Raw genomic sequence first — 256,781 nt, forward strand, 5'->3', positions numbered from 1 at the left:
AGGGAAGAGGAAAGCCAAATGTCTTTAAGGAGGCTTGTATAAAGCTCCATTTTACCCTGTCGAATGCTTTCTTGGCGTCTACGCCAAGAAGGACTAAGGTGGATTTCCGCTTGCATGTCAGGGAGATAGCGTGCAGAAGCTTGTGTGAGTTATCTTTACCTTCCCTGTGTTTCACAAAGCCTGACTGCTCCTCACTCAGTAGAGAGGGAAGATATGATTGAATTCTCATCGCTAAGAGCTTTGCCCAGATCTTAGTATTTAGATTAAGCAAAGAAATGGGGCGATAGCTTCCGCTCTGAGCCGGGTCCTTACCATCCTTGGCGATGAGCGTTATAAATGCCTCTTGCGATTGTCTTGGGAGGGAACTACCTTGCAATAGGGCGTTAAAAAGAGATGCTAATCTAGGTAGCAGGACCTCAGTTTTTTGTAATAAATCAATGTCAGCCCATCCGGGCCTGGACTTTTCCCTGAAGAGAACGTATTTAGGACCTTTTTAAATTCAGCTAGTGTGACTGGGGCCATAAGAGAATTAGCATTGTCTGCAGAGAGTGACGGTAAGTTAAGGGAATTTAAAAACTTTTCAGTTTTACCTGCACAAGTCTCCTTTTCCGTAGAGGTTTCATTATGTTTTATGTTGTACAGCTGCTCATAAAAACACTGGAAAGCTTTTGCAATGTTGGGTGTATCCTATAACATGTTGCCAGATTCATCCCTGATGGCACGATGTATGGTGTACCCTCCATACATCGATAAGACCAAATTCAGAGTTTTGTTGAGAGAGCCAATTACTCTCTGGGACAGTGCCGATTTCCCTGAGGAAGAGTCCAGGCAAGGATTTAAAGTCACGTTCAAATCCCCTCCTAAAATCAAATCTCTATTTGTGAACTGTTTCAGGATTTGTAGAGTTTCTTTTATCCAGAAAGCCTGGTTATGGTTTGGAGCATACAAACAAGCAAGCGTAACCTTTCTTGAGGCCAAAGATCCTTTTAAAAAAAGATGGCGTCCTTCAGCATCTGTGACTTGTTGTTGGCACTCAAAGGGTATGTTGAGATTTATGGCAATCGCTACACCCTTACAAGGCGAAGTGGGGTGAGAACTGAAAAACCATTGATTATAATGGGCGCCTGGGAAAAAAGGGTATTTTATTAGTTCTGAGATGAGTTTCTTGTAAAAAGAGGATATCAATCTTAAGTTTCTTAGCAGTTCGTATGACCTCATGTCTCTTATTAGGTGAATTTAAACCATTGACATTCAATGAGGCAAAGCTGACTGTGGTCATTTCTGAACTGGATGGTCAGTGAACTAATCTAGCACCTGAAATGGAAAGAAATAAGGTAGGGTGGGTGGTGTTAGTAAAAGGGGGGGGGGATAGAGAAGAGAGTAATAGATGTGAGACTGGAAGAAGGAAAAGTAGAATGGAGAGGGGTAGGAAGAAATTGAGAAGGGAGAAGGAGGGGATTGGGCAGGACAAGAAAAAAGTATGATAAGTGACTGATGTCAAATGCGAGGGAGGACAATGAAGAAGTATTAATATTAATACTTGTCTGTCCAATCAGATGTTAATAACAGTTAGAGAATTAAATTTGGGGAGTGGTCACACTAGGATCAACTGAGACAACTCACGGTTCCATGTCTGGGGCATTTTAGCTGGACAAAGTCCTAGATGGGGCGCATCTTCTGGGCGAATTTCCGCACATTGAGCGACTTGTGTCTTGAGGCTTGAAGGCCGGGGAGTTCCGGAAATTCTGGAAGCGGAGGCATGGGGAGCCAGGTTTGTATATCCAAGGGAGGAATGTCCAACATAGCCCAAAGAGGTCTTAGGTCATCAGGAGTGTGTATGGTGAACCTTTTGCCTTTGATAGTGACTGCAAGGCCAAATGGGTACAACCAGGTGTATTTAATTTCTTTTTGGCACAAAAAATCGAGCAGGGGGCGTAATATGCACCGTTTTGCTAGAATAGAAGGCGCGACATCTGGGTAGAGACTGACTTCATCCTCTCCCACCAGGATCTTTGGCATGCTTCTGGCCACGGCTAATGTGACTGCTGTATCCTGGTATGAAAGGAGACAGCACACAATGTCACGCGGTAAGTCTCCTTGTTGTGGCTTTTGCTTCACAGCTCTATGTATCCGCTCAATGACTACGGAGCTAGCACGTTCTATGCCTAGGATGTCTTGGAAAAGTTGAGCCGCCATTTTAAACAAATCTTCAGTTGAGGTAGCCTCTGGGAGGTCCTTAATTCTGATATTTTTTCTTCTGTTTCTATTCTCCTGGTCTTCCACTAATGTGAGAGACATATCTATGAATTCTTTCTGTAAATGCAGCACTGCATCTACTGAGGTGGAATGATTTTTCAGTGCTGCATAGCCTGTTTCAAGCTGGTGTACTCTCTGGCTCATCCCCTGTACGCCATCTTTAATGTCGGCTAGCTCCATGAGCACTGATGAGAGGGCTTTGCTCAGTGCTTTTTGGAGGAAGGAGCGAGAAATATTAGAAAAATCCATCTCTGCCTGGTCTCCGTCTGCTGTGCTATCCATATCGGAATCCTCCATCAGCTCCGAGTCAGGTCTTGTGGTAGGCGCCATCTTAGGAAGCCGGGCCAGGGAGTGCAGCGATTTTCTCCTAAGGAATTTCTGTAAGTCGCCTTGCTGTTTTGCTTGTTTTGGGGTCCCTGGTGGTTCTTGACCCTTGTACTTGTTAGGTTTCACCATTTCGCTGATGATTGCTAAAGATAAGAGCGGGATTTTAGCTGTTTGTGACAGAGCCTCTAGTTCAAGCGTCCATCAGTGTACGCGGTCAGACTCTGCCCCCCCCCATTCATTACTCATACCTGTGTGTTCAAGGTGGAACACAACAAGCCTTTTGCAGTGCAGTACAGCAAAAAAACTGTGAATTATCATCCACTAATATCTGCAGCTATCTGTTCTAATGCCTTTTTCAAGGCGCTTATTATAAGGGGCTTATTCACTGTTCATTCAAAGCATAACATTACAGGCCTTTAGTACTACTGTGCCAAAGAAAACTGAATTAGGGTCCATTCACACTGAGTAACGCGAGGCGTATTTTGTGCTTATTTTTACAGCCATAAAAAGATGTTTCCATTGAGTTCTATAGTAAAATACGCCTGTATTTTTACGTCTGTAATTTCACGTCCGTAAAATTGGACATTATTATTATAATCAGACAAAGAAGGTGATGGAGTGTGTAGAATTTCCTCAGCTACTCACAAAGAAGTCTCCTGTGCGGCTTGGCACAGTTTTCTTGAAGTGGTGCAAGTTTTCCTTGTCTCTTAAAGTTCATATTCTTGATGAATATGGGGGCATTCTCTGACGAGCAAGGAGAACACTTTCATCAAGATATACTGGATTTTGCATGTGGCTACCAAGGACAGTACAACAAAAACATGATGGGAGATTACATTTGGGGACTTGCTTGAGAAAGTGACTTACAGTATAATCATATATCTAGAAAGCAAACACACTTTTAAGATTAATATCTCCACTCTTACAGTTCTGTATAATGACATTATATTCAGCTGTCTAGCTTCATATACAATAAAAAAATGTCATAGAAAAATAGTCGTTATTTTTACTAATATCAGGCGTATTTTCAATGCCCTGGTCATAAAAACAAAGTTGATTAAAGAATAATTTGTATTTTCTGTAATACCAACCTATGTACTGTTAGGAAATAACATTTGATGAACAAGGACAAAAACTCTGTTACATAGTGTAATTCTTAGACAATAATCTCTGCAGTTAGTGGTCAGTCTAATACTTATTAAAAGGTGTTTATTAGTGGTATAAGTAGGTGATAACCAGAGTGATGGAACTACACTATATCTCCCCCAGATTTTTAACTTATGTGTGGTCCATTTCGGGTCTTGACTTGGCCTCATCCCCAGGTGTGGGTCCTAGGCTCATTACTGGGCCAGAAAAGGCTGCAGATCCTGCACTTCAGGGCACATCCATGGAGTGAAAGGAAGCATCTGGGTCTGGCTTGACACTCTGAGGCCGGTGAGACCACCCATACAGTTAGCTCCAACGAACAGGATTTTTTTCTTACTGTTTTGCTGAAGTTAAGGCTGTATTTTATTTTGCTAATTTTTGTTCCTGAAGTCAAGGTTTATTTATTTTGCAATGTTTTTGTAAATAAACATGTTGACTTGTGTCCAGATCACACCACTGCTGCTACAGAGCTACCTTCCCCACAGTGGGGAAACAAATTCCAGGCCATTTTTCAATACAGTAGTGGCAAATATCAATAATTCTTAGCTAATAATCTTTGCAGTTAGTGGCTATTCTAATACTTATAGAAAGGTGTATATTAGTGTGGAAACAAATATGGGGCATATTAGCCGTTCTGTTCCAAGCATAAAATTACAGGCCATTTTGCAGTACAGTAATGCCCAAAAATCATAATTCTTATCCAATAATCTCTGCCTTTATGACACTTTTTTTTTTAAAGGTGTTCATTAGTGGGGAAAGAAATAAGGCATATTCACCGTCCTCTTCAAAGTAGAAAATTACAGGCCTTTTTGCCTTTGCAATTACATTTTTTTTTTAATCTATCAGTATGTCAGACACAGAAGCGACAGGCAATGCACGGAGGAGGGCCACAGTCCTAAATGTTTCTGGAGCAGGCACAGTTTGCAGCAGAGTAAATGGACGTGGCAGCAGGGGTCACTTACAGAGGCCTGAGCTTCCATTGTCAAGTCGCGGTCATGTCTTGACCAGCAGCTCAATGGTTGTAGACTATTGAAACTGTTATTCACTTCACAGCTGGTATGGCAGCTGTGGGAGGGGGTGGCAGGAGCAGTATCAGCTCCATCAGCAGCAGCCTGAGCCTTGAGTCTCTGATGAGCAGCTTTCTTCACCCGCAAAGTGAAGAAACTGCTCATTAGCAGCTAGACATAGAGCAGAACTTGAACCAGCAGGTGGTGTCATACTTAGAGTGTACCCTGCCACCCATCATGGAAGATCCCCTAGAGTACTGGGCAGCCAAACTGGATTTGTGGCCTTAACTGGCTGAGTTTGCCCTGGAAAAGCTGTCATGCCCGGCCAGTAGTGTGGCACCAGAGCAGGTGTTTAGAGCGGCGGGGCTATAGTTACCCCAAGGAGAACATGTCCTTCCACCCAAAATTTGGAGAGACTGACCTTGCGAAGATGAATCGGACATGGATCAGCCAGGATCCACCAATGCATGCTGCAACAGATTAATTGATCCATGCTGCCTCACCACACTCTGCCACTGGGTCAGTCTATGGCCTCCTGAGGCTGCCGCTTCCTCCACATTATATCACTATGCTACTCTGTGGCCTACTCACGCTGCTAACGCCTCCACACCCCTTCACTGGGTCACTCTATTGTCTCCTAAGGCTGCTGCTACCTCCACATTATATCACCTTAGCCACTCTGTAGCCTACTAATGCAACCTCCCCACTCTTCCACTGGATCACTGTATGGCTACCTAAGGCTGCTGCATCCTCCACACTCTATTGGGTCACTTTATGGCCTCCTCACGATGCTGCCACCTGTACACTCTGCCACTGGGTCACTGTATAGCCTCCTAAGGCTTCTGTCACCTCCCCACTCTGCCACTGGGTCACCGTATGGCCTCCTAAGGTTGCTGCAATATCCACACTCTACTACTGTATGGCATGCTTCCGCTACTGCTGCCTTCCCACTCTACTGCAACCTCTAGTCTCCCACTGGGTGACTTATGGTCTCCTCACGCAGCTACCACCTCCACACTCTGCCACTTGGTCACTGTATGGCCTCCTGCTGCCACCTCCCCAATCTGTCATTGGGCACTATATGGCCTTCTAAGGCTGCTGCATCCTCCACATATATCATCTTGCCACTCTGTGGCCTCCTCATGGTGCTGCTACCTCAACACTACGTCACTATGACGCCCTCTCCACTCTATTAGGGGGCTCTACTTGTATAAGCATTTACTAGAATAGGTTCTGTAGACATCTGTGTGGAATCAGCAGATAACTGTGTCAAAGGAGTGCGCTCTTTCAAACTACTAGTAGGATCTTGAGCCTCTGCACGGTTGTTTATACATGGAATTAACATTGACGTGTCAGGGTCCATTCACATGGAGTTTTTCGGTAAGGATTTTGGCGCTGAATCTGTGTCAGAATCCACGTGAAAAAAATGCCTCTCCATATACTTCTATGAGTTCCACTAGCTTTTTTTTTCTGCTAGTGGATTTTTTTTCTGCTAACGGAAAAAAAAGCTTCCTTTAGGCGGATTCCGCCTGCAAAAACCAACACAGTCAAAAGGAGGCAGAAATTCCACGTGGAATTGGCAAAAACTGCATGGAAAAACTGCTAGCTGTTTTTTTTTTTTTTAAAAGGTCCATGCACTGTGCTGGAGGAAAAAACATTTGCTGATTCCTGAAGCGGGTTTTTTCCTCGCTAAAATGCTCGCCAAAAAACTCTGTGACTGGTCCCGAAGGGGCCATTCACATGTAGGAAAATGGTGAGGAATTTGTTGTGGAAATTCAGCGCTGAATAAAAAGCCTCCCATTGACATCAATGGTTTCCTTTTTCTGCTAGCACAAAACTCTCACGGTTGTGCATTAAATCTTACTATTGTGCCATTCAATGCTGCAACTTTTGTCAAGAACCATGTCTGTTGTATTGTATTCCTATGGCTGGGACCATCTCGACTATTATTGCTTAGCTAGAGAATGTTGCAGTTAAAGTTATCCAAAAGTTGCAGAAATTGGAGCAATCTCACCTATTGTTTGGCATGAGAGCATTCAAGGAATGAAGTTAAAGCTGAAATCGATATTTATGAAGCCCCAAAACCTTTTTCTGACCCATACAAGGCCAAAGTAAAAAGGGGTAAGGGTGGATTCATGACCTGCGTTCGTTGACAGTTCGGGCATTCTGTCCATCATTCCTCTTGAAAAATGCGGACAGAAATATCCTGCATAGTATTTTTTGGGTGGAAACCTGGTGGACCCCATTATAGTCAATGGGGTCCACAGGTAACTGTTTTTTAAGCGGATTGGGCTTCCATTTTTCGGGTCCCCAAGCAGACACAAATAATGGAAACTCGAACACCGGTGTGAACCTAGCGTTAATGATTTTAAGTTCGCATTTCCTGCAAGTAGCTCAATAACCAGTAATTCATCCACCAGTATCTATGTGAGAGAAAGAAATCTAACAAACCAACAATTTCATTGGGACCATCAAAATACTATGTGTATAGTGATGTCTTAAAGAGGACCTTTCACCACCTGGGGCACATGCAGTTTAATACACCGCTAGAAAACCAGCAGTGCGCTGAATTGAGCGCACTATCGGCTTTCCCGTTCTGAGCCCCCGGTGAAGAGCTATTGGTGCCGTACCATAGGTCTTCACTGTCAGAAGGGCGTTTCTGACAGTCAGTCAGGAATGCCCTTCCTCACAGCAGCATCTATAGCGCTGTACTGTGAGAGTGGGCATTGCTTACTGCCCAGCGATGACACTGAGTAGTGAGGAACGCCCCCCCCCCCCTCCAGTACTAGTCTATGGGTGAGTACTATCAGGAGGGGAGGAAGGCCTCACCACTCTCATAGTACAGCACTATAGACACTACTGTGAGGAAGGGCATTCCTGACTGACAGGTGAATTCGGAGAACTGTCATCTATATAGCAGTCTATTAAACTGCATGTGCCTCAGATGGTGAAAAGTCCTCTTTAACTCTTGACTGACAGGTGATGTCTGTGGAGAATGATCAGGCATATTGAATTTGAACATGCCTGATTCTTTTTACCCTGGCAGATAAGTTGCCTCTAAATGCAGCAATGGCTTCCTCTCCTGTATCTAGTAAAAACACATGCATGCTTGGCCAAGCCGAGTGTGCACCTATATGAGGTAGTTGAAAGTAATAGTTGTCATAAGACCAATACTTGACAGTTGTCTATTGGCACAATAAAATTCATGCTACACTATGGTTACATGCTAGACCCCATTCTATATTTGCTTTCTCCTTTGGTCTTCAACAGACATTAGTGTTATCACATTTTCCCTGTATATGGATGTCCTAGATATACAACAGGAAACAGAAAGTCCTCTTGAATCCTCCCAGTGCACTTGTGTGACCAGTGCTCCATTCACTTTCATGGAGTTGCCAGAAAATGCAGTTTGAGCAACCCCATAGAAGTGAAAGCAATGCTGGTTATGACACTTCATTCAAAGAGAGGCTTTGGTGGGGTGGGACCAATTGAGAGCCGCCATTGTTCCCTTGCAGACTACAATACATGTTCAGTTCTGATTCGCAATAGATCGTCACTATTGACAACATTGTACATCACTAAATACATTTACAAGGTCAAAAAAGAGAATTTGTTATTTCATTAGAGACAAGTAATTGAGTTGGACCCAAGTATTGTGCGGGCAAGTGATTCCCTAACCCTGATCTGAAAAATTAAGGGAGAAGTTTGCCAAGATCTACCTTCCCCCACTGTCCTGCTCATAGACTATCAGGCTCCTTGATATCTGAATCTAACCTTGCAGACAAAGAGGTCCAACCCTTATTCCTCTAGGACATCCTTTCATCCCTGGTTCCACCTCACACCTCAGTCTTGGGAGCAGCTTGTCTGCTATTGTTTCAGGGTTTTCAGGAACTGGTAGAGTCAAATAATAAAAACAAAGACCCAACAGCTTTACTCCAAATCATAAAATGCTAAATATCTCCCATCCCCTCTGCACTCCACCATTCCTGGTTTTCCTGGTTGTCTATTTTAAGAAAAGAATCAGTCTTCATTGGCGATTCTAAGGTTATGAGGCCACACATTGGTAAATTGTATTTTTGGCTGTTGTGAAATTTTATTACAGTCCAAGCAAAGTTAATGAGATTTCATTTTATCTCATCCAAACATTGTAGAAAAAAAAATTACACAGAATTTTCAAAAACACATGCATAACACTGCATGTAACCCATAGACTGGGGGGGGGGGGGCAAATAATCGCATCAAATCAAACAGGCTTTATTGGCACGTCCGAATAGATATTTGGCATTGCCAAATCTAGTAAAGTGTGTGTGTGTGTGGGGGAGCTGGAGTCTGAGGGGGGGAAGTGGTGGGTATGGGTGGGGTGCGGTGGTTGATTTGGGGTATAACAGTCCGTAGAGTCTCATCTTCCTCTTAATTGGTGGCCACTATATGGGGAGGTGGGGTGGGGTGGGTGGTTTGGGGTATAACAGTCTGTGGGGTCTCATCTTCCTCTTGTTTGGTGACAGCTGGACACGTATTGGGCAGCGATCTCCACAGCGGCCTCTTCTTCTCCCAGTAGGATGTAGAGTTTCCTCTTCTCATCTGCAGATATGAAGTCTGGGATGTGGGCAGAGAGTCTTTGGAAGTAGATGGCCCTCACAGCTGAGTATTTGGTGCAGTGTAGCAGGAAGTGGGTCTTGTCTTCTAGGGCCCCCTGGTCACAGTGCTGGCACAGTCTGTTCTCCCGTGGCTTGTACGTCTGCCTGTGTCGCCCCGTCTCCATTTCCAGGTTGTGGGCGCTCAGTCTATATCAGCTCAGAGTTTGTCTGTGTTTGGGGTGGCGTATTTTTTCCAGGTAGGTGGCCATGGTGTAGTCTCTTTGCAATGACTGGTACACGGTGAGTTTCTTGGAGCTATTTATTGCGCTTCTCCATTTCTCGATGTACCGATCTTTGTCTCTCTCAATTACTCCTTTTATTTGCAAGTCTTCAAAAACAAACATTTTCCTTTTATTTGAGCCTTGTTCAGGGCATGTTGGGGGTTTTGGCTTGACAGATGGCTGATGCTTGGTTGGGGGGTATCCGTTTTTCTCGGGGCTCTGTGGCTCAGCCAGGCTTAGTGGTGGTAAGAGCCAGGACTGCTGCCCTGTATGTGAGTCCAGAATGATAGCGCCCTCTTCTGCATGGTGAGCCATAGGGGGAGTCTGCCTAGCTCTGCCCTGCATCCCATGTTGGAGGTGCTGCGGTGGACATGGAGGAGGTACTTGCAGAACTCCAGGTGGAAGGTCTCTGTTGGACTGGAATCCCACTTTGACTGGTCTGGGTAGGTGGCTGGGCCCCAAACCTCACTGCCATAGAGAAGGCTCAGTGAATATAAGCACCAAAAACCACTTCTCCACCCCAAACCAGCCTTGTCAGTAAAGAAATCCTCATCTCTCCCTCTCTCCTACCCCACCATATACTGTAACTTTTCTGCACAGCTACTCACAAACCTGCAGGCTAGCCGCCCCAAACACATACAGCCTTCCTCTACCTACACCTGCTGTCCCTCTCCCTGCTCCTCCTTACTTCTGGTGACATATCTCCTAATCCTGGACCTCCCCAGCAAATCTACACTGTCGGCCTTTTCCCCACACCTCACGTTAGCGCACGGAACCCCCTAAATCTCAAACCAATCTCACCCGCTCCTGCCCCTCCCCCTGTCCTCTCCAGCGCACTTTGGAATGCCTGCTCCATACGTAATAAACTAGAATACATCCACAACCTTTTCATTCTTAATGAATTTAAATTTCTCGGTCTCACAGAAACATGGCGGACACCCTTAGACACCACCTCCCCAGCCGCCCTCTCCTATGGAGGTCTGCAATTCTCACCCCAACAATAAACCTGGTGGAGGTGTAGGCGTCCTCCTGTCAGACAAGTGCTCATTCGCCCCTATCCAAGCGCTATCTGCCCTCACCCCCCCTCCTTTCAAGTGCACTCTGTTCATATCTACTCACCCTCCAACCTCCAACTGGCCATCATATATCGACCGCCGGGACCTACTGCTGCCTTTATCAACCACTTCACCACCTGGCTCACACACTTCCTATCCACAGACACCCCCACCATCATCATGGGTAATTTCAACATCCCCCATTAATACAGACCACCCCCTTCGTTTCCAGCCTCCTGTTCCTCACCGCCTCCTTTGGTCTTACCCAATGGTCCTCGTCTGCCACCCACATAAAGAGGCACACGCATTCACCCGCCTCTGCTCCATATGCAGCCTCTCTAATTCTCCATCCTTGCTCTCTGACCACAACCTGCTGACATTCTCTGCCCTCTCCTCTCCATTAGTGAAAATAGATTTTGCTGCACACACTATTTTGTGATCAAAGGAATATAGAGATTTATTTTACAATATAGTTAACGCCTTTTGACACAATGCAAAATATTGGCATAGAAAGACAGGCTAGATCAATTGAATATGACGTTTCGGTCCTTAGACCTTCATCAGACGCGATCTAGTGTGGTAGCAGGATCAGTATAAGTGTCAAGGCATGACTCATACATCTCTGGACCAGACATTACCTCCCTGGTGGCCAGAGTTCCAGATTGTTTAGCAGCTGTAGCAGAATCCGCCTCGCAGAATCCGCCTCAAAATCTGGCTTCCAAAATGACTCCCAATGACTTCAATGGGAGCCACTCATTTCTTTTTCCACTAGCTAGTAGTGGAAAAAAAAGCGAGGTGACCTATCTGACTCAGCCGCGGTGTCCGCATTATTAGACTCCCTCCCACTTAGGCCCATTCATTCAGGCCTAATCCAGAGCAGAATGCCGGTGCACCGCGGCTAGCCGCGTGGTATGTTCACACGTGGAATGCATTTTCCACCATGTGAACATACCCTAAGGGCCATGTGATAGACCTTTTTTTTAAAAAAAATGGCCATTACTCACTGCCATGTGTATAAGTGCCGTCCTTTGGACTAGCAAGGATAGACAAAGCTGTTTTTTTACAGCAATTACGGCAATGAAAAACAGCACAGCCATGTGCATAAGGCTTATCCCTATACGGCCTTCACACTGCCTCATTACATTAAATGCATGTGAACAGGGACTATTCACATCACCAATTTTTTGACAGTCTGAAAATGGAACATGTCCTATTCACATGGGACTATTGGGACATGGGACCTATTCGCATGGCCAATTTTTTGACAGTCTGAAAATGGAACATGTCCTATTTTCATCAGTTTTCACAGATTCCTCTATCCACTCACATGTAAGAAGGACACCCATGGCAAAATGACCATAAAAAATGCACCTCAGTCGTTTGAATGTAGCTTAAGACTATAACATGAGGCCCAATAGGATGTACGAGAAATGAAAAACATTGGATAATTTCATAAATAGAATACTGAGTAAATGGGGAAAAAAAAAATGTATAGTATACTTCTACACGGAGAGCCTTTACCAGCTGGAAAGCTATCACAGACAAATGGCACAGAAATCTAGATCTCACTTAATGCTCTGGAGTGCAGAAGTAGCACATTTTTATCAGGTAATAGACCGGTCAAAGTATCAAAGAGCGAAAAAAAAAAAAAAAAAATTCCTTTAACTGTTTATCTACTGGTGCGCACATTTCATAAAATAAATATGTGACTTTCTATAAAATATCTATGCACTAAAATAAACCATAAAATTCATCAAATTATTTATCTTGCATGTAAAGCAAAAAAATCATTTAAAAAAAATTCTTTAAATTTCAATATAAAATTCAGTTTACACTTAAAAAAATTCTTTAATAACACGTTGGAAAGAGAAACTAAATACATGAGAGAGTCAAAAATGAAAACGTATAAGACATTGTCACGTTTCTAAATAATAAAGCAATATTTGTTCCATAATTTCTTTTATTTTTACTTAAGCCAAAATAATAGAAAGAAAACCCTGTTTGTTTTTAGCCTTTGTTTGATTTTATTTCTATTTTCAGTACACAGGGATTTATTTCTCAAGGTTTTTTTGCATAGTAAAGGGGAAAAATTTAAAGTATAAAAATTTTTTTTTAAAAATCACGAAATAACTGCGCTACTCACACAATATTTATTATTATTATTATTATTATTATTATTATTATTATTTTATTTTATTATCAGTGATAATATTACAAACACTCACAGGGCTTTTAATAATAAGAAAAAAAAATTCAGCTTTCTGCTGGTGGCTTGTAGGCAGGCCGCGGCTTAACTTAATACTTCTCTGTATTTGTGCGTAGTCCATTATTATTATAGTTATTATTTTAGGGTTTGGGCTATTTTATTAAAATAAATTTTATTGTGAATAATTTCTTTTTTTAACTTAACAATTTAATAAAATATGTCTCAGGTGGTAATATCTTGATATAATGTTAAATCTTCATAAACTTCTATACATGAATTTGTGGCTTGTTATATATTTTGCACTGGGTCCCAGGAGCTTCAGGTTCCACCTCTGTAGTCGGGTGAGCTAGGCAGGGAGGCAGGGGCGCATCCCATCTATACACTGCAGAAAAATATCCGCATCAGCAATGTTGCACTTTCAAAAACCATTGTGTTTTTGTAAATCGCAGTATGGCGTTTTCCATATAGTAGAGACAGAAAGTCCTCTGAGAAAAACTTGGTGGACTTTCTGTGAAAAGCGCTGTGTGGGTCTTAGCCTTTGGGTATGTTCTCATGGTACTTGGTGTTTTTTCTCTTTTTTACTGTAGATTATGAGCCCCATAAAGGGATCACAATGTACCTTTTTTTTTTTTTTTTTTTTTTTACTAGCACTATGGGAGGAAATCCACGCAAACACTGGGAGAAAATACAAACTCCTTACAGATGTCCTTGGCAGAATTCAAACCCAAGACTCCAGCACTGCAGTGTTAACCACTGAGCCACCATGTTGCCCCTTGGCATTTGGTTTTTGACACAGATGTAAGCAGTTTTTTTTTTTTTATTTTTCAATGCGTATTTGTATATCATGGGAACACACTCTTAGACCTTATGACACATCACAGCTCACAAAAGTCTCCATGGTTCCTGATTCTGTTTGGTACTTATTCAATACTAATAACTATTAAAATGGACCCATAAAAAATGAGTTTATCATACCCGACACTCGACTGTCCAAGGCTACTGTCACTAATGCTACACTATATTATACTATATTATTGTGTGGCGTGTGTAATAATACAGTAAATACTACAGGGCATTTCTGTGACTCTCCCCAGGGTGTCTCTCTACAAGTAAGTGGCCTATATACTTGTATATGCTGAACTATACTCAATGCCTTGTAAAGATAATGGACTAAACTGAAGGCAATTAGAGAGCGCAAGAATGTGACACATAATAATACAGTGTGCGCCATATAACCTATTTTATCCCAGATATTGTTATTGTCTCTATATATGGAAAATATTGACACGTGCTGTATTGCAATGTAAAGGTAGATGTAACCCTCTGCACAGTATACTGATAGTCTGGAGCTCTGTAATACAATATTCATAATATTGTATAATATTGCTGCTAAAAAGTAAAATAAATTCAATTTATATATATTGAATTTATTTTACTTTTTAGCAGCACTTGCCAGGTTTCCAAAATAGATTTTTTTTTTCTCATTTTATATAAACATAAATGGTGTGAAACAGACAGAAACTAACATAAATTTATCAGATCCAACCGTTTTTTGTTTTCTTGTTATTGTATTCACTGCATTGTTTAGCTATGTTTGGCCACGTGCGGAATTAGCCTTATGATCTTTTCAAGCAGGTACAAAGCTCCCATATACATTGGCACACAGATACATCAGGTGCCAAAGGTTTTAGACCGGGTCTCAACTCTCTCGGGCATACCGTTCCAGAGATACAATATTCCCAAAACAATGACCTGCATTAGCCAATATAAACCTGTAAGTCTTTCACCCATATTCCAACTGCCATACACATGGTCACTCCACATGCACACAGCAGGTGTATCCAACACTGATGTCCAAACTGAGATACACACATCAGAGGATTAGATACACAGCTCAGCGCACAATATCACACATCAAATAATTAGATACACTGGTCAGCAGATAGAGTATTACATACACAGCTCAACACACAGTATCACATGCCGAAGGATTAGATACACAGCTTAGCACACAGTATCACACGTCAGAGGATTTGGTTTCTATAGCAACCTAGCCATTTCTCTTCACTGCTGCAGGTCAGCTTTAAAGGGGTAGGGCACTGCGGATGACACTTACACAAGTTCACATTCACACAGCTTTACTCCAGGTATCCATAACAACCGATCACAGGTTTTTCACTGATATCCAAACTGAGATACACATGATCACATGACTTTTATGGACACACATGCAAACGACATACAAAATACACCAGTGCAAAACTAGGCAATTATTATGGGGCTACTACACAAACAAAAAATGAACTATACCCGTGTGAAGCTGGGTCCTCCTGCTAATATACACACATATATATATATCTCTCCCAAAAAGCAGGCGGAACACCAAAATTGTGAAAAAAGTGAAGGAGGTTTTGTGTGCCGCCTGCTTTTTTGGAGTTATATTGAACAGGACAAATCCTTTTCCCATTGGTGAGCACCCTATGCCTAGACTGGTGCGGTAATATGTTTGTTTGTATTTTGTGTAGTGTGTGTGTGTGTGTGTGTATAGGCATATATGTATAATATATACAGTATATAGGCATATATATATATAATGTATATATATTTTCATATATATATATATATATATATATATTATATATATATTTTCCCGGATTTAGGGGCAGATTGCATCCTCAATCAGCAGCAGATTATATGCACTGTTTTCAATGGGAGGCAGAGACTGCAGCAGGATGCTGAAAAATTAGGCATCCTACTCAGTCTTGTTGCGGATTCTGTGTCGGAATCAGTTGCGTATTCCACAGCTTGGTAGCCGCTGGCTGGAAAATGGTGGTGGAGAATGATGGGGAATTACTCTTCATTTTCCACCATGTAAACTTAGCCTTATAGCTACTCCTCTGGATACATATGTGCATGGAGTGGTCACAAGAGGGTTAACGTTTGCAGTTAAAGAGGTTATCTGACTTTTACAAAACAGGAGCCATAAAGTTTCAGTGGCAGCTTCAGTCTACAGCAGTTGTCCCACTTGTGCCCAATCACAGGTCACTGCAGTTAATTCTTAGCAACTGGCATATCTTTGTAGTCACGTGCCAATTGTGAAGAGGTCACCATTAAAGTCTATAATTGGTGACCACAGTCACCTAGCACGTATAGAATGTCACTGCTGACGTCAACAGGGGGACCTGTAAACAATAGCCGCTGCTGGAAATAGAGGGAGAGATGGTTAACTTTATTTATTGTCCCTGTCAGCAGAACAACTGAATGTTTCCTTAAAATAAAAAAAAAAAAACACAAAAAAAAAACAATCAATTTTAAGGGGGCCCCCTTTAATCGCATTCAGACCGCCCATAGACTATATATACATCTGGATAGTGGTTGCCTTGTTCTGACAGGACGTGCCAGTACGTCCTGGCAGAACACAGCTATTGCATGAGATCGTGCAATTACTGAAACTGGGAGTCAACTATAATCTCAGCTGGAGCTCCAAGAGAGATGGCAGGGAAGGTTTATTCTCCTCCCTGCATTCTCAATTGTTGTGTATACAGCGCTCAATGAGCGCTGTATACACAGCTATGGGCGCTGCCATGATGCGGCTGCCCTCTGACCCGGCGGTCACGTGACGGGAATCTGCTCTATAAGGTGTGTATACAGCGTGCAGGAGGCTGTATTCCTGCTGCAACTGGGGCTAAATGTACCAGCGCCAGTTACAGGGGAAATCAGCATCTCTAACAATGAAAAAAAGTGATCAGATGTCCCCAAAGATCTTATTGGGACACCATCTGAAAAAAAAAAATATTTAAAAAATTAATAAATGTAAAAAAAATTTTAATAAAATAAGTAAAATAAAATGCCATTATTAAAGGTTATAGCCCCACACCCAACAACACCATACAAAATAAAAATTATCCTAACTGAAAGGAAAAACTATTTTATAAAGTTTTTCAGTAGCACTTTATTAAATTTAAAAAAAAAAAAAAAAGTGAAAACCAGACACAATTTCCCTCCTATTTTGTTTATATTTTCCCGGATATAAAAAAAAATAAATTAAAACACGTTCGAAAATAAAAACAACATAAAAATAAAGCCCTATGTGTCCCAAAAAAAGACGCAGAAATTAGTTGAGTGAGACATTTGAGAAAAATGTTACAGCCCTCTAAACCGCACATACAAAATAAACCTAAAATGTGTCTGGTGCTGGACCACAAATTGGACCGGTACTGAAGTGGTTAAATGGTCCTGATCATGTGAGAACCAGCCTAACCCCTTGTTGCAACATGTAAACCCCCTCCCACCCCCAAAGGAAGTAACACAAAAAAGATCCCCTGGACCGCCCCTTGTAGTTAGGTAATTTTATGTTGCGACTGCAAAGCCATTTATTGTTAGTATTATTCGTCATATTTTAATTGGTTTATTATATTTATACTTGTAAATCTATATCCGGATACAGACACTTTATTGAAGTGGATAGCAAGTATTATCATCATTAAAACATAAATATTTTAAACATTAAAACCCAATGTAGTAAAATATTATGCCACCAATGGAGATTTCCTTTCATCTTTATTTAGAAGGAAAGTGGCCTGATGATAAAGAGATGGCAGACTGAGAAAGTGGGAGAAGCAGGTACATTCTTGTGCGGGAATAGCTATAGGGGTGGGTGGGTTTAGGATGTGGCAGGTGGGTCTGTTTGAAGTGGACAATTTACATTAATGACCCTCATCAACCTCTGTGTGACCTTCAATAAACATATTGACCAGGAAGAGTTGGACAAGATGTCTGCTCACTTTTCAATGGTCTTCAAGGAAGAAAAAGTCTCGATTGTATCTTCTGGTTGGTAACAAAGGAACATATAAACACACACAAGTAAACATAAAAGCACCATAAATGGGAAGTAAGATCTGTTGTTTGTAGCAGCTTTTCAAGTGTTAACTAGATCCATAACATTAGACTAACCTGTTACTATGTGGCAATCCACAATACAGAAGATGTAATTCACCAGATGCCAAGACACAAGGCTCCTACTTAATAGCTAAGTAAACCGCAATTACACAACATATATGTATACAGATTCATGATGACTTTCCACCTGTCCTGTGTCTATAATGGCACCACCAGTTTAAGTTTTGATCAAATATTTGTTCTGCCAGTAGATATTCCCCCTAAACCCTTATACACTTGTACACTTGTAAGCTTTGCTGAGCGTGCATGTGTTCTTAATATGAAGTGTGGAATAAACCACACAGCCAGACTCCTTTGGCTGCAACTTCTCATCCTTGAGAACCCTTGACTGGTGTCACTTAAATTGATATGTAATGTACATCACCAACATCTCAACTCTGCCCCACAAATGGTATGTTAGGGTCATCTGAATCAAAATGTGTTTTCTCTTTGTGAGTTACTGCCTCTGTTTTGTCAATATGAAAATGAGATCTTTGGAGAAATGAGGTAAGTAGAAACACCCTCCTCCCTCTAAAGAGCTTGTTTGCATATTAACAAAAAAAGTGATATCTCAACAATGGAGGCACAAGAGGCAAAACATTTAATTAAGGTGACCCTAACCTATCTGCTGGGTTGGGTTGATATGCTAGGACCTGGTGATCCTAACCTACCTATCTACTGGCTTGGGTTGATATGCTGGGACCTTGTGATCCTAACCTACCTATCTGCTGGCTTGGGTTGATATGCTGGGACCTTGTGATCCTAACCTACCTATCTGCTGGCTTGGGTTGATATGCTGGGACCAGGTGATCCTAACCTACCTATCTGCTCTCTTCAGTTGATATTCTGGGTTCTGGTGACATTAACCTACCTATCTGCTGGCTTGGATTGATATTCTGGGTTCTGGTGACACTAACCTATATATGCTGGGTCCTGGTGATCCTAACCTACCTATATGCAAGGCTGGGGTGATGTGCTGATTTTGTTGACCTTAACCTATTTATCTGCTGGGTTGAGTTGATATGCTGGGTTCTGGTGACAGACTCCCTTTAAGGACCTTTGAATTCAGTACTGTAGTATTGCATTATGGTTCCTAGTGCCGAGTGGCATCAGTACCTGAAAAAGATTGGTATCTGTTTTCTTTTTCATTTTACTTTTTCTGCACCACAGATTAAAGGCGATAACCAGCTAGAGAGGTCAGAAACCCACCCATACTGTACATGCCACTACCACTCCTTCCCAGTGCCATCTTTGGTCCTGCTGGGCTGCTGCCCCTCCTCACTTCGAGTAGATGCTACCTACCATTTCTCACTCTAGGCGGTCACCAAAGGATATTCTAAGGGGACCAGTGCCCACACCAGTAAATATGTTCCCAATCAATTTCAGGAAGTTCTCCTTTTCTCAGGCAATGAGCTAAGGACAGGATAGACCTATATAAATATTTCTGCTCATTGCCTGAGCAAAGGTTCTGAGCTATCTAGTGTCCTGCCAAGATCTATTGTAGTAAGTGATATGTTACTGTGTTTTGACCCAGGCCTGCTATCTGACCTCTCCTCTGGCTCCTGTCCTTACTCTTCCTTTATATTCGCGTTTGACCCTAGCCTAACACTGTCTAATTCTGTACTGTCTAAATAGACAGGATTAATAAAGCTGCCCTGTATTTTTTTCTGGAGAAAATCTGGTGTTGGTAGATTCTGTATTTCAATACTATATACGGTATTATGTGTCTGAAGATGTTTTAGTTGAGGTCAATTACCACTTTATTTTTTTTTATTGAAACCCCAATATCATACCAAAAAAGTGACAGAGTACCACACTAAAAAAGTACACAAGAATGTGATCCATTGCTACCTCTTTTAAAAAAGAGACCCTGCACCCAAGGTCCCTAAGAGGGTCAAGGACATGAATCTCCTCTGGCCAAGGAAGACCCAACTTGCTCCTGGCTTCCAACTGTGCTCTGTGGGAGGTGGGCAGGGATTACAAGGGAGAAAGGAACCTGATGGCCTCACAACTTCTCCTCCTAGACCTCAGAAGGGTCTCAATAGGTCATTTGCATCCCTTGATCCAAATAACACAAACTGTGAAAAAACACAGGGCTTAAAATAAGTGAGAATAGTGACATGAAGTATGGCTGGTCTTTCCTCATCTATTACCTTATAAGACTTGTATTGTAGTAAGTGAGCGCTCCTCCTCCGCCCCACCGAATTTCACAGGTCTTTATCACAGATTGTATATTGAAATGAAATTAATGGCTGTGTAAATGGATGTGGCCTGCATTACAGGGATAAGGAGATTATCCCTCTGCAGCTCCTTGTTGCTATTACCCCATGCGGTGAGGTACAATGGGCTACTGGTCCAAAAAGCAATAGGGAGTATGTCATTGCTTTACATGAGATAAGATAAGATTTTTAGCCTTAGACTAAGGATATAAACTACAAGAGACTGGTTAAACAAATTGGCCTTACATCAGTTAATATCTAGAGAGATGAAGTCTGGGCAAAAATATTGTATTGAGAAAAACATAACGTTTCATGAACAATTGTCATGGTGATCTTGAAAGAGGGGGTGAATTTAGCATTCAAATCAATGGACAGTCTGAATTCTATGGATAGGCTGGTCCTCCTAGAGCTCCAGAACTCCTTGTAGCTGCTCTGGTATGTCGATGGAGGTCTGATTTGAGAGGTTCACTTTAACGCCGGGGTCCCACGTAGTGTAAACGCCACAATTTGCGGTACATACTATGTTTTACACTTTGCAGAAAAATATTCACAGTGGACATGCTGTGATTTCAAAAACCGTCGTACTTTTGTAAGTCGCAGGATGTCAGTTATACCTACGGAATCAGGGGCATAATGATCGTGATTGCAGGGAATGTGACCACGACCGGGTCCGGCAAGGTATAGGGCCCATGGCCAGCTGGAGTTGGCCGGGACCCAGTACCACTATGACCGCTATACATTTTGTAAATGAAAAAGGGCCCCGACATGTCACCGGGCCCCTTTTCAATAGATACTAGCCCAGGGGAGGTGACTTGAAATAATAAATAGATATACTCACCTCTCCGATGTCTTCTGTCATGTGACTGAGGCCTGTGATCAGGCCCCTGCGGTCACATGGAGCGCAGCAGATGATGTCAATGCACCCCCATGTGACCGCTGAGGACCAATCACAGGCCTCAGCGGAGATGTCGGGTAGATGGCCAAAGGTGCTGAAGATGCTGCAGACAGCCGGAGCCAGGATGTCCAGGAAAGGTGAGGCAAGGTGAGTATCAGTGTTTGTTGTTTTTATTCACCTCCCTGGGCCTTCGATCATTATACTCTGAGGGAAAGGAGGAGCTCGGGGGGAAGGGGGACTGGGGGGACCCCGGACAAAAGTTTGCACCCGGGCCCACAAGACACTTGTTACGCCACTATACGGAATCACTGCCTTTTTCTGTATAGGTATAATAGAAGCAGAGAAAAACAATGGCTGACATTCTACTCTCTGGAGGGGCCTGGACAGTGATATCTGGTCACCAAAGTATTATCCAAAAACTTCCTTTGCAGTCTTTGTTTTCCAGAGCAAATATTGAGCACCAAATGTTTTCTTACGGAGTGCTATATATGAGGAGCCATAAAATAAAAATGGTGAAAAGAAGAAGAATACAGTTTATCAGTTCAATCTTTATGGCTCTATTGTCTTGCACATATGGCTTCTTCTATATAATGAATAAGATCCTTCAGAGACAGGAAGAGACACCTGGAAATGGTCAATGGCCTTCCCTAGCTATTAAACCACAGCTTCTGCTTGCTCATGTTATCTCTATTCATTTTCTATTGCTTCCCATATCCTCTTTTGTGGGCTTGTCAAGTTCTCTAGTACCTTAAAAAGATGAGAAGTAGCTTTTTTTTTTTTTTTTTTTTTTTTTTGTATGTCAATTTTCTCTCTCCAGTGGAGGTAACTATTTGGTTTGGTTATACGGGTATTGTCATTGGCAATTGTAGACAAGTTACTAAAAACCAACCTGGACATAACCAAATGTGGGCAAAACATTTGTGGCTAACCCAACTTTACCAACAGATTTTCTTGTTGAAGAGGATCTTTCATGTCCCTGGAGCTGGACGGTATCATATACTGCTAGAAACACCTACTGTCAGCTTTACCAGTAGATGTTGATGATAGTTTTGGCACCGATATCCCTCCACTTTCAAAATGGAGGGTCTAGCCTCATTGCTGGGCATTAAGGAACGCCCCTTCCTTCCTTCCTTCCTTCCTTCCTTCCTTCCTTCCTAAAGACCTATGCTAAGGATAGATCATCAATATCAGATTAGTGTGCGTTCAGCACCCAGGACCTCCACCAATCAGCTATTCTTAGCAGCTGATACACAATGCAGGAAGTAGAAAGTCCTGTCCTCTGTATGGTGACCAGAACAGGTATCACAGATCAGCTCCCATTTATTTGATTGGGACCTAAGCTGCAGTGTCTTGTTTCTTCCACTATACAGATAGCAGCGCTGTCTGCTTCCTGCTTCATTGTCTGTGTATCAGATGTTAAGAACAGCTGATCATTTGAAGTGCCAGGTGTCATATAATAATATAATGTAGGATAGGTCATCAATATTTTTTAGCACGTAAAACCCCTTTAAAGACCCGAATTTCAAGCTAATGTGCTTAAGGTGAATTACTGGAACAAAATATATGGAAGTTTAGAGTAAACAACACATGTTCTGGGGCCTTCATCTTTCTGAGATAGAGATGGTTTCATTCAAAACAAAAGTTGCACAGAAAAAGCTTCCTGCTCAAGAATTAAGGGGTGATATGACAGCCATCTGCTTACTAAGATAAACAGCAGTGCCGAATGTCTTAAGATTCACTTTCATATAAATATTTATAATGATAAAATTGAGGATTCTAATTTTTTGCTGCTGAATATAACTTTTAGAATAAGGAAAAGCAATAAGATAAGATAATCCTTTAATAGTCCCACAGTGGGGAAATTTCAGTAAGTTACAGCAGCATAGTAATACAGATACAGGATAATACACAGTAATATATTACAGAAGTAGGCACGCATATGCTGAGAAGAGAAGATATACTAGGAGTCCATAGCAACTAAGGAAGAGAAGAAGAAAGAAGGAAGACAATCATAATCATTAGTTTTCTGTGTGGAGTCATCTTCGCTTGGTCTGATGTAGATTATACAGCCTGATCGCGGTTGGAAGGAAGGACTTGCGATAGCGCTCCTTCTCACACTTGGGGTGAAGCAGACGGTCACTTACAGTGCTGCCAAGTCCCATCAAGGTCCCATACATGGGGTGGGATTTGTTCTCCCGCATGGAGGTCACCACAGACAGTATCCTTCTGTCACTCACCACCTGTTGTGAGTCCAGGGGGCTCCCCAGGACAGAGCTGGCCCTTCTGATCAGCCTGTCAAGTCTATTTCTGTCCCTGGTTGATATACTGCTCCCCCAGCAGGCCACACCGAAAAGATGGCTGAAGCAACCACAGAGTTGGAAAAGGCCCTAAGAAGTGGCCCCTGGCCCCCGAAGGCCCTCAGTCTCCTGAGCAGGTAGAGTCTGCTGTGACCCTTTCTGTGCAGCGCCTCCAGGTGATCAGCCCAGTCTAGTTTATTATTGAGGAGCACACCCAGATACTTATAGGTCCTGACTATCTCAATGCATGTTCCTTGGATCTCCACTGGGGTCGGAGCACCTCTCCGTTTACTAAAGTCCACCACCATCTCCTTGGTCTTCCTAGCATTAATCCTGAGCTGGTTCCGCTGACACCATTCAACAAAATCCTGGTTTATGTCTCTGTATTCCGCCACGTGCAGGCCTTTAATACAATGGCTTTAATACAATCATATAGATTTTTATGTTTTCTAATTATAGAATCATTTTCTAAACTTTTATCTTACGTCCTAGGCAAATATCATCACTATGAATTTTTTTAGATGACTCGTATAGCAGATTGTCCTTTTACGCATGCGTAGAAATTCATGCGTTCCAGGTTGAACCGCATGACTTCCTTTTATTTTATTTTTTATTCACATTTGCATACTTAGCTATACGACTCTTGATAACTATAGGTCGTACCACCGTTTTTTCTTAGCCCGTTCTGTTGGTTTCTCTGGTGTGGGCGGAGTGCCCGTGCTCTTGTGGTGATAGAATATTCCGCCGAAAAAATTTGCACAGAGGCTCGTAACATCTAGCTAATGAGCATGCGTTCCAGCTTGGACCGCATCTTTTTCCTCCGGAAGTGTGAATTTAACCCGGAAGTGGCACATGGAGCGGTACGGTTAAATAGGCCGAGTAGCGCTCCGGATAGAGTTTATTTCTTCCTAGCTTGAGTGAAGCTCGATTAGTGAAGGTAAGACAATATTATTGCTGGAATCTTGTTCTAATGAAATATAATAATAGTCACTGAACATATGGGATGTTAAGGATCTATAGTTATCTCGAGTATGAATAATATGATCAATATATAATAGTTTGTCTATGACTAATGATGTGTAATACATCACCTGAGTTTAATTCAGAATTCATATAATATACCTTGGATTTGTTTATAGGTTCTGGGTTTATAGGTAAATGATTTTCTTGCCTAATAACGTCGTGGTCTGTTGTTTTTTTCTTTGACAAGCTAATCTGTTTTTTAAATTGTCTTTGTATATTCATGTTTTTTATACATATACTATATTTATTGTTTTTAACTAGTTACGCACTTGATAAAGGGTTCCAACCCGAAACACGGCAACTGTTTTTGCGTTGTGCAATCTTCTTTTTGAATAAATTCCTTTGGACCTGAGAGCGCCGTCCTTTTGTTCTTTCATTGGTGCATCCTCCTGGTTTTTGACCAGTGTTATAGAGACGTGCTGCCACTCTCACTCTGACGAAGCCTAATATTGCTGAAAACGGAGTTGTGAACGGAGTCACAACCCGATCAGGTGAGAGGCCACCAGGTCCTGAGTTCTTTTCATAAACACCAGATAATTCATCTATATATTTATAATAGACCATCTACACTATAAGTGTGCTCAGTGTCTCTCTATTCGCTTTAATACAATAGCTAGCACACGTCTGGAAAACCCTGTCATGTGAATAAGAACCAGTGCTGCACTTCCCATGAGGCGACCTGAAGCGATCGCTTCAGGCGGCACTATGCCAGGGCCCCAGGGAGGGCGGCATTTTTGCTTACCTAAGCCAGTCCAGGACAAGCTGTCCTGGACCGCCTTAGCACCAAGCGGTGGATTGAGGAGGCCGCTGGAGCAGCGCTGCTCCAGCGGCCTCCCCTCACGCTCAGGCAGAGAGCAGGTCCTCTCCCTGCCTGTGAACGCTGCCAGGCCACGCCCTTTTTATTCCGCCACGCCCCATTTTCTCCGCCACGTCCCATCCACTCCGCCCCCTCCTCCGGGGGAGGGGGGGCGGCTTTCTGTCGTCCGCCTCGGGTGGCGAAAAAGGAAGGTTCACCCCTGATAAGAACCAATGTATACTTTCCAACTCTCCCAAATGTTACCATAGGCTCCCAAAAAGTAGGGAGACCACTTGAACACCTGATAGATTTTGAGAATATATCATGAGCCCAACCATAATGGGCACTGTCCCAATTTCAACTCTGTGTCCTTGAGAAGATGTAGTGATGTCATTGCACCAAATTACTGACAACAGAGAGTAGAGGAGACCTGCTAAAGGGGAACAGCTGAAAGGAGTAATAGGAGCACTTAGGGAGGTGTTATACTACATGGCGTAGCCATTACACTGTGTGGTGGGCACAATGGCTATTTATACTTTGTAAAAGTCACTAATGCGGCATTAGACAGTTTCCAAAATTTAGCAAGTGTGCATTTATGGCCTAACAAAAATTTAACACCCCCCCCCCCCTATTTTTTTCTCATTTAAAAAAAAAAATAACAAAAATATGAGTAAAGGTATTATCAGAAGTTGGGAAAACAAATTAAATACTCAAATTGCTGTTTCATTGACGTATTGCCTGAAATGTAATAAATAGAGATGAGCGAGTACTGTTCGGATCAGCCGATCCGAACAGCACGCTCCATAGAAATGAATGGATGCACCTGGTACTTTCGCTTTGACGGCGGCCGGCCGCTTAACCCCCCGCGTGCCGGCTACGTCCATTCATTTCTATGCGAGCGTGCTGTTCGGATCGGCTGATCCGAACAGTACTCGCTCATCTCTAGTAATAAACAAAATGTCATGCAAAAACTACAACTTGTTCTACAAAAACTGAGCTATTCCTCAGCTCCATAAACAGAAGTATAAAATAGTTATAGGTGATAGAATATGGCGATGCAAATAATTTCTTTTTCAAAGCTCTTCGTGTTATTTTAAAGGCGGTAAAACATATCAAAAATAAATTTAACAGAATTTCACAGATTATATTGACCTTAGATTGAAGTTAAGGTAATTTATACCACGAAATTAATGCTATAAAACTGAAACTCATAAAAAAATGACATAACTGTTTTATTTCCAATTCCACTCCATTCTGATTGCTAAATTCTGCCCTTATGAAATACAATTTGTCTGTTAAAAAAAAAAAAAGCCCCCATGTAACTCTGTGCATTGTAAAGTAAAAAAGTTATGGCTTTTGGAAGGCGGGGGATGAAAAACTAAAACGCAAAAACAGGAAATTGCTGTGTAAGGCCCCAGTTACCCAGGACTCGCATCAATTGGCAAATGATTACTTTCATAGGTCAAACTGCTCTACTGCAGCTTGGCCGAATTCATTGATTTGAGTCATAGCTGTGGCCCATTCTTTTATCTCATTGATGGGTACCATAGGTCCGACCCCCCCCCCCCCCCCCCACAGTTCATACATTGATTGCCTACTCTAAGGGTAAATGAAACACATTCAAATCTTGTAGACCCCTTTAAGCTTTATCATGGAAATCGTAGGACAGTTGTCCACTCACCTATCACTGAGGATGTCCTATAAGAGTCACTTTGCAAAGTAAGCTAAGGAAATTTTTATGCCAATCCCTTTAGTATAGTTAATAGATTTAAAGAGGACCTTTCACCTCCTGGTGCACATGTGGTTTAATACACCGCTAGAAAGCTGACAGTGCGCTGCAGTTACAGCCGTACCGTAGCTCTTCACTGAAAGAGGGGGTGTTTCTGACAGTCAGTCAGGAACGCCGTTTCGCACAGCAGCGTCTATAGCGCTGTACTGTGAGAGCAGTCGTTGGTTACGCCCAGCAATGATGCTCTCACAGTACAGCGTTATAGAGCTACAGTACAGCACCGATAGATCTTCACCGAGTCACAGAACGGGAAAGCCGAAAGTGCACTGAATTCAGCGCACTGTCTGCTTTCTAGCTGTGTATTAAACTGCATATGCCCCAGATGGTGAAAGGTCCTCTTTAACTCGGGAAACTCCTAAGGGACTGTATAAATGGTCCCCTGGTATTTACCCTATAACCCATGTACAGGGATCTAGGCTTGCTGCAGAGGTACCACAAGCTTGTTACCTCTCTGTTCTGTGATTCCTGACCCAGACAAGTCAATAGATGCTAAATAGTGGCATCAATGGGACAGACAGAGATGTGGTCCGGTAACAGGCAGATAGAGTTCTTGCATGACAGTATTCCAGGTAAGGGCAGGGGGCACATAGTCAATATGGCAATCTGACAAATGGTACAACAGGTTTGGTGCCAGGTTGTCACAAGCTGTGATCAAACACCAGTAACACAGACAGCATTTTGGTGATCACCCTTGCAGGACACTTGGTACCTACCTTATTGCTTGGGCACCCTTATATAACAAGCAGTATGTAATGATTGGTACAATCAATGACCAAGCTCTTTTACCTGGGAATATTACCTGACTGCCAACCATACATACAGGATGTAGAATTTATTCTCATGTTTTCATAAAAATGTCCATACATGTACTGGTGTATAAGCTTTTCATGGGTCTGTGATCACTTAGTAGTGACAACTCAACTCTACGTCCCTTCGCATTATAGGGAATAGATAGGGTCTGTTCATATTAAGGAATTTGCCGTAGATTTGAGGGTGGATTCTTCCCCCGAATCCAGAGCAGATTCCGCCCAGAATCCACCTCCCATTGTTTTCAAGGGGAGGCAGAGATCGCAACAGGTTGCAGAAAAACGAAACGTCATGCACAATATTGCTGTGGATTTCGCAGCTTTCAGCCTTTGGGTCCACGGCTCCAGACTTCCTCCTGATTAGGCCCATTCATCTAATCAGGAGCAGGATGCCGCAATGGGATGCAATGCCATCCCATCGCAACTAGACTGCGACGATAATGCTGGTGACTGAAAACGAAGAGAAATTCCTCTTAAATTTCCACCGTATGAACAGACCCATAATGGACAATATAGAATCCTCCCCAAGAACATAGTAGGTCAGATTCTTCTTGCCAACTGCCTATCCCTCCCATGTGACCACTTTCCAGGTCAAAGTCGTCCTATAAATACCCTTTGTTCAGATAGAAGATAAGTCACTGCTCTTGAGCTTGAATCTCTGTCCATATTGAAAAACATAAAGGTTCTGTTGAGATGAGTGTTTGTATCTATGGGAAGGTCAGAGGAAAAACTTGGTGCCCAAACTAATATTTGACAGTCTTGACCATAATAATTGAGAACAATATCGTGAAGATAGATCCTCACCAATTTGTCTTCAGATGCTGGGCACACATTGCTTGGGTGAAGTACCCTGACCATGCCATACTGTATATAAGGACAATATAACAATACAATCCTTTTATTATCTGCTTTCGCTCTGATTTTTCAGATTACCAGAAATAAACCAGATAAATAAAAGTCTGATAGCAAAGCTTCAGGAAATATCAACATTCCACATTTTTACCGCCACCACATTTACGTCAGATGTAACTGGCTTTGGATGGGATTTTGCTTATTGAAATATTTTGATCAGAGTATTCCCAGGATATGATGCAGGGCTCAAATATTAAACTAGAGGAAACTAGTGACCTTTAGGGTCATTGATTAAGAATTGTTCCAAGAACATGGAACAAATCTGGCGGAAGCCTCACAGACAAAACTTCTTGATAATTACTTTAATGTACATATGTGAGTCCTCTTGGGGATCAGTGTTCCCTATTAAGCCTTAGTGGTTTGGCTACTCAGTATTCTGGAATGATCATTGTAATAAAGTGCAGAAATCATCTGATTATATGGTTGTTTTCTGCACTTAAATGTCTCTATAATGAGGAATAGTGCCACCTAGTTGTGAAATCTCTAGAAATCATAAAACTAAGAATTGCCAGGATCCATTCTGTACAACAAATAGGACATTCAGGAGCCCTTTGCAGGACTCTCAATATACATTTATGGGATTCAAGTTATTTCTATGACCATTGTGGGTTTTTCTTTCATTAAACTATTTTGTCCACATGTGTATCTGGCTACCTTCAGACAACTAAAGAACAACTGAATCGGTCCCGCATGGTTAAGGAGGCGTTGTATGCGGATGATCTTCTGTTGTACGTTACCGAGCCGCGGCTGTCGTTTCTGGCTGTCCTGCGTGAATTTTCCCCTTTTGGTGCCCTCAGCAATTTCAAGGTAAATCTTTCTAAGAGCAAGGCCCTCAATGTTTCTCTTCCCCCTTCCGAGGCTGTGTTCCTAGCGAGTACTTTCCCTTTTAGATGGCAACCTTTCTCCTTTACGTACTTGGGGATCCACATCTCCCCTGACCCTTCTTCCCTTTTTCAGCTTAATTATCTCCCGCTTCTGGATAAGATTAATGCCGACCTGCGCTCCTATGGTGCTCGTCTTCCCTCCTGGTTTGGACACTTTCATAGCCTGAAAATGGATGTCCTCACCCGGTTTCTGTACTTGTTCCAGGCCCACCCCATTCCTCTGCCACATAATTTTCTGGCTGGGGTTCAATCGCTGTTTGGGAGGTTCGTGTGGGGTGCCTCGCGGAGCAGACTCGGGTATGGCACCCTCACAAAGTGCAAGTCCAGGGGAGGCGCTGGCCTCCCGGATGTGCATCTTTACTATCGCGCTTTGGTTCTGCTTTGTCTGTTTGACTGGCAGTTCTGGTGCCGCAATAAGCAGTGGGTGTCCATTGAGTTCGACTTGATCTCGCCTTTGCTCTCCTTTTGGCCGTGGATTCCACCGCACTTCCGCCACAAGTCCCCCAGCCTCTACGTCCTCCCTTTGCACTTCTTGAGGGTCTGGGATCTGGTGTGCTCTAGTGGCCGCTTGGCTCATGTTCAGGGCCCTCTGACTCCCCTTTTTGATAATCCTATGTTCCTCCCTGGGTGCTCTGTGGTTAGGTTCCTCTGTTGGGAAACGGAGAATGACACTCGTCTTCAGGAGGTGGCGGGCAATTCTCCGGTTCTTCCTTTTGTTCAATTTTGCAACTCACGCCCCGACCTGCACCTTTTTTAGTTGGAACACACCCAGCTTACTTCCTTTTTGAAGCGTTTCTCCCTTTCCTCTCAACTCTCCCCGCCGGCTTTTGCTTTTGAATCGGCTCTCGGTGGCCAGACCCCTCCCCCCGCGCCCTGTCGGTGCTGTATGACTTCCTCCTTACAGATGCCACTTCGGAGCCCCCCTCCTACATTGCTGCGTGGAACTCTGTCCTTTCTGTGCTCCCGGCAAAGAGCTATCAGTACAAGTACCGTAGCTCTTCACTGTCAGAAGGGCGTTCTTGACAGTCAGCGTCTATTGTGCTGTACTGTGAGGGGAGGGTGTACCTTCCTGCCCAGTGATGACGCTGAGTGGTGAGGAACGCCCCCCACCCCCATTACTCATCTATGGATGAGTACTGTGAGGAGGGGAGAAGGGCGTTCCTCATCTCTCTCACAGTACAGTGCTATAGGCGCTACTGTGAGGAAGAGTGTCCTTGACTGTCAGAAATACCCTTCTGACAGTGAAGAGCTACAGTATCGGCACTGATAACTCCTTACCGGGGGCACAGAATGTGAAAGCCGACAGTGTGCTGAAGTCGCTTTCTAGCAGTGTATTAAACCACATGTGCCCCAAATGGTGAAAGGTCCTCTTTAACCAGTGTCCTTACTTCCTGCGCTCCAATGAAGCCAGAGGAGTACACTATCAACAGTGTACATGTACCAGGGCTCGGGCGCATGCGCAGTGAAGCTGGGGTGACCTAGAGATGATCGAAATATTCCATTAATTTGTATTCCCTTAGCTTTCAGGATTTAGTTTCTCTTTAAGACTACTTAAAATGCATCAAGTTTGTTGAGAATCCTAGCACAGAAGCAGTGGGTCATATTTTCATGGTTGAGCTCAGCAGTTTCGATAAGAGACACATATATGATCTTTATCGATTTTTAATTTTGCCTCCTCCTGTTTAATGTTTCCCCTTTTACGTCGAAAATTCCTTCATAACCTTATGGAAACCGAATTTTATATTAATAACCCAAAGATGAAGCATCAAGGAATGTGAAAGATTCAGCTGTTTTGCCCATATCATCATAGCCCTGCAGCGCCATCTTGTGGACAACCACATAATATCTTACACAAGAGAGTTTGCTTGTCTTACACATGCATGACACACGTGGTTCAAAGTTCTTTTCATACAGATAAGGTTAGGGGTGAATTCACACTGAGTAAACGCTAGCTTATTCTGAACGTAAAACACGTTCAGAATAAGCGGCGTCTAAAGCAGCTCCATTCATTTCTATGGGAGCGGGGATACGAGCGCTCCCCATAGAAATGAATGGGCTGCTTCTTTCACTCCGTGCAGTCCCATTGAAGTGAATGGGGAGTGCCGGCGTGTACGCTCCGGCATGAGCAGAGCTTGCCGTATACGCCGGCACTCCCCATTCACTTCAATGGGACTGCACGGAGTGAAAGAAGCAGCCCATTCATTTCTATGGGGAGCGCTCGTATCCCCGCTCCCATAGAAATGAATGGAGCTGCTTTAGACGCCGCTTATTCTGAACGTGTTTTACGTTCAGAATAAGCTAGCGTTTACTCAGTGTGAATGCACCCTAAAGTGTACATAAGATTGTTCCTTAAGGAGATAATCTAATATACACATTAAGGAGTGTGTTGGGTTTTATCAGTAAACTAGTTACTTATTTAGGGACAGTGGCGGATCCAGGGTTTGCGGGGCCCTGGGCAATTGACTTTGGTGGGGCCCTACTTACTTCCCCATTTTCATATACACCCTTCATCTACCCCTAGTTTCATGTCCCCCCCTCTATCTCTGTCCCCAGTTTCATGCCATTCTCCCCCTTTATCTGCCCACAGTTTCATCCCCCCCCCCGTCTCTGCACCATTGTCATGCCGTTCTCCCCCCTTCATCTGCCCCAGTGTCATGCCATTCTCCCCCTTCATCTGCCCCAATGTCATGCCATTCTCCCCCCCTTCATCTGCCCCAGTGTCATGCCATCCCCCCCTTCATCTGCTTCAGTGTCATGCCGTTCTCCCCCCCTTCATTTGCCCCAGTGTCATGCCGTTCTCCCCCCTTCATCTGCCCCAGTGTCATGCCATTCTCCCTCCTTCATCTGCCCCAGTGTCATGCTGTTCTCTCCCCCTTCATTTGCCCCAGTGTCATGCTGTTCTCCCACCCTTCATCTGCCCCAGTGTCATGCCATTCTCCCCCCTTCATCTGCCCCAGTGTCATGCCGTCCCCCCCCTTCATCTGCCCCAGTGTCATGCCATTCTCCCCCCTTCATCTGCCCCAGTGTCATGCCATTCTCCCCCCTTCATCTGCCCCAGTGTCATGCTGTTCTCCCCCCCTCCATCTGCCCCAGTGTCATGCCGTTCTCCCCCCCTCCATCTTCCCCAGTGTCATGCCGTTCTCCCCCCTCCATCTGCCCCAGTGTCATGCTGTTCTCTCCCCCTCTATCTGTCCCAGTGCCATGCCGTTCTCCCCCCTCCATCTGCCCCAGTGCCATGCCATTCTCCCTCTCCATCTGCCCCAGTGTCATGCCGTTGTCACGTACGTTCTCACACACACACACACACACACACACACACTCACCATTCCTCGTTCCCCCGCAGCTCTCTCCTCTCTCTCCCTCATACACATATTGTAGCCGCGATGTGATGACGTCATCACATCGCGGCTACAAATGCCGGAGGCCGGAGCTCAGCGTTAAAGCAGGAGATGAGCTGTCACAGCTCAGCTCCTGCTTTAAACGCCTATGTATTCAGCTCATTGGCGCCGATGAGCTGAATACATAGGCGTTTAAAGCAGGAGCTGTCAGCTCCTGCTTTAACGCTAAGCTTAGTTGGAATCGGGACATGCCGACCGGGACCATTTTGTTAGGTCCCGGCCGCGCCGCGGGGCCCCGGGCTCGCCCGGCCCTGGATCCGCCCCTGTTTAGGGATATTGCAAAGTTGTTGTAGAACTTTCTGAATTGAAATACATGGAGATCTTGATAAGTTCTTATATGTATTGTATCCTAACCTGGGATGTTATACAAAGAATATGTAACTGGATCCACAGGAGCTAGGATCTCTTCGCATTGTATTGTGAATCCCAAGGGAACAAGGTCTATGACCAATCCAAAAGAAACCAACAAAAATTGGTGACAAAGATAAAATTAATATTTATTGATATGCATGAAAATATAATGTCCCAGGTAAAGGTATATGATATATACACCACAAATCCCAAAAATATATTGTTGCTGATCCTATATATAGTGTGAGCTCCCACATTGTTAGGACTAGGACCACAATAAATAATAGCAGGTAGCTAGACCTACATACAAGACCCTTCACCACAAATAAATAAGAAGGAAAATATTATCTGAAGGTTTATAACCGATAAAAACTCCCAGCTTAATACGAGTTGCCACAGACATGCAGGACTTTGTGCCCGGTTAAAAAAAAAACCGTTTTCCCCGCGGACAAGCAGAAGACGCTCACGGGCAGTCACCTTTGCAAATCCATTCAAGTGAATGGGTTTGATGACTGACCTCTGGGTTTCCGCCTCCTTCCAGCTTTGCATGACAGAAGAAGGAAAACGGCCGGATTAGCTAAACCGGAGACCAGGGGCACATGTGAACCCGCCCTCCATTTGTAATCTCAGAATGTCCAGTAAATCCTGATAATTATTCAGAAGGTGGGATATAGATGACCATACTGATAGCTATTCTGCTACTTCTCAGGTCATTTACTGATGCATGGGGGTGGTAGAAACACTGCTAAATGTGCACAGTGCCCTATTTTTGCAGAGATGCTTTATATAGGCCCCCACCCACAGTAAAATGCTCCTTACTGCTCCCTGCAAACAGGAAACATTTATTCGTATTTTTTCTTGTGTAAACTTGGGGTGATCCTTATAATCAGACATGTATCCTTGTCTGAAAAATACCGTAAATTCTGAATGTGTACAGCTTTACTAAAAACTAGATGATGAATTATATCACCCCGTGATACACTGTGTGTGTGTGTGTGTGTGTATATATATATATATATATATATATATATATATATATATTATAAAAATGAATTCTTGTCTGTCTGTCTGTCTGTTCGTCTGTCTGTCTGTCTGTTCTCTAATGTGAACCAAACGACTGGACCGATCTTCACCAAATTTGGTACAGAGATACTTCAGATATCCGGGAAGGTTTAAGATGAGACTCCAACTCGCTCGGACATACCGTTGCTGAGATACAGCATTCCAAACACAGTGCCTCCCCCCCCCCCCTTAGCCAATACAAACCTGCAAGACTTTCACTCATATTCCAACTGCAATACACACGGTCGCTCCACATGCACAATACAACACTGATATCCAGCACACAGTTGTACATGCCATAGGATTAGATACACGCGTCTGCACACAGTACCACATGCAGTAGGATTAGATACGCGCATCTATACATAGTTCCACACGCCGAAGGATTAGATACGCGCCTCTTCACACAATACCACACAGGGGAGGATTAAATACGCGCGTCTGCACACAGTACCACACGCAAGAGGATTAGATAAGCACGTCTGCACACAGTACCAAATTCCATAGGATTAGATAACCACGTCTACACACAGTTCCACATGCCGTAGGATTAGATACGCTCTTCTTCACACAATACCACACAAGGGAGGATTAGATACGTGCATCTGCACACAGTACCACATGACCGAGGGTTAGATGTTGCGCGTCTGCACACAGTTAGACACGCTGGAGGATTAGAAACGCATGTATTCACATAGTACCACCCCCAGAGGATTAGATACGCGTTTCTACACACAGTATCACACGGGGAAGGATTAGATATGTGCATTTGCACACAGTACCACACGCCAGAGGATTGGATATGCACATCTGCACACAGTTCCATACGCCGGAGGATTAGAAATGCACGTCTGCACACTGTACCACATGCTGTAGTATTAGATACGTGCGTCTGCACACAGTTTCACACGCCGGAGGATTAGATACGCGCGTCTGCACACAGTACCATACGCCGGGGGATTGGATACATGCGTCTGCACACAATACCACATGCCAGAGGATTGGATACGTGCATCTGCACACAGTTCCACACACCAGAGGATTAGATAAGCAGGTCTGCACACAGTACCACATGCCGTAGGATTAGATACGTGCGTCTGCTTACAGATCCACACACCAGAGGAATACATACACGCATCTTCACACAGTTGTACACGCCATAGGATTAGATACACACGTCTGCATACAGTACCACATACTGTAGGATTAGATACGCGCGTCTACACACAGTTCCACATGCCGTAGGATTAGATACGTGCCTCTTCACACAATACCACACAGGGGAGGATTAGATACGTGCATCTGAACACAGTACCACACTTTGGAGGATTAGATACAGGCCTCTGCACACAGTACCACATGCCAGAGAATTAGATACGCATCTCAGCACACAGTTCCACATGGGGGAGGATTAGATACGCGCATCTACACACAGTACCACACGCCAGAGTATTAGATACGTGCATCTGCACACAGTACCACACGCCAGAGTCATTAGATACGTGTGTCTGCACACAGTTTCACTTACTGGAGGATTAGATACGTGCCTCTTCACACAATACCACACGGGTAGGATTAGATATGTGCATCTGCACAAAGTACCACACCAACAAGGATTGGATACTTGCATCTAAACACAGTACTACACGGGGAAGGATTAGATACAGCTTTACTCCAGGTATCCATAACAACTGATCACAGGTTTTTCACTGACATTCAAAATGAGATACACATAATCACATGACGCTTATGGACATACACAGAAACAACATACAAAATACACCAGTGCAAAATTGGACAATTCTTATGGGGTCACTACACAAACATAAAATGTAATATACCCGTGCGAAGCCGGGTCCTCCCTCTAGTGTATAATATATATATATATATATATATATATATAATTATAATGTGTGTGTGTGTATATATAGTAAGCCGATGGCTGGTCAGGTAATGGAGGGGGAGACTACTCAGGTGGGTGAGATGAGAAAACTCCAGGAGTTTCCAGGAAGGAATGTTTGTTCTCAGCAGACAACTTTCGTCTGCTGAGCATTTTAGTAAATGTTCAGTATTGGGCTGGATTTTTAGGAATGGCAGGTAGGTTGGTAGTGGGACCTGTCATTCCACCCCCCTCCAGTCCACACTTTGGGGATGTTACGGCAGCAACTCAGCTGCAGAGAGTCTGCTCATCAAGGAAGCTTAAGAAGCCAGCTCCAGCGGCAGACTTTGGGCAGTATTTATATATTATTGCACATGGCATGGTTCCAATGGTGCTAATCTGCATAAAATGTAATTGGAACTTTAACACTTGGTAAACCTGAAGATTGACTTACTAAACATAATAAATCTGCCAAAGTGAGTTTTGCCACAGACAAAAAAAATGTAGTTGGATGTGTGAATAAAGCCTTATATTGATGGTCCTGTTGCGAATAGTCCTATATAAATGTAACTACTCATAGCAGCAATGGAACAGTATACATGCCCCTCTATACTGGGGTATAACATAAGGGGGATGCGCTTGGTGTTATGTCATTGGGGAGTTATGTGTTGTGACCCATGGTATGACTCTGCACTGCCGTAGTGTTTCATAGGTTAGACAGGTGAAGACTCTTTACATAGGAAAGCTTTTGGACCGTTTTAGGAGTCCAATCTTGTTTTGTTTGTGTCGGTCCGAGAAGCAAATTGTTGTTATATAGCACCAGGGGGCCTGAATCTGTGAATAGGAGTGTTGCCCATGCCCTCGCGTGATCTCTAGTATCTTGTTTCTATTGTTTTGAAGTGCTGGGAGTTTTGGCTTGCTTAAGTTTTAGATCTGGTCTTGAAGTTGATGAATGGTTCTTTCCGCCACGACTACATGTTGCTCCACCAACCTGCTTGTGGGGTTGTCACCACATTGCACGTCGTTGTTGGTGTCTGGATCTAGCGATGCATCATGGTACCCACTCATTACAAAGACAAGTACATAGATAAGGACACAGTCTAGGCGGGTGCTAAATATATATTTACATATAATACATATTTACATATGATATAGATTAACATGGTAGAATTCTGATCTTATGAGTTTCACAGGGATTGAACTGGTTTGGCAAGAACGGGAGAGGGGTACAGGGAGGGGGGTGTTTATTACCTCCTTTCCTTGGAACCGACATTAAATATTTCTGGTTGTACTACAATGATAGAAACCTCAGAAGACGAGTACACAATGTTGGCATTACAGTAAATGTGTTGTAAGAAGTGCGGAAAACAAGCCCGATGACCATTATCCTGGAACTCTGTGCGGAGTAAAATGTTTGTCTAAGAGCGGCTGGCTTGTTGTTTTTTAATAATGAAATCCAGGCTGCGCTCTGGTATGTAGAGGAAGAGAGCTCGGTCTGAGAAATGGCCAAGCAATGTTGAAAAAATAGAATCGCCCTGGCAATGTTAGGACCACCGTTTGTTCATGCAATATTAGCGTTTTACATAAGCCTCAAAATGGTTAAATGTGTACAAAGTCTTTTTGGTACTTTTAGGCATGACTTCGAGATTTGCCCAACATACTAGAAAAAGACTTAATGTAATAGTCACAACTCGACTGCTTCCTTCTTAAAGGTAAATGCATGAGCAGAGCCGTTTATATAGTGTCTGGTATATATCCAGGTCCATATGTAAAAATGAGAATGCTGGAGATTATGGGAAGCGAAGATAAAGGGGCAATTATGGAAGGTACTGTCCATACGATAACTGCGATGCTTTACTTTAGGGAACTTAGGTGGTAGGGCGCAATCTAAACCTCCTGTGTGGGGATAAAGTGGCACAACCAATGTGGTTTCCAAGCTGAGGGATTTGAGTCAAGATTAGTGATGGGTAAACCAACTTGTTCCGAGCTAAGGTCAACCTGAATATTTCAACGAAACCGAACAGTTGGGGATTTATCTCGGACAAACTAAAATTGAGGTAAATACTCTTGGGTCTCTTCAGGGTAGATGGGAAAAATAAAAATATTTATACTCTCGTTTCTTTCCTTTTTTGTGCCTGCTTGCTGTGCCTTGCATTCTCCTGGTAGTGTCATGATGCCGCAACGAGGCCCCCCAATTTTTTTTTTACACCTCCCATGAGCCTCCGCCTATTTTCTGAGGTCTGAAGATTTCCAATAACAAAATTGCAGTAGTAGTGATGGTGCTAGCAGTAGTAGTGATGGTGCTAGCAGTAGTAGTGATGCTCCCAGCATTAGTAGTGAGGATTCCGCCAGTAATAGTGATGCTGCCGGCAGAAATAGTGATGGTGTCAGCAGTAGTAGTGATGCTCCCAGCATTAGTAGTGAGGGTTCCGCCAGTAATAGTGATGCTGCCGGCAGAAATAGTGATGGTGTCAGCAGTAGTAGTGATGCTCCCAGCAATAGTAGTGATGGTGTCGGCGGTAGTAGTGGTGCCCAGCAGTACTAGTGATGTTTCCAGCAGTAGTAATGGTGCTTGCAAAAGTAGTGATACTCCCAGCCAGTGGCGGATCCAGGGTTTGCGGGGCCCTGGGCAATTGACTTTGGCGGGGCCCTACTTACTGGGGGTCTCGCACTTCTAACCTGTACTTCCCAACTGTTGAAGACTAGAAAGAGGGAATAAAATGTGCGGCGCGCGCAGCGCGTTGCAGCAAATTAGGCCCCGCCCACTTTTATGTTGACTCCACCCATTCTCATTCAATTTTCAAGTGATTCCACACAGTATAATTCTCCTACAGTCACCCGTAAATTATATCTACCCCCCATTTTCATATACACCCTTCATCTACCCCTAGTTTCATGTCCCCCCCCCTCTATCTCTGTCCCCAGTTTCATGCCATTCTCCCCCTTTATCTGCCCACAGTTTCATTTCCCACCCGTCTCTGCCCTAGTGTCATGCCGTTCTCCCCCCTTCATCTGCCCCAGTGTCATGCCGTTCTCCCCCCTTCATCTGCCGCAATGTCATGCCATCCCCCCTTCATCTGCCCCAGTGTCATGCCGTTCTCCCCCCTTCATCTGCCCCAGTGTCATGCCGTTCTCCCCCCTTCATCTGCCCCAGTGTCATGCTGTTCTCTCCCCCTTCATTTGCCCCAGTGTCATGCTGTTCTCCCCCTCTTCATCTGCCCCAGTGTCATGCCATTCTCCCCCCTTCATCTGCCCCAGTGTCATGCCGTTCTCCCCCCTTCATCTGCCGCAATGTCATGCCATTCCCCCCTTCATCTGCCCCAGTGTCATGCCATCCCCCCCTTCATCTGCCCCAGTGTCATGCCGTTCTCCCCCTTCATCTGCCCCAGTGTCATGCCGTTCTCCCCCCTTCATCTGCCGCAATGTCATGCCATTCTCCCCCCTTCATCTGCCCCAGTGTCATGCTGTTCTCTCCCCCTTCATTTGCCCCAGTGTCATGCTGTTCTCCCCCTCTTCATCTGCCCCAGTGTCATGCCGTTCTCCCCCCTTCATCTGCCCCAGTGTCATGCCGTTCTCCCCCTTCATCTGCCGCAATGTCATGCCATTCCCCCCTTCATCTGCCCCAGTGTCATGCCATCTCCCCCTTCATCTGCCCCAGTGTCATGCCGTTCTCCCCCTTCATCTGCCCCAGTGTCATGCCGTTCTCCCCCCTTCATCTGCCGCAATGTCATGCCATTCTCCCCCCTTCATCTGCCCCAGTGTCATGCTGTTCTCCCCCTCTTCATCTGCCCCAGTGTCATGCCGTTCTCCCCCCTTCATCTGCCCCAGTGTCATGCCGTTCTCCCCCCTTCATCTGCCGCAATGTCATGCCGTTCTCCCCCCTTCATCTGCCCCAGTGTCATGCTGTTCTCTCCCCCTTCATTTGCCCCAGTGTCATGCTGTTCTCCCCCTCTTCATCTGCCCCAGTGTCATGCCGTTCTCCCCCCTCCATCTGCCCCAGTGTCATGCTATTCTCCCCCCTTCATCTGCCCCAGTGTCATGTCATTCTCCCCCTTCATCTGCCCCAGTGTCATGCCATTCTCCCCCCTTCATCTGCTCCAGTGTCATGCCGTTCTCCCCCCTTCATTTGTTCCAGTGTCATGCTGTTCTCCCCCTCTTCATCTGTCCCAGTGCCATGCCGTTCTCCCCCTCCATCTGCCCCAGTGTCATGCTGTTCTCCCCCCCTTCATCTGTCCCAGTGTCATGCCATTCTCCCCCCTTCATCTGCCCCAGTGTCATGCTGTTCTCCCCCCCTCCATCTACCCCAGTGTCATGCCGTTCTCCCCCTCCATCTGCCCCAGTGTCATGCTGTTCTCCCCCCCTCCATCTGCCCCAGTGTCATGCCGTTCTCACGTTCTCTCACACACATACACACACACTCACCATTCCTCGTTCCCCCGCAGCTCTCTCCCTCATACACATATTGTAGCCGCGATGTGATGACGTCATCACATCGCGGCTACAAATGCCGGAGCTCAGCGTTAAAGCAGGACCTGAGCTGTGACAGCTCCTGCTTTAAACGCCTATGTATTTAGCTCATCGGCGTCCTACCGCCGATGAGCCGAATACATAGGTGTTTAAAGCAGGAGCTGTCAGCTCCTGCTTTAACGCTGAGCTCAGTTGGAATCGGGACATGCCGACCGGGACCATTTTGTTAGGTCCCGCCCGCGGGGCCCCGGGCGGTTGCCCGGATCGCCCGGCCCTGGATCCGCCCCTGCTCCCAGCAGTAGTAGTGATAGTGACAGCGGTAGTAGTGGTGCTTCCAGCAGTAGTAGTCATTCTCTCAGTAGTAGATATAATGGTGCTGGCAGTAGTAGTAATGGTGCTGGCAGTAGTAGTGATGGTGATGGAGGTAGTAGTGGTGCTTCCAGCAGTAGTAGTCATTCTCTCAGTAGTAGATATAATGGTGCTGGCAGTAGTAGTAATGGTGCCAGCAGTAGTAGTGATGGCGGTAGTAGTGGTGCTTCCAGCAGTAGTAGTCATTCTCTCAGTAGTAGATATAATGGTGCTGGCAGTAGTAGTAATGGTGCTGGCAGTAGTAGTAATGGTGCCAGCAGCAGTAGTGATGGCGGTAGTAGTGGTGCTTCCAGCAGTAGTAGTCATTCTCTCAGTAGTAGATATAATGGTGCTGGCAGTAGTAGTGGTGCTTCCAGCAGTAGTAGTGATGGCGGTAGTAGTGGTGCTTCCAGCAGTAGTAGTCATTCTCTCAGTAGTAGATATAATGGTGCTGGCAGTAGTAGTAATGGTGCTGGCAGTAGTAGTAATGGTGCCAGCAGTAGTAGTGATGGCGGTAGTAGTGGTGCTTCCAGCAGTAGTAGTCATTCTCTCAGTAGTAGATATAATGGTGCTGGCAGTAGTAGTAATGGTGCTGGCAGTAGTAGTGATGGTGATGGAGGTAGTAGTGGTGCTTCCAGCAGTAGTAGTCATTCTCTCAGTAGTAGATATAATGGTGCTGGCAGTAGTAGTAATGGTGCCAGCAGTAGTAGTGATGGCGGTAGTAGTGGTGCTTCCAGCAGTAGTAGTCATTCTCTCAGTAGTAGATATAATGGTGCTGGCAGTAGTAGTAATGGTGCTGGCAGTAGTAGTAATGGTGCCAGCAGCAGTAGTGATGGCGGTAGTAGTGGTGCTTCCAGCAGTAGTAGTCATTCTCTCAGTAGTAGATATAATGGTGCTGGCAGTAGTAGTGGTGCTTCCAGCAGTAGTAGTGATGGCGGTAGTAGTGGTGCTTCCAGCAGTAGTAGTCATTCTCTCAGTAGTAGATATAATGGTGCTGGCAGTAGTAGTAATGGTGCTGGCAGTAGTAGTAATGGTGCCAGCAGTAGTAGTGATGGCGGTAGTAGTGGTGCTTCCAGCAGTAGTAGTCATTCTCTCAGTAGTAGATATAATGGTGCTGGCAGTAGTAGTAATGGTGCTGGCAGTAGTAGTGATGGTGATGGAGGTAGTAGTGGTGCTTCCAGCAGTAGTAGTCATTCTCTCAGTAGTAGATATAATGGTGCTGGCAGTAGTAGTAATGGTGCTGGCAGTAGTAGTAGTGGTGCTTCCAGCAGTAGTAGTGATGGCGGTAGTAGTGGTGCTTCCAGCAGTAGTAGTCATTCTCTCAGTAGTAGATATAATGGTGCTGGCAGTAGTAGTGGTGCTTCCAGCAGTAGTAGTGATGGCGGTAGTAGTGGTGCTTCCAGCAGTAGTAGTCATTCTCTCAGTAGTAGATATAATGGTGCTGGCAGTAGTAGTAATGGTGCTGGCAGTAGTAGTAGTGGTGCTTCCAGCAGTAGTAGTGATGGCGGTAGTAGTGGTGCTTCCAGCAGTAGTAGTCATTCTCTCAGTAGTAGATATAATGGTGCTGGCAGTAGTAGTGGTGCTTCCAGCAGTAGTAGTGATGGCGGTAGTAGTGGTGCTTCCAGCAGTAGTAGTCATTCTCTCAGTAGTAGATATAATGGTGCTGGCAGTAGTAGTAATGGTGCTGGCAGTAGTAGTAGTGGTGCTTCCAGCAGTAGTAGTGATGGCGGTAGTAGTGGTGCTTCCAGCAGTAGTAGTCATTCTCTCAGTAGTAGATATAATGGTGCTGGCAGTAGTAGTGGTGCTTCCAGCAGTAGTAGTGATGGCGGTAGTAGTGGTGCTTCCAGCAGTAGTAGTCATTCTCTCAGTAGTAGATATAATGGTGCCAGCAGTAGTAGTGGTGCTTCCAGCAGTAGTAGTGATGGCGGTAGTAGTGGTGCTTCCAGCCGTAGTAGTCATGCTCCTAGTTGTAAATATAAAAAACAAAAAACTTGAAAGTCTTCAGTAGATGATACCTTTTTTTAATGGCTAACTCATAATGATGACAGATTGTAACGTTTCAAAGCTCTCGGCTTCTTCAGATATAACTAAAAACAATTTCTGAAGGCTGCATATTTATGTACAACAGGACACATAGGGATAGAATTTTAGGAGGGAGGGGGGAAGAGGCTTATTGGTATGTACAAGTAAACAAATCCACAGTTCCCAGGTTCTTATCAGTTCAGAGTGTCTTTATGGCTGTCTCAGGTCAGTGATTTCTGTAGGATGCAATGAACCCATGTGAAAGGTTCATTCCATTCTCCAGAGTGTTAAATAGGGTCATGCACTTGTACTCCCAAATCCCCCCTTCCCTCCTAAAATTCTATCCCAATGTGTCCTGTTGTACATAAATATGCAGCCTTCAGAAATAGTTTTTAGTTATATCTGAAGAAGAAGCTGAGCGTTTTGAAACGTTATAATCTGTCATCATTATGAGTTAGCCATTAAAAAAGGTATCAACTACTGAAGACTTTCAAGTTTTTGTTTTTTTATATTTCCTACCCACTGGCTAACACGGTATTAAAACAACATTTTCCTAGTAGTAAATATAATGGTGCCAGCAGTAGTAGTGATGGTGATGACGGTAGTAGTGGTGCTTCCAGCAATAGTAGTAATGCTCCCAGTAGTAGATATAATGGTGCTGGCAGTAGTGTACACAGTACTGCACTAGGTCACAGTGACAACAATACAATCTATTACAATTTCATAGGGAAAGTTAAGTGACTTTCATTAGAAGCTATAATCGGTTGTATTGTTGTCACTGCTGAATGGACAGTCTATGTAGTTATGCTTTGAAAACTTCCCATTCTTATATCCTTGCAATATTATGTAGATTGGAAAGCTGGGTAACAACCAACGGAGAGGTATCCTGAATGCCACCCTGGGTGTGTAGTATCCAAACTATTACCCTAATACTGTATGTATGCATTTGTACTAAATAATATGGGGAGTACTGTATGCAGAACATGTGGACCAAGCCTCCATTATTACTCTGAAGGGGTGTTACCCAGCTTTTCCAGGCTGTTGAATTTCAACATGGATATTGATAAATTTCCACGTAGATCAACTCCTGGTTCGAGCTCTTGGAAAGCTGGATGAGAATGACACATCGGCCTAGTTATGCAGTGATAACCAACTTTCCTACTGTAAGATAACAAGCCTGAGCTTGGAAAGCTGAGTCAATCTCCATGTTTAGATGAAATAACAAATCATCCATATTGTATTTGGCAAAGCTAGGTAGATTTGTCTTTCAGGGTGGCTTCTCAAGATCTGGTTAACATATCAAGTAATGCAGCAATAAGGAATGCCAAATACCAAATATACCTAAATACATCCCCCTGCTCACACCCGAATACTGCATAGTGCCAAAGCTTGCTAGATTTGCCTTTCAGACTTCTGGGAAAGCTGGGTATCATAGCATGTAGAGCCATAACAGGGAATAGTGGAAACTATAGTAACCCCAATAAATCTACCTCCTTGCTCTGTAATCATTCCTTGTCAGGATTTGCCTTTCAGGGTTCTGGGAAAGCTTATTAACATGCCAGTTAATGCAGCAAAAGGGACTTCTGAATACTAAATATACCAGGTAAATCCCACTTCTTTCTCTCGAATCATGACAAAAGTCTGCCTTTCATGGTTCTGGAAGAGCTGGGTAGCATTGCACATGAAACATAATAGTAAATACTGAATACTATTAGAGATGAGCGAACGCCATTCGATCGAATATCAGGCTGTTAGATATAATCGATTACAATCGAATAACACGTGGCAAACGCAGTAAAAATTTGTATCCCCTCTCACCTTCCCTGGCGCGTTTTTTGCACCAATAACTGTGCAGGGGAGGTGGGACAGGAACTACGACAACGTAGGCATTGAAAAAAAAAATTGGAAAAACCCATTGGCTGCCGAAAACATGTGACCTCTGATTCATAAGAATAGTGTCGGCCATCTTCGTCTCATTTTCGTTTTGGAGTGATAGGGAGAGTTTGGTCTCAGTGCAATACACTGATTTTAGCCTTGTCTAGGCAGGAAAAAATTCTTATAAAACAGCTCTTTTCAGAGCTACACTGCAGGAACACTGTATACATACAGTGAACCTGTCAATCATGCAGCAGGATAGCAGCAGGGGACGTGGGCAAGGACGTGGACGTGGATATCCAGCTGGGTATCCAGTCCATAGTCCAGGTACTGGAAAAGGGCTTCCAGAAGTTGTTAGGATTGGGTCCCGCAGGTTTCTATCATAGCGCACAGCGCCACCTGCGGGTCAGTCTAACCATCCAGCTGTCACCTTAATGAGCATGCTCAGACCTATTGGAGCTGCTCACAAGCTAAGTGCCATTTCTCCCCTATTGAGCATGAGCGGTGAGGTCATCACCACCGCCCCTATTGGGCGGGGACTTCCCTTTAAATAGTGTGAGCCGACGCCTGCCGGGTGCTCACACTTCCACTAAAATTTCCTCAAAGTCCACAGAGTGAATGACAGTAGTTTTCAGGGATAGGCTCCAGTACTCAGGCAGGTTTCAAACTTTGCCTCTGTGTGGGGTTCCTCTGTTTCTCCTGGGTGCTGTTAGGTAGGACCTGTAAACCCTGAACTTCTAGATCTACGCCAGGGCTAGGAGCAGTAGATGCCGTTCCAGCTTGTAGATCTGCAGCAGGTATAGCCTATATATATATATATATATATATATATATATATATATATATATATATATATATAGCCTATGTGTACTGTCTGACTTCATGTATGGCTCCTAGTTGTGTGCGGGAGCATGGGTGTTTGATGGCTCCAAGCTGTGTGCAGGAGCATGCAAACTCCTCTGGTAACTCCAAGCTGTGTGCAGGAGAATGTTCTAAGACTTCCGTGATGGCCCCTAGCTGTTGCAGGGGTAAGTGTATGTGTTTGCTGGCCTGGGGTGAGTGTTAACCCTTGGCAGCTGTGTGTGTTTCACTTGTACTGGTGCACCTGGCCAGTGAGCTAAACTGGCAGGATTTTAGTTGTACCTTGTTCACATGGAGTGTTGCACAGTACACACTGTTCACATTGAATTCAGGCTGCAGTGTCTTTGTAGTAGTTCACATTTAGTCCAGGCTGCAGTGTCTTGCAGTAGTTCACATTGAGTCCAAGCTGCAGTGTCTTGCAGTAGTTCACATTGAGTCCACGCTGCAGTGTCTTTGCAGTAGTTCACATTTGAGTTCAGACAAACAGCCGCCCACCATTGGGCCTGTGGACCTCGCTGTAGTGTTCTACAGCTAAGAGGTTCTGTAGTTTAAAAAAATATTTATATACATATATATATATATATATATATATATATACACAGAACCGTAACAGCAGTGCCCCTCGGCAATAGCAGCAGGGGACGTGGGCGAGGACGTGGATATCCAGTCCACAGTCCAGGTACTGGAGAGGGGCTGCCAGCACCCAATTCACTCATCATCCTCCTCCTCCAACCCCAGCCCCTTCACCCTAATGTAATTCTTAAAAAACTTCATTAATTTTTCATGGATACCCCCCAAGAGCCTGCAATGCAATTTTTTAGGGCTCCACCCCAAGGGCCTGCAAAATGATTTTTTTAGGGCTCACCCCCAAGGGCCTGAAAATTAATGTTTTAGCGGGTCACCCCAAGGGCCAAAAACTAAAACTCTGCTGGTTAAAGGCTCAATTCACCCAAAGGGCCTAAAACAATGTGGTGCATGGCTCTAGTCACCCCAAGGGCCAAAAAATAAAACTCTGCTGCTGCATGGCTCGACTCACCTGAAGGTCAAAAAACACTGCTGTTTAAAGGCTCAACTCACCTCAAGTGCCAAAAACACTGCTGGTGCAAGGCTCAACTCACCCAAAGGGCCAACAAATCCTGCTGGTGCAAGGCTGAAGTCACATCAAGGGCCTCAATCCCTGCTGGTAGCTCAGCTTAAGGGCGTCTAACTTAATTTGGAACGGCTCACGTTAAGGGCCAGAAAAGTGAATTTTGGAAGGTCTTACCACATCACACACACATCCACAATGACAGTTCAGGGTGGGTACTGATGGATTTCCCATTGCCTATTCCATCTGTGATTGTCATGGGCAACGTGATTTAAAGGGGTGCTTGGTAATGTTTCTTTAGCTTAAAATTTGGGTTTCTGTCCATCCAATTGGGGAGGAAAGAAGGTTTCCAGGTATTTTTCCACTTTAAGGGTAAGTTCACACTACTGATACTCTGCCTGATTCTGAAAGTTAAAACACATTCAGAATCAGCGCGTATAAAGCAGTTCCCATTCATTTCTATGGGAGCCGGCATATGAGCGCTCCCCATTCACTTCAATGGGAGGGCTCGTAGTGAAAAAAGCAGCCCATTCATTTCTATGGGGAGCGCTCGTATGCCGGCTCCCATAGAAATGAATGGGAACTGCTTTATACGCGCTGATTCTGAATGTGTTTTAACTTTCAGAATCAGGCAGCGTATCAGTAGTGTGAATGCACCCTCATAGTGTTTTTTTTTGAGTGTGGAATGTGTGTAGTTGATAGGCTGTGATGGTGGGGTAAAACTGTGACTTGGGCTTGTTAGATGCCCCCAGACATGCTTCCCCCGCTGTCCCAATTGCATTTTAGAGGTGTTGGCCTCATCTCCTGAGGTGTCATAGTGGATTTGGTGACCCTCCTTAGTCGAATAGTGGTTTCCCCTGAAACGAACGATTTTTCCCCATAGACTATAATGGGGTTCGACATTCGATCGAATTGTCGAATATTGAGGGACTATTCGAAATGAATAACGAATATTTCACTGTTCGCTCATCTCTAAATACTATATCTAAATAAATTTCACTCCTTTTTCCATAACTGTACCATACCTTATCAAAATTGCCTTTTGGAGCTCCAGGAAAGCGAGGCATAATGTCATGGTGATCTATAACCGAGACCAAATCAAAATTTACCTAAAGGCACCTCCCTTCTTGCATTATAATTGTGCCATGCCATGACAGATTTGCCTTTCAGGGTCCCAGGAAAGCAGGATAATATATAAGGTCATGTTGAAAAAGGGACAGCTGAAGAAACAAAATCTACCTAAATAAACCCCTCTGTTTCCTAAGCCCAGCCCCCAAACTACACTCCCAACTCCTGAACTTCCTGCTCATGTCATGCTTATGTTCCTAGCTGATCTGTAGCTGAAGATGGAGCTGCAGGGAGGCAGAAGCACTGTCCGCCTGCTGTATGCCTCAGAGAAGCACAATCCTGTATACCTAGAGATGAACTACATGATGTATATTATTTGGGCGGGATGTAGTTTGAGTTTAGGGTTTATTATCCCCTTAGAATGTAGATTGTCTTCACTTTATATTATTCCTGTGACATCAGCTTTATGGGCAAAAAAACAAAAATTCCATCATTTTTTAGCTGTAATTACTTGTACTAGACTCGCCCATAGTGAGGTCAGCTTTATCAGTGATGTCCTCAGTTGGTGCCCCTCCTATGAACAGTCTGCCCAACACTTTCTAGGCAGACTCCATATAAACCATCTGCTTTCTGTGTTAGGCTGAAATGACTAAGGTCTTACCACTAAATTATTTCCAAGGCAAATATCAGCGGCGAATATTTTAATACTTGTTCTGTTTGTTCCTTCAGAGATGTGTATGAGTGTAGAGACGTACATTACTAGGAGCTATATAATGAAAGACGTGTTTTCAAGAGGTAAATAATGTCCTAGCTTTAGAAAAGGTTAAACAAAATTTGAGTATTGGGGGTCTGACTCCTGCCCCAACACTCCCACTTATAAGGAAACCCGTGGACCTTATAGATTGTAATGCAGGCCACTAGATTTCCCACTGAAAAATGTGGAGAGCAAAGGCCTGCTTGCTTTTTTAAGCCGGTTCGGGGATGGAAACCCTGAACGTAGTCAGTGCTATTGTGAACCTAGCCTTAGAAGTAGATTTCAGGGCATTCTGGAAAGAGTTATCAGCAGCCCGTGGAGTGGGAGGTATTTCCAAAAAGCGTATATACACTGTGGTTGTCAGTATACGACCTCTGTTATTTTTACTCACCTTCCCTGGACGTCCGCTTATTATACTCAAGTGTCTGAAGAGACATCAAAATACGACAGCTGTGTCATTTCAAAACAAAACTGGTGGGCGAACTATGTAAAAAATTCACAAGATGAATCTTAGGAGGTTCTTGCGAGACAGTAATAAACCAGATTCTCCTTTACATACTGTGTGCAGTGTATGGCAGATAGTCTTCACCCACCAGCTCAAGGAAAACTACATGATAGACCCTGCAGAGGGGAAAATTTCTAAATATTAGCTGCATAATTGTCATATATAGTGTTACTACTCATATACACACACTGTATTATTGATTTAAAAGCTGCAATAAATGTAAAATCTAAGCCATATAATGGCCAGAAATTATTTCTCATGTACACACACGGCAGCTTATCCTGAAAAGACAAATAACCCCAGATATTTTTTATTGGGAATTTTTTCCAGGATTATTTAGTATTTAATAAAAAACCTTTTTTTTTTTTGTAAAAAAAGACTACGGTACTTGAAACTTATCACAGAAATCTAACAGACCATCAAAAGGTAGACAGGGTCCATCATCTCCAAGTTGTCTTCGTGTTTGATTTATGTGTTAGATGGAGAGAGCAGGAGATCCAAGTGTAAGGGTTACCCTGGCTTGGTCAGATGAGATAGAAGGAAAGGACTCTTCTCAGTAAAGCCAAAGACAATGTAGTAGAAGTTTCACCCCTTACTCCAACCCAGTGTTTCCATGTTCTAAGCACTAGTAAAGGCGGTTGTCTATGGGGCAAATACCTAGTGGATCATGAAACAGAATGAGAGCAGCCATGTATATGGAGAGGAAGAGTGGAGAGGGATATTTTGATCTTAAGATCTCATTACAATAAATCTCTAAGTTTGGAAGGAGATTGAGTAAAATGTTGTTTTCAGCATTTAGCTGGAGTTCTTCTTTTAATATTTTTTTCAGTTTTTCAGACTGTATTCCAAGAAAGACACTCAAGTTTGCTTTATCAGAGATTCACTCAGGCCCAGGTGTCTTTTCTTTGGACTTATTCACATGTACATCAAAAAGTGCTACCACATGACTGTTTTAAAACACAGTCGGGCACATTTATTAAGCTACTCTCGCCTTTTTTGGCCAAAATTGTGCCTTTTGTGGTCTTTTTCTGCCCTGCGCTGAGCATTTAATCCCTTTTTCATGGCCATTTTTATCTATATTAAGGTTAACATAGCCTAAGAGTTCCCCCTAAAATCGTCTACAATGGCAATCTCTATAAGGGATCAGAGGACATCAGAAAGAGTTCCCATTTGGGATGGTGGTTAAATGGTCACTCCCATGCTCGGTCACAACCAATATGTACATGAGTGTGAAGTTTTTGGTGCTAAACATAGGCTCCCCAATCCACAGGCCAAAGGGTTAAAGAGATCAGTGCCATACAAGAAGATTTCCAGCCAGCAAATGCAATCTGCATAAGGTGAGAATAATATCTCCCAGTGACGGGGTCAGCAATGAGAAAACATAGCACCATACTATACATTTTTATGCACTTCAAAGTTACATCTCAGACCTTATTTGGCCAAAATTTCCAACTGATGTCAACAAATGATTTCCTCCCCAACTCTTCAGAATATATGCTTGGATAGATGTAATCTGGCCTCTGGCTTTTCTTTTGTTCAAGGCTCAAGCATCTGTTTTGCAGCCTGCTATAATTTGCAGAGGTTTTCCAGTCTTGTAAGGTTAGCAGCTTATGAAAACCAGTGACAATGACAGCTGGTTATTATACACCCTGGCGGTATGACGGTATTATTAATATGATCATATATCTAGAGTGCATGGAATGAATGCAGTATCAAGGAAACGGCACAATATTTGACACTAATAAAAGAACTGTATTTTGTAAAAAACCGTCTGTACAGAGTGACATATATACATTGGGGACAGTGCACACAACTACAAAGGGTTAAACTGACATCAGCCACCCCTAGGGGGAACTCGCTGAGTGCAGATTTATACAGTTCTTCTTGAATTCAACTAATAGGATTCTCAGTGTATATTCTGGTTTGATCTTCAGTTTTTATTTCGTCTATTCCTTACACTAGCTTATGGAGTGATAACTTGGGCCCCAGATCTTCCAAGTCCATCCGGCTTTGGGACAAGCTCTGTTGAAGACATCTGGGCAGCCTTAGACTCTATCTCCCAGCACAGTGTGAGATTTAAGTAGCTTGTTCTACTACTCTCTGTTATCTGCCAGTTTCACAATTTTTGGGGAATTGTTTTTTGAGGCAAGTTGGTAACATAAACTAGTTGGCAAGTTGGTAACATAAACTATCCTAAGAAATCTATATGCATGTTCCATAGTGGGTACTTGTCACACCTCCTGACCGCATAAATCATCAGCCATAGGACACCGATATAAGTGAATTTGCTACAAGCTACACAGAACTGTAGGACTTGACTGTCCCGCTAGTTCTTGGTCAGCTGAGCGGGCCCCCACTACCATAGGGCCTGGTGTGGATGTACCGTTTTCCATATGGTTGAAGTGGCCCTGTAGTTGGTGCTTTATTACAAAGACTGGCAAGACCACCAGAGTAATAGTGATGGATCAGTAGGAAATGCACTAGGAGAGTAATAGTTATTTTTATATATTATCCCCTTCCTGGCTGTGACCTGACTTTTTAAAAACTCCTCAAACCCCCTGTTGTGCTATGTAACCCTTGTCTTTTATAGGAAGATATGTATACTTATGAAGTAGGAGATGGAATCCTAAAACCTCCATAAACACAGAGAGAACATTCAAATTCCATAACTAGAGATAAGTGAACTGGTTGCAAGCAGGGTTTGATACAAATTTTCCAAAAATTTCAAATTTGGACAAACCCACCCACAAGTCATTATTATTCAGGCATCTCTTCAGGTCCCTTAGTATGAAACAAAAAACAAACAAACCTCAAACACTTATACTAACCTTTCCTTGGTGCTCCAGCTCTTTCCCTGATGTCTGTGAGTGGGCCTCATTTATCACATTGCGGGGGGTCAATGTGATAAAGAAGCTTCTTTTTCATTTTTACGCTAGGGCCTGAAGAGACCTCAGAGTATAATGATACAACTTCTGGTTGGGACTAATCCACGAATTTCGCAAATATTTGCCAAACAAATCTCACAAGGTTTGCCCTTCACAACATCTAACCCTAACCCCTGGTACTCGGTGATACAACCCTGAAATGTTAACCATAGTCACAGTATCAGACCAAAAACGTAGCAAAAACTGAAATTTACTTAGAACGAGGCAGAACTCTAGGACATATTACGGCAATAAGGTGAAATACATGGTGCACATAAAATCTAGTAATTTTACACTTCTAAAAATTTTAAAAATGTCTAGAAAAAAACTGAGTGACTTAGAGGAGCTCTAGAATTTAGCAATATTTTTGCAACAGAATATACATATAAATATATATCAGCCAAATATTTTCATGCTATGTCACCTTTAAGAATTTTTTACTCAGTTTATGCATTTCATGACTCTTACGATAAATCCTTCACTTTTTGATGTAATTTTAGTAGGGGTTTTAGTTTTAGGCTAGGTCCCATATTGTGAGATTGTCACAATTTGGCAACAGTGGAAGCCGCAGAGTTTTACACTAACTGCAAAGTGGATGGGATTCTGGCTAATCCCTAACACATTGCAGAAAAATATCCGCAACGGAAATGCTGCAATTTCAAAAAACGTTGTGTATGTAAATTGCATTATGCCATTTATATCTATGGAAACGCTGGTGTATTCCATATACATCATGGGTAGGGAACCTTGGCTTTCCAGCTGTTGCAAAACTACAACTCCCAGCATGCATACTTGTTCTGCAGTTCTTATAACTCCCATGGAAGGGAATGAAGCATGATGGGAGTTGTAGTTTCACAGCAGCTGGAGAGCCAAGGTTCCCTACCCCTGATATAGGTGTAATAGAAACAGAAGGTCTACAGAAGAAAACTCTGCAAAAATGCAGCAGAAAAAAACTCAATGCGTTTCTGCTATAGTCTTTTCTTACAGTCTTTGCATAGTGGATGAGATTCTGGCTAATAATCTGCAGTAGAAACACTGTGATTTGAAAAATGCTTGTGTTTTAGCGAATCGCAGCAAGTCAATTATACATAAGGAAACGCTGGTGGTTTCCCTATAGGTATAATGGAAGCAGAAAGTCCGCAGAGGAAAACTATGCAACTTTCTGTGAAAAGCGCTGCAGGAAAAACCACAATTTGTTTCCGCTGCAATTTTATCCACAGCACTTTTTGACTGTGGCACGCTATCTGGGGCTTTAGCCTTAAAGGGGTTGTCCCATCACAAGAATCCTATCTATACTGGTAGCTTAAGTAAATGGAAGACTTTTCTAAATATATTGCTTTAGAAATGCTGCTTTGTTTGTCTGCTATGTGAACATATTCCTCCTATTGTTTACACAGCTTTGCTATAACCACGGGCCTGTGCAATAGGACAAGTGATGTCACTCACTCACTGTTCTTGCTGGCAGGACAATCGTTCAGCTAATTGCAGTTTTGCTGATATAGCCTAGTCTGTTATTTCTCTATGTAAACACACAGATAACAGAGTCTGTTCTGTACAACCATGTGCATATTATCTGATCTACATAAGTATTGTGATACTTCTCAGGCCGTTCAGCAAGGTGAGGGGAGGAGAAATACAGGAAGTGAGAAGAAGAGACTGCAGACAGACTGCTGAAACATTGAGATGGGAAAAACGCTTTAAAGGCGTTTTTTGGACTTTCTATTTTTTTTATGACCTATGCTCAGGTTTCACTGTATGGACCCAGAAGCAGAGTGCATAATACATAGACTAGTGGTTATGCATTGTCACATGGCCACTGCTTCCAGCTCTGTACACTGTGTAGTGTTAGACTCGGTAGCAGTGCCAAACTCGGTAGAGGGCCCCAGTGATCAGATATTGATGGTCTATGTAGAAGTTTATTACCTAGGTACTTGTAAAAGAAAGGAATGGGAGAGCGTACATATTTATTGTGGAGTCAACATGAAACGCTATTGGCTAACTGAGTGTTCGGACAACCACTTCTGAACATGGTCAGCATTAGTTTTCTTAACTATTTGTAAGGTTATACTCGGCCTGTTTTCAATGGTGTTTGATGTGTCATCTGTGTCTTTGTTGTCATCTGTTTCCATTCTGGTCTGTGTTCTTTGGTCTACTTTTACATTTACAGACTTGGATGTTTTTCCCTTTTTCCATGGAAGTTGCTTTTGCATTTTTGCTGATTATTTTTATCTTCTTTTTTTTTTATGAACTTAGAACGTGAGATAAGATAAAGACGTATGATATTAATACAGATGAAATCTAATGAAATCCAGTGTATTTCAGAATGAATCCAAAACACTGACAAATGCAGATTTTCTTGTGGCTGATTATTGCTTTACCAGTTAAGGCTATAGAATAGGAATAGGCCACAGTGGAAATGCATTGTGTTTTTTTCTGCAGTGTCTTTCACAGAAGGTCCTATATGGAAAGTGCCAGTGTTTCCATAGAGATAATTGACATGCTGCGATTTATATATATTAAAAAAAAAAAAGCAATGTTTTTTAAAATCATAGCATTTCCACTGCGGATATTTTTCTGCAATATATGGATGGGATTAGCTTTAATCCCATCCACTTTGCAGAGGCTGAAAAATCTGCAGCTTTTCGCTACATGGTGTTCGGCCTTAATTGGGAATATTTTCTTCTGTTTTGGAACCCATTCATGTTTTCAGAAAGCAATGAGGGGCAGAAAGATATTTCCCCAAACTTAGAATGTGAATTTCAGGGTGCAACTTTTTCATAATATAAAGTACATTGTGGATGGTATGACACAATAGAATTGAATCTGCATACTGTACCTAATCCACAAAACTAGAATTGGGAACAAACACATGCAAGTCTAAGGATAACGCCCTACATTGCAGAACACAGCTAAAAAAATGTTGCGGGAAAAAAACGGACTGCAAATTCACCACATTTCTAGTAACAGTCGTCTGTTATACTGTCCATGACGTGGTGAGCGTCCAGTCCTTCCTATAGCTCAATTGTACCTGAAATAAAGACTCCGACACCAAAGCTGGAATGAATAGGCCACAGCCCAAAAACTACCTTGTAAGGGACGTTACATGGCTGGTTTTAGAACACATGAAGTATAATGTGGCTATTCACACGTCCGTTTTTGTGACTGTCCATTTTCACAGACTAGCCAAAAATAGGACATATCCTGTTTTATGATATTTTCATGGACCATTTTGTGAGTTTGTCATCTGAATATAGCCTAAGAGACAAATACTGAAAATAACGCCTGCAACTTACACTCTGTTTTTGCAATGTTTTGTACAGGACAAAATCAAACTATCTGCTGTGAATTTATGGGAAAACATGAATTCCTAATATTATTGTTTTTTATATGTTTTTTTTTATCCCTTAGACACACATACAAAAATAGAACTTTATGTATATTATGCACAGTCAGGGGTAGACAGACCATTTAGCCATTAGGACATACAACACTCTAAGGCTGAGGTCACACGTAGATTTTTCACACGTAGTATTTGCCTCAAAATCCTGACCAAAAAGACGGCTCCCATTGAAATCAATGCGAGCCGGTCAGTTCTCCCGGAAAAAAAAAGCGACATGCACATCCTTCAGGACACTCCCTCCTCCCAACTAGGCCCATTTGTTGGGCCTAATCCGGAGCGGAGTGCGTGACTGGATCGAGTTGTAGCTACCCAAAAAACCCTGTGTGAACCCGGCCTAAGATTTTATTCAGACACACATCAGTGTTTGTAAGCCAAAGCCAGGAGCGAGTTATTTCTCAGTTCAGTTCCTATTCTTGGTTTTGGCTCACAATCACTGATGCAAATCGCTGACTAAAGACTGACATGTGAATAAGACCTTAGGCCCCGTACACAGGACCTTAGTTGTCCTAAGTTTTATATATATATATATATATATATATATATATATATACTGTCTGCAATTACAGATCCGTGATTGCTGACCATACGCCCAATACATTCATCCATATTTTCTACACTATTCAGTGTAGAAACCATAAAACAGGTTCTATTTCTGTCGGTAGTTCAGCACAAACTCACACAAATTCAGGGGCAACACAGTGGCTCAGTGGTTAGCACTGAAGCCTTGCAGCGCTGGAGCCCTTGGTTCAAATCCCACCAGGAGCAACATCTGCAAAGAGTTTGTATGTTCTCCCCATGTTTGCATGGATGTCCTCCCATTTTACAAAGACATACTGATAGAAAAAAAAAAAAAATGCATTGTGATCCCTATATGGGGCTCACAATCTACAAAAAAAAAACCCTCACACAAATTTACCACATATGATTGCAAATGACATGCAATGTAGATGTGTTATTCAGTGGAATACAGATTTTTATGCCTTAACTACAAAAAAAGGGTATGGATGAGTGCCCCCAAACGCAACATACATACCCAAGCTATAGTGGTCATCAATGGCCTCATAAACTTTTACTTGTTCACGAGGCTATTAATAACCACTATGTTCACACAGAATTTTCTGAAGTGGATTTTGGTGTATATTTCACATCAAAAACTGTCTATATTACAGGCCCATTCATTTTATTGAGATCCCGCGAGTTGTGTGCGTGCGCAACGTTTTTTTTCTATACAAGGATTTGAAAAAGGGAACATCATACTCACTCCTGGAATGGTTTTACATACCAAAAACAGCCTTCAACCCACACCGAGTGGCCGCACACCGATAAGCCCCAGACCTTGCGGCTGTAACTTAATTTTTAATATTTTCTCCAGAAAATTTAGGAATAAAATGACTATTGAGCTGACAGTATAAGGACACACTCTTGACATGGTAAATTAATTCATACATTTGTAGAAGAAACAACAGAAGAATGACATAAGATAGTGTTCTAAGAAAAGTTCAAGGATAATACAAGTATTTACCAAAATAGATGTGACAGGTCCTCTACAAAGAGGACCTCTCACAATCTCCAGCAATTCTAGTTCTCAGGATCTGTTAATAGGCACCACTTTACTGTTTCCATTACTAGTGGATGTTTTTCTATAACCCCCACCATTCCTGAGTAACAAGGTAGTAATGTAATGTCAGGTGGGCGGGGTCAGGCAGGGGTGTATGATTCAGATCTCCAATCAGAGGCAACTAGTGTCAAACCTCAGAATCACACCCCTTGTCTGCCTCAAGCTGCCCTCCTGACAGTACAGAGCCTAAAGAGTATATCAGGCACCAAAACTAACTGCAATGATTGCTCAGGAATGGTGGGGGTTTAGAAAAAAAATTCCAACTGTGCCAGATTCAGTAGAGCAGTGCGTATTAAAAATTTAAAGAGCTGGATTTGTTGGAGGTGGTGAAAGGTTCCCTATCAAGGCCAGCTAAATGTAATCTCATTCTGCTCCTTATTAGTTATTTTTATTTGTTTTTTCAATTCTCTTTTAATATGCGTTAGAAGTAAAGGAAGCCTAATATATCTGTATAATATATATATATATATATATATATATATATATATATATATATAATATAAAACTGAGGAGAACTGCTTGTCCCAGTAGGCGTCCTCTCAGGAGTAGCAGCTCAGCATTATTGAGTGCAGGCATTACACAATTTGCTGTCTGTCGGTTTTTGTCCTAGTTTTTAGTTCTTTTGATCTATTTTGTGGTTGGCTCTGTCTCATGTATCTGTCCAGCCTGGATATTTCTTTTTCCACATATGTGCATAATGCCGGCTCCTTTCTGTGCCTGCTGATGGTAATGATTCTTTTCCTCTGCTACCAACAATTTCTCTGTCTTCATGTGACCTGGTGGTCTTCTTGTCTGTCTGTTCTTCGAATGTCTCTTATTTGTCCGTCGGCGTTCTTGAGGTCTCTTTTCCATACATGCTTGGGGTAACATTGTGACTTCTCTAGCCCCATAAAGGGAAAGATAATTTACATCTCATGACTAGTCTGGATCCTTTTTTTAATACACAACTCCCCCTCCACGGGCTTATATAGGCAAAATGGTAAAATTCACAAATTATATGTAAAGTATAATGAACTTTTTTTTTTTTTTTTAACCATTTCATGTACTTTGTACTCTTCTAGGGACTCCAGTTTCTTCTTACGCTCCAGAAATAGTAAATTTAGATAGCAAACCTTACTAGGTAGAATGAGCAATGATGAGAAATAAATTGTCCTGTATACAGTATATCTAGGCCAGTGTTCATCATAGTAAACTATGTCTTTTGAAAGGTTTTATGACAATAAGCCCCCAGCGTGTCCTTAGACATCAGTGGTAAGTCCAAAGTTTTCTATGCTAAGTCTGTCTTTTTTTCCCCCGCAGATGTTTACATGAAGCCTTTGTTAGCAACAGGTAAGCGATAGGTATTTCTACAACAAAGGTGAGGTAAGTACACTTGGCATACACCCTAAAACCTAATCAGAGGTTCCCTCCTATAGACAAGAACAACTCGCCTGTAGATTGTAAGCTCTTATGGAAAACGGCCTCTCTCTGGTAGATTGTAAGTTCTAACATACAAGGACCTTCCTCCTGTGTATTACGTACAAGGACCTCTCTCCTATAAATTGTAAGCTCTTACGTACGATGACTTCTCTCCTATAGACAGTAGGCTCTTACATACAAGGAGCTCTCTCCTATAAATTGTAAGCTCTTACGTACAAGGACCTTCCTCCTGTATATTGTAAGCTCTTAAGTACAAGGATCTCTCTCCTATAGATTGTAAGCTGTTACGTACAAGGACCTCTCTCTTATAGACTGTAAGCTGTTACGTACAAGGACCTCTCTCCTATAAATTGTAAGCTGTTACATACAAGGACCTCTCCCCTATAGACTGTAAGCTCTTACGTACAAGGACCTCTCTCCTATAGATTGTAAGCTCTTAGGTACAAGCACCCCTCTTCTTTAAATTATTATAGCCTTTGCCTAGCTTAAATAGGATCAGATACAACCAATGAAGAGTGACTATACTGTAATAGATTTAATTGTTACTGTGTTTTTTAAGTGCACGGTTTTGTTTGATAGCAATATAGGTATTGAGTCCAAACCCCCTGCCTGTAAATCTATGGACCTCTCTGTCCTCTGTTTTACTCTTTAGCCTGTTCAGTGTCACAGTCTTCTTTCACCTTCTTTGCAGGCTCAAGGTTATATCTGGGTTCCTTCTCTGTAATCTCCTCTTAGAAGAATCTTGTTCTCTGGCTTTCTGCATTCCATATAGGCGTCTTATCTCTCCCACACTTCTCTTCTCCTTAACTAAAAAAAAATGTGCGCCTCAAAGGATGCTGCTGCCACTCTCCTGCCAGGGGTTAACTGGCCTGAGCATTAAATGAATCCAGATGTGCCATGAGCAGTGGTGAGAGCGGATGTCACTGTTGTTCTTATTCAGTGCGAAGTTTGCTGCAGAATTAAAAAAAAGACGTGGTTCTCATAGATTTTTTAGAGAAGGTTCTCATGGAAAAGGTCAGAACTGTAGCACTTATAGGTTCCATATTCACTGCTGTGGGATTTTTCTGTATGGGAAAATACATTATTGACAATATCTGCTCACACTTAAGTGACATGTTTAGCCCAATCTGACCCAAATTATAGTTTAGGCTTTAATTTGTTTGCATAACTCTGTCAGGCATAAAATGAATTGTCCAGGCTATAAAGAGAAATCTATAATTGGGGCCCCAACATATCATTCGCCATTCATAATATTGGTCTCTTTTCATGTGGCAGTGGGTCCTTTGGTGTCTTTTCCTTCCTTAAGATAAAAGTATATATATATTCTTTTAGAGATGGGTGAACATCACACCATTCGTTTTGGGTTCAGCTGGCTGGCTGGGATTCCTGATTTGTTTCAGGTCAAACAAATTTGGTACAAACCACATCTTACCTTGGCTTAAAAAGTGTAGAATACTCTTAAAGCTCCTGTCCAGGCTTATAGGATCCTATCTATAAAACATAGTCTAGAACACATTTAGGACTCCTACGAACTGGCTGGCTGGCTGGCTGGGATTCCTGATTTGTTTCAGGTCAAACAAATTTGGTACAAACCACATCTTACCTTGGCTTAAAAAGTGTAGAATACTCTTAAAGCTCCTGTCCAGGCTTATAGGATCCTATCTATAAAACATAGTCTAGAACACATTTAGGACTCCTACGAACTTAACTATAACACATAATATAGAACAGGGGTCCTCAAACTTTTTAAAAGGTGGGCCAGGTCACTGTCCCTCAGACCATTGGAGGGCCGGAATATAGTTTAAAGGGATTCTACCATTAAAATCACATTTTTTCTCGATAACACATAGGAATAGCCTTAAGAAAGACTCTTCTTCTCCTACCTTTCGATTTCTTCTTTGCCCCGCCGTTTGATTAAAATTCCGTTTTCTGTCAGTATGCAAATGAGCTATCTTGCAGCACTGGGGGCATCCCCAATGCTGCGAGAGAACTCTCCAGCGCCGCCTCCAACTTCTTCTGGAACGTCGTCTTTATGCGTCTTCTTCTGGTGCAGGCAGAGCCGCCTGAGCATGCCCACAGGCCACAAGAAAATGGCCGCTTACTTACTGTGCAAGCGGCCATTTTTCTTGTGGCCGCGGGCATGTGCAGTCGGCTCTCAGCGAGGCCCAAGGCGTACAAGTTACACCGCCTGCGCCAGAAGAAGACGCATGAAGATGACGTTCCAGAAGAAGATAGAGGTGGCACTGGAGAGTTCTCTCGCAGCATTGGGGACGCTCCCAGTGCTGCAAGAGAACTCATTTGCATACCGACAGAAAACGGAATTTTAACTGAACGGTGGCGCGGAGAAGAATAGCCTTTCTTAAGGCTATTCTGACGTGTCAACGACAAAAACAGTTTTTAATGGTAGAATCCCTTTAAAACTGACCCAGCGGAATGCACACACCAAACACAAGTGTGAATGCCCCCTGAGGTGTTATTAATCCTACAGTAAGATATTATAGTGCTTACTTCAGGGGGCATAGGGTCTGGGATCCAGGAAGTCAACAGGCACTAAACCAAACCAGTGAGGTGGCTTTGCCCACTGTAATTTGGGCTGCCTCAGGTCAGGTCACGTTGCTATGGTGACCTGACTGACGAAGTGACGCGGAGGGGTACAATTGACTATACCAGGTCAGGCCATGGAGACAGCGCGCTTCACTTTACTGATTGGAGGGCACCGCTCCTGATGTCTGCACGATCTGCTCTGTCTCCGGTGTCCGCCTGTGTCCTTCTGTCACATCGCAAGTATGAGATGTAAGGAGGATACCGGAGGCAGATCACCAGTATCCTCCTTACATCGCATACATGCGATGTGACAGAAGGACACAGGCGGACACCGGAGGCAGAGCTGATTGCGCAGACATCAGGAGTGGTGCCCTCCAATCAGTAAAGTGAAGCGCGCTACATGGCCTGGACCGAGCTCCCCAGGAGCTTCATTATAAATGCGTGCCTGCCGGTGGTGCCGGCGGGCCGGATAGATGTGCTCGGCGGGCCGCATGTGGTCCGCGGGCCGTAGTTTGAGGAACCCTGGTATAGAACACTGTCAGGGCTCCTAGGAACCTATGTAAGGGATTTGCTAGAGAAACAAATCCCCGGTAGATGCTGGTGAACCCTGTGGGGAGGGACACAACAAGACAATGAGCCCTAAGCTGAACCCCCTGTCCCTGCCTACTTGCCACACTGCCCTAGGCAGCAGAGGACAGCAGGTCGACAAAGTTCTTCCTAGATATATGTGATAACACAGAATGCAGACAAAACAAGCAACAACAAAGGGAAGTCAGCGAGTCAAGGGGTCGGTAACAGTCGAGCAACGCAGTACAAGATGGTAATCTAAGAGAATAATCAAAGGTAAAGTCAGAGGTCAGGAATAAGAATAGAGGTAAGAAAACAACAAGAGTAAATAGCCAGCAAGCACAAGGCAGTTTGAAGCACCAATGTGAATGTGAGCAAAAAATAAATAGGGAGGAAGAACCCGTCCCAGACTTGATGGAAGATAGGCTGTCGATCACACAGATGAGGCTAAAATTAACTATTAGAGGAGCAGGGGGAAACCAAGGTGAAGGAGATGAGTGTCGTGGAAAATCAATTACTAAGGTAAGGGAATAGGAAAGTGTTTAGACAGTACAAGAAGAACCCAAAAGAAGATGTCACAGCCAGACACGTATTCTGCATGCGACCGGAGGATGGCGTCAAAGTAGGTTCAAAGGATGTTACAACTTATCTATAAAACATAGTGTAGAACACTGTCAGGACTCCTAGGAACCTATTGTATCTGTAAAACATAGTATACAACACTATCAGGGCTCCTAGGAACATATTGGTAAAACATAGTGCAGAACACTGTCAGGACTCTTGGGAACCTATTTAATTCTAGCTCTCTAAGGCAAACACAGCCGAAGTTTAGTTCAAAATGAAAGTAAAATTATTATACTTTATATTTATACTCTATACTACTTATATTGCTTTAAAAATATTTTTTACATTTGTCTGGCTATTAAAATATAAAAGGCTAACCTGACTTACATCATAATAATAATAATAAATTTTATTTATATAGCGCCAACATATTCTGCAGCGCTGTACAATTTGTAGGGTTCAAATACAGACAGAAAGATACATTACAAAGAAAGTCATTTCACACAATGGGACTGAGGGCCCTGCTCGCAAGAGCTTACAATCTATGAGATAGAAGGGGCGACACAAGAGGTAGCAGGGGCGGCATTGCTTATACAGTATTCAGACAATTTTATAATAGAGGTTACTGTCAGGTATTAATAACATAAATGCCCAATGTACAATCAAACAGATCATTATTGAATACTAAATGCCTGGTCTGGAAAATATTCCTGTTTTACACTGAGTGTTTCCTTTTTAGCTCAGTGGGGAAAAATATAATTCTCACCTACAAAACACTTTTTTTTTTTTTTTTTTTAACACTGCACTACAAAAAATGAATGCAAAATCTTATCTCAGAATTACAATATGCAAATAGCAAATTAATACATTCCTATTAATAAAGAACAGGCTAATGTAATAAAAAATAAAATCGGGAAAAGTCCCCTAAAATACGTGAACTCAGCAATACAGGAGTTTTGTTTCCTCAGGGGGAAATGTTCTTTAGAGGGAACATATGTGAGCAATGCACATTAGCACCCAACCTGATGATGTACATGGGCCATTGAAGTGATTGATAGCAGGGTCATTTAGAGTCTGACGTGTCCATGTTGTCAGTGAACTGTTGAGAGCAGTGTCTGTGTACAAGGCTATAACTACACAGGTCTGTGTTGCCAGGTCTCGTACAAATGTGATTTATTCTCAGTACTACTGTATTTTTATAATAAGCTTGGTTTTTATGCAATATTCATGCATACATCTGCTTCTATATTTATGTTATATATTTTGTTGTGGTGCCTTATTTATATCATATACTTCCTTATATACTGTGCTTCTGTTAGGAGCTTGGTTCTGGTGCTGTAGTTATGTAATGAACTTGGTTCCGGTGCTGTATTTACGCTAGGATATTGGTTCTGTTGCTGTATTTATGCTATGGCTTTGGTTCGGTGCTATATTTATGCCTTGACTTTGGTTTCGGTGCTGTATTTATGTTAGGATATTGGTTCTGGTGCTGTATTTATGTTAGGATATTGGTTCTGGTGCTGTATTTATGCTATGGCTTTGGTTCCGGTGCTATATTTATGCCTTGACTTTGGTTTCAGTGCTGTATTTATGTTAGGATCTTGGTTCTGGTGCTGTATTTATGCATAGACGTTGGCTCCAGTGCTGTATTTATGTCAGGAGATCAGTTCTGGTGTTGTATTTATATTATGAGCTTGGCTGTGGTGCCAATACAGTGATATTGGGGTCTTTGAGATGGTCTTCTACCTCCATTCCACCTTAGCCCGGGAGTTTCCACCATGGATTTTGCTCATATGAATGAGGCTGAGTATCTCACACCATGTGATCGACAGATGATTCAGCTACAAAATATGCAGAAAGATCGAGCAGGAAACATTTTTCTGTACCCTACATATAATGGAAAGCAGATTCAGGCTGAAATTTAGAGCTGATTTTGAGGTGCAATCCACCTCGCCATAGCTCCACATACCTTAGCCTGAACTTATCTTACGAACGTTAAGCTCCTATTCTAGCCAGGGAGAGTGAGTGGCTCACTTGCCTGTATTTTCAGACAGTTCAATGATTTCTTCCAAAGGATATAAAACGCATTGCATTGAAAAAGACATCATTGCTGTCAACGTGAAAAAAGGCATATATTGTATAAGCGTAAATACTCATCCTTCATCCGCTCATGTGTAAAATGTATTTTGCTAGTACTTTATCCTGAATCAGATGAATGATATGTTTTGTTTGTCATCATTCATCCCGTTGTACGTCTTATATGTGTTATAGATTATGAATAGTGAGTAATAATGCCTGGAAAACCACATCCCACAAATTCACCTGTGACGTGACCACTGGATGTGATCCTATTATACAGGTCAGTGTAAGTACAGCTATTTACTATACTCTCCTCCAGTCATGTATAACAGTTGCAGATATTGGGAGATATTTATGTAGACCTTCCTTTACCCAACACGTTCACCAAGCTACAAGAGTTGTAGCTAGACTTTCCTGTTCCCAGGACAAAAGTTTAGTTCACTGCCCTTACTCTTTATCTACATACATAAAAGTGTCATGTTGGCGCCCTTCCTTGATAACCATCTGGCCCCCCCCCCCTCTGCTCCAGCCATACCCCAAACCAAGATCTGTACTTCACAAAGGGTTACTGATTCACTCAGCGTTGGCATGCTGCCACTATGTGCCCTGGAAATAGAATATTGTTTGCGTGCACAGTTAGACACAGTTAACAGGAGAGGAACATGCCAGTCAGTGAAGTTTGTCTTGACAACCTAAATGGTTTGAGTCAATTTTAACTTCCATTCCACACACCACTGGCATTATAACTAGTTGGCTGAGCATCCAAACTTTGTCTTGTCAATAGTCTTAAGATAAAATTTCTGAAACTTTTAGCACCAGGCATAGCATCTTACTACAAATATCACTCTACTACCACACCACTCTATTCACTTCTATGGGAATGATAGAGATAACCCTGCACAGTGCTCCATGGAAGTGAAAGGAGCAGTGGTCACTACAGTGCATGCTACACCTCCATTCGCACAAGGACATCCTCCTTCCTGTAATAGTTTCTGAGTCAGCAGTGGGGGTTCCTATGATCAGAGTGTCACGGAGCAAAGGTATACGTCTTCCTCCGGATGGTCTTTTGAATCAACAGGGACGCAAGAGGTCGGGAGACAACAGCAATTTATTGTAATCCACAAAGTTAGTAGCCGGCGGCGGTCACATCAACCGTAATAACAATAAGTCCACAGAAGTCACAATCCAATGATAACTTTGGTTCCTTGGTCCTGTAACTATATCCTGGCTCTCTGCAGAGCTGTGCACAGGCCGGCTAACACATACTAACTGCTAGCTATATACTATATACTAAACTGTTACACCTATACCTGGGGGTGGGAAGGGCTGAGCCACAGATCCTTCCCCCCTCACCTATGCCAAGGAGAGCAGACTCCCTGTCTACTATGGACAATGCACCATCCAACATCTTCTTGGAGACACTGATCAGATTATCTCCACCCATTGTCCTCACTAGTTAGAGGTATTTGCATACAATGTGCTAACACACTAGACCCGAATCAGCCAACTACACACTGATGTTTACAACAGGTTAGAGAATACATTCCACATGAAATATATATTACACATTGCCTATAGTATAGACTCTAACCATCCCGTGACAACCCCTCCCCCTCTCAAAACATGTGCATGACACAATTGGCCTACACAGGTAAATTGGGGAATGCACATCAGTCTCTATAGCTCATATGTCCTCCTGCCAGGATAACCCATCTGCGTTCTGGTGTTGGTTCCCTCGGCGGTACTGAATGGTAAAGTTGTAGGGTTGAAGGGCTGGCATCTGTCAGAAAATCCGGTCGATCCATGTTGGCGTCTCTCTGAGCTTGGCTTCGGGTCACTGCTCCCACAAAGTGGCACTGTAGATTTCCAACATCGTTGCCTAACAGAACATCGGCCGGCAGCCCGCTCATCACACCAATTGTGCATCGTTTTGGTCCATAACCATAGTCGAGTTCCACGGTAGCTTTAGGAATACGTCTTTGAGTACCCCCTGCCAACTTGATAGAAATGCCAGGACCCTCCTCTAGGGCCTCGGGTCGCACAACTCGGGGGTCCGCTACCGTTAGGAAAGCTCCCGAGTCCCGGAATCCAACAACTGTTCGGCCATCCAGTAGGACCTCCTGCAAGTGCTTCCGCTGAGGGTTTGCGGGATGTGTGGCGGAGGGCTGAATCCCATAGACCCCTGGAGGTGGAACAGATGGGTCATTCATGGAGTCATCTGGAAATGGGGCCAAACTTTCTGTCCTAGGAGTGGTTCCCAGGTAGTGAATAGGCCGGGATGCCACGGTGGCCCGTGCCCCCATGTTAACAGGGCAACTAGCTTGCAAATGTCCAGGCCGCCCGCACCCAAAACATCTGCGCTCTAGCATTCTTCCAGTAGGTCGTTGTCTAGGGACAGGGTTGTTCATAGCTGGAGGCCGATGGGCTGGGGCAGGGGTAGAGGGGGAATTGTAATCCTGAGGCCGGGCACGAAAGGTGGGTGGCTGGATGAAGGGTGTCTGGCGGACTGTGGTAGTTTTCCGCTCCTCTGCAAACAACCTCTTCCACTGCGGCTTGATGGTCAGGCCCTCATCTGCAAGGGAAGCAGCTTGCTCCACTGTGGCTGGGTTCCGTTCCAGCACCCACTCACGGATCTCAGCGGGGCACTGGGAAAAGAACTGTTCCTTAAGTATGACTTGGAGGATCTTATCGACTGTGACAGCCTCCTCTCCTTCTAGCCAGCGCTTGCATGCTTGCTTCAACTTGTGGGCGAACATGTGGAAGGAGCTTCCCCCATTGTAAGACAAAGAGCGGAACTGAACTCGGTAGGTCTCTGGAGTGACTGCATAATACTTCTGCACCGCTCTTTTAATGGCCTCATAGTCCCGCTGATCACTAGGGTCCATGGCTCTGAGAGCTTCCGCAGCCCCATCTCGTAGGTGCCCCACCAGATACCGGACCCAATCCTTCTCTGGGACTTCCATCAGGTGGCACTGGTGTTCGAAGTCCTGAAAATATCCATCAACATCCCCAGCCGCTTCCTCAAAGGTCTTGAAGTGTTTATGGGAGACATATGGTGGTTCTCTCACTGTTGGGCTGGGGGTCGACGTTTGATTATAATTCCTCATAGTTATCTCAGCCATTCGCATTTCATGCGCCATTCTTTCCTTTTCATGCGCCATTCTCTGTTCCTCCTTCTCCGTTTCCTGAGCCCTCTGTAATGCTCTACTCCTTTGCTCTGCAGTTGCTCCTAGCCCCAGCACTGCCAATTCCTCCTCATACAAAACAACCCATCTGCTCTTTTGGGTCTGTACCTGCCACTCCTGTATCTCTACTGTCTCCTGGGGGCAGCCCTCCTCATGGTCGCTTTGCAGGGTCATCTCCTCCAGTGCCTCGATCAGTTGCTCTTTCGTTCTTCCCTGGTAACTCAGGTTTAGTTCCCGGGCCCTTACTTGTAGACTTGCCATAGTCCAGTTCCTGTATTCTGAGGTTGTGGCTCCATTAATCGCTGGGCTGCTGTAGTCCATCTCGCTATCCGCTGTTGATCCCACTGCTGCCACCAGTTGTCACGGAGCAAAGGTATACGTCTTCCTCCGGATGGTCTTTTGAATCAGCAGGGACGCAAGAGGTCGGGAGACAACAGCAATTTATTGTAATCCACAAAGTTAGTAGCCGGCGGCGGTCACATCAACCGTAATAACAATAAGTCCACAGAAGTCACAATCCAATGATAACTTTGGTTCCTTGGTCCTGTAACTATATCCTGGCTCTCTGCAGAGCTGTGCACAGGCCGGCTAACACATACTAACTGCTAGCTATATACTATATACTAAACTGTTACACCTATACCTGGGGGTGGGAAGGGCTGAGCCACAGATCCTTCCCCCCTCACCTATGCCAAGGAGAGCAGACTCCCTGTCTACTATGGACAATGCACCATCCAACATCTTCTTGGAGACACTGATCAGATTATCTCCACCCATTGTCCTCACTAGTTAGAGGTATTTGCATACAATGTGCTAACACACTAGACCCGAATCAGCCAACTACACACTGATGTTTACAACAGGTTAGAGAATACATTCCACATGAAATATATATTACACATTGCCTATAGTATAGACTCTAACCATCCCGTGACACAGAGGTTTATCACTATCCTGTGGATAAAGGATTTGGGTTGTTAATAAGAGAATCTCTCTATCACATAAGGTCTATAGACCTCAAATAATTGGATCCATCTCATCTGCAAATTTTTTCACTGATGTAAGTTTTTCTGCGGCTGCTACAATGTCAGTCATTTTCCATCTCTGAGATTCTCACATATCCCAAGTCCAAGATCTGGTGACCCCTTGTGTGCATTAAAACAGTAGAAATGGTAGGAGGTGATGGAGGGAGCAGGCGGACCACTACATTCAAAAGACCTCTGCACATTTCTCCAGCTTCCCCCATTCTATTTCTCTCTTTCAGGGTTACTGATGGCTATTTGGATTGCGACAATGAGGGTCAAACCTCTGTTCTACTGTACCAATGGGGTAAAATCCTGTAGATGAGACCCCTTCCTATCAGACAATTATGAGCTAGTCTATGGCCTTGTCCATGCTGATTGTAAACCAGTATTATTATGCATTTCCTTAGTTTTTAGTATTTCACTGTTGCGGGGTGTTTAGAGTCTATACTATAGGCCATGTGTAATATATATTTCATGTGGAATGTATTCTCTAACCTGTTGTATACATCAATGTGTAGTTGGCTGATTAGGGTCTAGTGTGTTAGCACATTGTATGCAAATACCTCTAACTAGTGAGGACAATGGGTGGAGATAATCTGCTCGGTGTCCCCAAGAAGATGTTGGACGGGGCATTGTCCACAGGAGACAGGGAGTCTGCTCTGTTTGGCATAGGTGAGGGGGGAAGGATCTGCGACTCAGCCCTTCCCACCCACAGATATAGGATGTAACAGTGTTAGTATATAGTATGTAGCTAGCAGTTAGTATGTGTTAGCCGGCCTGTGCGCAGCTCTGCAGAGAGCCAGGATTTAGTTACAGGACCAAGGAACCAAAGCTATCATTGGATTGTGACTTTTGTGGACTTTTTGTTGTTACGGTTGATGTGACCGCCGTCGGCTACTAACTTTGTGGATTACAATAAATTGCTGTTGTTTCCCGACCTCTTGCGTCCCTGTTGATTCATGATATCCTCCGGAGGAAGGACGTATACCTTTGCTCCGTGACATTCACCAACACTGCATGTTCTCCATTGGGTTGTATTTGTCATAAGTGTGATGAACATGTGGTTTACAAAGACTATTACTCACTACCTATTAAGAAAGTATTGCAAACACATTGGAATTCATTTGCACACATAAATGTAGCCCCCTCCTCCAAATGAATCCATTTCAGAGGCCAAACCCTTTTATCATTAGATCCTTTGTTGTTGACTTTGGAATTGGCTAGTGTACACTGCAAGTGCTGCAAAAGAGACCCTCATGGCTTATTTACTGTTTAGAATCCTAGTTTAGAAAAGTATTCAGAAAACACACACTTGGTCCACATCCAATGCCTCTAATAAATGCATGCTCGGATATAAACTGCCGGGTACAGTATGATAAACAAAATCCAAGAAAATAAAAAATTATATCCAGCACGTCCCAATAATAAGTTTAAAAAATAACTATTAATAGAGAAAAATATATGTCTATAAAAAATTCAAAATCCGTATGACAACGAGCATATTCAGTATAAAAATAGAAACCTAATTCACACGGACATACCACACCGATGAGGACAGCACACAAATGACTGACGCGTTTCAGGGTGACGCCCCTTAATCATAGCCATGATTAACCACTTCTGGACCGCCCATAGACTATATACGTCTGAGAAGTGGTTGCCTAGTTCTGACAGGATGTACCGGTACGTCCAGTCAGAACACAGTAGCTGCGCGGAGATTGTGCAGCTACTAAAGCTGGGAGCCGGCTGTAATTTCAGCCGGAGCTCCCAGAGAGATGACAGGGAAGATTTATTACCTCCCCTGCCATCTCGATTGCTGTGTATACAGCGCTCAATGAGAGCTGTATACACGGCTATGGACGCTGCCATAATTCATCTGCCCTCTGACCCGGCGGTCACGTGATCTGCCGAGAGCAGCGTCTTCCAAGAGCTGCTGGGTCCTACAGGATCCAGATCAGCTCAGTAAGCTGTGTATACAGTGTGCAGGAGGCTGGATTCTTCCTGCATCTGGAGTTCAATGTACCAGCCCCAGTTATAGGAGAAATCAGCCTCCAGTACAAACAAAAAGTGATCAGATGTCCCCAAAGGTCTCTTATCACCTTATGGGGACATAATCTGAAATATATATATATATATATATATATATATATATATATATATATATATATATATGTAATAAAAAAGTTTTTTTAAAAATGTAAATAAAATAATAATAAACAGAATTAATAATACGCTAATAAAACGCCGTTATTAAAGCTTATAGCTCCACCCCCGACGACACCATACAAAATAAAAATTACCGTAACGGAGAGGAAAATATATATTTTGAAATTTTTCTGTGACACTTTGTGTTATTTAAATAAAAAATAATAATAAATTGAAAACCAGACACAATTTCCCTCCTATTATGTTTATATTTTCCTGGATATAAAAAAAAATTAAACACATTCGAAAATAAAAACAACATAAAAATAAAGCCCTTTATGTCCCCGAAAAAAGGCGCAAAAATTAGTTGATTGAGACATACGAGAAAAATGTTATAGACCTCAAAACCGCACATACAAAATAAACCTAAAATGTGTCTGGTCCTGGAGCACAAATTGGCCCGGTACTGAAGTGGTTAAGGGGCGTCACCCCGAAACGCGTCAGTCATTTGTGTGCTGTCTTCGTCAGTGTGGTATGTCCGTGTGAATTAGGTTTCTATTTTTATACTGAATATACGGATTTTGAAGTTTTTATGGACATATATTTTTCTCTATTAAAAGTTATGTTTTAAACTTATTATTGGGATGTATTGGATATATAATTTTTTTTTCTTGGATTTTTTTTAAAAAAAGTATTAGTTTAGAAAAACATCAAATTTCCAAGCTGAATGTAAATTTTATACATTTTTTCACTTAATTTTCGCTGCAACTCTCCTTTTGTATATTAAACATTACAGAAGTTGTGTATTAATATTTTCTCTTTTAGCCATATATAGCCTCATGGTGTAAGTCGCAGCTTTGGGCTGGAGCATACAGGCCATCCGTAAGAACACAGATGAAACGTAATAGAAATTGTAAAACGATGAGGGTCACAATCATGTGCTTGAAGGAGTCAGGTCTTCAAGTCTGCATTTTACCCAGCTCAAATATTGATATGAAAGATAGTTATAAAATACAGTACAAATTACTTTAAAGTTCTTTTTGAGTGATTTTTCATACCTCTGTCTTTCCTGCTCTGTAGCCGATGTCTGCATTCTTTCCTAACTGGTCATCTGACAGTGTCCAAAAACTCAAGTAAAATCACAGTAGCAGTGGGAAATGTGTCCTCAGACCTTCTCCAATTGTTCCAGTCACTTCAGAAGAGACAGTTCTCCAAATTCTGGGATTTTGCTCAATTCAAAAAAATTCATTTTATCTCTTATTTTGCTGTATTCTGCTACCTTCTGACTCGTATTCTACTTCATTCTTTTATTCTGCTGTATTCTAACTCTCATTTCCACTGATTTCTAATTTATATTCTGGTTTTCACCATTTTATTCTGCCTCACACAGTTGTGAACACCCTACCTCCACATACATTGGCAGTAATGGTCGTGTTCATACATTGGGAACAAGACATTGGCCCTCTAGGAAATGTTGTTCAGGTCTTCACCAATTCCATTATTACCTTGAAGTACAATTCCCAGGGGATCCAATGGAGGAAGACGACAGATGACTAGCAAGAATTATTATTATTATTATTATTGTTATTATATTGTTACATGAACCCAAGCGAGGTGCATAAACATAAAGGATTGTTTCATTCACCTCTACTGGTCACTGGACACCTTGGCTTTGTCACATCTGGAAATCCTTTGATGTTTTCTTTGGGCCTCTTCTGGCCTGTGTGTAACGTGGCCCACTGACGTCATTTAGGAGCCCAGAAGAGGACACCAAGGGACCAAATGCCACAATGGAGAGGTGAGTAAGACGGTTTGTTATATTTATGCCTCCCCTGGGTCTCTACTTTAAAGAGGCCCTAAAATATAATTATTTCATGGGTGGCAAACCCCCAAAATTTCAGGTCTTAGATTTTTGAAAATTCTCAACAAACCAGTTTCCCTATGAACCGATTACTGAATCCCAACCAATTAGCATCCTAAACATCCTGAACATTTTGAACATTTATCACAGTGTGCCCCAGGGACCCCCAGGTCTGCCTTTTTTAGAAAAAATTCTAAAAAAAAAAAATATGCTAGAATTTCTGTTTCTTGTCAGCCAACAAAAAAAATTAAATAATTTATAGAATTATAGGTCTTGGAAAGTAGCAATGCAAAAATTGTTACATAAGGTTTTTATTTAGTAAAAGTAGGAAAAAAAATATAGAAGTTTGGCATCAATGTAATTGGATAGCACAAAATTTATTGCATAAAAAGACAATGGTGCAATTATTGTTTATTTCTATTTTTTCCTATAAACAGTCCATAAAAGCCGTTCAATGAGATGCCATTAAACACTACGACGTGTCCCACAAAAGCACAAGCCCTCATAGAGCTTATTATAAGGCCGGGTTCACACGATGTATTTTGGCATGTAGACGCCGCGGGAGGTTTTGCGGGCCGTATACGCTCCCATTGTTTTCAATGGGAGCTGGTACCGTATACGCTGTGCTATTTTGCGACCGTGATTTTGATTTTGCCGCAAAATAGCGCCGCGTATACAGTACCAGCCCCCGGCGTCTACGTGCCACATTACGTGCCAAAATACATCGTGTGAACCTAACTCTTGGTTGAATGCAAAAAATAGTTTCACCACTACAGTATGCCCTAAAGCCATCCACATTTTGTCTTCATAAGCTTCAATTCAATTGCAACTATTCTAATGTGCTATGATAAAACTAATAAATGTAAAATTTCTCAAGTGGGACAAAAAAGAAATGTAAAATGTTTATGTAAATGGAAAAACTTACGTAAAAAAATACTCAAAATGAAAAACAAAATCTCACATGTCAACAACAAAATGAAAATGCAATCTGTCACATGTTTAAGGGATTAATGTGTTACTAAAGGGTGCAGAAAATTTAAGAAAAATTTAAAAAAATTAAAAAAAATACAAAAGAAAATAAAAAATAAAGATAACTGACAAGCTATCTCCATGGTGTTTTTAAAAAGACATGAACCTCACACATGGTTTAAGTTGTCATCTCTGCCTTGTTCTTTATTTAGGTTGTATCTAAATAACAATGCGACCACGCACCACTCATGGCACATGGCTGCTATTTTGAGAATGGTTTAAGCCGTCATTAATCTGTGCCCCGTGTGAGAATACAATTGCTGCCGCTGACCATACTCTGTACTATTACTCCTCATCATTTGACTCCATCTCTTATCTGAGATCTCAATAGCTTTACACAACCACAATATGAAGTTCCTATAAAACCATAGGACAGATGACCCTCTGTGCCACCCAGCCGCGAGAACAATGTGCCACTGAGTCAGCATTGTAATTGTCGAACTCTACTGTACAGAACATATTTTCACTCCAACAAAGCCCCACTTGTTAGAAGCTGCTAACAAATAAAGCTGTATAATTCCTGAACTTGTCATCGACACACACTGCTGCCATTTTGTCAACCGATGACATGGCACCAAAAGAGTCATTCCAACCTTACAATATCTCAAATAACTACAAGGATGTGTCATGTTATATACACTTTATACAGTAGATACACAAACTGGCTTTAAAGGGAAACTCCAGAAATGTTAGGAGCAGGTCGTAGTCTAGCAACGTGGGATATGGATCATGAGTGACTACAGTGGATCTCCATGCACTTGTGGAGATCCTGTGTTGTCACTCACATAGAATACTGACTGGCAAAATGTACCACAAACACTTGTAGTCCAAGCTGCCAAGGAGGGTATGAGAAAGGACCTTGGTTTAAAGGGATTCTATCATTGGCGTCAGTGGTTTTGAGATAGACATGCCTGGATAGTTTTTTCGATTCTCCCCACCGTTCCGTTGTAAACCTGGTTAATTACTTTATGTAAATACCGCTCAGTATGCTGTTCTACAGCGAGCTACACCAACATGGCGCTCGTGCATGTGCAATACCACTCTGAATGGAATGGTACTGCGCATGCCTGAGAATTCAAACACAGCAGTGAAATCTGGCCGGAAGAACATCCATGGAGGAGGAGGGTCAGACGTAGCACAAGCAATGGAGGGGCGTGAAAAAAGGTATGACATGTAGGGTTGCTCAGAGGCTCGGGGGAACGCCCAGGGTGCTCGATGGGCTCATATACGTAAAGTAATTAACCAGGATTACAACGGAATGGCGGGAGGATCGAAAATTAGAAGGTGGTAGTAGAATAGCCTTTTTAAAGTCTATCCAGGAATGTCTTTATCTCAAAACCACTGACACCAATGATAGAATCCCTCTGCCAAGGAGAGTGTGAAAAAGTACCCTGGCCCAAGCACAGAGCCCAAAGCAGAGAGATCCATACACTGTATAATGGTTGTACAGCATTACTGCAGCTCAACTCTCATTATGGCATCTGATGTCAGGCCCAGCTGTCGATCCTCTACCGCTCAGATATTTCATAAAAAAAATTGTAATTCACCAATCCTGTTATTCCTCCTAGAAATTTAGGGTATTACCAGTCAGGGGTATGTCCCTATACATTACGGCAATGTCCAATCAGTGACAAGGAAATGTTAACACAAAGTTGTTTAAAGGGGCTCTATCATTGGAAAAAGTCATTTTTAGATAAGCACATCCTTGCATATCCTTTAGAAAGACTATTCCACACCTACCTTTTGTATGTAAATCGCATCAGTGGTTTCTGAATGAGCCCATTTTTATTTATATGCTAATTAGCCTCTTGGTGCACCCTGGAAGTCTCATCGTGCACCCTCTGCCTATTCTTTCCTATGTAGGTGTACAGCACAGGCTGCTGCTGATGACTTCCTGCTTCCTGTTTGCACACACAGAGAGGAGGCTGCTGGGAACTTCCTGTGCTGGCTGGAAGCTAATTAGCATATGAATAAAAATGGACTTATATAAAATCTACTGAGGCAATTTACATACAAAAGGTAGGTGTGGAATAGCCTTTCTAAAGAGTATGCATGTATGGGCCTAGTTAAAAATGACTTTTCCCAGTGATAGAGCCCCTTTAAGTATTCATAAATTAAAAAAATCCAAGACTGTTACTTTATGGAGAATATATGTACATATCTATACCAGGATGATTGATAGGTCTTCTTTAAAGTTTTCATTTTAGTTTTTCTCTATAACTTTTATATTTTTCTATTCACAGGGGGTAAATTTGGTAAAAAGTTCCGCCATTTTCTTACAGGTTTTGTTTTTACAACGTTCACTGTGCACTAAAAATGATAGGTTACCTTTATTCTGCAGATCAATACAATGATGGTGACACCATATGTCTATAGTTTATTATATGTTTTTTTAAAAAAACATATTTTTTTTTAATGCCATATTCTGTCCTTCATAACTTCTACATTTCTATCTCCAGAGCTGTGCAATGGCTGGGTTTTTTTTGTGTAACAAGCTGACATTTTTAATGGTATTATTATGGAATACATACGACTTTTCTGACCCTTTTTTTGGGGGGAGGGGGGGGGGGAGTATAAAAAAAATGTGAACTTATTTTTTTTGTTAGTTTTTATTTGTAAAATGTGCATAGGGGGTGAATATTAACCTTTTATTTTTGTTTTTTCCTTTTTTCTTTGATTCCTCTTGCAGTTCTAGTACACTCAGGTATCAACTACTGAAGACGATGTAGCAGGATGTAATAGAAGATCTATGATGACAGGTCTAGGCTAGGTCTGCAGTCTGTAATCTAAACACCAAGATGGCAGAGAAAATTTAAAAATTTATCACAAGAGAAAATTCATAGAATGATATTGTTTGTGTATATAACGGTCAGTTCACACAGAGTTTTTTGGCGCGGAATCCGCTGCCGATACCGGCTCCCATTGACTTCAATGGGAGCCGCTTGCTTCTTTTTTCTGCTAGCTAGTAGCGGAAAAGAGAAGCAAGAAGACCTTTCTTGTCGCAGAATCCACAGCTGATTCAGCCGCGGCGTCCACGGCACGAGGCTCCCTCCCCGTTAGGCTCATTCATTTGTGTGCACTGAACCAGCATCCCGTCGCAGCTTTCTGCTCCGGATTAGGCCCAAATAAATGGGCATGGTGCGGAGGGTGGTGTCCCGTGACAGATGTCTGCAGCTGAATCAGCCGCGGAATCCACCTGAAGAAAGGGCAGCTCGCATATTTTTCCGGCGAGCAGGAACAAACCGCTCGCGGTAAAAGGAAATGACTGGCTCCGATTGATTTCAATGGGAGGCGGCAGGATTTTGCCGTGGATTTCGCGTCAAAATCCTGACAATTTTGCTCTGTGTGAACTAGCCCTTACTGAACTGGATTGAGTGTTCCATTTGATGATCTATAGACCATACAAGAAAGACATGCCCAGCCATAATGTTCTCAGAACAGTCCAAATTTTGATCATGTCTCTCACTAGAAGACTTGACATCTCCATGAACCACCAGTCTATCTGTTGACTTCAATGAACACTATGTAATACTTAAAGGGGATTTATCGATTTTTCACTCTGACCACTAATCCTAATCATAAACTGACACTTACCAATTCTATATGGGTTTTCTTTGCAGCAATAACCTCATTTACATCAAAGACAGGAACACAACTGAAGATAACACTTCCATAAACAACACCTCTGACCTATCATCGCATCTGCTACTGACAATAGATGATATCACAACCTGCATACTCCTCCTCCCCGCATAGTTTGTCTTAAAAATTCTTCCATAAACCTCAATGAGTTGACTCCAAACTATTACTTATGGCTGTGACTGTGTTGTAAAACATATCAGTAAATGCTATTAACAGAGAAGAACCTCAAGTGAGATGGAAACCCTGATATTATATACATAAAATAGAATATAAATCTACAATCAGAAAATATTTCTATTTTATTATATTACTTATTTTATTACATTTTATTATTTTTAAATAAATTAGAAAATTGTCAATAAATTCCTTATATTGGCAGAGATGCTGCAGGAAAATTGAGGCCAATATATATATATATATATATATATATATATATATATATATATATTTATATTTATTTTTATTTTTTTGGGGGGGAAGATCTTGTCCACGGTAGACAATTCCTTCATGCGAATATAAATAAAAATGAATATAATTTGTATATACTGTCACGTATTAGAAATAAGACTCTAGCCCTATGAAGTGAACTCGAGTTAATTTATAAAGTCAGAAATAATAGGGGTCGGACTTTAATGAAATCATGAGTCAGCAGCTGGCATCACTTGTGGATTTTCTAAACATCCCCTCATATCCTGAGACCAGAAAAAAAGACAGGGATAAATCAGGCAGAATTGAAAACAGACTCTCAGTCACCCTCACACTAAGGGGAGAGCAGAAGGAGGGGGAGGCACTTAGTCAAAAAAAATCGAGAAAAAGAAAAGGGGAGTAGAAGACTAAGACAGTCCAGCTGAGTGAAGACAACTCCTAACTTCTCTGTTGTTTCTTTGACTTTCCTTCTCTCTTCTAAGCATCTACATTTTAGGAAAACACTTCTTCTGACCACCTGCTGACCCTCAAAGACTTTGATTTGGACACTCTTAAAGAAAAGTTTCTGGACTTTAAGATGCTGCCGGACTCTGCTGCTCCTTCCAGTCTACAAGACATTTTCTGTTAACAGCTTGGCACAAGACCTTTTTCTTTTTTTTTTCCTTTCCCGGATCCTTTTTTATTGAATCCAATGGAAAAAGTTGCGAAGCATTCCAGCATTTAACTTCAAGACCTCCAGAGAAAAAAAAATCAGACAAGACAGAAAAAAAGAGAAAGAAAACAGGAAGGAGAATCTGAATGTCTTCTGCAGAGATTTAAAGGAGATTTAAAGGAGACTGCGCTAATAGGTATGTGGAAGAATGTGTGTGTGCCTTTAAAAAACGTATCGGAAACTTCATTGTTTGTGAGAGAGCGGAGGATTTGACAGCAGTTCGCTCCTATCAAAATGAACATGAAAGGGAAAGTAAGTTGTGTGTGGAAAGCAAAAGTGCTCACGTTTCCTGCAACGTCTTGAATATGTGATAGATCAACACATAATGTAGAAGGAGGGTATAACAAAAAATGAAAGGGGCGTCAATGTAGATGTCACTTATAGAACAGTTTATAACTTACTTTATTGTAGAAACATGGTTCTAAAATGTATACCAGTAGATGGGGGTGGGGTAGTATATACTGTGATATACATATATGTGTTTCATGCAGATGTATCGTCATCCCTTATTGAGGTTTTCACATGTATTTACAGAACGGGAGGTAAATGTCTGATCATTGAAGGTCAGACTACTTGGATCCCCAGCTATCTCAAAAATGGGGTCCTGCAAGTGTCCCATGGTAAAATATTGTTTTTGTGCATGCTCATCCACCAGTTCATTCACTTGTATACTTTTATGGTAAAGATCACCTTTCCAGTCCCATAGAAGTGAATGGAGCCCTGGACCAGTATGCTCACCATTTCTGCATTCATATGGGACACTCGGGGGCTCTGGTGGACACCTGTTCTCCTGATCGTTGCAGGTCCCTTTGTTCGGACCCCCAGAGAGACATTTAAACTCTATTCTGTTTATAGGGGATAAGTGTATATAGTGGGAGATCTCCTTTACCTTTTACCTGTCCCATTAAATTTGACATATCCTAAGAAAAATGACCTATCCACAGAATGGGGGATGAGAGATTACTGGGGGTTGTGACCACTAGGATCTCCAAGTAAGCTGTGTGAGAAGTTCAGTAATGTGCCTAGTTGGCCACCACTCTCATCTTCTATGGGACTGATGGAGATCACCAAATTGAAGTCCATCAGTCTGGTTGAAGTGAATGGTGTGGTTGTCACACATGCGCACTACTAATGGGACACTTAGGAACCCCATTTCTCAATATCATTAGGGCTCCTAGCAGTCAATACCTAGTTAATAACTTAGTTATCAAACACTTATTCCCATTGTGTACAGGGGATAAGCTAGTGATAGACTTGTGTACACATACACAACATTTTATATTCTACATCCATACATGCAGCTATACAGATGTGTCTAAGTCCATAACCCACCACCTCTTCAGTATCAGACCCTGAGATCCACACTAGCAGTCCAAATTTCAACACAAAATCTGGCATATGCTACTCTGTCTAAGGATGATGTTCCTTTATAACCCCTTTAAATCCTTCGAACATTGTACAACCCAAGAAAAATGTTGCATTCCTAAGGCTGTGAAGTAACGCAAGCAGGAATGGCCACGCTCCAAGATAATGTCGCACATTGTTTGAAAACTTCAATTTGTCCTTAAAGACACATTATTGCGTTTCACAAGTTTTTGGCAATAGTTGCTATGTTTGTATAAAGAAATGCCTGAATGTCTGAGGAAGCAAAGCGATATCCCACTAGGGTAGAGAACGCAGCTCTGAGGTTTCAACTCCACAAACATGGAGATGGAAACAGTCAGCAGTTTCAGAAGATTGGTGATGATATGAGTTCAGCCGTGATTGTTTACTAACAAGGTGCCACTGACCAATGATGTGCCTGTTTTATTGCCTATGTTGTAACAAATGATGATTATCAATGAAATTAATGGAATTTTTCTGACTTTTTAATGTCCTTCACTCCAATAAAAGTGGGGAACTGAACCCCTCTGGATGGAGATGTGACTTTTATTACTTAAACTACTGACCGCCATTCAAAAACTTTTTTTCCCGTCTTGGATCTTTAGATTGGTCTAGTTAGTCTCTTTAGGTCTAATTGTTGCTAAGTTGTCAATGACTGTTAGTAAAACGCTTCAAGATTTCAAGATCTCTGCTTACAAGTTGTTGTCTTCCAATGGCAGCCATTACTGTTTGCGTCCAGAGTTGTAAATCTTTCCTGTTTGTGACACAAATGCAAGTTCTCTGGTAAGACAATGTTCACATCTGCACAAAGTTTGTCTGAAGACCACAGATGTCAGAGAAGAAATAAGACATCCAACATATCTCACTATAGCCAATGGGAACCTTTGGGATCCATTGCTGACAGTCATTAGATTATTAGACTATTTTTTTCCCTTCTTTGAGTCCTACGACAAGACAATGCAGATCTGAATGTGCCCTAACTGTACTGTGACTCCTAGGAAATGTTCATATGGTGGAAATGGAAAAATAAGGAGGACCTTTCTCTCCACTGGTTTCAGTATAAAATCGTCGGAAACCTCGCTGAAACCAGGCTGACCTCTTTATAGTTTATGGGGTCCACAGGTTTCCACATGTAACAACATTTTATTCGGACAAGGTTCCCGTCTTTGGGGTCCCCATGTGGACCTGAACAATGTAAACCCGGACACTAGGGTGAACCTAGTGTAATATAAACAGGACCCCTGCCTCAAATCCTTTCATTTCTACCTCTCTAGTTTCTTGTGGCAATAAGCCAAAGCTTCATCTTTTCACCGATGCTTTTCCCTGGTGATTTTGCTCAGATGAAGAAGCCTTATCAGTGGAGCGGCTCAGGCCACAAACTATGGTTCAATCTTCAGCAAAATCAAATCTGACGCTTATTTTCTCAATGTCTTGTCCTATAACTGGTACGGATCAGTATGTCTCTGGGAGGCAGGGACTGCTAACATGATAGATAACTGTACTGTTAGGAGTCCCTCTCCTGGCTCACTGTTTAGATCCATCTAACACGCGGACCGATTTTCCCAGCTGAACCCTTTTTTTTGGGGTAGGGTGGATAGTGAGCCCCATATAGGGATCACAATGTACTTTTTTTTTTTTTTCTTTTTTTTTTTCCTATCAGTATGTCTTTGTAGAATGGGAGGAAATCCACGCCAACAGATGTTTGATGCAGACGTTGTTCCTGGTGAGATTCGAACCCATGACTCCGGCGCTGCAAGACTGCAGTGCTAACCACTGAGTCACCGTGTTGCTCCTTCACAGCTGAATCTTAGTCATGTGAATGCAACCTATGGGTAAATATACATAGGATGAAAAATCGGAGGATTTTACCTGTAGATTAGTGCAAGGCAAATTGGCAGCACATACAGTACCATGGAAGTGGACAAGATTTTACAAATAGCATATTAAGTTGTGCAGCAAAATCTGCAGAAAATGATGTGCCTAATATGTGTAGAATCATAATATATTTGTATAGAAAAACCTGCAGCATATTTTTGCGGTGCATGTACAATACCTTCACTCCTTCCTATAGATCAGTCTCCTCTCAAAATTTGTTATGACATCAGTCAGACCATGACCTTGATATTAAGGTTTATAGAGAGTGTGTCAGGCCCCAAACCTATAATAGTGCAGTATAGATACCTATAATAGAAGAAGAAACACTGCAGATAATTGTCTTTTTATAGATATGTAAATATGCCTGTGAGTGCACTGGGGACGGGCCTGACCTGCCTTATTATTTAATGTATTAAAGGAGCAATTCTTCCTAAATTTCCAATTTGACCTGTACATTTGTCCTTTTCAACAAGTTGTTCTGCAAAAACAGGATGAAAAGCAATAGATCTGCCATCACGACGCCCAAAGGCATGGTAACTTAGTTATTCCAGGATACTGAATGTCAAATGTGCAGCAATATAGCATGGCCATACATATTGGTGAAAGAGCAAGGATAAAATGTATTGTAAACCTGTACAGAGGGGATCCACACATAGATTCTGATCACCCCCCCAAAAAGGTGACTTATCATAGCTGGCCTGGACTCCATATTTCCTACTGAATCATACATAATATACACACCCTTCCTTAGGGAGCCTTCACACGATGTAATGCTGCGCTCATTCTGATCGTAAAAACACGTTCAGAATGAGCGCGGAAAAAGCAACTCCTATTGACTTGAATGGGAGCCGGCATACGTGCGCTCCCCATTTAAATCAATCCCCTTTTTCCCTATTGCTTTCAATGTGATAAGCATGTAATACATTGAAAGCAATAGGGAAAAAAGCCTCCCATTGATTTCAATGGGGAGCGCACGTATGCCGGCTCCCATTCAAGTCAATGGGAGCTGCTTTTTACGCGCTCATTCTGAACGTGTTTTTACGATCAGAATGAGCGCAGCGTAACTACGTCTGAAGGCTCCCTTATAGGGAGTGCTGACACTCAGCTGTATTACTGGGTAGTTATACCATTCAGAAACTTGTCAAGCTGGGTGACAACCCCTGGGGTTAAAATAGTTGTCCTAGAATCATAACTTATCATCTATTAACAGAAACCAGGATTGTATGACCTGTTCAATTAGAGTCCCGGTCGGACGTGCGCATTACCACCCTATTCCCTTTATATGGGTCTGATGGAGATGGCCTCATAGACTTTGTATGTGCAAATGTTGCTTTATTAAAGCTGGAGATGCAAGATCTGGATTCTAGTGTTTGATGGGTATCCAAATGGTAGGACCCCAAGTGATCAGACACATGAGGGGTGCACGCTTCCTCCTAAATCAGGCTCAATCTCCTCTGGGCTGTGGCATAAATGATATTAGATCTGATGAGTCCGATTGCCCTGCCTCAAAAACACCCTAGCTATACCCTGTTTCCTGTGTTGGTGATTCAAAAATGTTGGTTGCAACCAGTGTTTGCAAAAAAATGGGGGCATAGACTCTCCTCCACTAAGTCAGTACTGGGGTAAAGGGTATCATACTTTATTAATGTATAAGAAATCGTCATTATATCATCACTGAGTATTAAATTGTTTACAATAGAGGCTTCCACTACAGGTGACTACATTTTGGGTTTGCTAAAATTGTAGCAGACGTCACATGCTAGCACTTTGACACATGATAAACTTTTCAACTTTAGAAGTGACATTGACAAATAGCATATTTCACAGCCTGGGAAAGTGGCGTCAAGCAGTGCAGAACCACAAGGACAGTGTTCGTAAATACCAACCAACAACCTGTTAATGGTAAATCAACATTTGTTTGTATCATTATTGGACCCTGGTGTATCCGGGCAACCGGTCACTAGACCTCCGAGACAAACTCTCCTCCTCATTCACTGCCATGTGTCCGAGGCGAAAACACCACCTGTACAAGCAAGGAGGAACATGTGCATAGAAAGGACATATTGTCAGTGTCACAGCTTAAGGGTATTCCCATGTAAAATTGGCCATATATTAGGAAGTCAGATGTTAAAATAGCTTTCAAATTCGCATCTGAATCAAAGGTTCTTTTTGGACACCTTATCGCAGATTCCATCAAAAATCATGAGAGAAAAGTCCTGTGGCCAACAAAATGACAGACATCGTGAAAGATATGCAACAGAACCCATTGTAGTCGTAGCCAATGGGGTCAATCATGATCTCTTTGTGTCTGTCACATAATTGATCCCTCCCTGTAAGGGTTTTTCATTTTTCTGTTCCTATTTCGGAAATCCTGTAGGAAATTGGAACACTGACTGTATGTCAAGTTCCCTCACAGATTAGAGCTGATCAGTAGGGTTGAAGCTGCAGAACACCCTGTGATCAGCTGTGAATTGTCAAGCACCTACATAATGGTAAAGCTGATTTGAACAGCTCTCTAAGGTGTACAGCTTTCATTGGATAGTAGGGAAAGAATCACTTGTAGCCTGTACACTCTAACTACTTTTCCATTGTACACAATGCTGACCCTTGATTTTTATTTATTTTTTATGTAGATTGTGAGCCCCATATAGGGCTCATATTGTACATTTTTTTCCCTATCAGTATGTCTTTGGAATATGAGAGTAAATCCACCCAAACACGGTGAGAACATACAAACTCCTTGCAGATGTTGTCCTTGGCAGGATTTGAACCCAGGACTCCAGCACTGCAAGACTGCAGTGCTAACCAGTGAGCAACCGTGTTGCCCCACTGACCCTTGATTTTGTGAAGTAGTGGTGTAGGTCAAGGATTTGCTTTTCCTTGGAGCAAAAATTCAGTTGCTTTACCATTAGTATAGGTCATCATCAGTATCAGATCATTGAGTTTCCTACATCCAGACCCAGCATGGATCAGCTGTTCCGTGGATGGAGCAGGAAGCAGAAGGCTTCCTCCTCCATAAAGAGGTTATGACAGAGTACTGCAGCTCTGCTTCTATTCACTTGAATGGGGACCCGATTGGTGCAGAGTCCAGGTTGTAACCCACCACCACCTTCCTTTATCTTATACCTGCCAGAGGACCAAAAAACCCTTGAAGCAAGTGAGTCCTTTTGAACTCGTGTATATAAGCAATGCCGCCCCTGCTACCTCGTCACCCCCTCTACCTCATAGATTGTAAGCTCTTTTGACGTTCTTTTGACGTTCTTTGTTATGTATGTCTGTATCTGAACCCTATAAATTGTACAGTGCTGCGGAATATGTTGGCGCTATAAAAATAAAATGTATTATTATTATATGTGTATGATGAAATATAAATCGAATTGGCCAACATCACCACTACAACACTGCAGCAGCATGTACAAACCCTATATATTATCAGTATGGGTTTGCAGGTTTTGATATTCAAAACTTTATTATGTTGACTGTGCATACGTGTCATGATTAAGTAGATATCAACCAAAAAAATCGGACACTAGATACAAACACAGAATGCAATTTCTAATGTGATCTAAGTAATGGTAATAGGTAGTCTATAGGTTTTCAAAAAGCTAATGACCTCATCAAGGTACAAGGCACTGAGTGATTCATGTTCTGATGAGGTCTTCAGTTCTTGTAAAATCTAGAATATATTCATACTGAAGATTAAAAACAGTCCATTTCCCAGAATAAGAAAAAAATACCTGAAAAATTAATGTCCCTAATTTTTTAAAAATTTCCTTGGAATTGTCATTTCATGAAATAGGAAAACCAGAAGGAAATGACCTTTGCACTGCGGACCTGCAATAACAAGCACCAGCAGAATAAAGGGGTTAAATGGATAGAAAAGAACCAGATTTTTGGTCCGGCTTCCTGCTTGTCACATCATCGATGTATCTAATTTACTTCAGTCTAAACCTTTTCACATAATCTACCAAAATGACAATCTGCCCAGAAACCTTATTTTCCTGGAACTCTGGAGTTCCCCTGTTTTTTTTCATCCCACTTTATGAGCCAAGGCGATGATTATTTAAAGGTTGTGTCTTTGAAACAGAAACTTTCCAGAATTTCAAAGCTTGATACAAAGCCTACATAAAATTACTCACGACTGGATCAACAAGTCCCTGTGTCCTCCAAGGGGTACAAATGTTGTTCAGATTGTTGGGACAGTCACGTAAATTTCTACAACGATTCTGACACATGTGCATTAGGCCTTATTCACACAACAGTCAAAATGGCCATGTAACAGCCATGCTAAAGAACAATGAGAGTAAATGGGGCAGATATATTTTGCCTTGTACGCCAGTGGTGCGGGTGGTGGTCTACATTTATTATCATAATAAATGCAGAATATGTTGGCGCTATATAAATAAAATTTATTATTATTATTATTATTATTATCATTTATGCTATGAGCTGGCCTAGATTTCAGGACAGATGCATGGCCTAGCAACGGGTGTGCCTCATTTTTGAGGAGGATAAGCCTGAGGAGCCTAAAGGAGGAGCACCCTCCAACATCACAGGAGATATGAAGACTGGGGTTGTGCCCCATTTAGTGTATTCACATGTCCACCTGTGTACATCTGGACTGACACTCAGACCCAACAGAAATCAATGGATCTGTTTTTAATGGTTGTAAAATGGAGTGACGTCTGAGTTAGGTGCATGCTAAGGCTCTCCTGAGGAGGTGTCCAATGGGCTGTTCCATTCTCAAGAATATAGAGCAGGTCCTCTCCTGCTCTGTGTCATTGAAATAGAACGGATCAAAGCCCCCATAGAGGTGAGGGCATCACAGAATGTACTCAGATGACCTCAGACCTCTGCTGAAAAATTGCCCCCACTTCCCACCACTTGGTTGTGTGCATTGGGCCATAGACTAACATTCCTCCTATACTGGTATTGGAAGGAAGAAGTAAAGTGAAAATTGTAGCTACATATAGTATGGCCGTGCAGAGGATCATGGTAGCAGTTATACTTACGCTGGGTTCATGCTAGTGTTCGATCTCCGTTCTTAGGTTTCCGTCTTCTGCATGCAGAAGACGGAAACCTGTCATGCCAAGTCCGGCCGTGAGCGCCAGTGAGCGTTTTATGCTCTCCGTGGCAAAACAGTTTTTTTTTTTTTTTTTAAACCGGACACAGAGTACTGCATGTTCGACTCTGTGTCCGATTTAAAAAAAACAAACAAAAAAACGGTTTTGCCGCAGAGAGCATAAAACACTCACCGGCGCTCACGGCCGGACACTTTTCAAACCCATTTAAATGAATGGGTTTGAAAGATCCCGGAGGTCTCTGTCTTCTGCCCTGTTTTGTGCAGGAAACGGAAACCTGTATAACAGAGTCCTAGGCGCAGATGTGAATGAGCCCTTAGCCAGACGTCTGCAGTCCATATCTCACCATACTTTTGCTTTAGGGTATCTTATATGACTGTAGAACAAGAAACACTAACTGCGTCCCCTAACCAGCCAATACCACTAGACATGCCCCTGCCCTCTACGAAAAGTCACAGTCCGTCTATCAGGGCCGGCGTCAGCGCACGGCATAGTCGGGCAAGTGCCGGGGCCCCCCGGCACTTGCCTGTCACAATTTCAGCTCATCGGCGTCCGTCCGCCGATGAGCTGGAATACATACGCGATGCAGGAGCTGTGAGATCACCTCCTGCTTTAAAGCTCCGGCCCGGCTTGCGTGTGTAGGCGCGATGACGTCATCGCATCACGCTTACACACGCAAGCCGGGCCGGAGCTAAGCAGGAGCTGATCTCACAGCTCCTGCATCGCTATGTGACTGCACTGGAGTGAGAGAGAGGAGCTTCGGGGGAACGATGGAAGGTGAGTGATAGAAGGTGAGTGTAAGTGTTTGTTTTGTATTACATATTAAGGTGAAACATAATGAAGGGGGCCCATGAAACTGGGGGGCAAATGAAGGGGAGGGGGGGAACGGCATGACACTGGGGCAGATGAAGGAGGGGAGAACAGCATGACACTGGGGCAGATGGAGGGGGTGGGGAGAGAACGGCATGACACTGGGGACAGAGATGGAGGGGGCCCAAAGAAACTGGGGGGCAAATGAAGGGGAAGGGGGAACAGCATGACACTGGGGCAGATGGAGGGGGTGGGGAGAGAACGGCATGACACTGGGGACAGAGATGGAGGGGGCCCAAAGAAACTGAGGGGCAAATGAAGGGGAGGGGGGGGAACAGCATGACACTGGGGCAGATGGAGGGGGGGAGAACAGCATGACACTGGGGCAGATGGAGGGGGTGGGGAGAGAACGGCATGACACTGGGGACAGAGATGGAGGGGGCCCAATGAAACTGAAGGGGCAAATGAAGGGGAGGGGGGGAACGGCATGACACTGGGGCAGAGACGGGGGACATGAAACTGTGGGCAGATGAAGGGGGAGAACGTGATGAAACTGGGGACAGAGATGGAGGGGGGACATGAAACTGGGGGCAGAGGAAGGGTGTATATGAAACTGGGGGAGAGATGGAGGGGGGGCATATAATTTACGGGTGACTGTAGGAGGATTATACTGTGTGGGAGCACATGATAAATGAATGAGAATGGGTGGAATCAACATAAAAGTGGGCGGAGATAAATTTGCAGCGGCGTGCAGAGCGCGCCGCACATTTTGCCCCTCTTTCTACTCTTTAAAAGATTGGGAGGTATGGCGTTGGTGACGCCACACTCCTGCATGACATCACTCGCTTCATCTGCAACGCACAGTGTCTCGACTCCCCCACCTCCTTTACAAGGGGGCCCACTGAGGCTCTGTCGCCCAAGGGCCCATAAAAACCTGGAGCCGACCCTGCCGTCTATAGTGTTCACACTTCCTGGCTGTGGGACTCACTGAAAACAGGAAAAGAGTAATTTCTATGGGGTTAATCTGGTTCACTTCTTGTAGCTTTCGGACTGGTATTTTGGAAGTTCTATAATTGGTATAATTGTGCCTATTACTTTAGTAGTGACAGGTCTTCTCTGGGCTGCCAATGGGACATACTAGTGATAAATTGTCCACACTGGATACACAGATGGGCATTTTCAGCTTGTACATGGACAGCATTGTCATCAATATACAGATGTAGCAGTTAACCCAAACTTCAGCAAGTGGTTAAACTGCTATAATGTGATATGTAACATGTCTTTCCAATGACCTTTCATTGCTTTTTGTTGTCTTCTGTGATGTGTAGATGTGGGAGAACCTCCAAAGATTCATTTCATTTTATGTTTGGGTCCCCGAATCCTTTTGGGTCGAACAAGTTCAGTATGAACCAGAAGTGCAATTATTATATTCTGGGGTCTCTTCAGACTTCGAAGTTTAATAGATGGAAGTGTTTAAAAAAACCTCCTACAACTCTAATGGGCCTCCTTCTGGTAACAGTCTTGGTCTCCTCGAGGATGTCATGTGCCTAGGGGGCACGATATGACTTGGGCACGCTGAGCATCATGACACTTGGTGTGCCCATGTGATCGATGTGGACCAATCACAAGTATTAGTGGTGACTCTGGGCACATGATATCACCAGGAGAGCTTTGGATGCCACGAGGGAAGGAGAGTATAAATGTTTTTAATTTATTTTTACCTCCCCTGGGCCCCAGTTATTATACTCTTCATACCCCAGAATATAATAATTTACCGCAATGTATGTCACTGCAGTCATATTATGTTGTCTGAAACAAATCCCCAATTGTTGAGTTTAGTTAAAAACCGAGCAATTTGAGATATTCAGGTCAAAACCTGGCTTTTGCCTAAAGGGTTCATCCATCTCTAGTGATTAGTGATCTTGAGATTTCAGGATCATTTTTAAAATCCGATTTCCGATCATTTTCCATTCGAACCCGTCCCGATCCCAATTCCGATCCTAATGCAAGTCAATGGGATTTTTTTTTAATAATCGAAGATCGGATTTTAAAAATGATCCTATTCACTACACAGCATGGAGTCCAAAAATTGAATGCTTTAATTTTTAGACTCCACGCTGTGTAGTGATTAAAAAAAATTGCCCGGCAACTTAAGTCCCCCCTGCTGTCCACTTACCTGCACAGATCCGCTGCCCCTGCTGCTCTCGCTCCTCTTCTTTCTACTTTGCATGTCTACAGAGCACCGTATGTGCCCCTGCCTCCCAGGCTAATGTTACTGATGCTAGGAGTAGGTGAGGCTTGTTGTGGCTTAGGAGAACGTGGGCGGGTACAGGGCGGGGAGACTTGAGTGCATCACTCACGTCTCCCCTCCCAGTACCCTCCCACACTCTCCTAAGCCACAAGCCCCCCTTCTTCCTAGGTCTGTAACACTAACCTGGGAGCTAAGGGCGCGCATGGGGAGAAGAACGGGGAGTGATAGCAGCAGCGGATCTGTGCAGGTAAGTGGACTATTCTGTTTCCTATCTGCTGTGCGGTATCCTCGACTCTGCTACATCTGCATCACTGTACATTGACTTGTCTATCTACTCTTCTGCTTCATCCCTGCTTTACCGAATACTCAGCTCTGCTACATCTGAGATCGACATCTGAAAAGATGTAAGACATCACAATGCAGTAGTTTAGGCAATGGAAGACGTTCAGGTTATATCTGTACGTCTGCCTAATTTTGATAGGTTTAATGTATGAAATTACAATTCATAATGCCAACATATAGGTCAAGTTGCCAGGAATTAGCTATAGCGGTATAGTGCAGATGAATAGCACTGGCCTCCATACTACACTTCATCCTGTGCTCACTGGTTCATGAATACGTTGCAAAAACTAAAAAACTGCCAAAAATACTATTTTACGTACATGAGTACAACACTATGAGAAATGAATTTGTCATTTAGGGCTTAGCGTAATGTTGAACGATGTAGATTAAGATGGTACGCTGACAGCTATTAGCTAACCATCCATATTGTATGGCTGCCAGCAGGCACGTACCATAACAGAATATGCACAGTTTTCCATATTACTTTTCACTGGCAAAAGATCCAGCGAGAGGTGTGTATGAGCAGCTCAAATATCAGGGGCATGAGTCGAGGCTCGAGATCCCAGAGTTACTAACATGGATGTGTCATCCAGTCACAAGCGGCAAAAATGAATGAGAATTTGGAGTGACTAATAAAAGGATCCGTGAAATTGACCTGGAAACTAATCTTGGCTTTTTGATTGTAAAAGGATAAGAATGTTATCTGTGCCCAGACCTCGGCTATTCTAGATGTCGAGATAACAGATGTTGTGGTAGAAATAGGACAGTCAGCTCCACGGTCTATGCACAGTTGTCGGGGCTGTGATGGCTTCTGGCTGCGGTTCAACATTCATCGCTTGTCCCTTCATACCAATTACCTTCTGCCCGTACTGAATCCATGACGTGTGGCTGGCACCAGCACTAGATGAATGAAATGCCATTCTTCTTCTACAACATGACATGACCACAGAGAATGAATAAAATGCTGCTGTATTTACTCATCTCGGCAGTGATGGAGGTGCAGGGTGGTGCAGGCATGGGGGCACCCTATGTCAGAGGCATGGAGTGGGTGAGCTGAGGCTGGGTCTGTAGCATTATATTGCATAATGTTTCGTTAACATTATAATTAGGGATGGGGGAACCGATTCGTTTAGACCTGAAAATTCTTACATTTTCAAGTTAGTTCATCCAAACCCAAAACTTTTGGAGTTCATTATCCATAAAACACTATTATTCTCTAAGGTCTACTCCGACCCAATAGGCCTATCCTATCCAGCACCCACACACAATATATTGCCCCTTCAGTGTCTAGAGCACAATATAATGCCCCTTAAAGGCTCCCACACAATATATTGCTTCAATAGTGTCATTCAGTATATTGTCCTTCAGTGTCCCCCATTCATTATAATGCCCATTGGCAATCCCCGCACAATGTATTGCACCCTTAGAGTCTCCATACAGAATCATGCCATTTAAATTTAAGGGAGGGTTCACACGATGTCTTTTGGCTCGTAATCTGGCACGTCTACGCCGCGGGAACTTTTGCGGGCCATATACGCTCCCATTGATTTCAATGGGAGCATGGATCGTATACGTGGCGCTATTTTGCGGCCGTGATTTTTCAGTGCGTCGCGTAGACGTGCCAGATCACGAGCCAAAAGACATCGTGTGAACCCTCCCTTAAAGAAAAAAAAAGAAAAAAACTCACCAAATACTGACCAGTGATTGGTCCAACAAGAAGGACCACAGCCAGTCCGAAGAATGAAGGGACCACCACGCAGATTAAAGGGCACATGCCATACATGTCCCATAGATGCAGGTCTCACTTCTGGCTGCCTGCTTAGAACTCCCATAGAAGTGAATGGAGAAAGCTGCACATGCACGGCCACATCTTCAGAGGTAGGAGGACCCCAACCTCAAAATAGGTGCAGGTGCCAAGGGGTAAGTCACATCACAGGTACATTTATGGCACATCCTTTGGATTTTAATATCCCTTTAAGCACTGCAGCGTCGACGTTCAAGGCTATCTCAAAATCTCGTGACTTACAACTTTGTCCTTAAAAACCAGAGCAAAACAAGCGCTCCTTCATATACATGGCTCAGATACACATAATAAACATATTCTCACATCCAGCAGACAAGTCAGTGCCAATACACACAAACACAAGGAAAAAGGCACACGTCTCAAGTACAGAGCGCAGACAGCACGATCCAGTCTAATACCTCACAGTGCACCCTGGGCCAAGCGACTGCTTGTTTTCATAATGCAAGAGCGTCAAGTGGCTTCTGCCTGTAATTCGGGATGTTTAGGTTCTTCTTAATACACTTTTGCTGCCTCCATTCGCCACAAGCTGTACCCGCAATCTTAATATTGGTGAGGTTCCTTAACTGGCACTGTTAAATCGTAACATTCATGTAGAGATTGTTGTAACTGGCGAGACACACTGTCTTATTTGTACTAAAAATATGTTTGCTTGTGGGTTTTTGTGAATCGGGGCCAGGAAAAAATCAGAACTACCATTGCTTTTTGCTATGGTAACAAAAATCAAGCTGAGTTTGCTAAACCAGAGAGATGGCATCAGGGGCTGGATGGACACTTTGTAAGGCGAAGACTAAAACTTTAGTAGCTGTAGTTCTAGAGAAGACGTGTATTAGCAGGAGGATTAGGATAAAGCTTCATATGGAATAAAATGCAGTGCCGTCATTTTTTTTTTTTCTCGTGCATTGGTGTGTCTGTTTCTAAAATTGTGGAAAACGCATGGACAGGAATTTTTTTTTTTTATTGTTTCCTTTTGTTGCTGCACTACCTTTTTGAGTGAAAATAAACTCTACCTTTGTTTTGGACTAAAAGAAGCTGGACTTTTGTGTCTATGCCACCCCACCTAGCAACCCCAGACCCTGACTATATACAGTACAGACCAAAAGTTTGGACACACCTTCTCATTCAAAGAGTTTTCTGTATTTTCATGACTATGACAATTGTAGATTCACACTGAAGGCATCAAAACTATGAATTAACACAAGTGGAATTATATACTTAACAAAAAAGTGTTAAACAACTGAAAATCTGTCTTGCAGTATATTCTAGGTTCTTCAAAGAAGCCACCTTTTGCTTTGATTACTGCTTTGCACACTCTTGGCATCCTCTTGATGAGCTTCAAGAGGTAGCCAATGGAAATGGTCTTCCAACAGTCTTGAAGGAGTTGCCAGAGATGCTTATCACTTGTTGGCCCTTTTGCCTTCACACTGCGGTCCAGCTCACCCCAAAGCATCTCGATTGGGTTCAGGTCTGGTGACTGTGGAGGCCAGGTCATCTGGCGTAGCACCCTATCACTCTCCTTCTTGGTCAAATAGCCCTTACACAGCCGGGAGATGTGTTTGGGGTCATTGTCCTGTTGAAAAATAAATGATGGTCCAACTAAACGCAACCCCGATCAAATAGCATGCCACTGCAAGATGCTGTGGTAGCCATGCTGGTTCAGTATGCCTTCAATTTTGAATAAATCCCCAACAGTGTCACCAGCAAAGCACCCCCACACCATCACACCTCCTCCTCCATGCTTCATGGTGGGAACCAGGCATGTAGAGTCCATCCGTTCAACTTTTCTGCGACGTACAAAGACTCGGTGGTTGGAACCAAATATCTCAAATCTGGACTCATCAGACCAAAGCACAGACTTCCACTGGTCTAATGTCCATTCCTTGTGTTCTTTAGCCCAAACAAGTCTCTTCTTCTTGTTGCCTGTCCTAAGCAGTGGTTTTCTAGCAGCTATATTACCATGAAGGCCTTCTGCACAAAGTCTCCTCTTACCAGTTGTTGTAGAGATGTGTCTGCTGCTAGAACTCTGTGTGGCATTGACCTGGTCTCTAATCTGAGCTGCTGTTAACGTGTGATTTCTGAGGCTGGTGACTCGGATGAACTTATCCTCTGCAGCAGAGGTGACTCTTGGTCTTCCTTTCCTGGGGCGGTCCTCGTGAGCCAGTTTCTTTGTAGAGCTTGATGGTTTTTGCAACTGCACTTGGGGACACTTTCAAAGTTTTCCCAATTTTTCGGACTGACTGACCTTCATTTCTTAAAGTAATGATGGCCACTTGTTTTTCTTTACTTAGCTGCTTTTTTCTTGCCATAATACAAATTCTAACAGTCTATTCAGTAGGACTATCAGCTGTGTATCCACCTGACTTCTGCACAATACAACTCATGGTCCCAACCCCATTTATAAGGCAAGAAATCCCACTTATTAAACCTGACAGGGCACACCTGTGAAGTGAAAACCATTTCTGGTGACTACCACTTGAAGCTCATCAAGAGAATGCCAAGAGTGTGCAAAGCAGGAATCAAAGCAAAAGGGGGCTACTTTGAAGAACCTAGAATATAAGACGTATTTTCAGTTGTTTCACACTTTTTTGTTAAGTATATAATTCCACATGTGTTACTTCATAGTTTTGATGCCTTCAGTGTGAATCTACGATTTTCATAGTCCTGAAAATACAGAAAACTCTTTGAATGAGAAGGTGTATCCAAACTTTTGTTCTGTACTGTATGTATATGTGTGTGTATGTATGTGTGTGTGTCTATATATATATATATATATATATATATATATATATATATATATATATATATATATATATATATATGTGATATGGCCACATATTGAAGTTCTCGAACATTACTAGCCCATTGAGACCCCAATATTGATAGCCCATTCTTTACACACACACAAAAGAGATGAGTCATTTCAGTAGGACTATCTGACTATTTTGAGTTTATGGGGGCCTCCTGGCACTGGTTGAAGACCCCAAGCTCATACTGTGGAAGTGGCAGCAACTGCAGGTGGGGCTACTTAAAAGGCATAAATCGATAGAACAGGGTCTGACTGGTTTTGGTTGAGGGGTGTGGAGTCTCTCTTTGTTCCCTAGATATTGTTGATATGTGTTTTTTGTGTGTTTGTGCCATCATAGCAGCCATGGTAGTCCTTCCCAAATGGTCTGTAGGTTAGTACAGGCTCACCCTTTAAGGGTCCATTCACTTGGAGGAAAATGGTGAGGAATTTGGTGATGGAGTAATGCTTGCGCTTGAATCTCAGTTTACAGACATGGAAATCCCAAATTCTTTAATGTTTGTATTTCTCTAAAAATTGTCCTCTCCATCCCCAGATTCAGCTCATACTCATTGCTAGTGTTGTTTTTTTTGTTTGTTTTCTTATATATTTCTAGCAAAATTAGTAGTTATCTAGAGTTTTATTTATGCATAGTATTTTAAAGTTTACCAGGCAGGCTCACGAGATAAGATCCTCTGGATGTAGTTCTTGGCAGATTGTGTTAGGGAGTGAAGGATCTGAAATACTGAACTTCATTGCCCCATCCCTTTATTCTCAGGGCATATTAGTTTCCACTAGAGGTCTGGCAGCAGATTTACTTTCCTCTTTCGATTGCACGTTTGACTGACTGGAGAAAGGAGGATGAACCAGGGAACTGACAGCCAAACAGATTATGAACCAAAATGTAATGCACTTTAAAAATGTTGTTGCTTTCTGCCCCTTGAAATCTCTTTAAAGTTCTTGCCAGTAGGTGTCTTCCTTCTAGCCAATTTGCAGTTCACTCCCTGTTACTAGGCAAGTCCCATCTATCGGTACCGTTATGAAGCAAGATGTCTTCACAGTAAATGGAAGAAGGAGGGACTCTCTTCCCACAGTGAATATAGAGGAGATGGGTTGTTTTCTCACAGCTGCTACACATCTGCAAACTTCATTCTCTGTGCAGTGAACTGAACATTCTGCAGTGTATTTGCCCTGTGTTTGCAGTTCAGTGTTCCTGGATCTCTTACCTATATTATGTTCATTTAAGTTTTTTTTCCAGCTATTTGTTTCCTATTGCACAGTTACTCCTAGCAAAATTACATGTAAATAAACCAGTAGTAGTTATAGTGGAGAGGGCAGACTGCTCATTATTGAACATGGCCGATTCCTCAGAGACAAATGTAAAATGTGCTGCAGCCATTATGTGAGTATGAAAACTCAGATACCCTTGGTATCTGACCCAACGTCAAAGATTGTTGATCTATGTAAGGGATAAACCATGATGGTCCTGCCGAATCATTTTAATAATATAGAATGCAGATTTTAGGTCCTTTCAGTGCACTTTCTGTCAATCTTCTATACAACTTGAAGAAGTCCATCAAATTAGAAGTCAGCCATACGTAATGTCTACTGACCACATTTTCTACTTGTAAATTTATGCACATTGTGTTAGTATCGAGTGTCTCCTGACCGAAGTTCTTAAGAAATTCTGAATGTTAGAATTCTAGTATGTAATAGTTATACGGGGCCTAATATTCCTGGCAGGAAACTATATTTCACATTCCATCAACTCCACCAGTTCTTTGAGAGCTTTAACCATTACAAATGGTTAAAGGGGCATTTCATGATGCCCCTATTAGGACATAGGGGACATTAAGATGTCATATACAAACCTGCGGACCCAGTCTATTCATGTATTACATGGTCAGTTCTTCATAGAACCCCATAGCAGATACTATACCTTCTACTCTAATGGTTATGCTGCTTCCTATTGCCTTATTCTAAAGGACAGATACTGTGCTCATCTTCTAAGAAGACCTAGGCAGATATTCTAAGATGACATGGGCAGCTCTAGTAGCGGAGGCCACACACAATGATACAGATAGTGATTCTGTAATGTGCACATGATTTAGTTGACACAAACTTCAAACAAGCAATGGACGTCGATTTTACATAAGATCAAAGCCCACAGCCCAGCATTTCTTTATAGGGCTAAGAAATTTTAGCCCATCTGGACAAAGCATCAAGACAACTGTTGTCTGGGCACACGCCAAGGCTTAACTCTTCTAGATCAAAGTCCCGGGGTCCTTGCTTTGTTTTTTAATGGAGAGTAGGCAGTTCATGCCATGATGTGGTTCATTACCTGCTGTTAAGTCTGTGACTCAGCAACTACCGTACTTTCCAGCCGCCTTAATGCGTATATAATACGTAATGTGTTGTAAAATCTGGGTAATGTTAAGGTAATGAGATACTTTACTTTCATTAAGCTCTGAAATCTCCCTGTCTAAATACACAGCTGACATAACTGCTGAAGATAACATATCTGTGTATGGCATGGCACTGTGTCAAACCTACTTTAGGCTAATACCCCATGTAACGAGCCACAGCCAAAAAATGCTGAAAAAAAGACCATGGCAGCAAAACATCCCATTTTTTTCTGCAGTGTTTTTCTCCTTTGCGGACTTTTTGTTCCTATTATACCTATACAGAAAACGCCAGGTGTATAGTTGATTTATAAAAACGGGAGCATTTTGGAAATCGCAGCATTTTCACTGCACATTGTTTTCTGCAATGTGTGGATGGGATTAACCAGAATCTCTTCAATATATAGTTACTGTAAATACACAGTATTTTATGCCACTGTGTTTCCACCACTGCCAAAACACTGTCTTTTCGCAACTTGCGGCCCTGGGCTAAAGGATGTTGTTGTGATTGCCCGCACAAATTAAAAATGCCCGCTATAAGCATCTGTGGCTCTTTATAAATGACATTTGTTTAGATGGATGTCATATTATTACCGCAATGGTGTAAATATACAGGACTGTGCAGAAGTTTTAGGTTGGTGTGTAAAAAAAAAAAAAAAAAAAAAAAAAATGCCACAAAGTGTTAATATTTTTGTCAGTGAACAAAATGAAGTGACTGAACAAAAGGGAACTCTAAATACCATCAATACTTGGTGTGAGCGCCCTTTGCAGGGAGGTTGTTCCCAAAGTCTTGGAGAATGAAGCACAGATCTTCTATGGATGTATCCTTGCTCCAATCATTCTGAAAAGATTAAATTCGACATCTCCTTATTAATCCCCAGTTAAAGTGGTTGTCATGTAGGTCACTTAGCTACAGTTGGGACCCCCACCATTCAATGAAATGGACATCTCAAGCTGTTTTTCTCACTGCACCGTTTGAGATTGTAGGATGGGTAGAGCTGGCTTACAAATCCCAGACTTCAAAATTAATTTTGACCCCCCCACCCCCCCAGCAGTGGCGTAACTAGGAATGGCGGGGCCCCGTGGTGAACTTTTGACATGGGTCCCCCCCCCCATAAAGACCCCAACTGAATGCCTCCCCCCGCCACTTTACTGCACATGCACTATTATGCCCTATAGTGGCCCCTGCACACAGTATTATGCCCCATAGTAGCCTCTGCACACAGTATGTACTGTAATACATAATACTGTAATAAGTTTGCTGCTTGGGGAAGAAGGGATTACAGCACTGAATGTGGCATTGTAACTCCTCCTTCCCCAAGCAGCAGAAAGAGCAGCAGGCAGCTTCCAGCACAGTACTGTGTGCTGACAGCCTGCCCTGCACACATGGGTTAAACTCACCAGTCTGCGCTCACTCAGCGCTGCTCACTCCATCCCCGACACTATCTTCTTCCTGCAGATGTATCCGCCCCTCCCCCACTGTCAGGACGCAAGCTGAGGCTCTCCACCGACCAGAACCCGACACCTTAGGTGGCCTCGGGCCTCAAAAAGTAACATTTATTGTTTTATTTCTTTTTTTTGGCATATTAACTAGTGAGGGAGCCCGGGCCCCCTAAAGTGTTGGGCCTTGTGGAAGCTGCTACCACTGCTACCGTGGTAGCTACGCCACTGCCCCATAGGCTTATATTTTGTATTTTCCATCTTGGTGCTGGTGTACGTGCACTACAAAAAAATTGCATGGGAAATAGCATGCAGAGCCCAAGGGAAAGATTCCACTATGTCAAAAACAGCTCAGGCTGGATTCACATCTGCATTGTAATCTCTTTAGGAGCTTCCATCACAGATTCCACCTAAAATCAGTGGAGAGAAAAGTCCTGCAAGGAAGAGACCCGGTGGCCGCAGGTTTCTGCGAGTAGGCGCTTTTTGAATGTATAGGGTCTCCATCTTTTGAGTGCTCATGTGGACCCGAAGGACGGTGACTTGACGGTTAGTGTAAACCTAACATTAAGGGTTTAAGCAATTGGATGGTCTGTGAAAATTACTCTAGTCTTATTGCGTCACAACCATGGTCATCCTAGGGGGCGCCATTAAGTTCTCTTGGACCCAGGTAGAAATGCTTGCTTTGGTCACTAATTTAATATGGAATCACATTTACATGATAAGGGTTTCCTTTTCACACAAGTCATTTCCATTTCTGAGAAAAATCTTCCTGTGAATACTTTTGCCTCCATCTAGTTATCTGATATGTCCGACTGCTTCGTACTTGTTTGCAATGTTTGTTACTGAGCAACTCGAGAAAACGCCATAAAAATAGTTTCAGTAATTGCGTAATTAGGACTCCGCAAACAGCCAGGTAATCCTTTGTCTCCCATTATACTGGAAATGAACTCAAACACGTAAAAATGCTAATTCTGTATGTCTTTCCATCCCCTAGAATCCCCAGTGTCCTGTGGTTACCATGGCAAGAACAACATCCATTTTATTTTTCCATATGTAAACAGTGAGGTTTTTGGAGACCTGATTCAGACTTCTATTAGGTGACTCCAGGTCAAATATTTTTGTGTGATTCTTTGCTTAGATGTTACCAGAATTCAACACTAAAATCTGAGCAAAGAATGTACTTGGACTTCTATAGCACAGAATGTACTTGGACTTCTATAGCACAGAATCTACTTTAACTTGTATAGCTCATGTTTACCATGGGAATAAAATAATAATACAAAATGGATAAGTATATCCATACAAGTAGTACTGGCAACAGCGTCCATGCTCTCCTATTGGTCATACAGTGGCACGGCCACTATTTAAGTTTATCAGAATGGGAGCTACAGTATTTGGATTTCCCTGTTGTATTATTGTTGCATGGCCACTATAAAAGCTATAGTAGGAGATTGGCTGATAACTGTGAGCAGTAGAGACAGCTATTTAAAACTAGCGGGCCAACACCTATCCCCAGATGCCTTCACCAGAGCTTGCTGCGAGGCCAGATGGATTTGCGCTAAATCTGGAAATCTGAATTGCGTAGAGACTAGAGAAGTCGTACAAGATCAGGTCAGAACTAGGAGACAATGTAATATACAGAATCAGGAGACAAAAGCAGAATCTGAGCAACTGTTAGGATTGGGTCCTGCAGGTTGCTATCATAACGCACAGCGCCACCTGCGGGTCAGTCTAAACATCCTGCTTTCACCTTACTGAGCATGCTCAGACGTATTGGAGCTGCTCACAAGCTAAGTGCCATTTCTCCCCTATTGAGCATGAGCGGTGAGGTCATCACCACCGCCCCTATTAGGCGGGGACTTCCCTTTAAATAGTGTGAGCCGACGCCCACCAGGTGCTCACACTTTGACTAAAATTTCCTCAAAGTCCACGGAGTGAATGACAGTAGTTTTCAGGGATAAGCTCCAGTACTCAGGTAGGTTTCAGACTAGGCCTCTGTGTGGGGTTCCTCTGCTTCTCCTGGGTGCTGTTAGGTAGGACCTGTAAACCCTGAACTGTTAGATCTACACCAGGGCTAGGAGCGGTAAACGCCGTTCCAGCTTGTAGATCTGCGGCAGGTATGGTCTCTGAGATAGTCTATGTGTACGGTCTGACTTCATGTATGGCTCCTAGCTGTGTGTGGGAGCAAGGGTGTGTGATGTCTCCAAGCTGTGTGCAGGACCATGCAAACTCCCCTGGTAACTCCAAGCTGTGTGCAGGAGAATGTTCTAAAACTTCCGTGGTGGCCCCTAGCTGTCGCAGGGGTAAGTGTGTGTGTGTTTTCTGGCCTGGGGTGAGTGTTAACCCTTGGAAGCTGTGTGTTTCACTTGTACTGGTGCACCTGGCCAGTGAGCTAAACTGGAAGGATTTTAGTTGCACCTTGTTCACATGGAGTGTCGCACAGTATACACCGTTCACATTAAGTACCGCGCTGCAGTGTCTTTGCAGTAGTTCACATTGAGTTCAGACATACAGCTGCCCACCATTGGGCCTGTGGACCTCGCTGTAGTGGTCTACAGACTAGAGGTTCGCTGTAGTGTTCTACAGTCTAGCGGTTCTGTCGTGACATACCACTGCCCACTGGGCCTGTGGACCTCACTGCAGTGTCTTGAAGCTAAGAGGTTCTGTAGTTTAAAAAAAAATATTTATATATATATACACAGAACCGTAACAGCAACAAGCTAGAGGGTCGCAAATCCCAATAGGCAAATATGGAATACAGGGAGCCAACCAGAGGTTAGTGAGCAGTGCCGCACCTCCCATGAGGCGACCTGAAGCGAGCGCTTCAGGCGGCGCTATGCCAGGGCCTCAGGGAGGGCGGCATTTTTGCTAACCTAAGCCAGTCCAGGACAAGCTGTCCTGGACTGGCTTAGCACGGAGCGGTGGTTTGGGGAGGCCACTGGAGCAGCGCTGCTCCAGCAGCCTCCCCTCACGCTCAGGCAGAGCGCAGGCAGTCTCCGGGCCTGCTCTCTGCCGGCGAATGGTGCTAAGCCCTGCCCCTACGAGTCGCCATGCCCCTTCTGCTAAGCCACGCCCCCGCTCCGCCCCTCCTCCCGGCAGGGGGGGGGGCGGCTTTCTGTACTTCGCCTCGGGCGGCGAAAGCAGCAGGTTCACCCCTGTTAGTGAGCAACAGATTTACACAGACGAAATGGAGAACCAAACTAGGAATAGCATTTGGATAGAGAATTCTAATGACTGGGAAGCCAATAGTCATCAAATGAATGGGAAAAAATGCAGGTAGCATATCCAGGACTACACTTGGATTAGAGAATTAATAGCAGCCAAACTTGAGTGACACAGAATTTTTTTTAGTAAATTGCATATTTTTTGCAATGGAGATTTTTTGTAATTAAACCTTCTTACACCATTTGGACCATTTCAAAGGGAACCCCATAGATTGAAGATTTCAATACAGTTCTAAAATTACACGTTAATATTTCAGATACAATGTTTGCACAAGTAATGACAGGTTTCGGCAGGGTATTAACCCCTTCCACAGACAAATAATACATTACTGTTGGAAGTAGGGCTCTATGGCTCAAAATATGTCACCACTAGGACTTTATTGGATTTTATTTCACCAGGATGAGGTCCATGATTTCTTAGTCATGCACTTTAGTACGTTCCACAGTGGCAGAACCATGAGGTCTATGGAGAGAAGAAATCAGCCCTGGTCAATTCCAACCACTTTGCTATTAAATTGATATTTTTAATATATTGAATACACACACACACACTTCTTTATAATCAGAATAATATCATATAAAATTGCTGAAGGCTTTTAACACCTTTTTTTTTTTTAGGTATGTTTTTTTTCTCATACCAAGCTTATCCATTCCCTGCAAATGATATATAGAGAACACTTTGTATATGCCAGTACATTGTATGCATAAAATATATTTTTAAGTATACAGTGTATTGGCGTAAAGAGATCTCTTAATATACCAATACATTATACAGGGACAGCACAATACTATTGCAGCTTGGTATAAGAAAAAAATCTTCTATTGAAGCTCATAGAGGCTGTGGCTCAGTAAGTAGGCGACAGACTTACAGTATATACACCTAATGAAATAATAATAATAGAATAATATTCCCTGTACTCAGGTTACCAGACTATTCTTCAACAGAGTGAGGGGCCTAAAAACCGGGAATACCGGGTGGGTTGACAAGTCTGTAGACTGGAATTTGTGTTTGATTTAATGGGCCATTGTACAAACAGCAGGATAAGCATGCTGCAGCCATCTGCATAGAGGTAAGTGCACCTGGCTATTTCTCTTGCTCACATTAACCACTAATAGACCTGATTTTGCGGCCTTCCTGCTGACCAACCTCTTTAAGGCTGAAGCTCCACTTTGCAAAAATGCAGCTTTTTGACTGCAGCAAAAGAACAAAAAAAAAAAAAAAGCTGCATTTTACAGTAGCTGAAAAGCGGATGAGATTCTGGCTAATCCCCCCCCCCCCCCTACACTTTGCAGGAAAAAATACACAGAAAAAAATCTGCATTTTCAAAAACACTTGTGTTTTTGTAAATCGCAGAATGTCCGCTATATCTATGGAAACATTGTCATTTTCCATATAGCTGCAATAGGGGCAGAAGGAAAACTCTGCAAATCACTATGAAAAATGTTGTGGAATAAAATGTGATGTGTTTAGTCTAGATCTGAAAACTAATGGTATATTGTAACCTATAGCTACTGTACCCCCTTGCTCCAAAATAGAAGTAAATGGGGGGCATGGCGCACTTGTAATGGTAGCAGCTGTACCTAGGCACATTATAAATGGCCCAAAGGCTCCTATGCTAAATAAAAAGAGCAGTATTATACATGGCACTTGATTTGGTATCGATTTGCACCGGAGCTTCATGTTACTCCTCTACTAGTCAACCGAGTCCGGCCAAGTACAGAACAGTCTGAATTCAGCTCAATGCCAAAGTAATATATTACTAATAAATAACATTAATGGACTAAATGTCCTGCATTTTTTATATGGACAGTAACTGAAATATCTAAAACCAGAGCAAAAAACTGCCTAAAATGTCAAGTATTAATACTAAAAATGCCAATATTACACAATGCTCCCATTACATGGTACTCATGATCTAATTTGTACCATGATGGATCCACAATGCTATAAACCTGTGATGTCCCATTATCGGGGCTCTCTGGAGATAGGCTTGTGACTCAATACTCACTTTTCCCCCCCAACTTCACATGTTATTTTTGTATACTTCCTTTCAAGATGCAGAGCCCCCTGTAAACCCTGCAGACTATTCCCTGATGGCCAGTGACCTAGCTGTGAGTCTCATTTGTTAGTGATTATGTTCCCAGTAAATCATCCTTGTGGAATGAGTTAGACGTTCTCTCCAAATGCCTGCAGGAGGAGAAGAGGGTCCTCCCACGCCACAAGATGTTTGCTTTAATTGCTGCAGTAATGATGATTTTTAATTACGGCCCGGGCCTATCTCTGCATCCTGTCCCAAATTACAGGCTGCTCACTAACCTTAACACGTACCATATGATCACGCTCGGAGAAAAAACAGCATTCTTGACAGATTCCAGATTATCAGAATTTTTGGGATTATCAAATAACCATAAAATAAATATAAACTGTCTAAAATAGATATCAGAGTTGTACAGAGTTACACTATAGTCTAATGCACTGGAATGGGTGCACTGTTACAGCTATGTACGAAACTGATGTACTACCTGTTACAGCTATGTACGAAACTGATATACTATGTGTTACAGCTATGTATGAAATGATGTACTATGCATTAGTGTTTAGTGAAGTTGGTTCACTCTATGTACAGTAGACTTGTGTTTCTGGAGACATTTCATACTCTATTTCAAGCAAAGTGATGGAAACAATTGCCAGACTATCAGAACTTTCTGGATTAACAGATTAAAGGGCGTCAACTAGCTCCCCCGAGCATGTTCAGCTGCTACCACCATGTTACAGAACACATTATAGTGATACACATTGTACCTCTGTTATGTATATCCAGGGTGGGTAGTGGGGGGGGGGGGGGGGGAACCAAAATACCAGGATCCATACTCACTCGGGAATACATGATAAGCTCGTGGTACTTGATAAAACGTATAATTTATTGGTACGGATAATGCGTTTCGGGGCTTTATTACACGCCACCCTTTCATCAGATCCAAGGTACTCAAGCAGAGTTCTGCAGCTAGGTACTGAAGAAGCTACAAGCATTGTGATGTGTCACTTTTTTAGATTTGGAGAAAAACATTGAGAGTTAGTGCACTGAGGGCGGACCTTCAGCTGCCTGGAGCACTGCTCTTGCCGGTCATACTACAATCACCTCCTGCCTGTGCAGTTAGTTGCTCCTCCCATTACTATGACATCATCCATCCTACCTGAGAAGAAAACTACAGTGCCCCCAGGGCTGAAGGAGCTTCAGGCTGAAGGAGTCTCCAGTGCACCAACTGCCTCATTTCCATAAGACTTCAAAGTTGTCACATAAGTGACATATATTGCATTGTTGTATTACTCTGGTGTCCCGGAACTTGGCAAACTGTGCCTTTTCTCTGTAAGGATCCTGGTACATAAAGAGAGGACCTTTTACTACCTTCACCAGTTCCATTTTTGCCAACTTCCTCTTATATTTATGGCTCAGTGTCCAAACCCAACAGGTCCTCTGCAATAAATAATCCCTCTGCTATGAAAGACAGGTTCCCTGGACTGTTTATGTAAAGTATGCAGTAGACTGGGTGAATCATAGCACCAAATAATATAGGCTTTTCATGATCTTGACAAGGAGAGTTCCTGTAATCCCAAAAATATGTGTATTCAAGTAATTTAGAATGTAAAAAAACCAGTAAACTGTAAGGCCGGGGCCCCACGTAGCATATTACAGTACCTGCAAGTGGATAGGATTCTCGCTAATCCCATCTACATAGTGCAGAAAAAAATCAGTAGTGGAAATGTTGCGATTTCAAATCCCATATTGTGTTTTATAGTCTCTGCAAATGGATTGGATTCTACGTCCCATCCACACATTGTGGAAAAATACTCGCAGCGTATACGCTGTGATGTTCAAACTTTGGAAATTGCAGAATGTCAATTATACCTATGGGTATGCTTGTTTGCTGCGGCCCGCTATGTGGAGCTTTATCCTTAAAGGGGTTTTCCAGAATATATAATTGTTGCCTAGCGATAGAATAGGTCATCAATTAAATATGGACATAAGGCTGACAAGTGAATGATGTAGCCTCTTCAGTACTTACCAAGTGCAGCGCCATACATTTGTAGAGTGGCTGTGCTTGGTATTGCAGCTCAGTCCCATTCAGGCAATTATGCAGTCAGACCATGTGACTGATAAAAGTGTTATCATATGGCCTGTGAAGTAGTAGCGGCTTCTTCTACCAGCTGATCCGCTGAGGTACCGAGTGTTGGACCTCCATGAATCTTGAATTGTTGCCCCCTCCTACCATAGTAACAGAAAATACCATTAGTAACGAGTAGTAGGATGCATTGAATAATAAAGCTAATAAACTAGAATGAATACCATGAAAACGGACATTTTTGTGTACAAATAAGCTACTGTTTTTACAGATTAGTCTTGTTCTCCTTCATCTTCCCTCCTCAGCAGCCATTTGTGCTGACTGCCAAAGCTTGTGTGTGGGAGGTGATGAGTAACACTACATGTAATAGTCTGATGCCTGAGTCTGATTGGCTTCACATCATTCACATGCCTATTGGTGATTGAGATCCTGCTGGGACTTCCTGCTGGGAGAGTAACAGAGAGAGCTGATTCATTCATAAGCTTGCAAGAGCGCCACACACTATGAGCTGGAGCTAAAATCAACAGAACGATCTGATAAGAGGAGTGTAATGTCTTACCACATTCATGAAAATTGTACATTTTGTGTTTTGAGCTCCATTTGTTGTCTGCTTGGGGGAGACTATACACAGCACAGAACCAGAAGCAGTTGACTGTGAGCCCTGTATAGTGACCAGGCGACAATTACTGCAGCTCAACTTTCAATTGGAGCTGAGCTGCAGTACCAGTGTTTGGCCACTGTACAGGGACTGGCTCCAACTGCCTCCAGTTCTGTGATGTCTGATGTGTATAATATGGAGCCACGTACAGCAGATCTATGGGGGGCCATCTGGTGACCACCCATGATCAGATATTTATGGCCTATCCTAGGATTTGCCTGTGTATGTGTCTTTGAACTCAAGAAATTAGATTATGAATGCAATGGGACAGGAATGATGTGAGGAACCACTATCTCTATACAACGCTGCTGAATAGGAGGGTCTTAAACTATTAAATATGGTCACACTTTTTGAAATTTATTTAGCAGACCAAGACATAAGTTGTACTGGATGCTATTGGATCATTCCCATCTTCATCCTTTATACGATTGACTGGAAAGGTAAAAATCATTGAGCTAGATAGAGCCTTGGAATCTTTAACACATAACAATATGGTGCCCCTGTACCTGTTGAGCAAATAACCATACAAATAAGGGTCTTTTTTATAATCACCATAGGGGCCTAAACAGGTACATACAGAGGCTATATACAGAAACAATACTAAACAGTGCTGCCATCACCATAAACTCCAAAAAAGTAGCAGTGCCACACATTGCTTAGGCTAGGTTCACACTTATACCGTGTTATGTGTCATTTGTATCCACTGTGGGAACCAAACAATGGAGAAACAAAATAAATAACTCCAAGAAACTCACCGTGTACCAGTCACTGCAAAGACAGTACACCATGGCCACCTACCTGGAAAAAATACCACACCCCAAACACAGACAGACCCTGAACTGCGACAGACTGAGCACCCACAGCCTAGAGATAGAAACGGAGCAGCACAGGCAGACGTACAAGACATTGAAGAACAGACTGTGCCAGCAATGTGAAATAAAAGGAGTCATTGAGAGAGACAGAGAGCGGTACATCGAGGAATGGAGAAGCGCAATAAATAACTTCAAGAAACTCACTGTGTACCAGTCATTGCAAAGGGACTACACCATGGCCACCTACCTGGAGAGAATACGCCACCCCAAGCACAGACAGACCCTGAGCCGATACAGACTGAGCGCCCACAACCTAGAGATGGAGACGGGGTGACACAGGCAGACGTATAAGCCACGGGAGAACAGACTGTGCCAGCACTGTGACCAGGGGGCCCTAGAAGACGAGACCCACTTCCTGCTACACTGCACCAAATACTCAGCTGTGAATGCCGTCTACTTCCAAAGACTCTCTGCCCACACCCCAGATTTTGCATCTGCAAATGAGAAAAGGAAACTCTACATCCTACTGGGAGAAGAGGAGTCCACTTTGGAGATTGCTCCTCAATACGTGTCCACCTGCCACCAACTGAGAGGAAGATGGGACCCCAAGGACTATTATACCTCAAATCACCTCACATTACATAACAGGTCCCAAAAATATTGGGGGGCAAGTTTTTCATAGCAACCAATCAGATCCCAGGTTTATTTTCAAAACCAAAAATGGAAATGTGAGATCTGGAATCTAATTGGTTGCAGTGGACAAATCCTCCATTTTTCCTTTTCAAATGTTATGAAATTTTCCCTATTGTCTGCAAAAACACATGCTCCTGTCTATGGAAAAAGAACCGCCTGATCAGCAAAGCACCATGCCAGCTCAACGTGTATAGATTTTCACAATGTTTTACACCTACTATACGGTTCACTTCCATTTTTTAATCACCGTTCATAGACTGCCAATACGAGCTCGATCCGCTATATACACAATGTATGGCTCGGCCAATTTTCATAGAAGTCATTTCCAGGAAAACCTCGTGTGGAAAATGATATATATGTAGAAACCAGGCTTTAGGGTTGTTCTATTTTAGGAATCAGCGGTCAGACCCTGTGGAATTCGATTTTCCCACAGAAAGTTTAAGGTTGTTTTTTTTTAACCTGTAAATCTTTATTTGTATCTCTTGAGTCGGCATCTACAGTTGTCAGGGCAAAAGATCAGTGAGTCGCTCGAAAAATGTTATTTATATGGCTGGAGACTTGCCAAACAGATGGTTTATTTTACCACTGTTTAGAAAGGACATTGCCATCGGGCCCCATGTGTGTTGTGTGATGGGATGACTACTCCCTAAGACCCTGTGAACTTCACATACTGCAATGCTATAGATCACTAGTTTAAGGAACGGACATTGACCTGCTTCCTGGAAATACTGGAGATTATGTTGTCATCCTCATTCCATAAACGTCTAAGCATGTAACATTCCTTCAGCTATATCCTTACTTATGTAAATCATAAGTGTCAAGTAGTACATGTCTAAATAGTGACCAGTTACACATGAGAATGTACTAATAATCCATCCAAAAACAATTTAAGGCTAAAGCCCCACGGGCTGTATCCGCAGCACTAAAGCGCTGCGGGAAGAACCACTGCGTGAACGTATTGCGGTTCTTTCCGCAGCGCTTTTAAGAGAAAGTTCAGAGTTTTCCTCCGCGGACCTTCTCTTAACATTATATCTACGGGAAAGCCGCTGGCGTTTCCATAGATATAATTGACATGCTGCGATTTGCAAAGTCAACGGCTTTGCAATTCGCAGCGTGTCCGCACTGTGATCTTTTCCGCAAAGTGGGGATGGGATTTGCATGAATCCCATCCACTTTGCCTGCACTGTACAACGCCGCGATTTTTCCCGCAGCGGAGAATCTCAGCGTTTCCAGTCCGTGGGGCCCCGGCCTAAAGGAAATGTGTCACCATAAACTTATCTTATTTGTAAACCAAGTAGATTTGTGCCTAGACTCAAGGACGCTGGAAGGACATTTGATTAAATTTTCCTATTCTCTTTCACTTTCTTCTCCATCCAGCCCAGACTGTCATGACAACTTCTCTCTGCAGAGCTTGCAACTCCAACTAGTCTTTGGAGAATAAGAAGGTCCCTTGTCCCATAAACATAAACCAATATTATAAATTTCACATAGTAAGTTGTTTTTATATCAGATATAGAGTTGATTCGAATAGTATTCAAAACATAGTTTTGCATACCTCGCTCCCCTAGGAATGAATGGAAGCGGCCGAACAGCAAGGGGTTAAGCGCCGGCTGCTTCCATTCATTCCTATAGAGCGAGGTATTCGAAACTATAGTTTCAAATACTATTCGCTCATCTCTAATCAGATATAGTTTTGGTTCTAAAGTCCATGCTCATCCTCTATAACAACACAAATCCCTCGTTCTGCTGCTACAGCCATTACAGTTCCTGCTGCTGCCCCATATGCCCGGATTGCTGTACCTACAGCACTGCCCATTAGATATAATATCAATGTCTGATCACTGGAGATTTGACTCCTGGGTCCTCCTACCGGACTTAGACTGAACATGTGGTGGCCACTAGAGATGAGCGAGTACTGTTCGGATCAGCCGATCCGAACAGCACGCTCGCATAGAAATGAATGGACGTAGCCGGCACGTGGGGGGGTTAAGTGGCCGGCTGCCGTCAAAGCAGAAGTACCAGGTGCATCCATTCAGGTGCTGATCCGAACAGTACTCGCTCATCTCTAGTGGCCACTTCTGCTTCTACGCTATGGACTAGGCTCTGTATGGCATTGCAAGATGGTATTAAGTCAGGAATACGGCTGTTTCATAAAAAATGCAGGAAAAAGAGGAAAGCATCAGTCCAGTTTATTACTGAGCAGTGCGCGGGCTCCACATATGTCTGACATATATTCCAGACAAATCTCTCCATATATGCTCTGAACATTAAGGAAAACATGATGTGAGCTATTGCGGTTGCAAGCAATATGACGTTCCAGTTACTGGAATACTTAAATAATACCGATAACTGAGTTTTTGTTTAAAGGGCATGTCCGTATCCCCAGACAATCTTCATACTGGTCACCTATCTTCAGAATATTCCATCAATATCTGATCAGTAGGGATCTGGCATCAGGACCCTGCACCAGTCAACAGTCCTTGCTCCAGGCATTGGAAGCTATACAAGGGATGGTGTTAGAAGCAGGACATGACGTTCTCTGTTTAGTAGCTGTTCCTCAATACAGCAGCCCCACAACAGCTTATCGGTGCAGGGTCTGGATGTTGGACTGTCACTGATCAGACACTAAAAGACTATTCTGATGAAAATGCGCAGTGACCCTGAAAAACCCTTTACTATAATTTGTTCAAAATGCCATCAAAAGAGATTAGAGGGATGTATATCATTTCGCCAGGATGACCTGCAAGGGAAAGGTATAGGAGGGAGGGAGCCACAAGAACCAAGGATCAAGATGACAGATCATAGGCTGCACTGAGGAATACATGGGAATTGTGGAGAATGTCAAAGGCTCTGCTTGACCCAGATTTGGTAGATGAGAGACATCTGGAAAGAGACGAGAAAGGAAACCAAATTCTACACAATATAATAAAAGCATGAAATAAACAAGTGACATCTCTTCCAGAGAAACGGATGGAAACTTCCATCTGTCCTGCCGGATCTGGCCACATGTGTCCCACAAATAGTTGGCCTTTCTCTATGTACATATTAAACCAAGACTGACGTTTTTCCTTTTTTCCATTCTTGCCACTGTGGGGAATGAAATGCAGAGCGTTCGATAAACAACATGTTGGTTTTGAAGGCAGAATGTAACATATGGTATGCAGGAAATGGTCAGGGAGTTGTACCGTACATCTGCAAAACAAGCCACCCGTTCATAGAGACTGTAATATTAGCCTTAACCGCTTTCCCATGTCATCTCTCTCATCCATCTGAACTAATTATTCCAGCATCTAAGTCTATGCAAGGCCTGGCTGCCATAACTGCTGGAGATAAACACATCAAAGACCCGGGGATCTGCCAATAATTTTCCTTCTCAGCTAGAAATGCAGAGCCCATGTTCAAAGCTTGGGGAATCTTCATCCAATCTACCCTGTAAGACAAACATGAGGTCCGGGCTCTGACAACTCCACTTTTCATTGGAGAAATGTTTGCATTGAACTGTATGCCATGGACTTTTCTCACACTGTTTAGGCTAAATTCACACGGGTAAGGGTTGCACAATGTTTACATGAGCAGCTGTGATGGAGCTACATAGAACGTTATGAAGACACTCAAGGAAGTTCTGCTACCAATTACTTGTACCATATGGGAAATACCATGTACATGAAAGTCCTCTGAGTCAGTACTTTGCGTCCTAAATTTTAATAGCCTGATATAAGGTGAAGGGGTTGTGCTGGAAAGTCCAGCTTTGGAATCCCCCTCCCCAACAATCAGATGTCTATGAGACACTGATACGATTATATGGCATCCTTGAGATAAATGGCTGCCCATGAGTTATCTAGGGGAACCAAGTACATAAGATCTCCTCTTTGTCCTTTTGGAGATATAGAAGGGGTCTAAAGTGGGGCACTCCCTCTATGATACCAAAGTGAAAATGGAATTCTTCTTTGAGGTAAATCTTTAAAGGAGATGTTCATGATTTAAGTTTATATCGCCTCATTATAGGCCTTAACTATCCGATCAGTGGTTTCTTACAGGCACCAGAAGGAGATAGCCCTGCATCTTGTATGGTGGCTGGGCAGTTGTACTGCAATGCAGCTCCCAATGAAGCTAAGCCCATTCTCTATAGTACTGGTGTTGGCCTGTACAGCTGATCGGTGTGGCCATAAAAACCTAAATTCTTGACAACCCCTTCAAAGAGGACCTTTCAACACCTTTCACCACCTTTCGCAACCTTTTCATAGGGACCACTCCACTGATTCCAGCGTAGATGGAATTTTTCTCTAGTCTCCAGCATTCCCAAGTAATCGTGGGGGATAGACAATAAAAATTTTCAACTGTGCGGGACTGAGTGGAGCAGCACCTATTGGGATATACAAAGAGTTGTAGTTGGTGGAGTTGGTGAAAGGTCCTCTTTAAGACCTGTCTTCATGGTCAGTCTCTGAGCTATGAACAGAGTATTCAGTGACTAGTTGTCTCTAAAGATAGGACTACTATGTCTACTTTGCCTGCATCTGTGGCACATAAAAGTATAGGTTCTGTGATTGTGGATGACTTGCCAACATATTTTTTGGGGATTACAGATCAGCGTTTGCAGACATTAAAAACTACTACAGGCCTTAAACATTTCCAAAGTATGTGAGCCTGTCCTGCACCTTCTAAATCCCTGACAGTAGACAGTTCAGTCTTCTGAGTTACTGACTACTTTGTGATTGATCGTTGTCTTATGTAATACACTGGCTTTACTCTTACTTTCTCTCTAGTGTTGAATTCCCCATGGGACATTGCTATAGATGGTTCAGAAGTAGCAGTCACTACCGGGCTCTGGGGTCTCCAAAGGTTCCTCTGCCCCATAAAATATATCATTACTGTAAATGACACAAAGTAGATAGGGGCCCCATTACAGATTTTGCCTTGGGGCCTAGGACCTTGGGGACATTCCAGCTAGATATCTGTAATGTCCCATATTGCATTTTCCCTACTAGGAAGTCTATGTCACCTCCAGATGCCGTGATGGCTGACATTATATTTCTGTGGTTAGTTATTACTTATTAAAAAACAAATTCTCAGAGACATAAATTCCAGAGATAATCCTTTAATCTCCAGATGTCACCACACACCGGGGACAGTTGGCGGCACTGCCCTGCTCTATCTTTTGTAAGGTTCTCCGCCCTTATATAAAACATTCTCATCCCCTATATAAATATTTGTATATGATTATTTTACTTATGTGCATATTTAGTTTAACTCTTTAGTAAAATATACAATGCGCTGATGTTCGGACACGAGCCCTAACATGAGGGGACAATGAACTTTTTGGAGCATCGGTGGTATTTTTCCAACTCTACTGTAATGTAAGCATCGACCAAACACACTTCGCCAGATAGAGTCCATCCTTTTTAACCCCTTGAGAACCGTGTGTGGAAAAAATGGCAATATCAAATTTCTACCTTTCTTTCTATATTTGTGGAATATTTTCATATTTACTTGAAAAAATTCTTTGCATCACCATTTTCAGATCTGATGGTACATGGCTTCTAATTTTACGAGGGAAAATGTTTAGAAATACAATGTAACATTAATTGGACATAGCGGCCACAAACCAGCGCCACCACCCCTGACCTATTATAGTACGATTATTGGATTATAACATAAAAGAGAGAAATCTTCTCAAGTGCCGATTATCTCGACTTGTAGCAGTAAAGTTTGCCTGGGCCATGGGCTGGCTGGAGTCCAGGAGAATTTCTCTTGACGTGAGCTCATTATGGAGCGCTCCTGCCATCCGCTGTCTTATCATTCTGTTCATTACCATCTTCCTAATTACTCCTCGGAACAGACCCCTGCTGAGTCTCATGTTGTGGATGAGCGGCTGCCGGTGTCCTGCAAACCTGTCAAACCTGCAATGTCAATTCCAGTGTAATTTCTATACCTATCATTATACGTTTAGATGTTTCTTGCAGAAAGAAGTATCAAATATTGGCAGGTGGTAATGCAGAGGCTACGCTGCGCCAATTGGTACTCTTTTAAGCAAAGTACCTAATATACCTATAACACAATAAAGGGTGTACCGAGCAACCCTTTGCTGTCACTTTCTATGGTTGTATAAAGTTGTTGACAGCCTGGAAACTTGTGACACTGGGGGCAACAGCAGCAGTAGGGTCATCCAGCACCCCCTCGGAGAGAAGCAAACGGACAGTATTGATCAGTGGATGGAAAGGACACTGCGCTACTCCAAAAACGTTCAATCAACATGCACTTTATTGAGGTTTCTTACACACAACGCATTCATACAGCGTTTCAGGGATTACCCCTTTTTCAAGTGTATAACCGATACACACACGTATCCTTACAGGCGTTTTAGTGGTGGGCTTCCTGTAGGGTCTCACAGTGTGTATTATAGTGCAGATCAGATAGCGTTAATACCACGTGTGGGCTCTTCATTGCTTTGGGTTTCCTGACTTTCCATGGTCTATAATTAGACTGTATATTCCTTGATATATTCCAGTGATATCATAGGACAGGAATAATAAAGGTAGTAATGTCACACTACAGGAATAAAATACTCAGTGATGTCACAGTACAGGGATAGTACAGACAGTGATGTCACAGTACAGAGATAATAGACACAGTGATGTCACAGTACAGGGATAATACACACAGTGATGGCACAGTACAGGGATAATGCACACAGTGATGTCACAGTACAGGGATAATCTACACAGTGATGTCACAGCACAGGGATAACACACACAGTGATGTCACAGTACAGGGATAATACACACAGTGATGTCACAGTACAGGGATAATCTACACAGTGATGTCACAGCACAGGGATAACACACACAGTGATGTCACAGCACAGGGATAACACACACAGTGATGTCACAGTACAGGGATAATAGACACAGTGATGTCACAGTACAGGGATAATAGACACAGTGATGTCACAGTACAGGGATAATGCACACAGTGATGTCACAGTACAGGGATAATAGACACAGTGATGTCACAGCACAGGGATAACAGACACAGTGATGTCACAGTACAGGGATAGTACAGACAGTGATGTCACAGTACAGGGATAATACACACAGTGATGTCACAGTACAGGGATAATCTACACAGTGATGTCACAGTACAGGGATAATATACACAGTGATGTCACAGTACAGAGATAATACACACAGTGATGGCACAGTACAGGGATAATCTACACAGTGATGGCACAGTACAGGGATAATCTACACAGTGATGTCACAGTACAGGGATAATATACACAGTGATGTCACAGTACAGAGATAATACACACAGTGATGTCACAGTACAGGGATAATCTACACAGTGATGTCACAGCACAGGGATAACACACACAGTGATGTCACAGTACAGGGATAGTACAGACAGTGATGTCACAGTACAGGGATAATACACACAGTGATGTCACAGTACAGGGATAATAGACACAGTGATGTCACAGTACAGGGATAATACACACAGTGATGGCACAGTACAGGGATAATCTACACAGTGATGTCACAGTACAGGGATAATATACACAGTGATGTCACAGTACAGAGATAATAGACACAGTGATGTCACAGTACAGGGATAATCTACACAGTGATGTCACAGCACAGGGATAACACACACAGTGATGTCACAGTACAGGGATAATACACACAGTGATGTCACAGTACAGGGATAATCTACACAGTGATGTCACAGCACAGGGATAACACACACAGTGATGTCACAGCACAGGGATAATACACACAGTGATGTCACAGTACAGGGATAATAGACACAGTGATGTCACAGTACAGGGATAATAGACACAGTGATGTCACAGTACAGGGATAATGCACACAGTGATGTCACAGTACAGGGATAATAGACACAGTGATGTCACAGCACAGGGATAACACACACAGTGATGTCACAGTACAGGGATAGTACAGACAGTGATGTCACAGTACAGGGATAATACACACAGTGATGTCACAGTACAGGGATAATCTACACAGTGATGTCACAGTACAGGGATAATATACACAGTGATGTCACAGTACAGAGATAATACACACAGTGATGGCACAGTACAGGGATAATCTACACAGTGATGGCACAGTACAGGGATAATCTACACAGTGATGTCACAGTACAGGGATAATATACACAGTGATGTCACAGTACAGAGATAATACACACAGTGATGTCACAGTACAGGGATAATCTACACAGTGATGTCACAGCACAGGGATAACACACACAGTGATGTCACAGTACAGGGATAGTACAGACAGTGATGTCACAGTACAGGGATAATACACACAGTGATGTCACAGTACAGGGATAATAGACACAGTGATGTCACAGTACAGGGATAATACACACAGTGATGGCACAGTACAGGGATAATCTACACAGTGATGTCACAGTACAGGGATAATATACACAGTGATGTCACAGTACAGAGATAATAGACACAGTGATGTCACAGTACAGGGATAATCTACACAGTGATGTCACAGTACAGGGATAATACACACAGTGATGTCACAGTACAGAGATAATACACACAGTGATGTCACAGTACAGGGATAATACACACAGTGATGTCACAGTACAGGGATAATCTACACAGTGATGTCACAGTACAGGGATAATCTACACAGTGATGTCACAGTACAGGGATAATAGACATAGTGATGTCACAGTACAGGGATAATACACACAGTGATGTCACAGTACAGAGATAATATACACAGTGATGTCACAGTACAGGGATAATATACACAGTGATGTCACAGTACAGGGATAATACACACAGTGATGTCACAGTACAGGGATAATACACACAGTGATGTCACAGTACAGGGATAATACACACAGTGATGTCACAGTACAGGGATAATACACTCAGTGATGTCACAGTACAGGGATAATACACACAGTGATGTCACAGTACAGGGATAATACACTCAGTGATGTCACAGTACAGGGATATACCACTATGCCCACTATGACCTCATGGCAGAAGGATGATGCGTGCACACAAAAAAAATCACTGTGCACACCATGACATCATGTCATATGAGGAAAGTAATTATAATGATGTCACATGCCGGCATTACGATGTTCCAATAAAGTAATGGAGGTATATTCAGTTTTCCACATCCCCTCCCATCATCCATAGTTATCAGTAAATGATCCCTCGGTATCAGTGAAGATTGGGCCCCTTTAGTTGTTGGCTCTATAGAGGCTGCTATGTCTGGTAGTTAGGCCCCTGACCACTGATCAGTACAGCGTATGTTTGCACTTATGTTAATAAATGTCTCCAGTGTATTTATTTGCTTTGTCATTGGGACATACAGTGGCATTGCTATTGTCTACGGTTCACCACAAACTCCATCGTGGCTTCTGTTGTTATTGCAGCTCATTTAATGGTAAAATCTGCTTTTTGAGGCAGCCGGTTAAAATAACAGAAAGAGTTTCTCCAAGAGACAGACTTTAGCAAGTCATTTTTCATGTGTATTTTTGTTTGGCTTGTGCGACTCTCCGGGGATTACGCTCCCTCTTGGTTGCAGAGTGAAAGACTCTGCTTTTTGTCATCAGCTGTTTACATCTCTGGAGACCTTAGTGTCCCGGGTACGTTACTTATCAGAACATATGTGGAGTGGGAGACAGGGAAAAAAGTCATGCTAATCACCCTATGAATAAATTCCATGTCATGAGAGACTGGAGACCTTGAGGACGGGATGTTGCAATTACAGGATGATCCAGCCAAAAAATCTGTTTGGATTGAAGTAGATAAAAGGGTCTCAGACCACATGGTGCAGTGGTGGGGGGCAACGGCCCAGTAGGGAGAGAGGAAAACTGCTGGGAAAAACCAGCGATGACAAATCGTGGAAGACCTTGTAAATAAGTCTTACTGAATGGAGCCAATTGTAGACTAAATATTCAGGCCGCTCTGGAGGTTTAGTTATCTGTCTTGTTTCCTGACTGTAAAAGAGATATGATTCAGAAAATCTACTAATACTGTAATATAACACGGAACCGATTAAGATAAACCTAAAGCGCATAATAAGACGCCGTCCCATTAACTGATGGTGGTCAGCAATGTATATTGCCCTGGATCTTTGTGTATGGGAGTTTACATCGTGAATCGACCAAAGCCCAATTTTAGTCACTGTAGACAAACGCCTATAGGTGGCCCTGAGAGAAAAGCTTGGTAGAAGGAATGACCTGGAATGCTCTAGAAAGAGGACCACTGTGGGGTGATCTAGGCTACATACACACCTGGAAAAACAGCCATGGACCCATCATGCAGATTTTCCTTTAGGTTTTTGAGCCAAATTCAACAATACTTACAAAGGAAAGGAGAGTATAACATTACTTAAAATATAGAAATGAAATACAGAAATTCAGCCTGAGCTATTTTTTACAAAAGGTATTGAAGTCTTTTGCTACTCTATTCACATTTTCAGGAACGAAGCAGCGAGATGTCTGTTACAATGACACGACCAATTTCTTTGTCAATATCCGCAGCCAAAAAGTGTAAAACAGGGTTAAGAACTGTGTAAATAATCTCAGCAGCGGCCAAGACATAAAGACTTGACAAAGAACACAGAAGTTACTTTCTAGTAGAAAGAAAAAGAAAAATGACACCGCTGTCACAGAAGACCATTACATTACAGAAATCCCATATTTGGCTGGTTTAAGAAATGTATTGTATATATGAAGTACCAAGCTGCGGTATGAATCATAGCCACTCATGAATAGATATGCAGAAGGTTTATGCCTAGGGGTAGACTGAGAGGTCCTTATTGAGAAAATGAACATTATGCAACACCTCCTGATACTAGGTCAAGCCACCATTTCCATTTTCTACACCAAAAGGGGCCATTCATTTTTGCCGAATACTCCCTATCTCTTCTAAGAAAAAACACTGACATGACCCACAAGAAGAGCTTGGTGGTGTTGGAGGGTAACACCACTCATTGGAGAGTAATGAAACTGGCAACCTTGTGGAATTTTTGTGTGACAAAGTAGAACAAGAAAGGGTGATCCCTAAGAAATAGCCTCTCAAGGTGGATCCCGTGAATGTAAAAAACTAAGGCTAGGTCATTGGTTCTTAACCAGGGTTCGATCGAACCCTAGGCCATATGTACGGTTCATTTTGTGTACCAGTAAAAAAACATATACCGTATTTTTCGGACTATAAGACGCACTTTTTTTTCCCCAAATTTGGGGGGAAAAGAAGGGTGCATCTTATATTCCGAATGTGGCGCCTGGCACCCGCTGTAATAGAGAGGCGGATGCCGGCAAGGGATAGATGCAGGGGCCGGAGACATCGCTGCGCTCCTCTGCCCTGCATGAAGCCAGCAGCGGCAGGGGCGATGCTATTCCGCTCCTCCGTCCCCCCGGCGGCTGGCTTCATGCAGGGCAGAGGAGCGTAGCAATGTCTCAGGCCCCGGCACCTGTGCCGGCGTCTATCCCTCACCGGCATCCGCCTCTCTAGTACAGCGGATGCCGGGTCAGTATCAGCGGCCTCTTCTCCCCCGGGGCCGGTCCCCACCGGCCCCATATCTGTGAAGTTGCAGGCCGGCTCCTGCGCGGCGATATCGCAGGAGCCGACCTGTTCGGGTGACAGCCGGGAGCCTAATGCGGCTCCCCGGCCTGTCACTGCTATATTAGTATTGCGGCTGGGTCTATGACCAGCCGTAATACTAATATACAGAATGTCCCATAGACGGCAATACAGTTGTATTGCCGTCTATGGGACTTGCAATCAAGTGACCGCAGGTTCAAGCCCCCGGGGGGGAATAAAATAGTAAAAAAAAAAAAAAAGCTTTAAAAATATATAATAAAAATATGAAATAAATAAAAGTTCTAAATCACTCCTTTCCCTAGAATATATATATATAACAGTAGAAAAAACACTATGCGTCCCCGTACAGCTGCAGGGTCACCTGTCAATGTGGCCTTGCAGCTGTTGCAAAACTACAACTCCCATATATTAAATATTTTACCATTTTTTGCTTTAAATTTTTTTTCCCTATTTTCCTCCTCTAAAACCTAGGTGCGTCTTATAGTCCGAAAAATACGGTACCTATGTCTTGAATTTGGAAATAAATCTTATTTGATTTATCACTAAAGACGGGTTCGGTGAATGTGCATATGAAACTGGTGGGTTCGGTACCTCAAACAAGGTTAAGAACCACTGGGCTAGTTTCACCCCTGCGCATGGCTCGCCGTCATTTGGGTCCACCGGGGACTTAAATGACGGAGAGCAGGACTGCAAAAACAGTTTCTGCAATGGATTTTCAGTGGAGACTCTGGCACCAATTTGAACTTACGCTAGGTTCACACTAGCATTCGGCAGTCCGTTCTGTGGTTTCCGACTTCTGCATGCAGAAGACGGAAAGCTGTCAGACCGGGTCCGGTCGTGAGTGGCGGTGAGCGTTTTCTGCTCTCCGCCGCAAAACTGTTTTTTTTTAAATTGGACACAGAGTACTACATGTCCGACTCTGTGTCCGATTTAAAAAAAACGGTTTCGCGGTGGAGAGCAGAAAACGCTCACCCCCGCTCACGGCCAGACATCTTTCAAACCCATTCAAATGAGTGGGTATGAAAGAGTCCTGCAGTTTTCCGTCTCCTGCCTCTGTTTTTTGCAGGAAACGGAAACCTGCAGAACGGAGACCGGGCGCAGATGTGAACGAGCACTTAGTGTAATCGATCAAAGGGATCAGAGGAGAATGTGAAGAATCATTCTGATACCAAGGCAATACACAGTCATATTGCAACGGAATATAATGCTGGTGTCCCAACTAACCTGTCTAAACACAACTCACCCTAGACAGCAGAAAAGACGTTTGAGTGCCATTACTGTCTATGGGGAAATGGAGTCGCAAGACTTAAGTGGGCAAAAAAGAGTAATAATTGGATCACTGAGCAGTGAAAAAACCATTGCTTGATCGGATGAATCCACATGAAGGTCCTTATTAACTCTTCTTGTGTTATCTTGAGCTTCAATATGTATGTTGTACATAAAAGTACTGGATATTTCTATGGTTGACGACAATTTTTTTGAGTTTTGTGCCTTATGCAAATTTCTAATTTCTCAGTAATACTCACATAGGTGACAGGGCTACTCTGGTAGGTCGGATATATGGGCTTGCTTGTTGGAAAGGTAGCATTCTCCTAAAATCTACAATGCCTGGTTCTGTTGCCTGCGGCTGCATAGTTGCGGAGGGCAGTCGTTCTCTCTTTTTCCAGTATGTATTTGCACATTTGCCAAGGAAGGACAATGTTCATAAAGTAGCCAGTGTGTCAACACTCCTCTGCACGCTCTCTATCTTCCTCCGCAATCTTAAAGCGATTTATTCCCTCCAACACATGACAGTAGAGTCCATTTAGCTGAGAAGGAAATACTACAAAGCAATAACCCTCATATTTAAAGGGATATCTGGTAAGAAAGTCAGTCCAGCGCTCAGCAATATGCCATGGGTCTGGATTATTGTAGCTGTTACCATCATGGGAAGTCATGTCAGATCAGATATTTCCCTGTAGTATTACATGGCAGTTCTTATAATATGTAATATATATATATAATATGTAACAGATGGATGGATCAAACCTGCCATATTGACAGCTACTCTTTGAACATGTCTCTCCCATGTAGGTTCTAATCTAGCCAAGGGCAACATTTCTAAGTAAGTAAATTATCACTAGTGAAAGTTGCAGCTCCAAAGACATCTCCAATGAATGATGGCATGGTAGCCATATAACTGATTGGCTAGCCATGTTGCATAATGATGGACATATGAGTGTGAAACACTCATAACTGTGGCTCATAGGAGGTGGTCAGGGTCTAAATGCTCTAATAAGACACAAGGCAAATCTTTTAATATCATCATTAACAACTCCAGACAAAGCTTGCTAGGAAAGGTAGATATTTAAACGGATCCAGGGCATTTACCCTTAGGGGCCCTTCACACGGTGTAAGCGCGCTGCTCATTTAGACCCGTACACGCGATCGCTTCAAAACACATTCCATTCACTTCAATGGGAGCGCGCATAAAGCTGGCTTTACACACACTCCCATTGAAGTGAATGGGATGTGTTTTGAAGCGCTCGCGTGTACGGGTCTAAATGAGCGGCGCACTTACGCCGTGTGAAGGGGCCCTTATACTGATTGTTATATTCCTTTGGCCAGGTTATATTTCTTATGTCTTAATGTCAAGGCACTTCTGCCTTGTACAGTAGTAACTTTGGGCAGAATTACTTACACTGTCTTATACTAAGTTTTAGACAGTGCTATCATAAACTGTGCAGATTTATCAAAGTGTCTAATGCTGTGTGATACATCTGGAGAATGTTTAGACTCTTGTCAAGTTACAATCCAGATTCTGGTTGGGCAGCACTCGACTCAAGAATTGTAGAAGGGTTCACATCCAAATTGGGGCTGACCACCTCCCCACTAGATCTGCACATTCGATTCACACTAGCCAGACCAGGAGTATTACCATTCCCAAGAGGATCTCATCCGGGTACCATTTGGATAGGCTTTCAAGCTGACTATATAGGCCTGACGAAGGGTTTGTTCAACCCAAAATGTTGTGTATTTATTGTGGCATGAATAAAACTTTAAGAATCATAAGCACTTGGAGTTCGGTTCACCTGTATTACTGATCGGACTTGTCTAAATTTACAGCTCCAATTTGTGGGATTACTGTAATTTATACCAGAAAAATCTATCAAAATTTGGTACAATTTTTGTGCGCAACTTAGACAAGGTCCACTGTGTAGTTGGTAAAACAGTTTGTGCTCCATGTACTTACTTTGACTATGGTGTATGGTTTCATCATGGCATCCATATAATGGAACCACACCACGAAATGAACATGCACGAGAAATATAGTATCACAGAAATGGCGTACGAGTGTCCTTACATTGTACATTCTCCTGCTAAGGCATCTTTTGATGAAACCGAAGTAAAAATGAGACATTTGTGAGTTATGTCCAGTCTCCGCCGATGTCCTACAAGGTTGTTTAAGACAATGTTAGTACAGTTTGTGGCTTCCCACAGCGGTGAGAATACAAATGAGACCTTGTTGTTCTTTCCTGGAGTAACCCTATAACTAGCGCAGTGCAGCTTATGTAACTACCTCCTTGGCTTATTTGTTTTCATTCCCTTCCTCTAACTTGTTTAGTCCCTTTATACTTCTATGTTTCATTCCAGTTCCTCAAATATTTGCGCAGAGAACGAAAGGGATCATTATGTAGAGAATAAGTAGTTCTGTACAAAGAAGATTGTGTGGGAAAGACATTGAAACAGACCATTGTGTTACTAGAATCGCTCACAACAGGAATGTGTACTGCACAAGGTCTTAAGAGGAAGACGTACGCAGCCAGAAAATATATAGCAACATATAATAATGTGGAAAAACAGCACCTTATAAGTCCGGGAAGAGAAGTCATGAGCGGATCACAGAGGCTATTACATGATGAAGTATATGTACAAAAATAGCAAGACTCTGTCTATCTGGTGTAGCTATAATGTCAGTCTAATATCTAACTATCTGTCTATCATGAACCTATCCCATTGTCTATGTCGATGTTCATCTTTCCCACTAGCTCTCTGTAATATATAGACATTATGTACATGAAGTTTAAATGTCATTACTGCCATAGTCATTACCTGTGTATGTAGATGTGAGGTTCTTAGTAGACAATTTGGTGTAAATTAGGAGAGCCCATCTGCCCTGACAAGGTGACCTCATTCAGATGGGATTCTACACTATACAGATATACCTCAGGACAAGTTTGATCAAGAAATACAGTAATTAAATAATTTAATCTAATTAAAACTGCCTTAGCTAGATGGGAGGAGTCAAAACGGAGGAAGCCAAACCCTCCACAAGTGTTCACAGGTTGCAAGTTACACACTTTTTACAGCTGTATATATATGTACTGTATAATGCTTTGTTTCTATTTTTTCTTCTCTACAGAATATACATCTGGTGACCTCGCTGAGAACCACAGACAATGAATCTACAACTATTTACAGGTATATAAGAAAAAATATCCAACTAAAGCTCACCGTTGTTTAGAAGACCTGGAGGGGTGCCCGACCTTGTACCTTCTGGACCAGAAAGGCGTATTTCTTTAAATGGAAAAGAGCTTTATGCTGAATAAAGCTGATCCGCACACTCCCAGGACTTAGTAAAATATAATTTTTAATATAGCATATTAAAACTCCAAAACAAAGATAGATCCAAAAGTGCAAAGATAGAAAAAACACACACGGTGATTAAAATAAACGCCGACGCGTTACGAGGTTAAGCGACCCCTTAGTCATAGATATAGATGATAGATAGATACAATAGAGATAGATAGAAGAGAGACATAGATGGCTAGGTAGATAGATATACAGACATAGCCGTCTTCATCTTGACTCTGATAACTTGCTGCACCTGCATACGTTACACATGTAATGATATTGTTCCTTTTGCTCTGTCCAGGATTATTTCTCTTGTGTGCGGTTTCATCGCTGGTTTCATCACAGACTCAACCTGAAATTACCCTCAATCTGTTCAGCTCTTTCTCAATAAGTTGTTCTGCCGATACAATCATTGTTTGGAAACATGACGATAATTTCATAAATTCAGTGCTGGACTACAGTGACAACAAGTTCACTAATACTCTTACCCTGGAGAATGTGACTGGTGTGAATACGGGGCTATACACTTGTGTTTACAACAATTCCCAGCAGCATGATAAACTGGAGGTGAAATCTGTCTATATTTTTGTACCAGGTAAGTGTAGTCGTATAATTTGTACATTTACATTTCTATTGATGTCTATGTGAATTCTGATACCTGGATAAGAGAAAACGGAATAGGTTAACACAACATAGTTCCCTCATCAGAAGGCCAGTTCCTCAATTTGAGAATTTTTCTTTCAAAGCCCACACACCTATACAAGTCTTTACACAACAATTTTTTTTCAACAGACCATGGAGCAAATGTCTTAAGACTGGCGTATCCAGGACTCCTGGCTCACAGTACTCGGCTCACGCTATACCTGTGATTTTTTTGGACAACTACATCACAGTACTGAAATCAGGAGCCCAGATTTACTAATAGTTAGAGTAAACTTAGACAGGTGGTCTGAAAATGTCCGATTTATCACAGTGGCAGATACCGGCCTATCTATAGAATGTGTGGTCTAAGTCTATACACCTATTTGTTCACTCTGAGTCAGAATTTTACAACAAAGTTTTGGAGAACCTGTCACATTTAAGCCATGCTCCTTTTTCTTAGAATTCACACCCACATGTCTAGCAAATCGGAAAATTGTAGCCCAAACTAGACGTGCTAAGATGCTCCAAGAATACAACAGACTATGCTGCATTGCGCCAAAAAATTGCCAGTACCTAGTTGTAAATCAAGGCCAGGGTGTCTGTCTGCACTGTATGGTGCCGAAATGCAAACCCTTTGGCATCATAGAGGGTGGTCTCTTGCTCAATGCCCCCTCAACAAACAACTGACCCAGCCTCTCCATGCACTACATGGTTGACCTTTCACAAGTATAACCAGATGTGGCTTCCTCAGGTGATCGCCTATTACTTTTTTTTTTTATCTGTTTTTTTTTTCCAAAAAGATCCTACTATGGTGTTTTTGCCAATCAAAGAACACGATGAGTTCCTGTTTGTCATCATGAAGACTAAAGCCACTATTTCCTGCCGTGTGACCAACCCCAACACCACCGTGACCCTTCACGAGAAGGCCAGTGATGCTGAAATTCCATATCCTTATGACAACAAGAAAGGTTTCACTGGGTTTTTTGATGATACAAATTATTATTGTAAGGCTTCCCTGGATGGGACTGAAGTTAACTCGGAACCATATTATATCTACAGCATACAAGGTAAAATACTAGGATTCCAAAATGTAGTAACATGTAAAATATTGTATTCATTTATATTTGTTAGAACTGAGAAAATATGCTTATGGGACTGATGCCCAAAACCATAGTTGGAAAAGGGATGTCTAAAGGGGTTGTCCTGGACATCAAAAACATGGCTGCCTTCTTCTTCTAAGGAAGTTGAACCAGGATAAACTGTGCAGATTTACCAAATAGATTTTGGTGCTGGAATTTCTTATTGTGATCATATACAGTATATTGACTATATTTTATGCAGCGTCTCAGCTCTTTTTGTTCTTTTATAGTAACAGAAGAACTCAACGTGACAGTGAAAGCCTCAAACAGTATAGTAAAGAAGGGGGAAAATATCACCATTTTCTGCACGGTGTTTGGGAATGAAATCTTAAATTTTACTTGGTACTATCCGGGAATAAAGGTGGGTATAAATCCAAGCCATCATTTAAACAAATGAGCCCTATCTGAAAAACAACATTTTCGAAGCATTTTTTTCACATTTAGTCCAAACCTGAAGTTTGATTATAGATGACTGTCTACACGCCTAATGTTCTCTGTTCTTCCATTTTGGTCCACTGATGGATTTGTTTCAAGTTGTCCATCACCATCTCAGGCTTTTCCATAGAAAGTGTTATAGGAAAGTCTAAGACAAACCTTACTGCTCTTGGAAGGATCAGCGCTGAGATTGTTGGCGCTGTGTCCAAGCCTTCCACATCGCCCCCACAGTTCTAGTCTATCCAAAGGTAGGGTAAGAGGAGTTGGCATGTCTGAGACCTACAGAGCTTTTCCCATTTTTGATTAGAGTGGCACCATATATGTGTTCCCTGCATTCCAATCTATGGTGGGGGGACAGGATCTCCTATTTTGTGATGGAAGGGGTTTCCAATGATGGACAGACATCTGAAGATGGTATGTTGATCCAGTGATTGACTGTAATTGTTATAATTGGAGTGACAAGGGAATTTTTCCCTATTACATGGGGTAACTGGCTGTTAGGATCGGGTCCCGCAGGTTTCCATTCCTGCGAACAGCGCCACCTGCAGGCCAATCCAACCCTCGCCCTCGGCATCATGCAGCAGGGAGTCTAAGTCCAGCTTTCGGCCCACTAAGCATGCTCAGACATTTTGGAGCCGCTCAGGGGCTAAGTGCCATTCTTTCCCTACTGAGCATGCTCAGACATTTTGGAGCAGCTCAGAGGCTAAGTCCCATTTTGCCCATACTGAGCATGATCGGTGACGTCATGGCCACCGCCCCTGTTGGGAGGGGACTAGCCTTTATATAGTGTGAGCCGACACCTGCCCGGTGCTCACACCTTGACAAAAATACTTGAGACAGGAGGTTAAGGCCAGGTTCCAGTGAAAGGCAGGAGAAGCTTAGGGATCTAGTTAGGATTCCTTGGCTCATCCAGTGGGAAGCAGAATAGCCTATGTAAACTGTCTACTTGTGTTGTAGCTCCTGGTTGTTAAAGGGGTCTTTTGTGTTGCTGACCAATGGTGACGGTTAACCCTTGGCAGCCTGAACCGCACTAACATTTCTGCCAGTGAAGTTAACTGGTAGTCTGCATTCAGACATACAGCCGCCCACCTGGGCCTGTGGACCTCATTGCAGTGTCTTGCAATCTAGCGATTCTGTAGTTAAAAATATTTTATATACATACACAGAACTGTAACACTGGCAATCTATCTCATAAGGTTTTTTTGTAGCTTCCCTTAGATCAACACTGTAGGATTTTATCACTCACAGAAGATAACGATTAGTAAATCGCAATGTATTCCTTATTAAACTGTATCACAGAAGGGCAGGTAACACTGACTACCCAAGAAACACTAAAATTTTAGTGTTTCTTGGGTAGTCAGTGTTACCTGCCCTTCTGTGATACACTGTAGGATTTTATGGTTCAGTGACTTTTTTTCAACCTCATTACCTACTATGTAATCATACACAAAACATTTGAAGCTCAGTGCCAGAAAAAGACTGCAATACAGATATCACAACTATATTGTCAGTACTGTCAGTGACCGACTGCTTCACCCTAAGTATGAGAAGGAGCGCTATTGGAGGTCTTTCCTCTCCACTGCGGTTAGGCTGTACAACCAACACCGAGCTAAGCGTAGATCCTATCCTATCCTAATCCTATCCTAATTCCTGAACGTTTGTGTGTTTGTGAGTTTGGATGTTTGTTCCTCAATCACACAAAAACGGCTGAACGGATTTGTATGAAATTTGCCACATACATAGATAGGAACCCCAATTAAAACATAGGCTACTTTTTATCCCGGTAAATGACGTCACTACATGACCGCAGTGAAGAAATTTAGGTTCACACAACACTAAAGGACCTGTGGTGATGTCATCACAGGTCCTTGAGCCATTCTCAGATAGGATCCTGCTAGGCAATGGGCGGAGCAACACACTATTTTGTGGGTGAAGCTATATAGGATGAAGCTGGACAGTGTGAAAGCTGAAGAAAATGGAGTCTCATAGAAGATCAGGAGACTATAGAACATGCAGGTTGCGTGTGGGCAAGAGGACTATATCAGGTGTAGAGTTTCAGTGAGTACTACAGGGAATGTGTTGTTCTGCCTCTGATGGGGGAGGGGGGAGAACTTTGGCACATTTCAGCAACATCCGTTCAGCCCTTTGTAACATAGAAGCTTCTCAGACAGTCACATAACCAAAACCCTGTAATCACAATTGCCTGATGTAGCAGAGTTTAGGCAGCACTGTAGCAGACCTCTATAGGCTCTCCATATGTAAACATGTACATACAGCTGGGTATCCTATGCATATGCAGCGATGTAGCAGAGATGAGACGCGGGAGCAGGCTGATCAAACTGTGGCAAATTTCTGCAACATCCGTTCAGCCGTTTCCAACACAGAAGCTGCTCAGACACTGACATAAGAACACCCCTATAATCCAAATGGCGAGACGTAGCAGAGCTTAGGCAGCGCTGTAGCACATCTGATTATGCTCTCCATATGCAGAGATGTACATAAAACTGAGTATGCTGCGCATATGAAGCGATGTAGCAGAGCTGAGACGCGGGAGCAGGCTGATCATCCACAACAGTAATTGGCTAAATATAAGCGGCTCAGCGCCAACAACAACCCCCAGACGAAGTCGCAGGCAGATGCTAGTCACTCCATAAAGAGAACTGAAAGATCCTGAAGTTGTGATATCCCTTCTACTATTTTATACCTTTACTTTTTTATCTGTACCTACTGTCACTGTAATGCCTCTACTATGGAGCTTTTGTTTTTGTATTTTGTATTATTATTGTAATAGCTATGCTTCTGTAACACACTGAATTTCCCCATAGTGGGACTATTAAAGTATTATCTTATCTTATCTCTTGTCCATTGATTATTATAAAAAGTTGTTTTTCTGTCCATCATGGTCCTATCTTGGTCAATACATTTGCTTTTCAATTACAGACTAAAAGGCCACATACCACTGACAGTAAGATGGGAGATAATTCAGTGATTTCCTACCTTACAATAACAGACGCCACCTTGGAGGACTCGGGGAATTACACTTGTATGGTGGAGGAGACAACACTAGGAAACTTTGACACACAGAGTGTTTATGTAGAAGTGAAAGGTATAAAACGTTTTATTATATTTAACCTCTGACCAATGTAGAACTCTCACTATTATACTTATTGAAGGTTTAAACATTGCGGCCACTTAAAAAAGGGGTCATTATACTGTCCCCTCAATCCTTAAATAGCAGTGGATCATTCAAGGGATTTTCCAGTTTTTGAGACCTTTTGTTTTTTATATTGATGAACTATCCTTAGGATAGATGTCAAACACCCACTTTTTGGTGGGTGTCTGATCCCAGGCACCCCCACTGATCAACTGCTCTTGAAAGCCTCCAGCACCAGAACCATATACAGATAGTGGACTCTACCGGTAGCAGAAGCCTCCATACATTGCATAATTGCCTTTCTGGAGTGCGACAGCCTGGCTTAAGATCTCCACTGTACTGATATTGATAACCTATCGTAAGGATGGGTCAATACTATCCACAATACCCCAAAGTCAAGAAAACCACTTTAGTACTAAAAATGAGTATTAGTGAAACACTTCCAGAGAGCTCACAAAGACAATGGTCATGCATCTTACCTCTAAGCAAGACAGAAATGAGCTCATCTTCCGGCTCAACACAGCATGTGTAGTAGACTAGAAAGTAGAGATGAGCGAGTAATGAAATATTCAAGATTTGATATTCATTTCGAGTAGAGCCTCAATATTCGACTACTCGATCAAATATCGAATCCCATTACAGTCTATGGGAAAAAATGCTCATTTCAGAGGAAACCACTATTTGACTAAAGTAGAGTCACCAAGTCCACGAGTAGCAGGAGGAGAGTGTTTAGGAGGAGCACTGTGCAGTTAAAGCGCCCGGACCCCATAGACTATAACAGGTCCATGCGCTTTAACTGCACAACGCTTGCACTTGCGCTGAAATTCCGTTCAAGGGGGTCCTCCTGCAGACTCCTTCCGAATAGGAGGCAAGTGCTAATGTGAACTTACTCGTCCTGCAGAACCAGCATTGATTGGCCAAATGCTATACAGTGTATAGCATTCGGCCAATCAACACTGGTTCTGCAGTAGGCTCTTCTTTGCTAGTCGAGAGAGCTGGCGGCTTTCGGTTATGCGGGAGCTGACTTTTTCTCATAGGAATGCATTGACCAACGTTGCTATACAGTGTACAGCATTTGGCCAATCAATGCTGGTTCTGCCGGAGGCTCGTCTGTGAGGAGGCAGAGTCTAAGATTGGCCCACAGCAGTCTCCATTGTGGTCCAATCTTAAACTCCGCCTCTTCACAGACGAGCCTCCGGCAGAACCAGCGTTGATTGGTCAAATGCTGTACACTGTATAGCAACGTTGGTCAATGCATTCCTATGAGAAAAAGTCAGCTCCCGCATAACCGAAAGCTGCCAGCTCTCTCGACTAGCAAAGAAGAGCCTACTGCAGAACCAGTGTTGATTGGCCGAATGCTATACACTGTATAGCATTTGGCCAATCAATGCTGGTTCTGCAGGACGAGTAAGTTCACATTAGCACTTGCCTCCTATTCGGAAGGAGTCTGCAGGAGGACCCCCTTGAACGGAATTTCAGCGCAAGTGCAAGCGTTGTGCAGTTAAAGCGCATGGACCTGTTATAGTCTATGGGGTCCGGGCGCTTTAACTGCACAGTGCTCCTCCTAAACACTCTCCTCCTGCTACTCGTGGACTTGGTGACTCTACTTTAGTCAATGCTGTACACTGTATAGCATTCGGCCAATCAATGCTGGTTCTGAAACAAATCTTTACTTGCGAATAGGAGTAGTATTCGAACAAGTATGAGTATTTTGAATACCGTAGTATTCTATCGACTACTTACTTGATTGAATACTACTCGCTTATCTCTACTAGAAAGGAGAGACTTCTGTTACAATAGAAAGAATCCTGAAGGAAAACTCACAACAATTCTGACCCATGTGGACATAGCCTTAATGGGCTTATTCTTTTCCAGATCCTTTGATCCCTCAAGCATCAGATCAACAAATGGCCTTCTTCCTTCTCAAGATAGTACCAAAAGCAAAGTTTTTGACATAATGTATTTAAAGGGAGAACAATGATCTTGCTTTTTCTCTGCAATAGTTTAAGACTTAAAAAATGAGTACATAGCGGGAACCTTTATTTCATAACAGACGCCTGAGATGATAGGTCCTAATCTTGCTGCACAGGCAACATGTCCACCATGACATACATGTACCGGATCCATCTCTAGAGATGAATCTGTAGAACTCCACCACCTTTTTGAAGACCACTCATCACGTTGTAGAATTTGCTTAGTGCATTCACATATCAATATTGCCACCAGGAACCTAAATCTAAGACGTTTTGTATTCTCTCTCCTATTAGAAAAAGGTTTTGTGACACTTTCTTCCGAAGAAGCAGAACAAACGGCTAATTTGCACCAAAGCTTTACACTTGAGGTATACATCGACGCCTACCCTCCACCGACTATTGAATGGCTGAAAAATGGTGCTTTGATAACAGGAGACACCACTAGCCAAATAAATGTTGTAAAGAAGGACATTTCTGAAAACAAGTAAGTATTTCCATATTGTTATTACATGGGATTACATGGGATGGGATTAGATGTTTCGGGGGGTTATATTGGCCATTACACTTGTGATTTAGTAACATCTGCAGATTTTGGAGACAATCTGGCTGTATTTCTGATATTTTCCCCTAAAATAGGACAAACAATGACAGAAAGTATATATATTTCCAGGTACGCCAGTTATTTGCACATTGTAAGAGTGAAAGAAAAAGATGGCGGTAACTACACAATCCGGGTACACAATGAGGATGATGTTCAAGCTGTTCACTTCAACCTTCAGATAAATGGTGAGTTTATAGAAAAAAAAAATGGTTCGACAAAAAACTAGATTGATGTGAATGTGAATTATGCAAGTAGTGTTAAGAATATACTGGCCAATAAAACATGTTCTCTCCCCTTTTATCAAGTTAACCGTTTAAGATACTGCCCATTTTGACCTAGAGTTATAGACTGAATACTATGATAGTGCACTGCCAGGACATTAAAAATGGGCCGTGGCTGGGTCTTCCAACAGGACAACGACCAAAAACATACAGCCAAGGCAACAAAGGAATGGCTCAAAAAGAAGCACATTAAGGTCACGGTGTGGCCTAGACCAGGCATGTCAAACTCAGGGTACCCCTAGGGCCACATGAGTAACAAGAGGTTGTTGCGAGGGCCGCACACAGCAGCTAATGGCTAGGGCCTAGGGGACTGATCACTAATACCATGCATCGCAAAAATCCGGCATTTCTATTGCCTACAATAGAAAGTATAGAATGACAGGCTGGAGCCTAACAAGGCTCCCGGTTGCCATAAAAATGCATGCAGGCCCCGAATCTTGCTCCGGGTGCCTGCGATTGCCGGTAAAATGGCACCTCAGTTAAAGCTGGCAGACCCCATTATTGTGTTGGAGTGCTGGGGAAGGGTTGGAGTGCTGGGGGGGGGGGGCTGGGGGAGGGGGGCTTCTGGATGTCTGGCCCGCCCTTGGCCTGAGGACTGTTTTTGGCCTGAGGGAGGAGGGGGTGGAGAGGAGGGAGGAGGGGGCGGAGCGGAGCAGGCAGAGACTTTTGTGCGGGCCGCAGATATGCCTGTAAAGGGCCACATGCGGCCCGCGGGCCGCATGTTTGACATGCCTGGCCTAGACAGTCTCCAGACCTTAATCCCATTGAAACCTTATGGAGGGAGTTGAAGCTCTGAGTTGCCAAGCGACAGCCTCAAAATCTTAATGATTTAGAGGCGATCTGCAAAGAAACCTAAACATCAACTACAAAAAAAGTCTGACTGCTATGCGCGCCAACAAGGGTTTTGCCACCAAGTATTAAGTCTTGTTTGCCGGAGGAATCTTATACTTATTTCTCTATGCAAAATGCAAATAAATGTATAAATTTATACGATGAGATTTGCTGGAATTTATTTTTGATATTCTATCTCTCACTGTTAAAAGTAACTTACCCTTAAGATTCTAGACTGTTCATGTCTTTGTCAGTGGGCAAGGGATCAAATAATTATTTCCTTCACTGTATGTGGGGGTCTTAGCCTTATTGTTCCTAGCCAATGCTGTTTCCCACTACTTTAGTTGGTCACTGTTAGTATTGTATTTTTGTGTTTTTTGTGAATTGTATGTAAACCCTAAAATGCACAGCACCATGGAATTAATATAATAATGTCCAGCACCATGTAATTAATATAATAATGTCCAGCACCATGTAATATAATAATGTCCAGCACCATGCAATGAATATAATAATGTCCAGCACCATGTAATTAATATAATAATGTACAGCACCATGTAATTAATATAATAATGTACAGTACCATGGAATTAATATAATAATGTACAGCACCATGGAATTAATATACTAATGTCTAGCACCATGGAATTTAATATAATAATGTCCAGCACCATGGAATTAATATAATAATGTCCAGCACCATGCAATTAATATAATAATGTCCAGTGCCATGGAATTAATATAATAATGTACAGTACCATGGAATTAATATAATAATGTCCAGCACCATGCAATTAATATAATAATGTCCAGTGCCATGGAATTAATATAATAATGTACAGTACCATGGAATTAATATAATAATGTCCAGCACCATGCAATTAATATAATAATGTCCAGTGCCATGGAATTAATATAATAATGTACAGTACCATGGAATTAATATACTAATGTACAGCACCTCCAGCACCATGGAATTAATATAATAATGTATTGCACCATGGAATTAATGGTGCTCTAAAAATAAGTAATAATAGTAGGATGATAGATGTCACTTACGGTTTTGACCACATTGTGAATTATGAAACAGGAAGGCTTTCCCTATGGAATATGCGGTACCATTCAACAACTATTAATAGTCATGTTAAATTTCCCCCACGTTTTGTCTTTTATGTTTTTAGTGTTCTAAATTGCCCAAAAAATTGTAAAAAATGCTCTATACATTTTTAGTTCCAGTTGAAATACAGGAAATAATTGACACTCATCCAGCAAATGGTGGACAAATAGTGACATGTGTGGGAAAAGGTATGCCTATGCCAAACATCACCTGGTACTTCTGCAGTGACATAAAAAGGTAAGGAGATCATTTTTGTTGGCACTGTGCTATACAAGCTGCATAGGAGCAGGACATTAGGGGTTAATAGCAGAACATGTGGTAGACTTTCCTGTGGTTGACCTGGGTTGAATCTGATGGCTACTCCTCAGATGGGTATACTGCCCCCGTTAAGTGGGCTGTGCTACTTTGAAGGTTCAGCCATTTTTAGTATATTATTAACGACCTTGTCAAGGGTTAGGAAATGGATTTGCCCTTTTTATGGATTTGCAGTTGAGCCCCGTTCCCTTTTGCCTATGTAATAATGGACAACTCATTTAATACCTAGTATAAAAAAAAATATGTCGGACCCAAGAAGATCTTTGATAAATATTCTAGATATAAAATTTACAGGGGTTATCCAAGTCTTTTTGGAATGGTTAATACTATTGCTGATGGGGCCATGAAGATAAAAAAAACAAAAAACAAACCTTACTCACCTCTCTCGGGCCTCAGATTTCAGCAGCAAAAAGTCTAGTTATCAGTTTACAGGTCCGTTAGCTGTTTGTGCCTCAGTCACATATGTCATGTAGCATCAGTCATGTGCCATTTGTGAAGAGGTCACTGCTGAGGCCTGTGTCATTGCTGACATCAGCCGTGGAACGTGTATACAAGAGATGGGAGCTGTTGCCATTGGAAATGGAGGCCCAGGAAGAGATGAATAAAGTTTTATATGTTCAAAGCCCCTTTGGAAGCCCATTGAAGCATTAGAAAAGATAATCTAAGATCACTTTCACAGTTTCAAAAGGTTTCATAGTCGAATTATGTCAATGTCCAAAAATATTTATATATATTGGGTTGCATATTTAAAAAAAAAAAAAAATTTGGAAATGTACATCAAAATGTTATAAATATTTTGCACTTTCTACAAACCATCAGCTGCAGCAGTAAGAGTTGGGATCTGTGGAAACCCCTGGACCACATAACCTCAGAAATGAAGTTTGATATGAACACGTCTTATACCCAGCCAGAATACGGAACCTATCAAGTTAGAAGTATTCTCCATATCCATAGTATTGGCGATTCTCTCTCAGTGCGTTGTGCGGGAGATAATGATCTTGGGGTTCAACATCACCGAGACGTAACCCTGGTACCTCATTGTGAGTATGAACTGAGGGAAATATTACAGTTTTATTAAAGGGGTCTTCCCACCATAAGAACAAGGGTCTAATATCAAGGGTCAGGTACAGGAAGCCTAAATCTGCAGCTTCCTACTATTACATGGCCAGAGATCTCCTAGGCGTCTTCTAATACTCCTTATAATTATATATTGGATAACATCCCCCTTACTGTAAATTATATCTATAGAAAACTCCTTATACATTTAAACTGTGAATTATTTTGTAATTTTTTTCATCTTTATATTTCAGTTTTAACCTTCAAAGTGGTTCTAATCTCTGCGGTTCTGGCCCTCGTCGTGCTGTTTATGATCTTCCTGGTAATCCTGATTGTTCTCTGGCGTAAGGTATGTGTCTTTTAAAGGGATCCTATCAGTAAGATCAAATGTTGTGTCCCTAACACGTTGGAATAGCCTTAAGAAAGGCTATTCTTCTCCTACCTTTAGATGTCTTTTCCGCGCCGCTATTCCGTAGAAATCCCGGTTTTCTCCGGTATGCAAATGAGTTATCTCGCAGCACTGGGGGCATCCCCAATGCTGGCAGAGAACTCTCCAGCGCCACCTCCATCTTCTTCAGGAACGTCATCTTCCTGTGTCTTCTTCCGGTGCAGGCGGTAAAACTTGTAAGCCTCCGGCTTCGGGCAGAGCCGACTGCGCATGCCTACAGGCTACAAGAAAATGGCCGCTTACTTACTGTGTAATAAAGGACATCTGAAGATTATATAATTCTGTATAACATTTGCACATCTAAGATGTGGTGTTTACAGAAACTGTTAAATCTGATTCTAGAATAGGCAAAAAAAATTAAAGGAAGGCAAATGAGCTAAGAACTATAAAATTAGAAAAAGTCATTGCTGGGTATGTGGTTTAGAGTAGTCTATCCTAGGAATGACAAAATAATCTGATTTATACCCAGTGGCGTAACTAAAGTCTTGTGGGTCCGCGTGCAATCTTTTGTCCGGGCCCCCTGCCTCATTGCTACAGCGAATTCTTGATAGTGATGGTTACAGTGCTAAGGAGTTTAGTCAACCTTAGGGTCCATACATACAGAGTAACGTGCCGCGTGATGTGGCACGTATACGGCGTGTGAGACTTTGATTTCAATGGGAGCCTGGATCGTATAATCACGGCCGCAAAATAACGCCGCGTATACGATCCAGGCTCCCATTGAAATCAATGGGAGCTTTTACGGCGCGCAAAGTCTCACACGCCGTATACGTGCCACATCATGTGGCACGTTACTCCATGTGAATGGACCCTTAGTGTGGTTAGGGTAATCTGTGGCCCTTCCTTGGCTTATGGACCAGATGGAAGCTGCAATCTCATTACTGATGTCAGTGTTTATGGGCCCCCCTAAGTCTCCTGGGCCCCAGTCCAACTGCACCCTCTGCACCCCTCAAGTTATGCCCCTGTTTATACTATGAACAAGTTTTGGCATGAATTTGTTAATATAACGTAACCAAGATAATGTTTCTAGCAAAAGATGAGGGTTTTGTAGGTACAATTGGTATTTTGTACAAAATTCATTTGATTCTTTTCTCAGGTTGATGGAAATTTAGGACCTTCACGTGATCTTCTCAGATTCCACCTCTGATAATAATGATAAAAATCATACAGTAACAAGTAAGTTTCTTGTGAAGGAAAACTTATTTTTTTATTCTTGAATCTGCAGAAACCACGTTATGAAATTCGGTGGAAAGTGATTGAGTCGGTCAGTCCTGATGGACATGAGTACATCTACGTGGACCCTCTACAGCTTCCGTATGACTCAAGTTGGGAAATTTCAAGAGACAAACTAGTTTTAGGTAATTACAGAAAACTACCAAACTTGTTGGTTGAAGTGGGTCTATCTAAGTGGGGCTTTTAGGGGTGTTCACATGGAAGAATTTTATGCTGAATTTGAACCTAATTTTGACACTGAATATGGAGAAGCGGGCACTGTATTTTGTCTTCATTGGGCAGGGCTATGTTCTAAATTCTGCACAACTACTACACTGCTGCCTCCAATTGAAATGAATTAGAGATAGATTTTAGGCAGATTTCGAGGCAGATTCTTTATTTTTACGCTAGCTGAAAAAACCTGCTACATGAAAAATCAACATCTGGCTCCCATTGAAATGAATGGCGGCTGGCTTTAGGTGTAATTTGAAGCTGATTTTAAGGCAGAATATAGAATCCGTGCCAAATTCCTCTGTGTGTACATACCCTTATGCCTAAGAACCCAGATTAACATCTTTGACTGGTAAGAGAATAATGTGGTTATGAAAGTCCATCCATGAATTTGGGAGCCATGTCACAGTGGATATCATACAATTGGATGAGTCAATATAGCTGTGGATTTCCTGGCTATGATATTGATGTACAAAATTGTAAAATAATGATATTAGATGATGTAATTCTTACCCACTTGTGACCCATTGGATTTATCAGGACTCAAGGTTTTTTTTTTTTTTTTTTTAAAAACAACCCATAAATGTATTGGAGTTTTCATGAAAGGTAGATACAAATCAGTTTTTTTCCCCTTCTTCAGCCAGAGCATTTGCATCCCATGCCCACTTTGCAGTAAAAACCGCAGTGCAGACACACCGCGATTTCCAAAACTGGCGTGGTTTTGGAAATTGCAGCATGTTAATTATACAAGTGGCGGTTTCCACATATGTATAATTGAAACAGAAAGTCCGCAGAGGAAAACTCTGCAAACGTTCTTTCTAAAGTACTGCAAGAAGAACCGCAATGTGTTGCTACTAGAGATGAGCGAACACTAAAATGTTCGAGGTTCGAAATTCGATTCGAACAGCCGCTCACTGTTCGAGTGTTCGAATGGGTTTCGAACCCCATTATAGTCTATGGGGAACATAAACTCGTTAAGGGGGAAACCCAAATTCGTGTCTGGAGGGTCACCAAGTCCACTATGACACCCCAGGAAATGATACCAACACCCTGGAATGACACTGGGACAGCAGGGGAAGCATGTCTGGGGGCATAAAAGTCACTTTATTTCATGGAAATCCCTGTCAGTTTGCGATTTTCGCAAGCTAACTTTTCCCCATAGAAATGCATTGGCCAGTGCTGATTGGCCAGAGTACGGAACTCGACCAATCAGCGCTGGCTCTGCTGGAGGAGGCGGAGTCTAAGATAGCTCCACACCAGTCTCCATTCAGGTCCGACCTTAGACTCCGCCTCCTCCGGCAGAGCCAGCGCTGATTGGCCGAAGGCTGGCCAATGCATTCCTATGCGAATGCAGACTTAGCAGTGCTGAGTCAGTTTTGCTCAACTACACATCTGATGCACACTCGGCACTGCTACATCAGATGTAGCAATCTGATGTAGCAGAGCCGAGGGTGCACTAGAACCCCTGTGCAAACTCAGTTCACGCTAATAGAATGCATTGGCCAGCGCTGATTGGCCAATGCATTCTATTAGCCCGATGAAGTAGAGCTGAATGTGTGTGCTAAGCACACACATTCAGCACTGCTTCATCAAGCCAATACAATGCATTAGCCAGTGCTGATTGGCCAGAGTACGGAATTCGGCCAATCAGCGCTGGCCAATGCATTCTATTAGCCCGATGAAGTAGAGCTGAATGTGTGTGCTAAGCACACACATTCAGCACTGCTTCATCAAGCCAATACAATGCATTAGCCAGTGCTGATTGGCCAGAGTACGGAATTCGGCCAATCAGCGCTGGCTCTGCTGGAGGAGGCGGAGTCTAAGGTCGCTCCACACCAGTCTCCATTCAGGTCCGACCTTAGACTCCGCCTCCTCCGGCAGAGCCAGCGCTGATTGGCCGAAGGCTGGCCAATGCATTCCTATGCGAATGCAGACTTAGCAGTGCTGAGTCAGTTTTGCTCAACTACACATCTGATGCACACTCGGCACTGCTACATCAGATGTAGCAATCTGATGTAGCAGAGCCGAGGGTGCACTAGAACCCCTGTGCAAACTCAGTTCACGCTAATAGAATGCATTGGCCAGCGCTGATTGGCCAATGCATTCTATTAGCCCGATGAAGTAGAGCTGAATGTGTGTGCTAAGCACACACATTCAGCACTGCTTCATCAAGCCAATACAATGCATTAGCCAGTGCTGATTGGCCAGAGTACGGAATTCGGCCAATCAGCGCTGGCCAATGCATTCTATTAGCCCGATGAAGTAGAGCTGAATGTGTGTGCTAAGCACACACATTCAGCACTGCTTCATCAAGCCAATACAATGCATTAGCCAGTGCTGATTGGCCAGAGTACGGAATTCGGCCAATCAGCGCTGGCTCTGCTGGAGGAGGCGGAGTCTAAGGTCGCTCCACACCAGTCTCCATTCAGGTCCGACCTTAGACTCCGCCTCCTCCGGCAGAGCCAGCGCTGATTGGCCGAAGGCTGGCCAATGCATTCCTATGCGAATGCAGACTTAGCAGTGCTGAGTCAGTTTTGCTCAACTACACATCTGATGCACACTCGGCACTGCTACATCAGATGTAGCAATCTGATGTAGCAGAGCCGAGGGTGCACTAGAACCCCTGTGCAAACTCAGTTCACGCTAATAGAATGCATTGGCCAGCGCTGATTGGCCAATGCATTCTATTAGCCCGATGAAGTAGAGCTGAATGTGTGTGCTAAGCACACACATTCAGCACTGCTTCATCAAGCCAATACAATGCATTAGCCAGTGCTGATTGGCCAGAGTACGGAATTCGGCCAATCAGCGCTGGCCAATGCATTCTATTAGCCCGATGAAGTAGAGCTGAATGTGTGTGCTAAGCACACACATTCAGCTCTACTTCATCGGGCTAATAGAATGCATTGGCCAGCGCTGATTGGCCAGAGTACGGAACTCGACCAATCAGCGCTGGCTCTGCTGGAGGAGGCGGAGTCTAAGGTCGGACCTGAATGGAGACTGGTGTGGAGCGATCTTAGACTCCGCCTCCTCCAGCAGAGCCAGCGCTGATTGGCCGAATTCCGTACTCTGGCCAATCAGCACTGGCTAATGCATTGTATTGGCGTGATGAAGCAGTGCTGAATGTGTGTGCTTAGCACACACATTCAGCTCTACTTCATCGGGCTAATAGAATGCATTGGCCAGCGCTGATTGGCCGAATTCCGTACTCTGGCCAATCAGTGCTGGCCAATGCATTCTATTAGCTTGATGAAGCAGAGTGTGCACAAGGGTTCAAGCGCACCCTCGGCTCTGATGTAGGAGAGCCGAGGGTGCACTTGAACCCTTGTGCACCCTCAGCTCTGCTACATCAGAGCCGAGGGTGCGCTTGAACCCTTGTGCACACTCTGCTTCATCAAGCTAATAGAATGCATTGGCCAGCGCTGATTGGCCAATGTATTCTATTAGCCTGATGAAGTAGAGCTGAATGTGTGTGCTAAGCACACACATTCAGCTCTACTTCATCGGGCTAATAGAATGCATTGGCCAGCGCTGATTGGCCAGAGTACGGAACTCGACCAATCAGCGCTGGCTCTGCTGGAGGAGGCGGAGTCTAAGATCGCTCCACACCAGTCTCCATTCAGGTCCGACCTTAGACTCCGCCTCCTCCAGCAGAGCCAGCGCTGATTGGCCGAATTCCGTACTCTGGCCAATCAGCACTGGCTAATGCATTGTATTGGCTTGATGAAGCAGTGCTGAATGTGTGTGCTTAGCACACACATTCAGCTCTACTTCATCGGGCTAATAGAATGCATTGGCCAATCAGCGCTGGCCAATGCATTCTATTAGCGTGAACTGAGTTTGCACAGGGGTTCTAGTGCACCCTCGGCTCTGCTACATCAGATTGCTACATCTGATGTAGCAGTGCCGAGTGTGCATCAGATGTGTAGTTGAGCAAAACTGACTCAGCACTGCTAAGTATGCATTCGCATAGGAATGCATTGGCCAGCCTTCGGCCAATCAGCGCTGGCTCTGCCGGAGGAGGCGGAGTCTAAGGTCGGACCTGAATGGAGACTGGTGTGGAGCGACCTTAGACTCCGCCTCCTCCAGCAGAGCCAGCGCTGATTGGTCGAGTTCCGTACTCTGGCCAATCAGCGCTGGCCAATGCATTCTATTAGCCCGATGAAGTAGAGCTGAATGTGTGTGCTTAGCACACACATTCAGCTCTACTTCATCAGGCTAATAGAATACATTGGCCAATCAGCGCTGGCCAATGCATTCTATTAGCTTGATGAAGCAGAGTGTGCACAAGGGTTCAAGCGCACCCTCGGCTCTGATGTAGCAGAGCTGAGGGTGCACAAGGGTTCAAGTGCACCCTCGGCTCTCCTACATCAGAGCCGAGGGTGCGCTTGAACCCTTGTGCAGCCTCGGCTCTGCTACATCAGAGCCGAGGGTGCGCTTGAACCCTTGTGCACACTCTGCTTCATCAAGCTAATAGAATGCATTGGCCAGCACTGATTGGCCAGAGTACGGAATTCGGCCAATCAGCGCTGGCCAATGCATCCCTATGGGAAAAAGTTTATCTCACAAAAATCACAATTACACACCCGATAGAGCCCCAAAAAGTTATTTTTAATAACATTCCCCCCTAAATAAAGGTTATCCCTAGCTATCCCTGCCTGTACAGCTATCCCTGTCTCATAGTCACAAAGTTCACATTCTCATATGACCCGGATTTGAAATCCACTATTCGTCTAAAATGGAGGTCACCTGATTTCGGCAGCCAATGACTTTTTCCAATTTTTTTCAATGCCCCCAGTGTCGTAGTTCCTGTCCCACCTCCCCTGCGCTGTTATTGGTGCAAAAAAGGCGCCAGGGAAGGTGGGAGGGGAATCGAATTTTGGCGCACTTTACCACGTGGTGTTCGATTCGATTCGAACATGGCGAACACCCTGATATCCGATCGAACATGTGTTCGATAGAACACTGTTCGCTCATCTCTAGTTGCTACTGCATAAAGGCTAAGGCCCCACGCGATGTCCCACTGCGGGATGTCCCGTGGGGCTTTAGCCTTTATGATCTTTAGACAGATCTCAGAAACTAATTCCACAACACAAAGTGTGAACCCAGCCTAATACTATCACCAATCCTCAATGGACGCCATCTTCAGATATCACAGCCTTGTAATTGGAAAGAACCAATTCAAGAACTTATTCAGGACTCTGTTCCCCCAGGAAGTTCTTTATCTGTGTTATCTTTTGCTCTCCGGCCATCTCTCTTTTATGTATAATATCGCCCTACTCAAATACATTCCGTCATACCCCTAAGGCTACGATCACACATGTCCTGAGTAATAGAAGCACTCTATCAGGTCCATGTCTCTCCTAGGTATACGGCATGTTCTCCCTGGGTTTTAGTCACAGCTCATAGATATCCTACCTGTATGCCAACAGGTCATGTCCAAAAGCAAGAGAAGCCTCTCCTGTGCCATCTATACCAGGCATAACCACAGCTTTATATGGCGGTATAATGTAATATCACCATTTTTACATGTGCTATTAATAACACATGGCTCGAGAATAATCTCCCACCTTGTTTACACTGTAAATGTCAGTGTAATTAACCATATGATTGCTAAAAATATATCCCATAAATATCATTTTCTCATATGCTGCCCTTTTTCACTGCTTTTTATAGAACTGCCTGCAACTACATCAGGTTAAAAGAAAAGAACACTAAACATAGCACCATAACCAAGAAGCATGGTTGCCTTTATTATATTAACCCCATGCTCATCATAAGGCATTAGGATCTTTTTGTCCTATCTCACACAGGGCAGAGGGGGGGGGGGGGGAGGCTCCTGCTGCAGCCAGTTATCTTTTATCCTGACACAGAAGAATGAGAAGGAGGAGGGGGACACAGTCTAGCTCTTGAGACCCACAGAATTTTTTTTATATATATTTCTCAGTATTATCTGACTTATTTAGACAAAGCAGGACCAAGGAAAAGAAGGCGAAAATGGGAAGAAGTCCTGGGATTTGTAAGGTCACCTCTGCATTGTGGAAAGCTTTAATTCTACTATTAACATATCCTAAACACATTTTTAAGAATTTATGATATATTTTTTTATTTCCATGCTACTATTTATTTTTTTTAAAGCACTATATCCTGTTATTTTCACTCTGACTACTAATCCTAACAATAGACTGAGACACTTGGCAATTCTGTAGAGGATTTTTTTTTATTGTAGTCTTCTCACAATACAAACAAGATTACAATAGAAGGTCACACCTCAATAGATAATACTCAGCTTATCTACACCTCTCTGTCTACAGAACAAGTCTAGACAATTCTCCCACAGACTTCAATAAGTTGGCTCAGAAAAACACATTATCATGTGGAATGGCTATTTATGTGGTCACATGTAGAAGGTGTTCAGTAGTGGGGTATTAGGGTGCATTCAGACTACGTAACGCCGGGCGTGTATGAGAGCCGTACACGCCGGCATTACGGCAGACTGCCGAACACTTCCCATTCACTTCAATGGGAGCGCTCGTAAACGCCGCTGTTACGAGCGCTCCCATTGAAGTGAATGGGAAGTGTTCGGCAGTCTGCCGTAATGCCGGCGTGTACGGCTCTCATACACGCCCGGCGTTACGTAGTCTGAATGCACCCTTATACTGTATGGAGGGGCCAGTGGCATAACTACCGCCATAGCAGCGGAGGCAGCTGCCACAGGGCCCGGGAAATTAGGGGCCCGGTGATAGCCGCTACCGCTGCTATCATTATACTCGGGTGTCTTTTCAGACCCCCGAGTATAATGATTGGCGGACCAGGAGAGGTAATAAACATAAAAAACACTGTTACTTACCTCTCCACGATCCTGCCAGGCCTCCTTCCTGACGTCCTTTCTGACATCTCAGACGTCACATGAACCCGGCCTGCGTCCCGGGTCATGTGACGTCCGACGTCTTTGAACAAGGACGGCAGCAGAGGTCGACAGCGTAGGAGCCGGGGGACAGGTAAGAAACAGTAGTTTTTTTATGTTTTTATTCCCCCGGGTCTCCGATTATTATACTCTGGGGTCTGAAAAGACCCCAGAGTATAATAATTGTTTATGGATGTCCACAGTGGGAAATAATACTGTGTGCAGGGGACACTATGGGGGATAATACTGTGTGCAGGGGCCACTAAGGGACATAATACTGTGTGCAGGGGCCACTATGGGGGATAATACTGTTTGCAAGGGGCACTATGGGGGATAATACTGTGTGCAGGGGCCACTAATGGACATAATACTGTGTGCAGGGGCCACTATGGGGGATAATACTGTGTGCAGGGGCCCCTATGGGGGATAATACTGTGTGCAGGGGCCACTATGGGGGATAATACTGTGTGCAGGGGCCACTAAGGGACATAATACTGATTGCAGGGGCCACTATGGGGCATAATAGAACGCGCAGGAATGCGTAGGAGGGGGTCAGTCGAGGTCTTCGGTGTCGGTTGGGGGGGGGCCCATGTCAAAAGTTCACCACAGGGCCCCGCCAATCCTAGTTACGCCACTGGGAGGGGCTCTCAGTTGGCCTCTCTTGCCCTCTGGTGAGCTACACATGCAAAATAATAGAGTGCTGAGTGAAGGGAGCCAGCTGGGCATGTAGCAATGTGCTTGATGCCAGGAGGGCCTGACAAGCTGTACCGCCGTGGCCAGGGTATATAGATACAGATCTGAATCTTTTCCCCAGAAAAGCCTAGTAATAACCAATACATTATATCACCATGCATGACTATTGTAGATGATCCGTCTCCTCTCATTTCATAGCTAGGCCCTTGCATTTGATACGGTTTTTATATCTGTACCTGTCACCTAGCGTCAATGCTACACTTCATGCCACATAGCTGTGATCGCCTGACGCCATTCAGCTATGACAGCTTTAACGCTATATTATACATTCATTTTATATTACTGTCAAAAATAAAACCGCCAGCACCGCTGTTGTAGGATCAGCTCTCTATAAGCCGTACCCATTCATTAGTAACTTTACTGCAGGCTGCCCATTATACTTTATCACCGGTAGAAGCAGAGGCGGCGAACTATATTCTGAGAATGCAAATGGCCTTCTTTGCTTTAGAGAGATGGAGATAGTAAAATAAACTGCAGCAAGTTATCATTATCACAATGTGCTGGGATTTTTAATGGGACAAAAAAATGAATGGGCAAAGGATGCCCCCATGTGGTCAATGTAGGTATTTACAGGCTTGATTTTACAAATTAGGGTATGACCGCCCATAAATCTGTGGTTAGAAAATAATAATAGTATATAACAAGTAAATAATCTAATATAAGATAAAAAATCACTATAAAATATTGTAACCTGGCAATGGTAAGAAATAATAAGTTACATATATTGTTCTCGCATGTCAAATGATGGTATATCAGAAAGCTTGACTGCCTCCCCCTCGTTCCCTCACCAAAGATCCCTGTGACAGAATAATGTCTAGACCCTCCACACAATACAATGTTCCATATTGGCCCCTCTAAGCAGAATAATGTCCCACAGGGGCTCCTCCACACAGTATATTGCCCCCATACAGTATAATATCCCATAGTGGCCTCTCTTTGCAGTGTAATGTCCCATAATAACCCTTCCATAAAGTATAATGTCCCATAGTGACCCCTCCATACAGTATAATGTCCCATAGCACCCCCATGCAATATAATGTTCCATAGTGGCTCCTCCATAGTATCACATGATCCCTCTTTGTACCGCTAAATGGTAGGAAGGACTAACAAAGAACAGAGGTATCCGGGTCCTGATCTGCACACATTCATTCAGTACAGATATATATACAGGGTGTCCGGAAAGTAAGTACACAAAATGAAAGGGTAGACTTTAGCCGGTATATGAATTGTTTTTGTTAATGAACATGTGACCGGAAATGACCATGGCGGCAGATAGACCTGCACAGTGCATTTCTGCAGGATGATTTGCTGGTGTTGCTTGAAGACGTGCCTTTGAGCATGAGGGCAAGACTGTGGGTCCAGAAGGATGGAGCACCTTCCCATTATTGCTGCACGGTCAGTGAACACATCAATAATCAATGGCCGATACGGTGCATTGGACACGGTGGACCTGTGCTATGCCCCTATCACTTGCTGTATTTGACCCTACTTGATTTTTTTCTTGTGGGGACATGCCAAGTCCATTGTGTACGCAATGCCTGTGCCAACCCACAAAGAGCTCGTGAACTGCATCCAGGCTGTATTTGGCCATGCCAGGAGTCTGTGAACGGGTGCGTCAATCCATCTCCAGGCGTTGCACTGGTTGCATCGAGGCAGGCGGCCAGCACTTCGTGCAATTCTTGTAAGTAAGTAACAGTGATTAAACTGATTTCCCAATAAAGCGCTTTCTCCTCTTCGTTTCTCCTTTCACATGACGCAGTGAGGGATAGAAAACCGACATCTCAGTCTACCTGCAGCGCTGCCATGGTTTCCGGTCAAATGTTCATTAATAAAAAAACACTTCATATACCTGCTAAAGTCTACCCTTTCATTTTGTGTACTTTCTGAACACCGTTGCATAATATATATAATATTTGAAGATGGACGTCTTTTTGAATGTATAAGTTTATTTTCCACAGAATACACATTTAATAACCAATTCCTTAACACTTATTTGTCTTAACACCTTGGTCATGCTCGTCATAATTCAGTATCACACCCAGGCGAGATGGTAATTGCAATCTATATATTCTCATTGCTCAGTTTGCAGAATCCCAGATCAGTAATGTCCCTGAATATTACATTTCACATGTCTTGCTACAGGTGTAAATGTGTAAAGAATAAGGACCCTGCATTGTACATGCATTTCTAATTGCATCACTTTGGTAAGGGAATAAGATCAAATAGATTTAGATAGATATTAGATAGATAGATAGATAGATAGATAGATAGATAGATAGATATTAGATAGATAGATATTTGATAGATATTAGATAGATAGATGATAGATAGATAGATAGATAGATAGATAGATAGATAGATAGATAGATAGATATTGTAGGTAGGTAGATATACTGTATGTGTATATATGTGTATATATATATATATATATATATATATATGATAGATAGATATGAGATAGATAGATTCAATGTATGAGGTACAATAGGAAGTACAGTATAGAGAGGGGTTACATTTTGGACAATACCTTTTTTGTTAGACACTGATGACTGGGGTTTTTTCAGAAATTAGCTGTTATTCTTGAGAAGCCTCAGATCTCCAGTAGCACAACTGCAGGAGAGATAAAGTGATATTATTATTATTATTATTATTATTATTATTATTATTATTACTGTGACACTTATTCCATGCTGCTGTACATTTGTGAAGGGGCTACATACATAGTATAAATACAACAAGTACAAGAAGAACCAGATAACTAACTACATACATGCAGGAAAGAGGAGCAGGCTGCAGGAATATAATCTATAAGTGTTCTACAACTCACGTTATAATTAGAGATGAGCGAGTAGTATTCAATCGAGTAGGTATTCGATCGAATACTACGGTATTCGAAATACTCGTACTCCTTCAAATACTACTCCTATTCGCAGTAAAGATTCGATTCAGAAACAGCATTGATTGGCCGAATGCTATACAGTGTACAGCATTTGGCCAATCAACATTGGCTCATCTGTGAGGAGGCGGAGTCTAAAATCGGACCACAGCAGTCTCCATTGTGGTCCGATCTTAGACTCGTCACAGATGAGCCTCCGGCAGAACCAGCGTTGATTGGCTGAATGCTGTACACTGTTTAGCATTCGGCCAATCAACGCTGGTCAATGCATTCCTATGAGAAAAAGTAAGCTCCCGCATAACCAAAAGCTGCCAGCTCTCCCGACTAACAAAGAAGAGCCTGCTGCACAACCAGTGTTGATTGGCTGAATGCTATACACTGTATAGCATTCGGTCAAACAATGCTGGTTCTGCAGGACGAGTAAGTTCACATTAGCACTTGCCTTCAGTCCGGAAGGAGTGCGCAGGAGGAACCCCCTCCCCCGAATGGAATATCAGCACAACTGCAAGCACTGCGCAGTTAAAGCCCACGGACCCGTTATAGTCTATGGGGTCCATGCGCTTTAACTGCACAGTGCTCCTCCTAAACATTCTCCTCCTGCTACTCATGGACTTGGTGACTCTACTTTAGTCGAATAGTGGTTTCCCTTGAAATGAGCAATTTTTCCCATAGACTGTAATGGGATTCGATTCTATTGATTAGTCCAATATTGAGGCTCTACTCGAAATGAATATCGAATCTCGAATATTTCACTACTCGCTCATCTCTAGTTATAATAAATTGTAGGCTGATAGCTGACCCCCACCTATTATATCCTTCCCTGGCATTCCCTTCATTCCCAGTCACTGCATATTATACTTCCACTAGTAGATGTCACTGTTTACTAAGGAACAGTTATCTGCACTATTCTTCCTGCTACATGTAGTACTGCCAGTGTACGGTATATATATCCAGGCTATGTTACGCTACAAATCTACTATGTTTATTATTATTATTATTATTATTATTATTAGACATTAGATTATATTATTCATTACTTTAAAGGTTTAGCTTTACCGTTAACACTTTGTTGCATATAAATTTTAGCAGAACTTTTATGGGCAGCAGAAATACTCAAAATCCCACAGGACAGTAATGAGGAAATTTGGGGTGAGGTGGCCATGGTTTGCACAGTATATGGGTAGCACTTAGGCTGCCTTCACATTTGCGTTGTGGTCTCCGCATGGAATAAGCTTCTTTGATCCATCTATGGCCGAGGGGCCCCACATTGCCTGGCTGTGGCGGAAACTCTGCGGAATAAATGCAGTGTTTTACAATCACTGTATAGTGGAAGGCAATAGCAATAGCTTAAAAATATGTGCTCCGGACATGCTGCCATTTCCAAAACTGTTACGGCTCTGGAAATCACAGCATGTCAGTTATACCTACGGAAACGCGAGCAGTTTCCCTATAGATATAATGGAAGCAGAAAGTCACAGAGGAAAACTCTGAAAAAGGGGAGGAAACCGGAATACCTACCTGACCTGTACATTGTAATGAGTGCTTGTAAGGGGTTGCAAAAGGAGGATGTACTAAATATTAATGTCACTTTTCTGTTGAGGTGCCCATACTTTTGCACCGGTCAAATTTTGGTCTAATGCATATTGCGCATTTTCTGTTAGTACAATAAACCTCATTTCAATCCTGAAATATTACTGTGTCCATCAGTTATTAGATATATCAAACTGAAATGGCTGTTATAAACACCAAAATATTTAGAACTAAAAATGATTAAGATTAATAGGGGTGCCCAAACTTTTTCATAGGACTGTGTATATATATATATATATATATATATATATATATATATATATATAATGTATATAGAGTACATTTGAGATATAAGCATAACACACCAATATATTACATTTTTGATCAATAATTCCGTTTCTTTACTTTTTCTTTTCAGGCCGTACACTTGGCTCTGGAGCATTCGGCAGAGTGGTAGAAGCTACAGCTCACGGATTAGGACACGCTCAGTCAACCACAAAAGTAGCTGTAAAGATGCTGAAATGTAATTTTTGAAATATTTCTTGGATGGAGACTTTGAGATTTTTTTCTTTGTACTATTTTTTATAAAATCCTTTGTAATTTCTGCTGTCTTACAGCCACAGCTCGGAGCAGCGAGAAACAGGCTCTTATGTCAGAACTGAAGATTATGAGCCATCTGGGGCCGCACTTAAATATTGTTAACTTGTTGGCTGCATGCACCAAAGGAGGTAAATATGGCTTTGCTTCGTCCACTTAGAGAGTCTTTAATTTTTAATGAGGTGCGATGTAAGTTCTCTTACCAAAATTTTCTATTCCCTGTGGGTATTTAATGGGTTCAGATATGGCCATCATTGGCTCTTCTAGATGACAAGTGACCATACATTTCAGAATGAAGGGGAGTTCCCCCAAAATAAGGAAGACTCCCAGAACAGTAGGTCATTCTCCCGAAAATCCAGTAGACTTATTGGTGGATGAACGATGGCAGAAGGGGCTATTTGTCTGTTCTGTCCCCACAGTAGTGGAAATGCACAAGTATACTCTAACAATTTGGAAAGACGTATAGGGTCACCCTGATTGGCACTTACATATGTTGTAGAGGATTTACTAATAATGGCACCATGCTTCTTCCTGAAATTCTTCAGAAGTAAGAAAAAGCTAATAACTCGTTCCTATGTACAAAATATTATTACATGCAAAATATTAAGGAGAATTTACATGGATAAAAGTTTAGAATCAAACAATGTCTTCCCAAATAGCCAATAAATAAATTTTATTTCTTATTTTGACAGGGCCTATATACATAGTTACAGAATATTGCCGGTATGGAGATCTCGTGGATTATTTACATAAGAACAAGCATACCTTCCTCCACTACTATGCTGACAAGAGCCGGAAGGAAAATGAAGTCTACAGTAATGCGTCTACTGGGGAACGAATGTCCAGGTAGACCTTATATTAAGTATATGTACAAATCTATTATTATCCTGGAATACTCCATATGTAAGGAAGGAAAGCTTAGACAGTGTGCTGCCACGTATAGAGATTTCCTTTTCTTGCATAAACCAATCTCTCATAAACATACAAGGCTATTTGATGGGTGGACCAAACCAACTCAGTGGAGATGATCACTGGATTGGTTTCGTCCAGCATAAAAATGATCATATAGTTAAACCAGTCCAGAACAAAGCTTACAGGATATCGGATCTTATATTTAAACATTTCTGGGCCAAACCATTGTTTAGAACACTAGATAAGACTATAATGCCATCCACCACACACTAGACTGCCCGCATGGTTTATCGGAAGTAGGCAACTCCTCAGATTGGTCAAAGATATGATCCTTTATACATCTACTTGGCTGAAAGTATATTTTATTTAATAGGAACAATGGGGAATAAAGCAGCGGCCACAAACTTTAATGCTGCCCATTTTCAATGGAAAAAGAACACTATTCACAAATGTTCAGACCAGGACCGAGGTTCTCTCCTCTGTGGTCACCACTCATGATCTTTCCCACACTAACAAAATAGTGGCTTTACTGGGTTAAGGGGGTTTCCGAGTGGAATAAAATTACATAAGAAAGGGGCAAATTAGGCTTGAAAAACATTACCCCACTCTTCCCCCACCACCATTCTTATGCTTACTTGGTCCCTGTTGGTTTCAGTTTCCTGGGATCTTCTCAATCACTGGCTGCAATGGAGAGCTGCCAGAATTTTTAGGTATTTCCTATGTGTTGAGATGGTGCCAGGAAGGAAAGATCAGGAGGCTCCTAAACAGCAATGATGAGGGGTTGGCATGATGAGTATTTTTTTACAACCCATTCTGCCCCTAAACCCATTTAATTATGATATTTTATTCTCATATTTGTTCTTATTTCATCCAAGATTTTCTTTGCAGATTATTTTCAATAAGTTATTATGTACTAAGCTATCTTTCTATGTATTCAACGTATTCTGATCCTTCATCTTCTCTTTTCAGTCACATTTCAGTTTCAGTAGAAAGTGATGGTGGGTACATGGATATGAGCAAAGATGACATTTACTACGTGCCAATGCTGGACCTTAAGGATGAGATCAAGTATGCTGAGATTGAGCCATGTAACTATGGGACCACCTATGAACTAGAAAATTACTCCAATTCTGGTCAGTATTGTGCCAAAAAGAACAATACATGTATATTTTTAGAAAATATTACAAAAAATGTAAAATCCAGAATAAAGGAGGGGCTTCCTGATAAGAGGTCAATGTTTATCAGAAATAGCACCACTCCTGGTATATAATACAGGTAACAGGGGCCGAGTTGCCTATAGACACAAGTGGTTTGGTAAAAAAAAAATATCAGACATCTAGTGTTTGTGTAGTTTAAAGGGCCATGCCTTCAATACAAATGGCAATAAGCACTCTCAATATGAATATTTAATAACTTTGTAATGTATTGTTACTGAAAAAAATATCCTTGAAGAAATATTGCAAATAATTGTTTATAATGGCACCCCCTGGTGTTCAAAATGTGTAGGCCTCTACATATCATGTTAGTGATGCTCTGTTAGGTGTGCATGCCCCTTAGAATACAGGATAGTCTTCAGTAGTTGATACCTTTTTAATGGCGAACTAATAATGATGACAGATTACAACGTTTTGGAACTCTAGGCTCCTTTCTCAAGTAAATTTAAAAAACATTTCTGAAGGAGCATATTTATGTACAAAAGGACACATAGGGATAAAATTCTAGGAGGAAGGGGGGGTAGAGGGTTGTTAGTAATTGGTAGAAACAATGTAAACAATTCTAGGTTCTTATCAGTTCTCAGGGTCTCAGGTCAGTGATTTCTGTAAGATGACATAAAATCATGTGACATTTAACCCCTTCTCCAGTGTTTGAAGCAGGGTCATAAATCTACACTCATAAATCCGTTGTTCTTTCTTTGATTTGAAATTCCCTCATTGCAGAAATGTTTTGACACGGGAAGGTCCATTCTTCGTTCTCTAATTATATGGAAATGTGAATTCATACACATTCTAAGCTGCTGTCCAGTCTCTCCAACATACAGATTTTCAGTGTATGTTGCAGTCACCAAAAGAAAAGTAATTGTAGGTGAGGTTGAAGCATATGGGATTGCTTATGCTTATAGACCCCCAAAGGCCGGGTTCACACGATGTAATTTTGCACGTAATGTGCCATGTAGATGCTGCGGGATCTTTTGCGGGCCGTATACGCTCCCATTGTTTTGAATGGGAGCCGGTACCGTATATGCGACGCTATTTTGCGGCCGCCACAAAATCACGGCCGCAAAATAGCGCCGTGTGTACGGTACTGGCTCCCATTCAAAACAATGGGAGCGTATACGGCCCGCAAAAGATCTCGCGGCGTCTAGGTGGCACATTACGTGCCAATATATATCGTGTGAACCCGGCCAAACAGTGAGGGGAAAAGCTATTGGATAATATTCTCACCAGTCTGCGATGCTCTATTCTATATTAGGGATAGTGATAAGATCAAAAATGGAACTTCAGGGGTGAACATAGTGAGGAGGTTGTCTACAGCTACTCTCCTCACTCTTCTGTAAGCAGCAAGAAGCTTATGCTCAGCCTCAATGACACCTTCATTTTCACTGGGAATACAGCAGAAGCTGTACTGTATTCTAATGGCATGAACATCTAAGCAGAATGATGTGCATGGACCTATATATTATTACCTTAAGGGCTGCTGTTACGGTAAGATAATTGCAATATTTCAGCAAAGAATGAACTAAATACTCTGTGTGTATTTATTGCCATTTTAATTGAAGGCCAAATAAGCAAAAACATTAGTTTCTTAATTTCTATTCCCAAAGCTCCAGAAAGGACAAGTTATTCCACAGTGATCAATGAATCCCCAGTCCTCAGCTTTACCGATTTAATTGGATTCAGCTATCAAGTTGCCAATGGAATGGACTTTCTCGCTTCTAAAAATGTAAGTCAATATAATGTCATAGTTAAATCATTTATATTGTTGCAGTGAATTGAGCCAAGTTAGGAATCAGACTCCTGTATGACACCCTGACATGAAAATCCACTAAATAACGTCATGAAAGGTCAATGACAAGAAGTCTCTCCTTATTATTAATAAGAACCTAAGTCATTAGATCAGAACCTGAGCAGAAGACATCAGAAGTTTACCAGTATTGATCAGAACATAACCAGAGTTTATTAGACAGTAACCAATATTAGAATATACAGTCATGGCCAAAAGTTTTGAGAATGACACAAATCTTATATTTTCACATGATCTGCTGCCCTCTGGTTTTTATGTGTGTTTGTCAGATGTTTTTATCACATACAGAAATATAATTGCAATCATATTATGAGTAACAAAAGCTTATATTGACAGTTAGAATGAGTTAATGCAGCAAGTCAATATTTGCAGTGTTGACCCTTCTTCTTCAGGACCTCTGCAATTCTCCCTGGCATGCTCTCAATCAACTTCTGGACCAAATCCTGACTGACAGCAGTCCATTCTTGCACAATCAATGCTTGCATTTTGTCAGAATTTGTAGGTTTTTGTTTGTCCACCCGTCTCTTGATGATTGACCACAAGTTCTCAATGGGATTAAGATCTGGGGAGTTTCCAGGCCATGGACCCAAAATCTCTGTTTTGTTCCCTGAGCCATTTAGTTATCACCTTTGCTTTATGGCAAGGTGCTCCATCATGCTGGAAAAGGCATTGTTGATCGCCAAACTGCTCTTGGACGGTTGGGAGAAGTTGATCTTGGAGGACATTCTGGTACCATTCTTTATTCATGGCTGTGTTTTTAGGCAAGACTGTGAGAGAGCCGATTCCCTTGGCTGAGAAGCAACCCCACACATGAATGGTTTCAGAATGCTTTATAGTTGGCATGAGACAAGACTGGTGGTAGTGCTCACCTCGTCTTCTCCGAATAAGCTGTTTTCCAGATGTCCCAAACAATCGAAAAGGGGATTCATCAGAGAAAATAACTTTACCCCAGTCCTCAGCAGTCCACTCCCTGTACTTTTTGCAGAATATCAGTCTGTCCCTGATGTTTTTTCTGGAGAGAAGTGGCTTCTTTGCTGCCCTCCTTGAGACCAGGCCTTGCTCCAAGAGTCTCCGCCTCACAGTGCATGCAGATGCACTCACACCTGCCTACTGCCATTCCTGAGCAAGCTCTGCACTGCTGGTAGCCCAATCCCGCAGCTGAAACACTTTTAAGAGACGGTCCTGGCACTTGATGGTCTTTCTTGGGCACCCTGGAGCCTTTTTGCCAACAATGGAACATCTCTCCTTGAAGTTCTTGATGATGCGATAGATTGTTGACTGAGGTGCAATCTTTCTAGCTGCGATACTCTTCCCTGTTAGGCCATTTTTGTGCAGTGCAATGATGACTGCACGTGTTTCTTTAGAGATAACCATGGTTAACAGAAGAGAAACAATGATGCCAAGCACCAGCCTCCTTTTAAAGTGTCCAGTGGTGTCATTCTTACTTAATCATGACAGATTGATCTCCAGTCCTGTCCTCATCAACACCCACACCTGTGTTAATGGAGCAATCACTGAAACGATGTTAGCTGGTCCTTTTAAGGCAGGGCTGCTGTTAAGCTGATCACTCTTTTTAACATTCTGGAGTATATGCAAATTGCCATTAGGAAAACTGAAGCAGTAGACTTTGTAAAAATTAATATTTGTATCATTCTCAAAACTTTTGGCCATGACTGTAGTCCGTATTCCTCAGTGTTCACCAGTAGTCCTCACTCCATAGCCAGTATTCCTCCGAGGTCTCCAGATTATCAGTACTATTTATGAGCTTCCATCTTGTTAGCTTGGTTTGATAATTGAGATATAACATGTGTTACTCCACAGTGTGTTCATCGTGATTTGGCTGCAAGGAACGTACTGATCTGTGAAGGAAAACTAGTGAAAATTTGTGACTTTGGATTAGCCAGAGACATTGTGAGAGACTCCAACTACATAGCCAAAGGCAATGTAAGTTTTTCTGTATGCTTCTATTTTAATTTCTCAATTTTGTCCCTTCACCCAATATAGTGTCTGAGGGATTCATGGTGTGTTTATTGAGAAGCGCCATGATGTAGCACCATGATTTAGCTTATGTCTTCTCTTTCTGGTACATTGGGCTAAAATTTCTTGTGGAATGCATGGATACACAACCCCATCCCTTCTAATAAATGTGGAGATTTGGGGTGGTCATCTATCACCCATGGGCCATGTAGCTAAACAATAACCAGAACTATAATTTTTACCAGGTTTTCTCAAATATAGAAACTCAGTACATAAAACTTCCTAATGCCCAGGCCCCACGTGATGTAAATGCCACAGCCAAAATAATGTTACAGTCTCAGTCCCACAGCAAAAACAGAAAACGGAACCCATTGAAGTCAATGGAAGGTTTTTTTTCCACGTTGATTCCTACGCGAGTTATCATGCCAGAATTAGCGCCACTTTACTCCGAACCCTTAGCCTAAAGGTTTTTACATTATTGAGTTGAATAGAGGATAGGGTGTGCAGGGCCGCCATCAGGAATTTTGGGGCCCCATACAGCCTAAGTGTCTGGCCCCCCCCCCCCCCCCGCCATTTTAAAACTACCTTATTTTGCGTCATACCAATTATGTATTACATTTCCCTTTATTTAGCAGCATTACAAGTCTTAATCAGATTCTATTTGCAGGTAAAATCTGCTACGTGTGACAGCGCCTATAGAGAGCCAACACCATTTATAAGAGCCCTCCTAATAAATCCTCAGGGCTTATTCACATTGCGTTTTTGGCCTCCCTTGCCGGGATACGTTGGTAACCAGTCAGAATCAGCTGTCAACTTATCTCTGCACGAAGAACTGGCCATTAAAAAAAAAAGGGGGGCCTGCAGTTCTCCGTGCAGGGATAAGTGGGGAGCTGATTGTGACTGGTTACCAACGTATCCCGGCAAGGGAGGCCAAAAACGCAATGTGAACACTCCTTTAAAGTGAAAGTCCCACCCCCAAACAGGCCGCTATGCTAGTAGCGTAGCCTACATCATTATTATTCTCCAGCTAAAAACTTATATATTATATATTATTGCCCCAGTTCCCTCTCCGCAGTGCCGCACACCCGATGTCCCAACAATCCCCCCCCATCCACCCTCTAACATCTTTCCATTGCCCCCTGTACCCATACCTCCCAACTTTTGAAGAACCAAAAGAGGGACAAAATGTGCGCCCATTCATTAATTTTTCATGTGCCCGCACACTGTATAATCCTCCTACAGTCACCCGTAAATTATATGTCCCCCCTCCGTCTCTCCCCCAGCTTCATATACAAACATCATCTGCCCCCAGATTCATGTCCCCTCCATCTCTGCCCCCAGATTCATGTCCCCTCCATCTCTGCCCCCAGATTCATGTCCCCTCCATCTCTGCCCCCAGATTCATGTCCCCTCCATCTCTGCCCCCAAATTCATGTCCCCTCCATCTCTGCCCCCAGATTCATGTCCCCATATCTCTGCCCCCAGATTCATGTCCCCATATCTCTGCCCCCAGATTCATCTCCCCCATCTCTGCCCCCAGATTCATGTCCCCTCCATCTCTGCCCCCAGATTCATGTCCCCCCATCTCTGCCCCCAGATTCATGTCCCCTCCATCTCTGCCCCCAGATTCATGTCCCCTCCATCTCTGCCCCCAGATCCATGTCCCCTCCATTTCTGCCCCCAGTGTCATGCTGTACCCCCCCTTCATCTGCCCACAGTTTCATGTCCCCCATCTCTGCCCCCAGATTCATGTCCCCTCCATCTCTGCCCCCAGATTCATGTCCCCTCCATCTCTGCCCCCAGATTCATGTCCCTCCATCTCTGCCCCCAGTGTCATGCCGTCCTCTCCTTCATCTGCCCCCAGTTTCACGTTCCACATTACACTTACCTTCTCCTTCATTCCCCCGCTGCTCTATGCGCGCCTCTCTCTCTTACTGGCGCACAGTTGTAGACGCGATGTGACGTCATCACATCGCGTCTACACTGCCGGGTAGCCGGCGGCAGCGGCGAAGCGAGGAGCTGACACAGGTCAGCTCCTCGCTTCAGCCGCATATGTGTCAGCGAGAGAGGCGGCAGCGGCGAAGCGAGGAGCTGACACAGGTCAGCTCCTCACATCAGCCGCTGAGCCACATATGTGTCAGCGAGAGAGGCGCGCAGCGGCGAAGCGAGGAGCTGACCTGTGTCAGCTCCTTGCTTCAGCCGCGTATGTGCTCAACTCAGATCTGCGTCTGGACGCAGATCTGAGTTGAAACAAACAGGACATACATGACTGCTGCCGGCACCAGGGGGCCCGGGCCTCCCCCCATTTTTAAATTTGGCCGGGCCCCTGACGCCAGTAGCAGTAGTACTGGCCTATCGGCGGCCCTGAGGGTGTGTTTACATCTGTGCCGTCTTCTTTCTTTCGGTCCATCTACATATCTGCCTGAAACAAAATTACACGCCAAGTCGCAGCAATCTTTCAGCAAAATGAAAACCTCCTTTGTTCTTACTAAAGCTAATGTGACGATTTTGTCCAAATGTCTTAGTAAAAGTTTGATTTGCGTGATACAGGTCTGGACTTGGTTGTTAAATAAATGCAGTAATGATTTAGAATATTATTATTTTTATTTATTTTCAGAGCACCATTACTTTCACAGTGTTGTACATTATTATATTAATTCCATGGTGCAGTACATTATTATATTTCCATGGTGCAGTACATTATATTAATTACATTCTGCTATACATTATATTAATTCCATGGTGAGTTACATTATTATATTAATTCCATGCTGCTGTAAATTATTGTATTAATCCCATGGTGTAATACATTATTATATTAATTCCATGGTGCTGTACATTATTATATTGATTCTATGGTGCTGTACCTTATTGTGTTAATTCCATGGTGCTGGACATTATTATATTAATCCCATGGTGCTGTGCATTATTGTATTAATTCCATGGTGCTGGACATTATTGTATTAATTCCATGGTGCTGGACATTATAATATAAATTCCATGGTGCTGTACCTTATTGAATTAATTCAATGGTGCTGAATATTATTGTATTCAATGGTGCGGTACATTATGATATTCCATGGTGCTGTACAGTATTATATTAATTCACTGGCGCTGTACATTATTATATTCCATGATATTGTAAATTATTGTATTAATTCCATGGTGCTGTACATTATTATATTAACTCCACAGTGCTGTACATTATTATAGTAATTCCACGTTGCTGTACACTTGAGAATACAGATAAGTACTATACGTTGTACTATAGTTTGTCGCCCACACGTCTGAAAGCAGAAGTATAGAGTATAAATTGTGTAATAAAGTTTAAAATAAACGCTTCCGACTTTCATTGCAACATAACATTTCGAACATTTGTGCTTTCCCTGGACAAAGGTGTTTATACTACAGCCATATGGCAGGCTAAGGCTAGGGCAGCATGATGACTTTTAATTACCGGTGGTCACAGCTTTATATAAATTTCATACAACAATAATGTTTCCCTATGGTGAGAAAACTGCCAGATCATAAATTTACCAGAAGTCGATGGCAACTAAATTGCATTGTGTCCCACCCAAAATCTTCATGGTATAGCCCCAGATACAGAGGGGGGCTTTTGGTGGATGGGTGGACATTTTGATGCACATTGTTGGTTCTGCACCCTGTTAGACACTTTTTACAAAAGTGGATGCAATAGGGTGGTGACCAAGGTGGGCCAGTACAAGGACTATTAGGATTCAAATGTTTGCAACATATTTATTATACCCATGACAGAAAACTAATGTGAGTAATAACTGAAATCTATGGTAATCCCTGACTGGCATAGCCTTCAGTTCTGGCAGATGGGATTGGCCAAAGTTATTAAGAGTCCGGAGCCTCTTAATAATTCAGGTGCACCTCATACCTCCTATCTAAGTCATGTTACATTAGTGGTTGTATTAGTGGATAGATCCGGCCTCTAAGCTAGTAAATATATGGTATGATCTGGGCACATACAGTATTAATGAGATGTCTGCCGGTAAGAACGGGCACCATGCGTGGATTCTTACATAACACTTGGTACCACACAGTACCAAGGACTATATTGGGAACAGTCCTCTATGGGCCCAGTACCAAAGGAGAACAGGACAATTGTAAATAAAGTGAGAATAGCTATGTCATGTAATAACTGAAACAGTGAGATCTTTGGCTCTGCTCACATTTGCATAATGTCTTTCATTTATAAAAGAAGCCATGATACTTTGACACATCCAAATCCATTGGCTTCTAGGAGCCACCAGAGTTCCCTTTAAAATTTTCTTAATTTTGATAACAAGAATACACATGTGCAAAAGTGACAGAACTGAAGATGGAACCTCAATACAACAATATGAACATAGTCCAATGACAATATATCCTACTAATATTATAAGTGTGAAAGTTTGTGTGTTTGGATGTATGGATGTTTATGAGTTTGGATGTTTGTTCCTCAATCACGCTAAAACGGCTGGACGGATTTGCGTGCAATTTTCCACAAATATAGTTTTCCCTTAGGATTGAGTCACAGGCTACTTTTGGTGCCACTAAACAACATGGCTTCCTAGCAGGAGACTCACAAAAGCAGGACTCCTAGCCCCAGCTATAGACTCACACACACTGCCTGGCATTTCCTGCCTCAACCTGCCTGCACACTCCTTACTGTCACCTCAGGAGTAGCCCTCACTCTACTCACTCACATTTTACATATAGCTTTCCAATATATAACAGATCACATTGTCTGTATCACTACATACACAATACAACACATCACATTGTCTGTATCACGACATACACAATACAACACATCACATTGTCTGTATCACGACATACACAATACAACACATCACATTGTCTGTATCACGACATACACAATACAACACATCACATTGACTGACACAATACAACACATCACATTGTCTGTATCACGACATACACAATACAACACATCACATTGTCTGTATCACGACATACACAATACAACACATCACATTGTCTGTATCACGACATACACAATACAACACATCACATTGTCTGTATCACGACATACACAATACAACACATCACATTGTCTGTATCACGACATACACAATACAACACATCACATTGACTGACACAATACAACACATCACATTGTCTGTATCACTACATACACAATACAACACATCACATTGTCTGTATCACTACATACAAAATACAACACATCACATTGTCTGTATCACGACATACCCAATACAACACATCACATTGTCTGTATCACGACATACACAATACAACACATCACATTGTCTGTATCATGACATACACAATACAACACATCACATCGACTGACACAATACAACACATCACATTGTCTGTATCACGACATACACAATACAACACATCACATTGTCTGTATCACGACATACACAATACAACACATCACATTGTCTGTATCACGACATACACAATACAACACATCACATTGTCTGTATCACGACATACACAATACAACACATCACATTGACTGACACAATACAACACATCACATTGTCTGACACAATACAACACATCACATTGTCTGTATCACGACATACACAATACAACACATCACATTGTCTGTATCACGACATACACAATACAACACATCACATTGTCTGTATCACGACATACACAATACAACACATCACATTGTCTGTATCACGACATACACAATACAACACATCACATTGACTGACACAATACAACACATCACATTGTCTGTATCACTACATACACAATACAACACATCACATTGTCTGTATCACTACATACAAAATACAACACATCACATTGTCTGTATCACGACATACCCAATACAACACATCACATTGTCTGTATCACGACATACACAATACAACACATCACATTGTCTGTATCATGACATACACAATACAACACATCACATCGACTGACACAATACAACACATCACATTGTCTGTATCACAACATACACAATACAACACATCACATTGTCTGTATCACGACATACACAATACAACACATCACATTGTCTGTATCACGACATACACAATACAACACATCACATTGTCTGTATCACGACATACACAATACAACACATCACATTGTCTGTATCACGACATACACAATACAACACATCACATTGTCTGTATCACGACATACACAATACAACACATCACATTGTCTGTATCACGACATACACAATACAACACCTTGTCTGTATCACGACATACACAATACAACACCTTGTCTGTATCACGACATACACAATACAACACATCTCCAACACATCACATTGTCTGTATCACGACATACACAATATAACACATCACATCACATTTGCTAGCCCACCAAACTTTTTAAAGCACTTTTACAGTTTCACACGTCTGTGTCCGCCCAATTCTCAAATCACCGCAGACGAAGTCGCGGGTAAAAGCTAGTAGTATATAATGGATTGCTATACTGTACCTCTTAACATTTCAATCTCTGTCTACGAGACATTTTACACCCTTTTTTTGGGCTTCCTGAAATGTCAAAAACTCTTTTCATAACAGTTCAATGTGGAGTATATTTGTATTATCACCAACTTATTAAACCAGCCCCTCACATAGATAGGTTGGGGTCACTGGAATCAATCTGTTTTCTCCCTGTGAATCGCTGCCCCGTTTCGGCGATATCGTTGTTTTTGTCAGTATGTAAATGAACCTATTGAAACAATGAGGAAGTGACTGCTAAGAGGTGAAAGTTACAGATCTGCCCTTGGCACCCATAGATCCCTAATTCTCCCTTATGTCCTATTAGCAATATATTAGCAGTCGGCAGATACGACATGACCTTCTGAATGGTGAATATATACCGAGCGCCTTATTAGTCATTGCTAGAGATGAGCGAACAGTGTTCTATCGAACTCATGTTCGATCGGATATTAGGCTGTTCGGCATGTTCGAATCGAATCGAACACCGCGTGGTAAAGTGCGCCATTACTCGATTCCCCTCCCACCTTCCCTGGCGCCTTTTTTGCTCCAATAACAGCGCAGGGTAGGTGGGACAGGAACTACGACACCGGTGACGTTGAAAAAAGTAGGCAAAACCCATTGGCTGCCGAAAACATGTGACCTCTAATTTAAAAGAACAGCGCCGCCCAGCTTCGCGTCATTCTGAGCTTGCAATTCACCGAGGACGGAGGTTTCCGTCCAGCTAGCTAGGGCTTAGATTCTGGGTAGGCAGGGACAGGCTAGGATAGGAAGGAGAAGACAACCAACAGCTCTTGTAAGAGCTAAATTCCAGGGAGAAGCTTGTCAGTGTAACGTGGCACTGACGGGCTCAATCGCCGCAACCCAGCTTTCCCAGGATCCTGAATGGAATACACTGTCAGTGTATTCCCGTATACCCGATATATACCCCGATACCCGTTCCAACGGTGTGCCCCCCCACCTTCACCCCAGAAATACCCTGCAAGTCCCCTAGCAATAGAATTGGGGCTATATACACCCACAATTTTTACTACTGGTATACAGTGCCATTGTCTGACTGGGAATTCAAAGAATATATTGGGGTTATAAATACCCTCATTTCTTGCTACTGCCATATAGTGCCAGTTTCTGACTGGTAATTCAAAGAATATATTGGGGTTACGTGCACCCACAATTTTTACTACTGGTATACAGTGCCATTGTCTGACTGGGAATTCAAAGAGTATATTGGGAATACAAATACCCTCATTTCTTGCTACTGCCATATAGTGCCAGTTTCTGACTGGGAATTCAAAGAATATATTGGGGTTACGTGCACCCACAATTTTTACTACTGGTATACAGTGCCATTGTCTGACTGGGAATTCAAAGAGTATATTGGGAATACAAATACCCTCATTTCTTGCTACTGCCATATAGTGCCAGTTTCTGACTGGGAATTCAAAGAATATATTGGGGTTACGTGCACCCACAATTTTTACTACTGGTATACAGTGCCATTGTCTGACTGGGAATTCAAAGAGTATATTGGGAATACAAATACCCTCATTTCTTGCTACTGCCATATAGTGCCAGTTTCTGACTGGGAATTCAAAGAATATATTGGGGTTACGTGCACCCACAATTTTTACTACTGGTATACAGTGCCATTGTCTGACTGGGAATTCAAAGAGTATATTGGGAATACAAATACCCTCATTTCTTGCTACTGCCATATAGTGCCAGTTTCTGACTGGGAATTCAAAGAATATATTGGGGTTACGTGCACCCACAATTTTTACTACTGGTATACAGTGCCATTGTCTGACTGGGAATTCAAAGAGTATATTGGGAATACAAATACCCTCATTTCTTGCTACTGCCATATAGTGCCAGTTTCTGACTGGGAATTCAAAGAATATATTGGGGTTACGTGCACCCACAATTTTTACTACTGGTATACAGTGCCAATTTCTAACTAGGAATTCAAAATGCGCAAGGCTCCCGGAAAGGGACGTGGACGAGGCCGTGGGCGAGGTCGGGGGAATGGTTCTGGGGAGCAAGGTAGCAGTGAAGCCACAGGGCGTCCCGTGCCTACTCCTGTGGGGCAGCAAGCATTGCGCCACTCCACAGTGCCAGGGTTGCTTGCCACATTAACTAAACTGCAGGGTACAAACCTTAGTAGGCCCGAGAACCAGGAACAGGTCTTGCAATGGCTGTCAGAGAACGCTTACAGCACATTGTCCAGCAGCCAGTCAGACTCTGCCTCCTCTCCTATTACCCAACAGTCTTGTCTTCCTTCCTCCCAAAATTCCGAAGCTTTACAGAACAATAACCCAAACTGTCCCTGCTCCCCAGAGCTGTTCTCCGCTCCTTTCATTGTCCCTCAACCTGCCTCTCCACGTCACGATTCCACGAACCTAACAGAGGAGCATCTGTGTCCAGATGCTCAAACACTAGAGTCTCCTCCATCTCCGTTCGATTTGGTGGTGGATGACCAGCAACCCACCCTCATCGACGATGATGTGACGCAGTTGCCGTCAGGGCATCCAGTTGACCGGCGCATTGTGCGGGAGGAGGAGATGAGACAGGAGTTGGAAGAGGAAGTGGTGGATGATGAGGACACTGACCCGACCTGGACAGGGGGGATGTCAAGCGGGGAAAGTAGTGTGGATGTTGAGGCAGGTGCAGCACCAAAAAGGGTAGCTAGAGGCAGAGGCAGAGGTCAGCAGCTTAGGCGAAGCCAGGCCACACCCGGAATCTCCCAAGATGTTCCAGTTCGTACCCAGCCCCGAAAAACTCCCACCTCGAGGGCACGTTTCTCGAAGGTGTGGAGTTTTTTCAAGGAATGCGCCGAGGACAGATATAGTGTTGTCTGCACAATTTGCCTCTCGAAATTGATTAGGGGCTCTGAGAAGAGCAACCTGTCCACCACTTCAATGCGCCGTCATTTGGAATCCAAGCACTGGAATCAGTGGCAGGCAGCAACGGCAGGACAAAGGCCGCCTGCCGTTCACGCCACTGCCACTGCCTCTGCCTCTGCCACTGCCACTGCTGACTGTGCTGGCGATGCACTCCAGAGGACGAGCCAGGACACCACTTCATCTGCCTCCGCCACTTTGTTGACTTCTACCTCATCCTCCCCTGGTCCTGTCTTATCTCCTTCTCCTGCACCATCAAAGGCACCATCAGGCGTTTCTTTACAACAACCCACCATCTCTCAGACATTGGAGCGGCGGCAGAAATACACTGCTAACCACCCACACGCGCAAGCCTTGAACGCCAACATCGCTAAACTGCTGGCCCAGGAGATGTTGGCGTTCCGGCTTGTTGAAACTCCCGCCTTCCTGGACCTGATGGCAACTGCGGCACCTCGCTATGCCGTCCCTAGCCGTCACTACTTCTCCCGGTGTGCCGTCCCCGCCTTGCACCAGCACGTGTCACTCAACATCAGGCGGGCCCTTAGTTCCGCGCTTTGCACAAAGGTCCACTTGACCACCGACGCGTGGACAAGTGCATGCGGACAGGGACGCTACATTTCACTGACGGCACACTGGGTGAATGTAGTTGAGGCTGGGACTGCTTCCCAAACTGGCCCGGTGTACCTCGTCTCCCCGCCTAACATTCCTGGCAGGGACACGAGAAGAACACCCCCCTCCTCCTCCTCCTCTACCGCCTCCTCCTCCGCCACCGCCTCCTCCTCCGCCACCGCCTCCTCCTCCGCTGTTAGATTGACCCCAGCTACGAGTTGGAAACGTTGCAGCACTGGCGTTGGTAGACGTCAGCAGGCTGTGCTGAAGCTGATCAGCTTGGGGGACAGACAGCACACTGCCTCCGAGGTGAGGGATGCCCTCCTCGATGAGACGGCAATATGGTTTGAGCCGCTGCACCTGGGCCCAGGCATGGTCGTTTGTGATAACGGCCGGAACCTGGTAGCAGCTCTGGAGCTTGCCGGACTCCAACATGTTCCATGCCTGGCCCACGTCTTCAACCTAGTGGTGCAACGTTTCCTAAAGAGCTACCCCAATGTTCCAGAGCTACTGGTGAAAGTGCGGCGCATGTGCGCCCACTTTCGCAAGTCGACAGTAGCCGCTGCTAGCTTAAAATCTCTCCAGCAACGCCTGCATGTGCCACAACACCGGCTTTTGTGCGACGTCCCCACACGCTGGAACTCAACGTTTCAGATGTTGAATAGAGTGGTTGAGCAGCAGAGACCTTTGATGGAATACCAGCTACAAAACCCTAGGGTGCCACAAAGTCAGCTGCCTCAGTTTCACATCCATGAGTGGCCATGGATGAGAGACCTTTGTGACATCCTACGGGTCTTTGAGGAGTCCACAAGGAGGGTGAGCTCTGAGGATGCGATGGTGAGCCTTACAATCCCGCTCTTGTGTGTTCTGAGAGAATCCCTGATTGACATCAGGGATAACTCAGATCACACAGAGGAGTTAGGGATAGCATCCGATCCGTCACAGCTGGAGAGTAGGTCCACACATCTGTCCGCTTCACTGCGTTTAATGGAGGAGGAGGAGGAGGAGGAGGAGGAAGAAGAGTTGTCCGATGATGTGATGGTGATACAGGAGGCTTCCGGGCAACTTCGAATCGTCCCATTGTTGCAGCGCGGATGGGTAGACATGGAGGATGAGGAGGAAATGGAGATTGAACTTTCCGGTGGGGCCAGAGGAGTCATGCCAACTAACACTGTGGCAGACATGGCTGAGTTCATGTTGGGGTGCTTTACAACCGACAAGCGTATTGTCAAAATCATGGAGGACAACCAGTACTGGATCTTTGCTATCCTTGACCCCCGGTATAAAAACAACATCTCGTCTTTTATTCCGGTAGAGGGGAGGGCCAATCGCATCAATGCTTGCCACAGGCAATTGGTGCAGAATATGATGGAGATGTTTCCAGCATGTGACGTTGGCGGCAGGGAGGGCAGTTCCTCCAGTAGGCAACCAAGTTCTCACCGGTCCACACAAACGAGGGGCACACTGTCTAAGGTCTGGGACACCTTGATGGCACCCCCTCGCCAAAGTGCCGCCACGGAGGGTCCTAGTGTCACCAGGCGTGAGAAGTATAGGCGCATGTTGCGGGAATACCTTTCCGACCACAGCCCTGTCCTCTCCGACCCCTCTGCGCCCTACACGTATTGGGTGTCGAAGTTGGACCTGTGGCTTGAACTTGCCCTATATGCCTTGGAGGTGCTGTCCTGTCCTGCCGCCAGCGTCCTATCTGAGAGGGTGTTCAGTGCAGCCGGTGGCATCATCACTGACAAGCGCACCCGTCTGTCAGCTGAGAGTGCCGACCGGCTCACTTTGATAAAAATGAACCACCACTGGATAGAGCCTTCATTTTTGTGCCCACCTGTGTAAAGCACCCCAACATGAAACTCCATGTCTGTACTCAACCTCTCCAATTCCTCCGCATCCTCATACTCATCCACCATAAGCGTTGCACAATTCTGCTAATACTAGGCTCCCTCCAACATGATTTCCCCCAACTCTGCTGGTTAGAGGCTCCCTCCACCCTGATTTCCACCAACTCTGCTGGTTAGAGGCTCCCTCCACCCTGCTTTCCCACAACTCTGCTGGTTAGAGGCTCCTTCCACCATGAATTTGCCCAAACTGGGCTGTTTAGAGGCTCCCTCCACCATGAATTGGTCCAAACTGGGTTTTTTAGAGGCTCCCTCCACCATGAATTGGTCCAAACTGGGCTGGTTAGAGGCTCCCTCCACCATGAATTGGTCCAAACTGGGCTGGTTAGAGGCTCCCTCCACCATGAATTTGCCCAAACTGGGCTGGTTAGAGGCTCCCTCCACAATTAATTGGTCCAAACTGGGCTAATTAGAGGCTCCCTCCACCATGAATTGGTCCAAACTGGGTTTTTTAGAGGCTCCCTCCACCATGAATTTGCCCAAACTGGGCTGTTTAGAGGCTCCCTCCACCATGAATTTGCCCAAACTGGGCTGGTTAGAGGCTCCCTCCACCATGAATTGGTCCAAACTGGGCTGGTTAGAGGCTCCCTCCACAATTAATTGGTCCAAACTGGGCTAATTAGAGGCTCCCTCCACCATGAATTGGTCCAAACTGGGTTTTTTAGAGGCTCCCTCCACCATGAATTTGCCCAAACTGGGCTGTTTAGAGGCTCCCTCCACCATGAATTGGTCCAAACTGGGCTGGTTAGAGGCTCCCTCCACCATGAATTTCCCAAAACTTGGCTGTTTAGAGGCTCCCTCCACCATTAATTGGTCCAAACTGGGCTGGTTAGAGGCTCCCTCCACCATGAATTTGCCCAAACTGGGGTGGTTAGAGGCTCCCTCCACCATTAATTGGTCCAAACTGGGCTGGTTAGAGGCTCCCTCCACAATTAATTGGTCCAAACTGGGCTAATTAGAGGCTCCCTCCACCATGAATTGGTCCAAACTGGGTTTTTTAGAGGCTCCCTCCACCATGAATTTGCCCAAACTGGGCTGTTTAGAGGCTCCCTCCACCATGAATTGGTCCAAACTGGGCTGGTTAGAGGCTCCCTCCACCATGAATTGGTCCAAACTGGGCTGGTTAGAGGCTCCCTCCACCATGAATTTCCCAAAACTTGGCTGTTTAGAGGCTCCCTCCACCATTAATTGGTCCAAACTGGGCTGGTTAGAGGCTCCCTCCACCATGAATTTGCCCAAACTGGGCTGTTTAGAGGCTCCCTCCACCATGAATTTGCCCAAACTGGGCTGGTTAGAGGCTCCCTCCACCATGAATTGGTCCAAACTGGGCTGGTTAGAGGCTCCCTCCACCATGAATTTGCCCAAACTGGGCTGGTTAGAGGCTCCCTCCACCATGAATTGGTCCAAACGGGTTTTTAGAGGCTCCCTTCACCATGAATTGGTCCAAACTTGGCTGTTTAGAGGCTCCCTCCACCATGAATTTGCCCAAACTGGGCTGTTTAGAGGCTCCCTCCACCATGAATTGGTCCAAACTGGGCTGGTTAGAGGCTCCCTCCACCATGAATTTCCCAAAACTTGGCTGTTTAGAGGCTCCCTCCACCATTAATTGGTCCAAACTGGGCTGGTTAGAGGCTCCCTCCACCATGAATTTGCCCAAACTGGGCTGTTTAGAGGCTCCCTCCACCATGAATTTGCCCAAACTGGGCTGGTTAGAGGCTCCCTCCACCATGAATTGGTCCAAACTGGGCTGGTTAGAGGCTCCCTCCACCATGAATTTGCCCAAACTGGGCTGTTTAGAGGCTCCCTCCACCATGAATTTGCCCAAACTGGGCTGGTTAGAGGCTCCCTCCACCATTAATTGGTCCAAACTGGGCTGGTTAGAGGCTCCCTCCACCATGAATTTGCCCAAACTGGGCTGTTTAGAGGCTCCCTCCACCATGAATTTGCCCAAACTGGGCTGGTTAGAGGCTCCCTCCACCATGAATTGGTCCAAACTGGGCTGGTTAGAGGCTCCCTCCACCATGAATTTGCCCAAACTGGGCTGTTTAGAGGCTCCCTCCACCATGAATTTGCCCAAACTGGGCTGGTTAGAGGCTCCCTCCACCATGAATTGGTCCAAACGGGTTTTTAGAGGCTCCCTCCACCATGAATTGGTCCAAACTTGGCTGGTTAGAGGCTCCCTCCACCATGAATTTGCCCAAACTGGGCTGTTTAGAGGCTCCCTCCACCATGAATTGGTCCAAACTGGGCTGGTTAGAGGCTCCCTCCACCATGAATTTCCCAAAACTTGGCTGTTTAGAGGCTCCCTCCACCATTAATTGGTCCAAACTGGGCTGGTTAGAGGCTCCCTCCACCATGAATTTGCCCAAACTGGGGTGGTTAGAGGCTCCCTCCACCATTAATTGGTCCAAACTGGGCTGGTTAGAGGCTCCCTCCACAATTAATTGGTCCAAACTGGGCTAATTAGAGGCTCCCTCCACCATGAATTGGTCCAAACTGGGTTTTTTAAAGGCTCCCTCCACCATGAATTTGCCCAAACTGGGCTGTTTAGAGGCTCCCTCCACCATGAATTGGTCCAAACTGGGCTGGTTAGAGGCTCCCTCCACCATGAATTGGTCCAAACTGGGCTGGTTAGAGGCTCCCTCCACCATGAATTTCCCAAAACTTGGCTGTTTAGAGGCTCCCTCCACCATTAATTGGTCCAAACTGGGCTGGTTAGAGGCTCCCTCCACCATGAATTTGCCCAAACTGGGCTGTTTAGAGGCTCCCTCCACCATGAATTTGCCCAAACTGGGCTGGTTAGAGGCTCCCTCCACCATGAATTGGTCCAAACTGGGCTGGTTAGAGGCTCCCTCCACCATGAATTTGCCCAAACTGGGCTGTTTAGAGGCTCCCTCCACCATGAATTTGCCCAAACTGGGCTGGTTAGAGGCTCCCTCCACCATGAATTGGTCCAAACTGGGCTGGTTAGAGGCTCCCTCCACCATGAATTTGCCCAAACTGGGCTGTTTAGAGGCTCCCTCCACCATGAATTTGCCCAAACTGGGCTGGTTAGAGGCTCCCTCCACCATGAATTGGTCCAAACGGGTTTTTAGAGGCTCCCTTCACCATGAATTGGTCCAAACTTGGCTGTTTAGAGGCTCCCTCCACCATGAATTGGTCCAAACTGGGGTGGTTAGAGGCTCCCTCCACCATGAATTTGCCCAAACTGGGCTGTTTAGAGGCTCCCTCCACCATGAATTGGTCCAAACTGGGTTTTTTAGAGGCTCCCTCCACCATGAATTGGTCCAAACTGGGCTGGTTAGAGGCTCCCTCCACCATGAATTGGTCCAAACTGGGGTGGTTAGAGGCTCCCTCCACCATTAATTGGTCCAAACTGGGCTGGTTAGAGGCTCCCTCCACCATTAATTGGTCCAAACTGGGCTGGTTAGAGGCTCCCTCCACCATGAATTTGCCCAAACTGGGCTGGTTAGAGGCTCCCTCCACCATGAATTGGTCCAAACTGGGGTTTTTAGAGGCTCCCTCCACCATGAATTGGTCCAAACTGGGGTTTTTAGAGTCTCCCTCCACCATGAATTGGTCCAAACTGGGGTTTTTAGAGGCTCCCTCCACCATGAATTTGCCCAAACTCTGCTGGTTAGAGGCTCAATCCACCCTGATTTTCAAAACAAATGTTGGTGCCAACCTCAACTTACTACAAGGGCCAAATTCACTGCTGGTGACAAGCTCTCCTCACTGCAAGTGCCAAATACACATGTTTCAAGGTGTTTTCCTACTGTCAGAGAGGTGGTATTGAGTGTGTAAAGTGTGTAGTTGTTAGGCTGTGATGTTGGGGTAATAGAGGGTCTTTGGTGTGTTAGATGCCCCCAGACATGCTTCCCCTGCTGTCCCAGTGTGATTCCAGAGGTGTTGGCATCATTTCCTGGGGTGTCATAGTGGACTTGGTGACCCTCCAGACACGGATTTGGGTTTCCCCCTTAACGAGTATCTGTTCCCCATAGACTATAATGGGGTTCGAAACCCGTTCGAACACACGAACATTGAGCGGCTGTTCGAATCGAATTTCGAACCTCGAACATTTTAGTGTTCGCTCATCTCTAGTCATTGCCTTTGGATTGCTCAATGCTCATTAAAGAGGAAGTAACCGCTGCCATTACAGTGTACGTAGATACACATAAGTGCAGTATAATAAGCTTTAGCAGGATCTTGTGTGATCAGGATGATACCACCGCGGCCATACAATAGTAACTATTGTTTTCTATATACACAATGATATTATTCCATCTTTTATCATTCCAGTTATTGGCCTTGGTTGAACTTCTGTTTTCTGATAATCTTTCATGTGTAAGTCACAACCTGCACACCATGTTCTATAACTACTCACACATTGTGTTCATTGTAGACTTTCCTTCCTCTGAAGTGGATGGCACCTGAAAGCATTTTCAACAATCTCTACACAACTCTCAGCGATGTCTGGTCATTTGGAATCCTCCTGTGGGAAATCTTCACATTGGGTATGAGAAGTGATATTCATGAATTCTGGCATTGTCACAAAACTGTTATAATGACTATGGCTAGGGCACCAAGGTTATTTAGATACATCATGGTCATGATACTGTAGTTGTTACACAATGAGGTGAATTTATCATGACCGCTGTCTCAATATTGTGAGATGGACCAAAATTATTAAGAGGTCCCAGGATCTTAAAGATTCTTGGTCACCACGTAGAGTCTCCTGTATGAGAGCTGGAATCTACCTGGAATCTCCAGGTATAACTCATGCCAGATTTCTTGTGTAAGTAATAGTCTGTTGGGCCCATCTTGCTCTCCGTTCCACTTCACTAATTTTCTAAAAATGTGGCAAACAAGTTGGAAAATGGACACAGTGCCACATTTTTTTGGCAGAATTGAAAATGCACCAGAACACTGTCATGAAAAGTTTAATAAATTCCTTAAATGTTACCGTTTCTAATAGAAATCATGGGGGACTTGAAACAATGTAACAAGAGTTTGGACCATGTCGTCACCATCTCACCAAAAACACAGTGAAGGTGCAAGATGGTTGCAAAATGTATGTGTCTATAGTGTATACAAAGCAATCCATGTATAAGTATATTCATTGTCATGAGTGTGTGCATGTACTGGTCCACTATGGATAGCACATGTGTCATCCATGAGCAACACTGACTCATACATTTCATCAATGAACCAAAGCAGCAAAGTGGACAAGAATAGGAACCATTTAGAGTTTTGCTTTCAGGACCATAGCGCCACAGATCTATGAAAATACACAGTTGTGTGTATGGGGCCATAAGAAAAAAATGGGTCAGTGTGCTAGCCATTAAAGACACGACTAGCACACAGTCATGTGTCTATAGCCTTATAAATGTAAGTAATCAGGCCAGTGTGAACAGACCCTTAGACCAGGGGTCTCAAACTTGCGGCCCGCGGGCCGCATGCGGCCCCCCGAACAATTTTGTGCGGCCCGCACAAGCCTAGGGACGCCGGATCCAAGTTGAATCCGGACGTTTCACCATTTTGCCCACAGGCAGTTTTATATACTGCCGGAAAGCTGACAGTGCGCTGAATTCAGCGCACTGTCGGCTTTCCCGATGTGGGCCCAGTGTGAAGAGCTTACGGTCCGGTACCGTAGCTCTTCTATGGTCAGAAGAGCGTCTCTGACACTCAGTCAGAGACGTCCTTCTTCACAGCACAGCCAATCACGCTGTGCTGTGAGAGCCGGGAGGAACGCCCCCTCCCTCTGCTCGCAGTACTCGTCCATAGACGAGCATTATCAGGGAGGGAGGGGGCGTTCCTCCCGGCTCTCACAGCACAGCGCGATTGGCTGTGCTGTGAAGAAGGACGTCTCTGACTGAGTGTCAGAGACACTCTTCTGACCATAGAAGAGCTACGGTACCAGACCGTAAGCTCTTCACACTGGGCCCACATCGGGAAAGCCGACAGTGTGCTGAACTCAGCGCACTGTCAGCTTTCCGGCAGTATATAAAACTGCATGTGGGCAAAATGGTGGAAGGTCCTCTTTAAACATTGAGGTGGAATGAAGGGGCTCATGACACTGGGGGCAGACGAAGGGAGGGGGGAGAACGGCATGACACTGGGGCAGAAATGGAGGGACATGAATCTGGGGGCAGAGATGGGGGGACATGAAACTGGGGGCAGAAATGGAGGGACATGAATCTGGGGGCAGAGATGGGGGGACATGAATCTGGGGGCAGAGATGGGGGGACATGAATCTGAGGGCAGAGATGGGGGGACATGAATCTGGGGGCAGATGAAGGGTGTATATGTAACTGGGGGAAAGATGGAGGGGGGACATATAGTTTACAGGTGACTGTAGGAGGATTATACAGTGTGGGGGCACATGAAAAATGAATGGGCGGAGTCAACATAAAAGTGGGTGGAGCTAAATTTGCCGTGGTGCGGCCCGCCGACTGGCTGGGATCTTGCTCTGCGGCCCACATGCTGAGTTGAGTTTGAGACCCCTGCCTTAGACAGTGGCGTAACTACTGCCATAGCAGCGGAAGCAGCTGCCACAGGGCCCGGGACATTAGGGGCCCGGTGACAGCGGCTACCACTGCTATCATTATACTCTATTATCTTTTCGGACCCCCGAGTATAATGATCGGTGGACCGGGAGAGGTAAGAAACATAAAAAACATGTTACTTACCTCTCCACGATCCTGCCAGGCCTCCTTCCTGACGTCTCTGACGTCACATGAACCCGGCCTGCGTCCCGGGTCATGTGACGTCCGACATCATTGAACAAGGACGCCAGAGGAGAAGGCAGCGGAGAAGACCGCGTAGGAGCCTGGGGACAGGTAAGTAACAGTGTTTTTTTTATGTTTTTATTCCCCCGGGTCTCCGATTATTATACTCTGGGGTCTGAAAAGTATTATCCTCCACTATGGAGGATAATACTGTGTGCAGGGGCCACTATGGAGGATAATACTGTGTGCAGGGGCCACTAAGGGACATAATACTGTGTTCAGGGGCCACTAAGGGACATAATACTGTGTGCAGGGACCACTATGGGGGATAATACTGTGTGCAGGGGCCACTATGGGGGATAATACTGTGTGCAGGGGCCACTGAGGGACATAATAGTGTGTGCAGGGGCCACTAAGGGACATAATACTGTGTGCAGGGACCACTATGGGGGATAATACTGTGTGCAGGGGCCACTATAGGGCATAATAGAACAAGCAGAAATGCGTAGGAGGGGGTCGGTCGAGATCTTCGGTGTCAGTCGGGGGGGGGGGGCATGTCAAAAGTTCGCCACGGGGCCCCGCCATTCCTAGTTACGCCACTGCCCTTAGACCAACTATGAATGACCTGAGGTCTCCGTTTTTTATTGATACACTGATGACAGGATGCCCCACTTCCGCAGCTGTCATCTATGGACCAGAAAGTGTTCTCCGCAGCGCCCCACCCTGGGAAAATTGTTTTACTTTAAATGTTGCTAATTCATACTGCTGTGCATTTTCTCCTATACAATATTCACATTCCATTTAGTTGCCCATATACCAACCGTTCAGATCAACAAATTGCATCTAGAATATTCTATACATGCACATCTGTACATATGTGATCTGTCATTACAGGCGGAACACCATATCCCGAATTACCAATGAATGAACAGTTCTACAATGCCATAAAGCGAGGCTATAGGATGTCAAGACCAACATATGCCTCAGAAGAAGTGTAAGTTACAGACTGTATCTTATTGTAGGTTTAATAGAATTATAAAAATAAATGTAAGTGGATCATAGCTTAAAAATTACGTAGTAAAAATGGCTCAGAACTGGGGTACTGGGTTCGAATCTGACCAAGGGCAACATCTTAAGTGTCTGTCCTCCCTGTTATTGTGTAGGAATCCTACAGATTCTTTTTAACCATACGATAGATAGATAGATAGATAGATAGATAGATAGATAGATAGATAGATAGATAGATGGATAGTATAAGGAAAAGAATCAAAAATATTTTAAGAAAGTGACAAAAAGTAGGGAGAATTCTAAGAAATACATACCACCAATTAAGGGGAAATAAAAGGAGAAGAATCAGAGTTAAGGAGAAGTTACACCAAGCTTAATGAGGAAGTCCAGTTAAAAATGATCTTCTAGCAAGGATGTAAATATCATATAGGTACTCCGTCCTACTACATATAGGCACAAGGAGAGAGCCTGCTCAGTTTTGGTAGACCCCAGTATTTTGGATCTTGGTGATATCTCCCAATTCCAGATGAACTGCCTTAATTTTTTTGTTAACTGAGGAATAGGTCAAAGAAAAGGGGGAAGGGGAATATAAGGCTCTCCTCTCCTGCAAGGCAAAATCTAGCACTGAAATGGGGTACCCCTCTCTTATATGAAGACCACTTCTTCCTAAAGTGATATTAAGATATAGGTGAGGAGATCACATTGATAAAAACCGACTCAAAATCCGCTTTCAAAAAAGGCTTCCATTCAGGAAGTGACATGCCCTTTCTTCCCGCATATTCCGCAGCTGAGACATCTGCGGTGCGAGACTCACTCCCGATCAGGAGCGGGATGCTGCGACGGGATGCCGTGCACTGCATCGGTATCACGTCATGGCTAGCCGCGCAGAGAGTTCACACGGCGAAAAAGGTTTCAGCCATGTGAACATACCCAAAGGTGCTTTCACACTTGTATTGTTTCACCTATTCTTCTGTTCAGTATTGTTTAGAGAACTTTTTCACCCACAATTGTAGACTCTGCAGCGGAGCTTCTAAACTGAGACTCCAATGCAGGTCTGAATGTAGCCTAAGGGACATTATACTGTGTATTGGTTTGAAGAGTTGCAGGGCGACGCAGCGATCTTTTGATTGTGTGGCACGAGTCACGGCCAAAGTTTCCACGTAGCCTATGGAATGGTCCCCGAGTTATCTAGTTTTTAACTTGTAAACTGATGACAAGGTGTCCTGCTAGTAAGACCCTCAGAGATCAGCTGTAATATATAGGGGACCCAGAAAGTGTTTTCAGCAGCACCCCACCCTCCAACCCCACACTTGGAAAATTGTGTATTACACAATTGTAATTGAATCAATATACTCATCTCACTCACTTGACTATATACTGTATAGAATTGTTTTTAGCCTGTGAACCATATATATTGCCATAGGGTTTTAACTATCTAAGGGCTAGTTCACACGGAGTTAACGCGCGCGCATAATGGCACATATACACGTGTCAGAATGTGAGCGCTCAAAACAGATCACATTCATTTCAATGTGTCGTTACGAGCGTATAACGCGCGTAATTTTGCGGCCACAAATGAATGTGATCTGTTTTGAGCGCTCACATTCTGACACATGTATACGTGCCAGAATGCGCATGCGTTAACTCCGTGTGAACTAGCTCTAAGGTTACACTTATACAATATATGCTGTATACTATAGTATACAGTTTTGTGCCTGTTTCATGAGTAACCAAACCATGTTATTTACAGATATGACATTATGCAGAAATGCTGGGATGAAAAGTTTGAGAAGAGGCCGAATTTCTCCAGCTTGGTGTCTCTGACAGGAAACCTATTAGCCGATGGCTACAAACAGGTATATTGTATGTTACAATTCCTCGAAACCCTGCACGTCTTCTAGCCACACTGAACCTAACTGTTAGCCGCAACAGAAACTGGATAAGTGTAAAAAGTAGATAATAAAAGCAAACCACAAGTCTAGACACAAATGCGATACAAAATGACATTTTTTTTTCTGTGTTTAATAGCGATATAAACAAGTCAATGAAGAATTTTTAAGAAGTGATCACCCCGCTGTGGTTCGTGTGAGGCCCCGAGCAACGAAAATAAACAACCCTGTCTATGAGGGAGCAAGTATATCAAACATCTTATACTCTGCTGTACAACCAAATGACAGCGAATACATTATCCCTCTGCCTGACCCCAAGCCTGAGGACTCTGATAATGTGCTGAATGAGAACTCAGAAAGTCGACCAAGGTAAATGTTTACTACTGGCGATACCGAAGGACATTGTGAGTCAGTCCGGCTGAAACATGTACGTGCCTGGGTCACCCTAACCTCACCTCCCCTATCATTACCTCTTGACACGCTTCCCTCCCAAGCCTTACCGTGGGCTAGTGAACATTCCTCTACACGAGGAAACTTCTAATAATCTCCAGGCACCCTTTGGTATACAGTTTTAGGCTATATCCACATCAGCGTTGAGGACTTTGTTAGATCACTCTCCGGAAGATTCCCTCATAAATGATGGAAAAATATTTGGCCAAAATTTAAATTTTTAAAAAATTCATAATGAGCCCAACTCATTACGAGGCGGTTCACTCATCTCTGGTCTACAATGAATAAGACAGGACAGTGGCAATAGATATACTATACAGTCTTCAGGACAACATACAGCTCACCAGAATTGCAAATATTCTGTTCATATCTGTGCAATGCCCAGGGGTGAGAAAGAGAAGTATACCAAAAAAAGTGGGATCCAGCACCTAAAAATATATATTGAAAAATGTAGTTTTATTCTTCATGCTGAAAACATGTAAAGAGGGCCAACTCTACAAATTTAAGTTCTTACCATCTGATTCCAGCACAGTTGGAGTTTTCTCTCTAGCCCCCACCTTTCCTGAGCAATAAAGACAGTTACATATGGTGCCTGATGTGCTATTTATGCTCTGTAATTTCAGAAGACTGGTCTCTTTAAAGAGTACATGTCACCAGGTCTGAAAAGCTCAATGACATACATCATCTGATCGGTGCTGTCACCCTGGCATTTTGGTGTTTTGCTTATCCAAATTCATTCAGCCTTTCCAAAGATATAAGCCTTTTTATTACTGATGCAAATTAGAGTCTAATAAGCAAGTGGGCGGTATCACTGCATGACATACAGTACACAGAGAGACCCTGGTGTTTATGATGGAATATTTTTGTCTTTAGCACTTATTTTACAATGCCACAAAAAGGACTGCACCATATACACAGATATTATTATTATTATTATTATTATTATTATTATTATTATTAATTATTATTATTTTAATAATAATATGCTAGGTGACTAGGACCAGAAATGCAATTAAAGGTATTGATTTATATATATTTTGAACACCCAGCTCTACATTGCAAGAGGGCAACACATCTTCTACGATTTCCTGCGACAGTCCACTAGAGCAGCCCGATCAAGAGGCGGAGAGCGAAATCCAGAGTGATATCCACCAAATTGTACAAGTGCACGAAGTGGAGGAAAGCTTCCTGTAGACAATACCAGAAGCAAAGACCTTACTTTAATATGGAACATGGCACAATGCACAGAAAATATATTACAGCCTTCCAATAATGTCAACTGGACTTCAATGTTTTTGTGAAGACCAAAAATATCATCTTGTTTGAAGATCTGCTAAAGCCTTGGAAAATCCCAAGCAAGTTTACCGTGTATCAAGGGAATCCATAATGACATAATAAACCAAAAATTAACTCTTTGGATATATTACAAGATCTAAGTGCAATATTTTATAGCAAATGCATACATTCATCTTGAGAAGACCAGAAGAAGATCATTTTTTCATAAGAACGTTCATCAGACACCTAAACTCAGTGGAGCCAGCCATTTTGTGGCTAAAACCAAAGTATGGTCTGTTTGAGCTGATGTTACAAGGACACACTAGACAAATGAGCTTTTCTATACCTGTATAAGGTTGCACTAGTGTTTCCATTGTAGCCAGAGAATTGCACACGTGTAGCATTGTGATTGTGTATATTTAGGTTGGTCAGGAGACTTCAGCAACCGCAACATCCTTGGATCGGAGACAGACTCTTTTGAGTGGAGTCATAGCTACATTCTGGGGTGCACTGACCATTTGGGCATTTGTCCCTTGGCCAGAAGAGACCTATCCTCTCATAGTCAGGTTTAGGTGTTGTCTTCAACCTGTTAACCTTACTGAAGAACAGTACATTATAACTAGAGGGGTAAGAGGCCCGTGAGTAATAGCCCAGGGCCCAGATCCTTCTCAGTCCACCTCAGCTACATCTATATGTATATGAATTTTTTTTTACTCAGCACTATATTGACTATCTAATTTTGGGAATATAATAGTATGGTGACGGCTGGACCGTCCACTAAAAAAACAAAAAAAAAGGTATGGGTGGAAAATGATAACTAGAGAAATAAGAAAGCCTTTAGTCTGTCTGTGACTGACCTGTCGGGCTTTGCTATACTAGGCCTATATTTTTTACTTATATGTTTAACTCATGGTAACTTTTTGCTATGTTTACTATGTTACTACATTTTATATCACATTTATGTTAATGTCATAGAATTATACCATAGTTTATGTAAGAAATATCTATATTACTATAAATGCAATATACACTGCCAGTTGTATCTACAATGATGCCATATAACAGACTATAGAAACCATATGTCATATAGATAATAGATGGCCAGACTCAAAGTTCAGTACTGAAGAGTGTAAACTTTTATAGCAGCACCAAAAACCTTCATAGAAAAATAGAAAAATCTGTATTATGGCCATTGAGCAATGTCATTTATTAATGCCCGCTTATATTTTTGGGACACAATTACATGTTTTCTGCACAGTCTATATCATTCACCTATGAAATACACAGTACAATATAATATTTCCACATGAAGGTTGCATGAAGGATAACTATGCATTCTGGCTGGATCAAATGGTGTTCTCCCCTTGTGAATTGGTACCTACGTTGCCAAGATATTGCTATTTTGACAGTATACAATTCAAACCATTGGTGCAATGGGGGTGTTGCCGCTTAACTCTCTGTACCAATGACAATGACCTTGTTGCTCCAAAAAGCTCAACTGCATATTGCCGAAACAGCAATATCCTGGTAATGGAGGCATCAATCCACAAGAGGAAAATAGTATTCAATCGAGGTGATCCTAACCTATCTATCAGTATGATTCTAGAACTGTATACATGCAGACATATATACAGTATGAGTCTAGAACTGTATACATGCATACATATATACAGTATGAGACTAGAGCTGTATACATGCATACATGTATACAGTATGAGTCTAGAGCTGTATACATGCATACATATATACAGTATGAGACTAGAGCTGTATACATGTATACAGTATGAGTCTAGAGCTGTATACATGAATATATATATGATATATATATATAAGTATGAATCACATTTTTCTGGTCAAGATTGGTATTTTTCACCAGTGAGTCAGTATTTCTTTGCGTTCTGGCTTCCTGTAAAATTACATTGTTAGCTTTGTGGAAAATAACCTGACAATGCTCAGAATAGTTATGGGTAGTCTCTTATAGTAATACAATTAATTCTATATAAATTTTTGCACCCAGCAGTTACATATTTTACTATAATGTGCACATATTGGAGCTTTAAAGGTTTATTCTGGCCCCAAATGCACACAGGATCAGTTAACAGTGTCTGATCTGTGAGGGTCCGACACCTGGATCCTGCAAAGACCAGCTGTTGTGGCAGCCTCTGGGTACTGGAAACTACTGCAGTGGACTGGTAGCAGAAACTGACCTGCTACTATTACATGAATAGGATCAGAGCTATTTCTACTCCCCACCCACTGCAGTATCTTCTGGTACCCACAGGCTGCCACAACAGCTCGTCTGTGCAGGGTCCAAGTGTCGGACCCCCACAGATCAGATATTAATAACTTATCCTGTAGATAGATCCTCAATATGCAATATGCATTAGGGGCAGAAACCCCTATACTGGGTAGGTGCCCTGTTTTTGATAATGCGAAATAAACAAAAAATGAAGACGTTTTAACGGTACTATGGCAAAATTAAAGTTTATATATTTTTACTAGCTATTGTGAATTGTATATCTTTGTCTAAGTTTTTGAAAAACAATTGTAGCAATTTTTATTTACGTATTGTCTTTATACCGTTTTGCATTTACTATGTCATTTACGATATTACCAAAAAAATCATAAGAATACAACAATAAGGCCCGGTTCACATCTGTGTTTGGGCCATTCTGTTCTCCTCTCAGCATGAAAAATGTGAATACAAAATTTCTGCAAACAGCTCTTTTCTCTCCACATTTTTTGTGCAGAAACCACACAGACCCCATTATAGTCTATGGGGTCCATGGGTTTCCTAAGGTACCCGCTTTTTTTATGTGGATTAGGTTTAGGAAACCCATGCGCAGATGTGAACCGGGCCTAATACAAACTTTTAGTGTGCATTATACATGATCTTTTTGCAAACAGCAGGATGAGTAAAATAGGAAGAATAAACATATGTGGCAATAGTTTTACTTTAGCATAGAGTATTGATTGCTCAATTTCTACAACAAGCAAAAGTATTGTGCAATAACACAGTGTCTGGGGAATATCCTTCTGCTAAGGTTACTAAACAGACATATTAGAGGATTAGAGACATTTTTTTTTTTGCAATATTTTTAGCTTGAAAATGTGACATACAATCTATATTAGTTTTTAATTCTAGTTCCAGTTTAATAAAAACATTTAATAGAAATCCATTGGATAAAAATGTGGTCCTGTCCGTGGGCGGCGTCAGAAGCGTAACGTGAGGGGGTGCAGTTGCAGCCAGGCCCATGAGCTTTAGGGGGCCCATAAGCACTGGAATCAGTATAAGCCAAGGAAGAGCCCAGGTTACGCTCACCACACTAAGGCTGTATTCACACAGAGTAACGCCAGGCGTTTTTTGTGTGTTTTTTGCACATAGCGCCGCGTTTACGCCGCGTTAACGCCGGGCAACGCCACCGCTAAATAGCGCGGCGTTAACGCGGCGCTACGCGGCGTAAACGCGGCGCTATGTGCAAAAAACACACAAAAAACGCCTGGCGTTACTCTGTGTGAATACAGCCTAAGGTTGATAGCTATAGGACAGTGGTTCTTAACGAGGGTTTGATCGAACCCTAGGCCCTATGCACGGTTCATTTTGTGTACCAGTAAAAAAACATATACCTATGTCTTGAATTTGGAAAAAAATCATATTTGATTTATCACTAAAGAAGGGTTCGGTGAATGTGCAGATGAAACTGGTGGGTTCGGGACCTCAAACAAGGTTAAGAACCACTGCTATAGGGTAAAGCAGTAGCAGTCTCTACTGATCCTGTATCCTGGGAGCCACTAATCTAAATATAGTTCACAATGTAGGAATTGGGCCCCATTACAAATTTTGCACTGTGGCCCAGGAGCTTCAAGTTATGTCTCTGGGTGGCATGTCATAGAGCAGGAAGATTTAATGGATTAATATATATTTTTATGGGAAAATGCAATATAATTTGTAATTAATTTTATTTAAGGTTGTCAGAACCACCAACTAGACTCCTAGGCTAAGAATGAGCAACGGTTACAGAACAGAGTTACAAGTCCAATCACCTCCTCCTGCTCTATAACATACTTCTTAATACTATTTTTAATGTGACCCTTTTTTTTTTTTTTTTTTTTAAATCATGTAATTTAATAAGTATTAGTTCCCCAAAAGGATTTTCTTCCATTATCAATAATAATAATAATAATAATGATAAACGAGAGATAAAGTGAATGAATTAATTAATTAATGTATAAAAAATTTTAATTGATAACATAAAACAAATAATTGATTCACAAATATTCCACAATTCTAATTGGTTACTATTATCAGTCCTTTCATATATATGTACAGTAATGTTTGGGGGGGTTTTTTAGGACTGATTTTATTTTAAGTGAGGAGCAAATATTTTAAGATTTTTTACTAGTACTATCTCAGCAAATGTTCAAAAAATATAGTGGAAACATATAAAAAAATGCCCCTTCTGAACATATCCTATTGTGGCTGCTAATTCGATACCACTCCACTATAGTAAGGCGTAATAAGCCAGTGTCATGGCAAGTTTTGCTGTGAGAACGAAGTAGCAGCATTTCATGAGGCAATGTATTGAAGGAGCAAAATGTTAATATGATTTTTGCTGTCTTCTCAGGATGACTCCGAGTGATTGTTTAATCATTAACTTAATATTAAGGGGAGTCTTTTACTAGAACCCAACTTATGAATCCTGCAGATAGATAGGTTAAGGTCATCTGAATCAATGGTGTTTTCCCTTTGTGAATTGCTCAGTTGCCAAGATGTAGCTTATCACTCTTATGTCAATATGCAAATATACTCTTTGGACCAATGAAGGCGTTCCTGTTACTTCAAAGAGGCAAATGCAATGTTGTCATTGCTCATTTCATTACTGACAATATCTCAAAAGAACATTTGATTCAGGTGACCCTAACCTATCTATCTGCAGGGCTGGGTTGATATCTTGGATTCTGGTGACCCTAACCTATCTATCTGCAGGGCTGGGTTGATATCCTGGCTTCTGGTGATCCTGACCTATCTATCTGCAGGGCTGGGTTGATATCCTGGATTCTGGTGACCCTAACCTATCTATCTGCAGGGCTGTGTTGATATCCTTGCTTCTGGTGACCATAACCTATCTATCTGCAGGGCTGGGTTGATATCCTGGCTTCTGGTGACCCTAACCTATCTATCTGCAGGGCTGGGTTGATATCCTGGCTTCTGGTGACCCTAACCTATCTATCTGCAGGGCTGGGTTGATATCCTGGCTTCTGGTGACCCTAACCTATCTATCTGCAGGGCTGGGTTGATATCCTGGCTTCTGGTGACCGTAACCTATCTATCTGCAGGGCTGGGTTGATATCCTGGCTTCTGGTGACCCTAACCTATCTATCTGCAGGGCTGGGTTGATATCCTGGCTTCTGGTGACCCTAACCTATCTATCTGCAGGGCTGGGTTGATATCCTGGCTTCTGGTGACCGTAACCTATCTATCTGCAGGGCTGGGTTGATATCCTGGCTTCTGGTGACCGTAACCTATCTATCTGCAGGGCTGGGTTGATATCCTGGCTTCTGGTGACCGTAACCTATCTATCTGCAGGGCTGGGTTGATATCCTGGCTTCTGGTGGCCCTAACCTATCTATCTGCAGGGCTGGGTTGATATCCTGGCTTCTGGTGACCGTAACCTATCTATCTGCAGGGCTGGGTTGATATCCTGGCTTCTGGTGACCCTAACCTATCTATCTGCAGGGCTGGGTTGATATCCTGGCTTCTGGTGACCGTAACCTATCTATCTGCAGGGCTGGGTTGATATCCTGGCTTCTGGTGACCCTAACCTATCTATCTGCAGGGCAGGGTTGATACCATGGCTTCTAGTGATAGAATCCCTTAAAGTTTTTTTTCCAAGAGAGAGGCATTCTTAATTTTTTTTTTAACTTATTTTTCTCATATAAACGGTACTCAAAAACTCATAATAGGAATATTTGAATTAAAGAGGACCTGTTGGTTCTCCTGATATTTCTGATATATTAGCAATATAGAAAATATATATTTGTTTTTCTAGGGAATAAAGTTCAAAAACATAAACTAAAATCCACCTTCCGTCATTATCCCGGAATCGATGCATAACCTTCTGTATATTTTGTATATGGACTTCAAAGTAACACCCTATTGCCAAATAGTGATTACTTGTGCCCCTGTTCTTGTCACGGTTACACGTTGTATATTGTTTTTATGTCTGTATTGCTTGTCACATGTAAAAGGAATTATCCTGTTCAGCAACGTTTTATAATAAAGTACATATTGTACCAGGTACGTGCAATGAGGTTTTGTATAAAGCAGCATAAAGAGTAAAAGTCGTAAGAAGAAAAATTAAATGCAAAATATGGTATACTAATAAGACCAATAAGACTAATAAGTTTCTTATAGGTTATATCTTCAAGGAAATAGCACAGTCTTAAAGTATTCTGTTGTATTATGGATATCACTGACAAAATTGGTTAAACTATTGCTAGATATACCTAGAAAACCTAGTCTGAGAGGGTGGAGAGCTGATAAGAAGTATGAAAAGTGGACTTGACCAAATTTTTTAAATCTTGTCATTATATAAATAATATAATTATAAATTCTATAATTAAAGTTATCATTCTAGCTAATTCAATTGTGTTCATTATGGCAGAGACAGGCAGTGTCTGTATGTAACACAGAATGGAGTTGCTGCTGCCTGTACTTCATGGTCCAATATGGGTGGGCGGAGCTACACACAAATTTGAGGGCAGAGCTAAACGAGAGGGTGCATGGGAAACCCCGCCCACCAAATGATGCAAGAAACCAGGAAGAAAGAAGATTTTACAGCAGTAAAGACTGATGAGTATGTGAGGTGGGAATACCCCTTTAATACTTCTAATAATAATTATACCGTGGCCAATAAAAATGTATTCATGACAGTGGCAGGTAGTGTGGTCCCGTGCTATGAAGTCCTGTGTGTGACTTATAAGGAAACCCAATATAAGCTACTAATGCCCTGGTACCAAACTCCTGCCCTCATCCAGTCCTTGAATCCGATGATCTGCAGGTGCTGTCACGATGCCCTAGGTACCTTATGTCATATCTTTTGGGAGTGTCCATTGTTTCTGGATTTCTGGTCAAATCCCTTACTGATGCTGTTTTTCTCCAGGGGGTTCCTTTATTGCCTGCCTCCTGAACCTGCATCTTAGACTAACATCTAGTCAGGTCTCCTGCCTCTGCGCAGCAGGGAAAACTTCTAATAACTAAGAAATGTAAGAGACCTACTACCTACCTACTACCGCCTACTCTGGCTATGATCTCCTGGCACGAATGAAGGATATTCACAGCTTTGAGTCCTTGATGGCCACCCTCAATAAGTCAATGGAGGTATTCCAGGCTATCTGGTCTACTTGGGTCACCTATTGCATACTGCAGGGTGTATGATCTAGGATCCCCCTCCCCCCCATAACTTCTTGTTTTCCCTCTTGTCAATTCTCCCCTCTCCCCTTTTTCTTATGCGTTTATTACTCATGGTTTTTCCATATATATTTTGTATGTTTTGGGGGGGGAGCTGTTTACTTCGCCTCCTCTAATGTGATTTTTCTTATCTCCCTCTGTTCAAATTTAAAAACTTCAATAAAAATTAGTTATAAAAAAATGTATTCATTACACTTGGGCACTGTCTAGCAGCAAATTGGTCAGAACTTGGAACATTTGTTTGGCATAAACTAAGGCAACAAATAAGTGGTGTAAATGGAGACAAACGTGCCTAAAGGTGAGAGATTGTGAGTAGGGTGGAGACGATCTTGAGATTTCAAGATCGATTTTAAAATCCGATCTCCGATCATTTTCCAGCCGATCTTGATCATGAAATTTGCTCGATCACCGATCGGAATCCGTTCTTTTCCGATCCCGATCCTCAACCCTAGTTAATGCTTCTCTAAAGGAAAAGTCACTTTTAGGGTTGAGCCGATCTTGAGATAACCTCCGATCTCGATCCCGCTGGAAAAGATCGGGTCGGAATTCCGATCGCGATCGTGAAATTTACTTGATCGCCAATCAGAATCCGATCTTTTCCATTCCTGATCACTCAACCCCAATTGTGAGGCACATTAACCCTTCTGCCTAGTCTAACTTTAGGTTGCATTATTATTATTAAATCTAAGATGGTGAAACTGACGCTTTTATTAGTTGTTTTCGTTTTTTTACTAATATATTGTCAGATGTTCTCGGACCATCCCAGTTTACCCCTCTCTCCTGGTCCTGGCTGCTTTAGTTCCACATTTGTTTAGACACAGTGAGGAGATTTAACACTTTCCATGCTGGTCTTGGTGTTCCCTGCGCTGGTAAAGGATGTGCCAAATTTATGACAAGACGCATATCAATATTTAGGTCATCCTCTGATTCACCGTGTTCCTAGTCAAATATCACCGGCTCATTGCAGAAAACTGGTGTAAATTATTTTCATGAACTATAGAGAAAAATGGTTTAGGATTGTGCAAGAAAAAATCATGTAATATTTTGATACTTTTGTGTCAAAAAGACAAAAGTATTGTAAGTATTATAGCTTTATTGACTATCGAAAAATGACATTTCCAGCTTTCTATGCACAGAGGCTCCTTCTTCAGGCATTTAGTCATTCATTTGGATTGTCTGAAAAAGAAGCCTTTGAAATCTTACAAATGTCATTTTTCTGGTTAGCCAATAACTGTATTACACTTACAATATTTTTGTCTTATTGCATGGAATTGTTTCCAAAACTCAACAAATATGATTATATGGGGGTTGGCCAGGGGCATAGGGCCTTAGCCCAATACTTTTCTAAGAATATGTGCATTGCCAATAAGTGGAAAGTTTACCACCACTTGGGCATTGTAATGGTCTGGAAACTTGCAGAGGCTAAGATTCCACGTAGCGAGCCACAGCCAAAAATGCTGCAGAAAAGACTTCCTCTGTGGACTTTCTGCCTCTTTTAGGGTATGTTCACACTGAATTTTTTGCAGACGGATTTTGATGCAGAATCCACCTCAAAATCCACCTGCAAAAAAGGCTTCCATTCATTTCAATGGGAGTCACTCGCTTTTTTCCCCCCGCTATCGATCTTTTTCAGCTAGCAGGAAAAAGAAGCGACATGCCCTATCTTCCCGCGGATTCTGTGTCTGACTAAGCCGCGGTGTCTGCGGTGTGAGACTCACTCCCGATTAGGCCCATTCATTTGGGCCTAATAAGGAGCGGGATGAACCGCATCAGCATCCTGTAGCGGCCAGCCGCACAGAGAAATTACAGCGGAAATGGTTTCCGCCATCTGAACTATTCCTTATATGTTTCAGAAGGTATAACAGACATGCTGCGTGGGTATTTTTGAAATCCCAGCATATCCACTGCAGATTTTTTTTCCTGCAATGTGTGGATGGGATTAGCCAGACATGTTTTTTCAAACCCTCTTTAGACATTACCTAGCGTTCCAATAACCACAGTCACAATTCTGAATTTGATCCTCCACATTCTAAATTTTGTACTTATTATTATTATTATTATTATTATTATTATTATTATTATTATTATTATTATTCTACTTTTTTCTATTTCAATTACTTTATTATTGTAATATATATTTTTTTAATTCTTCTCTTTAAATTTCACAAAATTTCTTGTCTTTTTCCATTTCTATCCTCTTTTCTCCTGGACGACGAGTATTTGGCAATTTTATACATGTCACGTGACATATTTCAGTCGATTTCATTTTAGGAGGTATACATATCATCTGCAGGGACTCAATTTATACGCATCACATAGATTTGACAAAATCCACTGGTGGTGCATTTTTTTTTGGCCGCCACTGTAATTATATTTATAATTCATTTATGTAAATTATCATTTTAATATTACATTTAGATTTTATTTTATTATTATTACTATTATCAAATATTTTACAAAGGCAAAAATAAATCATTAGGAAGATTCTGAGAATATTCACAGTATTTAAGAATCTCTGTAGCTGGGAAATAATTGCCTCCCAGAGACCTTGGCATTTCTAACCAAAAAAAAGATAACTTCTTCTAAGAAAACATGCCCATGTATAACAAAATGTCTGAGCTTGTTAAGCGTGGGCTGCGTAAGAAAATATATACATGATCAGAATGTGTCCTACAGAACATCAGAGGAAACTTCAAGAATATATTAACCGGTAAACATATTGACTTTTGTGATGGAAGACTTCTTGGCCGCGACGCAGGTAAATGCATTATAATAGCCGTACATCCCTGGTGTACTCTACTATACCAACTTTTCACAAATGCTCCTATATAACCTTCAACATTAAAATGAGGCATTGAAAAAGAAAAGCCAGAGTTCTGTATGAATAGGTTCTGCAAGATTTTTTTTCCCTTTTTTTTTCTAAATCTTTATTTTAGTCATAAGATTAGATAAGATAATCCTTTAATAGTCCCACCATGGGGAAATTCAGTGTGTTACAGCAGCATGGATAATACAGTAATATATTACAAGAAAGAGCTCAAGCTCATAGAAGATAGAACAGATACTAGGAGTCCTAGCAACTAAAAAGACTTCAGGATCATTTAGTTCTCTGTGCGGAGTGATGTTGATTTTACAGCCAGATCGTGGTTGTCCTCACCTCTGTATTAAATTTTCCACTGCCTCCTTTTGCTAACCCTTCCTTCATTCACAGCACCTATGAGTGGAGATGGCTTCCTTGGCCACATATTCCTACTACCATGACCGTTGTACCATGTTTTGTAGAGTTTGCATCAGTGTAGACATCATTAGGACATACCATCAATGTTTCATTAGCAGTGGTAGAGAGCTGTGACACCCACTGACCTCATAAGAAAGTTCTACGCCACTTTGAGACCTGTCGAATTTTCTGGGCAGCTGCAACGACATGCATCTACTATGATCTTCTGGGTCAAACATGTAGCTTCTGGAACAACCTTATATCACTGTAAGGAAAGAAAGTAGCACTTGAACAAGACGTTGGTTGGGGGCAGAGTTCACCCATGCAGATATTGATGGCATTTCTGAATGCCAATATTTGTGCTATATGGCTGTTTCTGTTCTAGCGAATTGTTAGCATGCCATAGAATCATGGCCAGATAACATTAATTGAACGAGGAATAACAAGTGACTTTGGACAGATGATAGAGGACAAATAATTGAAAAGTGCAATGTTTGCTCTGTAAGTTAATATGCACTTTGCTCCCTCCCTTCTTCCTCCTTCTTCACAGTTTCTAGAAGTTGTCTTCAGAATATAGAGACAAAATTTCCACATCTGTGGTGAGCAATATAGAAAACAGAAGTTCCCAAACAAAGGATAATAGTCCTGGTCACAATAGTCACTTCAGTCTATCTTACATACTCGAACTATCTGCGTGTGAATCCGACTATCCATAGTGCAACGTATACTGCAGCTGACCCGTCTGGAGGGGACAATATGGATGCAGCAGCACTGACCCTGCTGATCTTAATAAGTGTCAGAAATGGTGAGTTATTTTTTGTTTTCTTTTGGTATTTGATTTTCTTGGAAAATAAAATGTGGCAACTCCAATAACAAGTAACAGTTTGTTTCAGATGCTCATCCATATTGAATACCTTTGTGTACTGATGTCACTGTATACTCTAATAGTTTTATATACTAAAGTGAACTGTTATAGTACAAGGAAACAAATATTACGAGTTGGGATTTTTTTAACAAAAAATACAAAATATGATGCTGAGGGCAGTGAACTGAAGCTGTTACATGTAGTTACTGTATGTCTGACTCAAAGGAAATTTGGGATTTGTCCAGTTAGCTTTTTAATGTAATATAAGCTTAAATTCTATGTATAGACTCTTCTGTTCTCAGCGAAACCTATAAGCTAACAAGATTACATGGTTGTTTATCAGTCCTTTAGTAAAGCAAAGACATAGGATACAGAACAAGTATACAAGTCAGGCCAGCTCTCTTACAGATTTTACTGAGAACGGGACTGAGCAGCCTGCAATGTATGAAAAACCAGGCTGCATACCATAGGCTGCATTACTTATTCCGAGTTTAGTACAGTACAATAATAGAAGAAAGGGTGGTCATAGCCTTCATAGCTGGAATATTAAACTGAAAGGGTAAATCTCAGTCGTATCGACTACAACCACTGCTGCTTCTACAACTAATACTACTGCTAGGACTACTATGTCTGCTTCTATTACCACTAGTACAAATCATACAAACAATTATTAATAATACTAGTACTATAATATTTGAGCCTTGTATTGTAGTACTTATAGATACTGTGGGTCATTGTTATTTACAGCATTTACTGTACGGTATATTATTTGGTCACACTATATACAGCATATTGTTATTTAGGCACTATATTTTATAGAATTAGGTCATATTTGGTACATGTATTTGTACACTGTATGATAGTGCAGCATATCACTGGGTTCCACATAAAAGCACACAGAGTATCATCCAACATAGGGCTGACCTTGCCTTTAAGGGCTTGTTCACACGGAGTAAACGCGGCACGCAATGTGCCGCTTGCATGGGACGTTTGCGCCGCGATTTTGACGGTGCATGTTTGCGGTCGCGTTAGCGCCGCGTAAACGAGCGTTATCGCGGCTTCTAATGCGACCGCAAACATGCACCATCAAAATCACGGCGCAAACGTCCCGTACACGCGGCAAATTGCATGCCGCGTTTACTCTGTGTGAACGAGCCCTAATACCGTATACTGAAAGATAGTTGTTTTGCCTCTCTACACATTGGATTGTAACTCAGTGGGACCTGTTCAGTTGTCCAATATTTTTGTCAAGTGTAATGCTGACTATGCATATAAGATAGCTCTCAGAATCTCTTGAATGCCCCCCCTCCCCCCAGATCATTGGTGCCGGGCTGCTCCTCCATATTCTCTCTGCAGCTAAGTGTCTAGTAGCTTTATTTTGGTGGAGACCGGCCCCACAGGCTCAGATGGATCTCTAAACTCAACTCAATGGCCTTTGAGCCCTGAAACACTTGATGGCTCTCCTTCATGATACTGTCGATACATTTAAGGACACGTAGGCTGCTAGTACTATTATTGTATTGATTGCCATCTTTCATTGTCTTCTATATTTGGTACCTTGACTTGTACATTTTGTACAGTATATCTCCTTATCTGTGTTTCCTCGCCTGACCTCACCTCCTCCCTTTATTGCTATTTCCATTTGTAAAATGGTATACAGTTTTCTAAAAAAAATGCAATAAAAATAAAGTTGATAAAAAAAATAGCACTTGGAAAAACAACTTTTTGGGCAATAGGTATTTCACCAATTGTCCCATATACGTATGCTTGGCTTGTGTACTGAATAGGGAGGAGATCTATGTCAGACAACTCTGTAAGAATATTGGAGAGGATACTCCCAGCATTGTATTTGGGTGTAATTTGCTATATATCTACTGCCTGTTCATTCTTGTATCTTCCTCTGACCCCTTTTGTTAACATTACACCATTTTTGATATACATAACACCATTGCATGAGAAAAGCTCAGGAAGTTTTGGAAATTCTGGCCCCAGCTTGTCTAGCACCAAAGACCACTCATCTTTCAAAGTCGCTCAGATCACTCAATTTTCCCATATGGATTTATACAGAAACTGTTCCATGGAAAAGTAGCCTACTTGATTTTGTGCCATACTCCAGGGTCACATGTCTATACAGGAAGGCTCCAATTGTTAAAAAACACATGTCTCTAATATAGTGGCTATTCAGCGTAGATCCCTTCTACACACCTCAAAGTAATGAGATAGTAGGTTATATAAGTTACTAGCAGGAGGACCCAGCTTCACACGGGTATATTACATTTTATGTTTGTGTAGTGGCCCCATAAGAATTGTCCAATTTTGCACTGGTGTGTTTTCTATGTTGTTTGTGTGTATGTCCATAAGCGTCATGGATTATGTGTATCTCATTTTGGATATCAGTGAAAAACCCATGTAGTACTATGTTTAGACACAAGTATCTAATCCTTGTTGGTGTGGTACTGTGTGCAGATGCACATATCTAATCCTCCAGCGTGTGAAACTGTGCGCAGACGCGCATATCTAATACTACGGCATGTGGTACTGTGTGTAGATGCGCGTATCTAATCCTCTGGAGGTGGTACTATGTGAAGACATGCATATCTAATCCTCCGGCATGTTGAACTGTGTGCGTATCTAATCCTCCCCCGTGTGGTACTTTGTGCAGATGCGCGTATCTAATCCTCCGGCATGTGAAACTGTGTGCAGACGTGCATATCTAATACTACGGCATGTGGTACTGTGTGTAGATGCGCGTATCTAATCCTCTGGCGGTGGTACTATGTGAAGACATGCATATCTAATCCTTCAGCGTGTGGAACTGTGTGCAGACGTGCATATCTAACCCTTGGTCGTGTGGTACTGTGTGCAGACACACGTATCTAATCCTCTCCTGTGTGGTATTGTGTGAAGAGGCGCGTATCTAATCCTATGGCTTGTGGAACTGAGTGTAGACATGCGTATTTAATCCTACGGCATGTGGTACTGTGTGCAGACGTGTGTATCTAATCCTATGGCGTGTACAACTGTGTGCAGACACACGTATTTAATCCTCTGGAGTGTGGAACTGTGTGTAAACACGCGTATCTAATCCTTCGGCATGTAGTACTTTGTGTAGATGTGCTTATCTTATGCTCTGGTGTGTGGAACTGTGTGCAGATGTGTGTATCTAATGCTTCGCCATGTGGAACCGTGTGCAGATGCAGGTATCTAATCCTTCAGTGTGTGGAACTGTGTGCAGAAGCGCGTATTTAATCCTCTGGTGTGTGGGACTGTGTGCAGATGTGTGTATTTAATCCTGTGGTGTGTGATACTGTGTGCTGATCTGTGTATCTAATCCTCTGATGCGTGTATCTCAGTTTGGATATCAGTGTTGTATTGTGCATGTGGAGTGACCGTGTGTATTGCAGTTGGAATATGAGTGAAAGACTTGCAGGTCTGTATTGGCTAAGGGGGGGGGGCATTGTGTTTGGAATCCTGTATCTCAGCAATGGTACGTCCGAGCGAGTTGGAGTCTCGCCTTAAACCTTCCCTGATACCTGAAGTATCTCTGTACCACATGTGGTGAGGATCGGTACAGTCGTTTGGTTTGCAATAGAGAACAGACAGAAATTCGTTATTATAATATAGAGAGATGGATCCAGAGTGACATGCAGAGTGACCGCAAAAACATATAAATGAAATGTTTTTAATATAGCGCTGACCAGGGAGTATGTAAATTATGTCAGGAATCTCTGTTTAGTTGCTGTTGCTTTAAGGTTACTGTACAAACCTGTGAAGCTTCTGCAGTCTCCTATGCTGATCCAATGCCTCTGTGGAGAGATATTTAAACCCGGACCTGACCCGTCCAGCTGCCTGCTATTAGTTTGTACTTAGTGAGGATTCTGTATATGATCATGCATACCGGACTGCTCTATATTGACCATAGCTGTTACCCGCGACTTCGTCTGCGGTGATTGTAGAAGTGGGTATATACAGACGTGGGTAAGGTTTTCGTACTGTGTATAAGGTATGGGATATGAAATGTAACTTTGTATCTTGTTTTTGCTGTAATTCAGAGAATACGTGAGACTTTTGTGTTGAAGTTAATTTGTATTAGAGCTGCTATACGGTGTTGTGAGAAACTTTACATAGTGACTTTGGGACAGAAGTATTTGAAGTTAACCCTTTCCCGCCTATGGCATTTTTTGATTTTCGTTTTTGACTCCCCTCCTTCTAAACCCCATAACTTTTTTAGTTCTCCGCTCCCAGAGCCATATGAGGTCTTAATTTTACCTGGGACAAATTTTTCTTCATGATGCCACCATTATTTATTCTATATAATGTACTGGGAAGCAGGGAAAAAATTCAGAATGGGGTGGATTTGAAGAAAAAATGCATTTCTGCGACTTTCTTACGGGCTTTGGTTTTACGGCGTTCACTGTGCAGCCAAAATGACATGTCCCCTGTGTTCTGTGTTTCGTTACGATTCCGGGGATACCAAATTTATATGGTTTTATTTACATTTTGACCCCTTTAAAAAAATCCAAAACTGTGTTAAAAAATTATTTTTTGAAAAGTTGCCATATTCCGACAGCCGTAACTTTTTAATACGTGCGTGTACAGGGATGTATAGGGCGTCTTTTTTTGCGGGACCGGGTGTACTTTGTAGTTCTACCATTTTCGGGAAATGTTATTGCTTTAATCACTTTTTATTCAAATTTTTATCAGAATCAAAACAGTGATAAAATGGCGGTTTGGCACTTTTGACCATTTTTCCCGCTACGGCGTTTACCGAACAGGAAAAATATTTGTATAGCTTTGTAGAGCGGGCGATTTTGGACGTGGGGATACCTAACATGTATGTGTTTCACAGTTTTTAACCACTTTTATATGTGTTCTAGGGAAAGGGGGGTGATTTGAATTTTTAATCCTTTTTTTTTATTTTATATTTTTTTTACTTTTTTTAAACTTTTTTTTTTTGCATTTATTAGACCTCCTAGGGGTATTGACATGGTTGGGCGGTGTCACGGATTGTCAGAGCGGTGGGGGTCGGCAAACATGGCTGCTCCGGAGCGTTAAAGAGAGCCTCCTGGAGTATCGTTAAGGTGAGGGTGAAAGTGGTAAAGTATATGTATACAGTCCTATGAAAAAGTTTGGGCACCCCTATTAATCTTAATCATTTTTAGTTCTAAATATTTTGGTGTTTATAACAGCCATTTCAGTTTGATATATCTAATAACTGATGGACACAGTAATATTTCAGGATTGAAATGAGGTTTATTGTACTAACAGAAAATGTGCAATATGCATTAAACCAAAATTTGACCGGTGCAAAAGTATGGGCACCTCAACAGAAAAGTGACATTAATATTTAGTAGCTCCTCCTTTTGCAAAGATAACAGCCTCTAGTCGCTTCCTGTAGCTTTTAATCAGTTCCTGGATCCTGGATAAAGGTATTTTGGACAAACAATTCAAGTTCAGTTAAGTTAGATGGTCGCCGAGCATGGACAGCCCGCTTCAAATCATCCCACAGATGTTCAATGATATTCAGGTCTGGGGACTGGGATGGCCATTCCAGAACATTGTAATTGTTCCTCTGCATGAATGCCTGAGGATTTGGAGCGGTGTTTTGGATCATTGTCTTGCTGAAATATCCATCCCCGGCGTAACTTCAACTTCGTCACTGATTCTTGAACATTATTCTCAAGAATCTGCTGATACTGAGTGGAATCCATGCGACTCTCAACTTTAACAAGATTCCCGATGCCGGCATTGTCCACACAGCCCCAAAGCATGATGGAACCTCCACCAAATTTTACAGTGGGTAGCATGTGTTTTTCTTGGAATGCTGTTTCTTTTTGGACGCCATGCATAACGCCTTTTTTTATAACCAAACAACTCAATTTTTGTTTCCAAAATGAAGCTGCCTTGTCCAAATGTGCTTTTTCATACCTCAGGCAACTCTATTTGTGGCGTACGTGCAGAAACGGCTTCTTTCTCATCACTCTCCCATACAGCTTCTATTTGTGCAAAGTGCGCTGTATAGTTGACCGATGCACAGTGACACCATCTGCAGCAAGATGATGCTGCAGCTCTTTGGAGGTGGTCTGTGGATTGTCCTTGACTGTTCTCACCATTCTTCTTCTCTGCCTTTCTGATATTTTTCTTGGCCTGCCACTTCTGGGCTTAACAAGAACTATCCCTGTGGTCTTCCATTTCCTTACTATGTTCCTCACAGTGGAAACTGACAGGTTAAATCTCTGAGACAACTTTTTGTATCCTTCCCCTGAACAACTATGTTGAACAATCTTTGTTTTCAGATCATTTGAGAGTTGTTTTGAGTAGCCCATGATGCCACTCTTCAGAGGAGATTCAAATAGGAGATCAACTTGCAATTGGCCACCTTAAATACCTTTTCTTATGATTGGATACACCTGGCTATGAAGTTCAAAGCTCACTGAGGTTACAAAACCAATTTTGTGCTTCAGTAAGTCAGTAAAAAGTAGTTAGGGGAATTCAAATCAATAAAATGATAAGGGTGCCCATACTTTTGCACCAGTCAAATTTTGGTTTAATGCATATTGCACATTTTCTGTTAGTACAATAAACCTCATTTCAATCCTGAAATATTACTGTGTCCATCAGTTATTAGATATATCAAACTGAAATGGCTGTTGCAAACACCAAAATATTTAGAACAAAAAATGATTAAGATTAATAGGGGTGCCCAAACTTTTTCATAGGACTGTATGTGATTGTGTGGGGTTAGGGGCTAGGCTGTAGAGGGCAATATGAATTTTGTGGCTTGCTATGGTCCAAAGTGTGTGAGATTGCAGAGATGGTGGTGTGAGTTTGGGTTTTGTGGGGGTCCTGGCACAAACGTATGTGCGCTATTGTGACGAAAAGTAGCCTATTGTTTAATCGGGTGTAGTGACTATGTTTGTGGAAACTTATAGCCAAATCGGTCGAGCGTTTTTTCCGTGATTGAGGAACAAACATCCGAACATGCAAACATCCAAACACACAAACCCACAAACTCACAAACTTTCACATTTATAATATTAATAGGATTGGTTTGTTACTGAAAATCCACTTGTTTTCTGATTTTGGCTTTGACATTATCTCCCAGATTTATTTATTTGTTTATTTTAACATTTAGAATTTTCTTGAAATTTTTGTAACAATACAAAGAACAAATAAAAAAAGAAATCAACAATAATGGGCATATAGGGCAGTGGAAAGGTTCAAGGGGAGGGGGGGTAACAGAGAGGGCAGAAAAAAACAAATGACATGTAAAGAACAGGAAAAGAGAATAGGGGGAGGATGAAACAAAAGCTATGTCGCAACAGAGCCAAATAAGCAGTTCAAAAACAAATACCTAAACAAACCTAATGTCATGTAGGAAGAGAAGAAAAATAATAGCAAAAAAGGGAGGAAAAAGGAGAAATCAGAAGGACACACAAGGAAAGGTGGACTGAAATTCAGGGGAGTGGTAGAAATGGTTCCATAGGAGCCACGTTTGCTGTTGGGCAATGTTGTCATCTTTCAGCTTTGTGAGCAGATTTTCCAGATTGAATTTTGGCTTGGACACATTCACTCTCCTGATTTATCTTCCTGGTTTTCCCTTCCATGTTTAGCGTGGGTTTGGTTAGACTTCAGATTGTGGAGTGTTTATGTCTTATACCAGTTTCTGTGGTGATACCTTGGGCCTAAATTCAGCACAAGTCCATCTGGCTGTGCAGCTGGTGCTGGTGAAGGCGTTTGGATGCCGGCGATCTGTCTCTTGGCACTGTGTGAGTTTTAAGCCGCCTGTTCTACTGCTCTCTGTTGTCAGGCAGTTCCTGTAATTTCTGATGTTTGCTCCAGAGACATTGATAACCAATTACATCATACAACTGATCAATATATTGCAGTGTTATGATCATACTATATTCACGTGATTGATTTCTTCTTGTCATGGTGCAGTTTTAAGTTTTTTAAAATGCAAATAAAAGTTGTATTTTATTTAAACACACAATATTTTATTTGAAAGCTACACAGATGGCAATTGTGTATTAATTTGCCCCTTAGGAGCCTGAGTTAAAGGGATTCTACCATTAAAACCTCTTGTTTTGTGGATAAGACATCGGAATAGCCTTTGGAAAGGCTATTCGTCTCTTACCTTTAGACGTGTTCTCCGCCGCGCTGTTCCTTAGAAATACCGGTTTTTACCGGTATGTAAATTAGTTCTCTGGCAGCGATTGGGGCGGGTCCCAGCACTGAAAATGCAATGGGGACGTCCCCACTGCTGCTCGAGAACACAATCCTGCGACGCCTCTGTCTTCGGCTGGATCCTCCAGTTGGCTCTGCCAGTGAGACACTAGTAGTTCAATGCAGGAGTGGCCTCCCAAAAATGGCCGCCGGCCAGCATTCGCACTCTGCTCTGCTGGTGTCTCACTGGCAGAGCCAACTGCACAGGCGACGGAGGTGACGCAGGAGGAAGACGACAGAGAAGGGGAGGATCCAGCTGAAGATAGAGGTGTGGCAGGATCATGTTCTCGAGCTGCAGTGGGGACGTCCCCATCGCATTTTCAGCGCTGGGGCCCGCCCCCATCGCTGTGAGAGAACTAATTTGCATACCAGTAAAAAACGGTATTTCTAAGGAACGGCACGGCGGAGATCACATCTAAAGGTAAGAGGCGAATAGCCTTTCTAAAGGCTATCCTGACGTCTACTAAAAAAGAGGTTTTAATGGTAGAATCCCTTTAAAGAGTCACACTTGCACTGTTCTCTATCTCATTTGTATCCGCCATGGGATCCGCAGGATGGAGAGCCCATCCGCTAAAACAGCCATGTAGGACTTTTCTTGTTGCCAATTTTTGGCAGAATCTGCAACGGAGTCTCTTACGGAGGATTCAAAGCAGATGTGACTGAAGCCTGAGTGCAATAATCCTGGCATGGTGGGGTATAATGTGGTGTCACCCATCAAAATGGTCGTGGTCGGCGGAAATGGGAGCTTTGCTGTTCTGGAATCCTCTACTTCCCATATAGTAGTCCAGAAATGTTGGCCAGTATTGCAACAGTGGCTATTAGATTTATGTTGAAGGACAGGACCATCATTCTGGCAATAGGTGGGGGTCCCAAGGGTAAAAAGGATATTACATAAATATCTTAGTTGTCAAAAACCCATTATGAACTATAGAGATCCACTAAGAGGCTTAGGCACATGGCTGTTTTATATCCACTGACTTCTTTTTTTAAATTATTCAAGGTGTTAAATGTAGATGTCCCCACTAGAAGTCAATATAATAGTTACTTATAGGGGTTTTCCATGATAAAATGCAATTTCTACACTAATCTAAACCCTCTCCCCCCGCCTAGACACATTTTCTGATTATCCAGTGAGTTTCCATTCCTTCATTTTCAGAAATGGAATGTCACCAATACTAACCCCCACCCCATCATACTTACCTGTCTTCCCGTCCAGACTTTCTTCTGTGGGAACGGTATCTCCTCTTCTTTGATGATTGCTGGCATGTGCGCAATAGAGTCAGAGTTCTGGCATTGTGCTGTAGCTCCATCTCTATTGAGCAGACGTGGGAGGCCGGAAGAGGCTCCCACACCTGAGCAGTACAGATGGAGTGCTAGCTACAGCACAATGCTGGGACTATTGTGCACGCGCCTGCACACATCAAAGAAGTGGAGGAGCTGAGTTAGTTGGGAAGGTTTAGTAGTGGGTGTGATAGCTAGAGATACAAGAAGCAGATTAGATAGTATGAGTTAGCTCATGCAATGCATCATGGTAGTTGTAGGCTAAGACAGGAAGCTACACCATGTGAACAAATGCAGAGGATGCCAGGATCTCTCAGAGAAACCAAAAAAATCACTCAAGACACTGCTAAAGGTATTTGGTTGCACTTATTAACCTATTAATAGCACTAATAGACCTTTTTTTAAAAAAAAAAAAGTTGATTAATTGCAGTTGATGTTCAGTGATGTTTTGATCTAACTGGGCAAATGTCAAGTCCAATAGTGAGAACAAATACCAAGATTGGAATCTGCCTCAATGCAGTAGGAAATTCATTTATTCAGTAAATACATCTGACTATGAAAAGTCTAGTGAGTTTTTAATTCCAATGGTTTGGGACTGAGCCCAGAATCTGCCTTTGATGCAGCAAGAAATTTACTTATTCTGTGAATACATCTGACTGTGGAAGGTCCAGGGGGTTGTCAAGTCCAAAGGCAAGAACAGAGACTAAGCTCCGAATCTGCCTCTTGATGCAGACAGACATTACTTACTCGGCTAAGGCTCCATGTATCGAAACAGCAAAGATGATTGCGAAAAAAAACCTTGGCGGAAACGCATTGTGTTTTTTTTCTGCAGCATTTTCCATTGCATTTTTGCAGAGTTTTCCTTTGTGGACTTTCTGTCCTTATTATAACTAAACAGAGAAGCCAGTGTTTCCACAAGTACGACTGAAGTACTGCGATTTTCAAAAACGTGGGTGTTTTTGAAAACACAGCTTTGCAAAATTCTGTAATGTCTGGGTGGGATTACCTAGAATCCAATTCACTTTGTAGGTTCTGTATAATGCTGTATTTTCACAACATGGGTCTTCAGCCTGCAGTGAATATGTTTGACTGGAGAAATCCATTGGGGAGAACAAAAACTGAGACCAAAATCTGCCTCTGAAGCTCAGGTCAATGGATCCTGCGAAAAATGTGAAAATAAGAGAGTGTTTCCATAATGAAGGTGACTTTATCCCTGTTTCAGTATGTGTGAAACCTGGAAAATGGCTGATGTGTTGGAGTAGAGAGAAAAGAGAAGGTTCCCCTCCCTCTAGAAGGGCGGTCCGAGGTTTGGGCTACTTAATAAACTTCATTAGGTATCGGCCGAGGAGACTCCTGAATAAAGGTGTTCAGGACTCAGACATCTCCTTCAGCCTGGGGAACGAGAGAGGACACATCTCCCTGAGGAGACATTGCTGAAGTATTGCAAGTATAATAGGTTGCTGTTCACATTGAGACTGTGTCTGACTGGTCTGAGATAAGCTCAGCTTAGTGGTTGGACAAGGCTAGGGCTTTGTGTTTATGATTTATTTTTGGTGCAACCTGTAGAATAATTTGGTTGAAGAGTTTAAACCAGAAAATCCTCTGGGTTGAGCTGAAATTTTTGGTGTGCTATTCCATCTAAACCAGGAAAGACAGCGATTCCTAGAGCTATTCCCCACTGAAATTCACATAACCCTAAGGGGGAGTTCACACGGAGGAAAGAGGCACGTATACACGGCATTCGCAAAATCACGGCTGCAAAATAATGCGGCGTATACGCTCCTAACTCCCATTGAAATGAATGGGAGCATTTTGAGCGCATCATCTGCTGGCACATGTATACGTGCCAGATTGCACTCCACTTTCCTCTGTGTGAACTCCCCCTTACATGATCGCCATTGTTGTAGATTTGTGACCTCCAGCTGTATCCCATTCTTATCGTCAAGACACAGCCAGACCCCTGCTCTGTAATAGTCATCCGCAGATACAAAAAATGAACAGGACTAGAGATAGGTGAACGGATTTGATACAAGCCAGGTTTGATCTGAATATCCCAAATTGTTAGGTTTGTTAACTAAACTAAATAAGTGGTGATTTGTCTTGGATGGACTAAAATGGTCACCATCACATGTATTGTGCAATGACAACACAGAAGACTCGTGTCACTGTAATATTCTGATGGCACCTGGCAGCTTCTCAGCCAATAGTCAGTTTTAAGTGGACACTGTACAGTGCTAGAGTCATTTACTGCTGTGACCTGGAACACAAGGCATTTCAGTGATGATGGAAGTAGCGAATGAATGTCTTATTCATCTCACTGCATGATCCTAAGCAATTACTCCATTTTCTTCAGCAATACACAGCACTTACTGCAGAAAATCTTGCAATCCAGCTAGAGCAGCTAGTCAGATTTAATCAATTATAGGCAGATTAGTTATAGAAATCAAAGATAAGAGTGAGGGAGAATATCTGTGCTGCATGAGCTAGATTGTTGCAGTAATACAGACAGAAAAAGGGAAGTTAACCATTTCATTGCCAATAATCTAATTTTGCCTAAGTTTTGCAAAAGAGCAGTTTGATTTGTGACTGACTGTCCATTACTTTGTTTAAACTAGCAAGTCAGTCCTGTTAATGAAAAATCCTTTTAGAGTGTTTTTGGTCAAGCATTTATATTTTTTTCTTAAAATATATACAAACTACTGTTTTAATGGCAAAATCTAAAACATCTCCATATGTTAAGGTCAACCAACCTCCTTCATCCTCTTTTTGGTAGCCATGTGGTACCGTCTGAGAAAGCTCTTTCTCCTAGTCAGAGCAGTCTTCTCCCTCCTGTTTTTGATGAGCTGAATGAGAATAATCAGTATTGTTTACAAGTAGAGGAGGAACACATGATGTCTGTTGGTGGTGGAGTTACTAGTGGCAAGGGGATGTGGTACTACTACTGGTAGTTATTCTGATAGAACAAGAGGGACATATGGAGATGGAAATTATGAGGGTCTGCAGGAATCCCATTGCCACGATGAATCATAAAACAGCAATAAATCTTGAATCCTTTGCGGATAGAACCTGGTACCCGGGTCAAGGTGATATCAGACTAAAAGGCTGGTGGCATTGGTGATAGTAATGATTCCAGCCAATGCTCAGCCCATCATCCAAAAAGCCTGCATGAGACATATCTAGGGGAAGCTTGTGGGATGGGGGTGGTGGCACACAGATTTCCGCTAATGTTGGCATTTTTTGTGTAAGAATTTTTATCTACATTGCGAAACAAGAAATCCATGTGCATGATTTTTAAACAGAAACTTAAACAAGGTATAGAGGACCAAATGTAGGAACAACTTCACTACTTACTCACATGAGAAGACATCACTCTTATTTACCAATCAGAAGAGAACAAGAGTGTCCTACTCCTTCTCCCCATGATCTTCCTTATAGGTAAACCATATCTAAACCTAGCACATGGCCATCACTATAATCCTCATCACCAACTATTTGTCCTACGTGCTAATGACAGACATCCATAAGGAAATGTTTATCCTGGAAACAGCAACCTGCGCCCAGCCATCCATCAGTTCTGCAACTTATCTCACAGACATCCAAGCTGCTAGTGGTGCTGTCACTGCTGTACCATTAGTGGATTCCACTGCGTTTTGACAACTGATGGGATGCCCACAGTCTCTTTGTAGGATACCTAGCCATCATTGCTCTAGGAAAGCTGTCCCCACTTTATATCACCATGTGTCATAGAATGCCGGCCTTTCACTTGATATCTCAGTCTATGGAAAAATGCAAGTGTAAAGCAGCTTCATAAGTGGAGAAGGAAGCATTCTTCTGTTTCTATTACAAAATATTTCATTAAATTATGAAAAGTTTTTTTTTATAATTCGGGTTATGATTTAACTCTCAGTAGCCTGGTGACTGGTCCTTGCCTTGAACTAGGGCCCTCTTATTTCTGGGAGCCAAGAAATCCTGTTTACACAGTAGCAGATCTCAGGCAGCAAGATGACTATTGTTTGACCCTGTTGGCAAGGTTGGAGCGGGAGGGAAGATGCTGGTCTGCTGTCTAGATGTCATCTCAGAGTCTATATAATAATAGACTGGGGAGTTTGGTAAATCATCTACTATGGTAAATCCTCTATGGATGACATGTTATCATATGGATAAGAGATAAATATTGCTCATTGCTTAACCCCTTTAAATCCAACCAAAATGATGGCATCATTCCATATTCTAAGACCATAAATTCTAGGACTGTATTTGTGAATCATACAGTAAGAATGGCTTCTTGAGTTTCAACTTGGTTGTCTTCTTCTGGACTTGTGAGGTCTTGTGTTGTGTTACAACTTGGGCCCACCAAAGACCTTGCTGGTACTCTAATGATTCATTCAAACTCTGGATATCAAGTAGCAGCAGAATGACATGTATTTTGGTATTCAAAAGAGAAACAGAGAGACGTCGCGCACACTAAGTGTAGTATTACGCTGTTGGGATGGGTCAGGTCTTGAATTAAATAAGAACGACCAATTGGCCTCTCACCTGATTGGGTCGTGACAAATCACAATACCCAACATCTGGGTTGTAAAATAGGTGGTACAGGCGAGAGTGGCAGCGGCTCCTTCAGCAGACACCGGAGAACCGGGAAGTAGACATAACGGCAGGGGGAGAGAGGAGGATCCGCGCTCAGAAGTCGTGCAAAAAAGGTCGGAGAGAGATCGTGTAGATAAGAAAAACTTTATTGTAGTGAACACAGTACAGCACACCGCGTTTCGGGTTAAAAGGAACCCTTTTTCAAGTGCAAAATCACTGTAATAATAGAGGAAAGCAAGAGCGATTGAGTGTAATATTACAAGACAATAAACCCGAGGCAATAGACCCAGGGAAACATCATGCCCAGTGTAAAATGTACTGATTGAATACAATCAAACAATCAATTAGAAGTAGATTGACGGAACCTATAATTTGATTCAAATTGAAAGTATTTCCAGAACCCCTATTGTGAGGAACTCATTGTATTGCAGTAGGTCGAGTGTACATGCCCAGTCCATATATATACACACACATATACGTATATACAGATATACATGTACATACACAAAAAATTTTAAAAAATTACCCTTTAAAAGATAAAAATCTAAAAACAGCAATAAAATAGGGTTGGTCCCCGACTTGAATTGGATTGTGACACAATAATATCTGATGAATAGACAATCTGATCATGATATCAATAAAAGGTATTGTGCATGGGGATAATTTCTTCTATAATAGATATTAAAAAATATAGAAACAATAAATATAATAAAATTTCAAAATAAAATTTAATGCGTGCAACAGTACACATATCCAGATAAAGAGTCAATGTGAGATTAATCAGTTAAGAGACTATGCATGTGACAAAAACAAATAATGTCCTCTAAGCTTGGAAAACAAAGGGTTAAGATGAAAAATAAACATATCTAAATGGAGAGTCAATAGAAGATTGATCAATTAAGAGACTATCCATGTAACAGAGACAGATAATGTCCTCTGGATTTGGAAAACAATGGGTTAGGATGAGGAGATAGGGATTTGGATAAATAGATGACAGTGTTCCAAACCAGCTTCCAAAGCAAGGCTACCCAACAAGAATCCCATAATTTGGAAGGACAGAAAGTAGGTATCAGGTGAGTATACCAAGATCTTTGTTCGAAGTAATAAATCTAGCGAGTGAATAGTGTAACTTACCAAATACACATTGGGCAGGATGCATGCCAGCCCGACAAGACACTGCTATTTGTAGTGTAGATGCTGGGGTCGGATGGCTTTCACGCGCCCAAAAGGCAGCCATGCATGCGCACCTGGCTCCACGTGGAACCCGAGCCGCGATGTCTCGGTGTCCGAGCCAGTCCAGTGCGCATGCACACCCCCGGCCGACTGCCGCGCATCGGTGCATTAGGACTTATCCTATATGGAAAAACGAGGGAGAAGGAAACTTGACATATGAATGCTGTATATCTTGGAGGAGGGAGAATAGGAGTGGTTCATATATATCATTAGTATGAGGCTGTTGTAGAGTACAGAGAATTTGGGCAGAGACATAAAGGGAAAGTATTGATAGCTCTGCAAATTACACTATACCATAGTAATGTGACAGAACTGTTTGTCTGCCCGCAAGATAGAGATAAGTGGAACGATTGAAGAGAAAGAAATTAGGGTGAACAGAAAGATGGCTGTGAAAATATAAAAACAAATGAACAAATACATGAATGTGGTTTAGGAGAGTGATCTTCTTGGATATGATCATGCATTTTTCGAGTTTCCATGTTTTGTGTGTATGTACATGTATATCTGTATATACGTATATGTGTGTATATATATGGACTGGGCATATACACTCGACCTACTGCAATACAATGAGTTCCTCACAATAGGGGTTCTGGAAATACTTTCAATTTGAATCAAATTATAGGTTCCGTCAATCTAGTTCTAATTGATTGTTTGTATTCAATCTCTACATTTTACATTGGGCATGATGTTTCCCTGGGTCTATTGCCTCGGGTTTATTGTCTTTTAATATTACACTCAATCGCTCTTGCTTTCCTCTATTATTACAGTGATTTTGCACTTGAAAAAGGGTTCCTTTTAACCCGAAACGCATTGTGCTGTACTGTGTTCACTACAATAAAGTTTTTCTTATCTACACAATCTCTCTCCGACCTTTTTTGCACAACCTCTGAGCACGGATCCTCCTCTCTCCCCCTGCCGTTATGTATTTTGGTATTATCTGTAACTGGATCTGACTACGGCTACAGTCCTTGGACCACAGGTGGAAATCTTCCTGTGGTCCATTCTTATTCTATATAGATCATGTGTACACCCACTTTTAATTTCTTCATAATCATTGTACATAAGGGTATAACATCAGTAAGATATAAAAAGTTCTTTGAGAATTATCCTATAAGAAACAGACCCTATTGGCAAGTGTCAGAAGACCCAAATGTCCTGCAGAAGACAATGGGGTTGTCTTCTGCAGGACATTTGGTTTCATTATTGTTTCAGAGCCTTTGTCTTCTGGAGTATCCTCTGTTACTTTGGAGGTCAGTTCAATGTACTCTCGAACCTTCTGTATTTCTTCATGCCTTTCTTTTCAGAAAACATTGAAATAAAGTACTCACAGATAAATGGCTATTTTTGAAGAATATTCCTTAGTGTAGTACGTAATGGCAATGTCAGATTAGTTTTCTTGGACTGGTGTAACATCTTTGCCCGTCCGGGCTTTGGCGTCATCGTCTGGCTGCATGCTGCGGCACAAGAGGCATGTTTGGCTGTGATTTCTTTCCTTGGGTTCTTCTTGCATTTTCTGAACACTGTCCTATTCTTTCACCTTGATAATTGATTTTTCCACCACACCCATCTCCTTCACCTTCATTTCCCTCTGCTCTTCTAATAGTTAATTTCAGTCTTGTCCTGTGATTGACAGCCTATCTGCCTATCAACTCCGGGGCGGGTTCTTCCTTCTATTTATTCTAGGCTCACATTCACATTGGTGCTTGCTATTGCCTTGTGCATACTAGCTTCTTCTCTTGCTGTCATTACTTGTATTCTCATCCTTGACCTCTGGCTTTCCCTACTGACTATTCTTTTGGACTCCGGTTTGGCACTGCATTGCTCGACTGTTTCCTGACCCTTGGCTAGCTGACCTCCCTTTGTTGTTGTTTCGTCTTGTCTGTGTTTTGTGTATCAGATATATAGGAAGGGATCGTTTTCGAGTTGCCGCCTATTACGTAGGATAGGGCCTGGCAATAGGAAGGGACAGTGGGGGATTTCAGCTTAGGACTCACTGTCTCTCCAGGGTTTCCAGCAGCTAATGGGGAATTGCTGTCCTGGAAATTCCATAACAAATGGCACCAAAGAATAGATCTTGTACATGCCTTGGGAAACTGTAGGAGTATTTTAGTCAGTCCTTGAATTCTTAGAAATGTCTTGAAACTGATGCCAGGAACATTATAACATTCAGAAAAAGTTGTGAAACGTGATAAATTTAAAGGGAGTCTGTCACCAGAACCCAGAATATTAACCCAATAAACTTCAATGTACATTGTCATTGCTCCAAAGAAGTAAGACACAATGCCATCATTTACATACGGACAAAAACAGTGATATCTCAGGAATGGTGGCAGCGATTCACAAGGCGAAATCAGGGGACCCTAACCTATGTATCTGGTGGGCTGGGTTGATATACTGGGTTATGGTGACAGACTTGCTGTAAAATCCAACATAACTGGTTACAAAAACAAAAACATTGCATGCACTTGTGTCACGTGGAGTAAACTATAACCTGTGTCTTTTATATTGCTTTAATATGATATATATTATAAGCCATTGCACCTTTCTGGAAAAGGAACTGGCATCTTCTAGTTCCATATATTACTTCATTCCCTTTTTGACATCCTGTCCATTGATGGCTGGTGGCTGAGATGAGTCAGTAAAGTATCAGAGGAAAGAGGGGCACAAAACCTAAAACAACCTACTTCTCCATATTTAGTAGAAGTGGCCAACACTTCAAAATTCTATTTATGTAACAAAAACATAGAACGATATGAAAAGAAATGACAATTAAAAGCCCCATGAGGTGTTACGTTGTGGCCTCTACACTGTTCCGTTTGTATACGTACTGTTGTCCAAGTGCACAGTATGGCAGCTCCTTCCATTCCTACAAATAAAACAAGTAATATAAACATTGAAGAGGTTGCAAAGATCGCACCAACGCCGTGTCACCTTAAATTGTCTGATATAACCTGGAAAATCCCTTTAAAGGGATCCTATCATTGGAATACCCTTTTTTTTCTGACTAACATGTAGGAATAGCCTTAAGAAAGACTATTCTTCTCCTACCTTTAGATGTCTTCTCCATGCCGCTGTTCAGTAGAAATCCGGGTTTTCTTCGGTATGCAGATGAGTTCTTTTGCAGCACTAGGGGTGGGCCCCAGCACTCAAACAGCACTGGGGCCATCCCCAATGATGCGAGAGAAATCTCCAGAACTGCCTCTATCTTCTGTGCTGTGTTCACAAGGACAGGGTCAGATATTTTAATATCTTCTAGGGTAGACTTATTTTAAACTTGAAGCAGATAACACAGGATCACGCCATTGACCATAGGTGATGGAGACAACTAAGTTCCTTCTTACCCTCCTTGTGACTGCCACACAATACATGTCATAGACTATGCCCACAACGCTGTACAAAGCTAAAGAATAGCAATTGCCCATTGTGACAACTAGATCTTAGAATAAAAAAAGTGAAAGCAATGTTATTAGTTATTACAGACAAGTCTCCCACTTCTCCCATGCACTTCTGATAAATTTCCCCCATTACCTAGTTTTGAATCCCTTTTTTATGTTCTGTATTGGTAAAAATAATCATTTTGTATATTTAACAATTTTTGGCTATAAGTGCATTTTCTACATAGTTTTTCATCCATGAATAGTTCATGTTAATATAAGAAACTTACAGGTTATTAAAGAAATATGTTTTCCTCCACACTTTTTGGGCAGAGTTACTTTCTACATATTAGTCTACAAAGAGGGGAGGTTGATAGAAATTACACAAATAATTGTTGCTGTTATGATTTGCTATTTTAAACGCTGTGAACACTGCTAGGTTGTAGATAAGAGACTGCTAGTGCCCAGAATAAGGCAATAAATGAATAAACAAGCTGGCAGGAGAATCCTACCGCACCACTCCCTTCTCCATTGTGCTTTATGTGTGAAGTTGAATTTGATCAATCTAGTGTACAGACAGCTACAGTGTTGGCCAAAAGTATTGGCACCCCTGCAATTCTGTCAAATAATACTCATTTACTTCCAAACAATGATTGCAAGCACCAACTCTTTGGTATTAATATCTTCATTTATTTTGCTTGCAATGAAAAAACACAAAAGAGAATGAAAAAAAAGTCAAATCACTGATCATTTTACACAAAACTCCAAAAATGGGCCGGACAAAAGTATTGGCACCCTCAGCCTAATACTTGGCTGCACAACCTTTAGCCAAAATAACTGGGAACAACCGCTTCCGGTAACCATCAATGAGTTTCTTACAAGGCTCTGCTGGAATTTTAGATCATTCTTCTTTGGCAAACTGCTCCAGGTCCCTGAGATTTGAAGGGGGCCTTCTCCAAACTGCCATCAATAGATCTCTCCACAGGTGTTCTATGGGATTCAGGTCTGGACTCATTGCTGGCCACTTTACAAGTCTCCAGTGCTTTCTCTCAAACCATTTTCTAGTGCTTTTTGAAGTGTGTTTTGGGTCATTGTCCTGCTGGAAGACCCATGACCTCTGAGGGAGACCCAGCTTTCTCACACTGGGCCCTACATTATGCTGCAAAATGTGTTGGTAGTCTTCAGACTTCATAATGCCATGCACACGGTCAAGCAGTCCAGTGCCAGAGGCAGCAAAGCAACCCCAAAGCATCAGGGAACTTCCGCCATGTTTGACTGTAGGGACCGTGTTCTTTTCTTTTAAGGCCTCTTTTTTTTCCCTGTAAACTCTATGTTGATGCCTTTTCCCAAAAAGCTCTACTTTTGTCTCATCTGACCAGAGAACATTCTTCCAAAACGTTTTTGGCTTTCTCAGGTAAGTTTTGGCAATTTTTCTTTTCCGTCCACACCTAGGGAGGTTAGCCACAGTGCCATGGGCTTTAAACTTCTTGATGACACTGCGCACGGTAGACACAGGGACATTCAGGTCTTTGGAGATGGACTTGTAGCCTTGAGATTGCTCATGCTTCCTCACAATTTTGCTTCTCAAGTCTTCAGACAGTTCTTTGGTCTCCTTTCTTTTCTCCACGCTCAATGTGGTACACACAAGGACACAGGACAGAGGTTGAGTCAACTTTAATCCATTTCATCTGGCTGCAAGTGTGATTTAGTTATTGCCACCACCTGTTAGGTGCCTCAGGTAAGTAACAGGTGCTGTTAATTACACAAATTAGAGAAGCATCACATGATTTTTCAAACAGTGCCAATACTTTTGTCCACCCCCTTTTTATGTTTGGTGTGGAATTATATCCAATTTGGCTTTTTGCCAATTCTTTTTTGTGGTTTTCCATTGAAGACAAATTAAATGAAGATATTAATACCAAAGAATTTGTGATTGCAATCATTTTCTGGAAGAAACTGAGTATTATCTGACAGAATTGCAGGGGTGCCAATACTTTTGGCCAACACTGTAGATAAACTAACCATGCACTCTTACCTGCTCACATTGCAAAAGTGGATGGTGTGGCATATAAATACAAAATGCCACAAATAAGAACAAAAGTCACAGAACTCTACTTTGAGCGTTTCTTTTGCTGTAATTCTAGAGTGGAGCGATTGATAAATTCCACCCACTGTCATATGTCCATATGTAATATGCAAAAGTATCTGTTAGTGTTGGGCTACATTCAGATGACCAAGAGCAAAATGGCTGTGGAAACGTCTGTTTTTCACAGCCGTCTTGCACCAGAGGAGCAGATGTCTTCATGGATACCCCATACCTTACAGTAAACAGACAAAGATAGGACATGACCTATATTTTGACGGTCCGTGACAATGGACTGTCAATAATAACAGTGATGTGAATAGCCCCTATTCCCTGTCATTGAATTTAATGCTGCCGGGTGATGTCCATTAAGAAAAAACAGATATCACGCCGCCATTATTCACTGTTGTGTGAATTTAGCATAATACTTTACGCACCAGTGAACAAATGATATTGTGCAGTTCCCATATTGTATATGTAGAATCTCCAACAAATAACACCAAGCAGAACCTGTATTACCACTAACAATGCCAACCAAATATCGCCATGCAACACACATAATACCGCAGCAGAGACAATAGGAAATTTCCTATACAGACGTCAGTGACTCTTTTACAGGCAATGTTGTGACTTCTGACTGTCAAGGATCAAGACACATCATGTATTAAGACTGAAGTCTTCACTATATAACCATTATCCACTATGTGAAAGCAGAAGTCAACCATAAAAGATGGGGATATTAATGCAAGAGGGAAGAAAAGCAATTTCCTTATGCAACATGTTTCCTGAGTCTTACAATGTGTCCTTACAGTACACGCACAGTCTCGCAGTACTTTGACATTGCTCCTCAAGTCTCACTTCCTTCTCTCTATTGGAAGAAATTTTTTTCTGCTGAAATATCAAAAATGCTTCTCCTCAGAAGTTGTGGGTTTTCTTTCTTGTAAACGTTGCAAAATAGATACTGACGTGCATAGCTACGAGACCTATGTAGGACAAAGAAATGATGTTGCCATGTGCTTTTAGCTCTTGGGTAAGACTTTGGGTTACTGTGTAAGCTGTGGCGTTAAATTGAACTTGACCATATATGATCCTGTGCTAGCTCCCCAATGGTTCCCCTGGTCTCTGTTTATAGCATGTGGACAGCACGTGACCTCTGAAGACAATAGGTGGCCACAGCAATTATGGCTCCCATCACTGAACCATACTGTCAGTAGTGTGGCAAATTGAAGACCCTCATGAAGACCCTCAGAGAGCCATTGAGGGATGGACACAATGATGTGATTGATATGTTCTCTTTATCTCCCTTCGTATTGTGATCTCTAGACACCAGGTCTCATACACAATTCCGTCTGAGCTGAATCTTCTTCCACCGCCATTATATTTTAGTCCTGGTGCTCTCTACCGGGTATTACATCTGTCCCTTAGAAACAAAATAGCAGGACTGCTAAGACGTCTGGCAGGTCATGTTGTGGAAATTATTCGATATAAATATATAAATTATTCAATATAAAACAAGGCAAAGAGAAAAGTTTTGTATCAATGTATTAGATTTATTCAGGAACATTGCATGCAGTACAGTGGACCAAGTGAACAATATGGATGTTGCAATTGAGATGACCTTTAATGAAATGTTGAGGTTGGAGTTTTTTGTATGTTTTAGGATAATTTACATCTAGATAACTTCATTTGCGATGTATTTTCGGTTTTATTTTTGTATTTATTTAGCTATATCGGTATTATCATGTGACTTTTTTTATCATGTGATCAGGATTAGTGTCCCTTTTGGATGAGCTTGAAGAGCAAATGCCACTTTGAAACAGCCGGAGCAAGGGCCCCATATCATATCCTAGAGCAGACAAAACTTTAGTACAATTCTCAGCTTGTATTGTTTTTGTATTGTTCCATTAAGTATTTACTGACTCTATTTTCTGTATGCCTTCAGGTCTGAAAAACCAAGACTCGGTGCCTGCTAAGAGTGAAGAAATTATAGAGTCTGGGAGCCAAGTCAACTTGACATGTGTCGGCAATGGAACTGTGAAATGGATCATTCAAGGAAAGGAAACTAGACCTACTATATCCAACACAATTCAGATCCCACAGGCAAAATATAGTGACACGAGAACCTACAGATGTGTATACAATTCCTTAGATTCTACAGAGAGTGTATCAGTGCATCTCTTTGTAAAAGGTAACAGTATTGAACAGAGGCTCTAATACCCTTACTTGTCAACTGTGCCAAATTTGACAGGATTGTCTGGAATTTTCAAAAATAATCCCAACAAATTGGGCATGTCCCAGTAAAGTCTGCGTGAATGTGGGCAGTTTGGGGGTAGTCTTGTGAGTAGGAATTAAGAACACTATTTTTGACCATTAGATACTGGTATATTTTATATAGTGTATTTTATAAGCCAGTCTATTCCTACTGTATACCCAGAGGTGTAACATGAGGTTTCTGAGCGCCAATACAAAAATTGTACCAAGACCCTTAGTATATTGTATCATAACTATTACTTAATTTTAGAGCACCAATAATTCCTGGTGCTGGACATTATTATATTAATTCCATGGTGCTAGACATTATTACATTAATTCCATGGTGCTAGACATTATTAGATTATTTCCATGGTGCTGCACATTATTATATTATTTCCATGGTGCTGGATATTATTATATTAATTCCATGATGCTGTACATTGTTATATTAATTCCATGGTGCTGGACATTATTATATTAATTCCACGGTGCTGGACATTATATTAATTCCATGGTACTGGATATTATTATATTAATTCCATGGTGCTAGACATTATTATGTTATTTCCACGGTGCTGGACATTATTATATTAATTCCATGGTACTGGACATTATTATATTAATTCCATGGTGCTGGATATTATTATATTAATTCCATGGTGCTGGATATTACTATATTAATTCCATGGTGCTGCACATTATTATATTAATTCCATGGTGCTGGAAATAATGATATTAAATCCATGGTGCTGGACATTTGTAAATGGACTTTTAACTACCATGTGCCATTTAGAATGGTAGTATGTGTTATGTGGCAGAGGAACCTTTAAGGCCCCCCTCAGGGTCCAGTAACAAATGCTACTGTTGCACTCCCTATAACTATGTCCCTGTGTACCTCCCATATGATTTCTACTTTGTAGCAATGTGAGACATTCTTCCCAGAAACAGCGCCCTTCCTGTCCATTGGTTGTCTCTGGTACTACAGTTCTGCCCCATTTCTTATAGTTCATACAACCCTCTTAAGTATCATCGCTGTGCTTTCTTCTAATTTCACAGATGCAAAGAAATACTGGAATCCCCTATTCCCCACAAGACGTTTTTATGAAGGAGACGATGCCTTAATCCCATGTCTGCTAACAGATCCCTCCATTCCAGACTCTGCAGTTTCTCTTGAACCAATAGATTATTTTGGGAAAGATCTAAATCTATCTTTCGATGCTAAGGAAGGTTTTACAATACGGAATGTGCCGTTGGATCTTAACGACAATAGGCTTAAGTGTACGGCAAAAGTGAATGGCAATAAATGGGAGAGTAATCCTGTGAAAATTTACATCAGCAAAGGTAATGAAACATGAAATTGACGAAACGAAGCTGTAACTCGACTGCAGCATTTGAATAAATCCTTGTAAAATCTCGCAGAGAACACAAAGGCGTTGCGGCAAGGTTCACTATTGCACAACAGTTTGTTAGGAGCCTCTATTGTAGATTCCACCAAAATTCACACTTTGCGCCATTTTGTTTTCAAAATGATAGACGCTATACTGGAAACCTGACAGACCCCTTCATAGACAATGGGTCCATTTCATAGTATGTCGCCAAATACTGAACATAAAATCTGACAGAGATGTGAACATAGCCTTATTCTTTTCTGATCATTGTCTTTCATGGGTGACAAATAGCAAGTGAGTATTGGGGTTTTAACCACTTCCGGACCGACCACAGACTATATACGTCCGGGAAGTGGTTGCCTAGTTCTGACAGGACGTATCACTGTGTATACAGCACTCAATGAGCGCTGTATACACAGCTATGGACGCAGCCATAATTCAGCTGCCCTCTGACCCGGCGGACACGTGATCCGCTGGGAGCAGAGTCTTAACAGAGCTGCTGGGTCCTACAGGACCCAGATCAGCTCAGTAAGCTGTATATACAGTGTGCAGGAGGCTGTATTCCTCCTGTATCTGGGGTTAAATGTACCAGCCCCAGTTATAGGAGAAATCAGCCTCAAGTACAAAAAAAATAAGTGATCAGATGTCCCCCAAAGGTCTCTTATGACTTTATGGGGACACAATCTGGAAAAACAATAAAATAAAAATATAATAAAAAAGTTTTTAAAAAATGTAAATAAAATAATAATAAAAAATAAATAAATAATATGCTAATAAAACGCCGTTATTAAAGCTTAAAGCCCCACCCCCGACGACACCATACAAAATAAAAATCACCGTAACGGAGAGGAAAAACTATATTATAAAGTTTTTCAGTGACACTTTGTGTTATTAAATTAAAAAAAAATAAAATAAAATTGAAAACCAGACACAATTTCCCTCCTATTTTGTTTATATTTTCCCAGATATAAAAAAAAATTAAAACACATTCGGAAATAAAGATAACATAAAAATAAAGCCCTATGTGTCCCCGAAATATGTTGACTGAGACATACGGGAAAAATGTTACAGCCCTCAAAACCGCACATACAAAATAAACCTAAAATGTGTCTGGTCCTGGAGCACAAATTGGCCCGGTACTGAAGTGGTTAATGAAGGAATTTCACACCTCTATTTTGCCTGTACATGTAATGGTTGGCTCCAGGGGACTGAGGACGGCATAATAAAAACACTTACTTATATCTGGTTTGTATGCAGACATAACGCATCCGTAGAAAACATATAATGTGAATAGGATTAAGGGCACCCGCTTACTCAAAACCTAAAATAATCAGTTTCAATTTTTTTTAGTGGAAAAAATACCTTCAGTTTCTCTGACGTCCTATGAACACATCAGAATTCAAGGTGAAGATTTCCAAACCACCTGCGTTGCAACTAGTAATGTAAGGTGTTCAATTGAATGGGAAGACAAGACAAAAAGTGTACGTACTCAAATTTCTGCTTTTTACTTTGTACAGATGAGTGGAATTTTTTACATCAACAATATAAATAGTAATTGACATTTACAGGGCCAGTTTTAGACAAAGTGGGGCCCTGGGCAAGTTTACAAGTGGGGCCCTAAATTCCAAGGAGTGGAATACTATACAGTACTTTTCTCTCCACATGATTTGTGCGCACACCACACGGAAACCACACGGATCCCTTTATAGTCTATGGGGTTCGTGCGGTTTCCTTAGGTAACCACTTTTTAATGCGTATAGGTTGCGTATATGGGCCTAAGCTTCACTGCATGCAGAGATCATGTGCCAGGGTCAAAGGACTCATCTCAGAGGACACCAGGCATCTTTAAGTTTTGATACCTTTTACAACTAAACTGTCTGATAATGATAAAAGCGAGTGTCATAAGGAAAAATAGTCTTAGTTGCTCACAGCAACCAATCCCAGCACTATATGCACTATAAAATGGAGGCTGTGCTGTAATTGGTTGCTATGGGCAACTAAAACCATTTTTCTTTATGACCGTTTTCATAAATTAGTCATAGTGAGTCTGTGCAAACTGGCTGATGACCGGCCAAAAGCAACTCATCATGACAAGTGCTGATATTAATGGTCAATTGCTGGCCAAAAATTCCCAATTATTTTTTAGGCAAAATCTGCCGTTGCTCATTATGACTCATGAATGAACATTAATAATATTTTAATGGTTGATTAACTGCAGAAATGCAGCGTTTTTTGTTACAGATTTTGCTGCAGGTTTTTTTTTTTTCTAACCAAAATTAGGAGTGGCTTGAAAAGATTTGGAAAATATAAAGTAAGTTCTTAGACGTTTCCCTTCTGTTTAATCCACTCCTGACCTTGGCTCCTAAAAATGCAGCAAAATCTGCAACAAAACATGCTGTTTTTCTGCAATGTGGCGCCTTAGGAATATGATAAAGTGGTTCCTGTGGATAGGTCATCAGTAGAGATGAGCGAGTAGTATTTGATCGAGTAGGTATTCGATCGAATACTACGGTATTCGAAATACTCGTACTCGATCGAGTACCACTCGCTATTTGAATGGAAAAGTTTGATGCAGAACCAGCATTGATTGGCTGAATGCTATACAGTCGGCCAATCAACGCTGGTTCTTCTCCTATCTTTAGGGCTAGTTCACACGTGGGCAAAGGGGAGGTTTTTGACAGCGGAATTCGCTTCAAAAACCTCTCCTTTAACATGGTGGTCTATGTAGACCACTAGCTTTTTTTTTCCTCCTAGCGTTTTCCGCCTGAAGAAGCGACATGACCTTTCTTCAGGCGGAAAACGCCTGAAGAATTGCATAGAAGTGAATGGGAGGCGAAAACCGCGCGGTAAAAAACCGCGCGGTTTTTTGCACACAAAACCGCGCGTTTTTTTGCAAAAAAACGCGCGGTTTTCGCCTGCAGTTTCTATAGCACATATAGGAAAAAAAAAACCTAGCGAAAACCGCTAGCGAAAACCGCGTCAAAAACCTCGTCAAAAACCGCGTGGAATGCAAAAAACAGCGTCAAAAAAACTCCTCGAGGTTTTTTACCTCGCACAAATAAGCTAGGCGGTTTTCACGTGTGAACTGACTCTTAGAAGTCTTCTCCGTGCAGCTTCCCCGCGGCGTCTTCCAGCTCTGAATTCACTCTGCCAGGCATCGGGCCTGGGCAGAGCCGACTGCGCATGTCCGCTTGTAGTGTGGGCATGCACAGTCGGCTCTACCCAGGCCCGGTACCTGGCAGAGTGAATTCTGAGCCAGAATACGTCGCAGGGACGCTGCAAGGAGAAGACTTCTCGGAGGATCCAGCCCTCACTTGTCATGATCAGTTGCTTTTGGCCGGTCATCAGCCAGTTTGCACAGACTCACTGTGACTAATTTATGAAAACGGTCATAAAGAAAAATGGTTTTAGTTACTCGTGGACTTGGTAAGTATACTTTGATCGAATGTTGCCTACCCCTGAAACGAGCATTTCCCCCCCATAGACTATAATAGGGTTCGATATTCGATTCGAGTAGTCGAATATTGAGGGGCTACTCGAAACGAATATCGAACCTCGAACATTTTACTGTTCGCTCATCTCTAGTCATCAGTATCCATTACCTTAAGGAACCCTTTAAGATGCTTTAAAGAGGACCTTTCACCAATTTGGACACAGGCAGTCCTATATACTGCTGGAAAGATGACAGTGCGCCGAATTCAGCGCACTATTGGCTTTTCCGAACTGAGCCCCAGGTAAAGAGCTATCGGTCCCAGTACCGTAGCTCTTTACAGTCAGAAGGGCGCTCCTGACAGTCTGTTTGTGCTAATTGTTTTGTGCTAAAAAGAACAGATGCTTGCTGCTTGCTAGACACTTTTTACAATGATAACTGAAAGTATGTGTCTTGTTTTGTAGAAGATCACACAACTACAAAGTCTTAATTCACAAGGTGATGTTTGGAACACAACTTCCATCCTAACTATTCCAAAGGTGTCATTTGAGGACAGTGGGAAATATACCTGCATTGCTGGAAACAAAGTAGGATTCAACAGAACCACAGCAACCCTCCGAGTAATAGGTACTGGGCTAAGGCTAAGCTCCTACTAGAATACACCTGTCCTAGTCTACCAGTGATCCATGGACACCAAGGACAATATAGATAATGAAAAGATTTATTCTCACATGTGGGATCCATTTCAGTAGGCCACCCATTTCCAAAAAGTGTGAAAACAACCTAAAAAGTAGTAACTGGTGACTTAGACACCACCTATTAAGTAGGCCACAGCACTTTACAGAACATTACCTGCAAAGTGGATGGGATTCTGGCTAATCCCGTACACACATTGCAGAAAAAAAATCTGCAGCGGAAATGCTGTAGTTTCAAAAACACTTGCATTTTGTACATGCAGCATGTCAATATATACCTATGGAAATGCTGACATTTTCCATGTAGGTATAATTGTGACACAAAGTCCACAGAGTGTGAGGGTGTGAACCTAGAGGGCGCTGTAGAGCAACCAAAAACAGGATTAAAAAGGACTCTGACCACACCCGTACCAGAGAAAGGGGCTCAACTCCAGGGGGAGTGCACACAGCAGGAGAGTGCGGTTAGTGATCTGCAGGAGCAGGTGGACTGGACCAGTTGGAGACAGACAGGAGGTCTGTCCCAAGAAGACTGGATTCCATAAAGGACTTTGAGCCAGAATAGTGAGAAGAAACCTCAGAGTATCTTGCCCCAATAGATTAGTCAGGGTTCAAGTAGTGAGGTGTTGCCCTGTGTGTGGGTTAGGTTGTTTGTTATTTTTGTTCCTGTTATAAGCTGAACAAAACCACTTATTTTGGTGCATTACCCGATCTGCTGTCTATTTGGCATCCAGCGCCACCAACACCTTTGTAAATCCAGGAAAATCGCTTAACTTTGATGCTAAATTAAGCCCAATTGTCACAAATGGAAAACTCTGTGGACCTTCTGTGAAAAGCGCTATGGAAAAAATCTCAGTGCTGCCGCTGTCTTCTTCACAGCGCTCTTTTGTTGTGGCTCGCTACATGGAGCCTTAGCCTAAAAGGGTTTTCTGGAATATAAATATTCATGTCCTTTCCTCCTGCAATGTTTGGAGGAACTCTACAACCTCTTCACTTCTTACCAAGCCCAGCGCTGTGCATTGTACAGTGGCTACACTTGGTATTGCAGCTCAGCCACATTCACTTGAATAGGACTGAGCTACATGAAGTAGAAGCAGCACTCATCTGAATGCCACGGTCACTTCAGTCAGTTGCTTGGTAGGACTTCCAAATGTTGAACCCCCTCCAATCTAATATTGATAACCTATGCTAAAGTTAGAGCTTTACCAATTAAGTCCCAGAAAAGCCCAGGGTCTGTAGGTGAATGAGGACCTTAATGATAATGCATTGACTATATTAATCTTGGGATTAATGAAGTGAATGAAAACTGCCTTATTTTATTTTCTAGAAAAAGCTTTTGTGAATGTTTCATCATCACAGACCAGAAACGTTACATTATTCAAGGGTCTGAATGCGGAGCTGCTGGTAGATATTGAAGCTTACCCAAGTCAGCTGTCCTGGCAATGGCTACACAACAATAATGGCATTACAAAGGATGTTAGTACTCTAGCCAAATGGAAGAACACCGGACCTTACAGGTTAGATTTCAACGTTCAATAACATGATCTTTTACTGTATGAGAAGCAACTTTGGTCATGATAGCTACAAGTCAAGAAAGTTATCCATCAACATTAGTGACTACCAAGAAGCAATGTAAGGGGGCATTCACACGCTGGCGTTATGGCAGACTGCCGAACACTTCCCATTCACTTCAATGGGAGCGCTCGTAACAGCTGCGTTTACGAGCACTCCCATTGAAGTGAATGGGAAGTGTTCGGCAGTCTGCCGTAACGCAGGTGTGTACGGCTGTGATACACGCCCGGCGTTACTCCGTGTGAGTGCCCCCTAAGGGGTGCATTCACACGGAGTAACGTGCCGTGTGACCTGGCACGTATACGCCGTGTGAGATTTTGCGGGCCGTATACGCTCCCATTGATTTCAATGGGAGCGTGGATCGTAAACGCCGCGTTATTTTGCAGCCGTGATTTTTAAATGGATTTAGTAAATCCATTTAATCCTATCTACGCATCAACATTGTGTTTACAGTACAGAGCGTGAAATTGGTTCTTCAGTCTGGGATTAAGTCCCAGTCTTCCTATAGATATTCCCGTGGAATAGGCATAGAATAGGGGCAATTCGCTTCGGGCAAACAAAAAGGAATGCATAATCATATTTTTGGGTCATTTAAGACCCCTAAATATAATAGATGGAGGTCCAGGGGAGCAACAAATATGAAAAAAAAAAAAAAACATTCTCCACTTCCATTACCACTTTTGGGCCTCCTCATGCGTTCTCCTGTAATGTCATGTGACTGGGGTCACCACTGAGGTCTGTGATTGGGCCACCAGCAGTCACACTGGCAAGCCAATTGTCAAGACATCATGACGCGTGCCCATGACAGCGTGCCTATGTGAACACTGAGGCCTCAGTGGAGACCCCGGGCATATGACATCAAAGGAGAGTGCCAGACGTCACTGAGCGTGCAGGACGCTGCATGAAGGCCCAAAAGTGATAAAGGAAGGTATTATATTTTTTAGCTACATCTCCCCTGGGCCTCCACCTACTATACTTGGGGGTCTGAGGAGACCCCAAAGTATAATAATGTCACAAAGCTGAAGATAAGCTGAAACAGAACTTATTCGAACCAAAATGAATCTTGCTCCCAAAACACTCGAAACGAATCTTGAGAGGTCTGCCCATCTCTCAACAGTATATAGAATTGAAGCAGTTGAGATTTTGGTTTATTTTCTAATTTTTTACTTTTATTTTTTGGGGGGTTTGGTTTAGGCGCAGGACCATCCTGTTTCTGAACCGTCTGAATGGAAATGAGAGCGGGACTTACACTTTCTTTGCAAACAATTCAAAAACCAGCGCCAATCTGTCTTTTGAGATAAAGTTATACAGTAAGTGTTTTTGGTTTTTTACTAGTTTTAAGCAATATAAAATAACTTTAATGACAGCTGACATGTCTGCCAAGCAAGCTGTTGAATATATCTGCCCCTGTGATGTCTGCCCCCTGCCTGTTACACTGTGAATGACACCATAGTGATATAATGCTGTTATGTATGTGTTCCAGGTGCTCCAACTGTGAATATGACGCTTTATAGTGTAAACGACTCCCAGGAAATAAAATGTATATCACAGGGGTATACGCTACCGGATATTAAATGGCTTCAGTGCTTTAATACAAGGTGAGAACTGCAATGAATCTGGAAAATGTAGAAAATTGACTCATTTAGGCCAAAAAAATGTAAAAAAGGAACAGCGATGTGGGACTTTCATACACTTGTGTGTTGCCACTCTATTCAAAGCTTCAGGACTGGTCTAGCGCTATCTCCATCAGTTCCATAGAAATGAAGCAGAACATATGACCATCTCTCCATCCAAATGGGTGGGACCCAGGGCTGCACCTCTAATGAGGCGATGTGAGGCAGCCGCCTCAGGCAGCAGTTTGGGAGGGGCGGCAGCCACGGGACTTTTTTGTTTCCTAAACAGTATTAAAGTTAAATGACCTTTGATGATGTCAGTGATGATGTCATCAAAGGTCCTTTTGCTATTCGGCATCTATCCAGGGCCCGCGTCACGAGGGGGGGGGGCAAACATCCTCAGGGCCGCATACTTTCTCTTCCATTAGGACTAGATTGGCAGCAGATAAATCACTGCCATTTGCAGGGGCTTCCGATCGCTGTTTGTAAAAGTTTCCCTGCACACATTAGCTTGCTGTGCCACCCCTCCCCCTCAGCATCGGCGTGTGAGGGGAGAAGTCTCTTGCGATGTCACAGCTTTCTCCACTGCCAGGAAGAGCTGCACATGAGTTTCACTCATGTCCTGTGCACCCAGCACATCCAGCAATTCAGCCAAAGGTAAGTATATATTCTTGGGTAAAATATGTGTATATGTGTTTACATCAGTGGTGTAACTACCGCTGTAGCAGCAGAGGCAACTGCCACAGGGAGGGGCGCTGGAGGCGGTTACAGGGGGAGAGGAGGAGGAATTTTCGGCGCGCAAGCTTAAGGTGGGCCGGTTTCAAGTTATGATGCGGGGGGTGCACGGTGGTTTGGAGGAACGCCCAGGGTGCACAGACAGGCGCATTTACATATCGGTTTTACTGGTATGTAATAAAAACTAGGGGGGGGGGGGGGTCTCTTTAAAAAAAAGAGTAGCAGCGGCCCCCTGCAACCACTATTATGCCCCACAGCGGCTATGGAGCATAATAGAGTTGGGTGGGCAACTGTGTGGCATAATAGAGGTTTCAGGGGGCCGCTGTGGGACATAATATATATTGACGCACACCTTCCCCCCGCTACCTGATGCGGACGATCAAAAGAAAAACCCAATCACGCCACCCCCCAAGGCAGCAGAGGGGCCAGGTTCACCACTAGTGGGACCTCTATTCCTACAGTCAGTCGGAGTTCAAAAGGTCAGACCTACACTTATCGTGGAGATAGGATGATCACTTGTGATAAAAGGCATCTGGCACCAGAGCCACCATATCAACCCAGCCCCGCAGATAGATAGGTTAGGGTCAGCTGAATCAAACAGTCTTTTCCCCTTGTGAATCACTGCCTTTCTCGACAAGATTGCTGTTTACCTCTATGGAGCAATGGCAACACCCTCATTGCTCCAAAGAGCTCATTTGCATATTCACAAAAAAAGGTGATAGCTTGGCAATGAAGGCACAGATTCACAAGGAAAAAACACTGATTCAGCTGACCCTAACCTATCTATCTGCGGAGCTGGGTTAATATGCTGGTGTTAGTTTATTATATAGAACAATGGAAAAACCTCTCTTAGGCTATGTTCAAAGAAGTCAGTGAAAAATCAGACAAAATAGCCCAGCAAATCTGATAAACCCTGTTATAATCTATGTGGCTATAGTCCGTCATGACAGATTTATCCCTATTAAAATCTCAAGGAAGCGTGAATGCAGCCATAGCTGTCATTGAATAAGAATATTCCTCAGGGAATGAAAATCTGTATAGACATAGTTCTGGTCTCAGATGAGAAGAGTAAGAATAAGATAAGAATTGTATCCAGTCTAGGCAATGCTCTGTGAGTTAAACACATCATCAGCGCTCACATAAATCACTGATGGTTTCCGTCCAGACCAGCAGTCAGGCGCATTAGGCACGGTTCGAGGCTCCTAGGCACCGATGCAAAACCTTTCATATAATATACACACATCCCTACATCTATGGCATATAGGTAATATCTGCTCACCTTCTTCATATCTGATTCGTTTCTATTTACAGCTGCTCGGATGGTGAAAAAGTCCCTTTAAAAGGTGAAGAATCGCAGGATATACAGGAAGACGTAGTGATAAGTGTCATGAGGCCATATACGACTCTCAGCAACGTCACTATTTTCTGTACAGCTTCAAACAATGCCGGTGGTACATCTGATAAGATCTTTGTCGCTAGCACCATTACATGTAAGTGGTCATCTGTAGTCAGACATCTTTTTATTGAATGTACAATTTCTGAGAACTGCATTGATGTAAAATATAGGTGATAAGTTGTATATGTATAGGGAGTCTATGAGGTTCAAAAAGTCCTCCAAATCGATAATAGTGAAATGTAGAGGCCATTAATAGGAGCAGAAATGGAACTATGTGGCCACAAACTGATGACGCAAAGCAGAGATGATCATCTTTTTTAGACCTGAAAATCACCCTGCAAGTGCACCAGGGGCGCAGATTTTCCTACAGACCATAGCAAGTAAGCTGACTCTCCTTAAGAATCTCTTCCCAACATCACCCCTTTATCTCTGACATTTTCAGTCCTGGTTGTGTCATGGTTGTTGTTAGAGATGGGCAGATTGGTTCATATTAAGCCAGTTTTGACACACATATTCCAAATTATTAGTTTTTTAGTAAACTGACCAAATGGGGATTCATCTGGGACTAAAATGGCCACTGCATTGTAATCCTATAGGCCTGTGATTGGGCCTCAGTGGTAACATGAGCACACTGAGTAACATCAGGTCATGACATTTGGCGTGCCCATATGACTGCTGTTGGCCCCATCATCTTGGGCCGATGACATTACAGAAGATGTCGAACATCACCAGCTAGATATTATATAGATGGGTTCCTAGGAGCCCTGACAGTGTCTTACACTATGTTTTATAGATAGGTTCCTAGGAGTCCTGACAGTGTTCTACACTATGTTATATAGTTAGGTTCCTAGGAGCCCTGACAGTGTTCTACACTATGTTATATAGTTAGGTTCCTAGGAGCCCTGACAGTGTTCTACACTATGTTATATAGATAGGTGTCTAGGAGCCCTGACAGTGTTCTACACTATGTTATATAGATAGGTGTCTAGGAGCCCTGACAGTGTTCTACACTATGTTTTATAGATAGGTTCCTAGGAGTCCTGACAGTGTTCTACACTATGTTATATAGATAGGTCCTAGGATCCCTGACAGTGTTATATGCTATGTTTTATAGAGCCCTGATAGTGTCAATGTAAGGTGTGTAAAGCCACCGTAATAGTAGTTTAGTCTATTTAGACAATCTTTCAGACAGTATTAGTAAATCTAACCCAATGTCCAAATCTACGGATAGTGTTCAGTGATGGGGAAATAACAAAATGACTTCTAAGCCAAAAATCTTTCAAGCCAAAATATCAGCTAGACAGATTTTAATATATGGTTATGTCATTTTGAAGGATATTCTTTTAGGGTTGAAAATATAATAAGGCCATTATTATTATTATTGTATTAAATGATAGATAGTACCTTTAATTATTTTCCCATTATTTTCTGTAGTAATGTCTACTGGAAGAGTTGAAGATCTCCAGCAATTCAACCCCATGATAATAGCACTGGCGGGGGTTGGAGCCTTCTTCCTCTTGCTTTCAATGTTTTTCTACTACAAATACAAGCAGGTATGTAACTGTATTAAGTTTTTCTGCCATTAGGTCAGTATAATTCATTTTGACAGACAGTCCACCTGATGGTTACTGGAACACTTTTAGTGGTATAATCTACTTGATGGTTACAAAGTGAGCAGTCTTTGACTGGGGTTGGGGACAGTGAGAAACTGCAGGTCCACCACAACCATGTTGGAGCTAGAGTGAGCGTCCCATCCCATCCATCAGTGTCACTCTGGGTCTCTGGGGAGGGGTAGACTCCATGACACGGTCTGTCCAGTCTAGACATTTTTCCTAGGCTTGAGTTGGTTACTATGTATGAATCTTCCATCTGTCCTTGTGGCACCTAAAGGCTGTCAACTACACATCTCACACTGATCCAAAAATGGCTCCCGAATTGCTGTTGTCTCTCTTCAGCTTGGTGTTGGCACTTTTTGTGTAGCACTTTGTACCTTCTAGGTTGCACTGACTCATTATACATCTATACTTTCTTACCTCTTCTCAGTCCTCCATTTCCAATGGCGGCCATTCCGTTGGTCTGTTTAGAAGTCCCCTGGCTGACGTCACTAGTGACATCCCATTTGTTCTAGCGGACCTCTGTAGTCCATCACAGGCCTCAGTAGATAAACGTCACGTGACCACAGTGATTGTGGTTGTTCTAAGGTTTATCTTGCCCCTACACTGTGAGCAGAATAATTTTACACCTCACGCCACGTTGGCCTATGCCGATGTCTACCACCTTCTAAAATAGTTTGCCAACTTTTGGTTGGTTTTGTTTTTTTTCCAGACTATCAACTGTAGTTATATTAAATTTTTAGAAAAACACAAAAATGTGGTCTTTCAACAGGAAGCACACTGTCATAGGTCTTGAGAAATCTCAGTCAAGCCTTTGTTCTGCAGAAAAAAATCTAAATACTGGTTAAAAAAAGCAGGAACAGAAACAAAAGGAAATGTCGATACTTTAAAATCAGAAATGTATGGTGGAAGGTGGATGTTCAAAGGGCTTACACAGACAAATACGGTTGTATTTTTCCCAAAACAGTGCCACTCCTCTCTACAGGATGCATGAGGCATTGCAGTTTGGCTGAAAGAAAGCAACCAGGATTTTTGTAGTTAAAAATAAAAGTGGTTGTTCAGGATGGTGATCATAAGAAAAAGGGTTTTAGAAAATATAAATGAGTAAGTTGATGGCCTCTTTTGTTAATACATATGACAATTTTATGTTAAACCAATTGCTAGTCAGTGAGAAGGGTCACCCTACTGACAACTAAGCTCACAATGAGTAGAGATATATGTTCAAAGAATAAGTTATGAAGATATATATAGCAGCAAAATCGTGAGTAGACAGGACTCCCAGGAAAGACAGTGAGAGTCCTCAGTAACATTGAGAGCTTTCCTTTGAAAGCTTTGTATCCAGGGCCGATTCTCGCTTTTCATCTTTCTGAGGCTAAAATTCTAATTAGGCTTTGACTATGACTGCGCATGTGCACTATTCAGAAATGAAACCGCTGGGCTGAAACACATCTCAAAGCCCCCCAACGCATGCACAAAGATTGAAAGGAGCCGGGGACACACAATAAGTTTTATTGTGTATCTTAAAGGGGTATTCCCACGTCGCATACTCACCAGTCTTCACTGCTGTAAAATCTTCTTTCTTTCTGGTTTCTTGCATCATTTGGTGGGCTGGGTTTCATATGCAACCTGTCATTTAGCTCCGCCCCAAATTAGCATGTAGCTCCGCCCACCGCATAGCGTGATCCTATGGGGTGGCTGAAGGGCCTGTGATGTCATCAAAGGTCCTCAAAGAAGACTATATGCACAATATTGGACTATGAAGTACAGGCAGGAACAACTCCATTCTGTGTTACATACAGAGACTGCCTGTCTCTGCCATAATGAACACAATTGAATTAGCTAGCCTGATAACTGGGAGAACAGAAGACGAGTTCAGAAATGAAAGCAGCTCCTCTCCCCTATCTGAGTGCAGGAAGCTAGGTCACGTGGTGCAGACACAGGAATAGCTAGAAACACAGGATCGCTCCCGTGCACTTAGCCCCTCCTCCCTCCCCCTGAGAGCAGCAGATACATCACTTGACTTTTGACCAGATAAGTCAGGGCTGTGTCAACACTGAATTGAATAAAGTAAGATAGTGGACACACAAAGCAGTTTTGCTTAGCAGTGTATTTAGGAAAAGTCTTACATACACATTAACAAGCAGTATAGATAGGATTCTTGTGATGGGACAACCCCTTTAAGGGGTAGTATCCTTTGGTTTGGCATATTTCCATTCTGACTCACTATCATGGAGGTCAAAATCTCTTCATAAATCGGTCATGCCCTTGATTAAGAATGACGTACGAAACACCATTATTAATATGTCTGCCCTCTGTACTATTTATTTGCTTTAAATCTATGCAGGAGGTTTGTAGCTTTGTATTGTGAAACCAAAGCTCTGACATCAATAGAGATGTATTATGAAATAAAACATTTTGGATCTAAAGTCTAAAAGGATGACAGATTTACTTTAAAGGGCAATAGTACTGTACCTTTGGCACGACAGCAGGTCATTGTGTATTATTTGGCAGTAAAATGGCATAAACTGAATTGTGATGTATAAGGTCACCTGTCAGTGATGAAGAAGAGGCAAATATATTGGAATATTGTCGCTTCCAATGAATATGCATTTCCTTCTCTTTGTTATTGCAGAAACCTAAATATGAAATCCGCTGGCAGATGGTCCAGATGTCAGAAGGCAACCAGTACATATGCATCGACCCTACACAACTGCCATACAATGAGAGATGGGAGTTTCCAAGAACCAATCTGCAGTTTGGTATGTATGATACCGGGGGTCAGATTGGGGCTATATGGGTCAACTGGCAAAATCAGGAACTGCCATCTTGCAATGATGAGCAAGACTCAACATTGTTTAACACTGTTTAGATTCATATGGATGTCACTAATACAGCCATAGCCTTAACTACTCACACATACAGTACATGTAAGTAAAGTTAGTGTAGCCAGCTATAAAGCCCTTACATACCGCTGCGACACAGTGCCTACAACATCTAAGCCAAGGGTCCTCAAACTGTGGCCCAAGGGCCACATGCGGCCCGCCAAGCACTTCTGTCTGGCCCCGCCTACAACGCCGGCAGGCGTGCATTTATAATGAAGCTCCTGGGGAGCTCGGGCCAGGCCATGGAGCGCACTTCACTTTACCTATTGGAGGGCACCGCTCCCGATGTCTGTGCGACCTGCTCTGCCTCCGGCCCACTGTTTAAAAAGTTTGAGGACCCCTGAATTCTAAGCAGTAGTAATATATCTAATGTGGAATAACAGGCCTGTGGAGTTGGAGTCCGAGTTAGTAGATTCCCTTGCACTAGGGCTACCTATAACCTTTAGCACTGTCTAGTAACACATCTATGTCAGCCCTCCTTTCGTTTCCTGTTTAGCAGTAAACTTGTTGCCACCACAGTCCGCAGGTTTGTGCTTTGTTTGCTAGTTTCTTGTGGTTTTCCTGAAAGAGAACTGTGAAGACATTAAACAGGATGGAGGTTACAATGTACTATCTTACATATAGGAAAGACTATAGGAGCAGGTGCATTTGGAAAAGTGTTGGAAGCAACAGCCTTTGGGATGGGGAAAGACGACTCGGCCCTCAGGGTTGCTGTGAAAATGCTAAAACGTAAGTATACTTCCTTTATGACTTGTATTTTAAGCTGGCCATACACGGTAGAAAATTCGCGGCTGAATTCAAGAATGGGCCAAAGGGATGGGGATGTTCAATAACAGAGGCAGAACTTGTCTGGCATCATCTTACAACCCTCTCCCCATTCCGAACACCATGATTCCCATTATACAATCATTTAGTCAATGATGATAGCTTAGAGCGGTTGTTTAGGTTATATAATCCTGGACAACTTCTATAATACTGTCAATACAATATAAAAGTAGTCTTCTAAAAAATGATGGTTATTGGATGGTTCCTTTGGGCAACCTCCTTATCTCCAAGAGGACATATATATCAGAACTGTAAATAAGCCTGGTGTAGGAATGATCTCCATCCAACAAAAAACTCTGCTATCACATACTGTACAAAAACATGGAACCTTCTTTTCTGTTTCTTTAGCCAGTGCACACACAGATGAGAAGGAAGCATTGATGTCGGAGCTTAAAATTCTCAGCCATTTGGGACATCATGAGAACATTGTGAATCTTCTGGGTGCTTGTACAAGTGGAGGTGAGTGGTTTTCATACTTTCCTTTTTGCTTTAACTTCAATATTACAATTGATTTCTGTAAAGTCAGACGTCAGCCAGTCACTAGACCGTTCAGCCATCAGCCAGTCTCTAGACCATTTAGGCATCAGCCAGTCTCTAGACTATTCACCCATCAGCCAGTCTCTAGACTATTCAGCCATCAGCCAGTCACTAGACCATTCAGCCATCAGCCAGTCTCTAGACTATTCACCCATCAGCCAGTCTCTAGACCGTTCATCCATCAGCCAGTCTCTAGACCATTCAGCCATCAGCCAGTCTCTAGACCGTTCATCCATCAGCCAGTCTCTAGACCATTCAGCCATCAGCCAGTCTCTAAACCATTCAGACATCAGCCAGTCTCTAGACTATTCACCCATCAGCCAGTCTCTAGACCATTCAGCCAACAGCCAGTCTCTAGACCATTGAGCCATCAGCTAGTGGCTGGACTATTCACCCATCAGCCAGTCTCTAAACCATTCAGCCATCAGCCAGTCTCTAGACCATTCAGCCATCAGCTGGACTATTCACCCATCAGCCAGTCTCTAGACTATTCACCCATCAGCCAGTCTCTAAACCATTCAGCCATCAGCCAGTCTCTAGACTATTCACCCATCACGCTTCAGTACCTCTCACAATTTCACCCTGACTCAACCATGCATAAATATACACTTCAGATATCTCTGTAAGTGGTTTAGCTCCGCTGTAATAAAGGGTTGAATATTTTGGATATACTTCCTTCTCCCCAACTCTTACTGTTAGTAGGGTTAGTCATGAAATAAAAACAGGCCCCATTCTGTTTTGGTGGAATTCATCATGAGTGTCTATGCCTATAGGAGGCAGCATTGTAGCTCAGTAGTTGGCCTTGGAGTTCTGCATGGAGTTTGCATGTTCCCCGGTGTTTGAATGGGTTTCCTCCAGGTATTTTGGAGTGTGGGAAGAAACCAAAGACATACTGATAGGGAATGTAGATTGTGAAACCTACTGGAGACAGTAACTGATGACAATATATTTAACGTGCTGCGGAATATGTTGGCACTATACAAGTAAGAGAAATAAATATTAAATAAACAAGATACACACTCTCATCAATATGATAAAACAGCCAATGGAAGTCTTCCTGCTTGCTGCTCCGTTCTTTGTGTATCATCTGCTGGGAATAGCTGACTGATGGGGGTGCCGGGTGTCAGATCTCCACCAATCTGATTATTAGTGACCTCATCAATATTTTTAGCCTTCAAATATAGAGATGAGTTCCTGGTTGGTAGTGAAGCCATGGCCCCCATGATGCCTCGATATGATGTATATCTGATGGTAAACGTATAGAAAATCTGTATTTATATAGTTAGCCGTATTACCTGTATGGTTAATGCCTGGAACATTTCCTCTGTCTTCTAGGCCCAATTCTGGTGATCACAGAATATTGTCAGTATGGAGACCTGTTGAACTTTTTGAGGAGAAAAGCAGAAATCATGAACAACAACTTTACTGCAGCTCTTGCAAATTCTATTGGCGACTACAAAAATATGGCGGTAGAACGAAAGTATTTGGGGAGGTAAATAACTTTTCACCATAGCTCTTTTATTCACTGTTTACAAATGTGTATAGTGTACATGTATGTGTAGCGTCACCCAATTTAGAAATCTTGAGACATTTTTTGGATACATCATTATTTTATTTTGGAAATGTGTAAGAGAAGTCAGTAGGTTCCTGTGCAGTACTGGTCAAGGGTACAATATCTTGAGCTCCAGAGCCGATGTTTCTAAGAGCTCCCCTCCATCTACATAGACCATACTGTACGTTCCCCAAGATCCTAGGCTTATTGGATGAGAAAAATAAGATAGAAAATAAGATTAATCTTTTTTATGTGTATATTTTTTTATCAAGTGACAGCGGGCTAGGAAGTGAAAGCAAAGACAGTTATATTGACATGAAACCTATCATCTCCAACACGGAGTCCACACCAGGTATGTTGTTTGGATTTATTGATTGCATTATTGATGGAGATAAATATAAAGAAGTAATCCACCAATAATAGGCACAAAAATAAACATCATGAAACAGTGTCCATAATGCAATACTATATACACTCACCGGCCACTTTATTAGGTACACCATGCTAGTAACGGGTTGGACCCCCTTTTGCCTTCAGAACTGCCTCAATTCTTCGTGGCATAGATTCAACAAGGTGCTGGAAGCATTCCTCAGAGATTTTGGTCCATATTGACATGATGGCATCACACAGTTGCCGCAGATTTGTCGGCTGCACATCCATGATGCGAATCTCCCGCTCCACCACATCCCAAAGATGCTCTATTGGATTGAGATCTGGTGACTGTGGAGGCCATTGGAGTACAGTGAACTCATTGTCATGTTCAAGAAACCAGTCTGAGATGATTCCAGCTTTATGACATGGCGCATTATCCTGCTGAAAGTAGCCATCAGATGTTGGGTACATTGTGGTCATAAAGGGATGGACATGGTCAGCAACAATACTCAGGTAGGCTTTGGCGTTGCAACGATGCTCAATTGGTACCAAGAGGCCCAAAGAGTGCCAAGAAAATATTCCCCACACCATGACACCACCACCACCAGCCTGAACCGTTGATACAAGGCAGGATGGATCCATGCTTTCATGTTGTTGACGCCAAATTCTGACCCTACCATCCGAATGTCGCAGCAGAAATCGAGACTCATCAGACCAGGCAACGTTTTTCCAATCTTCAATTGTCCAATTTCGATGAGCTTGTGCAAATTGTAGCCTCAGTTTCCTGTTCTTAGCTGAAAGGAGTGGCACCCGGTGTGGTCTTCTGCTGCTGTAGCCCATCTGCCTCAAAGTTCGACGTACTGTGCGTTCAGAGATGCTCTTCTGGCTACCTTGGTTGTAACGGGTGGCTATTTGAGTCACTGTTGCCTTTCTATCAGCTCGAACCAGTCTGGCCATTCTCCTCTGACCTCTGGCATCAACAACGCATTTCCGCCCACAGAACTGCCGCTCACTGGATGTTTTTTCTTTTTCGGACCATTCTCTGTAAACCCTAGAGATGGTTGTGCGTGAAAATCCCAGTAGATCAGCAGTTTCTGAAATACTCAGACCAGCCCTTCTGGCACCAACAACCATGCCACGTTCAAAGGCACTCAAATCACCTTTCTTCCCCATACTGATGCTCGGTTTGAACTGCAGGAGATTGTCTTGACCATGTCTACATGCCTAAATGCACTGAGTTGCCGCCATGTGATTGGCTGATTAGAAATTAAGTGTTAACGAGCAGTTGGACAGGTGTACCTAATAAAGTGGCCGGTGAGTGTATGTAATATATGCATTAATATAATAATAAATAATGCATTAAAGGGAGTGTCCAAAATAAAAAGATCATCACCTGTACAGGATTGTTAATAAATGTACAATCATTGGGTGACCCACAGCTAGGACCCCTCCAATGACAAGGGGTCATGTTCCAAAGCATCTTAACAGGAGCAGCAATATAGATGCCCCCCACTGCTCCACTCCATGACCATATTGAGTACTATGATGTTCAGTCCCATAGATATTGAATGGAGCAACATCCCACATGCAAAGACTTTTCATTCAGACCCCTCTGGAATAGGTACTCAGGACCCCCGCTCTACCGATCAGTGGAAGTCCCAGCAGTGGGGTCCCCAAGGATCGTGCATATGATAGATGTTCTTAGGTAGATGTGGGATAACCTCTTTAAAGAGACAGTTCATTTTTAAACTAGCCTTTTTGTTAGAAGGGACCCCTAGACAATGAGCTGATCACAGGCTGTCTGTAGGATCAGGTTCACCCACAAATGACTTGGCTTTTACATTATTAAGACATCTGACATATATATATATATATATATTGTAAGCCGATGGCTGGCCAGGTAATGGAGGGGGTGTACATCTCACCCAGACTACTAAGGTGGGTGAGATGAGAGAACTCCAGAAAGAACATTTCTCAGCAGATAACTATTGCCTGCTGAGTGTTATTTCAAAGTTCCGGTTACTGGGCTGGATTTTTAGGAATGGCAGGTAGGTTGGTAGTGGGACCGGTCATTCCACCCCCCTCCAGTCCACACTTTGGAGATGTTCTGGCAGCGACTCAGCTGTTGAGAGTCTCCTCGTCAAGGAGGCTTAAGAAGCCAGCTCCAGCAGCAGATTTTGGGCAGAGCTTGGCTGGAGAGCCAAAGAAAGAGGTCATATTTTTGGAGCTGTGTCCTGAATGACTCAACTGGCTTTTGGTTTCTGTTATTCTAGGTGAGGTAACCTATTCTATGTTTAGTTAGAGCCTAGCCGGGCAGGTACTTATTTTTGTATTGTTTCCTTTGTTGCTGCACTACCTTTTTGAGTGAAAATAAAACTCTACCTTTGTTTTGGACTAAAGAAACTGGACGTGTGTGTCCATGCCACCCCACCTAGCAACCCCAGACCCTACAGTATATATATAGTCTCTTGCTTACCAGCCAGTAAGATCTTGAATTTATTAGGATTCAATGCCTGATGACTATGAGTTGACTTTGTGTTTTAGATAATCCAGTGGAGGAAGAAGAGGACATGGATGATCATTTACCATTGGACCTGCATGACCTTCTAAACTTTTCACTTCAAGTATCACAAGGAATGTCATTCTTGACCTCTAAAAATGTAAGTTGCTAGACTTTTCTTAGAGGTTGTCCAAAGTTTGGAGAAAAAAAAAATCTAAACTTACTGAGAATGTGTTAAAAATTAAAAAGGAGAAGTTCTCTCTTCACAAATCTCCAGCTGATAGAGAAACCAGACCTGGGGAATATTAGAATGGAAGCCATGGGGGATCGGTAACACAAGTATGGCATCTTTCTGAATTTACCCTTTTCTGAGTAATATTTATAATATTTATCATAATTCCAACAGTTCCAATTTTTAGCAGAACAATCCCACAAACCAGACCACAATAGAGGTGTAGAGTACGTAGACCTCACCGAAAAGTGGGCATTTGGAGATGTTTGGACTTAAAACTCCCAGATGTGGGAAGAAGATGGTGAGAAACTAGGTGGCTTGTTGAGGAAAGTCTAATAGGCCTTCAAAATCTAATGCTGGACTAGACATCTCTACTTGTAATGGCAGCCAAGAGTTGTCAAATGCTATATACAGAGGTCCAGTTGGGATTTTTATATACAGCTTCTCTACTGATTCATTATATACCTGATATACATTATCCATGTATTATTCTTAAATCCAATGTAGTGCATTCACAGAGATGTGGCAGCGAGAAATGTGCTGGTGACCAACGGACGGGTTGCAAAGATCTGTGACTTTGGCCTGGCAAGGGACATTGAGAACGACAGCAACTATGTTGTCAAAGGCAACGTAAGTCTTCCATAACTTTTCCATTATATATTTATGCTTATTCACCATATATATATATATATATATATATATATATATATATATATATATATATATAGCCACCTGTTTGTCAGAATGATTCTAGAAACTCTTCTCTCATACATTAGTTGTTTATGTCCAGAGGACACCCTCTCATTGCATGTTTTTCCATGATCACATAGTATATTATCAACAGCAGGAAAACCCCACATGGTTGGTAGTTTTGAAGCACTGGCCTGGGCTAGTCTTGCTTGGATGACATTGTGTCTTGGAATTTACTGAAGACGCTTGATTTTCCCATTATCTGATGTGGGTACACATTGGAACTGATCCATGGAAAACTGTCTCACTTGATTCTATGTTGCACTCCGGGGACGTATGTCTAATTTCCATACAATGAAGCTGCTATCATGAAAGGGCAGGTGTCTCTAATAAAGTGGCCATTTAGTGTATAACTATTTCCCTCTGTTGTATATTGACAACTGGGTGTTTCTACATAGTCAGGCGCTGGCAACACCGATTGGCCAATGTGTGTAAGGACACATCCTATTATTTATAGGAGGAATAAAAGATGAGTTATAATAAGACATGATCCAGAATTGTTATTTTATTGGAAACACAAGTATTTACTAAAACATATATCTCAGGGAAGCTTACAGGTGATCTTTTATGAACAGAAATACAAGTTTATTAGGCCACGTTTTGATCTGGTGGATTTATTGCATATATTTCGTGCAGATAGATTGTGTGAATGTGTCCTAAATCTGCTGACATGATACAGAGAGAGAGGAACAAGTCCCTTGTGCCAATAACTCTGCATATATAAGTCCTATTGTAAAGCTGCTATTATTAGTATTACATTGGTGTCAACAGTTTCACTTCACGTTTAGCGTAGCCACTAGTCGCTGCTTTTTCAGTACGAGGCAAATTTCTACAAATTGTTTACATTGTGGAAAAGTCCTACTATGCACCATGTAACAAATGTACTATATAGTGTGTATGTGTGTGTGTATATATATATATATATATATATATATATATATATATATATATATATATATATATATATATATATATCAGAGCTGCATGCATGGAGCCGGTATGGCTGTGCGTAATGCCATACAACTCCTTAGTGAAGAGCGGCACAGCCTCCATATGCTGACGTAAAGTAATAGTCTTCTCTATAAGCAATGTTTCTTCACATGCACATATAGCAGTGATGGAACTAGGTGTCTATTCGTAGGTAGGAATTACTGGCCAAGGCCGTCCTCACTGCAGATTCCAGGTGTGTATGGCATGGTGGTCAATGTTATGTTCTGCAGAGATGACAGTTTTCTATTGGAGGCATATTCTAATAGAGAAGAGTTTGAGGGAACTGTTACAGAGCATCGTAATACTCCAACCTAGACACCATTGAATGCAAATTTTAATGTACAAAAATTGCTTTATATTTTTTTCTAAGGCTCGACTTCCAGTTAAGTGGATGGCCCCAGAGAGCATCTTCGATTGTATCTACACAGTACAAAGTGATGTTTGGTCCTATGGCATTCTCTTGTGGGAGATCTTTTCTCTTGGTGAGTCCAGATCATTGAAGTGCAAATCTTTTCAGTGGCCAAATAGTTAACCATCAGGTGCTGGTATATTAAGTATCCATAATCATACTATGAAATGCCAGGCCCAGAGTAACCACAATGCAATCCAATCTGATACATGTTAGTTGCCAAAAAATACATTTATACAATTCAAGAGAGATTCTGCCTACAAGAAGTTCGGATAGGGGGTAACTTGCTGATTGGTGAGGATCCAACCTCTGGGACTCCCATTGATCTCATAAACTGGAGTGTTTTAGTAGAATTACAGCGCTTGGGTACCCTTGGTGGCCCCATTGAAATGTGTAGGGAGCAGTTCTCGTGACTGGTGGGGTTCCTGGAGGTATGTCCCCTATGATCACCAATAAGTAAGATGTCCTGTGCAGCTTCACTGGTAATAGATTCCCTTTAAGAGTATATAGCCATAACCCAGCATATCAACCCAGCCCTTCAGATAGATAGGTTAACGTCTCCTGAATCAAATAGTGTTTTCCACTTGTGAATTACTGCTTCTGTTGCTGAGAGTCATGCCTTTTGTGCATGTGCAAAGTAGCTCCTAGGAGCAATGCGGTTTCCCTCTTAGATGTGTTGCCATTGCTCCAAAAAGCTCATTTGCACATAGGCAAAACACTGATATCTCAGCAATGGAGGCAGCAATTCACAAGGGGAAAATATCAGGTTATGGTCACCTGAATCAGCTATCTAAGGTATTTATGCACATACGATACTATGAAATTGCATTTATGTATGTCTAATTATACAGTCCTATGAAAAAGTTTGGGTACCCCTATTAATCTTAATCATTTTTAGTTCTAAATATTTTGGTGTTTGCAGCAGCCATTTCAGTTTGATATATCTAATAACTGATGGACACAGTAATATTTCAGGATTGAAATGAGGTTTATTGTACTAACAGAAAATGTGCAATATGCATTAAACCAAAATTTGACCGGTGCAAAAGTATGGGCACCTCAACAGAAAAGTGACATTAATATTTAGTAGATCCTCCTTTTGCAAAGATAACAGCCTCTAGTTGCTTCCTGTAGCTTTTAATCAGATCCTGGATGAAGGTATTTTGGACCATTCCTCTTTACAAAACAATTCAAGTTCAGTTAAGTTTGATGGTCGCCGAGCATGGACAGCCCGCTTCAAATCATCCCACAGATGTTCAATGATATTCAGGTCTGGGGACTGGGATGGCCATTCCAGAACATTGTACTTGTTCCTCTGCATGAATGCCTGAGTCGATTTGGAGCGGTGTTTTGGATCATTGTCTTGCTGAAATATCTATCCCCGGCGTAACTTCAACTTCGTCACTGATTCTTGAACATTATTCTCAAGAATCTGCTGATACTGAGCGGAATCCATGCGGCCCTCAACTTTAACTAGATTCCCGGTGCCGGCATTGGCCACACAGCCCCAAAGCATGATGGAACTTCCACCAAATTTTACAGTGGGTAGCAAGTGTTTTTCTTGGAATGCTGTTTTTTTTTGGACGCCATGCATAACGCCTTTTTGTATGACCAAACAACTCAATCTTTGTTTCAACAGTCCACAGGCTTGTCCAAATGTGATTTTACATACCTAAGGGGGCTCTGTTTGTGGCGTGGTTGCAGATACAGCTTCTTTCTCATCACTCTCCCATACAGCTTCTCCTTGTGCAAAGTGCGCTGTATTGTTGACCGATGCACAGTGACACCATCTGCAGAAAGATGATGCTGCAGCTCTTTGGAGGTGGTCTGTGGATTGTCCTTGACTGTTCTCACTATTCTTCTTCTCTGCCTTTCTGATATTTTTCTTGACCTGCCACTTCTGGGCTTAACAAGAACTGTCCCTGTGGTCTTCCATTTCCTTACTATGTTCCTCACAGTTGAAACTGACAGGTTAAATCTCTGAGACAACTTTTTGTATTCTGCCCATGAACAACTATGTTGAACAATCTTTGTTTTCAGATCATTTGAGAGCGGGCTGCCCATGCTCGGCGACCATCAAACTTAACTGAACTTGAATTGTTTTGTAAAGAGGAATGGTCCAAAATACCTTCATCCAGGATCTGATTAAAAGCTACAGGAAGCGACTAGAGACTGTTATCTCTGCAAAAGGAGGATCTACTAAATATTAATGTCACTTTTCTGTTGAGGTGCCCATACTTTTGCACCGGTCAAATTTTGGTTTAATGCATATTGCACATTTTCTGTTAGTACAATAAACCTCATTTCAATCCTGAAATATTACTGTGTCCATCAGTTATTAGATATATCAAACTGAAATGGCTGCTGCAAACACCAAAATATTTAGAACTAAAAATGATTAAAATTAATAGGGGTGCCCAAACTTTTTCATAGGACTGTATATAGAGAAAGATTTGCATATGAGAAATTGTAAAATACACAGTCAGTAATATAGTTGGTTGTAGGGTGGTATATAATATATCTGATAGGCAACCTGGCAGTTGTGGATCTACCTCTAACTTCTACTTCTGGAGTAATAGATGCTCTTTGTTAGGTTCTAATTTCTGGCACATGGGCCATAATAGGTGATCTGGTAAGGGGCTATCATCATAATACCCTGTTCCAATATGATTTTTTTGGTATCTTTTGGAGAACAATTGCATATACTGTATGTGTACATAAAAACTGTTATCAAGGTCGTTATAACAGCGCAGTATTTCACAGGTTGTTGTTTCTTTATTACAGGCAGAAGCCCATATCCTGGGGTCATTGTGAACCGAAAGTTTTACAAGATGATAAAAGATGGAATCAAGATGGACTGCCCAGATTATGCTCCTCTCGATGTGTAAGTAACAATAGGATCCAGCAGTCAGGATGTGGCTGGGTAAATCACAGGACCTCCACTATCTTCATTGCTATGGACGCAGTGGCCACTGGCAGTCACTGTTTATACAGCAAATTCATAGGCAATAGGGGGGCAGGGGTTAGGTTTTCTGTGCCAGTAGCCATCAGTTTATAGATTTGTACAGATCAGATGGTGGTCAACCCACTTAAAGAGGACCTTTAACCAACTGCAACAAGTCAATTTCTTTACATCATTTAATAGCTGCTGCTCCACTGATTCCAGCACAGTTGAAATTTTCTCTCTAGCCCCCACCATTCCTAAGCAAACTAATCAATGCTGTTAATTTTGGTGCTGGATATACTATTTAGACTCTGTACTGTCAGGAGGGTGGTGTCAGGCAGAAACAGACAAGGGGTGTGATTCTGAGCTCTGACACTGGCTGCCTCTGATTGGAGCTCTGAATCACACCCCCTGCCTGACACCGCCCACCTGACATTACAGAGCTTGAATAGCACATCAGGCACCAAAAATACCTGTTCTCATAGCTTGGGAATGGTGGGGGCTAGAGAGGAAGTTCCAACTGTGCTAGAGTCTGTGGAGCGACGCCTATTAACAAGCACTGAATAGGTGGAGATGGTGACAGTTTCTTTTTAAATCCCCTGTCCTCTAGTGAAATGACTCTTCCCCAGTCTGCAAAACTGAAAAGCGAGCTACAGAAAATGGGAAATGTAAACCTACTGTGTGTGCTCTACTAGTATGAATAATCACATAATAAATCAAAATAGAGAATTTCGAGAAATGTTTATTATGAAAATTTTATTTAAATAATGTTTTCTGATGATAAAATTTCTTAATTTTAGATATCGCATCATGAAAGCTTGCTGGGATTTGGAGCCTACTCGTCGGCCAACCTTTAACCAGATCACGGATCTTATCAACAGGCAGATGAGCTTAATCACAGGCCAGGTAAGACTATATGTGCTAATATGGCACCCCTATACAACTATGTATGAACAATGCCAAAGGGACACCTGCCTGAGAAATACCATATAGGCAAAATAGGAGACTGCTATAGAGTCCATTTGGGCACCGCCAAGGTGGAAAATAAGTGTAAAGAGCTCAATGGTTGGTGTTTCCCTTTCCTTCTAGAAGTAATGGGGACTGACGACCATTATTTTATTTTTTTAAATATATTTATCTTGCTTAAAGAAGTTGCCCACAATTTTTTTTAAATAGGTTTAGGGTACTATCTGATTATTGGCGGTGGTGGAAGATCAGTGGCAGAAGCTGGCCCCATGCAAATCTGCTGTTTGGTACCTCCAGTTTGTGTACTATGCAGTGCACAGAGATAAAATCTGTTAGCTCTTTGCTATTTGTAATGGCTGGGAGTTGAGCTGTAGTACTAATGCCTGGTATGGATATCCCATAAATAATGGACAACCCCTATAAATAATACCAATATGCTGTGTTTCCAGTGTCATCATTTGAGGTCTTCAGTACGAACAGCACCAACCAGTGAATTGCCATGGTGGCCACATCTCATTCTTTAAATAAGGGTAGATGTGAACCATCTCTAAAGTGAAGCCAATTGAGATGTTACCTATGAGGTCCTCCCTACTCTTTGAATGTTTCTGCCCGATCCCTCAGATGTGATGCCAGATCCCTCAATGTGTCATCCCTTCTTATGGAAGCTTTAAAACTAAACCGATTGACCTTGCACCATGTAAATGTCTTTATATTTCACAACTCAAATTTTCTACTTTGTCTTAATCTTAAAGGAATACGCGAACATCATTCAGGGACAAGAAGAAGATGATGACTGTGCAGATGTAAAATGTACGGATTCTCAACAACCTCTCATCAAAGGGAACAACTACCAGTTCTGCTAGTCGGAGACTAACACACTGGAGACTTTGGACACGTCCACGTTGGATTCCATACAAATCATTTCAATGTGTGGAAATGTTGCTATCCTATGGAATATGACCATCAGAAATGTAGTTTTGGGCATTAGTTTCATACATATTAAGCTAGCAAATGAAATGTAGTCTCTCTGTTACCAGAAAATGTAGCATTAATGTTGTAGCACTGGAAAATCTGTTACTGTCATGTTCTGCTGAAAGGTTCACCAGATATTCATGAATTACTGACAACCATTAACTGACCTATGTCTGTGCAGTTACCACTAGGGGATCAAGTAGAAGAGTGTGCCCATAATAAGGAATGAAGGTTGTACTATACTCCAAGATGATCACACTAAAGGCAATGATAAGTGGCCACCTAGGGGATGGTCTTCTCCAGGAAGATGACCACTATGTATGGTGGAACCAGGACATCTGGTCTGGATAAGGGGTTGGGCTTCTCAAAGAGGGGGTCTTTAATAGGTTAAATCAAGTTAACTGGAAAATCAACTATCCATAAAATCCCAGACTGCACATTATGAAAATCTGTCCTCGGAATCTGCATATACAGTATGGTTTCTACAATGTAGCAGCTTGTGGCTTTATGTATGCGACATCTGTATGGTAAGTAAAATGGTATTCCTGTCTTGCTCAAACAAGATCCCTGTGTGAATCGGTAGCAGGGACCTCACATTAAAGAGCCTTTAAGCCTCAGACACCAATGTCTGAGTATCACCCGTACCTGTGTATCCATTGTGGCTACACTCCTGGTATGTGATATTCGTAAGAGTATGTTCAGACAGCAGAAATGGAATTCGACCTTCAATTGCAGTTCCCTTTGCACCCGTCAGACTTTACTGCCTGTCTCTCATTGAATACAATAGGAGGCAGAATCTGCTTCAAAATCAGCGCCAAATTCTGCTGTGTGAACTTGCCCTAAGGGTTCCCCAAGAGGGGAAACTTTTGTCTGTGTTGTAATGAGGTTGAGAATAATCCTCTTAATGTTAGATTGCGTTATATATGTGCTAAGGTCAGTTGTAAGTGGAAAAGGGCATTAATGTAACTATGGCATAAGTCATACATTATAAGCTATCTCGATAAATGTTCTATTTTTGATGATCAAGGCAGTAGCGTTATCATTACAAATCTAAGTGATCACATATTATATAGCATTAATCGGTATATCCTATGTATATTCATATATATATCTACTAACAGCCATTACATAGTCCTTTATCATTATCTAAAAGCATTAAGGCGATTCTAAAATTATTAAAATATTGCTTAATGGTCAGGATTTTATATTGCTTTGCCTTTTATGAACTTAAAGGGATTGTTCACGTTGAATAATCATCCACTGAAATTAAAAGGGCTTCCCGTGAATTTGATATTGATGGCTGCGGCCTCTTCACTACTTACCAAGTATAGCACCATATATTGTATAGTGGCTGGACTTCGTCTGAATGGGACTCAGCTACAGCATGGCCAAGTGACCATTGGAAATGATGTCATAAGCCTGAAAAGAGGAAGTAGAGCTCACCAGATGATGGTGCTGGGGCTTTGCCAATCAAATATTTATGGCCTTATGTGAAATTGTTAAGGAATATTGATATTATTTCTCTAAGTACCCTTCTTCTGGTAGATCAAATGTATACCATGGGCTACATGCAGATGGAAAGACAGACCTGATTATTTGAATGTAAGGGGGCCTAAATATTTTTTTTATAACGGCACATACACGCCGGATCCTCCAGAGAGATACCGTACATACTTGAGTATAAGCCGACCCCCCTAATTTTACCACAAAAAACTGGGAAAACTTATTGACTCGAGTATAAGCCTAGGGGGGGAAATGCAGCAGCTACTGGAAAATTTCAAAAATTAAAATGGTCGGAGTTTTTGGGTGCAGTAGTTGCTGGGTGCTGGGAAAGGGGAGGGGGTGTTTTGGTTGTCTGTCTGCCCCTTCCCTGAGTTTGAGGACTGTTTTTTCTTCCCTCACTTGGAACTCAGCCTGGCTGAATATAGGGTAACTGTGCAATGCTCCTATTAACCCCCATAGCAACGGAACAGGAGCACTGCAGATCCCCTATATTCAGTAGACCGGGCACTGTCAGACACAGGGATACCTAATGTGTTTGTGTTTCACTGTCATTTTCTACTTTTATATGTATTCAAGGGAAAGGAGGGATTTAGAACTTATTTTTTTATTTTTTTTTTTATTTTTGCACTATTTTATGGGAGATTCTATACATTGACAAACTGTGCTGAAAAATTCGGCTTATACTCGAGTATATACGGTAGATGGTGTTTGTATGCCATGTCGCTATTGAAAGGGGCAACACTAGCTGTATTGGAATGGGAAGCAAGAGATAAATTATGAAAACCGTAATTCCTTTCACATTAGGATAATATGACTTCATTGATATATAACACCAGGTAATCAATCGGGGTCCTTCAAGGCAATACAGGCTATAATAGATATGATATTTGGACGTTTTGGCCAACCTTGACCTTCTCCAGTGAATATCTGTGGATGCCTGGAGATATAGAGCTGATGTTTTGGGCAAAATGTTTTGGATAACCCTTTCAAGAAAGTTTACTGATACAGTTTAACTACGATAGGCCCAATTTCAGCGGGGGTTCCCCAGGCTCCAGCACACTTCACTTCCCACGCCCACTGACATGTTATAAGGGAAATGTCAGGCCCTGTTTATTAGCTATGTCTTCCCTCTTCTTTGTCCCTGACTTAGCCATGATAAAGAACTCTGCCCTTCAAGCATGTCACAAACACACAAGGAAGGAGAAGTTCTGTTGGAACAAATGTGGAAATGGAGCTTTCTGGACCATAGAGTTGGTGCAGGAATTGGGCCTTTGGTGGACCTTTCATAAGTAAACTATATTATAGTGTTAGCCTGATTTATGACGATCACATGATCCATACTAAAATATTACTACTCAGTACACTTTCTACAGCTTGTTTAATCCAGGAAGATGCTTGTTTGAGATTTGCTCAGAACCTCCTTAATTCTATGACTTGTATCAAAAACTAACTAAACAGAGACCATAATAACACAAGTTTTCTTTCACTTATTCCAGTAAGATTATTTCATTATTGTGTTAAAGGGCTTGGTCCAAATCTAGAATCCAAAAATAGTTTAAGTAAAAAAAAAAAAAAAAGTTTGGTTACCTTCTACAGGTCGTCCATTCCATTTGGGTGAGCCAGTGCTTAAAGGGATTCTACCATTAAAGCAACTTTTTTCTTATTACCACGTCGGAATAGCCTTAAGAAAGGCTATTCGTCTCCTACCTTTAAATGTGGTCTCCGTCGCGCCATTCCTTAGAAATACCGGTACTTACCAGCATGCTAATGAGGTCTCGGCAGCAATGGGGGCGTCCTTCTTCTTCATCTGCCTCCTCCCCTTGTCTGTTGTCTTCTTTCTTTGCCATGTCTGACGCCTGCGCAGTCGGCTATGACAGCGAGACCGTTAGAGCCGACTGCGCATGCTCAGTAAGGTCCATACAGCCCTCCGACGCGCGAGTGAACTGATCCAGGCGTCGGAGGGCTGTACGGACCTTACTGAGCATGCGCAGTAGGCTCTAACAGGGTCTCAGAGCCGACTGCGCAGGCGTCAGACATGACGAAGAAAGAAGACGACAGACAAGGGGAGGAGGCAGATGAAGAAGGTGGACGCCCCCATTGCTGTCGAGACCTCATTAGCATACCAGTAAGTACCGGTATTTCTAAGGAACGGCGCGACGGAGACCACATCTAATGGTAGGAGACGAATAGCCTTTCTTAAGGCTATTCCGACGTGGTAATTAGAAAAAAAGTTGCTTTAATGATGTCTTCTTGTTATATCCGGTTTCTATTCCCATCACTGCTGCACCCAATGGAGAACTGTGCACAGACATCACATAACTGCTGAGGCCAGCTGATCACGTGCCGCTTAGGTCACCAATGTGTCTATTGATCGTGTTGCAACGGTGACTTGACAACAGGATGTCACAAGCAAATATTGTCAAGTACCGGCAACAAAGCTGACCATAATGCCAGTGCATAACAGCTGGAAATGGCAAGTTATTATTTTTTTTTAATTTAAACTATTTTCAGTCTATATGATTCTTTTTTTCTATTTTGAGTTGGACAAACCATTTATTTTTTTATTCCCATTAATTTAAGTTTTTGTAACTGTTATAAGCTGATCATTCTTTGTTTCTATGGGTTATAAGAAGCCACTAACAGTATTATATTCATTCTAAATAAATACATTTACTAAACTGGTGATTCGGTGTGTGATGTATAACCGTAATACATAATACTTTCCTAATGGCAATAATTATTACCAAGATTTGTAATAATAATCAAAAGTGAGGAAAAGAGTGAATGATAAAATTATGTTCCTCTTCTTTGTATCCAACTGAGCATATCAGTTCCGTCAGTCTATGCCCGCCCTGGTAAATGGCCAATAAACAGACCCAGTCCATATACGGTGATATACCTCTCCTTAGTAATCCTCACACCCTTCAGGTTTAGAGGAAGCCTTCATAAGGATGTCATCAAGCTATGGAATGACTAAAACTGTCCTGGTTGGCAAGTGGTCCATGACAGCCACCATGACCTGTGTGAAGATGTTAGGAGACTTGTCCAAATGGAAGAGTGATGAATTGGAAATGTGGTGTTAACTTTAAGGGTAAGTTCACACTAATGCTTGGTTTCCGTCCTTTGACCTGAAGAACGAAAATTTTGTCCGCCTCAAAAAGCTGATTGGACTCTCTGCCAATTTAAGTGGAATCTCAGGCAGATATGTCTGAATGTTATTGTGAACCTAGCGTAAACTAGATGAATTGCTGATGGTGGTCGGGTTTGCTTCACACCTACAATGAGACTGAGCCATCTATTTGGTGATAACCAACAGGTGTAAATAACATACAAGTGGGGATAATGATGTCTAAGCTCAGGAGCGAGTGCAGACCTTGTATGAAATTGGAGGAGTGAAGGAAAAGATTGAGGAGGGCAGTAACCATAGACTGCAAGCAGGGCAGCGTTGGGGGGCTTGGACACTCAGAACAAGGTGGTACTGCGTATGCCCAAGATTTCAACAGCTGGAGCAAGAATAGAGAAGACAGGGCGGTACAGGATATCTGAAGGAGGAGGGCATATGGAGCAAAAGCTGTGGAGAGGTCCTGGGGTACGCCCAAGGTGCTCCTTGGGGCGTATTTACATATACAACTTTTTCGTTTTTAAAAGAAACCATGGGGTCAGTTGCAGTAGTAGAGGCAGAACCTGAATAGTCTTTTAAAAAGTTATTTAGGCATATAGTTAGCTAAAAATGCACTTTACGAATGATAGAATCCCTTTAAGCTTCCTGGGACTTAGCAGCAGCCTGTGCCGCCCTAAATTTCCCCCTCCCCCTCATGAGCAGTGACTCCTCCATCTAATTGGAGTGTGAAGGGTGAAGTCTGCTGCGATCTAAGAGCTTTCATTACTGCCAGACTTCGAGCTGCACATGAGTTTCCTTCATTTCCATTGCACCCAGCAATTCAGCCAAATGTGAGTGTATTCTTTTGGGTAAAATATGTATATTTAATATGTATATATGTGTATATTTGATTACAGTAAGTGTCTTTATATACTGTGTGAGTACTGTATTTTTGTAGACAGGTGTATATATTGTATATGAATGTTTATCTGTTTTCTTCTGCATATATGTACCATTATACATACTAGAATTGTATTCTATAGAGAGATGCTCAGTATATTGAGATGTTAAATGGGTTGTCCAGGAATTACTGTTTTCTGCAAGAGTAAGGGAAAGGTCAAAGATTAGAAAACCCATACTCACCTGTCCCCGCTGCTCTGGTGACTCCCATGGCTGGCCTGGGGGGCTTGTTCTGGTGGAAGTCCTGACCATCCTTTGGACATCCTGGTTCCTTTCTTTAGGCTAGATTGGCCTCAGCGGTCACATGTGGTGAGGACTGCCGCTGAACTGGACAGGGGTGAGACAGGTGAATGCGGCTTTCCCCGGCCTTTGTGCAGAAACCTGTAATTCCTTCACAACCTTTTTAAGGATTAGGCCCAACACAGCTAAAAAGACACTGGAGAAAAAAGCAGCAAAAACACATTGTTTTTACCCACAGCATTTTTCATTAAGCTTTTGATTCATTTCACTCTGCATTTTCTTCCCTTCCTAATAAATATATGTGGAAATGCTCGCAATTGCACAGCTAAAATGTAACCTGCTGTGGATGAGATTAAATGATGACATTTTATTCACTTTATACAGCCGCCATAAATACTGGGTTTCATGTTACGGAAAAGCAGCCTTTTTTGTTGCAGATTTTGCTGCAGTTTTTTTGAGCCAAAGCCAGGGGTGATTTCAGCAGAAGGGAGGAGTATGAGAAGCTTCCGATATATTTCCCATTCCTTTGTAGTCATTCGTGGCTTTGGCACAAAAAACAAAAACAAAACAAAAAACAAACAAACTTGCAGCCAAATAAAAAAAAAAAAAAAAAAGCAGTGCTTCCACAAAGTGGGGCCTCAGCCTTAGGGCTAGTTCACACGGGATTCCAAGTGTACACATTCCTTTGCGGCATCCCGCTCCGGATTAGGCCCAAATGAATGGCCCTAGTCCGGAGGGTGGTGTCGCGAGGCGGACGTCCGCGGCTGAATCCACCTGAAGAAAGGGCAGCTCACTTTGTTCTGCAAGTGGGAACAATCCGCTCGTGGGAAAAGGAAGTGACCGGCACCCAGTGATTTCAATGGGAGGCGGTATTTTGAGCAGGATTTTGACGTGGATTCCGCATCAAAATCCTAACCATTTTGCCCTGTGTGAACTAGTCCTTAAAGGGCCTTCTTCATAATCAAAATTTATCATCTAAAATAAGTGATAAGTTCCTGACTGCTGTGTCAGGTCGGGTGTCCTGTGTCCTCCCATGTCAATAACTTGGTGGGTGAGTGAGCGCACTGCAGCTACAAAGTGTATGGGACTGATGGAGGAAGTGGAGGTCATCTGTCCCATAGACATTGAATGGAATGGTAATGTGCATGAACACCAATCCATTGAGACAGGCGAACATGGGACCTTGTGTGTGTGTTTCGATGGTGATGTCACCCATTCTATGGATAGATGACAAGATATAAGATTATAGGAAAGGCACTTTTAGATTGTCTACACAGGACGCGCACATGCAGAGGATTGGATACTAAGGATTTGTTGCTGTCTTATTTGCCGCATTGTACTGTAGCAGCAAAGTGGATGAGATCTAAATAATCCTACTCAGGGGGCCACACAGTGGCTCAGTGGTTAGCACTGCAGCTTTGCAGCGCTGGACCCTGGTGTTCAAATCCCGCCAAGGGCAAAAAACCATCTGCAAGGAGTTTGTATCTCATATTCCAAAAAAGACATACTGATAGGGAAAAATGTAAATTGTGAGCTCTATGTGGGGCTCACAATCTACATTTAAAAATAAATAAATAAATAATCCTACTCGGGTGCAGAATGTCTCACACCAGCTTCATGTCTACTTATGCTACAGGTCATTCTGAGCTTTGTTTGTTGTGAAGTAGATCAGGAAAATCCTCTGCTGGTTTCCTGCAATAGGATATCAACAGCGGACACATCCTATATAGAAGTACCTGAAATCTGTACAGAAGACTAGGTACGGGCATGTTGGAGGTTTACTAATATATTCTCACTACAAGTTGTTGAATCTCATTGTGAAATGCCAACCCCTGGTAGCGTGAAAATGGCCATTAACAAAGGATCATGTGATGCTGCAGCGCCCACCGCCACACCCTATATAATGCACTTCACCTGCATCAGTCTCCTGATATTTCCAGACCACTGTCCAGCCAGGAACCTGGGAAGCTGCTGTGTATGTATTGGGAGGCGCCAGCACTTATAAGTGAGGAATACATGGCTCCTAGAAACAACCTGCATACTGTAGTGTACTATTACAGTGCAGGGCAGAAAGACACACGTCCAAAACAAGAACGATGAGACCCCAAGGACACTTGAACCCCCAATCTGCACACCTCATACCCTCCCCTTCTCCCCCCCCCCAACCATTCTTTGCTTTGGCAACACCAAACAATTTTTTTTTTTCTTCAGTAATGCAAATAAAGCTCTTTTGATTAACTGATTGATTGAAAGAGGTTGCTGGTATTTAAAAGGGGATAATCAATATGGAAAATGGAGGAAACTCTGATAGTATTTAAGTGTTTGGAGCTATGAAGGGAATATTATACAGTAAAACAGAGGGGAATCTGGCAGTAAGTGGGTGACAAGACCGTATTTAGTCCCGGTATAGCGATCAGTGGTTGGCGTGACAGTATTTAGTCCCAGCATAGCAGTCAGTGGGTGACGTGACAGTACTTAGTCCAGGTATAGTGGAAATATTTGATAACTCTATCTACAGTATATAAATATTTTATTATGTGTGGGGAAAGACATATGCCTTGTTGCTTGGGCACCTGATTTTTAGCCTCTTCTGGACTGCATATAGATTGTATATGTCTAGGAAGTCCTTTCTTGTTCTACAAGGTCGGACTGGTATATCCTTGCAGTTTTAAGCAGCTGCAGAAATGGGGAGTCGGCTGTAACTAGAGAAGACAGGGACATTAAGAAACCTGATCACCGTGTACAAAGCGGTCATTGAGCGCTGTATACACAGCTATGGGAGCCGTCATGGTGCGGTTTGGGTTGAATGTTTGGCTCTAGATAGAGTGAGAAGGGTCCTTTTATCACCATGGCCTTGAAGATATATGACATATTGTGTCCTCAAACAAACGGGTTGCTAAAAAGGGAAGTCCGACAAGAAACTAATTTGAGGCTCCATTAGCTTTAAGTCGCATAATCTTTCTAATTACCATAATGTCCAATAGCTTGGGGGAGAATCTGATGAAATCCAGGGAACCCAAAGATATTTTTGAGCGTGGATGATCTGGTCCTTGAGGTCCAATAGTAGCTCTGTCAAAGTCGCAGAGAAAATTCTGTATTTGCATTGTTTGGAAGAAAGTTGAGACTGCTCTGAAGATCTAGGTGGCTACAGAAGCTGGACAGGGGGGGAAAAAAAGTCTGTTGCAAGAGCCACAAAGGCAAGTGGGGATGTATTCTCCCGTACTGGGATCCTAGAGATAGGGAGCATCCTGGTGAGGACATGTTCACATCTGCATTGTCCTGCTCTTCAGGTCTGTCACAGAATGTAAAAACGGTCTGTCTAATGACCGAGAACTATGACATCTTGAAGGACCCTACTATTATGAGGTTCATCATGTATCCGTTATTTTTTTTTCTTAACATCACTGGACAGGGTCAGGTTTTTAAGATAGACTCTGCGCCAGTGACAGACCCAGTCCAGATGAAAGTAAAGGAGTCGGGGCTCCAAAAAGAAAGCTAATGTTTTATGTGAAGGAAGAGACTTTTAAAAAGGAGGAAAATGAAGTAGGATGGTGACTTTGGAAGTAATCTAGCTCAGGCAAAGTTACAATGTTACTCCTTTTGGGTACGAAAGATACTCTACTCTGGAAAGTGCCACTTACAACCTAGAACAGACATAAGGCAACAGAATAGAGAGAATTGGAATAGGGGGCATCTAAGTCGCCAAAACTGTGACATCTTAGGGTAAGTTCACACAGAGTTTTTTGATCAGGATTTTGAGGCCTTAAAACCCTGACCAAAAAGATGGCTCCCACTGAAATCAATGGGAGCCGCTCAGGTTTTTTTTCTGGGAGCCATTTTTTCTGGCTCCTGGAAAAAAGAAGCGAGGTGCTCATTCTTCAGGCCGAGTCACCTCGCAATTCGGCCTGAAGATAATTCCTCCTCTGGACTAGGCCCATTCATTGGGCCTAATCAGGAGCAGAGTGCGCGGCTGGATGCTGGTGCAGTACACCGGCTTTCAGTCGCATCTACCTGGTTTTTGGATCGGAACCTGAGGAGTCCTCCGCCTCAGATTCCAATCCAAAAAGCCTAGTGTGAACTTACCCTTATTATCTCTACAGAAGCTGTGTCCTACTTCATAGAAATGATACAAAAATAGTGAAAAACCGTAGCACAAAACAAATACAGTTTTTGTCAGCTGTTTCCCTTACTTATTTTAGTAAACTGATTTGCACATTGTCTTGAAAAATAAAAATCAGTGACCTCCTCCTTACACCTAGAAGCCGTCCCATCCATCTATCAAATAGGCGTTTCTCCAATCTAAGGTGGAATTACCATCTCCTATATATTGCCAAATAAGAGCATTTAGCATCTGGAAAAAAGTTGTAGATTTTTCTTTTACCTTTATATTAATAAACCTGGTCAGAATTTTCACGATAGTCACGTTGGCAACCCGTTCTTTACATAATAAAGGTCGAATATACTAAATGACCATTGGAAGAAGCCAAAAAAACTATTTTACAAAAACAAGATGACGATTTTTTTCAGAAATAAATAAAATGTATTGTCACATAACTAATATAAAAACAAAACAAAAGCCAGATATAAATAAATGTGCATGAAGAGAGAACATTTGCAGAAACAACTACAATTTCAGTGAATTTAAATAACAATTTCAATGCAATTTGCACCTCGATAACAAATTACACTTAAGGCAGATGATAATAAATATTCATTCCATAGAACGTATCAGTCATGGCAACGTAAGAGTCCCGATTATTCCTGCACACAAATGGACATCACTAAGAGCATTCTCATTCTTGGATAATTTTTCTGTATTTTTGTAATTTTTTTTTTACATTCTTAACTCCTTACTACATCCATCTTAGGGGCAAATTCTACATTTATGACATCACAGCAATATGTGCTTTGTTTCCTGGTTTCAATGTATCTAAAATTAAAAAAACCATGATTAAAAATCTAAGTTTTGTGTCTTCAGTTCTGTACGTTTAGGGGTCTCCTAAGTGATGGACTAATCCTTCTATCACTCCTATACTTCTTACTAGTCTATGCAATGTATGTCAGGAGGAAGTATAGGCCACTACAAGACGGGACTACACAGGCTTTATTTGAAGTCTTTTACCATGGAGACACATAGGACTACAAAGAGGCTGTAGACATAGTTCAGTGGTTAAGGAATTTAAGTCTATCTATAGGGATTATTTTCAAGGAGACCAAGTAAAGCCATTGATTTTCAGATCTGCAGCTCTTCTAAGTAAATGTGTAGCCCGCACAACTACATCATATTGAACTAGCAGCAAGAACTGTAAAATATATTACAGCATTATCTCCTTCCTCAGGACATCCCGCTACCCATTCATCATCTAGCCAGAGGAGATGTCGTGAAGAGAGTTAGGAGCAATGCTTCACAGAGAGATGTAGCAGTCAGCCATTACAGGCGGTGTAACACGGGGACATGAAACAGAAGTAAGATCACATTTTACTATTACTATAAAATGATATAAGGCGGGCGCGAACAGTAGACACCTCTGCAAGCAATACTAGCTGTAGGCCCTGTATATAGTAGACACTATACACACTTGGGCAAATTCATCGATCCCTCTACACCAGAAAACTGGTATGGAGGGTTGACATTAAGATGCACGTTAGGCGAAAGGCACTTTCCTTTTTGCCAAACATGAACCTCAAGCCACGTTGTTGCTATAGATTTATTATAACTTCCGTCAGTTTTCTGATGTCCATCTTGGCGTGGGGACAGCAGATAGATGTATGGCCACAGCCTCTTTATAAATCTCTTTGTATCTATTAGAATATGTTAATTGGTGCCGCACCAATGATCCCAGTTGGAATTTGCTTTCTAGCCCCCACCGTTCCCGAGCAAAAAGTGTCCTTGTTAGTGTTGATGCCTGATGTGCTTTATAAGCTCTGTAATGTCAGAAGGGCGGTGTCAGGCAGGAGACGTGATTCAGAGCTCCAATCAGAGGCAGCCAGTGTCAGAGATCAGAATCACACCCATTGCCTGCTCCTGCCTGACACCGCCCTCCTGACATTACAGAACTTAAACAGCATATCAGGCATCAAAACTAACAACAACACTTGTTGCTCGGGAATGGTGGGGGCTAGAGAGAAAATTCCTACTGGAATCAGTGGCGTAGCGGCAATTAACATATTCTAAGAATTTGAAATTGTGGAGCTTATGAAAAGTCCTCTTTAAGACTGGCTTACTGTACCCTAGTACTGAGCCTAAATACAATATTAGGCACCAAAACTAACAGCATTGATTGCTTGGAAAAGGTAAGGGCTAGAGAAAAACACTCCAACTGTGCCTGAATCAATGGGGCAGCAACTATTAAATAATGTAAAGAGAAGGACTTGTTGGAGGTAGTAACAGGTCCTCTTTAAATTTTCCCCACTGTGTATGGCTTGATCTCTCTTAAGAAATGTTCAGTTAGAGCATTGCTAAAAAGATACTGTAGAGCCATTTTTTTTTTGATTCCTACTACTGCATCTGAAATGAAGGTGAAAGAACATGCAATGGTTCCATAATGTTTTTGCCGGGAGATCAACATAAATTTGGTTGACAAGTACAATACAATTAGAAACAATGGCGGACAAGTGCTGCCTATAACATTCTGTATTATAGACCAGGGGCCAATACTCTGTGAGAAGTTTTGTAATACTAAACCTTTTCAGAACAAAGATCTGTCATGAAGAACACACAGGAAAAAGGTCATACGCTGTAAAATTACTGAAAAATAATCAACATATTCATGTATAAAATCGTTGCCTATTAAAAAAAGAACACTCTAAAATGCAACTGATTGAAAAGGATGGCTCAAGCATTGTATTTCTAGTCAGTGCTTAGTTGTATCTGCTCCAAGGAAAGGGTAGGGTGACAGCAAACAGAGCCACCAATGAAACTCCTACATGTTTTGTCATCCAGCTAGACTCCTGAATAGTAAAGATTAGAGATGAGCGAACACTATTCGGAACAGCTTCGAAAAGCACGCTCCCATAGAAATGAATGGACGTAGGCGGCACACAGGAAGTTAAGCAGCCGGCTGCCGGCAAAGTCTGTGTGCCGGCTGCTTCCATTCATTTCTATGGGAGCGTGCTATTTGGAACGGCTGTTCCAAATAGTGTTCGCTCATCTCTAGTAAAGATTTCAGGTATTCAGTGATATAGTACAACCCCCCCAGCTTTATAGCAAAGAAGGCTCTTAGGGTCCATTCACACGGAGGAAAATGGTGATGAATTTGGTGTGGAAGAAGGAACCAATTGAAGTCAATGGGAGGCTTATTTTTCAGCGCTGAAATTCCACACCAAATTTCTCACCATTCTCCTCCATGTGAATGGACCCTAACATAGCTAAGGCTTTGTTGACATGTTTTTTCTAGCTGGTAAAATGATGGATACCATGACAGAAACTTGCCACATGTGGGGTGTTGGGAAATCTTCATGTGTGTCATGCAATGGATTTGGCTCTTTCATTTTATCATTATTCTGTTCCTATAACAGAGCAGAACAATGGAAATAACACTTTCCACAGAATCAATGGCCAACTTTTGGGATACCAGCGATCAGGAGTATGGGGTACTGTGAATACCAATGAGAATAGAACAGAGGTGTAAATGCTCCATTCATTTTTTTATAGGACTTCTGAAATGGTGATATCCATCAGTTCCATAGAAGTTACCAGAAAGATCCTCGCTCAGTTCACATGAAGCACTCAAAGACCCCTGTTCTCATGATTGTGGGGGGTTAGTCAGACCCCAATGACAATTATACCCTATCCCATAGATATCAGTAGTGGGAAAGACCTTTTACATTATGTAATGACACAAGGGAAGGGGATAGATCAGTACAGGACTGGGCAGGTAGGTCTTTTAGAGGTCTGGGAAAGCTAAGTGACAACCTTGTAACTTGCAATACTAGGTCATTCTCAAAAACAGACAAATGGCTACTTGAAATTTTAGGCGAAGAACGGTGCAGAACAATTACCTATAATTCTTACTGCGAGCCATGTTTTTAGGTGACCCATTCTTTTCCTATCGCCCATACACACAGCTATTCCTTTCTGTTTTTACCATCCAGGCTCATTGCAACGCATAGATCTATGAAGGTTGCAGCAGCATATGGATATCATCCAGGTGCCATTTTCTCACAGACAATACATGCACTTTATGCATATAGGATTAAAAGTTTTGTCTGAGACATAATCTGGCCATACACTTTATATAGCTGTGGACTTCACATCTATACCTTCTGACGCCCTCATTCACATATCAAGTCGTCTCGACCAAGTGTGCGTCTGTTCTAAGCAGGAAGAGGGTAGTGAGAATCCAATATGGCCAATCCTTCCTTCCCCAGATATCTGCTCTTGAGAGAGAGTCAGATAAACCCCATACACATTAGAAACTTAACAATTCCTGATGAAAATTCACAGATTTAGCCAAGACTCATCTAATGTATAAGGCCATCCTTAGAACAGGCCCTCAATGTGTAACTAGTAGTGGTCCAACACCCTCTGATCTACAGAATGAAGGGTCTTGGACTATGAAAGACTTGTATGCAGTTTTCTCCTTTGCTCAAGCATTTAAA

The 256,781-nt window shown here is 42.5% G+C and overlaps 2 protein-coding genes across 2 annotated transcripts; both read left to right on the forward strand.

Moving 5' to 3' along the window:
• The first annotated feature begins 77,862 nt into the window (after positions 1–77,862).
• Positions 77,863–180,290, forward strand: PDGFRB (platelet derived growth factor receptor beta). The gene is made up of 23 exons (XM_075274973.1): positions 77,863–78,367; positions 123,921–123,979; positions 124,434–124,727; positions 125,575–125,841; positions 126,144–126,274; positions 129,289–129,454; positions 131,770–131,959; positions 132,146–132,261; positions 134,419–134,542; positions 135,440–135,660; positions 135,931–136,025; positions 137,350–137,482; positions 150,072–150,176; positions 150,271–150,381; positions 150,943–151,096; positions 152,132–152,295; positions 153,984–154,102; positions 156,005–156,127; positions 172,467–172,578; positions 175,687–175,786; positions 177,551–177,656; positions 177,829–178,058; positions 179,189–180,290. The coding sequence occupies exons 2-23, from the start codon at positions 123,958–123,960 to the stop codon at positions 179,331–179,333; spliced, it is 3,228 nt and encodes a 1,075-aa protein (XP_075131074.1). The 5' UTR covers positions 77,863–78,367; positions 123,921–123,957; the 3' UTR covers positions 179,334–180,290.
• Positions 180,291–190,732: 10,442 nt separating this feature from the next.
• On the forward strand, positions 190,733–243,396 carry CSF1R (colony stimulating factor 1 receptor). The gene is made up of 21 exons (XM_075274964.1): positions 190,733–190,907; positions 213,697–213,942; positions 215,064–215,348; positions 216,746–216,876; positions 219,290–219,452; positions 220,845–221,034; positions 222,284–222,399; positions 222,573–222,687; positions 224,749–224,927; positions 226,268–226,386; positions 229,079–229,205; positions 229,953–230,057; positions 230,502–230,612; positions 232,026–232,182; positions 232,515–232,594; positions 235,159–235,274; positions 235,854–235,976; positions 237,457–237,568; positions 240,280–240,379; positions 241,240–241,345; positions 242,158–243,396. The coding sequence occupies exons 1-21, from the start codon at positions 190,859–190,861 to the stop codon at positions 242,266–242,268; spliced, it is 2,841 nt and encodes a 946-aa protein (XP_075131065.1). The 5' UTR covers positions 190,733–190,858; the 3' UTR covers positions 242,269–243,396.
• Positions 243,397–256,781: the final 13,385 nt, after the last annotated feature.

Source organism: Leptodactylus fuscus, chromosome 5 (assembly GCF_031893055.1).
Source record: "Leptodactylus fuscus isolate aLepFus1 chromosome 5, aLepFus1.hap2, whole genome shotgun sequence".
In the NCBI taxonomy this organism is placed as follows: domain Eukaryota; kingdom Metazoa; phylum Chordata; class Amphibia; order Anura; family Leptodactylidae; genus Leptodactylus; species Leptodactylus fuscus.

Coding starts and splice junctions, on each gene's coding strand:
- PDGFRB (XM_075274973.1), top strand. CDS start 123,958: ATGAATCTACAACTATTTACAG. Junction 123,980..124,433: donor GAATCTACAACTATTTACAG/GTATATAAGAAA, acceptor TGCTCTGTCCAG/GATTATTTCTCTTGTGTGCG. Junction 150,382..150,942: donor GGCTGCATGCACCAAAGGAG/GTAAATATGGCT, acceptor TTATTTTGACAG/GGCCTATATACATAGTTACA.
- CSF1R (XM_075274964.1), top strand. CDS start 190,859: ATGGATGCAGCAGCACTGACCCTGCTGATCTTAATAAGTGTCAGAAAT. Junction 215,349..216,745: donor GAAAATTTACATCAGCAAAG/GTAATGAAACAT, acceptor AATTTTTTTTAG/TGGAAAAAATACCTTCAGTT. Junction 235,977..237,456: donor ACTATGTTGTCAAAGGCAAC/GTAAGTCTTCCA, acceptor TTTTTTTCTAAG/GCTCGACTTCCAGTTAAGTG.